Genomic DNA, 288,358 nt, shown 5'->3' with positions numbered 1-288,358 from the left:
ATACCCCCCAATTAGCATTGAAGAGTATCGATGGGAGATGGGTAAAGAGTGGGGAGCAGTGAGCGTGCCTACATTGAGCTCTAACCTTCCAGTGTATACCCATCTCATAGCAGGTGTATTTTCACAAAAATAACTTTTTTAGAAAGTAGAACCTTCTAACGATGCACTAGTACACGCTTCTACTTCTTGTGCTCTGGGTCAATGCTCGTTTCTTAGGTGGGATTTGTAAGGTGCAGCTCTGACACCAAGAAATTGCAAATGGCTTCTGTAGCAGGGCAAGGCAATTTCTGCATTCACCCCCTTAATCTGTTAGACAGTAGCTTGATCTGCTGTGCAGCCTGTCATTCTTGAAGCAAGTACCTACCAGTGCATTACAAGATACCACACAGAGATTATGCTCTTGATCTGATCTTGTTATTTTGTTGCTTCTAGGCTTGTGTCTAAATAGTATATCATGTTAATATACTCTAGACAGTTGTACTGGGACCATAACACCAGTGTTGTCCTATATTGTCCGAAGTACTATTGAACCCGGTCTACATGTTACTTTCTGTTATGGAACCTTTATAAAATGCTCATACCTGAAAGCAAAAAAACACTAGTGAGACAGAAAAAAGAATCTCCTGCAATGTAGCCACATACTTGTGTAAGAAATATTGACAAAAAAGAAAGGGTTTTAAGACCTCTTCCGAAATTTAATAAGATTAGATTTAGTCCTAAGGGTTACTCAAAGTTTGTTCCAAAGCCTGGAACCATAAACTGAAAAAGTTCTTCCACCTGCTGAATTTATTTTAAATTTTGGGTGAGTAAGAATATTCAGAACTGTTCTCAAGGTGTTTTTCAGGATGTGTAATTTATGGTAGTGATATTTTGTAAAACCAGCGTACAGTGAATTACACTAATCCAATTTTAAGCACATAATAGCACATGCAATTACAATAGGATGGTTTTGGGAAAAGAAAGACTGAATTTGCCCACATTAAGCAGATGTAGCTGGATGTAGAGTTAACAATCGGATTAATTTGAAACGAAATATCCAAAATAGGATCCAAGTAAAAGCATAAAGACTTAACCTTATTGTGTAGTTGAAGGGGACTGGGCCAAAACCGAAAAAAGGAGGGAACAAGGATAAGGACTGAGACAAGGAACGAGGGTGAACCAAGAGTAGTTGTATCTTGGTGGTATTAAGGTCAAACCAGTTGGTGCATATCAAGGATTTAGCCTGTGTCAAGATATTAGAAAGAATAGTATTATCATCAACAGCCTTGCCAGTAAGTTTAAAGAAGAGCATACTGACATGCAGATCAGCAAGGTGATCATGCAGTGGCTTGACATAGTCATTAAAATACAGGGGGCCGAGGGGGCACGGTGCCAGAGCTGCATGGATGAGCAGCTAAACCAAAGGGCTCCTGTGGTGGACCAGTGATCGGAGGTTGATCCACTGGCAGGACTGGACAAACACGGTCACAAGGGTTCGAGAGTCACAGCAAAATCTGTGTGACATATAATCTCTGTCTCTCGCTGAGATTTTTGGAGGATCTGAGGAGGCATTGCTGGCTGTGGGGTGGCTGGACCAAAATCCAATGGTGGTCGTAAGTCGAAATGATGGCCTCACCATCTGAGAACGGCACAGAGTGAGGACAGGCTGCAAAATGCTGCAGAAGCCCAGAGTCAGAGGCCTCTCCAAAAAAGCTAAAAATCACCTGGGACTCCGGCATCCGGCTGCTGCAAGGTGCAGTTGGTCCCTGCAAATCGAGGTCCATGGTGCGGATGATTCAGGATGGCCCCCTGCTTAGGTGACTGAAATGTGGGCAAAGGCAGGGAGGAAGCGGGCCGGTGGGTGGCCTTGAAGAGAGAACTTGATCCTGTGGGACGGTGGTGGCCCTTTAATCCCATTATCAGAGGGCCTGTGCTGGACTGCCAAAAGAACCCCAAAATAGATCTTGTAGGATTAGGAGCTCCAAGCTGGGCAACACATTAAGTGAAGGCGTTGCATGCCCCGGGTGACGTTGCTCCACACATGGAACGGAGGGCCCAGCCCATGGGAATTGGAAAACACCTATGCCGGATGCATAGGCTAGGAGGTTGTTCGCTGTGGATGACTGATTTGTAGTGACATGTCTGTCTCTCAATCCTGTGCAGTCTGATATATATTGGTGGTTGAGTGGAGGGGGAATACTCCCATTGGATTACACTGACCACAGGGCCTTCAACCCCCTTTATATTATCAAACGTGCACTGGGGAGACGTACACTGGACAGCCCAGTCCAAAATTGAACCCTAAACAATCGAAAATTGATTCACACATGCAGAAAACCACAACCTAAACAACAGATACAAAATGTATCTTCAAAGGTTCAGGAGATTGCTAAAGAAGGCTTGGTCCTCATAGCGATAGCAGTGCTGTGCTCTTCCCTAGAAAACATGATTGGGGTTAGAGTTGACATGAACCTACTGCAGCAAAATCTTTGGAACCTGTCTAACCGTGTCAGTACTACAGAACATTGACTAACAGAGGAAACTAAGGAGATCACCACGTTGTAGCAGCAGGTTTCCACCCTACAAACATGTGCGAAATCCTTGGAACAGAGAATGGAGGAGGCAGAAGGCAGGGCACATAGAAGCAATATTAGAATAATTGGACTCCCAGAGAATATGGAGGGCCAGGACCCTATTGATTGTATTGAGATTGAAATGAGAAGATTGCAGTCTTGTAGCAACCGTTGGCAAGTCCAAAAAAATGATTGCGGTAGCTGTGGTCTATTTGTCTGCAGAAGATATCCTAATATTGAGACTGCCCAATACTTGCAAATTTGTATTGGTGAAGGGCTGGATACCAATTTGCGCCAACAGAAGGAAATGGAACAGAATTCCCAAAATTTGGGGGGTAATTCATAGAATTTAGCGCACAAGTGGCGCACGCGGCTGGCGCACAGTGTGCACGTGCAAATGTCTGCGCCAGCCGCGTGCGCTAAAATCCATTTCCGTGCATCGCGTATTCATGGATTTTAGCCTCCCAAACCAGCCGTGGTGCAGCGACCCTGCAGCAGCGCCAGTTACGCCCCCAAGAACGCCCCTAGCGCAAGGAAAAGCCATCAAAATCCCCAATCCAGCGCAAAGGGCTGTGCTAACCCTGGACCAGTTTACAGGGCTGCCAAACAACAAACGCCAAGCGGGGAACGGGTATTACTGGGGTTCGCGTGAAGTTTCACATGCGATAGGCCCTGTGCGAGTGGGGTACGTGGATAACTGGGTTTCGCGTTAAGTCTCACACGCAATTTGAGCAGGGTACGTGTATTTTGGGGGTGCATGGGAAGTTTCACACGCGATTGGCCCTATACCAGTGGGATACGTGGATCACTGGGGTGCGTGTGAAGTCTCATACGCGATTTGAGCAGGGTACGTGTATTTCGGGGGTGCGCGGGAAGTTTCACACGCGATTGGCCCTGTGCGAGTGGGGTACGTGGATAACTGGGGTGCGCGGGAAGTCTCACACACGATTAGAGCAGGGTACGTGTATTTCGGGGGTGCGTGAGAAGTTTCACACGCGATTGGCCCTGTGCGAGTGGGGTACGTGTATTCCTGGGGTGCGTGGGAAGTTTCACATGCGATTTGAGCAGGGTATGTGTATTTCGGGGGTGCGCAGGAAGTTTCACACGCGATTGGGCCTGTGCGAGTGGGGTATGTGCATTCCTGGGGTGCGCGGGAAGTCTCACACGCGATTAGAGCAGGGTACGTGTATTTCGGGGGTGCGCGGGAAGTTTCACACGCGATTGGGCCTGTGCGAGTGGGGTACGTGTATTCCTGGGGTGCGCGGGTAGTTTCACACTCGACTTGAGCAGAGTACGTGTATTTCGGGGGTGCACGGGAAGTTACACGCGATTGGCCCTGTGCGAGTGGGGTACGTGTATTCCTGGGGTGCGCGGGAAGTCTCACACGCAATTAGAGCAGGGTACGTGTATTTCGGGGGTGCGCGGGGAGTCCTACACGTGAATTGGCACTGTGGGTCCTCCCAGGTGTTCCCTCTACACCCCCCACGGCCCCTGCAGGCAGCCCACACCACAGGGGACTACCCTGCACCCCTGGTCATGTCCCACAGGCAGCCCATCTACCATGGGCATGCCCCCCAGCCAAGCCACATGTCAGCTTGCACTACTGATCACCCACTCATGTCCCCCTGCACCTCCACCCCCCAGCAGTCAGGGGCACCTGCCAGCAGGCCCCCACTCATATCCCCCTGCACCCCCACCCCCCAGCAGTCAGGGGCACCTGCCAGCAGGCCCCACTCATGTCCCCCTGCACCCCCACCCCCCAGCAGTCAGGGGCACCTGCCAGCAGGCCCCCACTCATGTCCCTTTGCACCCCCACCCCCCAGCAGTCAGGGGCACCTGCCAGCAGGCCCCCACTCATGTCCCCCTGCACCCCCACCCCCCAGCCCCCAGCAGTCAGGGGCACATGCCAGCAGGCCCCCACTCATGTCCCACTCATGTCCCCCCCTACACGAAATAAAGATGCACAGTCATGGCCCACTTCTACACCAAAAAATACCACATCACGCCACCCCTTGAGACGCAATGATTTCCCAATCCACCCCACACTGACATACCTATCTCAAGACACAAACCAAAACTCAACTATGTACATCAACACATGTCCATCACACACATACACTGGTTGGCATTGCTTGTGTAAACCCACAATTTCACATGCATCAATTCAATGAGCAAATCCCACACATGGAACTAAAATATGAAAATGTATTATGTACATAAATAAATAAATGAAATGAAAGCATACCAAAATATCAAACATGAAAAGAAAAGCATGTGAAAAAGATGAGTGAATGAAAATGATAAGCAATGCAAAAACATTTGAAAGAAAAACAGACCAAACTCTCCCTCCACCAACGCAAATCCAAAAAAAGGTAAAAAAGATATCCATTGTTTCATGTTCATAATGATAAATAAAAATGCGAAATCAATCCATAGTCCAACTATTTACAATACATTGTCCTGAAAAAAAAAAAACATTACTCCATGTCCATAATGAAAAAAAAAATCCAAATGAATCCATGATGTAACTATATACAATCCATTGTCCAAAATAAAAATCCATTACTCCATGTGCAAAAATCCCAAAAATAAATCAATCCATTGTCCAACGATGTAAAGGGTCCAGGAGCCCAACTAAACAAATGAAACCTACCTATGAAACTACCTAAAAATATAACTATATACAAATGTGTGTGGCATTGTCCATTGACCACAAATAAAAACGAAAAGGAAACCTAACTCTAAAAACTATTTACAATGGCAGCTGGCTAGTCCGACGGCTCATTTTTGGATGTCCCGGGCCAGGCCATCATCGAACTTGTGCTCAATGTCCTTGAGGCGGTCCTCTTCCATGGCCCCGAGGGTTCGCAGGGACGACGACATGTTCTCCTCCAACTCCCTGCGAATTGCCTCGAGGCACTCGGCCCGCCTAAGGGCCCTCCGCATGGAGTTCTCCGCCCTGACCATCGTGAGCCGTGCCTCTTCTGCCCGCTGCCACTCCGCATCTATAGCATGGCCTAACCGCTGCCACACGGAAGACACTTCCAGTCCTGGGTCCTCCTGCCCTCTGGCCGATGCCTGCCCCTCCGATGACGAAGGCCCCGGGCCATCATGGCTCCCACCTTGTTGCTGCTGCTGCTGTGCCTCTGCCTGTGCCCTGGCTCTTGCTGACTGCGCATCCTCCTCCGGCTGGGGTGCAGTTGTTGATGTGGCCACCCCTGCTGGACGTCCGACTCCCAACTGTGGCAGGGATGTGTCCTCCACCAGCCTGGCCGCAGGGTCAGAGGCAGCTCCACAGGGTACCCAGGTGATACATGGGTGGGAAGATGGCATGGAGTACGACTGGCACATAGGGGGTTCAGTTGAGGAGGGGGTCGGAACAAGGTCCAGCAAACGGAGTAATCCGGCCCTGGTGAGCTGTCCCAGTAGGTCAACGCGGTCAACGAGCCATTCGAGATGATGTGCAGTCTCCTCATGAAAAGACTGCAGGTCACCTTGCATGGCCCGTTGACGCAACGCCACCCAGGACAGGCTCAACCCGGCCCCGGATAGCCACGTCCGCAGGTAGAGGAAGGCCAGTTGTTGTAAGCGGATCCCCTCCCTGAAAACGGGTCTGAACGTAGGCATCTCTGCTGGTGCGGGATGATGCAGTCACAGGATCGGGGACAGGATTACACATAGGCACCTCCTCGGTGGCCTGTGCTGCCGCCTGTCCCTGCCCCTGCACTGCACCTCTAGCACCAGTGGAATCCCCACCTCCAGACCCTGTGTCTGTCCCTTGCACGGCCTCCTCCTCCAACAAACCCCCCACCAACCTGGATGACTCCATCAGACTCTGTGGGGTCTCAGCTGCCCCTTCTGCTGCCGAGGAGTCCAACTCCGACCTCCGCCTCTTGGACCTTCCCTCGGCAGCTGCGGCCTGGGACGCGGCACCAGGCTCCTCACTCCCCGACAAGATGACAACCTGGGAGGGGAGCCGGGCCTTGCGTCTCCGGCTGGCGGGATGATCGCTTCTGCTGTGCTCCACAACACCCTCTCCACCCTCTTCTTCAGTTGACGCTGCAGACAGGGAGAAATAAAACACAGGCATCAGGGCACTGTACAATGGACTGATACACACATGACAGTTGCACATGAATGGCATTGTTTACCTGCAGACACGGCATCATACTCCACGACACACGTAATTTTAACTCACACATATGAACATTTCAAAAGCAATATTGCACCAGGCAGCACCATCCATACACATACAACAGCATGAACACCCAAAGGTGGGCCTGACATCACATGAAACACAAGGAGTGCACTAGACATGCACACACGCCACCACACGTACATGCATGTCTACATCTCCTCCAACTGTTGCAGTGATGAGATCGCCATACATGTCACATCTGCCATTCATCCTTCTACATATCAGTGTCACGTGCATCCATGTTGCATCATAGTTGCACACTTGTCAGATACACATAAATGCACATGTACACAGTGCAGATACATGCATTATGAACCACCATCCATGCCAATGTACATGCACAGAAATTCAAACATGTGTGCTCCCACACCTGCATTTGCCCAGCATACTTACCAATACATACACCATCAATGTGTCTCACAACTGAGAAGACTCACATGTGGCAGCCTCACGCCCATGTTCATATACATCCCTACATGGCCCTACATAAACACATGTGCAACCTGCACACTACTGGCACACCATGACACGCACAGCGTACTATCAACATGCATGTACACTTACCGCTCGACTCCAGACGGGTCTGCCTCTCAAGGATCTGGACGTAGAGCGCTAGGCATATGCGTTCCAGGACCCTCATTTGATGGTTCGACAGCTGGCCCCGGCGCCCCTTGGCATCCGCTGCCTTAGCGAGGCGCCGGGCCTTGTTGAGGGTCCTGGACCTAAAGTCCTCCCAGCGCTTCTTGACATGATGTAAGTCGCAGACTGCCACCCCCTCCGCGTTGATGGCAGTCACGATGTCCATCCAGATCCTGGTCTGTCCTTCATTGTCGGCGCGCAAACTTCCAAAGAGGGCATCATACTGCCCCAGGACTTGCTCCACCAGGACACCAACTTCGGTGGCAGTGAAGCTGGTGGCCCTCTGCCTCTCTGGCTGAGGGTTGCCAGTGCTGCCAGATGGTGTTGTGCTAGACATGGCAACCCCAGAGGCAGGAGTGAGTGGGCAACTGGTCCTGGGGCTGGGCTGTGGAGCGATGGAATCCCAATCGGGAGTCTTCGGTTCCAGCAGGGGTGGTCACAGAAACTACACCCCTGGCTGACGTGCAGGCAGCAAATGGCAGGGCACGTGGGCAGCAGGCAGTCAGGCAGCAGCAGATGGCAGGTGGGAGCGTGCTCGGGGTTCTGGGGGGCAGTAATTCGGCCTTCTGGGCAGGAGGGTGGTCTTCCGTGTGTTTTCGCGTGGCCAGCTTGATACGGAGTGATTTTGCACGTGAAAGAATTGCACGTCAGCGTGTAATTCGAGGAAAGGGCATTAGCGCGTAAGCGCGTCAGCATCAATGTTCCCTCTAATTTGTTTGGGCTGTGTGCGCCAAAGAATAGTTGTGTGCGGGCTGTTTTTCAGTCATGTGCGCAACTGAGTGATGCGCTGCCAGACCGGTGGTGGTCAGCAGCGACGCGGCTGCGCGGCGGCGCAGCGCCCCACCAGTGAGCAAGGCTTAGTGATCAGATTCCACAGTGTGCAAGCGAGGAATGCAAATTTGCGGCACAAAAAGCTCTACTTCAAGGGACATTTGGGTGCTCTATTCTCCTCCCAAGACTTTAGCTCATCTGAAATTGTGTCCCTTTACTTCTCTAAACATTAGCAAGATCTTTCGTTTTATGATGGGTTGGTACAAGAACAGAGGGGTTCTTGTAGTGGAACACAGATTCTGCCTCACAAATTCACTAAATGTATGGAATATAAAGAAATTCTTTCTATTGGTTTAATGAAATAAACAGTACATGAACATGATTAATGACAAAGAAGACTTAATAGAAGGGGGGGTATGAATGGACATTGGACTCTGACAGTTAAATAAAAAGCACTGAATCATGTAATCATGTAATCTCAGATGATTGTCCTGGAACTAGTTAACCCGACAGTCTCAGAGTCTTCAAATAAAAGGGTGCCTATACGACTACTAGTGCAGCATCAAAGAGGACTGTCTGCAACCAAATCAGAGGTCCAGCAAGAGGCAACACTCTAACAAGGAATGGTTTATACTATGTTTACTATTTTATTCAACATGAACAATACATATAAAGATGAAGGAACTGGGGGATCGGATTCATGGGGGACTCTGGGACCGGTAAAGTGCACTAGCAGCCAGGTAGCACATAACAAAATAAATTGTTTTACAATCAATAAAGAAAATAAATTAAACTATTATATAAATAACACAGAAAACAAATGTCATCACAGCAGGACAGAGAGCACCACCAGTTTTGCCATATATTGTAAGCTGATGACATGTTAATACAAGAAAAAATACAAATCTAAACATTTTCATTTAAATGAAGGGATATGTGAATGGCATACATACCAATTGCTGTTCGTTAAAGTTGGAACATTTCAACAGCATAAACAAGTTTCCATTGAAAGCTTCTTTCTAATATGCTTTTGTTTTTAAATGTCAAAGTTCTCTCTGGTGAGCAAAGCATCAATAAGCTCTAAAAGCCACAAAGTGAGAAGTCAGGCCAAACAAAGTGTCAGCATTGGCAATGGCATTGATGAGAAGTTGACGGTGTCTGTATCTACACTTCAGTGGTGTTACCACTCGCCAATGGCAGTGCACTGCCCGCCGTAGCAGCACTACTGAAACTTGAGTCTTTTGAGCTCCTGTCAGACTCCCCCTGATTCACATGCTTCTCTCTTCTGTCTTTGCCGCTCTTCCAGTGCTGATACACATCATCAAGATTTACTTCATTGTGTAATAGGTACACCTTTGTTCGCATGAGCATGTCAAGGTGACTTTCTTCCAGTCGATTCCTTGATTTGGTTTTAATGCTGTCCATGAGACTGAACCCTCGCTCACACTCTGCGCTTGAGGCTTGAAATGTGGCGCAGATGTCCATGAGCTGTGCCACTACATTGTACTCCATGGCATGTTGAAGTGTGAAATTCACCATGTCTTGAAAACATTTTAAAGAACCACACTTGTTCCTCTCTGCTACCACGTACTTTAAGGCATTATACTGCGTAACGATGGAATCCACCGCAAGCATGGTAGGGTCTGATTCTAAACAGTCCACCTCCTTACAATCTAAAATGTCTTTGTATTTTTCAACAAGATGCTTAACATTTTCTATTCCAAAGTCAAAGCTGCATTGTTGAGTGGCTAGTGAATCAAAATCAAAACTGGCCCAGTCCTTCAGTTAGTTTTCAGGAAACCTTTTCTCCATATGCTCACACACTAAGCCAATAAAACTCAGAATAGATAGGAACAGGACTGAAGTCCTTTTCATTGTCAGAGTATGTTGAGATCAGATCTCTAACTGTGCTGCTCCAGAACACTTCCTGACCAAGGTACTGTCCCCTGATCTGATTGATCTTGCCGCGTGCAAACTGCATGGCTTCAATTGGGGTAAGACTGCTTTTTTGGAGTAACTTGGACAAGTTCGCTAGATCGCGAAGAATATCATTTAACACTGCCAAAGAAATGTGATGAGTGGGCTCAGACAGTTTCTTGAAACAGTATTTCGCTATAGGATCATTTTCCTCCTTCATTTCCTGATCAAAGTATTTTAGCAACACCTCATAATTGCGCATTAATGCATTCACTGCAAAATGCCTTGATAACCACCTCACTTCATTGAGGGGTCGAAATGACAAAGCATCACATTCAATGACGGATGCCATTTCTTCAAATTTAGATTTTCTCAATGGAGATCTGCAAAACACAGAATAAACAGTCCTAAGCAAGGTTTCTACTTCCCTAATCATTGGCACCTTCTTCCAAGCATCCCCGATGCCCAATTCTTCACGGTGAGCTACACAGTGTTGCTCAATTAAATGTGGAACAGATTGTTTAAGCCTTGTAGCAACACCGTTGTTTTTGGCAAGCATAACGGATGCACCATCTGATGTGAACATCACCATGTTCTGCAGACTCAGACCATTGGCAGAGTAAAATTCAGTAATTGCTGAAGTGACAGCTTCTGCATTGCAAGATGTTAACTTGACAATCCCACCGAACACAGTTTTGTACATTGAATGTGGTGTTGTTGGTGCAAGAGATCTGCTTTTAAAGTAAATAACTAGCATTTTGCTGACTGAAATGTCAGTGCTTTCATCAACAATCAGAGTGTGAAATGGAGCATTGCGAACCTCTGCCAAGATTTCTGATTTTATTACGCTGCTGATGGACTCCAGGAATTCAAACGCATAATTTTTACTTCTCCAGCTATCTGGTATTTTGGTGTACTGCGCTATGTGATTGTGGATTTCTTGCACAGATAGCATGGAAGTGTTTAATTTTACAGCTAGCAAAACATTGTGCAGTAGAACTTTCACCTCTTCAGGCTTGGACCGTTGTCGCTCAACCATGGCCAATCTATTACCTCTCTCAGTTGACGTTTGTGCCAGCATACTACGCAATCCAAACCCCAGTTTCTCTGCTGAATTCTTGCGCCTGAGAGCCTGTACAGCAGAGCCATGAACTTTTCCAACTAAATGGCGTTTCATGTAGTCCAATTCCCAACCATCGGCCCATTTCTTTCCTGTAGAAAATTCTCCAGTAACTTTAGCTTCCGCACATACTATGCAAATCAGGCCCACATCAGCATTGTACTGAAAAATCTCTCCAAGTCGCACATGTACCTTATCTTGTGATTTCTGGGACTCTGTTTCGACTATTTCCTTTAACCAATCTTCTTTGAAAGCAGCGCAACATTTCTTCTTAGGTGGTGCTGGTGCAGCAGTTGCTGCAGCGCTCCCTTCCCCTTCCTTTGATGAAGAAGACTTGGATCTTCTGAAGTTGAAGAGTTTATCCATTATCTGGTTAAAAAAGAAATAGCATTTATTTGCACTGAAACAAAGTACTGTGCTTCTGCTGTCTATGTGCAAGTGGAGAACTTGTATTCATCACACCCCAGGCCAAGGGCAGATGCTTTTATGCCTGGCTATTCGCTTGCATCTTGAATTGTTTACCCACAGGCAGCCACACAAGTACAAGTAGCAAAATGCTTATCTAATATGAGCTACAGAACACTTGATGACTAAATGAGCACCTTACACCTCTCAGTTGGACTTGACTGACTGCCCATAACAACCTGGTCTAGGGAAGCACTGTGTGGACAAGGCTGGCTAGAACTGCAGTACCACTGCCTGTTGCGCTTGAAAATGTCTAATGGTCTAATGTTGGTTGTCCTCCCAGACCACCATCAGTCCACCACCACACCCATGTCAAGTGGCCAGGTTGAGATTCAGCCCTCCCCCTCCCTCACCCCCTGAAATGTTGGGTTATGGTGAGTCAGAGTCTGTTGACATTACCTTTCTGACGTACACTACAGATCCTTTGGCAGGCAGGGCACAGACGAAAAACCGTGCTCTCCGCAGCTGCACAGTTAACAAAGGCTCTGCAATTACTAATGTAAAGGGTTTCATTGTTAGCAACCCCATTCATATGCATGCGTTTTTAGGCAATTGATGGGGTTAGTGTCAGGGCAGGGACTGGGTGGGAGTGATTAGAAGGGTACTAAGGGGCAGGAGACAGCTCATTCTCACAGCACTCCTTTACTGTGTGGTTTCAGATGTGAAGGAGAGAGTTAACTGCTAGTAACATTGAAGCTGCACTAGAATAGTCTCATTATAATGTGTGAAGAAGATGGAGGACCCCACACAAATAAGTTTGCTCTGACCCCACAATCTATGAAGTTGGCACCTCTCCCACATTTAAAGGGTTAGACCTCCTCCCCCCAACATTTTGACTTAGGTACACCCATGCCTCCTTGTAGATCGCTATATGCAATGAAGAGGATATACACAATCGGATAGACACAACAAGTCATGTTGAGATAATAATCAGCAAAGTATAAAGGTGTGGGCAACCATTATTCCTCTGTATAGAAACACACAACAGTGGTTCACTAAGGGTGACGGCTGCAAAGAATCTCCTCCAATCACGCAGTAGCGATTACTTTGTCAATTTTTTTTTTTTACCAATCATCACAGGATTAAGATTTAGAGCAGTATAATCGTGTATTCCCTTCCCTATTTTGTTTCCGTGTACATTCGACCTATTACACAGTGTCTCAACATTCATGCAAACTTAAAATGTTAGGTGTAGGAAAACATATCCTTGTACAATGGAGAAGAGCGCCTCCCATGGACTATAGATCGATTTACATTTCATTAAGAAGTAGTCTACCCATTAACAGATTATGGGAGTCTATTATTGGCGGATTTTAGGGGAATGAAGGCATTATTCTTGCTCTGTTCTTAATGTCCTCTGTGATGGCCCTGTTGGGCCCAGGGACAGTCAGGGACTAATACTAACATGGCTGTGCATTGGTGTAAGTCCCATGCCTTTCCCACAACTTGACATAGACACGTTTATCTTGTTGCACCACTCGTATAATGGCATAATAGTGCAACATCCAGCCTACACCATTTTGCATGGCACTCGCCTGGCAAGGCAAGCACTAACGAAAAAGAAAAACTACCTCCATTCCTGTGTCCGAGAATCGTATCTTTCTTTTTTCAACAACATGAAAACTATCTGATGCTGAAGTGCCACTATAATGTAAACACGAATCCAGCTGTGCAGACTGGAGACTTTTCGTCCATTCCGTCCCTCTCCACCCGCTGTGTTTTATATACCAATATTAAAACTTGCCCTGAAATGGACAGGGCAAGAGGGGAACATGTGCCATATTAAAACTATGTCTACGTTTATGCGTTGAGCAATTGTTCATTCAGTCTGGGCGCTCGGGACTGGGAGTCGGACCTCGGGTATCCTGACCTGCACCCAGAGACCACGTTACTCCTATGCCCTCACCTGCACATACATGCAAGACTCGGCGCGCGCACACAATCACACCTTTCTTTGCTAGGCAAATTAGACAAATACTGCAGTGCCAAATGTAAGTACGCAGGAACATAAAATATGACATGTTCTCCAGCAGTGATCACATTGGTCAGGTCACGGTGTACAACGTTTTTTTGTGAAAGTTCACAGAGCTCGCAAGTTTTCCCTGCTGTGAAAGAGAACGCCAGCCATGCATGTTTTTACTCGCTTTGACTTCTAGTTTAAAATGGCTAAGAAAAAAAATTCAAGAATCAAAATTTCAAGAAAATACAGGACTGGATGACTCCCTGGATGACATGGAGTAAGATGCCAGCTGCCACAGTTAATATTGCTTTATGCACTATGCATTCTTTGGTGACATGCCTGCACCTTCTTTGGTGACACTCTCATGCCTTCTTTGGGGAAACTCCTGTGCCTTCTTTGGGGACACGCCTGCGCCTTCTTTGGGAAGCATGGGCCTATCTTTCTCTTAATTCTGGTGCACGTCCCTTTATGGTGCAGAGATGCTCTCGCCCCGTGTTACTTCCTTACTCTCGCAGAAAAAGGGGAAATAAGCAGCCCGTGGCCGTGGGACAGAACGGATGCGGACCGGACAGAGGGAAAGAAAGAACGGGGTCACGTCACAGTAAGTACCCGAAGGGGGAAGCGGCCTGCAGGACAGAACGGAGGCGGACCGGACAGAGGGAAAGAAAGAACAGGGTCACGTCACAGACAGTAAGTACCCAGAGGGGGAAGCGGTCTGCAGGACAGAACGGAGGCGGACAGGGGGAAAGAAAGAACGGAAGGGAAGAAGAAAAACAATATAGCGGTCCTGTGTGGGGGGGGGGTTGCTCAGTGCTCACTCACCTTTTAAAATACTTGGCACAGCACTGGCAACAGGATTTTTAATGGTGCCCGTCCCGAATGGAATGCTGCTCAACTGTCTCTGACACTGTCAGTGAGGTGGTTTCACGTGCCTTCGCGAATTCTGGAATGTTCCAGTGAGCCCGGGCAAACTCCACATCCTCAAGCTGCAAACCCCACCTCCTCCAAACATGGTGAAGCAGCCCAGCCCATGCGGGGCCCAGGCAAACTCCACCTCCCAAGCCCTGGCAAACTCCACCTCCTCCACCCAGCAGGCCCCTTCCTGAAGCCCTAGATACAAAGAAATTTGTTTTATAAAAAATTTAAAAAAAAATGTTTAATGATTTGCAGCAAAATGAGCATGTGCGCGGTAAAATATGCAATATGCGCGGCTCCCAAATCAAAGGTGCGCGGCCGCACAGGCGCGCACCTTACAGGGAACGTTGGTCAGCACACGCACGCGATTTCATTGGACCAAAGGCCCTTAGCACGTAAGTTACATTACGCGTGTGGCCGTTTCCCTCATAGCACATGATGACAGAGCACACGTGAAAAACTGCACGTTCGAGTTTCATCGCGTGTAATTGGAGGAAAGGGCCCCGTACATGCATATCTGACGTGTACGTGTGGGCCGGTTTAAAAGCTACGTGTAGGACGCCATTTCCTTGTACGTGCTTTTCGTGGAGAGCGAGTGGATGAAATCTGTACTTCTTGTCGGTTCACACGCGATTACTTCACAGCGTTTCTAGTTCATACTCCCTGTTACCTCTGACAGCTCTTTTCTGATTTTTGGTTGGGCCTGTTTCCTCAAACAGAGTTCACTTCTCCTTTTGTCCTGTCTCCTCAGACAGCGTACAATTCTTCTTTTGGCAGGGGTGTTGCCAACGCGCACACCTGCGTATTTTTCATGTTCTTTTTCCAGGCAGACGGTGAGTTCCGCACGTACTTAGCAACTGTGCTTGCCCCGTGTGTCGCGTTCCCCTTCAGAGGTCATTGTAGGCTGCGTGTATTATGCGTACGCTTATTTTTGTGTTTCTGGGTGCCACAGCGTAGTGCGGGTTCATTTATTCACGCACGTGGTCTACGAGGGGTTGCGTGCACGTTAATTTTTGATTTTGGGCTGCCTGTGCGTTGCGTGACCCGTCATCTTCCCCCAGGGGTCACAGACAGCCTTGTTAGAGCACTAGGGTATGAATTCCATCTAGTATCTTACCCCTTTGACCCCCAATTGCCCAGGACAATAGTTTACTGCAACTCCCATACGCACAACATCAGTGCCATGGTTGGGAGGCGACCAAGTGGTAAAGGAGGCAAAGGTGGCTGACCTTCAAAAGGTGGACGTGGTGGGTGTGGTAGGGGAGGTGGCCGGGATTTTCAGGGTGCCCCTATACCCCCATGTGTGGAGGAACAATCAGGGACACCCATGCCCCCCCCCCCATGGTTGAGGGAAACGTGGCTGACACCATCCCAGCTCAGCCCCTGTTGGACCAGCCCATTGTGGCACCTGACCTGGCACAGGATGACTCCCAGGCTGACGTCCAGGTCAGCAAGTCTAGGCCACGTGTGGCGGTGCAAGTTGTTGTCACCAAACCACGTGGATCTGGGGCAGCTATGTCATCTGCTGCCCCAAGTATGCAGGGTGGGAGGCTGCAGGGGCAGCTGCAGCTCCATCCGCCCCAGCTCGACTCTCCCAGTCAGGACAGTGTCAGTCCAGGTCCATCAAACTGACGTTCCCCCTGCCAACATTACCCTGCAACCAATGCCTGCATCAAGACCTATGGTCATTGTGCATTCCCACACTCCTACTACCCAGTCCAACAGTGATTCTGCCCCTACTGACCAGAGTGGCATAAGCCACTCTGGCTCCGCTCCACCTTTAAAGAAGAGGAAGAAGGGTGCTCTGGCACGACAGGCTGAGACCCTAGACACGGCTACACACTCCGGCATGTCAAGGAAGCCTTGCTTTAATGACACGGAACTTGATGCACTTATGTCCTGTGTCGGCACATAGCCACGAAATGCTGGTGACTGCAGGGTCCAAGACCACAACTGGTTAACGTGAGGCACACTGGCAGATCATCGCCGACTGCATAAGTGCCCTTGGATTTGTGAGGCGCACAGCTGATGATTGCTACAAGCGGTGGAATGACCTGAAACGCAGAGCAAAGAACAAGCTGGCCTCAAATCATGCCGCTACTCTGGTGACTGGCGGTGGGTCTCGACAAGAGGACAATGAACTCACTGAACATGAGTCTGTTGCTGGGGCCTTCGTCACAGAGGAACAGATCCAAGGTGTGGGAGAACTACCTGATTATGATGCATTGTCCGGTGAGTGCCCATGCATGTGTGTGTAATGCATGTGTATGTTGTTTGGGTGACGGGTACTGATTGAGTGCCAGGTCAGGGTGTGTGTACCTGAGTGGTATGGGTCACCGATGTGCTTCATCCAAAACATTCAGCGGCCTTGGATTTGGGTGTGACAGTATCCCTTCTGCCCACAGTAGTAATTTAGCGCAACATTACGCCAGTTGCCCTTGAAGTGGCATTTTGTAACAACATTGTTTGTATTTTTCAGTGTTCGTTCAGGCTGATTATTTCAATTCTCCCACTTTTGCTACGCATTCCTCAGCCCTATTGTCACATATGTGACATGCTTCTGTCATTGATGAACCCCACATCGGCCCACATGTTTTACCTTGTTAGATGAATGATTTGACCATTCAGGCTGATTGAGTATTGGCCTGATCACATACATTTTTGGGGCCTGTTTGAATGTGGAACATGATAGTTGTTTCCTGTCATGTTGAAATGCACAACCATTGATGTGTACATCGGCCTGCAATCACTGTATTTTTGTACACTGGATGTGTTGCAGTGTGTGGCACATGCGTATTTTGTCACACTACAGCATTTTTCATCTCATCATGTCCATCTCACATGGATGGCTGACAGTACTCATTCACTGACATATGGATGTACTTGTGGAATGTGCTATGGTACATGCCATCTGTGTGATGGCATGTGTCATGTATGTGTATTGGACATGCCACTCACAGGCCAATGTGTGATGGCAGTGCTACCCAGCATGCAGCAAATGTGTTGCTCTTCCATCTTGGTGTCATCAGTGTCTGCCTTTTGCCTCCCCTTCCAACTCAGTGACAGTGCATGCATGGGAGGTTTAAAGTCATTTGGGACATGTGTAAATCATGTACTGGTTCTGTAGCTTGTCAGGCCTATTTGTGTGCTATGGTGCTAATGTCTGTTTCCATTTTTTGTCTTTCATGTTTTTGCAGGGGATGACGCACTTGATGCTGTTGAGGTTCAGGAGATGGTGCAGACCCAGGAGGAATCTCAGGCACGACCGGGCACCAGTGGGGGACATGGTGTGGTGGTGGGTGAGAACCCAATCTTGCTGCAGACCAATCTGTCCAAGGGTGTCTCTGGGTGCACCTCCCCAGACCTCTATTCAGGTGCTGATTCGGATGATGAGACCTATGTGCCGTCGCAGGTAAGTGTTACTGGCAGGGATTCTGTTCTGTCCAATCCACCTGCACCAGGGGTAGAACCCTCTATGGGGATGTCAGTGTTGGTAAGTCAGCCTTTGGCGGTTATGGATGCAGGGTCACACTCCACAACATCTGATCCTGTTCCTGGGCCAGCAGATCAGAGGGGGAATGCAGTCCTGCAGTCTCAGGCAGTGCCGGCACAGCAAGGCGCAGATCGCCTTGCCCCAAACAGGTGTGGTGCCCGCCGACGCGGTGGCCGTACGCCCCCAGGCAATACCGTATGGGAACAATCCATGTACGGTATGGCAACCCAACAGGCAGCATCAGTTGAGATGATGGCTCAAGCAATGGAGAGGGTGGCCACTTCCATTGTCCCCCCTGAAAGGCAGATGGAGCAACTACAGCAGGCAACAGACTCCATTTGCCAATCACACAGGGAAGACATGTTGGCGTCCAACAGGGACCGACGGGCGGCAATGGAGACTCTACGCCAATCGATATCAATAGAGTCCCAGGGCCACAGGGAAGCCCTGAGGGTAGAACTCCATCACCTCAGGGAGGCTCTTGTTGACCTTGAGGCTTCCACTAACTTGAGGACAGAACAGCAGCTGGAGCGGCTCACACGTTCGCTCTCAGCTGAGATGCAGGCAACTCGGGAGGAGATCCGGGCATCACGTCAGGTGCTGCATGGGAATCTCCGCACTATAATCCTCCAGAACGAGACCTTCCACACCCGCATGCTTGCTGCCATGGAGGACCATACCAGGGCTTTGCATGGGCTGCCTACCATAGCACCACCACCTCCTGTTGCAGCAGCAGAGGGTGATGAGAGCGACGGCAGCAGTTCTCCCACATTGGCATATCCGTGCAGGCCATGAGCCCATGGAGGTGTTTTTTTTCCCCAACATCCACACAGGTGGCTGTTGGTGCGCACCCTGTCCTCGGACCTCCTTGGTGGCCTCCCCCCCAGCCCCCACATGGCCATTTTTGATTTTTTTTACAGTGTGTTTCTTTGTGTGGCTCCCGTGGGCATCCACTGTATTCCGGCTGGGCACATGCAGGCTTGTCCTGAGTTTAGGTTAGATGCTTGGGTTCATGAGACACACACCCCTCCTGCTACCCGTTTCCATGGGCTTGCAAAGGGTGTGCCCAAGTGACAGTGAATTACACAGTGACGTTGGACTCCCATAAGCTGTGTGGGCAGTCTGTAGTCAATACTGTGTATACATTCCTAGTGGATATTGTTGTTGTATTGTACACTGCATGGTGTATTGATATGTGCTTGTGCATCCATGTCTTCCTTCTAATTTGCAGGTTCATTCCTCATGTCTTCACAGGGCCGTCTACTTTGGAGATGGAGTTCATGTTGTAAGCAGTGCACTTACACATTTGCGTGGCAGCAACACTGTACAGTTGGAAGGGGTCGATGTGCTGGCATAATCAGGTTGTAAGACTACCACTACTTTAACTTAGTACTGTCATGTTTTTGCTATGTTTGAGGTTGTGTAGCTGCATTGTATTGTTGGTAAGTATTTGGTCATGTGTGTTGTTAGTTCTACATTACTGGGAGCATATTGTGTGTGGCCAATTTCCATTATAGACAATGTACTTTGTGACACTTGTGTCAGGTTTTGTGGATTGCTTTGTTTGCTCTCACATAGCATGACATGCCATGGTGTGTTGGGTGGCGGTGCTGGGGATGGGTTGGGTGACATGGCACTGTTGTCATGTTGTATTTTGCAAGGGGGTAATGAATTTAGCAGCATAGAAGTGTGTCTTTTGATGACACAGCATTGGTGGTGTTTGTGTAGGTAGGGATGCACACAATGTAACACTTCCAGGTGACCAATCTCAGGCTGATATGGTTGTGACAGTTGACTGTCCCTTATGTCATCATCATTGATTGTCAGCTGGTATGTGCCAGGGCTGTGTGCACTCCACAGGGGTGTGATTTTAGGTGAAGTAATTAGCCACCAGCTGCGTACGGGCTGCCTCACCCCGTGCCCTTTCCCCGCCCATGCGCAGCGGCCGTGCATGTGGTTGGGGATGTGGGGGCACTACCATGTCCACCGGCAGGCCCCGGCGTGTTGCAACGTTGTGCAGCACACATGCTGCCACTATGATCCTGCACACTACTGGGGGAGCGTATAACAGCTGACCACCAGAACGGTCAAGGGAGCGAAAACATGATTTGAGCACTCCGAATGTGCGCTCCACTATGCCCCGGGTTGCAATGTGGGCTGTGTTGTATCTTACCTCAGGTGGCGTGGTGGGGTTCCAAATTGGCGTCATCATGTGGGTGCTCAGAGGGTAGGCACTGTCGCCTGGGGAGGTGGTGATGGGTATCATTAGTGGGGTTGTGACATTACTCAGTATCTGACATGCATGCATGTACTGTGGCATTTATACTCACGGAGCAGCCATGTATCGCCATGCCGCCCAGCTTCTAGGTCCCGGTTTAGGGTTGACATTCTGTAAATGAAACTATCGTGGGTGGACCCTGGATAGTTGGCATATACTGAGGTGATGATTCCCTTGGTATCACATACTACCTGCACGTTGATGGAATGCCTCTGCTTGCGGTTTCTATAGATGTGCTCTGATGCCCTGGGGGGACGTAGAGCCACATGGGTGCAATCAATGGCACCTAGGACTTTGGGGAATTGCGCCACCCGTAGAAATCCTGGACGGCAGCCTGCCTTTCTGCAGGTGTTCTGGGCAGGTATATGTGCCTGCGGACTGATGGGCGTGCAGTCATGATGGCCAAGACCAGGTGTAGGCAGCGTGACCTGTGACACCCCCCCCCCCACTATAGCACTTGTTTGCTGAAATGATCCAGTGGCATGAAGTGCAGTACATTGAGGACCTTCTTCAGGGGGCTGAGTGCTTGGGAGCACAGGGTGGGTTGTTGTTCCTCCTCCTCCTCCTTCTTCCTCCTCCTTCTTCCTCCTCCTCCTCCTCCTCCTTCTTCCTTCTTCCTCCTTCTTCCTTCTTCCTTCTTCTTCCTCCTCCTCCTTCCTCCTCCTTCCTCCTCCTTCCTCCTCCTTCCTCCTTCCTCCTCCTTCCTCCTCCTTCCTCCTCCTTCCTCCTCCTCCTTCCTCCTCCTTCCTCCTCCAGACGTGTGCGCCAGCGTGCGCCACGGAGAATTTTGGCGCACATCCTGGGATTTACACACGCACGGACTTCCATGAATCGCTGTGTGCGGGTTTCGCTGCGATTTTCACACTGGTACTGCGATTCGACGCTTTCGCACACTTGCGCCAAAAATTTCAGTGCACATTAATTCTATGAATCGACCTGTCGGTTGTTACAGGTTTATTGCAAAGTGATTCAAAATTGCAGATCGTACATTTTGGATATATCCTCAACACGTGTTTCTCTGCTACATCTACAGTGGTTCATCAGGAGGATTACACAAATTGATCATTGATTTGTTAGTAAGGGGAAAAAAAAGAGAAACAAAAGGTACCAGTTTTGCCTTTTCCAAGCATTATACAACAAATAGTTGTAAAGTTGTCACTTTCTGACATTTATGTGTAGATTCTGTAACATTACTCACTGTATTGTTGTTAGTTCACGATGAGAGGTTCCACTGCTCAATTTCGTCGATACTATTTCTGGAAAGTATTTTTAATCCTTGTTAAGACCCACAAAAGTCCTAGGAATGGGCAGCCATATTTAAACTGCTCTAACCTGGTTACAATAGAAGCAATCTGAATAGAGTATTGCTTCAAGTAAAGCAGAGTCAGATTAAGGGTAGAATATGATAGGGGAAGGATGCAGAGGTAATTTTGACAGCAATATTGCTTACCTGATTTGTACGAGTCAGAAAAGCTTGGAATATGATAGTCCCAAATTGTTGCTTTCGCAGTGATTTTTGCTGCAATTCAAAATGGCCGCCCATTTAACGTGAGAGCGTGATGACATCATCACATTTGCGCATGCGATCGCGTCATCACGCACATTGGGGATGTCGGCCATCTTGCATTGGGCTGTACAAAATGAATGCTTGGATGCCGGTAATTCTTCATGAAACACAATTTTATAACAAAATGCTAATTTGTTTAGATGCCTTTAAAGGTAGAAAAATATTTAGAAGTGTTTTGAATTAAAGTGTTGCTAGTACCAAAATGTACAATTGCTCTGATCTACTTGCCACCTTTTCAGTATTCGCTCAAACAGATCTGAACTTTATAATTTATATTGGATAAGAGGACAATTTAGTATATCACTAATATAGGCTGATCGATTTATAGGGAGCCATTTATGATATTGTGCAAGATGTTTAGCTTTTACATACCCAATTGAAGAAAAAATAATGAGCAATGGTGGCAGATATGGAGTCATGTAAATTGAAGAAAAGGAAAGGGGGAAAAGAAAATTGTCAAATAAAAATGCTTGTGTACAGCATGACCTAATAGGGTCAAAGTTAATGGCTCACCTCTGAATCGCTGTTGCGGCCCGCATTGCATGTGTCCATAACATTGATCCAAAAGGCTTCTCTGACGATCAGTTCCTTGTTGCCTCCTCTTGGTGGTGCGGTTACTTTGCCAATACAAAAAAATGTAACTTGGGCACCATTGCCCTGGGTGTGTTCTGTTAGGAAATGGTAGGCCAATGGGTACTTTAAATGAGCATTTTTGATAGCTCTTAAATGTTCAAGAATCCTTATTCTGAGGGGGTGAATTGTGATTCCTATGTATAGCTTGTCGCATACACATTTGATGCCATAAACAACAAACTTAGTGTTGCAATTGATGAATTGCTTATTTTTTGGTAAGTTCCATCGGGGAACAGTATTGTTTTTTTGCTGTTTTCTGATTGAGGACAAATAGTACATTTACCACATTTGTGATTACCATGAAGATTTTGAAAATTGCATAGTTCCTGTAAGGTGGAGGACTGTTTCTTTGGAAGGAAATGGGATGGAGTGATTAAATGTTTAATGTTTTTGGCTCTGGGAAAGGTAATTGATGGTTTGTGATCGATATGTGGCCTTGGGTCAAGTTGCAAAATGGTCCAATGTTTAGTGAGCAGTTTTTTCACCATGTGTGCATTGAAGCTGTACATTGTGATAATCTTGTTTTTGTTTCTGCTCCTTCTGTGGAGTTGTTGGTCTTGATGGATAGTAATTCAGCTTGACTTCTTAGTTTGATATTTTTCAGTGCTTTTGGAGATGTTTCTTATCATAACCCCTTGTTATGAATTTTTATATACTGTTAGCTGCATGTTTCTCAAATACTGTATCATGGGTACAGTTTCTTTTGATTCGTAAGAGTTCACCATGTGGGATATTTCTGGTGATGTGACATGGATAGTTTGGTGGCATCATGAAGTATGCTGTTGCCAGCTGTTGGTTTGATATATATATATTTAAGTTGTTGTTTCCATAGGAAGAACACTTTTTGGGCGGCTTATAACTTCGCTCTCCCTGGACTGATCCTCACCAAACTTTGCAAAAAAAAAAGTATTTGGGTCGCTCTGAATATTTTTGCAAAGTTTGGTGAGGATTCGTCCAGGGGGGGCAAAGTTATAGGGGGGGTCCCAAAACTTTTTTCCCCCCATAGACTGAATGGGCAAAAAATTTTGCTCGCGTCTACAGCCCAAACCGCTGGACGGATTTTCTCCAAATTTGGACCAGGAGCAGCGGCTTGGTCCCGAAAGCGTGCTTTTGCAAATTTGGTGAAAATCCGTCCAGTAGTTTATTTTAAAATGACTAAAAAGTAGGTAAAAAAAAATTAGTGATATCTGTGTTCGGTCCGCGGACACACTTCCCTGTTCGCTCCGCGGACAGTGTCCTGATTGGCCAATCGGCTTGCGTGATGTTCGCGGACATGCAACGTGTTCGCTGATTGGACGGCGTGGAGCGTGAAGCGCGTCAGATTTTCGGCAGCGCCCACCATCTTGGATTCGCTTTGTTCAAAATTTGTATTTAGTAGAGTGTGTTGGAGTGTTTGGGGAGGGTGGGAGTGTATGAGATAGGATGAAAGTTGTGTTTTTTATGTGTTAGACGTTCTTTTTGTGTTCGATTTGTCTGCGGACATCACGGGTGTTCTGAAATGTCCTAAATAAACAAAATGGGGGTGTCCTGAGGACGCTGTCCGTATTGCTCTCTGTCAAGTTGAATATGTTCTAAGAACACTCGCGGTGTCCTGAAATGTTCGCAAATACACAAAATGGGGGTGTTCTGAAGACGTTGTCGAACACTCGCTGTGTCCTGAAATGTTCACAAATATGAATGGGGGTTGTGGCTGACAAGTTGAATGTGTTCTAAGAACACTCGCGGTGTCCTGAAATGTTCGCAAATAAACAAGATGGTGGTGTTCTGAAGACGCTTCTAAGAACACTCGCGGTGTTCGGGGAATGTTCGTAGGGGGTGTCCTGAAGACGCTGTCCGTATTGTTCTCTGTCAAGTTGAATGTGTTCTAAGAACACTTGCTGTGTCCTGAAATGTTCGCAAATAAACAAAATGGGGGTGTTCTGAAGACGTTTCTAAGAACACTCCCGGTGTCCTGGAATGTTCGTAGGGGGTGTCCTGAAGGCAGTCCGTATTGTTCGCTGGCAAGTTGAATGTGTTCTAAGAACACTCGCAGTGTCCTGAAATGTTCGCAAATAAACAAAATGGGGGTGTCCTGAGGACGGTGTCTGTATTTTTCTCTGTCAAGTTGAATGTGTTCTAAGAACTCTCGCGTTGTTCTGAAATGTACGTAGGGGGTGTCCTGGAGATGCTGTTCATATTGTTCTCTGTCAAGTTGAATGTGTTCTTAGAACACTCATGGTGTCCTGAAATGTTCGCAAATAAACGAAATGGGGGTGTTCTGAGGACACTGTCCGTATTGTTCGTTGTCAAGTTGAATGTGTTCTAAGAACACTCGCAGTGTCCTGAAATGTTCGCAAATAAACAAAATGGGGGTGTCCTGAGGACACTGTCCGTATTGTTCGTTGTCAAGTTGAAAGTGTTCTAAGAACACTCATAATGTCCGCGGACATTAAAAGTTTCCATAGACCATAGTTGAAATGTTTGACTCTATGGATGTGATATGCTGCGGTGGTTGTTGCCAGGGCATAGAGTCTTGGGTGCATGGCCATGCACCCAAGACTCTATGCCCTGGCAACAACCACCGCAGCATATCACATTCATATTTGCTTATAACTTTGGGTGAAAAACAAATGTATAAGGAACAAAGGTATTAGATACTATGGATGTGAAATGCTGCTATGGTTCTCCTTATTATTGTATACTTACTGTTTGGTCTAGTAACCGGAGTACATGTATTTCTTGTTAATTTCTGTGATAAAAGAAAATAGCATGTTAGTATTAGTATTTTGTAATGACTTATTACATTGTATAATCAATATACTTTTTTTTTTGGACCCTCATATTTAGTTTATTATAAATCAGAGTACTGTGCAATTTGCTCAGTTTCTGTATTTGTTGCTAAAATCATTGGGTCTGTGGGAGAAAAAAAAATCCATGTTGGATTAAAAAAAAACCTTTTTCTGTTATGCTACAGTTTATTTGTTTGTTTGTTTTCAGTGTTCACTTGTTGTTTCTGGCTAATGCTTTATACTTTGGCTTGTTGTATTTTTTTGGAGCAGTAACATATTATTTATTTGTTTTGATATTATAAAGTTTTGGAGCAGTTAGATACAAATTGGCGTATTCTAACTGTCTATTTTTTTGATATATTTTAGTGGTATTGATTTATCTATTTGGATATTGTTAAATTTTGGGACAGTTAGATACCAATTGGCGTATTCTAACTGTGTATTTTTTGGTCTAATTTAGTGGTATTCATTTATCTGATTAGTTGTTGTAGAATCTTTGAGCAGTTAGATAGCTTTTGGAGTATTCTAACAGTTTATATATTTTTAACACAAGTTTACTTAGGGTTGAAATACAGTTTAGTTATCAAATTTTGGTTTTAAGAACATCAAATAAGCGTTTGTAAGATTTCCTGGTAATCTCTGCTTTAGAGTAATGGTAGTATCATTACATTCAAACCATCCACATTTCTTTTTTGTATATGCAGTGTAGTGCCCTGAATTGGTTGTGGCTCCTGCGTGGTAGATTATACCTATTGTTGTAAAGGTTTTCTTACCAAGTGATATTTGACCATGTGTGAATCCAGTCAGCTTGCAGTTGTTTTTGGTACCATCTGCATTGTAACGTAGAAGCATCAGTATTATGTATTTACTATGTGTTTGTATTACTAACGTGGAGCGATTATCTGAATTGCAGGTAGAGCATAATCTACCATGGTTTGCATTTTGTACAAGTCGCTGAAATGGAATGGATTCACAATTTGGTATTGATATATATATGAAGCGTTCATTGGGGATTTCTCCTTGTGTCACATTGTTGCAGAGAGTGCATGTATGTTTCCACATGTATGAAATCTGAAAGATTTCATTTATAGGTATGTTTTTGTTTTCCAGTACTTGTAGTAAGTACATTAGAAATTCTTGTGGATCTTCCTGTGAATTTATAGTGAATTTCACCATTCCAGCACAGTAGTCCAATTGTTGTCTTATTCCATAAACACTATACGTGTTGTCAGGATTGTTTGCTGCATTTTTGTGAAGTACTAACATTTGCAAACACAATGGGTCTGTACTGTGTAAGCAAATGTTGTCAACAATTGGTGGTAATTGAAATAGAATATTCATTGCTACATTTGCGTAGCAACTTACACCAACTATATTTGAGAATTTAAATGGTCCAGGTAGTTCTGTATCTAACTGCTTTTTTTGGAGTTTGTCTTCCTTCTTTAAAGAAGTACCTGGTTTACTTTCCCTAATTGATTCTTTTTTGCTTGTGGTACTTGATGAAGTATTAGTTTCTTTTACTCTCTTTGGAGGATTTGCAGTGACATCCTGTTGCATATCTGTTTGATTTATTTTTCTTTTATAACGTTTTACTTTTTGTGGAACAGAATATGTGTTTAGGTGGGGGTGTATAGTGAGCAAAGTCTATTGTATTCTAAAATGCAAGGAATATCAGCTTTTATTTTACTTGCATCAAAGTTGATTAGAAATAGACCGTCAAGTGTACGTAAGCGTGATAGTGCTACATAGCTCATGCCTTCTTTAAAGACTGTTACCAATATCTATCATTGCTTTGTCTAGGGTAAGACCTTGTGATTTATGAATCGTGACTGCGTATGCAAGAGTTAGAGAAAATTGTTCTCTGCGTACATACATATCTTTGAAGAGAAGGAATCTAGCTGTTGAGCGTCCTATCCTTTTTACTTCTGAAAGTTTGTCAAAGAGTATATTGACAAACTGAATTTTGTTGTCGTGTGGGTATGTTTGATAGCCAACAACGGTGCCCAGTGCTCTATTAACTAGTCCTTTGTCCACGTCAAGGTTACGTTTAAGCATTACTCTGCAATTTAAGGATACTTTTAATATCTTTTCTAAGCCTGCTGTGTTTGAGATTGATTTTTCTAAACTATTTAGTCTTGTTGTGGCTTGGTCACACATGGGTAGTGTCATACCATGTACATCTAGTTTGTCTGTGGCGCTAATTTCCATGATTGGTTGCATTTCTTTACTTAGCATGATTTCATTGAATTTGAAACAGCTTGCAAGAGTTGGCATTAAGGCCATACAATTGACATTTTTGTGGGCTAATTGTTCCATAACATCTGTAGCACATGCATTAACGCCCTAAAGTGCATTAATGTGCCGGGTTTTATATATATTGGTTCTGCTTCTTTAGAAAGTATACCAACTCTGATACTTTTTAAAATGTTGGCATAAGTGAGATCTGCAGATTGCCGCATATTTTCTGTTAATTCTCTGTATTGGAAATGTTGCCAAAGGTTGACATTTTCAATGCTGCCAACAGTTTTACGGCAGAGTCTGTGTCCTAATGTTTTAAAAATAGGCTCACCTTTTACTGGTGTTAATTGAAGCAGATCTCCAAAAACAATAATGTGTTTTCCTGCAAAGAGCTCTTCATAGTCTGTTTTGAGTACTTCTTGTAATCTGAGGTGAATCAAAGCAAACATCAGGCTGGAGACCATGCTCACTTCATCTATTAGTAGCATTTTCATTTGTTTCAATACTCTGCGTAATTCCATTGCAGCTTCTGCAGAAAGTTTGTAATAGTCTAATTTGTTCTGGTGTTCTACTGGTAATACTAGTAATCCGTGTAATGTAACACCACCTATGTTGTAGGCAGCTAAACCTGTGGGGGCAGTGACAACAGCTGACAGTTTGTTGTTTGTCAATTGTTGAAGGAACTTACTAATGATTTTGATTAGGAATGTTTTGCCAGAACCAGCTTCACCACTGACGTACAGTAGTATAGGTTTATAATTATGGCAGGAACATTCTTTATTTTCATGTTTTACACCATGTGCAATTTGTTTTGTTACTTCTTGAAAAATGCTACTTTGCTCATTGTTTAGTTTTGATTGTAGTATAGTTAAGTCTTCCTTATCTTCATACTGACACATGGTGTTTTCTACTTCTATCATAGCTAATTCTGCCTCATTTATTATTAGTGGTTCTCCCAGTGGTTCTTGGCTTCCTGTTACAGAAGATTGACTACTGTCAGGAGTGTCCTTATCTAGTTGGGCTTGGAGTTCTTCTTCGTGTTGCTGTTCATTGTGCAACATTGTTTTGTACTGTGTAAAGTTTACATCAGTTATAGTGCTTTCATTTGCTTTGAAAGCATCCTCATATGAGTCATAGTTATCTAGTAATTGTTATTTTCTCCATGGTTTGAAGAGTTGTAGAAGGGACATGTAATATACTTCTTTATGTTGAGGAGTCTTTAATGACAATTTGATATGATTAATTAAATTTGGTTGAGTGAGTTTAACTAAGCTGCCTTCACAGTTTGTCACTCTATATTTACCTTTTTTTTCCTCAGGTTTCATATTATTTTTGTATGTGTAGTTTTGGGCTATGTGGTATAGACACATGTTTTCCAAAGTATTACTTCTGTTTGGGTAGTATGTGTCCAATAAATTGTTTTTTAAAATGTCTTGGCTGTTGGGATCATGTTTGGCTATTGTTTCTATATCTTCATATGATTTTAGAACTCTTTTTCTAGATTTAGCTGGACCAAGGCCCTCATTACAACCTTGGCGGAGGACCATGGTGCTATTAGCACCATGGTCCATGCCGCTAAGGTTACGATTCTGCCATGGTGGATGGCGGAATTACCGCCCCATTACAAGGTGAGTGGGGCGGTAATTCCCCATTCACCAATGGCCCCTTCCCCATTCCCATTTTTGCCCCATAGGGCATAATGGGAATGGGGAAGGCGATAATTACGGCACCGTAAATTACGGTTGCCGTAATTATCGCTAAGGTCCCTTAGCGGGTTGGTTTTTAACGCCTGCAAAAATCAGGCGTTAAAGTCACCATCCCGCTAAGGGACCTTGTAATCAGGCTGTAAGTGTTTAACGGCGCCGATGCTCTTTACAGCGCCGTTAAACACTTACCGCCTGGGTTGTAATGAGGGCCCAAGACTTAGCCATACTATATTTTCTGATTTACTATACCATGCAGTACCAGTTAAATGATCAGCTGCTTCATATGATCCACATTCTCTATGGGTGAGCATTTTTATGCCCAAGCTGTATAATTTCTGAGATACTGTTTTATCTGATGACAGGTCATTCCAGAGGTCTTGGAGCTCTGTCTTTTCTGCTTTAGTTAAGTATGCTGTGACATATCGTGCAACTGCAGTAGAATTGTCTGCAATGTACTGCACATCTATGTTTGCATTCCATAAGTGGGCAATGATTGCATTATAATCATTGATATATTTTTCTTCTTCTTTTCTTTTTATGTAATATGTATTTTTAGGTGCCTTACCTTTAACACTATGTCTAACTGAAGACATGAGGTTGTTCACTTGACCTGTATTTGTAACTGGTCTAGGGAAACCAAATCGGCATTTGGTGTAGTATTTCCCTTTGTTTTTGTATTTGCGACGACAATATTTTCCACATTTGTGTCTTTGAAATTATAAAATTTGTGCATGAAGATCACTATTTGTGGCTTCTGATGGAATTTCACAAGTGGCATATTTTTCAATAAACTGTAAAACAGTGGCATCACTGTCTTGACCAAATTTAGGAGCATCTTTAATCCACAAAAGCATGTGGATATGTGGTGCTCCTCTGGCTTGGTATTCTTTTCTCCAAAAGAAGTGTTGCACATCTCCAAGGGGAGGAACAATTTTATTACAAATAAAATGTAGCATAGCAATGAAGCGATGGTGAAAATATCTTGAAACATTAACAGGATCCAAAGAACAAAGTTCTCCAGGTGTTAGTATATCTATGTTTGTTTTGTTTTTATTTGATATGCGTAGGAAATCATGTAAATCTTCCCATGCATATTCTGCACAACTTAATGTAACAAACCAAGTGGGTGGGCCAAGGTTTCTGATCATACAACGTACATCTCCATGACGTCGAAACCAGTACTCTTTAGTACCACACATATTTGCTAATAGATTTGTAATATTTGATTGTAAAACCTGATCCTTTTGTTGCACTTTTTCTAATAATTGTGTTGCTGTCATATTTTGAAAGTGTGATCCTGATTTTAATATGTGTGCAACTCCGTAACATAAAGTTGCTAGTTCACTTTCAAAGAGTAGGTGGAATATGTATTCCACATTTTGTCTAAATCTGGGAACTTCAGAATACATCCGTAATGAGCGGTATTCTGAAGCTGATATTTGAATAGGTCTATCATCATACCTTCCTCCTTTGCCAGTAGGAAAGAGTAGAGGAAAAGCATGTGCTTCTATACTTTTTTCCCATATGCTGATTGGCGATCCTTTTGTTTGACGCATTTGGTAAGTTTCCAGTACATATTCTACGGTGTCATTACAGTGCAAAGGATGAATTGTATAAAGGTCTAAAGTATTTGATATTGTAGCAGGATCTAGTAGCTCAAATTGACCAGCTTCTTGTGTTTCTTGAATTATTTCAGTTGTATCTTTCAAGTTTTCTTCAATATTAATGTCTTTGTAATATTCATTATTCTCTATAAGATATTGGAAGGCTTGTCTAACTTTATATAAATCTACCAGCTGTTGCCATATTTATTTGTCTTTTGTAGGTACCCCATTTACTAAGATAATTAAAGATTGCTGCATTGGACGTTGCACTCCTAGAGTATGCACATTTTCTTTTAGATCTAATGGTAAATAAACTACTTTTCCACGAATGCCTTTTACCAATTCAGAGGGAGGTAAATTTTGCTGTTTTTGGTTGAAGGCGTATTATTGCTTGAAATGGGTGTACTGTTTGAATTATGATGCTCTCATATAAATTAAGTTGTTGTAGGGGTTTTGGTACTGGGTATAATTCCAAATTATTTGTGATAGCACGTGAAGGAGTTTGGTTGTTGTCAAGTTTTGTGGTGCAGTAACTACAAAGTATTAAGGACTCAGTTATTTCGTATTTGTTTTCTGCTACAAGGTAGAGAGCTAATTCAAACCATTTAGAATCTTCATTGTCTTCTATTTTGTATGATAGGTGTACAGTTTTTGTGTTACTTTTATAAAAAGTTCTACGGCAACATACACATCCATGGTTTGGTACTTCAGCTGATGTACTTTTAAATTTTAGTATTTCTTTTTTGTATGTGTTTAGCAAAAGGTTGCCATGTGTAGAATTGTTGCTTAATTGGTTTAAAGCTATTTCATTCTGTAAATGGCTTTCACTTCCAAAATATTCTTTCTGGATATAGTGAATTTCTTCAAGTAGGTCTTTTGCTGTACCATATAGAAGGATGTTATTTAACTTTGCTAGTGCTAAAGCAGGACTTTTAGCATAGTACAGTTTATAGACTAGATTTCTTATAGTTGAATGATGTGTTGATATCCTTTTGATATCATGGAAAGTGGTTTTACAAGTAGGTCCTGTAATGCAGGCCAATGAATGTCCTTGTAGTCCTGTGTACTTGCGCACTGGACAGGTATCCATATTTTGCAGTAATTTAATTTTGATTTTGTCTTTGCTTTTTACATATTTATTGAGGAATTGGCGTAAAGATTTGAAACATTGTTTGGGAATGTTACACATTGACGTGCATGGCCATTTGTACACTAGACGTTCTGATTCAGTTGAATGGAGGGGTAATTCTAAGTTTTCAGGGAATATTTTTGTAAGGAGTACCTCTTGTTCCATTATGGTATTATTCACTTTTTCATAACCTCGACCACTGCTATGTATGGCAATTGTATTTGTTTGCTTTTGTTTGTACGCTTCTTCATTACAATATGGTTCTGTGCCCGTAGTGTGATTCCATTCACCTCCGCAGATACTTAAGAAGTTCTTTCTGTTGACATTTCGCTTATTGAGAAGTCTTTTTTGTAATTTAGTTATTAGTTTTGTTAGTGGTTTCATTTTGCTTAACAGTAAAATAAATAACTTTCTTTTGAGAAGAATTGCACTGTCCATCAACGCTTCTAAGATTAATTTCCTACGATAGGTTTTAAGCATTGAACCTGATTTCTGATTTCTCTCCTGTTGTGACGGTACATTTTGGCTAAAATACTTTTCTTGGTATGCTTACTTTGCACTATATTAAAATTTGAAGAAGTAGTTTTATCTGTAGTGATAGCTGATTTTCTGTTAATTGTTTTTTGGTTTGTTTTACATTTTGATAGAGGAGGCAAAGTTTGTGTACTTGAAACGTCTTGTGTTTCACTAAATGACTGTATTAGCTGTTTCTACTTTTTTTTACAAATTCTGCTAGAGATGGATGCTTATGTTGGACACTTTTATTTTCATTTGCTCTACTTTTGCGTTGCTTTCTACGGACTTGACTTTTGGTAGGCATTCTTTAGGGTCTGTTGAAAAAAATAAAGAAGATATGGGTTGGGGTGTTCTGGAATGTATGTGTGCTGTGTGCATGAGTGTTTGAGTAAAATGATAAAGATGTATGCAATGGTGTCTGATTGTGCATTGGGAAATACAACTAGTAGGGATAGGTATTCTTGAATTTATGTGTTGCTAAACTGGGGTTCAGATGACAAAAAAAAGTAAGCTATTGGTGTGGAAAAGTACAAATAGTAAATCTAATGTATACAATTACAACAGTTGTTTGTTCTATAATATGAAAACTGTAGCGGTTCAGTTGGGTAATTTGTGTGTCCAAAAATAGGAATTTGTGGGCCATTCTGGTTGTAAATCGCTGTTTAAGACAGAGATTTTTGGGCAAAATGGTACACAATCTCTATTTTTAGGCACCGAAATAGCTTGTATTAACGTAATAGTATGTTTGATTAATAATACAAATATTATGGTGATATTCTACTTACTTTTTTTCTTAAATTAACAGGTAACTTCTTAGTTCTTCTTTGTTCTTCGAATTCGGCTGCTTCTTTTCAGGAGACTGGTCTTCACTGCAATTGTAAAAGCTTCAAATTAGTAACTTTGTTTGTATATAGCGCTGTTTTTAATTTAGATATTGATGTTTTTAATTGAAATCCTCAGTGCCTTCCTTAAAACCATTAAACTAATTTATTTACATAAGATACATTGCATCAGTTCAGTACATATGATATGTTCTTAATGAACAAATTGTATTGAATGACTAACTATAGCAAAAAAATATCTTTACTATGTCTTGTGAAATTTATAATATACCAGTGAATACCACTATTTCTGTAAGTAAGCTGTTCTAGGTAATAGCACCTCAATGTCATGTCTAAATTAAAGTAATTAAGTAAATAAATAAATAAAAACAAAAAAATATGAAATTGTATAAGTATTTTTTTAAAGATTTAAACATAGATTGTGCTTGCATGCAATTTTGTTTGAATATATGTAGTCTATATATTTCATTTAAAAAAATATTAGTTTAACATGATTTGAGTGTGTGTGTATAAAGAAAGTAAATAGTATAAAGGTTTATAAGTGATAGTTGATTTTAGGAAATTGAAAAAAATACAGTAAATTCATTTTACAGATTACACAAGCTAAAAGTCTGTTTGAAAATGTGTTCATCTACTGGTCAGAAAATATGCATACCTGAAGTTTGTGTTCATGCATATGGATATGCATGGAGCTGCAAGTAGAAATCTTGGAGACCTGTACAGTATTTCTGGTAGATGGTGCTTGCCAATGATATGACACTTGTACTCAGAGAGATTCACAGTACATTTGCAGTACTGATCTATGATGATGCAGTTAGATGTAGAGGTCTTGAATGTGATTGGTGCATGGTCATGTGATTTCTTAGCTACATCCAATGAGGGAATGGCAGAGAGTGAAGTGGAAATGGTAGAAGGGCTGTTCATGTTACGATATGTCCACGGACACAGCGGTAGTTTGCGGACATCAGGAGTTACATCCGGGGATTTTTGGGTTCAGAAGTCATGCAAATGAGAATAAGCACTGAAAGGGATTGGTCAGGAAAGTTTAGTGGGTGTGTTGTGCCAGGAGAGAGTTTCTCAGATACTCTTTTTGCTGAGAGAACAAAAGATAGCTATGGCTGTGTGTTTCAGAAAACAGATTGTTTGGATTTTGGGAGATTCGTGGATACATTGGTTGAAGGTGCATGCAGAAAGCTGTGGAGTAGCTGTAGATCTTGGATTCCCACATGTGGAAGTACACTGGCATGGAGTACGTGGAATGAAGTGGTTGGACTTGCTACATCTCTGTGCTACTTTGGAGACAGAGCAACATCCAGACATAATTGTAATTCATTGTGGAGGGAACAGTTTAGGACATGTGACTGGAATTTTTTTGCAATTTGCTATGAAAGAAGGACTTGGGAAGGTTATGGACATGTTTCCTAATTCTCAAGTGATATTTTCACGGATTGCGTAGAGACAAATGGGGCTTCGTTATTCTTCATTTGGTCCACAAATGGAAAAAGAAAGGCGCAATGTTAATAAGGCTGTTTGTGCCTTTCTAAGAGATTTTGGCATGTCCTCTTTTCACAATGAAAAACATTTTTCGCAGAGATGGAGTCCATCTTACTTATGCTGGCAATCAGATTTTTCTGAGAAATGTACAAAATGCATTGCGACCTTTTTTGGAATTACAACAACCATTTTGAAGTAGGTGTTAAGCATTTATAATTTTTAACTTACAAACACCTCCGAAAGGCTCTTTTCAGAGCAACCACTTCCTCCCAGAGAAAATTGCAATGTTTGTGATGGGGTAGCAACCCAATTTTTTAAATGTTCGCGAACTGTCCGTGGACTTCTAAAAAATACAAAGGGCCCTGCTTCATTTATTTTCACTTCTATTTTTTAACTGTGAAAGGCGGCTCTGAAAAGAGCCTTATTTTTTTTTTGATTTTTGATATTTTGTATTTTTTTTGTTTTTTTATACATGACACACTAGGAGAGGAGGGGAAAGGAAGGTAAAGGGGGGACAACAACCACAGGGATAAGAAAGGGCGAGCTGAGAGAGGAAGATGTAGAGTGGGTTTTATTTGGGTAGTGAGCAGATCTTCTCGTGCTCTGAGACGATAGTCTCAAAAGCACTACGAAGTCGCTCCCCCCTGCAAAGTACTGTGTCACAGTACATACATACAACTGTGACCCTCGAAAGGTAAGGGTCATCAGCATTCTGTATGGCCTGTGAGGCAGCTTGAGGAAGACGCTGTCCCACAGAGGTGGTCCTTGTGGTGACAGGATCAGAAACAGAGGATGAAGTAGAGGAAATCAACCTGCTACGTTCTTCGCAAGGTACAACCCTGCGAATAGCCCCAGAGTGAAATGACCTCAGGTGTCGCTTCATAGTAGTGGTCCCAAAGCTGTACTTACCGTGCTTCCCGCGACTGAGTATCATTTTGCACTCATTGCAGGTAACACGGTTTGCACGAGCCTTAGGAACATTCCCATGAATGGTAAATAACCGCCACACCCAAGACTCACGCCTAGTGCGGGTAGTAGGGTTTTCCTCTACCTCATTCTCATCATCCTCTTCTTCCTCCTCCGCATCCTCACTCCTGTTCCCCTCTTCAGGCCCTTGGGGAGGTGGTGGAGGGGTTGGGGTGGTATTGAAGCAGGTGCAGCACCAGGTGGCAGTTCAGCAGCCAGGGATGCCATCTCGATGATGGTGTAATCTGCAGGTGGCAGCAAAAATCGCTGTGTTTCAAAGAATAGCCAGAAACACAATGAGAATAAGCTCTAGGGCGTGGTCTTTTATAGGGGTGCTTGTGCACGGTCCGTGGACATGCGCGCTGTCCGCGGACAGATGGAACACAAAAATAAGTTTGAAAAGTTTCAAAAGGTATGTAGAAACTCAGGATTACTATGTGGGACTTGTGCCATGGTGAGATTTTATTGAAAAATATTATGGATTAATTGAAAATGTACTTTTAATTTGATCGGGGACCCGAACAGTGTCCGCATTCAGAACACGCGATCAGCGTGGGCGCGGTCATATGATCCGTTCGCGAACAAGTCCGCGAAGGAAGCGCATGTCCACAGGACACCAAATGCACGGAGATTGGCTAGCGCATGCGCGTTGATGTTCTACGGACACAGTTCGGGTCCTGAACTAATTAAAATTGCGTCACACGTGAAACGAACATTTCAGGACACTGCGTGTGTTCTTAGAACAGTTTAAATTTGCTAGCGAACAGTAAGGACAGATATAGTGTTCTTCAGGACATGTTCAATTTTGTTTATGTACGAACATTTCAGGACGCCAATTGTGTTCTTAGAACATTTTCAACTTGCTAGCGAACAGTACGGACAGGTATAGTGTTCTTTAAGACACCTCCATTTTCGTTTAATTACGAACAATTCAGGACACCGCGTGTGTTCTTAGAACAGTTTGAACTTGCTGCGAACACTACGGACAGATATAGTGTTCTTTAGGACACTTTAATTTTTTTTTTTTAACAACATTTCAGGACACCGCGTGTGTTCTTAGAATAGTGTCATCTTGCTAGCGAACAGTACAAACAGGTATAGTGTTCTTCAGGACACCTCCATTTTCGTTTATTTACGAACATTTCAGAACACCTGTACTGTCCGCGGACACCTACATTGTTTTAAAAAAAAAAAACGAAACTATTTACAACACAATATAAAAATTAAACTTTATTTAACATATATTAATAATTTATGACAGAGAAGGTGAGGCAGAAACAGAAACAAAAACAGGAGAATTAGGGGTTTCATCATGATTGTTATTAGGTGAAGAAGGGATGGAAGTCTCATCAAAACGTTTTGGGTTATGGAGAGGGTTTGGGGATAATTGACTGGGATATGGTGAGGAGGGACAAGTACATGTGGGGCAATGGTACGAGGTTTTTGGTTTAAAATGATCTTCCACAAAAGTTTTCAAAATATTAAGATTAGTCAACAATAAATCCATTTTTTCTTCTATACTGTGAAAAGTGTTATCCATAACAGGTTTTTCTGAAGTATTTTCTATTTTGGTATGCTCTGTACAAAAATATATATATATATGTTAAATGTATACAAAATAATAATAATTAAATGGTTTATATTATAAAGTGTTTACCATTAGTTTCACTATCTTGTGACATTTCTTCATGTGGGAAATGTTCCTCTAGCCATTCCAGAGTACTAGACATTTCTGTGAGAGAAAAAAAAAGATAATGGCCCTCATTACGACCCTGGCGGAAAGGGGAAAACGATGGCGGAAATGCAATACCGCCATCGAAAAGCGCTCGGTGCGACTATGACCCGTCACCGCAAAGTACGAAGCCATTAGCGACACCGTAGTGAACGCCAACGCTAACTGCACTAAGCACGCGCGCGCGCACCATGCCAAACCGCAAACACCACCATGGTGCAACGGTACGGCAATTCCGACCCTAGCGGACATGTACCTAACGCCATCAGGCATGGCGGAATGGACCATTCCGCCATGGCTAGAAATACGGCATCGTGAACCAACCGTAAATGGCCCACTGAGTGCCTGTACTCCACTCCCTGGCCACATTGCACAACTCCTGGCAGGCGCAATGTACTCACACCATGCAACCAGTGAAATCTACAATTCACCCATGCATGCCAACGTAGAAATGCATGCAGGTGTTCGAAGCGCCCCGTGAGTGGGCATCCATGTACGGCATTTCACCATAGCCGTACTGATGCAGCACAGGCATGTGAAGGTACAAGACATCAAAATGGAAATCAAGAACACATGACACAAAACAACAGTAGTCCCCCATCGCTTGCCACCAGCGCAAGGCAACATCCAAAACAGCATCCTGAGGGGGATTGCACCAGACCTGTACTCTTGCCAGTAAACAAACCAACCATCAGCAGAAGCATGTACCACACAAGTTGGCAGAGTGACTGAGCAGCCAGGCACATCCCAAGAGGGGCCGATGGGAGCTGCAGGGCACAGATGGCATGAATACAGAAGCTATTCCAATGGACATGACCCCAGTCCCCCTCCAACAAACGCACGCAAACACAGGCACCTGTGACCAGCCACATTCTGAACATCCCATCATACCATCAATCGACCTGGCTGACAGGCACCAGTCGGCCAAAAGCCAATCCCCCGCCCCTGAACAGCACATCATGTAAACAGTCACAATGGCAGCCCCTATCCGTGACCACACTGTGCTACGTAGGCAAAAGCGGCCAGTACTGTACCACACAACTCAACTCAGAAGGCGGAACACAATGCAGATCATCTCGCAATACATACCGCCACAAATCGAAAATCGCCACATCACCTGCAAAGAATAACGCAACACGCCAAATATCGGAATACAATTTAAATGCACATCCAAATGACAAAGGCCTCACAGCAATTTGTAAAATAACACCAAAACATCCATCATCACCGAGGGCTGCATCTGCAATAATTGACCAGCTTCCACTTGTGTGACGCCCTGTACCATCATGGCACACAGGGCCAACATCAACGTTCCAAAAGGCAACATGGAAGCGGCAAGAACCGCAGGTCCGTCCCATGAGGCAGGCACTAGTCCAGCTGAAAGGCCGAAATGTTGCACCTAGCCACCAGAACAGCGTAAGGGCATGTGGCCCATTGGCGATCGTCCCATAAGATCGTAATGCTGCTCCACTGATTCACCCGAAGCTGCAGGTGTCGAGAGTAAAAACCATCTGGAGGAGTGGCGTACAGATGGCATCTGCAATAGGGCAGGAGATACCTGTCACCAAAATGAAACACAAATTAACCGATTGCACTACATGACACATGATGCATCACTATCTTCATTCAACACACCAAATCCACACCCATATGCATGCTAGGCCACTCCAAAGGAATATACACACCCCTAAATCAGTATCGATACATAACGAAACCAATCGAGGTTAATACACCATTGGCAACGTCGGTTACTGTGCATGCGTCCGTCAAGATAGAACCCATGACATGGGATTAGTAACGTGCCTAGACACAAGTGTATGAAGGCGCGTCGAGACAGGGAGGATCCGACAAGGGCAGATAGACGTAAGTCCCACTATGGCAGCCTTGCATCACATAGCGCAGGGGAAGGGGATTGAATCAAAAAACACATGTACATGGCAGACCCTAAATGGAATCATCTGTCCATGCATCCATTCATCATTCCCTCATCCCGCAATGAAAACGCATGAACATTCACTCACATAATATGTGAAACTTCCATCGCGTCTGTGCGTAATGCAGTCTGCAAAAACCACTGTGCTCCTGGCCGGATCTGTAGTGTCGTGAAGCTAGATGGACTTGGGAACGTCCTGCCTTATCGTCCACTACGCTATTGCGCATCCCATTCAATTCATGTCATTCATTGCTTGCTCGTTATGGGCCCTGTCCCAAGGACATTCAACAATAGAACGTTACATTTCCAGGCAGACCTGTGGGCGTCTCCTCACCGCTACTTCGCAACCAAAAATCCTGGCCTTCGAATTCCTCACTTGCAACATTACGTCGAAAAGGCTTCTGTGAACGCTTGCATTCACAATTACATCAATGTAGTGCGGCTGTGTGTCATAATGCTAACTGGCTGCAATCACAAATGGGACGCCACGCCCGTCGGTGAAGTACGATACTGTGCTGCATGAGGGTCGGCCATCGATCGAGCCCTACATACCACTGACTCTTCACAGGTATGTAAGCGGCTGCAATCATAGCATGTGTAACAATGGGAGCATAGCATGAAAATCAGTCAAAGTACATCACACTGCCATCGGGATTTGATACATGATTCCAACCCCAAGATGCCATGCGGCCAAATGCAGCCTTACGTGCGGGACGTGCTCGGCCAGAAGGGATTGCATCTGCCACAGATTCATTCAATCAGCACAGGTGGAGGCCATACAGGCCGACAGCACATATATAGCAGACCCAAACCCCTCCCACAACCACTCCCACTCCAAAATGCTACCGGCAGGACTAGCGATGTTGGGCCTGGGGCACCAGATAGCACTGCAAGTGCTACAACTACAAGAAGACGACGAACAACAACAGGTACAACAACCGGGCGCACAGGGGAGACGGAGGAGAAGGAGGAGGAGGAGGGCAAGGCAGGGTCAGCAAGGCCCACAAGCACTGCCACTACCACCACGCAGGCGGCCCGCAATCCCACGCCTCCGAGCTGATCCGTTCAACCTCACTGCTGAGCAGATCCACACCCTCTACCGTTTGGACCGGGACACCATAATCGCCATTGTGGACATGACACATGCTGACCTCGTGAGCATGATAGATAGCCCAACCGCCATCCCACCCCTACTGAAGGTGGTGTCTGTACTCCACTTCCTGGCCACAGGCACCTACCAGCACACAGTGGGACAGTTGCATGGCATTTCACAGCCACTGTTCTCACGGACACTCTCCCAAGTGCACGATGCCCTCCTGAAGCACGCCGACGACCACATCACACTACCACGCACGTACCAGGAGATTACCAACGCAAAGGTGGGATTCCATGCACTTGGCGGCATCCCGGGTTGCATTGGTGCCATCGACTGCACCCATGTTGAATTGGTTGTCCCACATGCCATGGAGGTCCAGTACCGCAACCGGAAACAATTTCATTCAATCAATGTGCAAATGGTGTGTGACTCCAACAAGATCTTTACGCATTGTTGTGCCAGATTTCCAGGATCTACCCATGATTCTATGGTCCTGAGGAACACAAGAATACCACGCTACATGGAGCGACACGCAGGGCACAGATCCTGGCTACTCGGTGAGTCTCATTCCATGCATGACATCGTGGCCCATTTGATGCGTCAATGACCTTGCAGGAGGGGTGTGGGGCTACTTAGCACTATCATTCCACTGACACCCTTTATTCGTCCCATACAGGTGATGCCGGGTATCCACTGAAGAGATGGCTCCTTACACCAATCCGGAACCCACAGAACCAGCATGAGGAGGACTACAACCATGCCCACTCACGTAGCCGTGTGGTCATTGAACAGGCATTCGGCCTACTGAAGGCTCGTTTCCGCAGCCTCAGCAGGTCTGGCGGGGCACTCATGTACAGCCATGAGAGGGTTTCTAAGATGGTCATGGCATGTGTCATGCTGCACAACATGTGCATACGTAGGAATGTGCCCATGCCCCCTGACGCTGTACTGCATGCACCTGAAGATGATGATGATGAGGGTGGGGATGTGGAGGGACGCCAGGGAGTCCATGAGGCACAGGATGCACGTGCAATCCGACAGAGCATCATAGATGCATGCTTCTAGCAACCACGCATGGTGCCTATTACACGGAAAGGGGACCTGTGGCACTGTGTGTGTGTAGTACAGGCACATAGTGGACTGTACGCCTATGAAGGCCTCGTACGCAAATATCAATGTCCACACATGTCATTGGATGATAATGAAGTGCTGTATTGTTAATGTGATTTGATTCATACACCCTATGGACCCGCCACCCAGTGAAGCCCAACACACCCCCTCCACCCTACTTCCTCCCCCCCCAACACCAGTGTCCAGATATGCATGCTGCCCGTGGGTAGACGCTATTGCAAGCCCCCTCTACGGGTATCAGGGGCACCCCTGCCCGTGGAGCGCAGGTTCCTGCCAGATCTGCGTTGGGGGCTGCCCTGGACGGAACTTGCCACGGATGACGTCTCTGCCTGCTCGCGTCCATGCATGTCTCTGAGGGTTTGTGAGAGCTCCGAGAGCACACGGCGCACAGCAGCAAGTTCAGCACAAACGTCTTTGGACGTCGCATGCAGTTCCCCCCTCAGGCTCTCGGTGCTTTTCTCCATTTGTGCTCTCAGGCTCTCGGTGCTTCTCTCCATTTGTGCTCTCAGGCTCTCGGTGCTTCTCTCCATTTCTCCCCTGAGGCTCTCACTACTTTTCTCTATTTGTGCCCTGAGTGTCTCGGTGGATGTTTCCATGGCTGCCCTGGAACCCCCGCATTCATTTGCATGGTCCTTGAGTAGCGTGGACGCTTCCTGCTGTTGCTCGATCAGCAGGTCGAGGGACTGTTGCCTCTGCTGGGCCATGGACATTTGCGGTGGTGTGACAGGGGGGCTGCTCAACACATGTTGCCTTGGCACAGGACTTGTGGGGGTTGGCCAGTCGTCGTCTTCAGGGTGCCCCTGCGTGGTTTCGTCATGGTGTAGGGGATGGAACATGCAGGGGGATTGGGAAAGGTCATGGATGGTACCTACGTCGCCAGCACTGTTTTCCGTGTCGGAGCATGCTGGCATGACAGCTGTGTCACCTATGGTGCTGCTACCACCAGAGGCAGTGCCATCAGATACGTTCTTTGGGGGGACCTGTGGTGCTGGGGTTGTGGACTTGCTGGCTGCTGGGGTGCCTGTTGCAGTCCCCTCCAGTGTGCTGGCACTTGATTCCTGCTGCTGCCGTGTCTTGATCCTTGCACCTGAGGTGGAGGCTCTTGGGACGTTGGTCCTGGCCCTCTTTGCAGGCGTGCTGGTAGGGGTGTCCTGCAGCTCGTCGTTGGTATCGGACCCTGTGGTGGAGTAAAGAGGGGCGAGCGTTAGTTATGGGTCTGTCGGATTTGGAATGGCAACGTGTCAAATGCATTGGGGTGGTACATGAGGCTGATATGGGACTGGGCCTTGGAGGTGGTCTCATTTTCGTGTGGATTGAGGATGCATTCATTTGGCTGCCTGCAGTTAGGGGGTGCATGCTGCACATGTAGGGGTTGTTTATGGCATCTTGATTAATTTGTTTATTCATTCTGACTTTTAGAGGGCGCTGTCAGGGCAAAGTATGTATTGCACTATGGGGTCACATGGTACTGCACATGTTCGTGGTTTGTGGATTTCGCATTGTTTCTCTTGGCAAACCTACCTGATTCTCCGGATGTCGGCACTCCTTTCTCCATCCCTCCGACTCCCTCTATGCTCTCCATTCCTATGGTGGAGGCGCAGATCTCCTCCCAGGGGGTCAACTTGATGGGCGACTCTGATCCCCCCCCGGTAGCTGTGGCGATGTTCCTGTTCGCAGAAAGTATGCTGCGTACGCGGATCCGCAGGTCGTCCCACCGCTTGCGACATTGCTGTGGCGTGCGGGGTGTTGTCCCCACCGCACTTACGCGCTGTGCCACAAGGGCCCATATGGCCTTCTTGTTGGCAAGGGCCGTCCTGGTCATTTGACTGGAGAAGACGACGGCGCCATTTTCCTGCAGGGTCTCGGTCAGCACGGTCAGTTCCTCTCGGGAGAAGTGGACCTGCCGCTTGCGATCACACGCTTTCTTGGCTACCTTTCCCATATTTATTTTTTGAACTGGGGTTGCTAACGGGTTGGGATGTGTGTCAGGGTCGGATTTTTAATGGTTGTGTTGGGATTCGGATTTTATAGTTGTGCGGCGTGCTGTTTCCCGTTCCGGCCACATGCTTTTACTTCCGTTTCCGTATATTTACGGTGCCCGTAATTTGCGGTGCCCGCTCATTACGGTGCCCGCTCATTACGGTGACCGCTAAGATGGGTGGCGGTATTGCACCTGGTGCAGCGTACGGCGGCGGTAAGGGCCGTTTTGGGGTCATTTCCGCCATCGCAGCCTTTCGGATTCCGCCATGGCGTAATGCTCGTGCCCGATGGGTCGTAATTAGCCGCACTTTGCTCCTTCGTGCAATGGCGGAAACGCTATTTACGCTGTTGCGGTCCGGTCAGTCAATTTCCGCAAGGGTCGTAATGAGGGCCAATATATTTTTTTATCTAATACAGAAAGTTTATAAATATATGAATAAAATTAAGTACACTTACTATTTCAGGTAAGATATGTCCTATGTACTCAGTGGGTCTGCTCTTGTTCTCAGTTCTGTCGTATTTGTGAGGTAATTATGTTGGAAGCCAATGTATTTTCTTGTGGTATATTCCATTTTAGAACATAGTGCATTTAAATGAATGGTTAGTGTGTTGTATATATGGGTTACATTTCTTATGTATTAGTACATATAATGTGTTTGTGTGCTTCTTTTTGAATTTGTTAAATGTTCCTATGTTATGATATAACAATCAAACATACCCCCCCCAGAGTTTTTAGGTAGTGGTACTGTTCTTCGAACATGTCCGAAACATTAAATGAGTTTGCGGACATCAAGTTCAGTCAGTTCCATATGATATGTATATAAAGACAAAGTCATTATTGTTAAGTTGAACTACTAAAAACCTATGAAATTCAGTGAAAAAACTTTGTTAAAGGGACATTATGGTTAAGTTGCACTAATAAAAACCTATGAAATTCAATGAAAAAACTTTGTTAAAGGGACATTATTGTTAAGTTGCGCTGCTAAAAACCTATGAAATTCAGTGAAAAAACTTTGTCAAAGGGACGTTATGGTTCCAAGTAAAACCGAAAAACCCTTGAAATTCGCAAGTTATGGTAAGCTAAGCAACCATAACTCGCGCCACCACCGTGCACTGCTAAGACTAACACCCAGGACCGGGAGGATCTGGGTGCTGAGTGGATCTTATAGCCATCAGGGAGGAGAATGTCAAAGTTTCTGACAGAGCTGGCTATGAACCATGTCTCAGTAAGACCAAGGACATCAAGGTCTAGTTCTTCATGGAGGTGGCAGATGTCAGAGGAGTGTTTGACAGCAGAGCAAGAGTTGAGAGTGGCAATATGAAGAAGGGTGCCAGCCTTAAAGACCTTCCAGGGAGAGGTACAGATCTGAGGTACGCCCTGCGGAAGGAGAAAGAACCCTAGGAGGGGCGGAGGAGGAGAGTGTTAGGGAGAATTCTCTGTTTAGGCTGAATTTCCTAACCTAGTGAGTCCCCCAGCAGCTTTGCTGGATTTCGGGAGTTTGTTTTTTCCATCCTGCCAAGAGTGAGACTCTTTTCCTCCCACTCTTGGACATGAATGTGTGTAATTCCTTTGAATGTCAATGTGTTCTATGGGCTATGGGGTCTTTTACTCCATAGGGTCTCATATGTTTTTCTATGTGTGTTACACCGCACCCTACGTGCCGTAACACGGGGGCGTCCTAGCGGATCCCCCACCATAGACTCCATACCCGGGGACTGACTACTGTCTCCCCGGGCATGTAAAGTCACCATTGGCTTTACTAGACCTAAATTTACTAACAGGACTAGTACCAACCATCTTATTGTGGACGTACTAGTAGGGGTAATTCGATTACTCCTGGATCTGTTACTCGAGGGGGCACTGTCCCATCCCCCCTCGTCAAGTTTTGGCTGGTGGCAGTGGAAAGTACTTGTTATGTTCGACCTCAGACATAACCCTATGGAATTCGTCCCATTGTTGGAGATTGATACTTTTTCTCGTTAATCTCTAACGTACCACCGGCCTACTTATCTTAAATAAGTTTATCGGATGGTATTTTCTGCCAGAACTCGGTTTGTAAAATGGCGTATGTGTTCGTCTCTGTGACTCATAAACCAAAGGTCGAGCCCTTTGTTCCACTTTTGGCGGGCTCTGTACAGAGACCCTCCAAAGTGGTGCCATTCTGTCTGGGTTTCCACAGGGGTGTGGGAGGGGGTTTAGGCACCCTGGACCGAGTTGCCTTGCCAACTCCGGTCGCACTCTGGAGTGATTGGCCCAGGTGGTGAGCCTTCCCGCTCACCACTTAGCATGTGTTGATTGACAGCTAGGACCTAAGAATCCGACGAGGGTAACGCTGAGCCGACCTGCACGACGACACCTCCGGTGGAGCCCTGCGGAACCGACTCACCACTTCCCGACGACAGACGAGATCTCCCTGCCGGAGAGTCTCTTCCCCTGACTGGTGGGAACAACCAGTCCCCTTTGCTTTTTATTCGCCTCAGGACGCAGTGGTCGAATTGCCCGTGCAGAGCACCTCGGCAACCGGATAGCCACTACCCCTGAACCGCGACCAAAAGAGGGTGCCTTGTGACGGAGCACTCCGCGGCTGGTCTCTTCCCTGGTGGTGCACCAGACTTCACTTTCTTCGACGACGAGAACCTCTCTACTCTTGGCAAAGACCCGACGTGCATCCACCACCAGGAACAAGGTACCGTGTCCGCCTGGCTTCCCTTTCTATCGGTTCGAGTGAGGTGTCTTAATCCTCTCTGTTCCGTTGGGTCACCTCCAAGCTTTTCTCATTCTTTGTTCTGAACTGGTTCAATCTGGCGATAACAATTTGCTATAAAGACTTGAATGCATCTCCACTAGAGACTTTTTGGGACATCGCGCCTTGCCTCTCTCCGAGTGGGCCTGGCCTCTGAACTTTATGATCTATTGCGATTCTTGCCTTCCTGCCTTGCATTTTATCCGCGTAGGATTGAACTGTGTTGATTTCATAACCTGCCTATCTTTTTCTCTCCCATCCTAACTAATATTCGAGTGTCATCTAGGTTGAGGTATACACCTCTGTTTGAAAATAAGTGGTACCACCAGTAGAACCTAGAGTTGTCGATATTTTGCTAGGGGGAGTGATCGTTTTCTACTTCGTAGAGTAATTGTGTTTGATTTGTTTGCCGTGATTTGCCTTAGTGTTTTTCAAAGATGTTTTGCTATAAATAAATACCTTAATATCTTTACACTAAGCCTTGTTGCGTGTTTGCTTGTCTTGCTGTGAAGAATTGCCCTATTTTGTATACTCCACATACTGCTCAACTCTTCTTGAGGGAAGTCTGACTGCTCAGCCACAGCTACCAAGTGAATCTGTGTGGTACAGACTGCTACCAAGTGGGTTCACTGCCAAACACCTGTAGTCCTAAATCTTTTGCAGTGGTCCCAGAGGGAACTGCACAGGTTTCCGCCTAACAGAGAGAGAGGGCAAGGTAGCCAAGGGGGGAGAGGAGGGGATAGCAGGAGATGAGAGGAAATTGATGAGGCGAGGGAAGCGCCTATCAAAGATGAGGAGATTGGCCTGAGGGCCTTAGACCATGACAGTGCCATTTTGGTAGACATTAATGACTTTAGAGGGGTGTCGAAGGAAGCCATGAGAACATCCCAGCGAGTGCCACCATTAATGGAAGAGGAGGAGATAGGGCAGAGCACAGAAACCATATGAGGAGTCCATAGATCTGGCAAAGGAACGACAAAGAGGATGTCGGTGAGGGTCTGTCTGGCGGAAGCATTGGAGTAGGTGTCAGCGATAGGAAGACCAGGGTTAGAGGCCAAGATATCCTTTTTGAACTTCTTCCTACCAGACTTAGTGAGAAGGGAGGGATAGTCAATGGAGAAGCAGTTGGAAAAGATAGGAGAAACAGAAAGTGCCATTAGGGTGGAAGCGAGGAGAGGATGGAGATACGGGTGGGCTAAGGCAGCTAGGTGTGGGACAAAAGAGAGTGGGGTGAGGTCACTCAGCTGGCAAGTTACAGAGAAGAAACAGTATACAAGCAAAATACAGAGAATTCCGCAATGGGCAGCAAGATTTGACTTTTTAGCACAAAGCAAAAACAGCAAGATTTGACCTTTTAGCACAAAGCAAAAACAGCAAGATTTGACTTTTTAGCACAAAGCAAAACCAGCAAGATTTGGATTTGACTTTTCAATCTTGGAATCGGATGTTAGCAAAGGGTTTTAGGAAGCACTGCGCATCAGGATGACAACATGGGAGTAACAAGCAGAAAGGGAATAGTTTCTTACCTGTAACTCCATTTCTCCAGCATTGGTATCTTTCATGGATTCACATGCTTAGAATATTCCCCGTCGTCAGACTGGGACCCCTCGGTACACATATATAGCCTTTTCCTATAGGAAAACTTCCGACACTTTTGTGTCCTATCTACGTCCTTTTAGGACCCGCCTACGCATGCGTAGGCCGTCCCAGTATAAGAGGCCCGCCCCCGCGGCTCCCCTTCAGATTTCGGCCCCTCCAAAGTAGGAAGGGTTAAACTTATCAATCAAATACATTGCATTCCGGGGAGGTTGGCGGGCGCATGTGAATCCATGAAAGATACCAATGCTGGAGAAATGGAGTTACAGGTAAGAAACTATTCCCTTCTTCAGCATTGGATCTTTCATGGATTCACATGCTTAGAATAGATTGTATAGCAGTAACACTTGAGACGGAGGTGAGAATGTAATGTAATATACCCTCACCATACTACACAATGCATATGTACAGTAGGAATAAGTTAACTCATATAACCTTACCCACATAAAGTATACTGTCATCAAAAAGGTAGAAAACAGATTCTCCACAGCGTGGAGCTTACCTTACTGAAACAGATGGCGCAGGACAGCTCTTCCCATCTGCACCTCGTCCGCATGCTGCCTGGCAAGGCAGTAGTGGCGGGTAAACGTGTGGGGCACTGACCATGCCGCAGCTTGGCATATGTCCGTCAGCGGAATTCCTGCCCATAAAGCTGCTGAGGAGGACATCGATCTTGTAGAATGGGCTCTAGGATGTCCTTGCAGTGGCCTTCCGGCCTTAGAGTGACAAAATGTAATCGTCGATGAGACCCATCGAGCCAATCCCTGTTTAGAGATTGCTTTTCCTCTCGTCGACGGACCATATGCGATGAATAGTTGTCGAGTAGACCTGAGTTCCTGTGTACGATGTAGGTAAAATTTCAGAGCCCTCTTAACGTCCAGGGTATGAAGAGCTTTTTCTGCTGCCGATGATGGTGTGGCGAAGAAAGTAGGGAGAACAATGGACGAGTGTTTGTGATACACTGTCAGAACTTTTGGGACGAACGTAGGATTAGTTGCCAGGACCACTTTGTCCTTAAAGAATCTTAGGTATGGCGGGTCTACGACCAGCGCTTGCAGTTCCGAGATTCTCCTAGTTGATGTGATAGCAATCAAGAATGCCAACTTCCACAAAATGAATTTTATGTCGGAAGTGGCCATAGGCTCAAAAGGCGGTTTCATTAAGCCTGCCAACACTGTGTTGAGACTCCAAGTTGGGGGGAAACGTTTTACCGGGGGAAAAACTCAAAATAAACCCCTCATGAAGTGTTTCACAAGTCTGTCGCTAAATAGAGGAGACGACTGCCTTTTCCTCGTGAACCTGGAGATGGCCGCTAGGTGCACCTTTATCGATGTGAAGGATAATCCCCTCTCCGCCAAGAGGAGCAGGTAAGGTAGAACTTGTTCCGGCGTCACCAACAACGGTTGTAGGCCTTGTTGTCCTCTACACCATTCACAGAACCTCCGCCACTTATAGGAGTAAGATTTGTTTGTAGAAGGGGCTCGAGCCGCCTGCAGAATTTTTTGACAATCCTCTGATACGTCTAAAGCACCGAACTCCGAAAAGTCAGGAGCCAGGCTGTAAGGTTGAGACTGTCCGGGTCGTGATGCCACACCGTGCCTTTGTCCCGGGAAAGTAGGTTCAGGACTCTCGGAAACGCTATGGGATGTTCCAGCGACAGGTGAAGCAGGTCGGAGAACCACGGTTGCCTTGGCCAGTATGGTGTCACTAGAATTACCCGGCAATTGTATCTGCGTATCCACTGTATTGTCCTCCGTATGAGGGGGAACGGGGGAAAAGCATAAAGGAACATGTCCGTCCATGGGAAGGAGAATGCCTCCCCCATGGAACCCTCTTGAGGCCATCTGCTTGCGAAGTGCTCGCATTTCTTGTTGTCTTTGGTCGCGAAGGCGTCCAGAGGGGGGTGACCCCATTTCTCGAACACTTTCATCAGGTGAATTGTGTCCATTTCCCACTCGTGTATCTGGGCCATGCTTCTGCTGAGGGAGTCTGCTTGGGAGTTCCTCACTCCTGGGAGGTGGTGAGCCACGATGGAAATTTCGTGCTTTAATGCCCAATGCCATGTTTTCTGGGCTTCTATGGAAAGAGTTCTTGATCGCGTCCCTCCTTGTTTCCTCAGATAAAACATGGCCGTTGTATTGTCGGTCAGTACTCGTACTCGCGAATACTTGATGTGTGGTAGGAATGCCTTCAAGGCCCATCGTACTGCTCTGAGCTCTAACACGTTTATGTGTAGGAGTGACTCCGTTGGAGACCAGCGACCTTGCGTTTGGAGAGCACCCATGTGAGCTCCCCATCCGGTTAGGGACGCATCCGTGAATATGGTTCGCTGAAACTCCGGTTCCTGTAAGGGTACACCGTTGTTCAGATTGTGGAAACTCTGCCACCACTGAAGGGTCCGAAGCAGCTTGTCGTCGTTGATGGTTATCTTGTCTGACCACGATCCTTGAGCCTGCGTCCATCGGTCCGCGAGGAATTCCTGGACTGGGCTCATGAATAGGCGACAGTTTTCCACCAGATGGATGCAGGATGCCATGGCCCCTAGGACCGAAACGCATTTTCTCACTGAGAGCCTGGTGTTTCGCCATAGTCGGCTCGCTTGCTGATTGAGTCTTGAGGTTCTGTCGAGAGAAGGTTTCACTAGCCCTAACTGGGTCTCGAACTGTGCTCCCAGGAATACCAGCGTTCTTGATGGCCGCAGAGAGGATTTTTCGAAGTTTATGGCGAATCCCAGCTGTTGTAGAAGCTGCATGGTGGCTTGTAAACTTGTGTTGGTCGACGCTGGGGAGGATCCCCTTACCAGCCAGTCGTCGAGGTATGGGTATACATGGTGGCCTTGCTTCCTTAGCCAGGCCGCTACTGGAGCCAGGCATTTCGTGAACGTTCTGGGGGAGGTCTTGAGCCCAAAGGGAAGAACCGTGAACTGGTAGTGAGTCCGCCCTATTACAAATCTCAGGAATTTCCTGTGGTTCCGACACATTGGAATATGGAAGTACGCGTCCTGTAAATCCAGGGACGCTAGAAAATCCCCCTCTTGAACGGCGCGGATCACTTCCTGCAGAGTGAGCATCTTGAATTTTAGGCTCTTTAAAGACTTGTTGAGATCGCGTAAGTCTAAAATGGGATGCCATTTGCCGTTCGGCTTTTTTACGACGAAATATCTTGAGTAGACTCCTTGACCTCTCTGTGATGTTGGAACTAATTCTATCACGCCCTTTGCTAACATGAATGTTACCTCTTGTTGCAGTATCTTCAGATGGGAATGAGCGGTGAACGCAGGTGGAATGTGCGGAGGGCTGTGTTTGAATTGTAGAGAGTGTCCGTTTCTTATAGTGTTCAGCACCCATTGATCCGTCGTTATTCGTTCCCATTCGTCGACATATGCTGACACTCTTCCCCCCAGAACGGTGTGTTGTATGTCACTGCTGATCTTTATTCTGCTAGTCTCTCGACGACGACGGATATGATGGTCTTTTCCTGGAAGTCTGGAAGTTCCGGCGTCGGTTTGCTGTTTGGGAAGCACGTCTGTATCCCTGGGAGGGGTAAGCCGATCTGCCAAAGGATCTGTCTCCAGACGCAGAGAATCTTGAATTACCTGAAGCCCCTCTAAAGGGACGAAAAGACTTGTAGCTTCGGCCACTCTGGAGGGCACCCAATGAACGTGCCGTGTCCGAGTCCTCTTTCATTCCCTTTAGGGCTTCGTCCACCTTCTCACCGAAAAGAAGGTCTCCCTCAAAGGGCATATCTAAAACTTTGTATTTTACCTCTGGCCTGAAGTAGGTACACTTAAGCCATGACTGTCGTCGTAATACGACCCCATTATTGACTTGCTTGAAGCCTGACTCAGCGAGGTCCACCGCGATGTTTTTTGCGTGATTTGAGGCTTCCTCACCCTCTCGGACTAGTAACATCGCTGCCTTTCTATGCTCTTCCGGAAGATGATCAAGCAAGGGAGCTAGCCTGTGCCACATCTCCCTATCGTATCTGGCTACAATCGCCAGAGAGTTTGCGGCCTTTACTGTGGTTGCTCCCACGGATAGCACTTTTTTGCCAAAGGCATCCTGGCGTCTCGCTTCGTTTTCAGGCGGAGTCGTGCACTTGTGCTGGGCCTTCGCCTTCCTCGCCGCTGCCGCCGACACCACCGAGTCTGGCGTTGGTTGGGAGGATAAACACTTGGAGGTAGACTCTGGAGCCTTAAACTTTTTCTCGAGGCGTCCTTTCACTGCCGGCTCCGAAAAAGGGTGACGCATTGTCTGCAACCCCTCCTTCCACACGTGGTCTAGTATTGGTATTGAGTATTGAGAACACAGACCTCCTTCCCCATGTGGTCGAACAAAAAACAGTCCTTTTTCTGTTCTTCCTGGGACAAACCAAATTCTTTACATGCCTTCTCCATCATAGAATGGAATGACGCAATGTCGTCCGGAGGGGACGGGTGAGCTGGGCTTCTAGGGGTTTCCAACTCTACCTCTGACTCCCAGGTTGGATCCCTGGAGGGGGATGATGAGATATCCGACATGGCTCCCCTGTCAGACTCTGAATCTGGTAGCTCACCTTCCTCTTGTGCCAGTGCTGAGATTGACGTGCGTAGGTGCGTCGGTGGACGGGACGGGCCCGGCTCGTCGACGGGTGACTGTGGCAGGTTTGCCTGAGGTAGTCTGTGGTCCAACGACTGTAGCAAGGACTGAAGCGTGGACAGAATTTCCAACGACAAAACAGATTGAGGATTGAGAAGAGGGGCAGATACCGGTATACAGGATCCCCTCGTCGACGACTTGTCAGCCACTTGTAGCCCTAGGTCTGCTGGGCCAGCTATTCTCTCGTTCTCGTCCTCCGAGGACAGCAACACAGCCTGTTCTTGCAGTAAAGTATCCAGGGGGATCGGATCAAAAACTTCAGGCCTCCAGGCCTCCTGTAGAACCCCCGTCGACGAGGCCATCGTCGCTGCCGTTGTCGGTGGGACGGTGGATGCCACCTGCGTAAGTGGCAGGGTGGAGGCCGATGACTGGACCGCCGTCGACGACGGTGACTTAGCAGGTGGTTTAGGCGGTCCCGCCTTTTCCACACTTGGCCTGCTTTTACTCGACTCTCGACTCGTGGTCGATCTATGATGATCGCCCGAGGAGGATTTCCTTTCCTTTTCATGCTTTTTTGATGAAGATGATTTCTTTGACGAGGAGTCTCTAGCTGAGTGACTCCCAGATGACTCTTTTTCCGTCGGTCGAGATTTCTTCGCCGGTGGTTCCGACGAGGTAGCGCATGATGTTTTCGCCGATTGTGTGGAGCCTACCGCCGAAGGGGGGTATGCCCCCGCTCCATCATTCAGCCATGCCACCAGTCGTCGACTCCGGTCTTTGAGGGTTTTTTGAGAAAACCCTTTGCATATGTCGCAGTTATCCGCCGAATGATGAGGGTGGAGGCAATATATACAATCCATATGTCCGTCCCCCTCGTAAACTTTTTTCAAGCCGCACGTCGCGCATGGACGGAACAGCGCTTTTCCTGACATGGAGGACATTTTCTCTAACTCAAACTCCAGGAGTACAACCTTGTACAAAATAGTAAGACAACGCGAGGAGATCCCACTACTTTGGAGACGGTTGAAATCTGAAGGGGAGCCGCGGGGGCGGGCCTCTTATACTGGGACGGCCTACGGAGCATGCGTAGGCGGGTCCTAAAAGGACGTAGATAGGACACAAAAGTGTCGGAAGTTTTCCTATAGGAAAAGGCTATATATGTGTACCGAGGGGTCCCAGTCTGACGACGGGGAATATTCTAAGCATGTGAATCCATGAAAGATCCAATGCTGGAGAAGAACAGTGAGATTCAAAGGCGTTAGGAGAGAATCCATAAGGAGGGAACTAACCCATAGTTCTGGAGGAGACAAAGTCAAGGGAGTCCGGATTTCTTAGAGGAGTGAGGTGGCAGCATCATTGTGGTTAAGGTGCAGGGAGGACCTCAATTAGCATTCCGGAAGCAGGCAGGGAGCAGACAGGGGCCTTAGAAGTGGGCTTTTGCTGAGAGGGCCGGCTGAAGCCTGCCAGTCCCCGATTGGATGGGCCAAATAACAGTCAATAGTGGGAAAAAACTTGTGCTTTCAAAATAGCAAGGTAGCTCCAGGTATGAAAAAGCTCAAAAAATGGCAGCACGATGGAAATGCCAAATAAAACAGTCCTTTCCAACAATTGTATGCAAATTTCAGTGTTTTTTCTTTTTCTTCTCTTTTTTTTCCAATTCCAATTTCGAAAGTGCACCTAGCTAATGGAATGGTCAGCAGCCAGGCACAAACTCCACATGTGCAGGAGAACATCAGATGGCCAGCAGGGTGGAAACAGGAACTCACTCTCAGTGAGAAGCAGATGAAAGAAACCAGTTTCAGCCAGTGGGCCTTGCTGAGAGGGCTGGCTGAAGCCTGCCGGTCCCTGATTGGATGGAAGAAAACACTCAGGGACATATCGTGACACTATATCACGATGCGCACTCTGCGACCCCTCACATAATTTCTTTTTTGCGATCAACATCATGTGCAATGAGGAATTGTTTTTATATGCATCTACGTGCTACCTCGACCACTTAATCATGCGTATGATGTACATAGCATCATAGTCCTCAACCTACAGCAGGCCTTTGCATCATGGCTGATTCCCTGCTCCTGCAGTGCCGGTTCACCTGTCCCTCGCCTGCTTGTCTGGGATTGGTCCCTGCAGTATTCCTGTAGACCAATCAGGTGAATTGGCAGGCAAATGCCGGCCGCCTCCAATGCCCTCAATCTAAGGCCCCTGTCTGTCCACCGGTCCATTGCCTGGTCGGGTCTGGGGGGCCCTCCACTATACCCCCACATGTGCGCATGGAGGATTGGGAGACCTCCACAAATGCCAGTCACACTGAACAAATGGAGCATCTATCATTTCTCTGAAGGTCAGCTCCCTTAACTAACTTTTTCTGATCCTCTTACTTAACACATGAGACTGTCACACCTCGCACTTCCTCCCATGTGGACTCCCACCAATTCAGCTGTTCCCAGTTGCTGCTCTTGTGTTCACCTTGTCCTGCCAAATTTCGAATATGGCTGCGCCCAGCTGCTGCTTCTGTTTCACCTTGTCCTGCAAATTTCGAATTTAGTTGTACATTGTTGCTACATGTGTTTTCACCTGTCGTGCCAAAATTCAAATTTGGCTGTGCGCAGCTGCTGCTTGTGTTCACCTTGTCCTGCCACATTTTGAATCTGGCTGTGCCCAGCTTCTGCTTGTGTTTCATTGTGTCCTGCCAAATTTCGAATCTGGCTGCCCCATCTTCAGCCTCTACTGCCTGCCCAGTCTCTCCTCCTGCCCTCCCACCCTACCCCACCCTCTCTGTTAGCACTCTCCTTTTCTTCTATATTCTATTCTCCATGTATTGTCAGTGTATTGTCTCCCCCTCATCTGTTTTCAACCACCCTACACCATATTCTCCCCTCCTCTCTACTTGACCATTCCCCTATAATTTCATTCTGCTTACAACTCGAAGCACAGAATTACCCAATAGCCTACCCTTCCTATGCTCCTCCTCCCTTCACCCTATATGCAACTTAGTGTATGTAGCCTGTCTGTTCTTTCTTGCCCCCTCTCCTTTACCCCATTTGTGTAAGGCACTTTGAAAAACTAAGGACGGTGAGGCATGAAAGCGTCATCTCCACTGTTAAATGTATTAATTGCACTTATTCATGCTTTGCGCAGGCGTGTATCATTCAGAAGGAAGGGCTCTGAATGACTGTTTTTTCCCCACTGTTCCCCCCCCGTCCCCTCCTTGAGCGCTTTGAAATACTTCTCTGTGTATAGTCGCTATACAAATTAACAATAAGAGAAATATGATTGCGACCACTTAACAGAGGAGAGTCGACACCAAGACAAACAGTCATACCTGACAATTCAATACCAGTGAAAGCCACATGGCGAGCTCCTAGAAATCCTAGAGTGAACTCTTGAGCTGTTTTGCAAAGGTAGTGGGCGCCCCTCTCTCGAAAGAACAGACTTGATAACCTGTTCAGTGGTTATTAACCACTTGAGAGTTCGCAGCCACTGCTTTTACTCACTGTGCCTTTCACAGATGGGAAATATCCATTTGCATATCAGTCTTTGTCCTGCCCAGGGGCAGTCCAGCACCGAAATGCAATGGCAATTCCAACCTGAACGAGAGTACCACCAGCAACCCCATACACGTGTTTCACCCTTGTTGGGGATCATCAGTGAGGTGAGCTGACCTCATGCATCTGGAGGAGTTCATAACGGTGGTGAAGTGGCAATAACTGAGTATGTGATTGATGAAGCATGATGGGAATTGGCCTGTAGGGGATAATGTGGTTAGTAACTTCTACTATATGAACTTGATGGGTGTCCAGGAAGGAAGAGCAGCCTGTCGCTCCGATAGGACTCCCAGTTCCTGCTAATTGGTCCTCTTGCATATGGAAAATTGGTGAACTTGAGACTCGTCCCAGTCCACCCACTCCTTCCGGTAACTACAGTTCCTGTTGCCCTACTTGCTTTTGGTACGCCTACACAACACTGCAAGCTAAAGCAGGGCCACAACCACCCAATCAAAGGGCTCTACCTGTTTACTGGTTTGGCAGTGCTCTGCCAAACTCCTCTTATGGCTATGGTCATCGAGTGTTTGTTAGGTGTACAGTTTTGTTATGGTTGTATATTAAGTTACTGTCGTCATGCGCTTACTATATGTGCTGATATACAAATGATAAATGGTGGCATAGAGAGCTCGAGGATCCGATCTGCAGGTGGAGGAGCTGCAGTGGTCCCTACGGGTGGGAGCGGAATTCCTGAATCTTTCTAGGAATCTACCAATGACATTTATCCAATTTGCAACCTGGAACGTCCATGGCTTCAATAGCTTTGTGAAAATCTGCCAGGTCAAACAGTACATTGTGTAGAAAGCAACTTTCCATATTTCTGCTCCAGGAAACACACCTAGACTCTGCAAGGCAAAAGTAGTTACATTGCAGATGGGGTGGGCAGGAATTTGGATCCACATACTCCATGTACATTAGAGGGTTGCTCATATGGATATCAGGACAGGTCCCCTTCGCTGTAGAATCAATCCAGAAAGACAGGGAGGGTAGGGTGGTGATAGTGATGGGACATTTGAAATCAAGGCGATTGGGCAAGATAAATGTATATGCCTCTAATGTCAACCCGGCACCATGTATTTCACAAATATCATCTAAATATGAGTTAGGTAGGGATGCAGTATGGACAGGGGATTTTAATTGTGTCCTAGACCCTCAATTGGATCGGTTCACCCCAATGAATCACAACTTGTCTCCCGCTATGGCAGAATTACGATTGCCTAATTGATTGCCTAATCTTGCCCTGAAAGATATGGTATAGAGTGCACATTGACATCTGAGCAGATTTCTTTTATTCTGATCCACATGGTATGTATTCTCGTGTTCATTATATATTTATGGGCCGGAAGCATATACTTGGGTAGAACATTTATCGACCACTCATACCTGGTGATGGCTTTGACATTGTCCTGATCCAGATCCCCCATCCCAACATGGAAACTAGATCCGATGGAACCGACTGATGCAGCATGCATCTCCAAACTCAACAAGAGCATTGACAACTTTCCCATCATATCACAGCCCTGAATCTGAACATCCTTTGGGAAACATTTAAAATAATGAGGCGCATATGCATTTCTACCATGGTTGGAATTCGCAAAACGTTACACAATCAACACTCAATTGCAACAGTGAATAACTAATATAGAAAGCTCTCCAACTAGAAAGTACCATAGAAACAGAGCTCGGCGACCTTAGGTTGCAATGTCTTGAAATGTGGCAGAGGCTGGGGAAACATGACAGAGAGGTATACACTGAAAACCATACATTCAACATGAGCACAAACCGAGTTGCCTGAGAGGGGTATGGATCTCAGGAGAACCACTGCCTGGGGGCAATAAATGATACCATACAAAAAAGGTGGAGCAACCTAGGTGGGGTTGACTAAATGAATAATGCTAGGGAAAATGGGTAAAGAGAAGCAGTACCCACAGAATTAACCTTTTCTAAAAATAATACTTTTTAATTTGTGGAAATTCACAAAAAATATATATATTATACCATCATCATCTGACAAACTCAACATAACACACATATAATGAAACAACCTTACACATTAATACAAGGTGGCAACTGATCGCATCTATAGAATTGTTGAGTGTTGTGTGAAATCACTATTGAAGATCCTGGAATCGAATCCACAGACTGAAGATTGCAGACATGCACTCTTCCATTTACAGGAGTGCGTGGCCATGTTACATTGTTCTTCTGGTCCTCTGAGGAAGGTCCACCATCTATAGGGCACGGGACAGAAACATGGAGGGTTAGGTTAATGTGATAAGGGCATTACATTTATTAAGGTTTCATGGTTCAAGGTCATTCAGTGTGGTCATTAGGGCCTTTTAGATTTGTCAATTCTGTGTAGATGCGATCAGTTGCCACCTTTTATTAATGTGTATGGTGGTTTCATTATATGTGTGCTATGTTGAGTTTGTTATATGATGACGATGTGTATTTTATGTGAATTTCTATGAATTAAAAATTGTTTTTATAATAGGTTCATTCTGTGGGTATTGCTTCTCTTGACCTAATTTCCCTAGCATAATTCATTTAGTCAACCCCAACCAGGTTGCTCCACCTTTCATGTATGGTATATACTGAAAACCTACATAAGGCAGGTGAGAAACCCAGGGAAACTCCTATCATGTCTCCTAAAAGAGGAGAAGCCAGGGACAGTGTTTGACTTGATAGGGTTGGATCTGGGCGAGATATGCTATACACAACAGGGAATTAACGACGCCGTTCAGCAGTACTACAAGACATTATATACTCAGGAATGGGTGAATTTGGACACAGAATTTGTAGACACTCTGCAACTAATCACACTCCCCACTCTCTCAGGAACAGGCATGGACTCTGGGCAAGCCTATTAACATCCAGGAGTTACGAGAGGCGGTAACCTCCCTGCCCATGGGAAAGACCTCAGCAACTGATGGAATACCCACCAAGTTTTATAAATGCTATGGTGACCGAATACTCCAACTACTGTTGGACGTCTATCACCATGGATTTGAAAAAGGAACACTGACTTCTACAATGTGTGAAGTAGTGCCCATTTTAAAACCTGGGAAGGACCCCCATGATGGAGTTCTTACAGACTATTATCCATGATTAACACTGATACTAAGATACTAAGCACAATCACAGACAAGAGATTGAAGCAATTGTTGCCTGGCCTCATACACCCAGATCAGGCAGGTTTTATCCTTGAGAGAAACTCTTCACAGAACCTTTGCAAAATCCACCACGTCATACTGGAAACGGCAAAGTCTAGCCATACTTATGTAACTGTGTCACTTGACGCCATTAATGTCTTCAACACCATAGGCTTGGATTGGATGTTTGCCTCACTGCAACGATATGGCTTCGGGACACCCTCATAAAATGCATAAGGATACACAAACCCAATGGCTAGAATTGAAACTGGTGGGACAGTATCGGAGGCATGCGGGATCCAGCAAGCTAAGAGGGACAGGGACGCCTTCTTTCTCCCATGTTGTTCACTGTGGCAATGGAAACACTGGCCAGCTTGCTTAGGGAACAGTACAGTAATCTGGGCATATTGATTGGACGTGAGCGCCACCTTATGTCACCATACGCAGATGGTGTTATCATATGGCTTTTATTCAACAATTTAGTCATTTGCGAAAACACATTTGTACAGTAATAAAAACACCACATTAATACATAGATAAAAATCAGGGCTACAGTAATTGACAATATATCCTAATGTGCTTCATCAATTCTGTCATATTATACAGATAATTGTGAGAAACCAGAGGGTATCTCACCCACTAGTCCCCGGGGATCTCTCTCAGGTGGCCAGGGCACGGCCATCATCTGTGGATCCAGACCCTGGGGGTGGACCAGTGCAGAAGGATCACCTGGGGGAGCGGGTTTTTTGGGCATGGGGGTGAGGCAACCGATGTGCGAGACCGTGCTGCAAGTCTGCCTTTGGCCTACCCTGAGTTGTCGACCATGTATCAGTCTTTGACAAACTCCTGGGGGGTGTAGATTACTATGTCCCCCCCTGCTCTCGTATCTCAGGGCCTTTGTGCACTGTGTTACTTCTAGATTACTCCTATGGACATATTAACATAAGACAGAAAGAACACATGAATCGATTCAAACAATAGAAACACTTTTATTCATGCACAGCAAGGCATGATGCAGACAATAATATAATGCAAATCTCGAATTTACACCTTCAATACTTTTGGTGCAAATCTACCATGCAGTTCAATAACTATAAGACTTACAGGCTTCTAATGCAAGCCTGTGATTAGCTGGAGAGAGATCTCTCTCTCTCTCTCTCTCTCTCTCTCTCTCTCTCTCTCTCTCTCTCTCTCTCTCTCTCTCGTGAGAGTGTCTGCCCTAATCAATCAGTTTAGGCCATAAACCATACTTCCCATGTGCATGCTTCCCTTGGTCTCATCTCAAAAGTGTCCCATCTCTCCCCTCTCCAGCTCCCTTTTCCAAGTCTGGTCACTCAAACTGCCTCAAGCCTCTGCCAAGCTCATCAATCCCAAGCTGGTCTGCCAAGGCTGCATCAATTACACACCGAACACTTCTCGATCTCATGCCAACCAGACGTCTCTCGCATCAAACTCTCTACTTCAATTTCAGGCTTCCATTTATATTTTCAATGCTCTCTGTCAGCGTTCTATATCCGAGCCAGTGCCTAAATGTCTGTGTTGCATGTACTTTACTTTGCAATCACTCCGTGTTCTGGTCCATCACTGTGTTCTTTGTCAATGTGACATTTCGGCCTATCTATAACATGGCCTTCTGTCTGCGGTACCATCCTACCATCTATTCATATTTCTCCATTCACTATCCATGAAATCCCCTCTCTCCTCAGAGAGCAGACCATCTCTCCTCTCCATGCAAAACCACTACCTGCAAAGCTCCTCTCCCTTTACCCATGGCGCTGCCCCCACCTTTTCTCCCTCCACAAAGCACAGCCAGCCATGCTGATAAGGCCAGCATCCCTCTCCACTGGGACAAGGTTCATGTTATCTGTGCCTGCCAAGCAAATGTTTACGAATACTTGTACGCTAACTCATAACAATCTTTGCACTCCACAGCGCGCTTCTGTGCTCATCTCATTCAGAATGGTTTTATAATGCCATAGGCCTCATTCTTTCTATAGTGCTTACTCTCTCATTCACACAAACCCAAGCGCTACATAATGCAAACTCATTGCATATTCTAAGTGCACACTCAATACATAACATATCTCTACATGTGTATACAAATATACCAGGCCTCATTCTATAAGCAAATGCAAATGGCTACATATATGTGGCAGTCTAATGATGTCTGTACACACTTAGAGGGAAATCAGGTATACTGGAGGTAGTCGGGGAGCAAACCTGACATATCTTATTATCTAATGATGTCACCACTTCAATACTAATCAGAACTAAACAGGTTGCAATGATGGAATGATGTGTAATGATTCCATAACAATGAGTAATTATTCCATAATGATAACAACCCAGGCTTCTCCATTCTATCAGGTTACACAATCTCTCCTATTATCATTATATAATCATAAATAACTATTTGTCAAAAAATATGTCTCATTGTGGCATACTAAATCAGGCAAAATTGCAAAGGGAAAAAACATTCTATTTCATAATGCAAAAAACCCTTAAAAATGCAAGCATTTCACTATCAGTGGCAAGCTAAAAATTCAAATGCATAGCTGCAAATATGTCAAAATTCAGAATAGCATATTCAAGTTTCTCATAGCAAAAAGTCAAGTCAAAAGCCAAAAGTGTCTACAAGCAGATATTCAAAAACAAAAATGCAATGCATAAAATCAATACATATGTACTGTGTCAAGCACAAAATGACAATCTCACTTCCACAGGTGTTAAAGCTCATTTCAGATGTATGCATTTCCCATGTATACATAGCAGTGTATTGGTCATACAGGCCAATTCAGTTACAATCCAGTCCAAGTTATTTCCAGGTTCTCACTGCATGTCAGTCTGTGATCAAATCAGTTGTATTCCAATCAGTATTCCAAGTCAGTACAAATCCAGTCCTAATGCAAATCTCAGCCAAGGAATGTCAACAAAGCATGTCAACGAAGTGAGTGTTCACAAATGGGTCACAAATGGGTCACAACGAGCATATGAATGTATGTGTTCAGAAAAGGGTTTCAATGTTCGTCGAAAAGTTCTCCACATTAACATACGTTAGCAGCAAAGCGTTCAAGCCAGTTCCGGCTGGTCTGCTTAATAAATGGCAGCAAGCTGATGAGATTTTGCACAGAGCTCCAAAAAGGCAGGAGCAAGCATCAATTGTGTCAGTACCATATGCCCCCGCTTGTCCCCACGGGGTCGCACTGGTCCTTCACATTTCAATGGTAGCACCAGGAAAACCGCGTGTCAGAGCTTTCAATTTGATGCAGATTGATACAGCTCATACGCTCCCTTTTCCCTAGGCCTCCGTTCCCACTTCATCCATGTTGGGAACAAAGGCGAAACAAAGCACTGATGCACAATGCATTCACGTGGCACTCATTTAGTGTGTCTGCAAAACAATGCAGATGGCAACTCTCCTCTGACAATTCCATGCAATTCACATAGGCCCTCCAGATTCAAATTCTCTCCTTCCTTGCCAGGTCATGCTGTTGCCAGTTGTTGCCATGCCATGCCAGTATTCTAGTTCATGCCATGCTAGTCCCCGCTCTTCATTTGCGGGACCAGCGAACGTTGGAGGCAAGTGCAAATTTCAAAGAACCATGGGGGTCAGATCAATGCTCTCTCTCTTTCACTCAAGAGACAAAGCTTCACTGCTTTTCAAACGTAGTTAGCATCAGGAATTCAAATGCTTTCAGAGCGCGTCTTCCTGCTCATTCACATTTCTCTGTTTCTCCTCAGGCCCAAACTTGTGTCTGGTTCTGGTTCACAAGGTAAGGCATTCCAAATGGATTATCTGCTTGCTGCAGGTTACAAAACTGCTCACAAACGAATTTCTCTCTTTTGCTGAACATCTTTCACTGCTCTTTCTCTCTCTTGGCACAGAATGCTGCAAGGTGTCCGTTTCAAGTCAGTCACAATCTTCACTTTCCATGGCTTAGTTGTCATGCCAGGAATTCAGGTAGCAAGCAGGTTTTCTGGGTACCTTCTCAGAGCACAGTAATAGACAAAGACACACCCTAAGGCCTCACATCGGTTGGTCGGCATTCCCCAAAAGTGCTGCTGCAAATGTAGCAAAAGTCAGATGGTGTCACATCACAAGGGGACAAAAGCCAGTCTCTTCAGTGCTGCTTCAAAATAGCCATTCAAAGTCACATAGTTTCATCAAAGTCTGGTCAATCTGGTCTGGTCAGTCTAACATTCAGGTCATGCTGCTTTCAGTCGTCATGCTGTTGCCAATCATGGTTTGGTCAATTACTGCGATGCAATCTGGTCATCATGGCGATCTGCAAGGTGTATAACGGTCTGCAAATCTCGGTCTGGTCAGGGTGTCTCTCCAGATGTCATGTAAAGAAAACAAAAGTACAAGTATCAGTTTTTTATCAGATTATTCAGGTGTATTCAAAGCCAAAAAAACAAAACCGCATTCCTCATTGTGCACTGTTACACATAACTAGTTCTAAACTCCCCATGTCTCTCAAAAGACATCAATGCTAGTTTCTCTCGGTGTCTGCAATATCAGTTCTAGTGTATCAGTCTATCAGTGCATCTGTCTAACCATGCCTCATTCTGCATTTCTCCATCCCTGTCTTTTTCAAAACAGAACAGCCCATTTCATATATTCCAAAAATTGCACATTCAAAAATTGCACAACTGCATTCCTCTCATTCAATTGAACTCCATGTCCTGCATTGCTTTGTGTCATTTCCATGTGTTCTAGCCACACACACCCCTTTCAACATCATGTATTGACGAAGATGAATCACTTTGTGTTGATAAAACAAATCGATTTCATTCAAATAGACAGTGCCTCCCACATGTGCAATACAATTCAGATTCAAACATTCCTTATTTCCACTGCTTACTCCTGAACAGTCTGCTAATCCAGCGCAATTTTTCTGTCCAATGTCAACAATCCTTCTCTCCATGCACTCATTCAAACTCAAAAAATTCAAGGAATACTTTATCTCAGAACATCCAACTTTTAGACGATTCACTCTATTTACCTTCTCCTTTAATGCTATCCAAGTTTCAATGTCAATAGACAAAATATAATTTTCACTCGATAACGTAGGCAAAATACTGTTATCACTCCTGCCAAAAATGCCACTACAAATGCCATTTCTATTAAAATCAAAGATTTTCACCATCTTGGTCTCCTTCACAAACCTAGTTTGCAAATGCTTCACATAACTGCCTTCATGCAAAGGTGTCTCCAATGATACAGTTTCATAATGCAAATCTTCATAGGCAAACCCTCTATGCATCTGGGTCACATTATTTCTGTCATTATTCTGAGGTAACTCTTTCTCCCCACAAACAATATTAATTTCTCTAGGAACTCTGTTCCCACCCATCACTGCTGTTGACAAAGATTTCAATGGATAATTCAAAGCTGCCGGGGTATTTTCCCAGTCATCAATTATATGTCTGAGACGATATATTATTACCCGCAAGTCACTAATATATGGTGTCATTTCTGTTCTTGCTACTTCACTCTTCACTTTCAATATGATTGGTGCCGGTGATACTTCCCAGGCCTCAAGCATATTTCTAAGCCGATTTCTTATTGCTTTCAAATCACTAATAAATGAGCTCATTTTGCAGTTTTAAATATTCACCCTCGGGATTTCTCTCCTACCAAATCTCACGACACAAGTGAGTCTCAAACAAAAAAAAAGTTCCAAGACTTCTCTAAACATGTGGATACAGTCGTCGACTTGCCAAAAATGTGAATCCAAAACAAAGGTCAGATTTCCCCAAAAAGTGTCTGTTTCCCAGCCTCCCAGTCTCCACAGAGTTCCAAACAAACAAAATACCACAAGAGTATTCATAAAAAAACAGTCTCTCTCGCTCTGACAAATAAATGTACATTCATCCCCCAAAAAAAATTGGCAGTCATGAAATACTGCTCTGGATCAATTCCAAATTCTATTCCGGATTCAAAGTCAGACAATTGCGTCCCCCTTCCTACGGTGAACACAACTGTGGATGAAGCATGCTCTAATTCATAACATCCCCAAGACAGCCAAAACATAAAACATAAAATATCTATTCCCACGAACTAACAAAAAAACACAGCTGTACACAATGTTCAAACTTCTACTGTTGCAAATCGATAAGTGAATCAAAGCCAGCTGCAAAACTCTGCAGACTAAACCCTCTGTTCCATGTTATCAGTCAGCATTAGTGAAGCCCCGCGTTACAGGCGCCATTTGTGAGACTTTGCTGCAAATCTGCCTTTGGCCTACCCAAGTGGGCGACCATGTATCAATCTTCAACAAACTCCTGGGGGGTGTGGATCACTATGCCCCCCCGCTCTCGTATCTCAGGGCCTTTGTGCACTGTGTTACTTCTAGATTACTCCTAACATACTCCTATCTTACTCCTATGGACACATTAACATAAGACACGCACATTTGCACCTTCAATGCTTTTGGTGCAAATCTACCATGCAGTTCAATAACTATAAGCCTTATTGCCATTGCCATAATACGTAGATAAAAATCAGGGCTACAGTGACAATATATCCTAATGTGCTTCATCAATTCTGTCATATTATACAGAGAATTGTGAGAAACCAGAGGGTATTTCACCCACTAGTCCCATGGGATCTCTCTCAGGTGAACAGGGCATGGCCATCATCTTTGGATCCAGACCCTGGGGTGGATCAGTGCAGAAGGATCACCTGGGGTGCAGGTTTTTGGGGACTGAGGGTGATGCGGTATTCCCCCCTCTTTTGTTTATATGATCCATCCTATTTTTTAGGATCTTCTGAAGCCCCAACTCACCTCCCCCCTTTTTTTACACAACTACTGGGCCAAGGAAGAGGGCGACTGAGAGCAACCAGACTAACTTTCACATAGTATTGGAAATGTCCCGTTAATCGGGTTTGGCACTTTAAGTGCATATACTTAATACCAATCAGATCTCCTCACACAAATAAAAGGCAACACCTAACGACACACTCTGAGCAAGGTGGAACACTAGTATGAGCAGAACATCCGGGATGAAGGCACACCTACGGGTGCAGAGCAATGGGCCAAGGGACGGGAGCAGCAGGTCAAAAACCCCAGGAGTTCCCTACTGGAGGTCATTGCCTCCAACGAAAGACACGTGGAGAAGGCCAGATCCCACAAGTGAAGATTGCATTGTGTTTCAAGGATGCCAGCGACCCTCCCGGGTGAACAGTAGGGTGGGCGAAGCGAGGCCAGGCCTGTGGTACTAACCTTGACTCATAAATTGGAAATAGCAAAAAGAAGAAAGATACACACACAGCCGGTGAGTTGGAATGCGACCTGAGAGACCAGTGTGTGTTAAAGTGAATGAAGTAGCAACATTAAATCACAAGCGAAGACTGCATGCGTGTGAATGAGACGCGAAAAAAAGGTAGACCTATGAGTGAACTTTGAAACAAGGACAGCTGTGGGATCAGTATTACTAAGTAACGGAGTGGTCCAGCGAAAGGAAGTAGCCCACTCGAAAGTATGTGTGAAAGGTACATTGTTTGAAATAATAAAGAGGAAGAACAGAAAAAGTGAAGTAAGCAAGAGTAAACGTGAACTTTGAGTCAAAGTGGTCCTGCGGTGGTCTGTAAAGAAAGCAACGCACATTCAAAAGTCTTCGACGTCTGAAAGTGGTCTGAGGGAGACCCAAAGTATAATAAGCTTGGGGAAGGGAGCCCCCTTGCAAGTTTGTGTTGAACTTTGACATCAGAGGTCTGAGACCGACAGAGGGGGACCAACGTTAACTGTGTGGTGAAAGGTCTGAGCCAGGCAGAGGGGGAACTTTGTGAATGTTGTGTTGAAGTACTATTTTTGAAAGACAAGAAAAGAGACTTTGATGTGGAGGGCCAGGTGGGCCTCTATCCACGTTTTGGAACTGTTTATAGTGTTGGAAACCGAGAGAGTGTCATCCTGCCTACAGGGGCAGCCTTACTACGCAAGTTCTAACGTGGGGAGGAGAGCTGGTTCAACCACATTTATTCTTTTGAACACTGATTTTTCCTTTGCATGCATTTCTCCTCTTTTCACTTTTTGTACAAGAGATAGGGCAGGCATTACGTAGAGTAGGCCATTTTGATTTGAAGGACTCCACTAGGACTGTTTTGTTTATTGTTTGATGGTCAAGACTACTCCCATCTTAGCTATTGGCCAAAGTAGGAGTTTCTCCACTCCCAACATTTTCAATAAAGGTTTTACAAATTGTATCCATTGGGTCAGTGTCATACCTTTGATACCATGCCTCCCCTACAGAGTGAAGAGAACCCAGTCAGGTTCTGTGAACAGATAAAATAGATGAACGTTGCTTAAATTCCAATCCATCCTGATGATGCTCTTCCTATATCAATCAATGTATATATCAGCAAGGGATATTGACGAAAGATTTGGGAGCCAAGGCTTTTCTGTAACATCTTAAGCTAACAGTGTTCAATACAAAAGTAAATAAGTGCAAATCCTCAAGACATCCAAAAATAGCATTAACATGTCTATTAACAGTATCATGTGCTTAAAAAAAACAGTTCTACAATGTCTATATTATAGCGATATTCATGCCTAGGTCTTTGGTTCCAATATAAACTATTTAAAATTCTAGAATATATGTATCCAACCCTCTGTGCAACAGGTACATTCCTTAATCTACTAGCAGCCTCATGGTGTGCAAGAGCAATAAGGTGCATATTTAATTGTATAACAATAATGGTTTGATAGTCAAAACTAAAATATAATTATATTTAGTTGGATCTTGGTCCATTGATAGGAATTTAAAATTTGATTCCCAACACCTCCGGCTTTTAGTGCTTTAGCTCTTATTCGCCAAAGCCTGGTGGATATAACTTGCTACAAAGAATACTACATTTATATAATTGCAGAACCTAAACAACAAGATGGAGTCACTCATACGACTTACTCTATGTGCGTTACATATTGTCTTCAAATACTTGTTCCTGGCCACATGGTAGCCCTGGCAGAAAAACAGAAAATGAACTAAGGATTCCCTTGTTAATCCACAGACCAGACATGAATCATCTCCAGTACTATCCCAGAATCTTGTGCGATATGCCGGATTAAATTGGCGTAGACTAAATTTCATATAGAGGCATCGTGCTAATGGGGTGTTAACCAAGTCCAGATATTTTTCAAACCCAAATACCAACTTGCTGGCCAAATAAATACTCCTGAGGACAACCCACTGCATGCATTTACCCATTAAATCTCAGCAACCTCCCGTGAAATTCTCTTTGCTTTTTCCATATCGCCGTTAGTGATGCCCATGGGGTTAATCCATAGCTCTTCCGAGTTAATTTCCAACAAGTGTCTTAACATATTCAAACCGAAGCAATGATATACCTCCCACAGTGTCCAGCATGTATGTTAGTGCCTTCGGATACAAAATAAGTTCAGGGGTTATCCACAATCTACACCAATAGGCAACAGGACTAAAGATGGCATCCCTGTTGATTGGTCTAGGATCCAATTTTAAATAGACAAGGTTGCCTGGACATGCTTTTGGCAACCCAAGCAGCTGTTTAAGGAAGCATCTTTCAGCCAAACCCAATTTATGACAAGTTGAATGTCCCCAAATCTCCAACCCCATACAGGGCTGCTGATTTAGCCTGAGCACCATACATAGTGAGGGCTGGCGAAATTGCACCCCGGACATGGGCAAGGAAAAACCTCCATATTGGCCCCCCCCCCATATTTTTCCATTGTTGTGCTAGATTTAAATATCTGTGAAGTCCAATTACCTTGGACATTGAATCTAACCCCCAAGTAATCATAGCATTGCACTTGTTTGAGGGCGACTCTGTTGATATTCAATTTTACTTTTCTATGCTTCTTGAACTTTGGTCGAAAGACTAGCAATTTTGTTTTCCCTATGTTAATTTTGAAGTGGAGCTCCATGCATTTCTCAATGAAAGCTTAAAGTGTTGCAAGCCCCTTTGCGGATGTTAAGAGTACTGCGTCATCTGAAAATAAAAGTATTGGAATTGATTCTTGGCAAAGTTTCGGCTGATCCAGGCATTTCGACCCAACATGCTATATTACTTTATCAATGTATAGCACAAACTACAGGCAGTTGAGGACGCATCCCCAGCTTACAACTCTGGTCACCATGAATGGCTCTGTTAATTCTCCCCCCAAACCCCATCGCACTGAGGCTCTATTATTGGAGTACAATTGTATTATAATTTTCAGCAGATTAGCTAGTATGCCCTTTTGGCCAAAATGGACGGACCACAGCATCCCCTGTGACACACAGTCAAAAGCAGTCCTGAGATCAACAAACACAGAGAACACGTTCACATTCCTCGAATTTGGGTGAATTTTCCATATCCGAAATGAACAAGGAAGAAATGACCGAATGTTATTTGTTTGAAAATAACATTCGGTATTTCCTCCTGCAGCCATTTCATATAACCGTATCTCACCCACCTCCTTATTTACTAGTCGGTGGCACACTCCGCTGTGTGCCGGTGACTCGCTGTGTCCCTGTAACCACTGTTCCCATTCACTTCCGTGATCGAGAACTGGCGCTGCAGGGTCCTTTTCTTTTTTTTTTTTTACTTTATGCGAACAGGTGCAGGGGACAACCCCGCTACCCCTGCTGACAGAGTGAACAAGGGTGCAGGGACAACCCTGCTCCCCTTGTTCACTATAATGCCACCAAATCGGGCATTTGGATGAATTTTTCAGCCGTTTGAAATTTGTTTGGCTGAAATTCAACCAAATGTCCCATTCAGTCTTTTATATTCAGTCTTTTGGGGTCTTTCCATATTCCTCAGGACCGTGTATTTCTGCGTGCCCAGATGTAATCGGAATGCCTGGTCCATAGTGCTCGTTTTGGGCCTAAACCCTGCCTGGAGATGGTCGACCAAATCTTTGTGCACAACCCATGCCTGTAAATGCTCATGAATGATTCTGGTGAATACTTTCCCCACTCCATCCAATAGCGAAATTGGCCTAAAATTCCCAGGGTCCTCTCTCCCTCCTTTTTGTAGATAAGAATTATAGTTGGGTTTTGCCAAGAGGGGGGCACCTTGTTAAATCTTAGAATAGCATTAAACAGATACCATGGTACCGGTGCCCACACGGTTGGATCATCCTTGGCCAGATCAATGGGTATTGGATCTGACCTGGGGCTTTTCCCATCTTTGAGATCAAATGGCATGAACAACTTCCTGTAGGTCACATTGGTGTAAATCTAGACGGTTCACTCTATCCTGGCCTTGCAGGATGGTGCCCTGGATACCAGATGCAATTTCTTTCCCATAGAGATTCTGGAAATGTTTCCTACAGGTATTTTGGGTAATATTGACAGCCATTTCATTACCACTGCCGCTGCCTGCCGGTTTCTGCTGACTATCTTCCAGAAGAGACAAGGGTCCGCTACCTCCGATGCTTCCTGCAATCTACCCCATTCATACTGAACATGCTCATCTTTTTTTTAATCTTAATTAAGTTTATATAGCCTGCTCTTAGGTGCCTTAATTCAATCCTGTCAACACTCAAGCCACTCTTCAAGTATTTCAGGATGTCTAGTTTGGGGATCTTGCAGTGCTCATCAAACCAGATATTATGTTTAATGGCACTTTTACTTATGGTCTTAGAGGGTCTTGTGACAAAAGATTGTATGGTCAGAATCAGGTTGTCATATACAGAGTAGACACTATATCCCCCGGTTCCATTATTGAGAGTCGCTCTAAGTCGGGCAAGATCGACTCATAGATGGTTGGTCTCAGATGCTCCAGGTCGAGATCAGTCCATTTGATTCTTTGTTTGGATTTTCCCTGGATTTGAACAGAGTTGCTTTAATCACTTTGATGATCATTCTCATGTTTACCTAGATTAATCAATATTAAAGACAGAGCCTTATGATCACTTCCCTCTTGTTCCAGGACCTCAACATCCTTTATATGGGTCCCCATTTTCAAGGATGAAATGATGTCATTTATATGCCAGGTGCTATTGATCCCTTGATATGTGGGTTTTGCTGGTTGATCTTTTCCAAGGCGCCCATTACAGGCCCTTAGACCCATACCAAACAAAGTGGCAGCACAACCGAGGGCCTGCAGATGCACCCTGCCCAGTGTGGAGGAGTCCAATGAAAAAGAGGGGATGTCCAACACCTCATCTAGATCATCCCATACCCCCTCCAAATCAGGCAGGGACTCAACTCAAGTTTAGGGGTAGTATGGTTTGTGGACCCAAACCTCTTTGAATTACCTTCGTTTCTACAAGATTCCTTGATAATTCTATTGCATGGTTGATACACTTGTTTGAAACCAGATTGTAAACATTAAGCAAGGAAATGGATTGGGCACCCGGTGACGTGAGCACCAAGTACTGAACATCAGGGGAACTAGAATAATTGGCTAAAATATGCCAGTCAAGGGGAGTACTAATCCATATAGCCAACCCACCAAAGTGTATTCCCTTAAATCCTTTATTTGCTGGCACATGGAATACCTCATACCCCTGAAATGTAATTGATCCCATTTCCCATGTTTACTGAAAACAAACTATGCCGTGTCCGTGAATTAAGCTAAACCAATCAGTGTCTGCCAGATGTTTTCTAAGGCCTGCTATGTTCCAAAAAATTAATGTAACTTCTCTCTCCCTTGGCTATTGCTTCAATTTGGGGACAGTTTTGTCAATCTACATCCTCCAGGTTATTTCCAACCTGTCTACTGCCAGGTTTTTGCCCACCAGGTCCCCTTCCTACCGGTCTAGTTCACCAGGGTGTGTGATTGGCATTTTGGATGTCCATGGTCTTCCCATTAACAGTTGGCTTAATTGTAATTCTTGACCCCAGGGTGCTGGGGGTATGCCCAGAGTTCTAGGGACAATAAACCTTCCATCAACCAATCATTTTTTTAAGTATACCAAAATCTCATCCTCACTCTGATCAGGCATGATTTGTCTAACACATCTTAGTATGTCACTTCTAATAGCCATGCACCGTCTTGCATGTCAAAAATAGTGTATGCATTTGTTGGTCCTGTGTTTCGTAGGACCTGTTTGTGAGCTTCCCTACATTAAACAATGTGACATATGGATCAATCGGCCATACCCTCAGGGGAAGGGGGTCTTTTAAATGTTTACTGTGATTCCTATGGGAATCTCTCATCAACCCTCCCATCCTCCTGTTTCCCAAAGGGGTTGTATTGGGGCGACTGATCCACGACGGCCTAGGTTTATATATATTCTGATTGTGCATCTGCGCGTCTCCAGCAGGTATACAAAAGGGAATTTTCTGAACTCTGATACCCATGGTCCAAACAATTGGGTACACGCATATTTCCAATCAGGGAGTAGGGAAAGCCTCTCGGCTCTCTTGTGTGTCTCATGTCCGCCTGATTCAGCACATCACCCCCTCCATTGGTCTGTGAATGGAAAGATGGCCTGCCAACAGATAGACCGGCTTTAGCAGGAGCATCCTTGGATATTATTCCAGTCATTGGTTAGTGATGATCCCATCACCTATATGTCTACAGGTATCCATGCTTAGTGGGGGCCTTGACAACCTTTCCTTAATACATGCCAAATCATTAGCAAAGAGATGGAATGGTTCCTTGATTGTTTTTTCAAGAGACCCACACATCATTTTTAACAATTGTAATTCACGTGCTAATTCTGGTGTGTAATCACCTATTTTAAACTGAGGGGTGCTAATGTACAATGGCACAGGAAATCTCTGTAAACTGAAGATTCAAGATGCACCCCTTTTGAATATACTAAGCCTTCTCACACAGCTTGCAGCAAGAGGGAATTCTAGAGATTCTAGAAGGAACATATGACCTAGTGACTGTTGAAAACAGACATCTAAATGTTCAAATTTAAAGGGCAGACATTTTTCTGTTAGCTACCTGAATATACATATATAGGCCAGGGCAGGCAGGCAGACAAACACAGACACACACACGGTGAGCAGTGTCACCAGGTCCGCATGAGTGGCAACGAAGAAGGGAGGGTTGGGGACAGAAACAGCCACATCCAAGGAAAAAGGAGGCAGCTGTCCTAAGCTCTAGGGCAAGAGTAACTAATGCCTGTGAACGCTCAGAGGAAGCCATTGGTTTTTTTTACAGTGTTTTTCTTTCCAACGCGAGTGCTATGGGTTTTTCGCTGTTGATGACGAACCACTGTGTAGAATAGCAGAGAAGGGATTTACTAGCATTTAAAGTAACTTTACTTGCTTCATTATTTAAATACTTCTTCACTTCACTTCCTTTCCATGCTCCACTCTGCAAAAGCTGATACTCTCGATGTTCTTGCCTCCCTTTTAAGGATCCGCTTGAAGCCCAAAGCCAAGTGCAACTCCTGGTACGAATCAGACCATGTCACCCTCAAACGCAAGTGCAAAGTGGCTCAGAGGAAATGGCATGCTTCTGGTACATCTTGTGATAAACTAGCCTGCTAAAAAGGTACTTTACTAATTTAACAAATGTCTAAAATAAGGCGTACCATTTCTTTTGCAGCAATTGTTTTTGTGTTGTCTAGCACTCTAAGTGCCCAGCTGCTTCCTAAAAGTTTTCCCCTAAAAGGGCATCTCAACTCCTTTTGAGTTTAGGTTTCTCTGACAACCCGGGTTGTTTTGAGTTGGGCTATGGGAACCCAGCAACAGAAAAAAATGTTTTTAAAACTAACCTGTTAGCTGGGGATATTTTGATATATATACATTTTCATTGATAAGTTTTGCTTGCCATTTGGTGTTTTTTTAACACCACCAACCGCGTTCAACCTTCCACCGCTCTGGCGACTAGCGGAGCGAGGCTCTTGACACTATCACAGAGAGTGCAACTTTAAGCTACACCGAAGAACAGATTTTAGAAATAACTCGTGGCCCCTCTTTTTTTGACCAATCAGGTCAAGACACAAGTAGCGGTCAGACCAATACAGTCGAGGAAATACTGAAACTTAGAAAGTATTCCGCATGGTACTTCATGGTATTTTCTCCATGAATATTTGAGAGCCAGTATCATACCAGCAGGACTTATTGTAAGAAATGAACCGGTTCTCTTTCTTACAGACAAAGAATACACCACAAACTTCAGCTATATAGCTACTAAATGCAGCAGAGACCTTATGGTTCTCACTATCTCCACAGCCCAAAGAATCAATTCAGAAATTCAAAAAAACATTAGACAGCGAGGAAACAAAATTTGAAACAAGCACAGTGATTGCAAATGCAGAGGAACAACTACGAGAAGTAGAGAAACAGTTTGAAAGCTTTAAAACCACTACTTTAACTAGAAAGACCAACAAGTTACAGAAAGAGATTAAAGAATTTAAAACGGAATTAGTGTACCCCTACACCACGGATGATTACATAAATTCCCTTAACAAACCAGGCACACAATCCAACCAGAGAAGGGGAGGCAGAAAAAAGTGGGTATCATTTTCAGGCTCAAGTAGCAGTTCATCAGGTGGAAGCTCAGGATATAACTATCAACCTAGCGTGTTCAACCAATTTGGACCACCTTTAACATCCCCAACCTTTCCCACTTTTTTAGGCAGAGGTGGGCAAGGAGGTGGTTGGGGGCCACTTCCATGGTAGATACGACCGTATGGCAACCTGCGACGACCAGGCCGCCAACGCCGATAGTCTCAGAAGTAACCTCTGATGAACATCTTCCTATTTTTAACCTTGCCAATATCGATTTAACACAAGCTCAAATTTCAGTATTAAGCAAAGGTTTGACATATGTACCCACTACAGGCACAGACTGGTACAAAACAGAAATGGAAATAAGACTTTTTTTTTTTACGCACAGTAAGATTAGATTACAAACTTTTTTCCAAGAGAGAAACACTAGAACAGGAATTACACACAGGTTTACATCCGAAATCCACCTTTTGTCCCACAGAGAATAAAATATCAAGTGATTTAATAACATTTGAGAAGTGTATACATAAACATTACAAAAAATTAACAAACAAAAAAATACAAATCAGACATAACTGTACAAAAATGGAGAGGGAGGCACTTACCCAACTACTCACCAATAATGAGATTGTTATAAAGCCTGCAGACAAAGGTGGGGGCATTGTTATTATGTCAACTGAACAGTACAAGACTATGGTTATGACCCTGCTAAGTGACGGAGACAGCTACAGGCCTCTGCGGAAAGATCTGACTCGATTTTTCTGACAACATCTGAAGGGCGTACCCCAAGTCTATATGCCTTACCTAAAGTGCATAAAGATGCGATTAACCCACCGGACCGTCCGATTGCATCAGAGTGTGGGTCCATTTTGGAACCTCTGTGTAAATTCATTGATGAATTTCTCAAACCAATGATTGGTAATACAGATTCCTATCTTCGGGACACCACCCACACGATACAGACCTTTGAGAATCTGCAATACAATCCTGACACCCAAATTTTAGTCACAATGGACATTAAAGCACTATATACGTGTATTCCACAACACGCTGCACTTGACTGCATCTATGACTTTCTAATTGAGACTAATTATCAATCACGAGTCCCACCAGCGTTCATTATTGAACTTATGACCGTGGTGCTGTGCAAAAACTTCATCTTTGACAACCAATTTTACTTTCAAACTAAGGGCACCGCCATGGGTGCGACATTTGCTCCAAGCATGGCTATTTTATATATGGCAGCCTTTGAGAAGAAACATATCAAATGAAAGAAACCCATGGCAAAAACACATCAAATGGTGGCGTCGTTTCATCGACAACATCATTTTTATATGGGAAGGAAACACGACAGAACTTGAAAATGTCTTCACATGGCTAAATAATCAGGACCCTGATATACAATTTACCATGGAACACAAAAGGCAGCTATACATTTCCTAGACTTAAAAATCAGTCACCGAGAGGGCAAACTTATATGTAACCTATATAGAAAACCAACAGATCGCAACACACTGCTACATTTTACAAGCGATCATCCACAACATTTTTAGGAAAATCTGCCATATGCACAATTCTTGCGTCTTTGAAGAAATTGCACACAATTGGAAGATTTTTACAACAATGCGGCAGATCTGGGTGAAAGACAAATGCAGAGGCTATCCTAAAAAAACGTGTATCCACATCCAAGAAGCGGGCATGGTTTACGTGCCGAGAATCAATTTTGACACCACAAGAGAGCCAGCAAGATGAGAAAGACACCAGACTAACGTGTGTACTCACGCATGGCCCCCAAACATACAATATTAAGAACATCACCCGCAAATATTGGCCTCTGGCGACTCAGTCTCCCAGAGGAAAATGAACCACGTTTCACATTTAAAAGATCACGCAACATCCGAGAGTATTTGGTCCATTCCAATTTCACTAAAAAAAACATCGGCACGGGGAGGACCATGGAACCTATGACCACTTGTGGGGCACCACCCACGTGGCTCATGTGTAGCTTGTAAATATACGAAAAAAATGCTGAGCTTTACTTTTGGCAACAAAAACTGGAGTTTTCGACATTTTAGCAATTGCAAATCTGCGCAAGTAGTATACTGTATCGAGTGCCCTTGTGGCTTACGATATGTCGGACAGACCATGCGCAGTGTCAACATCTGCATTTCAGAGCACCGATCAAGAATCAGGTGCAAGAGTGAAACCTCACCCTTGGTCCAACACTACCCGAGCATGAAACACACGCCTGATGAACTGCTACGGTGGGTCCTTGAGAAATTACCAACAGGCTCAGGAACACAACGACGCCTTCTGGGATTTAAAAGCCGCTGGATCCAAAGGTTAGATAGCTGGAACAATGGTCTTAATGAACAGTTTGTACTACCTTAGACACCACACCATTTCATCCCAGACCCCACCCGGGTATACCTTCTTCCACCTAATAGACTGTTGCCCTATCACAAATGTGCCGCCACCCAAGGTTTTTGGCAACAGCCTGGCGAACACCATGTCGATAGAGAGACAACAGTGCCTTCGACTCACACTATCACTGGACCCCACCAGGAGATCTATGTGCATTCAGTGCACATATCGTTAAGTGGAACAAAGAGGTATAAGGGACCCTAAATGGACCCACTCATTCAATTCTTCTGATGATCACCTCAGATAGCAGGGTTCGCACACACACATCTTTCTCCGCCCTCTTTTCAACATTAGCAGGCACCATATTTCATTTGCTTCGAGGCTGCCTCTACAGCCATGGGGCAGGGAGAGAGCTCTCCTTTACTAATGCCTATATTAGGCGTTAATTTACCATATGTGCCATATCGCATTACAAGCATGGGTACTTCCTTATTCCATTTCATGGTCTAACAACCAGCCTGCAGGAGCTCTCACTGCGTCTGTTTAGAGCTCTTTGCTTTGCACGTATCCATTTTTGTGCGAAGAAGGACCGTGACACGTACCTTCTCGCACACCCCCACTGGCGGACTTATCAGCTTCCTGTTTGGGCCGCCGCCTTCCTTCTCCTTCACCTCGTCGGGTGCCCGTAACTTCCGGGTCACGTGGCTCTGATAAGTACAGCTTTATTGCCTAGCGACCAGCTTGCAGAGCTGGGCTTCACTGACAATGCCGTCTACACCACGGCGAGGACATGACAGCGTTTTCCGTGCGCATGAACACCAGAGGAGACAGCCCGCTGAGGGGGCATGCAGTTGCAGCCTCAGGTAAGCGTTTCACTTTTCGTTCACATCTACCTGCAGTCCTTGCCCACTCATGGCCATACGCCATATATTGTTTTATACAAAACAGTCTCATATTATGTCCTCCCATTACTCAACTGACCTAGATTTTTCTTACTGAACAAACACCAACCAGCAGCTACGCGCACTGTTTTCGCGCTTGGACACCACCACATATAGGACTTTCTCAAGATTAGGAGGCTCCTGGTAGGTGTATTTTACATTACCTACCTCCCCTAGCATGGTGAATCCCTTATTTTGGGTTTTCTCACAATTATTAGCAACCGTGGTATTACCATTGTACTTCGCTCCACGACAAATAAGGGAGTCTTGCAATCAACACTCTTGTTTACCCCAATACAGGAACAAGAAAATAATTTGATACAGAATTCCTACACAAGCACCCAAAGCACCCTGGAGCGTCAGGCACACCAGGGGACCCAGCCATCCTTCCGCTAGATCGTCGGAACTACAGGGGTCAGCACGCAGGTCCAGTCTCACATTCTCCGAGACTGCCCCAAACCCCTCTAGGTGAGAAGAGATTTACACCCTTTTCTTTTCCCCCCCGAGTGGGGGCCCCAGCACTTCTGCGCTGCATGCAAAACTTACCTATTCAAAATCCTCCAGCGGGCTTGTTTTACTAGGTCACTCCAAGCTTGCCACTTGCCACCCAGCCTTCATCCCCTTTTTTGGAACTTTTAATTTACTTATGCCCCTTTTTTGTCCTTTTTCTAATAGGGTACTATGAATTCGCCCTGATGAAGGTGGCAGTTGAAGACCACCGAAACGCGAAGAATACAAAGGGGAATCTGCTTCTAGATTTTGGACAGATGAAACATTTTCCCTCCTTTGGGAATTTACAGATGGTCTGGAAGCAAATCGTCTCTGGTTTTCTTGTGATTGGATTCCCCGAATACGCGTTGGCAGACCCAATTTGGGGGGGGGGTTTCTCATGGAATCCATAGAGTGAATTATTTAAGCTCATGGACTCCAGCATATGAGTATAACATAACAAACCAATACAGTAGTAAGAACCATAGAACAGATTGGTTTGATCAACCATTTACAAACTTGGATTCAGCACTGTACTTGTGAAAATCAGACTAACCTTGAATTTAAAATACAGGGTAAATGTGCATACACACTGGATTGGAAGTATACACAAATAAGCTTCTGGTGTAATAGTTCAATACCCAGAATTGCCATTGTGAATAGTTTTTTGTTAATTTTCATTTTTCATTTAGCTTTTGTTGGGAGAAAATTTAGCTTAGATTTCATTTTGAAACCAAGCACTCATCTTCTATCTTTACTCTCTGACTTCACTACATTCAGAGATGTTGGTTTATTTATATTTCTTTATTTATTTTCTTCCCTCCAGCACTTGGGTTCTGTTCACTGGCATCTCGACTCTTTCCATTTCCTTTCCTACTTCACTATCTTTAAACAGGATTGATACACATTTTTTTATTACCATTTCTTCCTTTGTACTTACATTTTGTGTTTAATATATCAAAACTCTTGTTTATATACATTTCTTTTTTATGTAACTTGAAATGTGTAAGTATTACATTAACAATTATCTATTTAAAACATTATGACTTGTGTCGCATTTATTTACATAAATCATGCATGAATATGATGGAGTTCAGGGCAAGATTTGGCACATTCGCCCCAGCCAAAAAGGTACTTTACTAATTTGACAAATGTCTAAGGTAAAGAGTACCATTTCTTTTGCAGCAATTGTTTTTGTGTTGTCATAAACTGGCCTGCCGCCTGCTCCAAAGGCAATACCGGCTCTCTGTCCGCACCAAGAAGTGAGCTCACATCCAAGCCCGTGTCTCTGCAGCATCTAACAACTTGGCTGAACTCTAAGATCTGCAAGGAACTGGCCAATCCTGCTGCAGTCTCTACCTATCCTGTCCCTTCCCATGCTCTCTGCACGGCTCTGGCTTATCATTTCATCTCTAAAACTCAGGACATCCTTTCCTCGCTCTCTTCCTCTCCCCCTCCTCCCTCTACTCCCAGCCCTTCCTCTGGCCCTTCTTCGGCCACATCTCCTCCCTCCTTCTCTGCCTTTTCCCTCTTCTCCCCAGACAAGGTTTCTAGACAAGTCTGATCTATGAAAGTCTCATCAAAACAGGTTCATCCCTGTTCCTGCAAAACCATCAAAAAACACATTGACTCCCCAGCTCCTGCTTTGCCCGACTTCTGCAACCACTCCTTCACCACTGGAGTCTTCCTAACCCCCCTGAAGCACTCCCTTGTGCACCCTCTTCTTAAGAAACCCTCTGCCGATCCGTCCTACCTGGCTAACTATCGCCCGATCTCCATCACCCCTTTCCTGGGCAAACTCCTGAAAAGCTGGCCATCTCCCAGCTTAATCTTCACACTGAATCTGTTGGTTGTCTTTATCACCATCAGTCTGGCTTCAGAGCTACCAGAAGCATGGAAAATGCTCTCCGGAACATCCGTGAAGACTTGTTCTCCAACATTGATTACAACACCCCCCTGTGTCCTCATCTTACTTGATCTCTTCTGCATTTGACACAGCCAACCATGCCATCCTGCTCAACTGTCTCCATGATAACTTGGGTATCGCCGTTCAGGCCCTGGTGTGGCTGACTTCTTTCCTCTCTGATCGACCCTCCCAGGTCCAACTTGGGTCCTTCCTCTCCTCCATCTGTGGTGTTCCCCAGGGCTCAAACCTCACTCCCTGGCTGTTCAACCAATACCTGGAGCTTCTTGCCCACCGCATTGCCACTCTCTGCCCCAACTTTCAGTGCTATGCGGTCGACACTCGGCTACCTTCAGCCACCTTCTCTCATCTCTGATTGTGTCTGCTACCCAGGAGTGGTGTGCCACCAATGATGTCTGCCTTAATGCCAGTAAGACTGAGATTCTCATCGGCACACCCGCTCCCTCCTTTCCCGTCAGTCTCTGGCCAGCCTCTCTTCGCCCTCTTCCTGCTCCCACCTGCAAGGCTAAAAACCTCAGGGTCATCTTCGACTCCACACTCTCCTTCTCTCCTCACATCTCGGATGTATCTAAGAAGTCACTACCAGCTGCACCACCTCAGAGGTATTCTTTCTTTCCTCTCCTTCCCCCAGAAGCTCACTGTCTCCAGAGCTCTGGTTCCATCTAGGCTGGAGTATTGCAACAGCCTCTTTCTTAATCTGCCTGCTTCTACTCTCTGCCCTCTGCAACTCATCCAGAACAGGACTGCGAGACTTGTCCTTGGCCTCAAGCCCAGGGATCGTATCTCTCCAGGACTGAAATCTCTGCACTGGTTCCCAGTGGCTGCGATGATTAAGTTCAAAACCATCTGCATTGTCCACAAGGTGTTCTGGAGCCTTGGGCCCAAATACCTTCAACTCTCTTCCTAAATATCTTCCTTCTCGACCTCTTCGCTCCTCTGCCTCCAACTCCCTCAGGGTCAGTCGCTTCTCCAAGCATCGAGTTGGTTGTAGATCTCTTTCCTCGGCTGGGGCCTCCCCCTGGCCTCCCCCTGGCCTCCCCCTGGAACAGTCTCCCAGAAGCACCTTTTTTCTGCTTTCTCTCATCCTCTCCCCTGCTGAATTCCTGGCTGAAACTGACACTGTACTGGCTACCTGGCCACCCTCTGATCTCGGGCCCAGGTCCCCTGCCCCTCCAGTTGCACACCTGCTCTGCCTCCCTGGCAACCCCCGCGTGTGGGGATTGTTTTCTTTATCCCTGCAGTCCCCTACCAGCACTTGACACCCAATGTCTGCACTTACCCCTGCACTTGCCACCAGCTGGTCGCAATTTTACTTATTGTTTTTATGAATTCTATTTATCCCATGTACTGCACTCTCCCCACCACCTTTTCCCCGCACTTTTCCCCTTCCCCCTCCGCGAGCTGAATGACACCTGGCCTAGTAGGATCATTAGCTTCCCTCTGTTCCCCCTCCCTTGCTGCTTTGCAACTTGAAACACTTGTGTATTCACCACATTATATCCTATTTGAACTGATCAGATTGGTGGGATGAACAAGTTACTTACCCCTGGTAACGTTCTTTCGACTGGATGTTCCTCCCACACATTCCTCCCCTTTAGATATCTTCCCTTCTAGCATGAGCTGCATTGGAAATGTATTTTCGGCAGAGGGCGCTGTGCATCGTTGTGGTCAAATCGATGTCCCTCGAGGGCCTCCATCTCGAGGTTGACGTCATTGACGGTATAAATAACACGCACTGCACCAGTTATTAATTTCAGTTTTTTGCTTTCAACCGACAGGATAACTGGCATTAGCATAACCAAGACATTATTAGACGTAGAAGAAACAAGTTGTTATGCACAGAAATTCTACTGCAGGGTATGAAGGGAGGGGCGATGAGGAATTTGTGGGAGGAACTTGTTCTTCAAATTGATTGTTTCCTCCCATGTATTTCTCATCTTTAGATAGACTCCCAAAGCAGTATGAGATTAGGAGGAGGGAGTAAGAATTTTCGAAAAGGAGTAATAATTCTCAAATGTTGTCATGAATGGAATGTAGAACCACCTTTCCAAATCCCACCTCCTGGCCTGAAGCAGTCTCTAGGCAATAGTGCTTTGTGAAGGTATGGATAGAAAACCTGGCGGCTGCCACACATGTCATTAATTGGCACCCCTCTCTAAAGCAGATGACGTGGCCATGCCCCTTGTGGAGTGAGCTTGCAGACCTTCTTGGGCATCCTTTCCTGCAAGTCTAACATTCGGTGATACAGAGAATTATCCATATGGATAAAGTTTTTTGGTAACTGCCAGACCCAACTTATGTCTGGTGTAACCCACAAAAAGTTGATCATCCTGTCCCAATTTAGCAAGATGTGATATGTAAAAGCTCAGCACTCTTTTAGAGTCTAGTCTGTAGTCTTTCTTCCTCCTTTCTGGGGTGTGGAGGAGGCAAGGATCTTGACAAAACAATTTTCTTTGAGCCATGAAAGTCAGAAACTACTTTAAGAAAAGTGGGTTTAACTCTCAAGACAACTTTGTTCTTATACAAAGTTGTAAATGGTGGCTTACATGATAAAGCTTGTAATTTGCTCACCCTGCTGGTGGATGTTAAAGTGATTAATAAGATTGTCTTCAATGTCAAAAGCCTCCATGTGCAGGAGTGAAAAGGCTCAAAATGAGCACCCAAGGAATTTCAGTACTAGATTTAAATCCCAAACTGGGACTAGAAATGCGACTGGAGGGAACACATTTGTGAGTCCCTTTAGAAATTAAATAACTAGCAGCATTTTCAAGTATGAGGCTTCTTCAGATGTGCGCTCAAAAATTTAAAGTGCCGCCAAGTACCCCTTGATGGTTCCAATCTGGAGCCCCAAATAAGCTAGATAATAGGAAAGACAAAACCAATGGTGTGTCGCGCTAAAAGGATCCACATTCTTATCTCTGCACCAGCTGCAGAACTTGTTCCAATGGCGGCAATACAGAGATTTCCAGCTGGCCTTTGGGCCGATAGCAAAATCTCCATTAAATCTTCAGAGAGGTCCCAATCCTTATACCTCAACCGCTCAGAAATCATGCGTGAAGGTTGAGTGTCTGGACCACTGGATGAGAACCCGACTCTTCTCGTGAGAAAAGGTCCTCTCTTTGTAGAAGAAACATTGGAGGGCAGATGGTCATGTCCAGAAGGTCGGGGTACCGAGCAATTAGGAAAATGGATTTCCCAAACTTTCTCAACCTCCTGATCACTTGGTAAATGATGTTAATGTCAAAGGACATTTATACCGCACACTATCACCACCGGAGTGGTCTCCTGGCGCTCTGTCGGCTCTGAAAGAGGAAGGGGAAGGGTGGTTAGTGGGGAGTAGCTGGAAAAGTGCATGAGAGCAATGATGTGCTGTTGGCGGTCTCAGCCCGGTAGGTCCGTTGGCTGGGCCTGGGGTGTTTTGCGGCCGGTAGTCATCGTGTACTGTTGTGCGGGTCTATGTGTTTTTGTTTTGTTGTTGCAATGTAGTGACGTTTTAGCGGTTTGTTGTGCTGTAGGTTTGTGGTTGCGTTTGGCTTGGAGTTTGAGAGGTGTATGCAGACGGGGAAATTGTTAGTTGGCCTCTTTATCCTGAATTGAGGTGCTGGGCTTCTGTAATTTCCCCAGGTGGGGTTCGGGAGCACCCTTGCGCCCCATCTAGATCTTGGTCCGACCGGCCTTCAGGGTCACTTCACATCTGGCCCCCTCCTCCCCGGTCTTCCATTCACACTAATATGGTTAGTGCACCTGCCCATGTCCACACCTCATATTGTGGTGGTTGCTAATATCACGATAATTCCACTATACTATGGTGCCCAATGGTAATTTTACAGATGAGTGCAGTTGTTGGGTGGGGGAGTTTATTCCGTCTCAGTCCGGGTGTCGCCCGTGTTCGCATCTAACCGGCATCCTTCGTCCAGGTGCCGTGGGGCTTCGTCGCATAGGGAGATGTCCACCGTCTGTACTGGGGGTTGGGCGAGTCCAGTTCCTTCATCCCTTTTTCTTTCCGATTTGGTTTTGATCGGGACTGGAGCGACATCAGGGAAATGATGGGTACTGGAGGAAACGCGTATCGAAGAGGAACTCCCAGTCCACTATGAATGCGTCCCCTAGAGCTCCTCTTGGAGGGGCGGGGGAATTCCCTGGAGCAGAACAGCTCACACTGCTAGTAGACACTGGTTGTGAACAGATCTACTTTAGGGGTTCTCCAAAGGGTGAAGATCTCTTGAAGGACTTCCTGAGCTAGTTACCAATCATGGTGGACTGTGCTCTGCCTGCTCAGAGAGTCCACCGTCTCCTCTCTGACTAGGTGAACTGCTGATAGAGCTATTCCTTCTTGAATTGCCCAGAACCAGAGCTGTATTGCCACTCTGCACAGTGGAAGTGACCCTACAGCCCCTCTTTCGTTGAGGTAGTACACATGCCCACAGTGTTATCCGTCATCATCAGGACATTCATTTCCCCATAAAGAGGGCAGAAAGGCTCTCAGCACTAGTCCGAAGGCCCTCAGCTTCAAATGTTTGAAGTGTAGTTTGAACTCAGATGGAGACCAATGACCGCTGACAATTGGATCGTTGGCGTGGGCTCCCCACCCCATGAGTGAGGCATCCGTAAGGCCATGGTTCCCCCTTTAGAATGTTGTCCTCGCAGACCCACCACAGGAGATCCTGTTCGGAACCTGAAGCAAATCTGACATCTTGCCCAAGAACTGAGACCACTGGGTTCTGAGGGCCCATTGGAGGGATCTCATTCTCAGGTGAGCCTCTGGCACCAAGAAAATACAGGAGGCGGAGCAAGCTCAAAAAGTCAAAGGCCGGAAGACGCTGGGCAGTTTGGAATTTGGTGACCATCTGCAGAATGTGTTGAGGCCTCAGCTCGGGTGGCAAGGTTTTTCCAGAGGATGCATCCAGGACCGCTCCGATGAACTCGCGCCTTTGAGATGGTATCATGTGGGACTTCTTAAAACTGAGGGAGAAGCCTAGCATGGGAAGAGTGGCAGGTGAAACAGATTTTCCAGGGCCTGATCGGAACGACGAGACCTGATCAGCCAATCGTCCATGTAGGGATAGACATGATCACCCCCCCCCTCACGAGACTCGGTGACACCACCATCAACTTAGTGAAAGCCCTTGGGGCGGAGATCAGCCCGAATGGCAGAACCGAAACGGATCATGAGAACCGCCAACGGCGAACCTCAGGTACTCTGTGCTTGTGATGGATAGGCATATGAAGGTACACATCCTGAAGGTCCAATGAAACCATCCAGTCCTAACGTTGGAGGGCCTGAAGGATCAGAGAAAGGTTAATCATTTTGAACCTGTCCTTCCTAAGGAACCTTTTCAAATATCGCAAGTCCAAAATGGGTCTCAATCCTCTGTCCTTCTTGGGAAACAAAAATTGAGTGGAGTACCACCTTTTGTTCCTCTCTTTCACAGCCACTAGTTCTGTAGCACCTTTCTCTAGCAGACTCAACATTTCCTGCAAAAGGAATGGATCTGGAATTTTGAAAGAGTGACTCTCCGGTGGATGATCCAGAGGCCTTCTTAAAAAGGGGAGGCAGCAACCCTGGGCTACTGTTTCCAACACCCAAGCATCTGAAGTCATGCCTCGCCCTTCTTGCACATGTTAAGTGAGTCTGCCTCCCACTTGGGTCTTGTGGATTAAGGCCTTGGAGGTTTTGAGGTGACTGAAGCAGTGGCTTAGGGTAAAGAAGCCATTGCTTGGATGGGCTTGGCAGCTCTTCCTAGTCCACCACGAGGCTACTTTCTTTGACCTCTGCCCGGCCATCCTCTTGCTCTTCACAATGAGGAGTAGTAACGAAAGAACCTACCCCTCCAAGTTGCTGCACTGTATTTGAAGATTGTGGCTGTCTAATGGCAGCGCCAATTGATTTGGTTGCCGCTTTTGAGGTCTGCAGCTTCTCTGGGCTCTCGTCATCCTTGCGGCCATATAACAGAGTACCGTCAAAGGGCATGTTGAGAAATCTAGATTACACGTTCGGTGCAAAGCCAGACTTCCTCAACCACGCAAATCTGCGTATGACAGCGCTCACCACAATGGCTCTGCTAACGCTGCCGACAGAGTCCAACCCTGACAGGAGAGTGTCAGACATTGCTTCCTTCTATCTCTCACAATGTTCAGAAAGCCTTCTCTCTCCTCTTCTTCCGGAATGAGTTCAGCCGCCATAGAAATACACCTTGTGGGATTGTAGGAAAACTTAGCAAGTGCACAAGTGGCACTGACCGACTTCAAAGCCATGCTCTGGGATGAAAATACCTTTTTTGCCATTGCGTCGAAACGCTTGTCGTCCCTATGCAGTGAAATTGTGGGATATGCAGTCGTGTTTTGAGGTTGAAGTTGCAGCTTGGGCCACCAAGCTTTCCAGTGTCGGTGTCTGAACAGGTACGTGGGGTCTCTAGATTTTTGACAGCCAGGCTTGTCTCTGGTGCCTCCCAATTAGCCTTCACACTCTTCGGAAGGGCTATATGGAATGGTAACAGGGTCCTTTGGAAAGCTCTTATCCAAGATGTCCATAATATCATCTTGCTCAAAGGGGGAGGGGCTATCCCAAGAATTCAGCCACTTTAGACATTAGCTGTCTGTAGGAAGCATCAGCATGTTCTTCTGGATCAGGCTTCCCAAATTCCAATTCTAGCTTAGTGTCAAGGCCACTTGCTGTTTGCAGGTTGTCATAAAGGTCCCTCATTCTAGAAACCTCTGATATGATGGCCTCAGGGATATTAGGAGTGCCATATTCAAGCCCAAAGGGTGGAGTGTCCTGATCAGGTGGATCATGTTCTTTGAAAATCGAAGATAGGGACTTAAAAAAAAAATCCTTTTTAGGAAGTGGCTTAAAAGTCTTTTCAATTTCCTTAGATGGCATTGAGGGCTTCAACGCTATCCTTGTCGATGGAGGTCTCAAAGGACTTGACCCATGACTCAAAGGAGTCCTCGACAGAAAAGGACTGTCGACGCGAGGCCGCAAAGGTTCTCAAGGGGTTGGAGGATTGTCTCCCGGGCTTAAGGGTGCATGGGTTTTTGCCTTGGACTTTCCCTTGTAGGCATTAGAAGGTGCGACAGGTACATGGCTCTTTGCTTTTCCCTTGGGGGGACTGGACCGACCTCGAAGATTTTTTTAACATCTTCTCCCTAAAAAAAAACTCCCATTCGGCTGGAGTCACCGACTTACTCAGGCAGGCTACTTTGCTTCAGGCAAGAAGTCCAAAGAGTAGGAAGGAGATCTATGGAATCTTTTCTTCCTTTTTTATCCAAAGATGAGGAGTGGTGACAACCACTTTGTGACCAAGAGCTTTTATTCCTCAGTGGAGAATCACCTCTCGACTCATCCGAAGAAAGCCTTTTTGACAGAGTTGTGGACGGGGATTTCAAAGGGGGCCTTGCAGCCACGAGTATCCCCTTGCTTTTCTTCAACGCTTTACCTGTCATGGACTGGCATAATACACTGTCTGCCATTCTGTGGTAGACGCTGAGACACCACAAACATGTGGGCGGTTATCGACATCTTGGCACTGCAGTCTATACACTTCTTGAACGCGGTCTTCGGGGTTGAAGAAGCAGATGAAGAGGCCATTCTCGAAGTTATGTCACAGTTTCATGAGAAACCAAAAAGGTGCTGTATCTGAAGCGTAAGATATCATGGAAAAACAAAACTGAATAACGGGTGGCGTGTAAACGATGTATATGATGTAAAAAAAACTGGAGACAGATGGCCCTCGAGGGACATCGAGTCGACCATGATGACGCAAAGCACTCTGCAGAAAAAAATATTCCAAAGCAGCAGACGCTGGAAGGGAAGATTTCTAAAGATGAGGAATATGTGGGAGGACACAATCCATTCGAACTTATGGCTGTATTTGCTTTCATATATTCGCTTGCCTAATGAACATACCAGTTTTTAGGAAATGAGATTATATTCAACTGCATTAAAAATACACCTCATTGTCCTTGTAGTTTATGCACGGAGTCAGAGTTGTCATCACTAAGTGGGTTACAAACCTTTATTCCCTCACTATGTGTTTAAGCATCCTGGGAGCACTGTAAACTAACCCAGACATGCATAGTGCTAGCATGGGGGGTTAGTGTGTTTTAGACATGAATGACATAACCAGAAGCTATCCATCACAACCTTTATAAGGTGGATGGAGGACTTCTGATTGCGCCTAACCCACAACCAATCAAGACAGTTGTACTCTTACGTAGATTAAAATGTGCATGCATAGATTCACTGAAAGTTGCACACATGTGGACTGAAACCTGTACACATGTTCATTGAAAGCTGCATGCACATATTCAGAGAACTCGGATTACTTTGCTGATTTACAATAATGCACAGCTAATGCCAACTACCATGTTTAACAAGGGCCTTATTGCCACTGCAGTGTGAGCACTATGTTCTAATGTGCATGTCCTAACTCAGATGGCTTTGTCGACTGATGGAGATGCTCGCTTTAGAAGCATGTTTTGGAGAGAAGGGTGGCGTTGCGTCTCGAGTCTCGATTGTCCTTGGATTGTTGTTTTGTCCTGCATTTGCTGGTTTTGCTGGCTGCCATTAAAGTTGTTCACCAGTCCACTGGATGAGCCCGTGGTTATTTTTCCACAACCAGATTGTTGCCTTAGATGTCAGATTCCTGCTGCCGAACTCAAGGGTTCCCAGACAAATCCCAGTGATCCCTGTAGGCAGGGGAGTTGCTAGGTCTGGAAAAGACCCGGGGCTCAGCTGATGTTGGAACTGTTGGGACTGGGGGCTAGCTAGTCTTTTGGCTGTAGCTCCTGAGATTCTATCCGGGGCTACAACCAAAAGATCAGGGGCTGTAGCCCCCTTAGCCCCCCCCCCTAGCAACGCCCCTGCCTGTAGGCCCACATAATATGAGTCAGTGGGGAAGGCAGACACTCGCGTTCAGGCATTCTAGGTAGTAGACAGAGCAGACGCGGAAGACGAGCTGACTGAAAGTTGTGGGTTTGTGAGCGCAGTTAATTGCATTGCTATCCGTCAGGTTGTATGTACTATCATCTGAAACAGGTCGGGGTAACTGTCCCTCTGGTTAAGGGAATCTGGAATTTCTCTGGGTGTCTTAGTACATAGGAGGGAAGGTACCCTGCCTATGAACAAGTTCAATATGATCATAGTTAAAGTTAAAAGCGGTTGGCCACTTCAGCTACAAATTGTGAAAGCAGCGTGCCCGCGCTCCGTACCCTACTGATTTAAGTTGAGATGAGGGCCTCTGCATCGGTCAAAGAAGAGTAGTATAGATCAGGAGCTGGAATTAATGTGTTTTGTAATAGTGTGAAAGAAAATATTTTGAATGAGAGCCCAGTACTTGTCCGGTCTAGCCGTTTCATCGATACTTGAAACCCTGTATGTGCAACTCAGCTGCAACCCTGACTTGTTGTTCACACTCTCCTCTAATAGGAAAGGGTCATAATCAGAGATAAACCCTAACACTGTCATAACAGGGGATTATAGGCTGTGAATCAGCAGCCATTGGAATTTGAGCAACACCAGCAGGTGTCACTTACATTTCTTTAACAGGGGGTTGGGAGGGCAGAGATCCGAGGCCTCCGAGTACACATTACAGGGCGGTCACCTATGAGCCAAACCAGCCCTTCTTGCCACACGGCACTATAGTGCCCTGCTGTAGACCGAGTTAAGTACAGACCTGGTGCTGTAATAAGACATCCCTTGTATCACCCCATGTGAGAATGGTTCAGGTCAGAAGGTCAGGCTGACTTTATGTTTACATACTATTTGCTGAAAGCCTGTACATTTTTGAATAAATGGCACGATTATACATAGGAGTCACCTAAGCACTTTCCACAGGACAGAACATTTGACTTAGACAAAAAAAAACAAACCTGCACAAGGCATTAGAGAAGAAAGGTGCATGAATACACCAACAGCAATGGGATAGTAGCGAGACTGGTACACTGAAGCCTCCAAAGACAGTCCGAATCAAAGACCTGAGCACTGAAAGATACTCAAGAGATGCTTTAGGAGCAAGTTTAAACACTAAAGACAGTACACCAACCTACAGGTCCCACCAATAAAATCAGGTACAACCGACTATATCCCATCATCCAAGTGGTGCTCCCACCGAGAGAATGCCCCGAGGACATTCTGGACTTTTGCAATCCAGCCATAATAAACCCTGTACCATGTTCTTGGTGTGTGTGTGTGTCACGGCAAGTCTGGATTTCACTCAATCACTGTCCGTCCTATCACCAGTCCAGCCTGCTAAATCCTATGACTGGCCGGCACTCAGCTGTACTGCGAGCACAGATCTCCAATGAGTCACCATCCACCACCAACTCCTAGACCTTTGAATGGTTCCTGTGTTCCCCTGCAACTACCAGCACCAGTGCATTCCCACTCGGGCAACTCCCTGGAAAAGGAGATACCTTGGTCACAGTACATGCACCATGGAGTGCCATGTCCTGTTAAATATTGTTCAGAAATTCCTAAGATACGAGAAGACCCCTTCAAGTTCCAAGAGGAACTACAGTCATCATAGACAGCAACTTGTTTAGATCTGCACATGTGGGACGGTAGCAGAGAGCAGCTCTTGCTACTGATACCTTTACTCTGCTAAATGTGCGCTCCAACTGGCCCGTCAAAGAACCCCCTACTGGCGGCTAAAGGCATTCACTGATATAGTAAAATATATTCTTGAAATTTGTCCCGGGAAGACAGATTGGTCTAAAATCAGCACTTGTTAACAGGCGAAGAGTGAAAATCCTGCAGAATTTGACCGCCTAAAACAATGCTTTGAACAATATTCTGGAATCATTGACGCAGCAGTCGTAGTTCCCCAGGAGGCGGTGGCACAATTTGTTATGAAGTTACAGCCAAATGTATTGGAAGGTATAATACCAGCCCTAATAGGCAGGGAGGGAAGTAAATGGACTGGTTTTGTTAGCTGTACAGCATTTTCATGAGACTATTGAAAGGGAAAAAAGGAAAATACAGAAGCCAAGCCTATGGCATTACAGCTACAGCAAATACAACCTTCCTAGGGACAGGGAGGGTTCCGCTCTATGCCCGGGGGACGGAGAAGGGCGTGAGGTGCTCCTCAGCCACACGAATAAGGCAAGGGTAATGAGAGGTAATACACCAATGCTTACAGTGACCAGGGGATTTATTGTAAAGAGTTTGGGCGCTGGAAAGCTGAATGTCTCAATCAGCCTAAGTATGACAGTCAAGGTGGTCAGGCACCTGCGCTGATCGGGTTGGCTGTGACCCGCCTCCATCGCCATCACCACACAATGTTTGTTAGGATTGCCAAGGGGTTCTGGAACTTGTTGCACCACTCATACCGCTTAAACCTGCTGCTCCCTATGTTGATTGTACTATTGCTTGACACAGGTAGTATAGCTCAGTGGCAACGCGTTCGTCTTGGAAGCAAGATGACTGAGCAACACAGATTTCAATCCCGGGTCCATGCTTAGACACCTCTTCAATATTGATGTGTTATAAATAACAAATTATAAAAGGTATCATGTTTGGTGGACACTGGAGCATCACGCTCAGCACTAGAGGCTTCCAAATTTCTGTATGTTGTTCACTCTGATTAAATTGTCAATGCTGTTGGGATTGGAGGTACAGTGATACCTCATCCACTTATGGTCACATTGGGTCCTATTTCAGAAAACAATGCTTTCCTGTTGAGTCCCTGTTCCCCTGTTAATTTATTTGGGTTGGACAAGTTATATAAGCAGAGTTCCTCCATTTACTGTTCCCCTGACAGCATAATCCTGAACATTCCTGTCTAAAGAGAACACAAGGTTTTGGCTGTGCTACAGGAGCTTCTCCATTCAAACCCTGGTGACCAGTGGTTCCTTGCCGTAATAGGAAGTGAACCAGTCAGGATCACCCTGAACCCAGACAAACATCTGCCCTGTGTGACTCAGTATCGCATATCTACACAGGCAGAAGAGGTTATCTACCCTGTAAGAGTCCCTGCTTGAACTGGGCATTGTACCAATGCAAAGACCCTGTAACGCCACAATTTTGCCAGCAAAGAAGCCAGGTAAAGAGGTTTACCATTTTATACAGGGCTGGAGGGCAGTTAACGCTGGTGTCCTGCCATCTGTTCCTGTGGTCCCCAATCCAGCCACCATTCTATCTACTATCCCAGCGTCAGCCACCTACTTTACTGTTGTAGATTTATGCTCTTCTTTTGTTCTCTAGCCTGATCCACCTTTTCATTTACCTATAAATATGTGCAGTACATGTTCACATGTCTTCCTATGGGGTAAGTAGAGAGCCCCACTTAGTTTTCCCAGATCCTGAAGTATCTTGACTAGTATTCTCAGGAGGGTCTATGCTGGTGCAGTATGTAGACAATCTGCTCCTAGCCTCCCCCTCAGAAACCTGTGATCAGGACATCTGTTGACCGGTCTTGCTGAAAAGGGCCACAATCTAAAGCCAAGCTACAGCTTTGCCTACCCCATGTGCAATATCTGGTTCATGTGATTTTAGCTGGGGAAAGACACCCATGCCAGAATCGCATTGTAGCGATATAGAAAGTTCCCAACCCCCAGGCCAGAAAGGGTACCTTAGGCTGGTCAGTTACTGCAGATAGTGGGTACCAGGGTATGTCACCATAGTTAAGCCCCTTCTGACCCTCATGCAGGATTCGACCCCAGAACCCCTGCCATGGTCCTAGGACACTAAAAATGCATTTGTCATCATAAAGCAAGCGCTCACAATAACTCCAGCTTTGGGTCTGCCTGATTATGATAAGCCATTTGTGTTGTATTGTGATTGTTAGAATGGATTTCTATACTCTGCCCTGTTGGGCAGAGGTTTAGGAGGCCACCCTTGTTAGATGGACAGGGGAACACTTCTGGGAAGATAGCCAGATAGATTAATGGTAGCTTGTAGAGCAGTCAAGGCTAAATATCAGGAGGAGTGAGGGTGATCAGGTATATCAACAAAGAGCACACTAAGTAAAACGCTAATAATTCCAATTAGACAGAAATATACAAAAAATATACTGTTATAGGTTGAATAACAACACACAGATCATGAAATGCAATAGTAATACCACAAAAGCAACACTATGTAATATATACAGTCACTGGAGTCAGTGGGAGAAAGTTAATGACTCCACCAATACCTGCAAAGGAAAAGGGTGAATAACTATAGTAGCACCTAAAGTTAGGATTGTCATTTTCTGAAAATGGTTGAAGTCCAGTCTCAAGATGAATGGAGCCTTGTGCTCAATGTTCAATGCATGCCTAAAAGCGTGCAGTAAGTTCATAAAGTACTTCTTAGAGGGCAGTAAGAAGTTAGGGGAAGAATTTTGAAATGGTGAAACAGATTCCAAAAGTGTGGTGAGGATCTGCTACGGTGAACAAAGCTGTTCCTAACTTTCAGGGGGCTTTAGTGAGCAAATACTACCCAAGCCAAAGTAAGGCCAAAATTAACCTTCTATGCGTATAAACAATTGGATGAACGGGCCAGCAGTAAGTTATTTCACTACTCACCACCCTTAGTTCAGTATTGGTCCAGACTTGGCAGGTCTACAGGTGGTCGTCACAGGTACTATTTCCCATCCTCGGTTCGGTTTCCAGGTGCACAGGCACTGTGAGTGCGAACACAGGTCCGTTATGGAAGAGGCGCTGTTACTCTTTATTTGCCTTCAGTGACCGCCACTGTCGCACAGTGACAGAGGGCAGCCCAACTCTTGCGGTATGACGCAGCTTCCTATCTTGCAGCCCAAAGGTGGTGTGATGACAAAATTCGTCAGAAGGGTGTTTTGTTGGGATTTCCCCAAAGTCGTGGGTCGAAGGGTGGTACTACTGCACGGCAACTAAGGATTCAGCTTGACAGCCCACTGGATGGCCCAGGACACTTCTGAATAGGCTTACTTGCAGGTTTACCAGGAGATGTCGAGAATTATGGGTCCCACCACTCCAAGGGTTCAAAGCACCTTTTCAGGTCCACTGGTGTTATGCGCAAAACAGGGCTCTACAGCGGGATTCGGGTGCCAGCCCTCTTCAGTGAGTTTCAGTATCATCCTTTGTTCTGCTTGGCTCGTCAGGATGCTTGGTTTCTTTGTCAGATCCATTTGAATCTGTTGCTGATCTACTGGAATGGATGCAGGACCCCTCTTATCCACAGTCAGGCGAGTGCTCGCACCCAGCCCACCAAGATCTGCTCCATCCATGCACACCAGCAGTGGTCCAATCAAGGACCACTGGGGTTCTCATGCACACCTGACACCCTGGCAGCTGCAGTGTAGTTCGGGACCAGACAGTCCCAGCGCACTTCCTGGGTACCCACACACATTTCCAAGGGTTTTCATAGCAAAGTTTAAATTCAGTCGGCCGAGGCATGGGCAGTCTGTGCCGTCGCCCTAGGCCCCGCAGCTACCTGCTGCTGTGAAAATAAGAAGTCATTAGAGCTGGGCTATTTCCAGTCACAGGCCTTTTATTTGTGCATGTTTTAATGAGACTGTGCGGTCAGCTCCCAACCCCCTGTGACGCTCTTCTAGACACAAATACCTCTCTAGCAGCCCATCAGGCCCGTGGGGCAACAGTTAGGTTCTTAAATCGACCATTACTTTCAACAAAGAACATAAGCCCTTTGTTTTGGACAAGGGGTTGAAAAGGGGATTTTATTCAGAAAGCACACGCAGAAAAAAATTGTTGCTGCCCAAATCCGTCGTCTTTGTAGACTATTAAAATATGTTGACAAAAAAAAAGTTGGGCAGCATCTCAGTAGTCTTCATATGTCTGCATTTTTTGGGCGAGAATGTCACATTTCATTCGCTTCTTAAGCATGCTTTTGTCAAACAATGCAAAAGGTTTCCATTTCACATCTTTAATTATGATAAAGTATTGAAAGACAGCATACAAGAAATGTTTTTTAATTTTGTGAATTGCATTCTGGTATTTGTAGTCTTCAAGATGCGGTGAAAATGTTTTGGTTGAACATATTTCTATAAGGATGCCTATTGTGGTAAAGGTGCAAATTCAGCAATGCCAAGGTGGGCTCACCTATCAATTATGCAACTGATGGAGGGGCACACACAGTGAGGAAAGGGATGGGGCCCTCCTGGAGGTGATGACCGTGACCGATGCACTGTGCCAACTTATGCACAGACAGAAGTCAGTGGGGAAGAATGGGTTTGGGGGTACTGAGTGGGGCATGGGGCAGAGGGGGATGTGAGGGATAGGGATATGGTCTAGGAGTAGTGGGTACAAAAAAGGTAGTGTAGCACAATGTGAATCATAACAGCCATTTTAGAGTATAGGATGCAGGTAAGTAAAACGTATGCCTTTTCGCAGCCACATGCCTCGTGTCTTGGGCAAACGTACATTTCTGGAGCACTCAGCTACAGCAGTGTGCTGGAGAAATGGTGCAAGTTGGCAGTTCCTAGGAGAACTTAGCCACACGGGAATGTGAAGAATAGATACTTTTAAGGCCAGCGAGTCAGGCACCTGGATTCTTGCTGGGAAGTGTAGGGAATTAGGCTGATAAAATTACAACCACAGTGGGGTATGCGGTTTCAAAATCGCCCTTGGCATTTTGTCATGGGAGGAGGGCTGTGGGGCGAGGGAATAAGCGATGGGGAACCAATAACCAGGAGAGGTTTTGCTGACCCTAGGTTGCAAAACTGTTCCTTGCAGATGTCTGTGGGGCACCTCATTGGTCAAATGCTGTGTGAATGTCTCCTTTGCCAAGCTCAGGGAGTTGTGTGTTCGATGGGGGCTGACCATTGGCAGATGACTAAAGTTCCAGTGGTCAGTACATGCATGTAATGCTTTGAAACATAATTGTGGGGCTGTGTGGGAAGGTTTGTGATGTCACGATGGATGGTGTTGGACAATGGGGGCCAGGATGGCATGAACCAATTACAATCATTCAATGTTTGACAAATGTGAATATGCAAATTAGGTTGTTTGTGTATAACAATGTAGCACGCTGTGGGTGGCGTCGGCAGCTCACTTCACTCGGTTCAGTTCCACAGGGCTGTTTAAACTGTGCTTTCCCAACTGCATCCAAGGCCTAAATAAGTTGCATTACTTCCCGCTTGGTTTACGCTCCTTTTTGAATTACTTTGGTGTTAGTCGTTACTTGCCTTGATGACCACCAATGCATTCTATTGCTGGAGTACTTTAATTATGTGTACTTTTCAAGTTCAATTTATAAAACAGTATTGTTGAAAGCCAAGCGTCGTGGTGAGGAGGGAGAAGGATCAGAGGGCAAATTTGTTGTGATGTACCAGTTCCATGGAGATCTGAAGAGAGTTCGCTGGACTGAAGATGTTCTACCAGGCTCTGTATTGATTTTCAGGGTACAAGTTGAAATTACATGTGGGTTGACCACACCCACCTTTTTCTTAGAGCCGACTTCTTCTCCCTCGAGTGTTTGAAGCCAGCATGCAAAAAAGCTTGTTTGCCCAAGTTTCCACCCACCAGGATTTGTACCCACAAAACCACATAAAAGTGTCTTCAAAGCATGCATCTTGTATTGGTATTTTGCTTTCCATAGATCATCTCCATATAGATGTTTGGGTTAAAAGGTGCACACCTTTTTTTACTCTGTCAGTAGGGTGCTAGGATAGTCTCATCTAGCTTTTTTCAGAGTATTATTGATTCATTTTGTAAAAGACCATGCTCGTTTCTATTTTCAATTTTCTTCCATTAGGAAAGACTAGTTGAATTAATGTTGCGTATTTCACTTTAGACTGCCTGCAGTGCCTTACATGTGCATATGTTAATGATGTTAATTATCACCCCAACAGTACGTTAGGGACTTGAGCCCTATGGATGACATTTGAAGACTTGAGGAATTGCTTAATCTGCCTGCCTCAGTGCCTTTCTGGTAAATAGGCTTTGTTACAATTGCATCATCCTGCAACAAAAGCAAGTTGCCCTGTCTGGTCCAGGGCACATCCCTGCCCTTACATCCTTGGAACGTGCAGTCTCATTTGTTATGTTTGGATTACTTACCGGTGATCTTCATTACCGTCCTGCTCTTCCTCGTCACAGTACTTTTGAGGTAACCATCTCTACAATTGATTCAGCTCACTCAGTCGGCTACTCCAAATAATCCTCACTCCTGATATTGCTACAACCATAATATTAACAGTTGACTAATTTTATGACCATTTTCTGTGATGCAAATAAAGGAGCCCCATACATCTTTTGCCACTCAGGGAACCGCAATCCCAGGGCTGGCCCCGTTTAAACTGGTACAAAGTTGGGTTCAAGCTGCTCATGGACCCAGCCACCACCCCATTATTTCAAGTATACTTCCTCCTACCAAACTCACCCCTCTATTGCATCAACTGATGCATTTGCACCCTAACCTACTAGATTGCACCTCCATTCTAGCTCCCACCACTCCTCGGTCTACTGTGATCTTTCCTGTCTGCTATAGGGATTAGTCATACCACTCTTGAAGAAATACAAGATACTGTAGTCCCCCAAAAATCTTCAGAATCTTCTGCCCCAAACTCAAACCCTCAAGATATTTAACCACCTCGAGATAAAGATGAAACGCGTCACAATCTGGTGTTGGCCAAGTCATTCATGGCACCATTACTAGAGTTCATAGACGGCGTAATGTCTCCATCACACCAACTGCTCCATCATCTCCTGATCTCTACCACTCCTGGTCATGGCCCTTCACCTCCTCAGCCTTTGCCTCCTTACCATTATAGCTAATCACAGATCTGCTCATGCCTCAACCTCGCAAAGCACATTGATGCAACTATGGGGACATGCAAACAGCACTTCATCTCAGTGGTTTTGGTCAGCCAAAATAGCAGCATCCGCTCTGGCGCTCAGCAGGCTGCAGGCCTCCAGCAGTTGTCTATTAACAAAACTCAAACTTTGCCACTTCACAGCCTACCCGACCCCCCCCTCCCGCTCCCAACTCACCTATTGCCACCATGCTGGTGGCTCCCACTACCAAAACCACCATCTACTACTAGTCTTCCATTGACTCACTCCCACTACTTGCAGATTTCCTCTCCCTCCACACTTAAACCCTCTGCTTCACACCCTCTGCTACTGTCCCTTCTCCAGTGGCAGGTTCACCCCAGGGTCACTGTCACTGGAGACTTAATGGCCCAAAAACGAATTATGGAACTAGCAACTTGTGGAGAAACCACCATGGCTTTAGGGAGGGTGGGTTACAGGGAGTGGTTACTAGTGCCAACCGACTCCTGTGGAGGGCAGGTGCTGCTATGGCCTTGTAAATTATAGTATTGCAATGCCAAAACCAAAATGAAATGCCACGGGGCAGTTGCCACCAGAAAACCATGTTCCACATAAGCGTGCACCTCCACACACAGGCCGACATCTAGCTCGCAACTGGCAGACTACTAGGGGGTAAAAGTTAATTCAATCTAGTCATAACTTGGATTTGTCAATTCAGTGTCTTGCAAATTGCAGATATGGTGTTTCAAAACTACAAGCGGACTGCAGTTTCATTCTGGCTTTGATGCACTCAGTTAATGGGTTAAACAAAATAAATAAACTCCACGAAGAAGCGACTCAGAGGGAGAGCTAGTGGTTGGAATTACAAAGGTAGCGTACAAGTAATTCCTTTGAAAAAACTCGAATGGGGTGGGGATGGTCCTCGATACCAGTTGAAAGTGATGTTTGGCAGATGAACAGCAGGTGAAGGAACACAATTGCAATCTCCTGCGGTACCTAGAAAGGGACCACCATTATGAATGAGGGCACTTCGATGATTGACCATGACAGATTCAAAAGGCAAGTCATCTTTATTTTGTCAACACAGATTTAGGCAAACATTTGAATTGGCTTTTCACCACCAACACTTACTTTCATTCTCAGCTTCTGAAAGAAAAGAAAAAAAAAAGCCAAAGTAACCCGTTATATAAACATGGCAGCCTTTTACGTACTTTCCAGTGTGGCGCACACAAAATTACATCTTGCCTCACATATCATTAGTGTCTTTGATTTGTAATCAAGTACAATAGATTCGCTCCTTGTACACATGGACCATTGCATGCTCCTTTACGATAACCCAAAAGGGGTGCACATGGTCGCATTAGGTCTCAGATGGTAGTGCTTGTACATGCATCTCATGGTCGTGACACTCGGACTAGACGTTTGCCACATCATAGACCACCATGGAATGAAGAGTAACAGAATTCCAAAGCAAAGCTTACAAAAACACTGCTTCCAAAACAGTATATATCCAAATATGACAAGCCTTCTAGGACATCTGCAGGAGAAGAGACAAATAAGAGTGAGAAGGTGATATACATTTGGACAGTGCCCCATCCTAAAACATGTAACCCCAATAGATAGAAGCACCAAGCCCGACAACTCAAATAAAATGTATTTTTTTTTCACCCTGGAGATGTGGTTGTGTGCCGAGTGGTTACTTTGTTTCTAGTCTAGCATGCAACCACACCAAACATGTGACCTTTATTCCCAATCAAGGAAATTAACAAGGGGGGTCCTGGGAGTCCCTCTGCCAGACATTAGTCCTGGTTACGAGAGACTTCCCCAGAGTCTTTAGCTCACTATCTTTCACAGAGAAGAAATTTACCAAACATATCAGTCTTTGTCCTGCCCTGGGGCAGTCCAGCACCGAAATGGTAGGCAATTCTCCTCTGAACAAGAGTACCAACAGAAACCCCAGACACGTGTTTCGGTCTGGTTGGACCTCATCAGTAGGGTGGATCTGTGCCTCTCTAAGAATAGTGAGCAAGGGGTCCACGTCTGGATTCCCCTAGTAACTTAGGGTGAGACCCAAAATTACTTAAATATGCAAATTAACAAGGGGGTTCTGGAAGTCCCTCTGCCAGACATTAGTCCTGGTTACGAGAGACTTACCCAGTCTCACCCTAAGTTACTAGGGGAATCAGACGTGGACCCCTTGCGCACTATTCTTAGAGAGGCACAGCTCCTCCCTACTGATGAGGTCCAACCAGACCATGTTTGGGATATTTCTTCTCTGTGAAAGATAGTGAGCTAAAGACTCTTGGTAAGTCTCTCGTAACCAGGACTTATGTCTGGCAGAGAGACTCCCAGGACCCCCCCTTGTCAATTCTCAATCAAGGAGCCAAAATCAAAGACCGGATTCCCTTAATGTGTGTCCCCAAGAACTCATTGAACGGGACCTGCATTTCTTAAACATGCGCACAGGTACCCATGAGATGGAAGTGTCAGCCACAAGTGCATTAAGCCACTCTTTGTAGTTACCAGAGTTAAGGTAGTGAGCAAAATTGACACATTAACTCAGCAATACTTTCTCACACTGAAAGCCATAGACAAGATTTTCAGGTGGCAATCGTCACCAGGTAAAGCATGACCGTTATGGACCTGCAATATGGCACGCAACTTCCGACCTTAACCCAATTGGCCAATCATATCGGATGGCAAGCAGAGTAGCAACATGCCGCAGCATGTAAAGTCTAGGCAGACACCCGACAGTGTGGCAGGAAGGGTGATGCATGCCACACCACCTCTGATGGTGGACAAATGGGCTGAAGCTTTTGAAAAGCCAGACTAGTGGTCCCGGGAGGATAACTAAGTGGCAACGTGCTCACCTTGGAAGCAAGACGACACGAAGCAACACAAGTTCGATGCCCGGGTCCGCACTTAGAAACCTCTGGGTATTTAAGAGCGTTAGAAAAATATAACTAAGACAACAAGAAAAAAAAAAGAAAACAATTTCTGTAGCAGCGCCTCGATGCCCCTGGGCTGTGTGAGCACTTTAAAAATGCAAATAAATAAGACTGGATTTTCGTGGGGTACAAGTTTGGTCACTAGAGATCCAATGAAAATCGTATTCTCTAGCTAAGACAGTAGAACTTTGAATGGAGTGCTCATTTCTATTGGACTATACATTGCATGTGTAGACTGCCACTCCCTACTACCCAGTCTATGGCAGACAGATAACTGGCCAACAGAGGCCAGACACCAACATTAGGTACCCGGAGATTCCGGAATGCGGGCAGCAGAGGCAGCAGCTTAAACCAGCAGCTCCTGGCCCTCTCCTTTATATGGATTATTGAAGATATGAACTCCAAAAAGAAAATTGAAATAGCTGACAACCCTATCCCGAAGAAAACCAAATCAGCTGCAGACATGGCAGAAATCCCTAGTCCACAGGATATTTACTCTCTACTGATGAAAGTGGCACAAGACTTGGGTAAGGTTGCTCAGGATGTGACTGATGTTAAAGCATCAATGGAGGATTTGTCTATGAAGGTGGCCCAGGTGGACAGCCGTGTCTCAGTTTTGGAAAGCAGCAGTGCCTCTATGTCATCGGAGATTTCGGGAAGCTTCAGAGCCTATAAGAACTTGAAAGATGACTTCTATAAAGGGAGAGCTAAGACATTGGAACTGGATTTGAGGATTAGGTGCAGGAACATAAGGATCATTGGACTGGAGGAAGAAGAAAATGAGGACTTGGCCTTAAAAGTGCAGGAGGTTTTGAAGAGTTCAATCAAATATGGACAGATAACACTTATGGACATTGATAATGCATTTAGGATTGGCAAGAAAATGGGCCTTCAGGGTAAAGCCAGGCAAGTCCTAGTTTCCTTCGTGTGCACCAGGATCAAGGAAGAAGTTTTGAAAGTAGCAAGACAGCTTGAAAATATTTACTATAAGAAAAAGCGGATTTTTATTTACCCAGACTACCCAAAGGAGGTTGTGGAGATTAGAAAATCCTTTAAAGAGCCCAAGGACCTGGCAAGGTCTTTGGGGGTGAAAGCCTTTCTCAACAGGGCTAACTGGCTAACTTTGGTGTTTCCAGAGGGGGAGAAAATCACTAGAGATCCTAACGAGGCTCTTAAATGGTTAAAGGCTCGGGAGACTGGATTGATGGAAAATTAATTTTTACAGATGTTTTTTTTTTTTACCAAATGTAGGTGTGTTGGTTTGAACGAAATAATTTATATCATTTCAATTTTTACTTTTGGCATTGAAAAACATTGAGAAGAAATGGCGTCGGTTCAATAATTCAGTTAAACGTTTTTTTTTTTTTTTCGATTGATGCATCCCTTGCCGCTCTCAACGTTCTTACCGTCATGTTCAGGCCAGGTTGTGATGTCCGGAAGGGGTTAGAAGAAAGGACCATGCATTGCCGGCTCGGTCATGTGCTCCAGTCAGCTGACCGGTGGCAGGATCATTGGGGAGTGGAGTTGGTCACGTATCATCGATACGGAGCTGGGAGTTGCACTCGGTTACGGCAGGTGAGAGGGTGCCCCGATCTCTGCTCTGTCCCTATTAAGTGCTCGCAACATGTGTAGCTGGCGGGTTGCTTTATCCCCGGCTTCCGTGGGGATCGCTTTCAAACTGCTCCTCCTCCGCAGTTTCATACTTGCTGGCGCCGTCTTCGCATCGCAACTACCCGATGTAAGAGAGGAGGATTGTTAAACACCAGTGGGACGCCCAATGAACTAATCAACTGGCGGCGGGAGACTGCGGGGCTAGTCCCTTTGATCCCGTACGCTTCTATTCGTAAGATACTGCCTGTTTACACTGGGGACATTAAAAGTAATTGCTTTAAAGGAGCATCAGAGTGCCTCATATAACGTTCTGAAGGGGAGCCAGCAGTTGTTTAACTGCCTCTGAGGAACGCTCATATTCCTGAGCACAGCTGATGAACTGGAGTGCCCCCCTTTTTAACAGTAACATTTCTGCATACATGACACGGGATAGCTTTAGTGGTTGTTCACTGCCTGGCTTTCTTTTGTAGTGCCGGGCAGAGTGTGCTGGTGGATGTCAGCCTATCATTTCTTTGCAGGTATTACATGTGTTGTGGTTCAGTCCTCTCCCAAAGGTCAAATATATATGCGCACAGTATGCTTGGAGAACTGAACTTCCCTCATGTTTTGGCAGGATTAAAATGTGCAGTGTTTCATGAGATGATTTTACACTGCTGAGATCTGCAGCTTTCTTCCTTCCTGTTAGTTCACTAACGCATAATTGGGTTGTGAGATGACATATATGTACTCGATATGTTTAAAGACTCATTATTTGCCACTAACCAATAGACGGTTTTACATGTTATAATCACGAAATACTACAGCTGGTACGTGGAAGAAAAAAGGATTATACAATGGTTTTTCAATTCAATGTAACAGTGTGATCCTGCTTCAAGGGTTCACCTTTCTATAGTGTTTTACAGTTGGATTTGATATGCTGTTTTCGGGAATGGCAAGTTATATACAGGCTGGATGCTTGTGCAGGTGGGGTTGTGTGCATTTTGATATCTCTGCAGGATCTCGACATATGGGGTTTGCACGTGTGGAGTGGCGGAGTGGGCGGTGTTGGGCGTCTTGACAGTACTACGAAGGGCTCAGGGACTGCCCTATTAGGGTGTGATGTTATTGGGGACATTGCATTTTCTCCTGGGCAGCGTCCTTGACTCTACTTCCTCCCTAGATGGTCCTCTGTGCTTTACGGGGGGACAGCTTGTCATGGCCTTCACAGAACAAATGGCGGGAGATGCGAGGTTTAGTGGTGCCGGTGGGGGGCTGCTGGGGGGGATGCTATTATGGAATGGGGTGGCTTAATGGGAGTTCAAGTTATTTGGAGAGGTGTCCAGGATGTTGGACTACTTGGTATGTGTATAGGAGTTTTTTCTGGTTTGCTGTTCTTGGTGTTTTGCATCTGTTTTTGGGGGGTTGGGTTGGGGTTCAGGGTCAATATCATAAATCAGGATCTGTTGTCAAGATTGGATAGTGTGGGGGTGGATTTTCTGGTCTGGAGGATGGGGGATCAATTAAGAGTTATTTCATGGAATGTGAACGGACTGAATAATGTGCAGAAGAGACGGAAAGTGATGTCCTATTTGAATGATATGAATGGGGACATTTATTTACTTCAGGAGACTCACCTTCTTAAGGAAGATTTGGATGGTTTGAGGAAGGGCTGGGTAGGGAGAGTATACGGTTCTTCTTTTGATTCAAGGTCCAGGGGTGTGGTGATTTTAATAAGGAAAAATGCCCCGATTAAGGTACTAAGAGTAATAGGTGACAAGGGTGGTAGGATGATTGCCATTCTGACGAACATTCAGGGCAAGGTGGTTTCATTCTGCAACATTTATGCGCCAACCGTGGATGATGGTTCTTTCTTCAGGGAGGTTGCACAAACAGTTCAGGATCTAGGGACTAGTAACGTAATCCTGGGCGGGGATTTCAATACGGTTGTTGACAATACCTTGGACAGGAGCAATAACAGATTCTGCAGGAGAACTGATGTACAAACTAAGGCACTATTGGATTTAATGGTGGAGCATGATCTGAAGGACAGCTGGAGGATGAACAATCCGTTGGTAAGGGAATACAGTTTCTACTCAGGAGCGCATGCGACTTATTCAAGGATTGACATGGTTTTGATGTCAGGAGGTATGCTACAGAGTTATAAGTCGAGTAGTATTGGTAATATTGTGTTGACGGATCACGCACATGTGGTTCTTGATTTGAGATGGGATTTTTCAATGGACAGACAATTTACGTGGAGACTGAATCCTATGTTGTTGGATAATGCTGATGAGATGGACAAACTTTCAACAGAAATAGATTATTTTGTGGAGGAAAATTGCAATGGTGAGGTGGAGCTGGGCACAGTTTGGGAGGCCTTCAAATGCACTGTACGGGGTATGTTTATTAATTTGGCGAGAGGCTTGAAAAAGAAATGGGACAATTCGCAGATGGAATTAGAGAATAAAATAAATGATTTATCACGGAAATTGATGGTGGATCCTTCACAGTTGTTTATACTTCCGGAGTTGAATCGTTTGAAAAGGGAATTGACTGTGTTGATTTCTGATAGAGTAGAGAAAAGGTATTTTCAACAAAAGTGCACTTATTTTGAACGGGGGGAGAGGTGTGATCGTTGGCTAGCTTACAGAATGAGGTTGAGAGAGTCGGAGCGCTCAATCACATCGATTACGGACTCTGGTGGAATGACTACTTTTGATCCGTTGAGAATAAATGAGGTGTTCATGAAGTTTTATGAGAATTTGTATAGAAATAAGACATACACTGATGCAACCAATGTAGATTTTTTGGGGGCAATACCAGTCCCAGAAATTTCTGTAGAGGAGTCAACTTTGTTGGAAGAACCGGTAACTGTGGATGAGGTCAGGAATGCAATTTCTAAGTTAAATGTAGGCAGGTCTCCGGGCCCTGATGGACTGCCGGTGGAGTTTTATAGATGGTTGCCTAATTCTGCATTGGAACTGTTAAAGGATATGTATGTGACTTCTAAGGCTCGGGGACTGCTTCCAGATACGACTAGACATGCAACGATTTCGGTATTTCTAAAGAAGGGCAAAGACGAAACTTTGGCGTCCAGTTACAGACCTATAAGTTTAATTAATGTGGACAACAAAATCCTAGCCAAGGTTCTGGCATTAAGGCTGGAAAATCTTCTACCGAAATTGATAGATCAGAATCAGTCGGGTTTTATTAAGGGTAGGACGACGTCCAGCAATATGAGGACTTTACTGTGTACCATCGCTAGAGCGTCAGAACTTTCAGAAGACTCGGCGGTTCTCTCATTGGATGCCGAAAAAGCATTCGATAGGGTCAATTGGCAATTTATGTTTAGTGTTCTGGAAAAAATGGGTTTTGGTCATCATTTTTGTTCTTGGGTCAGACTATTATATACCAAGCCCACGGCGGATGTCAAAACTAATGGTTGGAGGTCCCAATTTTTTGATTTGGAACGTGGAACGAGACAAGGATGTCCGTTGTCTCCTCTTTTGTTTGTACTCAGTGTTGAACCTTTGGCCATTAAGCTGAGGACGGAGGAGGGCCTGCAGGGTATTGATGGTGGGGGGTTGAAACAAAAAGCTTGGCTATATGCTGATGACTTGCTATTGGTCCTTAGGAATCTTGCTGAATCATTGCCTGTGCTTATGGATATTCTGGGGGTCTTTCATCGGTGCTCTGGGTACAAGATTAATTGGGCGAAATCGGAAGTTCTACCCCTTGTCCCACTATGTGACAAACAGTTGGTTACTGGGTTGGGCTTCAAGTGGTGTGCTGAGAGGTTAATGTACCTGGGTGTTTGGATTTTGCCAACAATTGCAGATTTTGTGAGAGTGAATATGAATGTGGTCTGTGCTGCTTTCAAATCAGATCTAGATAGATGGTCCTTGCTTCATCTTTCCCTTTGGGGGAAGGTGAATGCTTTAAAGATGGTGTCAACTCCCAGAGTGAACTATGTTTTAAGTATGGTTCCATTGGAAATTGAGAAAAGGTATTGGCGGGAACTGGATAGACTTATGCAGGGTTTCTTGTGGGATCATAAACCTCCGCGCCTGAGGATAAGTAAACTACAATTGCCCTTGTCGAAAGGCGGGCTAGGGGTGCCGGACTTCAGGGCATATCATCTGGCCTTCATGGCCCGTACCTTATTTGCATGTATTAAATCGGATGGTACGGATTGGTTTGGTGCGGAATCTAGCCAGGTGAGTCCGTTGTCACCCCGGGCTTTATTAACGAGTCAGCCATGCAGACGGAGGTTGGAGAATCCGTTGACTAAGAGTCTACGGACTTCGTGGTTGACTTTGAATGAGTGTTTGGGTTTCGATGCATTGAGAGACCCGAATGCTTCACTTTGGCTGAATCCAAGTGTTACATATGAAGGGAAAGTTATATTCTGGCATGAATGGTTCCTTGCTGGGGTTCAGTGGATTGGGGACCTTTTTAATGGTATGACATGGATGACTGCCAGAGAAGTCAAGTTGAAGTTTGATATCCCTACCTTTTGTATGGCGGACTATCGGAAGATCCGGAGAGCAGTAGGAGATGTAGATATGGAGAAAGGAGTCAATTTGGATTTGCTTGGTTGGATACCTGGGGTGAGTGGTTGTGGCTTGGTCAGCTATGTGTATAAACAAATTATGTCCAACTACAAGATAAATGATGCTGTGAGACAAGATTGGAACCAAAGGATTGGTGAGGACATTGCGGAAGAGCATTGGTCTCGAATCTGTGAGAATGTGAAACTGTGTTCTTTGAGTCTGGTTGAAAGATCGCGGCAGATTAAGATTCTACATAGAACTTATTGGACACCAGAGCGTTTGATGGAAAGAGGAATGAGTGATAACTCTGATTGTTGGGCGTGTGTTCAGGAGAGGGGCACCTTTGAACATATGTTGTGGGAATGTCCAAGAGTGAGGGGTATGTGGTTCGAATTTGATCAGATTTGTGAGAGAGTTCTCGAAGAGAGAATCCACTTAGATTTTAAGACCATTGTGCTGGGCAGCACTGATGTGCTGGAAGATTTGAGCACCTCCCAGAGAAAGTGGATCTTTCGGGGAGCAATGGTGGGAAAGAAATTGATATTGAGAAACTGGAAAACATCTACTCCTGTTACAATTGAAATGTGGATTGCAGAGATGCATATTTTGGCTGATATCGAAAGAGTGCTATACCTGAGGGAGAAAAAGAGTGCATTGTTCAATAAGATATGGAATAAATTTCTCTTATTGTATTAGGCCTGATTTTAGATCTGATTTGACTCTGGGGGGTTTGTATATAGTGGAATATGTAGATTAGTGAATGTAGGTTTTTGTTGTAATCATCTAATATGTTTTTGTTCATCTTATTGTAATTTTGAAAATTAAAATAAAAATTTCAAAAAAAAAAAAAAAAACAACATTAGGTACCCGCTCATGCTGAAGCCAGTGATATTTTGGACAAAGGTTGGGGCACCGTTCATATGGTTGAGGGCATTCTTCATGCAAACAATGGGATTCTCAACAGATTAGGCCATGAGCGGGTTAACCACAGGCTATAGAAATTAGATCCATTTACTCGTGAAGGACTACAATCATTAACACCCAATACATTTGCAATGGTTTGCTCCCCCAGCGGGAACGCTCAATGAACCGGTTTCTAGAAACCACAGAAAAACTTGCAGTAGGGTACAGACTAAATAAATTGAATTATCCTGTGCCGTTACTGGACCTATCCATGAGGCTATTGTATACAAAATGCATCTTACCCATTCCCACACTCAAATTCAGAGTAACTGTCACTGAGTGCACCAATGCACTGATATTTACATTATGCAAACTATAGGTAGGACTAAGGGGAATGAAGAATGACTTGCAGTCTAATAAAAGCCAAAGAAGCACCTGCTGTGGAAATTGTGGGGACACGTTTTCTAGGAATTTAATATTGTAGGGCGCATTCAGTGAACGCAAAGAGTGGCTTTACACAAAGCAGAATCACTAAGCAGGTTTCTAAATAAGAAACCATGGGGTATATGACCAAGGATGTGGGGCCCTGGGTACAGATGTATATATGGTTTGCTTAGGCCACACTCCTAGCAAGATGAAATCACACAAAGTGTGCTTCACTGGTAGGCATTTCACCATTAACGAAGAGTGGTGCACTCAGTGGTCGGTATTGAAAAGTGGCTGTTGCACTGTGGGTAATTTACCATGAGATCTTATTTTATTTGAGTTCTTAGAACGTGCTTCACGGTCACGGGCCTCCGGGCGCACATGCAGTACAAGAACAGGACAAACCACAAAGTTAAAATGAACAAAAGTACTGCCAGGAAAGCAGGCATCAGTGAAGCCATGAGGCACTGTCGTCAAAGGCCACTGGGTGGGCTAGGAAGACCATCGTGAGAATATGCATCATTTGCCTGAACCCACTCCTGCAAATAGATTGCCCCAAGAAGGGGGTCAGAAGTCACCATCTTAGCCAAGGCTCTTACCGCCATAGGTCCGACGTCAGCTGTGTTGCAGCAAAGGTAGAATCAGACGCAGTCTATACATTTTTTCCCCCATTAAGGAAAGAATATTCATGAACGAGAACCGCTGTAGCATAGTTTAACGTGTGCGTTTATGCTCTCAACCCACGACTGGCTTTACTGATGCAGGCATAATACTAATACTAAAGTCCCAAGTGCTGGCATTCCCCAGTAGGCTTATATTGCCATCAAAGCGTAAATCAGCCCTGGCACTCATTACAGAGCCTGCAAATGACCACCACACGCCTGAAAGGACCACTTTATCTAAAAGGTGCATATTGAAGCAGGAACGTCATTTTGGAGGGGCAGGGGGTAGGACTGAGAGGGGGTGGGGGGGAGTCCTACTAGACGTCTCCCTTACCACTGAAAATAAGTGTTAGAACCTTTTTTTTTAAAACAATTGAAGCCTCTGGACTGTGGCCAGTGCCATGTGGCACTTTGGTTATGGAGTGGCTGGATTTATTGTTCAGGCCTCTTAAAAAAATAAAAAAGTGGGTTCCACAAGTGTAACACTTTGAGCAGTGACCCTAAATAAAGAATAGGAATAACAAATAATGTGTCTTTCTGGAATTTTATACAATTTCTAGACATTAATTTCAGGCACAATTCAGGGGGCGAGTCACTGATTTAGTCTGTTCTTACACATCCAATTCACAATACAGACAATAACTCCCAAAAATCATTTAGAGTAGAATAAGCATTCTTTTTGGACTATGTATTTTGCTTTCGGCAAGTTGCAGTTCATAGCATTTTTTCTGCCATTGTCTGTTAGGATCACCACAAGACATGCCATATCGGTGTCCTCGGTTAACTTGGCAAAATGCTTGCGTACAGTGTACAAATGTTTGACCATAGCATAAACTGGCCCTTGATTTCATTGTGCCACAATGAATGCTTTGTTGTAATGTGCATCTTTCCTAACCCCTTGGCATGCAGTTCAGGATGTTTGTTTGCATGTATGAAGTAACGAGTGCCCAGAGTACTAGATGCCGTGCGAGTGCACTACTCGATACAGTTATAAACCCTCCCGAAAGGTATGTATTTTGCCAACCTCTGAAGTCTGAAAAGTAGATCCACGCAGGCTGGACATGCGGTCAACTTTGCACCAGACCTGCAGATGAACTGGCCTGCTGTTAAATCTGTTACCAGTTGAATATTATACACTACAGAAATGTGCTCTCGAACTTTGAGAACAGACATGCAATTGCTCATTTTACTCTAGCTGGTAAGATAGCTCAGTGGGTTGAGCGCTCTCTGATGCAATGTGTGTGATCTGCGAGTTGTACGCTCGAATCCCGGCAAGGCCAACGCAGCCTTTCATCCTTCTGAGGTTGATAAATGAGTACCAACACAGGTTGGGTATATTGTATGTTTATTTGTTCTATATAATGCGCTATATAACATTTGGCCATGGACGTCTGCTTGCATTCACAGTAAGGGAATAGTTTCTTACCTGTAACTCCATTTCTCCAGCATTGGTATCTTTCATGGATTCACATGCTTAGAATATTCCCCGTCGTCAGACTGGGACCCCTCGGTACACATATATAGCCTTTTCCAATAGGAAAACTTCCGACACTTTTGTGTCCTATCTACGTCCTTTTAGGACCCGCCTACGAATGCTCCGTAGGCCGTCCCCGTATAAGAGGCCCGCCCCCGCGGCTCCCCTTCAGATTTCGGCCCCTCCAAAGTAGGAAGGGTTAAACTTATCAATCAAATACATTACATTCCGGGGAGGTTGGCGGGCGCATGTGAATCCATGAAAGATACCAATGCTGGAGAAATGGAGTTACAGGTAAGAAACTATTCCCTTCTCCAGCATTGGATCTTTCATGGATTCACATGCTTAGAATAGATTGTATAGCAGTAACACTTGAGATGGCGGTGAGAATGTAATGTAATATACCCTCAACATACTACACAATGCATATGTACAGTAGGAATAAGTTACCTCATATAACCTTACCCACATAAAATAAACTGTCATTAAAAAGGTAGACAACACATTCTCCACAGCGTGGAGCTTACCTTACTGAAACAGATGGCGCAGGACAGCTCTTCCCATCTGCACCTCGTCCGCATGCTGCCTGGCAAGGCAGTAGTGGCGGGTAAACGTGTGGGGCACTGACCATGCCGCAGCTTGGCATATGTCCGTTAACGGAATTCCTGCCCATAAAGCTGTTGAGGAGGACATCGATCTTGTAGAATGGGCTATAGGATGTCCTTGCAGTGGCCTTCCAGCCTTAGAGTGACAAAACGCAATCGTCGATGAGACCCATCAAGCCAATCCTTGTTTAGAGATTGCTTTTCCTCTCGTCGACGGACCATATGCGACGAACAGTTGTCTAGTAGACCTGAATTCCTGTGTACAATGTAGGTAAAATTTCAGAGCCCTCTTAACGTCCAGGGTATGAAGAGCTTTTTCTGCTGCCGATGATGGTGTGGCGAAGAAAGTAGGGAGAACAATGGACAAGTGTTTGTGATACACTGTCGGAACTTTTGGGACGAACATAGGATTAGTTGCCAGGACTACTTTGTCCTTAAAGAATCTTAGGTATGGCGGGTCTACGACCAGCGCTTGCAGTTCCGAGATTCTTCTAGCTGATGTGATAGCAATCAAGAATGCCAACTTCCACGAAATGAATTTTATGTCGGACGTGGCCATAGGCTCAAAAGGCGGTTTCATTAAGCCTGCCAACACTGTGTTGAGACTCCAAGTCGGGGGGAAACGTTTTTCCGGGGGGAAACGTTTTTCCGGGGGAAAAGCTCGAAATAAACCCCTCATGAAGTGTTTTACAAGTCTGTCGCTAAATAGAGGAGACGACTGCCTTTTCCTTGTGAACCTCGAGATGGCCGCCAGGTGCACCTTTATCGATGTGAAGGATAATCCCCTCTCCGCCAAGAGGAGCAGGTAAGGTAGAACTTGTTCCGGCGTCACTGACAACGGTTGTAGGGCCTGTTGTCCCCTACACCATTCACAGAACCTCCGCCACTTATAGGAGTAGGATTTGTTTGTAGAAGGGGCTCTAGCCGCCTGCAGAACTTTTTGACAATCCTCCGAAACGTCTAAAGCACCGAACTCCGAAAAGTCAGGAGTCAGGCTGTAAGGTTGAGACTGTCCGGGTTGTGATGCCACACCATGCCTTTGTCCCGGGATAGTAGGTTCGGGACTTTCGGAAACCCTATGGGATGTTCCAGCGACAGGTGAAGCAGGTCGGAGAACCACGGTTGCCTTGGCCAGTATGGTGTCACTAGAATTACCCGGCAATTGTATCTGCGTATGCACTGTATTGTCCTCTGTATGAGGGGGAACGGGGGAAAAGCATAGAGAAACATGTCCGTCCATGGGAAGGAGAATGCCTCCCCCCTAGAGCCCTCTTGAGGCCATCTGCTTGCGAATTGCTCGCATTTCTTGTTGTCTTTGGTCGCGAAGGCGTCCAGAGGGGGGTGACCCCATTTCTCGAACACTTTCATCAGGTGAATTGTGTCCATTTCCCACTCGTGTATCTGGGCCATGCTTCTGCTGAGGGAGTCTGCTTGGGAGTTCCTCACTCCTGGAAGGTGATGAGCCACGATGGAAATTTCGTGCTTTAATGCCCAATGCCATGTTTTCTGGGCTTCTATGGAAAGAGTTCTTGATCGCGTCCCTCCTTGTTTCCTCAGATAAAACATGGCCGTTGTATTGTCGGTCAGTATTCGTACTCGCGAGCCCTTGATGTGTGGTAGGAATGCCTTCAAGGCCCATCGTACTGCTCTGAGCTCTAACACGTTTATGTGTAGGAGTGACTCCGTTGGAGACCAGCGACCTTGCGTTTGGAGAGCACCCATGTGAGCTCCCCATCCGGTTAGGGACCCATCCGTGACTATGGTTCGCTGAAACTCCGGCTCCTGTAGGGGTACGCCGTTGTTCAGATTGTGGAAACTCTGCCACCACTGAAGGGTCCGAAGCAGCTTGTCGTCGTCGATGGTTATCTTGTCTGACCACGATCCTTGAGCCTGCGTCCATCGGTCCGCGGGGAATTCCTGGACTGGCCTCATGAATAGGCGACAGTTTTCCACCAGATGGATGCAGGATGCCATGGCCCCTAGGACCGAAACGTATTTTCTCACTGAGATCTTGGTGTTTCGCCGTAGTCGGCATGCTTGTTGATTGAGTCTTGAGGTTCTGTCGAGAGAAGGTTTCACTAGCCCTAACTGGGTCTCGAACTGTGCCCCCAGGAATACCAGCGATCTCGATGGCTGCAGAGAGGATTTTTCGAAGTTTATGGCGAATCCCAGCTGTTGTAGAAGCTGCATGGTGGCTTGTAAACTTGTGTTGGTCGACGCTGGGGAGGATCCCCTTACCAGCCAGTCGTCGAGGTATGGGTATACATGGTGGCCTTGCTTCCTTAGCCAGGCCGCTACTGGAGCCAGGCATTTCGTGAACGTTCTGGGGGAGGTCTTGAGCCCAAAAGGAAGAACCGTGAATTGGTAGTGAGTCCGCCCTATTACAAATCTTAGGAATTTCCTGTGTTTCCGACACATTGGAATATGGAAATACGCGTCCTGTAGATCCAGGGACGCTAGAAAATCCCCCTCTTGAACAGCGCGGATCACTTCCTGCAGAGTGAGCATCTTGAATTTTAGGCTCTTTAAAGACTTGTTGAGATCGCGTAAGTCTAAAATGGGACGCCATTTGCCGTTCGGCTTTTTTACGACGAAATATCTTGAGTAGACTCTTTGACCTCTCTGTGATGTTGGAACTAATTCTATCACGCCCTTTGCTAACATGAGTGTTACCTCTTGTTGCAGTATCTTCAGATGGGAAAGAGCGGTGAACGCAGGTGGAATTTGCGGAGGGCTGTGTTTGAATTGTAGAGAGTGTCCATTTCTTATAGTATCCAGCACCCATTGATCCGTCGTTATTCGCTGACACTCTTCCCCCCAGAACGGTGTGTTGTATGTCACTGCTGATCTTTATTTTGCTTGTCTCTCGACGACAACGGATATGATGTTCTTTTCCTGGACGTCTGGAAGTTACGGCGTCGGTTTGCCGTTTGGGAAGCACGTCTGTATCCCTGGGAGGGGTAAGCCGATCTGCCAAAGGATCGGTCTCCAGACGCAGAGAATCTGGAATTACCTGAAGCCCCTCTTAAGGGACGAAAAGACTTGTAGCTTCGGCCACTCTGGAGGGCACCCAATGAACGTGCCGTGTCCGAGTCCTCTTTCATTCCCTTTAGGGCTTCGTCCACCTTCTCACCGAAAAGAAGGTCTCCCTCAAAGGGCAGATCTAAAACTTTGTATTGTACCTCTGGCCTGAAGTAGGTACACTTAAGCCATGACTGTCGTCGTAATACGACCCCATTATTGACTTGCTTGAAGCCTGACTCAGCGAGGTCCACCGCAATGTTTATTGCGTGATTTGAGGCTTCCTCACCCTCTCGGACAAGTAACATCGCTGCCTTCCTATGCTCTTCTGGAAGATGATCAAGCAACGGAGCTAGCCTGTACCACATCTCCCTGTCGTATCTGGCTACAATCGCCAGAGAGTTTGCGGCCTTTACTGTGGTTGCTCCCACGGATAGCACTTTTTTGCCAAAGGCATCCTGGCGTCTCGCTTTGTTGTCAGGCGGAGTCGTGCACTTGTGCTGGGCCTTCGCCTTCCTCGCCGCTGCCGCTGACACCACCGAGTCTGGCGTTGGTTGGGAGGATAAACACTTGGGGGTAGACTCTGGAGCCTTACACTTTTTCTCGAGGCGTCCTTTTACTGCCGGCTCTGAAAAAGGGTGACGCATTGTCTGCAACCCCTCCTTCCACATGTGGTCTAGTATAGGTATTGAGAACACAGACCTTCTTCTCTTACCCATGTGGTCGAACAAAAAACAGTCCTTTTTCTGTTCTTCCTGGGACAAACCAAATTCTTTGCACGCCTTCTCCATCATAGAATGGAATGATGCAATGTCGTCCGGAGGGGACGGGTGAGCTGGGCTTCTAGGGGTTTCCAACTCCACCTCCGACTCCCAGGTTGGATCCCTGGAGGGGGAAGATGAGATATCCGACATGGCTCCCCTGTCAGACTCAGAATCTGGCAGCTCCCCTTCCTCTTGTGCCAGTGCTGAGATTGGCGTGCGTAGGTGCGTCGGTGGACGGGACGGGCCCGGCTCGTCGACGGGTGACTGTGGCAGGTTTGCCTGAGGTAGTCTCTGGTCCAACGACTGTAGCAAGGACTGAAGCGTGGACAGAATTTCCAACGACAAAACAGATTGAGGATTGAGAAGAGGGGCAGATATCGGTATACCGGATCCCCTCGTCGACGACTTGTCAGCTACTCGTAGCCCTAGGTCTGCTGGGCCAGCTATTCTCTCGTTCTCATCCTCCGAGGACAGCGACACAGCCTGTTCTTGCAGTAAAGTATCCGGGGGGATCGGATCAAAAACTTCAGGCCTCCAGGCCTCCTGTAGAACCCCCGTCGACGAGGCCATCGTCGCCGCCGTTGTCGGTGGACGCCACCTGCGTTAGTGGCAGGGTGGAGGCCGATGACTGGACCGCCGTCGACGACGGTGACTTAGCAGGTGGTTTAGGCGGTCCCGCCTTTTCCACACTTGGCCTGCTTTTACTCGACTCTCGACTCGTGGTCGATCTATGATGATCGCCCGAGGAGGATTTCGTTTCCTTTTCATGCTTTTTCGATGAAGATGATTTCTTTGACGAGGAGTCTCTAGCCGAGTGACTCCCAGATGACTCTTTTTCCGTCGGTCGAGATTTCTTCGCCGGTGGTTCCGACGAGGTAGCGCGGCGTGATGTTTTCGCCGATTGTGTGGAGCCTACCTCCGAAGGGGGGTATGCCCCCGCTCCATCATTCAGCCATGCCACCAGCCGTCGACTCCGGTCTTTGAGGGTTTTTTGAGAAAACCCTTTGCATATGTCGCAGTTATCAGCCGAATGATGAGGGTGGAGGCAATATATACAATCCATATGTCCGTCCCCCTCGTAAACTTTTTTCAAGCCGCACGTCGCGCATGGACGGAACAGCGCTTTTCCTGACATGGAGGACATTTTTCTAACTCCAACTTCAGGTATACAACCTTGTACAAGATAGTAGGACAACGCAAGGAGATCCCACTACTTTGGAGACGGTTGAAATCTGAAGGGGAGCCGCGGGGGCGGGCCTCTTATACTGGGATGGCCTACGGAGCATGAGGCGGGTCCTAAAAGGACGTAGATAGGACACAAAAGTGTCGGAAGTTTTCCTATAGGAAAAGGCTATATATGTGTACCGAGGGGTCCCAGTCTGACGACGGGGAATATTCTAAGCATGTGAATCCATGAAAGATTCAATGCTGGAGAATTAGTAATATGGACCTATACATCCCGATTTTAATGATACATATGGTGATCCAATCTTTTATGAAAAGTAAATCACATTACAGTGATATCATAACCATATTTTTTCGTAGTGTAGTTAGGGACGTGATGCCACTTTGTTTTGTCTAGGGGTGAAAGGCCGTATCCATCGCTTCCTGTGACTTCGGGATGGGTTGAAATGACAACTTCCTGTGATGTCAGATGTCAAGGGCCGTGTGATGTCACTGACACTACCCTTAGCATTTTGGTGAAATTACGTCCCTGTACTGAATTGAATAATACTACACAACCCAGCTCAGTAAAGATTAAAGCTTTTACACTATTCCAGGCAACATTTTAGGAGTAAAAATAATGAGGAGCCCAATAGGGGTGTTTCGCACGGCTGCTCCTAGGCAGATGGTAAAGCTTAGTGTTCCTCACTCCTACCCAGCAAACTCCATAGCCACAGACGGGTCACCCCACTAAAAGCAAGGAGCTCAGCAGTCAGATCCATAGAGTTTGTTCATCAATAGAATCAGGTTCGGGATAGACTCATCATAGGCCTCCTTGCGCAAGTATTGGGAATTCAATTAAAAAGAGTAAATCAATTAACTTAACAGCTTGTACCTGGTGTGGGTTGCAGTCGCAGACTGTACCGATGCAGGCTCACTGTACAAAAAAAAGGTATATATTAAAACAAGCTTTGGCTCAGAAGGCAAGCAGTTATGTCCAGCATGTCTCAATCAACTAGACTTTTTTCATATACAAACAATGTAGGTAATATCAGCATTATTGACAAGGCTACTAAAGGCGAGTTCCAATAACGCCAATTCCATAGCTGCAAAGAAGGGGCACGATTATTTGCTACTAGTATTGGATCAGTGTCTCCATGGGCATCATTGAGTCCGAAATAAAGGGATACATCTATTTTAGCCTTTATAACATTCAGGCACCAGTGCGAAATGGCATTCTACAAAGTGCATGACCAAGGTTCAAACATGAAGGCGGATCTGCATAGTCAGGAGTGCATAGTCTGGCAGCGCCACTCCAAAAGGTGCAGGGGCTACTGCATGTACACGATACAGAATTAAAGTAGGTTCCAAGTCTTGCAAAGTCACGACTCATGGTACGGGCTACAGATGTGAAAACAGGTTCAAAAATGTAAATAAGCGCACAATGCTGTAGGTGAAATGAGGTGGGCAACTTGACGACACAAAGCTGTCCACCCTATTTGAGCTACAGACAGTTAATGCATACAGCCAAAGGCTGTACACGGAATCTGATGGGTTACCTGTGATTCAAGGGAATGTGAGTATATATAGTGGGGAGTCAGTGGAGTTTTAGCAGGCATACATAAAAACGGGAACGTGTTATGAGCCGGAAGTGCTTCAGCCAAGTAGTATAGTAACCAATCGTTAAGATAATGTTTACCCTACTTGCTACCCACAGCAGAAGTGTTCACATACCCAGGCTGGTGGCATGGTTTGAAGTTGAGGGCGAGCTACTTCGCTCCTGCTGCTAGTATAGTAGACCGTGGTTAGCTTGAAAACAGGAGCTACCTCGGGCCAAACATGTAAATGTGACATTAACTGTGTATTTGAGAATGTTAAGAAATAGAGAACATCTAATACAGATGTAAAAACAATGGTCCATCCAAAATGGGCAATTAAAGGAGCTTTTCTGGTAGCTCCTGGCCCCCCTGCTCATCAGTTTTGAAACCTGTGGGACCATTGGCAAACCTAGGTGTCGAGGCCAATACATTGGTTTGTGCAGTAAATGCCTCTAAATTACAAAAAGCGGTTGTAATATGACAAGCATCAGCTATGCCATGTGGCACTGTCTTCAGCGCCCCTTTAGGGAGCTAGGAAGACCATCGTGAGAACAGAAATCAATCTGGGGAGAGGGTCAGGGAGTCATGGGTGCGATAGTGGGCTCGAATAAAAAATGTTTCAAAAAAGGAAGATCACAAGGCCCAGGAGGTGTAACGCTCACCTGGTATCCACAGGGACGTCACTCAGCCTGTTCTGACCTCTTACGACCTCAAACCCTAACCTGGAGGATATTCGACTGGAGACGGCCTGAAACACAGGATTGGTAGAGTTTAACTCCCTATTGTCTCTGTGTGCTTGAACCCCTTCTTCCCCGGGGTCCAACCCTTCCCTTTGATCCACCTTGTTTTCTTGGATAGTGTGCTCTCCATCCTGCTTTCAGCGCAGGGTCGTGTTGATTGATGCAGGCTCGTTGCTGCCTAGTTACTTCACTGGCAAGAGTCCGACAGGTAAGTATAATGAGTCTTTTGAACAGTTCTCCAACTTCGTTCCTTTCCTTCCTTAGATGATGGCCGGCGTGCGTGCTGCTGAGATGAGTAGCGCTGAAGGTGAGTGAGAAAGCAATGCGCAATGCACCCCTTTTGTATTTCCATTGAACGGAGTTTTTTCTGTGTCTTTTAGGTGCCGCAATGTTTTCAGCATGGATGCCGGTTATGAAGAACAAATGCAGTGGGTAAGCGCGGTATGTGGCGCCTCTAGATGTTTCCACGCTAACCTGGAGTGTCTTTTCCCTCTTGCAGATGGATGAGAAGTTCCGGAGACAGAGTTCCCCCAGAGCGGCTGGGATTCAGGTAAGCGTTTGAAGCTCGTACAGTCTTTAAAAATAAGCGAAGATTTGCAGAATGCTTACTGATGCCTTTTTTCTGTTCTTTTCCCTTTTCCTTAGGAAGTGGCGTGCCGGGATGGGAATGACACCGCCGAAGATGCTCGCAGAACAAAAGGAGCGATGAATGATGGGCAGAAACGCCGCAAGGTAAGGCTGTTCCTAACGGTGTTCTTGCAGGAGCTGAGCGCAGAAGAAAGATGCAGGCCTACTGGAGACCGATCCGAACACGGTGAGTGTCGCGCTGCAGGTGTAGAAAACGCAAAGCATGTTTCTCAGCCTGGGTGTGGCTTAAATAGTCTCTGGGTATCCCAGGTGTCTCTGGGCTCAATCACACCCAAAAGACTAGACCGCAAATGCAGTTCTGGGAACCGAAATATGTGGGGCATCCATCTTGTCCCCATCAATGCACTACAAGTCCAATCCCCAATGTTAGCCTATGGGAGTGAGTGAGTCTGGTGCCACAAGTGCCAAGTCTGACTCCAAGTGGGTCTTTGGAGGGATGAAAGGCCCTTGAGGGCCATGTAGGTGCTCGTGGCCTGGCTCCAGCCTGACATCTTGGAGGCCTGGGGACATGAGCGGCAGGAATCATGACGGGAGGGTCTAGAATGGCCTGCACTCACTTGCTATGCTTGTAAAAAAAAAAAAGGTAGTTTTGTCCCAGAATTGCCAGGAGGGCTGAGGAAGGATCGGTGCATGCTGCACCAGCCTAACCTTTCTGTAGACTCATGAAGAGGTTGTCGTTTGTCTACTCCTGCATGGTTTAAATGCATTACATACGAGTGAACAGACTGCACATCAGGGTAGGAAATACGTTCTCTGAATGGGGAATACATGTTCAGACTTCTGACAGACTTCTCAGGAGTGAGAAGCCTGCACATATCGGTGGTAGCAGTTGCAAGACTGGCTAGAGTGCTTCTGCTGCACTAAGTGGTCTTCTGGACAACGTATGTCAGACATTGGTGTGGACTGGAAATGCGTAAGCGATGTGGTTTCCCAGAACCTGTGTTACAGCAGGAATGTGTGCAACAGGCCTACTCCTTGCTTAGTCACACTGAATATTCATTAATGGGGATGATTATAACCTTAAAATGGCATGGCTGTCTCAGCAGTGACTACCTTGAAAACGTACTCTGGGAGGCTATACTGGCAGAGGCAGTTTTTGGTGCATGGGTTTGCAGAGGAATATGGGGGGGGAGAACACTACTTTGAAGGCAGCAGAGTGGGTGCATCACTGGATACCAAAGGAAGGTTCTTACAGCCCATAACTAGCTCCCCCACTGCCCTTCCCATGTAACTCCTGGGTCACCAAATAGAATACTAAGTGGAACACCACCACACTGGTACACACTAATAGAGTGATCTGTTCCCAGACGGACTCGGAACTATAACAGAAAATCCCACAATCTACAAAATGCAGACTGTGAATTCGGAACAGGGAAACTAAAGTGCAATGCTTGGGGATTGCTTTAACTGTACATATGACCTGGTGTACCGTGCCATGTCCAGTGATGTTGGTGACATCACTTGCACTTTGTACACCTCAGTAACGCTTACCTCTGGTGCCCTGCAGGAGGGCCTTGTCCGATCTGTAATGCAGAGTAGCCCCCTTACTGGTGACCTTGGCCTGGACATTTATCCCAGTCACACCACCTCCCCACCCCCCACCGGCCGACTGGGGATTGACCTCTAAGGGACCATGAGGTTGGGAGAGGCATGGGTGATTTTGGGGATGTAGTGTTCTGGGGTATTAGATGAAGATGGAAATGAACACAGGGTAAGTTTACTGGATATTAACAGGATCACCCCCCCTTCGCTGCTCTCCCCAGGACGTGGCTGACTGGAGCTTGTGGGTGCAGCTCACCTTATTTGTAGCGATGATGGTTCCAGGCGTCTGGGGCGATCGATCTGCAGTTACTTCACTGAAGACGTGTGGTCAGACAACTCCAGCGCACAGGATACAGTGGCGAACAGGTAAGTCCATTTCTAACACGATGAACCGGAACAGGAATTCGTTTTCCATGATTGTTGGCTTCCCTTTAACTGACTTTTGTGCCAACCAGGAGCAGAGGAGCTAACGGAGGAGCTGAAGTGGAGTCAGAGAAGGAGAACTCGTTTCAAGGTACAGGTGAGTTCGAGGAGGCGGGTAGGGCGAGGGTATGAGCAGGATGCAGAGTCTCACCCAGTTGCTTGCTTTTCCAGGTTCTCAGACACTGCAGGCGAGGCAGGCTTCGAAGGCAAGAGAAAGAACCAAAAGTCCAAAGTAGAGATGCGACGAACCAAAAGTCCACAGATGAATTGCTGTAACCGGGATGCTGAAGGCTCTGGAAAAGCACTGATGACCAGAACGGCAACCGAAGGGATATTGAAGGATGCTTCAGGCCAAAACAGTAAGTGTTGAGATGCAGTAGGATGTGGACAACAGGAGCGGTAAGAGGAACACTACTCTTGCTAGGAGCAGACAAAACGCCAAGCACAGGGTGCGGTCTAGGGCTCGGTTTTATAGCCCTGAGCCACACCCTGTCAGGGCTAGATGCGCAAGGGCATTTGTTTCTCGCACGTGCTAGGCGTTTCTTTGCTTGTACCGGGATCGCACATGCTCAAAGCTCTGTGGATCCTCTGTGGTAGGCCCTTCCTTACAGTCTGCAGTGGTGTTGCGCCCCCCGCCCTACATGCTCACGCCAGCCATCCATCATATCTGGCCACTGTCTCCCTACCTTATCAGAAGAGGGGTCTCCCCTCCTTCCTGACCTGCCACCCCCGGGCCTGCAATGGGATAGTGAAAGCACTCCCCTCCAAGAACCCACCCCACGCCCACAAGGAGAGCCCTTCCCAGTCCCGGTTTGTGGGGATGGTTATGGTGGAATAGAGCAAGCAACCGAGGGGCATGAATGTTTTCCACCAGTTCCCATGTTCTATCCGGAGGACTGTACCCTTTCCTATCTACCAGATAATATAAACGCTGCCTACTGATTTTAGAGTCAAGAATTTCTTTTACCTCATACTCTTCCCTCTTTTAGACCTCTATTGGAGGAGGATTACTTAAGGAATTCCGTATCCCGGGTAAACTGGTTTGAACACGGATACATGAAAAACTGGATTTTTAGAGTTGGTGAGCGATCAAGTTTTAGTGCCACGGGGTTAATACTGGTGAGCACAGAGTAGGGGCTGATATATTTAGGGTGGAACCGTGTAAAGCCAAACCTTGTCACCAACTGGATACTTGGGGGCTTCTATCAGTGAAGAACGTTTGAGTGTTCTTAGTTTCTTGAAGCGTTTCATGGGCCTTTTGTAATGGTTCCTTAATATTGGTATGCAGTGATGTGACTGCAGGCATTTCCAGTTTTGTGGGTGGATCGAAAGCAGTGGTTTTTGGGTTTCATCCATAGAGAAGTAGAAAGGTGAGAATCCAGAAGCGCTATGGATGCTATTGTAAGCATATTGTGCTACCCAGAGTAGGACGAGCAAACTGTCTTCGGCCTGGGGAAACATACATTGCAGGTACTGGCTCCAGTGTCTGGTTAGTTCTCTGTCCGTTTGCGGGTGGTGACTAGTAGACAGCCGGACGTCAATTTGGGCCTTGTTGCAGCAGTGCCTCCAGAACTTGGATATAAATTAGCTTCCTCTATCGGAGAAGACCAATTACAAACCGTTTAGCCGCACAATGTTCAAGAAAAGGTGTGCAATGCTCCCTGCGTTTGGTAGCCGTCTTAGAGCAATGAAGTGTGCCATCTTCGTTAGCATATCCACCACCATAATGGTGTTGCATCCATTGCATGGGGGAAATTCTGTAATAAAGTCCAGGGAAATAGTATGCCATGGGACAGGTGGTATCAGTAAAGGGTGGAGTAATCCAGAGGGTCTAGTCTTGGGCGTGTTACTACGAGCGCAGACATCGCAGGTCTTGATATATTGAGTTATGTCCTTTTGCCAGGTGGGCCACCAATAGTGCTGTCAGATCTTTCCTAGGGTTTTGGTAATTCCAGGGTGAGCTGCGAGCAATATGTCGTCAAAAGTTGCGTAATATTTCAGTTCGCATTTGGGGTTCTGGAACAGTCATCGCGGTTAGAATGGAAGTCCATTTTCGATGGAACATTGCGGATCTTGAGTCTCCTGTTCTTGCCATTGTTCTGTGGTTTTGGCTTGCAGGATGTCATGATGGAGTTGATCTAGAGGTGCGCTTATCAGCCCCAGTAGCTTGCTTCATGGGATGATGGACACCGGTTCAGGGACTGCGTAGGCATCTCTCCCTTTGAGGCTCCATCCTATGCGTGACAAGGCACCGGCTTTTCCATTCTTGACTCCAGGGCGAAACGTAATAACAAAGTGATATTCGGAGAAGAACTGATCCCATCAGAGTTGGCGGGGTGACTGCATCCACGGTTTCTAAATACGGCAGGTTGCGATGATCAGTATAGCCCATGATAGTATTCTGTGCGCCTAGCAGGGGGTGACGCCATTCCTTATACGCTGCTTTGATGGCCAGGAACTCCTTGTCAGTTAGAGTAATTCATTTCCGCAGGTGAAAACATTTGACCAAAATGCCACAGGATGTAGATGAGTGGTTATTGGATCTCTCTGGGACAGCACCGCCCCCATCGAGACACTGGAGGCATCCGTATCCACCACAAAAGGCAGTTCAGGATTCGGGTGCTTTAAGATGGGGCTGTGGTGAACTGTGTCTTGAGTTGTCTAAAGGCTCTTTCAGCTTCAGGTGACCATTTGAAGAGTTTGCACTTTCGCAGTAGTGAGGTGAGCCATGTCTGAGAACCCAGGTATAAATCGTTGGTAGAAATTTGCAAACACTAGGAAACTCTGCACTGTCTTAATTGAAGTGGGCGTGGGCCCGTTTAGAATCACCTCCACCTTCCCATTATCCATCTGGATACCACGAGGGGTTAATATAAAGCCGAATAGAAACTCCACTGTTGTGACGTGGAAAAAACTTCTCTAATTTCACATACAAATGGTGCTGGCGAAGTTTTTTCAGGACTGCTGTCACGTGTTGTACATGTTCCTCTTCAGTTGCGGTCTCAGGAGGATAGCTCAGCGGCAATGTGCCCATCTTGGAAGCAAGACAACACGGAACAACACAGGTTCGATCCCCAGGTCAGCGCTTAGAAACCTCTAGGTATTAAGCACGTTATAAATAACCTATCATATCAATAAGACCATGGCACAAAGGTCCAGTAGTTCTCATAGCACATCTGTCATGAACTGGAAGGCTGCGGGGCATTGCACAAGCCGAAGGGCATTACCGGGTATTCGAACAACCCACATTTCGTACGGAAGGTCATTTTCCATTCATCCCCCTCTTTTAGGCGGACTAAGTGGTATGCCCCTGGTAAGTCTAATTTGGTGTATATTTTTGAGTCTTTAACCTGATCCAATAGTTTTGGCATCAGGGACATGGGGTATCTGTTAATCACTGTAATCTTGTTGAGCCCTCTGTAGTCAATACACGTCTGGAGGTCACCTTCTTCGGTATGAAAAACAGCACCGAGGATGCAGGGGACTCGGATGGCCTGATGAACCCATTATCAAGGCAGGTGCGGTTTTTCTTTTTCGGTGAGCGCATAGATAAAGCTGCATGGGGGCTGTGTACCAGGTATCCGGTCAATCTGGCAATCGTATGGCCTGTGTGGCGGAAGGGTATCGGCGGATTCTTTTCAGAATCCATCTTCAAATTCTTGGTATCTGGGGGTAGCTGCCACGACGTGCTAGGTGACGCTGCCCCCAATTTAAGAGCTCTATGGACTGGAGGCAGGTACGGATAACATGTGTACAAGCATTCTGACGTTAAGACCATGGTATGGGCCTTCCAATTAATGACACGATTATGACATTTTAACCAGGGCATGCCAAGTATAAGCTGGAATTGCAAAGCAGTGATTAGATCGAAAGTCATACTCTGTGGCAGTCTTTACACAGCATCCCCACATCTTCGGCGCACAATGATATGCGTCCAGATATCAGCGGCGAGCCATCCACCGAAACAATGTCTCTTCTTCCTCTAGGTTGCACCTGTAAGCCAATTCTACAAGCAACGCCCATATCAATATAATTGCTGATGGCTCCACAATCAATGTACGCTTTCAGTGCATGCATTCGGTGAGGTTGTCCTGGGTTTGATCAGAAGGAACAAGTTACTTACCTGTAACTGTTGTTCTCCAGCATGGGTCTGGCATGGATTCACATGCTCATGAATATTCCCCGTCGTCAGGCTGGGAATCCTCGGTAAAGAAAAAACCAGTATCAGTTTCGTTTCTGATCTGTCTTTCGTAGTAATAACCAATCACTGGTCTCTGCGTCATACTGACCACAGCCAATGACTGCCCTCTACCTAAGCACCGCCTCTGGCAGCCATCTTCAGATTTGGAAGCACGTGAAGTGGCAGTATGACCAAGTGAAGAGCCGCAGAGGGGTAGGCGGGAGGGTTCGCATGTGAATCCATGCCAGACCCATGCTGGAGAACAACAGTTACAGGTAAGTAACTTGTTCCTTCTCCAGCATGGGGTCTGGCATGGATTCACATGCTCATGAATAAAGAATACATAGCAGTACACACATGCACAACCACGGGAGGTGGCAAAGGCTCAACATTAAGCATCACATCAACTCAACATTAAGCATCTTACCTCCTCACCAGGCTCACCTCAGGCGAACAGGTTGCGCAGCACTGCTTGGCCGACCCTGGACTCCTCCCTGGAATCCCGGTCGACGCAGTAGAATTTCGTGAAGGTGTGCGTCGACCTCCACGTAGCAGCCCTGCATATGTCCAGCAGGGGCACACCAGATAGGAACGCCGTGGTAGCTGCGATCGCTCTGGTGGAATGGGCTCTCGGACGGCCAGGCAGCGGTCGGTTTGCCAACCGGTGACAGTACATGATACAGCCGGAGAGCCATCTGGAGATGGAAGCCTTCGAGAGAGCCTTCCCCTGATTGACAGGTCCAAAGTTCACAAAGAGTTGTGACGTCTTCCGAAAACCTTTCGTGCGGTCCACGTAGAACTTCAGCGCTCTAGCTACATCCAGCGAGTGCAAAGTCCTCTCAGCCGGCGACGAAGGCGACGGGAAGAACACAGGTAACACCAAGGGTTCGTTGAGATGAAAGTCCGACGGTACCTTGGGCATGAAGGAGGGGTGCGTCCTGAGCACTACCCTCGTGTCGTGGAAAGTCAAGTACGGGGCCTTGCAGGAAAGGGCCTGGATCTCTCCCACTCGTCGTGCGGAGGTGATGGCCACGAGAAAAGCTGTTTTCCACGATAGAAACTTCAACGGGGCCGAGTGCAGAGGCTCGAACGGAGGTCCCATGAGTTTGGTCAGCACCACGTTGAGCTCCCACGCCGGGGCCGGAGCCTTCACCGGCGGGAACGATCTGAACAGTCCCTTCATGAACTCTTTCACCAGACGATGAGACCACAAGGACGTCCGGCCCGTGGTTCTGGTGTATCGGGAGATCGCAGCAAGATGAATCTTGATGGACGCGTGTGCCAGACCAGCTTTGGCCAGCGTCAGCAGGTACGGCAGCACTTGGGGAGCCGTAATCCGTAGAGGGTTAACCTTCTGTGCGTGGCACCAGACAGAGAACCTCTTCCATTTGTGTCCGTAGCATTTAAGAGTCGAGGACGCCCTGGCCTTTGCAAGAACCTCTCTGCAATCGGCCGGTATGTCGTATCCTCCAAACTCTAGCGCTGCAGGAGCCAGGCCTGCAAGTTCAGCGACTTCGGGTCGTGGTGGAGGATGGCGCCTCCTTCCCTGGAGAGTAGATCCGCGTCCGCCGGCAGCTTGATTGGCGGGGACGCCGACAAGTCCAGAAGGTCCGGGAACCATATCTGCCTCGGCCACGCAGGTGCGACGAGGATCATCCTGCACCGTGACCTCTTGAGCTGGTTGACGAGCCGGATTAGCAGAGGCAAGGGAGGGAACGCGTAGAGGAACAGGCCCTCCCAGGGGAACGAGAAAGCATCGCCCATGCTCCTCGTCTGGGGAAACCTGCTGGCGAACCTCCGGCACTTGGTGTTCGTCGCCGTCGCGAACAGGTCGATCTGGGGTGTGCCCCACCGTCGGAAGAGGCGATCCACCAGATCCTGCCGTAGTTCCCACTCGTGGCACGAGCGCAGCTCCCTGCTGAGTGAGTCGGCGATGGTGTTTTTTATCCCTGCCAGATGAAACGGCACCAGAAGAATCCCTTGGGCGACGGCCCAATGCCACAGGTCCTGCGCCTCCTTGGACAGCGCTGGGGACCTGGTTCCGCCCTGTTTCCTGATGTAAAACATGGTGGTGGTGTTGTCGGTGAAGATCCTCACCACCTTGCCCTTGAGGGACGGAAGGAAGGACCTGAGGGCCCAAAACACTGCACGGAGCTCCAGGACGTTGATATGCAGGGACTTCTCCGTCGGGAGCCAGAGTCCCCTTGCGTGCAGATTTTCGGTGTGCGCTCCCCACCCTTCTAGGGAGGCATCCGTGGTCACAGTCACCTGGTGGGCTGGGGTCTGGAAGTCCATGCCCGCCGTCAGATGCGCGCGGGTGCCCCACCACCGTATCGCTCGTCGGAAACTCTCGTCGAGCTTGATCCTTTCCTCGAAGCTGCCCGTCGTCTGGATCCAGCGCGCATCCAGGAACTCTTGCAACGGGCGCATCCGGAGCCTGCACATGGGAATGAGGTAGATGCAGGAAGACATCATCCCGAGGAGGGACTTGATGGACCTCACCTTGGCCGCGTCGGCCACCAACATCCGTTGCACCTTGCCCAAGATGGTCCTGGTCCTCTCCTCCGACGGGGAGGCCAGAAGGGACACTGTGTCGAGCCTCGCTCCCAGAAACAGTGCGACTTGCGCGGGCACCAGGTGGGATTTGGCGTAGTTCACGGAGAATCCCAGGTCCGTGAGGAGTTGGACGGTCCTTGCCGTGTGGACCACGGCGAGCTCCCTCGTCTTGGCGCGGATGAGCCAGTCGTCCAGGTAGGGGTAGACGTGAATCCCCTCGCGGCGCAGCTGCGCCGCCACCGGTGCGAGGCACTTGGTGAAAACCCTGGGTGCCGACCGCAGTCCGAAGGGAAGGGCTTTGAACTGGTAATGACGCCCTTGGACCACGAATCTGAGGAATTTTCGGTGCCCCTTTAGGATGGGAATGTGGAAGTAGGCATCCTCCAAATCCAACGACGATAGGAAGTCTCCTTCCTCCAGCTGACCCAGGACGTGCTGGAGGGTGACCATCTGGAACTTCTGCGCCTTGATGAACTTGTTCAGGCGTCGCAGGTCCAGGATGGGGCGCCATCCTCCCGTCTTCTTCTTCACGAGGAAGTAACGCGAGTAGACTCCGGAGCCCCGAAGCCTCTTTGGGACGAGTTCGATGGCGCCCTTTCTGAGCATCGCCTTTACCTCCAGGAGAAGTTGAGGGACGTGAAGTTCTTTCCTGGCCACGGGGGGGACGCGCGGGCACCTTCTTTGAAACTCGAGCGCGTGGCCCCGGGCCAGGGCGTCCAGCACCCAACGGTCGGTGGAGATGGACTCCCACACGCTGACGAAGCCCGCCAGCCGGCCTCCCACCGGGGTGCTTCGGTGGGGGCCCGACCCCACGGCCGGTTCAATCCTGCTTGGACGCGGCCTTGCCGCCTTGGCCTCCTTGGCGACGACGGCGGGGGCCGCCAGACTTGCCTCGTCCTCTGTAGGCCTCTTGCGACGACGAGCGGGCCGCTTGACGGTAGGAAGCGAAACCGCCGCCGGAACCTTTGGAGGCGCCCTTGCCTCCGCCGCTCCGAAAGGGCGTCCGCCGTTGCTGCAGCACTCCAAGGGCCCGGGCCGTCTCAGTATCCGCCTTGATGGCCTGAAGGGAATCGTCCACTGTCTTCCCAAACAGGTTGTTCCCGTCGAAGGGCATGTCCAGGACCCTGTTCTGGACGTCCTGCCGAAAGTCCGTAGCCTTGAGCCATCCGCGACGTCGAAGGCAAACGCCGTTGCCCATCTGGCGGAACCCAGTGTCGGCGATGTCCGTCGCCACGGTGATGGCGTGGTCCGAGGCCACCTCACCTTCCTGCAGGATCTCAAGGGCCTCCGCCCTCTTGTCGTCCGGCAGAAAATCCAGCAGGGGAGCTATCTTGTACCAGAGTTCCCTGTCGTAGCGGGCCACGATAGCCAAGGCGTTGGCCGCTTTAATCGTCGTCGCCGCCGACGAGATGACTCTGCGTCCCATGGCATCCAATTTCTTTCCCTCGCCGTCCGGCGGGGAAGTCGACGTGGAGGCCGCACCCCCCCCCGCTTTCTTCCTGGCTGCCGCGGAGACGACGGAGTCCGGGGTAGGCTGCGCCCGGAGGCATAGGGGGGCCGAGTCCGGGACCCGGTACTTTTTCTCGTACCGGTCTCTTTTCGCTGGCGTCGTGGAAGGGTTCTTGAGGAGGGAAAGGCCCTCATCCCAAATGTCGTCCAACAGAGGCACTGCGAGGACCGTCTTCCTCTTGGTCTCGCGCCGTTGGTAAAGGAAGCCTTCCTTTTTCTTCTCCTCAGGGCAGAGTTGGAAAAGCTCGGATGCCCTGGCGATCATTGAGTGGAACGATCCAATCTCGTCGGGCGGAGAAGCCCTGGGGGGAGGCGACGACGGAAAATCCTCGTCGTATGCCTCGTCGTCCGTACCCGTCGCTGCCGTGTCAGTCCCCGTATCATCCCCTCGGGTGGACGGGGAGGAGGGCTGGACGGGGCGCGACGGTTGAAAAGGAGGCGGTGGATGGATCCTTCTTTTCTTGGTAGGGGGAACACCAGAAGGTCCCGGTTCTGGATCCCCCGACGGGAGAGGTTCCTCCGTCGGTAACGGTAGTCTCGTCCTTATCTCGGAGCATAAGGACTGTATAGCCAACAAAATGGCCGCTGAGTTGTCTTGCGGCGCTGGCAGAGGGGAATCCGACGGGCGAGCAGGGGCCCCGTCGGTATCCTCGACGATGTCGTCGTCGTCACCTGCGTCGGGGCCCATTCCGACGGGCTGGTCTTGTTCCACGCCTAGGCCGTGGCTTAAGACCTCGATCAGTTCCTCTTCTGAGGTTGAGGCCGAATCTACGACGACGCCCTGCCCCCCCTTCTTCCCCACGGAGGGTTTCACGGGGGTCCTATCGATGGGCACGAAAGAAGACTCCCTCCGGGGAGGCAGGGAGATTCTGGGCCCCGAGGCCGCCACCACTGGTGCAGCCTCCACAGGCTGGGCCAGGGCCGCCGCGACCGTTTCGATAGAGGGCTTGGTCGAATGGATCAAGGCCTTCACCACCTTAGGTGCGCTCACCGCCTTATCCTTGAGGGAGGGGGCACTGCCACGCTCCTCCTCTGCCTTAGAGCTCGACCGGGGTCTCTCCAGGAGCTTCGCCGGGTGCTCGGCCTTCCTCTTACCCGACCCAGAGCGTTGGCTCGTGGTTGATGGTGCCGGGGAGGGTGCGCCCTGCCTGGCGCCCGTAGAGCCCGACCGTTCGGCGCTCCCGGTGCCAGCGGACTCGCGGTGCTTGGCCTTATGTTGGGCCCCCGTCGCCGGGGCGCCCTCAAAGGTCTTAGAAGACCGCTCAGATTTCTTCTTCTTCTCGCCAGACGGGCTCTTACCCTCCAGCCAGCTGGCGAGACGTTGATGGCGGTCCTTCATGGTCCGTTCCGACATGTTGCCGCAAAACGCACAGTCCTTCTCCACGTGCGTCTTGTCCCCATGAAGGCAGTAAAGGCAGAAAGAGTGTTCGTCCTCCTTGAAGACGTTCTGCAGCTGGCATCCAGGGCAGGCCCTGAACAGCTTTCCGGGCGTCGAGCTTCCCTTCTCCTGGGCCATCTCCGAGACCGGGCCTGAGAAGCTTCTGGAGTCCTCCGAAGTGTAGCTCGACGAAATCTTCACCCTTGAGGGGCACAGATGAATCCGACACGGGTCCCCGTTGATCGGATGTAGGATCGGTGGAGCTTGAGGCTCTTTTGACCGAAAATCGAAGTTTTTTGTGAAAAAGCGCGAAAAAATAGCACTAACGCTCGAGAGCAATAGCACGAGGATCCCAACACATGAACGTGCGGTAAAAATCTGAAGATGGCTGCCAGAGGCGGTGCTTAGGTAGAGGGCAGTCATTGGCTGTGGTCAGTATGACGCAGAGACCAGTGATTGGTTATTACTACGAAAGACAGATCAGAAACGAAACTGATACTGGTTTTTTCTTTACCGAGGATTCCCAGCCTGACGACGGGGAATATTCATGAGCATGTGAATCCATGCCAGACCCCATGCTGGAGAATGACTGGTACAGTAAGGTGAGAGACCGTAGTTGGATTAACCTCTCGACAAGCTGATCCCTACCTCTTGTCAAGTCCAGCAGTTTTCCGATGGCTGTAAAGAATTCTCGGCATCGGTCGCTGCCTCCCCAGTGACTCACAGCACGTTTCTTCGGTTTACTAGTGCAGTCTTTCAAGAAGTGGCCCGCCTTGCCACAATACAAGCACAAGGAACAAGTTACTTACCTGTAACTGTTGTTCTCCAGCATGGGTCTGGCATGGATTCACATGCTCATGAATATTCCCCGTCGTCAGGCTGGGAATCCTCGGTAAAGAAAAAACCAGTATCAGTTTCGTTTCTGATCTGTCTTTCGTAGTAATAACCAATCACTGGTCTCTGCGTCATACTGACCACAGCCAATGACTGCCCTCTACCTAAGCACCGCCTCTGGCAGCCATCTTCAGATTTGGAAGCACGTGAAGTGGCAGTATGACCAAGTGAAGAGCCGCAGAGGGGTAGGCGGGAGGGTTCGCATGTGAATCCATGCCAGACCCATGCTGGAGAACAACAGTTACAGGTAAGTAACTTGTTCCTTCTCCAGCATGGGGTCTGGCATGGATTCACATGCTCATGAATAAAGAATACATAGCAGTACACACATGCACAACCACGGGAGGTGGCAAAGGCTCAACATTAAGCATCACATCAACTCAACATTAAGCATCTTACCTCCTCACCAGGCTCACCTCAGGCGAACAGGTTGCGCAGCACTGCTTGGCCGACCCTGGACTCCTCCCTGGAATCCCGGTCGACGCAGTAGAATTTCGTGAAGGTGTGCGTCGACCTCCACGTAGCAGCCCTGCATATGTCCAGCAGGGGCACACCAGATAGGAACGCCGTGGTAGCTGCGATCGCTCTGGTGGAATGGGCTCTCGGACGGCCAGGCAGCGGTCGGTTTGCCAACCGGTGACAGTACATGATACAGCCGGAGAGCCATCTGGAGATGGAAGCCTTCGAGAGAGCCTTCCCCTGATTGACAGGTCCAAAGTTCACAAAGAGTTGTGACGTCTTCCGAAAACCTTTCGTGCGGTCCACGTAGAACTTCAGCGCTCTAGCTACATCCAGCGAGTGCAAAGTCCTCTCAGCCGGCGACGAAGGCGACGGGAAGAACACAGGTAACACCAAGGGTTCGTTGAGATGAAAGTCCGACGGTACCTTGGGCATGAAGGAGGGGTGCGTCCTGAGCACTACCCTCGTGTCGTGGAAAGTCAAGTACGGGGCCTTGCAGGAAAGGGCCTGGATCTCTCCCACTCGTCGTGCGGAGGTGATGGCCACGAGAAAAGCTGTTTTCCACGATAGAAACTTCAACGGGGCCGAGTGCAGAGGCTCGAACGGAGGTCCCATGAGTTTGGTCAGCACCACGTTGAGCTCCCACGCCGGGGCCGGAGCCTTCACCGGCGGGAACGATCTGAACAGTCCCTTCATGAACTCTTTCACCAGACGATGAGACCACAAGGACGTCCGGCCCGTGGTTCTGGTGTATCGGGAGATCGCAGCAAGATGAATCTTGATGGACGCGTGTGCCAGACCAGCTTTGGCCAGCGTCAGCAGGTACGGCAGCACTTGGGGAGCCGTAATCCGTAGAGGGTTAACCTTCTGTGCGTGGCACCAGACAGAGAACCTCTTCCATTTGTGTCCGTAGCATTTAAGAGTCGAGGACGCCCTGGCCTTTGCAAGAACCTCTCTGCAATCGGCCGGTATGTCGTATCCTCCAAACTCTAGCGCTGCAGGAGCCAGGCCTGCAAGTTCAGCGACTTCGGGTCGTGGTGGAGGATGGCGCCTCCTTCCCTGGAGAGTAGATCCGCGTCCGCCGGCAGCTTGATTGGCGGGGACGCCGACAAGTCCAGAAGGTCCGGGAACCATATCTGCCTCGGCCACGCAGGTGCGACGAGGATCATCCTGCACCGTGACCTCTTGAGCTGGTTGACGAGCCGGATTAGCAGAGGCAAGGGAGGGAACGCGTAGAGGAACAGGCCCTCCCAGGGGAACGAGAAAGCATCGCCCATGCTCCTCGTCTGGGGAAACCTGCTGGCGAACCTCCGGCACTTGGTGTTCGTCGCCGTCGCGAACAGGTCGATCTGGGGTGTGCCCCACCGTCGGAAGAGGCGATCCACCAGATCCTGCCGTAGTTCCCACTCGTGGCACGAGCGCAGCTCCCTGCTGAGTGAGTCGGCGATGGTGTTTTTTATCCCTGCCAGATGAAACGGCACCAGAAGAATCCCTTGGGCGACGGCCCAATGCCACAGGTCCTGCGCCTCCTTGGACAGCGCTGGGGACCTGGTTCCGCCCTGTTTCCTGATGTAAAACATGGTGGTGGTGTTGTCGGTGAAGATCCTCACCACCTTGCCCTTGAGGGACGGAAGGAAGGACCTGAGGGCCCAAAACACTGCACGGAGCTCCAGGACGTTGATATGCAGGGACTTCTCCGTCGGGAGCCAGAGTCCCCTTGCGTGCAGATTTTCGGTGTGCGCTCCCCACCCTTCTAGGGAGGCATCCGTGGTCACAGTCACCTGGTGGGCTGGGGTCTGGAAGTCCATGCCCGCCGTCAGATGCGCGCGGGTGCCCCACCACCGTATCGCTCGTCGGAAACTCTCGTCGAGCTTGATCCTTTCCTCGAAGCTGCCCGTCGTCTGGATCCAGCGCGCATCCAGGAACTCTTGCAACGGGCGCATCCGGAGCCTGCACATGGGAATGAGGTAGATGCAGGAAGACATCATCCCGAGGAGGGACTTGATGGACCTCACCTTGGCCGCGTCGGCCACCAACATCCGTTGCACCTTGCCCAAGATGGTCCTGGTCCTCTCCTCCGACGGGGAGGCCAGAAGGGACACTGTGTCGAGCCTCGCTCCCAGAAACAGTGCGACTTGCGCGGGCACCAGGTGGGATTTGGCGTAGTTCACGGAGAATCCCAGGTCCGTGAGGAGTTGGACGGTCCTTGCCGTGTGGACCACGGCGAGCTCCCTCGTCTTGGCGCGGATGAGCCAGTCGTCCAGGTAGGGGTAGACGTGAATCCCCTCGCGGCGCAGCTGCGCCGCCACCGGTGCGAGGCACTTGGTGAAAACCCTGGGTGCCGACCGCAGTCCGAAGGGAAGGGCTTTGAACTGGTAATGACGCCCTTGGACCACGAATCTGAGGAATTTTCGGTGCCCCTTTAGGATGGGAATGTGGAAGTAGGCATCCTCCAAATCCAACGACGATAGGAAGTCTCCTTCCTCCAGCTGACCCAGGACGTGCTGGAGGGTGACCATCCGGAACTTCTGCGCCTTGATGAACTTGTTCAGGCGTCGCAGGTCCAGGATGGGGCGCCATCCTCCCGTCTTCTTCTTCACGAGGAAGTAACGCGAGTAGACTCCGGAGCCCCGAAGCCTCTTTGGGACGAGTTCGATGGCGCCCTTTCTGAGCATCGCCTTTACCTCCAGGAGAAGTTGAGGGACGTGAAGTTCTTTCCTGGCCACGGGGGGGACGCGCGGGCACCTTCTTTGAAACTCGAGCGCGTGGCCCCGGGCCAGGGCGTCCAGCACCCAACGGTCGGTGGAGATGGACTCCCACACGCTGACGAAGCCCGCCAGCCGGCCTCCCACCGGGGTGCTTCGGTGGGGGCCCGACCCCACGGCCGGTTCAATCCTGCTTGGACGCGGCCTTGCCGCCTTGGCCTCCTTGGCGACGACGGCGGGGGCCGCCAGACTTGCCTCGTCCTCTGTAGGCCTCTTGCGACGACGAGCGGGCCGCTTGACGGTAGGAAGCGAAACCGCCGCCGGAACCTTTGGAGGCGCCCTTGCCTCCGCCGCTCCGAAAGGGCGTCCGCCGTTGCTGCAGCACTCCAAGGGCCCGGGCCGTCTCAGTATCCGCCTTGATGGCCTGAAGGGAATCGTCCACTGTCTTCCCAAACAGGTTGTTCCCGTCGAAGGGCATGTCCAGGACCCTGTTCTGGACGTCCTGCCGAAAGTCCGTAGCCTTGAGCCATCCGCGACGTCGAAGGCAAACGCCGTTGCCCATCTGGCGGAACCCAGTGTCGGCGATGTCCGTCGCCACGGTGATGGCGTGGTCCGAGGCCACCTCACCTTCCTGCAGGATCTCAAGGGCCTCCGCCCTCTTGTCGTCCGGCAGAAAATCCAGCAGGGGAGCTATCTTGTACCAGAGTTCCCTGTCGTAGCGGGCCACGATAGCCAAGGCGTTGGCCGCTTTAATCGTCGTCGCCGCCGACGAGATGACTCTGCGTCCCATGGCATCCAATTTCTTTCCCTCGCCGTCCGGCGGGGAAGTCGACGTGGAGGCCGCACCCCCCCCCGCTTTCTTCCTGGCTGCCGCGGAGACGACGGAGTCCGGGGTAGGCTGCGCCCGGAGGCATAGGGGGGCCGAGTCCGGGACCCGGTACTTTTTCTCGTACCGGTCTCTTTTCGCTGGCGTCGTGGAAGGGTTCTTGAGGAGGGAAAGGCCCTCATCCCAAATGTCGTCCAACAGAGGCACTGCGAGGACCGTCTTCCTCTTGGTCTCGCGCCGTTGGTAAAGGAAGCCTTCCTTTTTCTTCTCCTCAGGGCAGAGTTGGAAAAGCTCGGATGCCCTGGCGATCATTGAGTGGAACGATCCAATCTCGTCGGGCGGAGAAGCCCTGGGGGGAGGCGACGACGGAAAATCCTCGTCGTATGCCTCGTCGTCCGTACCCGTCGCTGCCGTGTCAGTCCCCGTATCATCCCCTCGGGTGGACGGGGAGGAGGGCTGGACGGGGCGCGACGGTTGAAAAGGAGGCGGTGGATGGATCCTTCTTTTCTTGGTAGGGGGAACACCAGAAGGTCCCGGTTCTGGATCCCCCGACGGGAGAGGTTCCTCCGTCGGTAACGGTAGTCTCGTCCTTATCTCGGAGCATAAGGACTGTATAGCCAACAAAATGGCCGCTGAGTTGTCTTGCGGCGCTGGCAGAGGGGAATCCGACGGGCGAGCAGGGGCCCCGTCGGTATCCTCGACGATGTCGTCGTCGTCACCTGCGTCGGGGCCCATTCCGACGGGCTGGTCTTGTTCCACGCCTAGGCCGTGGCTTAAGACCTCGATCAGTTCCTCTTCTGAGGTTGAGGCCGAATCTACGACGACGCCCTGCCCCCCCTTCTTCCCCACGGAGGGTTTCACGGGGGTCCTATCGATGGGCACGAAAGAAGACTCCCTCCGGGGAGGCAGGGAGATTCTGGGCCCCGAGGCCGCCACCACTGGTGCAGCCTCCACAGGCTGGGCCAGGGCCGCCGCGACCGTTTCGATAGAGGGCTTGGTCGAATGGATCAAGGCCTTCACCACCTTAGGTGCGCTCACCGCCTTATCCTTGAGGGAGGGGGCACTGCCACGCTCCTCCTCTGCCTTAGAGCTCGACCGGGGTCTCTCCAGGAGCTTCGCCGGGTGCTCGGCCTTCCTCTTACCCGACCCAGAGCGTTGGCTCGTGGTTGATGGTGCCGGGGAGGGTGCGCCCTGCCTGGCGCCCGTAGAGCCCGACCGTTCGGCGCTCCCGGTGCCAGCGGACTCGCGGTGCTTGGCCTTATGTTGGGCCCCCGTCGCCGGGGCGCCCTCAAAGGTCTTAGAAGACCGCTCAGATTTCTTCTTCTTCTCGCCAGACGGGCTCTTACCCTCCAGCCAGCTGGCGAGACGTTGATGGCGGTCCTTCATGGTCCGTTCCGACATGTTGCCGCAAAACGCACAGTCCTTCTCCACGTGCGTCTTGTCCCCATGAAGGCAGTAAAGGCAGAAAGAGTGTTCGTCCTCCTTGAAGACGTTCTGCAGCTGGCATCCAGGGCAGGCCCTGAACAGCTTTCCGGGCGTCGAGCTTCCCTTCTCCTGGGCCATCTCCGAGACCGGGCCTGAGAAGCTTCTGGAGTCCTCCGAAGTGTAGCTCGACGAAATCTTCACCCTTGAGGGGCACAGATGAATCCGACACGGGTCCCCGTTGATCGGATGTAGGATCGGTGGAGCTTGAGGCTCTTTTGACCGAAAATCGAAGTTTTTTGTGAAAAAGCGCGAAAAAATAGCACTAACGCTCGAGAGCAATAGCACGAGGATCCCAACACATGAACGTGCGGTAAAAATCTGAAGATGGCTGCCAGAGGCGGTGCTTAGGTAGAGGGCAGTCATTGGCTGTGGTCAGTATGACGCAGAGACCAGTGATTGGTTATTACTACGAAAGACAGATCAGAAACGAAACTGATACTGGTTTTTTCTTTACCGAGGATTCCCAGCCTGACGACGGGGAATATTCATGAGCATGTGAATCCATGCCAGACCCCATGCTGGAGAACTATCGTTTCCGACGTCCTCTTTCCTCCTTTGAGGGGTCCTCGTGCACTACCCAACTGCATGGGCTCAGACATTCTCCAACGGGCGCTCTTTACTTCACGAGGGCGCACATAAACTGGCCGAGGCTCCACCTTGGTTCGGTCTGCCTTTCGTGCTTGCAGGCGGTGATTCAACTGGATCACTAAATCGATGTAGTCTTGTGCAGCGCTCAGGTGGGTTGTCCACCTGCACCAAGACATCTTTCAGTTATCCTCCGAGGCCACAGAACCGGGTGGTCCTTTTTTCCTCTGGCCAATTTGTTCGGCCACGAGTCGATTAAAGGCTGTGACATTCCCCAACAGGTCTTGTGAACCCTGCCGTAGAGCCAGTAGTTCGCCATCCAAAGCCGCCCCATGACTCTTACGAGCAAACAGTTTGTCCAGTTCTTGCTAGAAGGCGCCAAAATTATACAGGATTGGATCATCTCTATTCACTAAGGGCACCAACCAATTGGCCGCATGACCCCCCCAAATAGGACAAAATAAAGTTCACCTTGGTCTGGTCTAATGGGAAGGCCCCGGGTTGGCACAAGAATTGTAGCCTACACAGATTCATAAACCATTGCGTACCGCTGGGGGTCTCCTAGGAATTGCTCTGGCGGGGCCAAAGGAACTGAATGGTGTGGTAACTTGATATGGGGCACCATCTCTGCACCAGTCAGTGGGACCTGGGAGAGGAAGCTGGTCAGCTGGAGAGACTAACAACCGCTTAGCCAAGTCTTCTGTTTTCTCCCGATTAAATACCACCTCTTTTAACCGCGTTTGTCTCAGTGCGGGCTGCGCGCCCCTCAGCCCACAATTCTCCCAAAAGGGTGGACAACTGATCCACCCCAGGATCCATGCTACTCGGGCAGGGCTTATGAGGTGGGCTTAGCGTTGTCACGCTTACCTCTGGTGCCCTGCAGGAGTGCCTGGTCCAGTCTGCAATGCAGAGTAGCCCCCTTGCTGGTGACCTTCACCCGTACGTTTATCCCAGCCACACCTTCCCCCCCACCAGCCGACTGGGGATTAACCTCCAAGGGACCGTGAGGTTGGGAGGGGCCTGAGTGATTTCAGGGCTCCGCGTTGGGGTATTAGATGAACCTGGAGATGAACACAGGGTAAGTCTACTGGATATTCTGGATATTAGCGGGATCTCCCCTCTTTGCTCCTCTCCCCCAGGACGTTTTGGGCTCACCTTATTTGTAGAGATGATGTTAATGTTAAAGGACATTTTTACCACACACTATCACCACCAGAGTGGTCCCCTGGTGGCTCTGAAAAAGGGAGGGCGAGTTAGTGGGATAAAGCATGAAAAGTGCAAGTGAGCAGCGATGTGCTGTTGGCGGCCTCAGCCCAGTGGGTCTGTTGGCTGGGCCTGGGGTGCTTGCAGCTGGTAGTCGTGTACTGTTGTGGAAATCTTTTTATTTGTGTGTTTGTTGTTTCAGTGTAGTGGAGTTTGTGCGGTTTGTTGTGCTGTAGGTTTGTGGTTGTGTTTGGTTTGAGAGGTGTGTGCAGAGGGGAAATTGTTAGTGGAATTGGTTCGTTGGCATTTCTATTCTGAGTTGAGGCGCTGGGCTTGTGTAGTCTCCTGTTGCGCCACAGATCTGATCTGGGCCCATCTTGCATTCAATGTCCCTTTCAGATCTGTCCCCCACCTCAACCAGCCTCCCTCGCAACACCACCGGTCCTCCCTTCCTACTCCTGTGGCCAGAGCATCTGCCAATGTCCACCACTTAGCTAGTGTGGTGATTGTCAGTATCTTGACAATTCAATTGACACTTGGTACCTGGCGGCAACTAGGGGGCGGGGGTGAGGTTGGTGGTGGGATTGTCTGGGGTAGTTGAGTCCGTCTCCATGGGTGTCACCTGTGTTTCAGTCTATCTGGTGTCATCCGTCCCGGTACTGTGGGAGCTTCCCTGTCGGTTCTGGGACTGTCAGTGTCTTTTCGGTTTTATTCATCCTTTTTCTCCATTTCGGTTTTTCAGTTTGACTCTGTGGTCTTGAAGAGCCAGGTTTTTAGTAATTTTCTGAATTTGTGGTGATCTTCCATGTTTCTTAACTCTTTTGGGATGTTGTTCCAGGTTTTTGCGGCCAAGTGGTAGAAGGAGGTGCCTCCAAGTTTTTTCTTAAGGTATGGTTTTAGTTCCAGGTGGATTTCGTTGCTGGATCGGAGGGTCCTCTTTGGTTTGTAGATTATTTTCTTTTGAAGGAATTCTGCTTCATGTCCTCCAATTGCCCTGTGCGTTATGCACATGGTTTTGAAGGTGATGCGATGTTTTGCTGGGAGCCAGTGTAGTGTTCATAGGGCAGGAGTGATGTAGTCTCTTCTGGATAATTTGAGTAGTCGGGCTGCCGCATTTTGGATTCGTTGTAGTTTCTTCAGGATGTATCCTGGTATTCCGAGGTAGAGGCTGTTTGCATAATCCATTCTTGACATGAGGGGAGGGCGACGATAATGAGTCTTTTGTGCGTGAAGGAGAAGAAAGGTAGGATTCTTCTTGCTGTGTGGACGAGGAAGAAACATTTCTTCACTGTTGCATTTATTTGTGGTTTTAAGGTTAGGGTGTTGTCCATCAGAACTCCCAGATTCTTTACTACCTTAGATGGTGTAGGTGCGGTTCCCATTTCCGTTGGCCATGGGATGGCGTTTTCGTTCCCTTGGTCTTTGGATTTGATCATGATTTCGGTCTTTCCTGGGTTGATTTTCAGGTTGTTGGCATTCATCCAGTTGAAGACTTCTTTCAGACAGTCGATTAGAGTTGAATGATCTGCTTCGTTGTCTTTGATTTTGTAGATGATTTGAGTATCATCGGCGTAGTTGTAGCAGGTAATGTATTTTTTGAAGATTCTGATGACTGGAGTCTGGTATATGTTGAAATATAGTGGTGATAGTGAGTATCCTTGTGGTACTCCACAGTCATTAAATCGGAGTGGATTTGAAGGGTTTAATCCATACGGTTTCTGTTCTGTCTGCTAGGAATGATTTAGTCCAGAGTAATGCTGTCTCTGCTGCTGTGTCTGTTATGCCTATGTCTTCTAGACTTTTGGTCAGGGTGTCATGGCCAACCGTGTCAAAGGCTGCGGAGGGGTCCAGAAGAATAAGGGCTGAGGTTGTGTTTGCATCTGCGTTAGTTTTGAGGTCATGCCAGACGGAAAGTAGTGCTGTTTCCGTTCCTCTTGCTGGTCTGAAACCGACTTGAGCTTGGTCTAGCAGGTGGTGTTTTTCTATGTGATCTTGGGTAAGTTTATATACGTAGGTTTTCAGGAGTTTTGCCGGGTAGGGAATGTTTGAGATTGGCCGGTAGTTGAGGTCTTCTACATCGCCACTTGTGTTTTTTAGAAGTGGCTTGATATAGGCTGATTTGAAGGTCCTCAGCACAGTCCCTGTTGCTAGTGATAGATTTAGAAGGTCTCTGTAGTATTCCGCTGGGGTTCTTTGTGCGAGGATTGATTTGTAGATATCCGGGGGGGGGGGGACAGGGATCCATGGATGACCCAGCTTTCTTGCTGCGTTTTACCAGCAATGCGAATGCCTCTACCGATATTTCAGGAACGTTTTTGAGCTTGTGCTGTGGTTCTGCGTTAGGTTCATTTGGTTGTATGTTGCGGTTGGTTGGTCTCTTTGGTATGGTTTGTCGGATGTCATTGATTTTTTTCTCAAAATGGTCTGCCAGGTCGTTGCAAAGTTTCTCTGAGGGGGTTGGGGTGTTATCGCAGCCTGGTGGGTTTCTCATCTCTTTAACGATGTTAAACATTTCTTTGTGTTGGTGGCATTGGTGATTCTGCCATCATAATGCCTTCTTTGCCTTTTGAATTTCCTTCTTGTATGCACAGATTTGTTTTTGGAACAGTGTTTTTTATCTGGGTTGTATTCTTTCCTCCATTCCAGTTCCATCTTTTTGTTTTCCTTTTTCATGGTGTTTAATAGTGGTGTGAACCATTTTGCCATTGCTCTTTTTTTGATGGGGTGAATGGTTTCTCTGGGGCGATCTTATTTATTGTGTCTGCAATCCATTTGTGTAGTAGTTCCGCTTTCCCGTCTAGGTCAGCTAGCTCTAGTTCTGTAGTTGAGGGTTTGGTTAAATTCCAGTTGTTCCAATAGGTTGTTTTCTTTGACGTGTTTCCAGTTTTTTTGGTGGTGGTTGCGAGTTTAGGAGGTTGGAAGGGTACTTAGGTTGGCATGGTGATCATGAATGGGATGATGAGGTGGTCGCTCCATGGTATTTGAGGTGCTGTGGTGATGAGTTTTTCATTTCAAAAATTGCATTGAGGGTGTCCTGCCGAGTGTGTTGCCCCTTTTACTAGTCGTAGTTTTGCTGTGGTGAGTTGTTCAGTGAGTGAGTTATGGGAGTTGGCATGACCGTCTTCAAACCAGATGTTGAAGACCCCAGGATGATTAGGTGTTTGTGGTTGATGGCTAAGTTGGTGATGGCTTCTATGAAGTTGTCGAAGATTGCATCATGTGTCGGTGGTCTGTACACCAAGATGAATGTGATGTTGGTTTTTGGACTCATTACCATGGTTTCGCAGTTGAGGATGTTGAGTGGTTCGTCGGTTTTTAGCTTCAGGTGTTTTGAATGTTATTGCGAGGCCTCCTTTTTTTGTTTTTCCTGTTTATTTGAAGGCATTTGAAGTCTGTGGCAGGCAGCTTTTCTAGTGTGATTTTGTAGTTATCGTCCAGCCATGTTTCTGTGATGAACAGGATGTCAATGCCGTTGTCATCGAGTAGGTCGAAGATCTGTTGAGTGTTTGGACATGGATCTTGCGTTTATTAGATTGCAGTGGAGTTTGGTTTAGACTTTCTTGCTGAGTTAGTCTTCTGATCGGTGTTGAGGTTTCCTTCCTGGTCGATCACTTGTTGGACTGTGGGTTTCGGGGTGCCAGCGTCTTCAAAGAGTTCCTCAAGGTGCTGTCTTGGGTTTGTTTTATCGGGCTCATCTTTCCGAGAGTTGTGTGTGTCGATTTGACGTTCCTCTTGCTTTGGTGATGTAGGGTGTTATCGCATTGGTCGTGTGTTTGTTGTTTTATTTGTTCATCCTTCTACGTGCTTGTGTTAGGTTATTTGGTGTTGCTGCTTCTAGCGTTGGGTTGGTTTGCTGTGGTGACCAGTTGTTTGCAGTAGAGGGACTTTTCTCAGTGTTGGTTCGATTTTTGTTCCGGTCTGTGGGGGTGCGTTCTGTATTTGTCTCTTTGTTGCTGTTCTGGAGTGTTTGTTCTTCTCTTGTTCTTTCCTTTGGAATGGGTCATTTGTGCTGCATTATAAGATTGATAGTAGTTTAGTCTGTTTGGTGATGTCCAGCTGGTTCTGTTTTGGTCAGGTTGTCTTGTGGTGTAGTAGTTGGTCTGGAGGGCTGTCTGCCACTGGTTTGTGCTCTGTCTGTAGGTGGTATTCCGGCTGATGTTGCCGACTCGTTCAGTCTCTGTCTTGAGAGGGCTTAGGGGAGGAGGATAGGGATATATATTGGGTGTTATTGGGGGCTCTCTTTACATCAGTTTCCCTGGACGCGATTCACTGCAGTGAGCTAGCTATCTGGGTGCAAGTAGTATAGTAGGAGAGAGGCCTATCAATGCAATCTAAATATACAGTGCAGTTGGAGATAGGACGAGCAGGCCAGAATAGTCTGATATTAAATAGTCCGATATAAAACAACGGTTGAGTTTTGACTCATTTGGGGAAAGAGGGCGAGAGATGCAGTGGGGAGTAGTCTCCTTGCTTAATATGGGTTTATTCAGTGGCTCCGGTTCAAGTGTAGAGTGGTTGCTCTACTCCTAGGCCAGGGCGATGGTTGACGGCTGGCCACTGCAGACACCTGCTGATGCTTCTTGGAGCCGCCTCTGTTGGAGACGCCCTTGTCCTTGGGGTCCTTAGCCAAAGGGGCTGCTGGGTAGAGGGCTGCCCAGGGAGGTTCAGTTAAGAACAGTGTGATTGTGGAATCAAAAAATACAATATTAAGGCTTTTACACCAGGCAAAGAGAAATACACCAACACTGGCTTGTAAAGATTCCCAGAATCTTCATTGCAACACTGAACAGTTTACAAAACAAAGTACACAAATAGCTATCTGGCCGTCAGTACTTCACAGAGACCACCAGCAGGTTCAATGTGAGCAGTGAACAGGAATTGCTAGCTGGACATCAGCTTATTTATACAGTTTCTTCGAAACGATGTCCAGCCTCTTACGAGTTAATTGTGTACTGGGCTAGGGTTCGCGCCAGGTTCATTCGTAATTTACATATCTCGTGCATGTGGTTTACATTTACTAACAAGTACTATTATTCTCTGGATGTGACTTTACAAATTTGCTTCAATGCAGGTCAAATAAATGTTTTGCATATCATGTTTAAATAGCATTATTGTTCTTGTATACTTGTAGGTTAACATCGCCGATTCAAGTAATCCCCTGATCCCTAGGTCAAGAAAGGACAAGGTCTACATGACCCTAACATATAGCCTGCAGGCAGGTTGGACATTAACTCGCCTACAGAGGTTGAAGAGGTTAAAGTGAAAACAAGAGGACACAGGTCAGCCATTTTAGGCCACAGGGTGACTTTGCACGATAAACCAAAATGGTGGTCTAACCTAAAATGGAGACTTGATTAACTTAAGGTCACGACCTTGCAATACGGATTTCCTCGCAAAGCGACTGGGCATAGGCCAACATGTACAATGAAGACGAAATAATATTATATCCGTTTCGACAAACCCTCCTTTTGGCCTATGCCAAGCACTAAACTACCTTCGATCACTTTACGACTAACTCCACATTTCAACGTCTATACACCCCGAATCATTAACAGACATATCTATTGCCATTAGATCAGACACTAGAGTTTCTTTCAACACATACTCCTTGGAAACCTTATCTGGGGCGTATATTTTATGTCCTAATAAACATGGTGCTTGCGCGCAACAACCCCCTAATACCGAACATATACCAGGGAGACACTGTATACAACAACAAAGGAACAGTAAACTACCCAAGATAATCAGCAGGGCCGAAAGCAACTTCCATCCCCACGACCGTAGGAGATCCCAAAACCATGCACTAAGTTCCCAGTTTCCCTCAGGACCATGCACTTCCGAACGAACATCATGTAGATTTTGGATTGCCCTAAAGATTGTTGGAGAGGAGGTCTGGTACGTAAACGCAGCAAGCAGACCCCACTAATTTACATACTCCTCCACGCTCAGCCAAAATGACATCTAATGCCATCCGGTTCTGAAGAGCTACTAATCTTATCGCTTTCTGTTCTAACGTCATATTATAGAGTATGTCAGTGGTCCGGTTGATGGTTCTCTCCAGTACTCAGTACAAAAAAATGGCACAAAGGATTTCATTATGTCCCCTAGAGTTTGTGCTGGAGTATCCCCCTTCACATCTTGTCGTGGACGAGTCTGCGAGATTTCTGCAGTACTGGCAATAAATACCCCAGGTAATAGAATCCCTAAATAGCAAGTTCCTCACCAATCCCTAGGCAACCATGGAAATGCCACATTACCGCAAACGAAATAGACCGGTTCACCTACATACAGAGGTCTGTTCTCACTAGTCAAATTCGCAACATTGGCGCAACTTCTAAAAATCACCCATTGACCGTGTTCCATTCCTCTGTATTCAGAAGGAAACTGAATCTGGGCTATGGTTAACAGAATAAAATGGAGGCGTGGTATCCTTATTGCCTATAGGAGCCATTTTGAAAGAGATCAAAGACTGAAAGGGACGAGTCAATCTATCAGAGGGCCTAACAGAGGCAACGTTTGGCTTACTCCTATTTGCAAAAAGCGAGCATCCCAGGGGCATCAAAACACATTTTTCAAAACTATTCAAATTTGTACCATCAAAGTTCCCTGAGATGCTTCCATTCCAACGGCCAAAGAATAGTGCTCTAAGAGAAGCATAACAAGCAGTTGTCAAAGGTAAAGGAAGAATGTACGGTAAATGCAAGCAGATCCAGCAGTTGGTCTTATTGAAAATTGCATGAGTGGCATTCATTATTAACAAAGAACAAGTTACTTTCTCACCTGGTAACGTTTTTTCGATGGGATGGTCCGACGACGTATTCCATATATATGACATGTAATCACCACAGCTGTGCTGCTTCGGAAACTTTTCGGCGTCCGCGTCCTGCGTCGATGCGTCGTCGTCGAGGACCTCGTCCGACGTCATCCGATGTGATAAGTAGGACGCACGACGCATGTAGCCTCAGTTGTAGTTTTTTCCCCCAGAACGTGTGACATTAGTCAACCTGCAGTCAGACACAAAGCCTTGCGGAACCTAAGCTGCAATCGCAAAAGAAATTCTGCAGCGGGGAAGGCAGGGAGGGAGCAATATGGAATACGTCGTCGGACCATCCCATCGAAAGAACGTTATCAGGTAAGAAAGTAACTTGTTCTTCGAGGGGATTGGGTCCTCCGACGTATTCCATATCTATGACAGACTCCCAAAGCAGTATCAGAGCAAGGAGGAGGGAAAGAATTTAGAATCAAAATTTAGAATTGCCACTCAAATAGAGCAAAGGACTGCCTTGCCAAAGGCCAGATCCTGTCCTCGGATGGAATCGAGGGAATAGTGACGTACAAATGTATGTACTGAAGCCCAGGTGGCTGCATCACAGATTTTGCGAATAGGAACACCCCTCTGCAGGGCAGTAGATGCAGCCATGCCCCTGGTAGAATGGGCCCGCAAGCCAGCCGGTGGGTCCTTATTCGCCAAGCGGTAACACTCCGAGATGGCCAAAATAATCCAGCGAGACAAAGTCTGTTTCGCCACAGCTTGCCCCAAACGCTTTCCAGCGTAACCAATAAAGAGTTGATCGTCCACTCTGACCCGGGACATGCGTGAAACAAAAGCTTAAAGCTCTCCTAGGATCAAGCCTATGGAGCCTCTCCTCTTCCTTACCAGGATGTGGAGGAGGATAGAATGCCGGAAGAACAACCTTCTGGGCCAAATGAAATTCCGTCACTACCTTCGGAAGAAAAGGACGAACTCTAAGGACAACCCTGTCCTTGTGAAATACAGTGAAGGGTGGCTTAACTGAAAGTGCCTGTAACTCACTCTGCGAGCGGAAGTAACCGCAACTAAAAACACAGTTTTCAGAGTTAACAGCCTGAAAGGGCAAGAATGTAAAGGCTCAAACGGAGCACCCATAAGAAACTTAAGAACAAGGTTTAAATCCCAACCGGGCACCAGGAAAGGTGACGGAGGGAACACATTAGTGAGCCCTTTCAGAAACTGAAATTAAAGGGATTTTAAAGTAAGAACACTCTTCAGACGAGCGCTTAAAGATGGACAGCGCCGCCAGGTAACCTTTAATGGTACCCACTTGAAAGCCCCTGTGGGCCAAAGAAAGTAAAAAGGACAGAACCATGGGGGATGTCACATGCAAAAGGATCCACATTCTGAACTCTGCACCAGTCGCAGAACTTACGCCAACAGCAACAGTACAGAGACTTTGTTGCTGGCCTTCGGGCCGAAAGCAACACCTCCATCACGTCTTCAGGAGGTCCCAATCCTTATACCTCATCCTTTCAGAAGCCAAGCGTGAAGGTTGAGGGATCTAACCTCTGGCTGGAGAACCTGACCCCCCTCCCGTGAGAGCAGATCGTCTCGGTAGGGAAGACGATGTGGAGGGCAGATGGATAAGTCGAGAAGGTCCGGGTACCACGTCCTCCGAGCCCACGCCGGAGCAATGAGGATCATCCGGGAACCGAACTCCCGTAACCTCCGCAGCACTTGCGGGATGATGGGGACTGGAGGAAACGCGTACAGCAGCGGGAATGACCACTCCACCACGAACGCGTCTCCTAAGGCTCCTTTTGGAGGAAATTCCTGCGAGCAAAACCTTTCGCACTTCCGGTTGACACTGGAGGCAAAGAGATCCACTTGAGGGGTCCCCCAAAGGGCGAAGATCTCCAGGAGAATCTCCTGAGCCAACTCCCACTCGTGAGAGATCGTGCTCTGCCTGCTCAGAGCGTCCGCCGTCACGTTTTCGTCTCCGGCCAGATGAACTGCCGAGATCGAAACTTCCTGCTGGATGGCCCAGAACTCGAGCTGCATCGCCTCCCTGCACAGAGGAAGTGACCCTGTCCCCCCCCCCCTTTTTGTTGAGGTAGTGCATGGCCACTACGTTGTCCGTCAGGATCAGGACACTCTTTCCTCGCACAGTCGGCAGAAAAGCCTTCAGGGCTAGCCCGACGGACCTCAGCTCCAACAGATTGATATGGAGTCTGGACTCCGACGGAGACCAACGACCACTGACTGTCAGCCCGTTGGCATGAGCTCCCCATCCCGTGAGGGATGCATCCGTCACGATCGTCACCTCCAGCCAGGGAAGCCAAAATGGAGCCCCCTTCATCAAGTTGCCTTCGACGGCCCACCACAGAAGGTCCCGGGCGACCGAGGGCGGCACCTGAACCGGGTCCGACATCCTGCCGGAGGACTGCGACCATTGCATCTTGAGTGCCCACTGCAAAGATCTCATCCGCAGGCGAGCATCTGGCACCAGAAGAATGCAGGATGCCATGAGGCCGAGCAACCTCAAGAACTCGAACGCTGGGAGCGTCTGGGCATGCTGAAACTTGTGCACCATCTGCTGAATGTGAAGAGCCCTCACCTGGGGAGGAAAACACTGCCCCAGGGAAGTGTTGAGCACTGCTCCGATGTACTGGAGCCGCTGTGTTGGCGTCAAATGGGACTTCTTTAAATTGACGGAGAAGCCCAGCCTGTGAAGGGAGTGGCAGGTGACGGACAGATGATCCAGGACCTGCTCGGGAGAGCTCCCCCTTATCAACCAATCGTCCAGGTAGGGGTAGACGTGAATCCCCCTTGCCGGAGATGCGCTGCCACCACCACCATGAGCTTGGTGAAAACCCTCGGGCGGAGGTCAATCTGAACGGCAGGACCCGAAACTGAAAGTGCGAGTCGCCAACCGCGAACCTCGGGTACTTCTTGTGCTTGGGGTGGATCGGCACATGGAAGTAAGCATCCTTGAGGTCGAGAGACACCAACCAGTCCTGAAGCTGAAGGGCCTGGAGGACTTGAGAGAGTAACCATCTTGAACTTGTCCTTCCTTAGGAGTTTGTTCAAACCGCGCAAGTCCATGATGGGTCTCAATCCCCCGTCTTTCTTTGAAATCAAAAAATAAGGGGAATACCATCCTGTGTTCCTCTCCGCTACAGGCACCAGTTCTATGGCGCCTTTCTCTAGCAGGGCTTGAATTTCCTGCGCAAGGAGCGGATCCGGACTCTGCAAAGAGAGGTTCCCGGTGGATTGTCGCGAGGCCTGTGCCGAAAGGGAAGACAGTAGCCGTGGGTTATGATCTCCAGAACCCACACATCTGAAGTAATGGCACGCCACTCTACAAGATGCTGCGCCAGCCTTCCCCCCCAACCGGCGAACCATGGGGCATGGCCTCATGACTGAGTGGTAGCGGCTGCAGCATTACCTGAGGGCAAAGAGGCAACTGCCCGAGCAGCCTTGGCACCACGGGTACCCTGTCGTCCACCTCTGGTACCCCTGCGTTGGCCTCTTTGACTGCCAGCTCCTCTCGCTTTACTGAAGGACAAGTAATAGCGAAAGGAACCACCCCTCCATTGCTGTCCCCTAAAACGAAAAGGCGGAGGTTGGCGAACTGCAGCGCCTAACGACTTTGCTGCAGCTTTTGAGGTCTGCAACCTCTCAAGGCTCTCGTCAGCCTTTCCTGCCAAAAAGGTGTTCACCATCAAAGGGCATGTTGAGGAGCCGGGACTGCACATCAGGAGCAAACCCCAACTTCTGCAACCACGCAAACCTGCGTATCACGGTGCTCGCCGCCATGGACCTGCTGACGCATTCAGCCAAGTCCAAACCCGACTGAACGGACTCACATGGCATCCTTACCATCCTGAACCATAGCAAGGAAACCATCCCCTTTCGTCCCCTTCGGGAATATGTTCAGCCGCTAACGCAACACAGTTCCACAGAGTGTGTGTGAAACGAGACAAGGCACAAATGGAGTTGGCCGCCTGAAGCGCCATACCACCAGAAGAAAACACTTTCTTCGCCCAGCCATCAAAACGTTTGTCCTCCCTATCAGGAGGGATGGTAGGGTACGACGCCTGCTTTGCCGGGGCCGTGGCCGCCTGCACCACCAAACTCTCCGGAGTGGGGTGCCTGGTCAAGTAGCAGGGGTCGCTACTGGCTGGACGGTATTTTCGCGACACGGACCTGCCCATCGCCGGGAGACTCTCCGGAGCAGTCCAAGCCGCCGCAACCCTTCTCTGTAAAGCCATATGGAACGGCAGTACCGGGTCAGTTGGGGGACCAACATCAAGGATGTCCGTGAGATCATCCTGCACAAACTCCCCTGGGGGAGCAGACCATCCCAAGTACTCAGAAACCCTAGCCATAAGGCGTCGGAACGAGGAATCGGCATGAGAGCCAGGCTCAGGCCTACAAAACTCCACCTCTGGAGAGGTGTCCAGTCCACTGGCATCATGCAGTGACTGCCTCAAATCGTCAAACTGACTATGGCCCGAGACAATTTCATCTGGAACCTGACTAGGAACCAGGCCATCAGAATCCTCATCCGCCTCCGAAATATACTCCAGGTGGCGAAAAGAAGGCACCCGAGAGTGCTTGCTCTTAACCAAAGCCTTCCTAATGGGTTCCCCGTGCCACGGGGTACCTCCGACACGAAAGGCGTCGAGGGTGTCGAGTGAATCGGCGTCGACGTCAGATGCAGTGCCGCCAGCATCGACACAGTCCTCGAAGCCGGAGCTCCGAGCGTGTCCTTCGACGACTTGAGCGTCGACGGCTTCGATGACTTCCTCGGAGCCGGAGACTCGAGAAAGTCTGTCGACGCCTCAGACGTCGATGTCTTCCTAGAAGACATCACAGGTGCACACGGTCTCGAACGCGTCGAGGACCGGGACCTGGAACGGGTACGTCGAGAACGAGTCCCCTTGTCCGAACGGGACCTCTCCCGTGACTCGTGCCGACCACTCTTGCGAGCGGTGTCTCTCGACCTCTCACGACCGACCCCACTCGGGGGCGCGGATGGCTTAGTACCCTGCGACTCGAGAATCGCCAGCATTTTCTTCCCGAAGGAAGCCCATTCCTCCGGCGTCGCACGGCTGGTGGGGTAAGTGATGTGCCGGGCAGAGTCCTCCGAAGAGGACCTGGAAGACGACCGGTGTCTGCGCTTCCGAGAATGCCTCGAAGAGGCTGAGGAGTGGCGAGACCGACTCCTAGGAGACCCACGAGACTTCTGACGATAACGCGGAGAGTCTCCTCTCGAATCATCCGTCGAAAGCCCCGCAGACTTCGATTTCTGGGGCTTGGACACCCGACCTACCGACAACTTCTTCTTACGTTCACGTAAGGCTTTGGACGTGAGCGACTGGCTGTCGATACAGTCATCCGTGTCGTGGGCCTCCCCGAGGCACCAGAGGCAGGCGTCGTGCGAGTCCATCACCGACATCTTGGACCCGCACTCCCCGCACTTCTTGAAGCCCGGACGCGGGGTCGAAGACGAAGTAGAAGACATCTTCACACGAAGGATTTTCACAAAAATGAACAGATTCGAAGAACCGAGAAGAACAGAACTCCAAAGAGTCGAGGCGTTAACCGAGATTCACAAAGCAACACGTTCGCGGAAAAAAACGGAACTGAGACTACGGGCGTCGTGCGTCCTACTTATCACATCGGATGACGTCGGAGGAGGTCCTCGACGACGGCGCATCGACGACGCAGACGCCGAAAAAAGTTTCTGAAGCAGCACAGCTGTGGTGATTACATGTCATAGATATGGAATACGTCGGAGGACCGAATGCCCTCGAAACAGTATTATTCTGATAGTTCCGTCTATGCCATGAATCTCTAAGCGACAAGGTATGCAATTGCACGGAAGGAGTGGGTATAACAGATACATTTTCAACAGGTAAAAAGTCCTCTAGCGGATATGCTTCCTCCAGGTACCACAACCTAAAACCAGTAGTTATTAAAAACCCAGTTATTACAAAAAGGCAACAATACGTTTTCAGGGGCCCCTTAGACGTTTCCTTATTGTCTCTGCTAGTCACATATTTATCTAAAAGTTTGGTACAAGCAGGTGCAGGCATCGTAGTCTTCAATCGAAAAACACCAATTGTTCGTTTGCTGGCGACTCCAGTCGCGCGTCTTCTTAATGTCTTTCCCACAACCCTTAGCCAACAGAATCCTTTCGTATAGTCGGGCCAAAAGGCAAGCCCTCAAATGATTTCTCCAATCGCACAGTCAAACCGTGCCGTACGTCTATCTTCTGGGACGTAAATTATATTTCACATTTTCCGGTGCTGAATGATCAGAAAGCAATGTGTCGTCACTTCCCACTGGAGGTGGCGAGTGAACGGAAATGGGATCAGAAAATGGATGATCCGGAAGTACCACTGTTGGAGAGTGCGGAGACACGATGGCCGTTTTGTCTGGCTTTACGAATTCTGGAACGGTCTCCGATACTCTCTCGGTTGTTGCTGTTTCAGGCGCATTGGAAAGGGATTCTGTGTCTTCTGTATCGTATGGCATGGGCTGCGGGATCTGTTTGGTGTGCGTTGCATTCATTCAATTCTTCCGCCCCGCTAACCGCAGTCTGGGTGACTAGCAAGACCTGGTAGGGTCCCCTCCACCGAGGTGCAAGTCAAGATGACCTTTCGAAAACTTTAATGAGGATCCAGTCTCCTTGTCGTAGACTGTGACCGGGACCCTTGTATCGTACAGGTAATGCCTCTCGCACCTGGTGATAAATTGAAAATAGATTTTTAGTCAACGGGTTACAGTAGTCTGAAAGAAGCACATTCTCTACATCCCCGCAATGAGCGACTCTAGCAGGCCTCCCCATCACCACCTCAAAGGGAGAGAGCCCAGTCATCTTCGTTTGAGGGGTTGTTCTCATCGACAGCAACACAATCGGTAAGGCATCCGGCCATTTTAAATTGGTGCCAGCACACGTTTTAGCGAGCTTGTTCTTTACAATGCTGTTATGTCTTTCCACTAATCCGGCACTTTGGGCATGTCTGGCCGAATGCAACCGTTTATCAATCTGCAATCCTTCACATATTTGTAGGATTACAGCAGCGATAAAGTGTGGCCCATTATCCGACCAGATGACTCTCGGCAGCCCGAACCTAGGAAAGAACTCTTTAACAGAGTCTTTGCCGTGGTTATGGCCGTTGCATCTCTAACAGGGAAGGCCTCAACCCACTTGCTAAATGCACAAATGACGACCAACACGTATTTAAGATTATTGCAACGTTCCATCTCAATAAAATCAAAGTGGATGACCTCAAACGGAACAGAAGGTGGAACGAAACTTCCTCTAGGAGTCGAGGTACCTTTCCCTACATTGTGCTGCAAGCAGACCATGCACCCTTGGACAAAGCGCTCCGCAATTTTGAAAATGTTCTCATTGGCCCATACACTAACATTTTAGTCAATTTACGCGCACAGACATGGGTCGGACCATGAGCCATAATGACCATCATTGTAATATAGGCATCAGGGAGTACCCATTTTCCTTCAACATTGTCCACCCATCACCATCCAATCTCCCTGCACCCTCGACCCATTTCTTGGTCTCCTCTACAGTAGCATCTTCTTGAATGTCTTTTACAGAATCAATACTTTCACCAAAAGTGCAAACATTTACAGTTTCCCTTACGGCATACATTTCTGAACTAAAATCAGTGGCAGTTTGTTTAGCTATCTGATCAGCGAAAGCATTCCCTTTTCCTATATCATCTGTAACCTTCTGATGTGCTGTACATTTTACAATGGCTAACTGAACAGGGAGTGCGAGTGCTGAAAGTAATCGCACTATTAAAGTGCCGTGCTGTATTTTTGTGCTATGTGAGGTCAAGAAGGGAATAGTTTCTTACCTGTAACTCCATTTCTCCAGCATTGGTATCTTTCATGGATTCACATGCTTAGAATATTCCCCGTCGTCAGACTGGGACCCCTCGGTACACATATATAGCCTTTTCCAATAGGAAAACTTCCGACACTTTTGTGTCCTATCTACGTTCTTTTAGGACCCGCCTACGCATGCTCCGTAGGCCGTCCCCGTATAAGAGGTCCGCCCCCGCGGTTCCCCTTCAGATTTCGGCCCCTCCAAAGTAGGAAGGGTTAAATTTATCAATGAAATACATTACATTCTGGGGAGGTTGGCGGGCGCATGTGAAGCCATGAAAGATACCAATGCTGGAGAAATGGAGTTACAGGTAAGAAACTATTCTTCTCCAGCATTGGATCTTTCATGGATTCACATGCTTAGAATAGATTGTATAGCAGTAACACTTGAGACGGCGGTGAGAATGTAATGTAATATACCCTCAACATACTACACAATGCATATGTACAGTAGGAATAAGTTACCTCATATAACCTTACCCACATAAAATAAACTGTCATTAAAAAGGTAGACAACAGATTCTCCACAGCGTGGAGCTTACCTTACTGAAACAGATGGCACAGGACAGCTCTTCCCATCTGCACCTCGTCCGCATGCTGCCTGGCAAGGTAGTAGTGGCGGGTAAACGTGTGGGGCACTGACCATGCCACAGCTTGGCATATGTCCGTCAACGGAATTCCTGCCCATAAAGCTGTTGAGGAGGACATCGATCTTGTAGAATGGGCTCTAGGATGTCCTTGCAGTGGCCTTCCGGCCTTAGAGTGACAAAATGCAATCGTCGATCAGACCCATCGAGCCAATCCTTGTTTAGAGATTGCTTTTCCTCTCGTCGACGGACCATATGCAACGAACAGTTGTCTAGTAGACCTGAATTTCTGTGTACGATATAGGTAAAATTTCAGAGTCCTGGGTATGAAGAGCTTTTTCTGCTGCCGATGATGGTGTGGCAAAGAAAGTAGGGAGAACAATGGACGAGTGTTTGTGATACACTGTCGGAACGAACATAGGATTAGTTGCCAGGACTACTTTGTCCTTAAAGAATCTTAGGTATCTTAGGTAGGGCGGGTCTTCGACCAGCGCTTGCAGTTCCGAGATTCTTCTAGCTGATGCGATAGCAATCAAGAATGCCAACTTCCACGAAATGAATTTTATGTCGGACGTGGCCATAGGCTCAAAAGGCGGTTTCATTAAGCCTGCCAACACTGTGTTGAGACTCCAAGTCGGGGGGAAACGTTTTTCCGGGGGAAAAGCTCGAAATAAACCCCTCATGAAGTGTTTTACAAGTCTGTCGCTAAATAGAGGAGACGACTGCCTTTTCCTTGTGAACCTCGAGATGGCCGCCAGGTGCACCTTTATCGATGTGAAGGATAATCCCCTCTCCGCCAAGGAGCAGGTAAGGTCGAACTTGTTCCGGCGTCACCGACAACGGTAGTAGGCCCTGTTGTCCCCTACACCATTCACAGAACCTCCGCCACTTATAGGAGTAGGATTTGTTTGTAGAAGGGGCTCTAGCCACCTGCAGAATTTTTTGGCAATCCTCCGAAACATCTAAAAGTCAGGAGCCAGGCTGTAAGGTTGAGACTGTCCGGGTCGTGATGCCACACCGTGCCTTTGTCCCGGGATAGTAGGTTCAGGACTTTCGGAAACCCTATGGGATGTTCCAGCGACAGGTGAAGCAGGTCGGAGAACCACGGTTGCCTTGGCCAGTATGGTGTCACTAGAATTACCCGGCAATTGTATCTGCGTATCTACTGTATTGTCCTCCGTATGAGGGGGGGGGAACGGGGGAAAAGCATAGAGGAACATGTCCGTCCATGGGAAGGAGAATGCCTCCCCTCCTGGAGCCCTCTTGAGGCCATCTGCTTGTGAATTGCTCGCATTTCTTGTTGTCTTTGGTCGCGAAGGCGTCCAGAGGGGGATGACCCCATTTCTCGAACACTTTCATCAGGTGAACTGTGTCCATTTCCCAATCGTGTATCTGGGCCATGCTTCTGCTGAGGGAGTCTGCTTGGGAGTTCCTCACTCCTGGAAGGTGATGAGCCACGATGGAAATTTCGTGCTTTAATGCCCAATGCCATGTTTTCTGGGCTTCTATGGAAAGAGTTCTTGATCGCGTCCCTCCTTGTTTCCTCAGATAAAACATGGCCGTTGTATTGTCGGTCAGTATTCGTACTCACGAGCCCTTGATGTGTGGTAGGAATGCCATCAAGGCCCATCATACTGCTCTGAGCTCTAACACGTTTATGTGTAGGAGTGACTCCGTTGGAGACCAGCGACCTTGCGTTTGGAGAGCACCCATGTGAGCTCCCCATCCGGTTAGGGACGCATCCGTGACTATGGTTCGCTGAAATACCGGCTCCTGTAGGGGTACGCCGTTGTTCAGATTGTGGAAACTCTGCCACCACTGAAGGGTCCGAAGCAGCTTGTCGTCGTCGATGGTTATCTTGTCTGACCACGATCCTTGAGCCTGCGTCAATCGGTCCGCGAGGAATTCCTGGACTGGCCTCATGAATAGGCGACAGTTTTCCACCAGATGGATGCAGGATGCCATGGCCCCTAGGACCGAAACGTATTTTCTCACTGAGATCTTGGTGTTTCGCCATTGTCGGCATGCTTGTTGATTGAGTCTTGAGGTTCTGTCGAGAGAAGGTTTCACTAGCCCTAACTGGGTCTCGAACTGTGCCCCCAGGAATACCAGCAATCTCGATGGCTGCAGAGAGGATTTTTCGAAGTTTATGGCGAATCCCAGCTGTTGTAGAAGCTGCATGGTGGCTTGTAAACTTGTGTTGGTCGACGCTGGGGAGGATCCCCTTACCAGCCAGTCGTCGGGGTATGGGTATACATGGTGGCCTTGCTTCCTTAGCCAGGCCGCTACTGGAGCCAGGCATTTCGTGAACGTTCTGGGGGAGGTCTTGAGCCCAAAAGGAAGAACCGTGAATTGGTAGTGAGTCTGCCCTATTACAAATCTTAGGAATTTCCTGTGTTTCCGACACACTGGAATATGGAAATACGCGTCCTGTAAATCCAGGGACGCTAGAAAATCCCCCTCTTGAACAGCGCGGATCACTTCCTGCAGAGTGAGCATCTTGAATTTTAGGCTCTTTAAAGACCTGTTGAGATCGCGTAAGTCTAAAATGGGACGCCATTTGCCATTCGGCTTTTTTACGACGAAATATCTTGAGTAGACTCCTTGACCTCTCTGTGATGTTGGAACTAATTCTATCACGCCCTTTGCTAACATGAGTGTTACCTCTTGTTGCAGTATCTTCAGATGGGAATGAGCGGTGAACGCAGGTGGAATTTGCGGAGGGCTGTGTTTGAATTGTAGAGTGTCCATTTCTTATAGTATCCAGCACCCATTGATCCGTCGTTATTCGTTCCCATTCGTCGGCATATGCTGAAACTCTTCTCCCCAGAACGGTGTGTTGTATGTCACTGCTGATCTTTATTTTGCTCGTCTTTCGACGACGGATATGATGGTCTTTTCCTGGAGGTCTGGAAGTTCCGGCGACGGTTTGCCGTTTGGGAGGCACGTCTGTATCCCTGAGAAGGGTAAGCTGATCTGCCAAAGGATCTGTCTCCAGATGCAGAGAATCTTGAATTACCTGAAGCCCCTCTAAAGGGACGAAAAGACTTGTAGTTTCTGCCACTCTGGAGGGCACCCAATGAACATGCCGTGTCCGAGTCCTCTTTCATTCCCTTTAGGGCTTCGTCCACCTTCTCACCGAAAAGAAGGTCTCCCTCAAAGGGCATATCTAAAACTTTGTATTGTACTTCTGGCCTGAAGTAGGTACACTTAAGCCATGATTGTCGATGTAATACGACCCCATTATTGACTTGCTTGAAGCCTGACTCGGCGAGGTCCACCGCGATGTTTATTGCGTGATTTGAGGCTTCCTCACCTTCTCGGACGAGTAACATCGCTGCCTTCCTATGCTCTTCCGGAAGATGATCAAGCAACGGAGCTAGCCTGTGCCACATCTGCCTATCGTATCTGGCAACAATTGCCAGAGAGTTTGCGGCCTTTACTGTGGTCGCTCCCACGGATAGCACTTTTTTGCCAAAGGCATCTTGGCGTCTCGCTTTGTTCTCAGGAGTCGTCGTGCACTTGTGCTGGGCCTTCGCCTTCCTCGCCGCTGCCGCCGACACCACCGAGTCTGGCGTTGGTTGGGAGGATAAACACTTGGGGGTAGACTCTGGAGCCTTAAACTTTTTTTCAGGCGTCCTTTCACTGCCGGCTCTGAAAACGGGCGACGCATTGTCTGCAACCCCTCCTTCCATACATGGTCTAGTATTGGTATCGAGAACACAGACCTCCTTCTCTTACCCATGTGGTCGAACAAAAAACAGTCCTTTTTCGGTTCTTCCTGGGACAAACCAAATTCTTTACATGCCTTCTCCATCATAGAATGGAATGACGCAATGTCGTCCGGAGGGGACGGGTGAGCTGGGCTTCTAGGGGTTTCCAACTCCACCTCTGACTCCCAGGTTGGATCCCTGGAGGAGGATGACGAGATATCCGACATGGCTCCCCTGTCAGACTCCGAATCTGGCAGCTCACCTTCCTCTTGTGCCAGTGCTGAGATTGGCGTGCGTAGGTGCGTCGGTTGACAGGACGGGCCCGGCTCGTCGACGGGTGACTGTGGCAGGTTTGCCTGAGGTAGTCTCTGGTCCAACGACTAACAACGACTGAAGCGTGGACAGAATTTCCAACGACAAAACAGATTGAGGATTGAGAAGAGGGGCAGATACCGGTATATCGGATCCCCTCGTCGACGACTTGTCAGCCACTTGTAGCCCTAGGTCTGCTGGGCCAACTATTCTCTCATTCTCGTCCTCCGAGAACAGCAACACAGCCTGTTCTTGTAGTAAAGTATCCGGGGGGGGTCGGATCAAAAACTTCAGGCCTCCAGGCCTCCTGTAGAACCCCGTCGACGAGGTCATCGGTGGGACGGTGGATGCCACCTGCGTAAGTGGCAGGGTGGAGGCCGATGACTGGGCCGCCGTCGACGACGGTGACTTAGTAGGTGGCTTTGGCGGTCCCGCCTTTTCCACACTTGGCTTGCTTTTACTCGACTCGTGGTCGATCTATGATGATCGCCCGAGGAGGATTTCCTTTCCTTTTCATGCTTTTTTGATGAAGATGATTTCTTTGACGAGGAGTCTCTACCTGAGTGACTCCCAGACGACTCTTTTTCCGTCGGTCGAGATTTCTTCGCCGGTGGTTCCGATGAGGTAGCGCGGCGTGATGTTTTCGCCAATTGTGTGGATCCTACCTCCGAAGGGGGGTATGCCCCCTCATTCAGCCATGCCACCAGTCGTCGACTGCGGTCTTTGAGGGTTTTTTGAGAAAACCCTTTGCATATGTCGCAGTTATCCGCCGAATAATGAGGGTGGAGGCAATATATACAATCCATATGTCTGTCCCCCTCGTAAACTTTTTTCAAGCCGCACGTCGCGCATGAGCAGAACAGCGCTTTTCCTGACACGGAGGACATTCTCTGTACTCAAATTCCAGTAATGCAATCTTGTACAAAATAGTAAGAGACGGTTGAAATCTGAAGGGGAACCGCGGGGGCGGGCCTCTTATTCGGGGACAGCCTACGGAGCATGCGTAGGCGGGTCCCAAAAGGACGTAGATAGGACACAAAAGTGTCGGAAGTTTTCCTATTGGAAAAGGCTATATATGTGTACCGAGGGGTCCCAGTCTGACGACGGGGAATATTCTAAGCATGTGAATCCATGAAAGATCCAATGCTGGAGAAACCTCGTTCTTTCCAGAGTCTACCGAAGTTGTGAATCACCCCAAAGGCATACTGGCTGTCGGTATATATATTTACTGTAAACCCTTCAGAAAGTTCACAAGCTCGAGTTAATGCTATAATTTCTGCAGCCTGTGTGGAATTATGCATGATTCTTTTGGTTTCCACAATCGTGCTCAAGGTAGTGACGGCATAAGCAGACGTGGATGTACCATTCAAATGTTTGAAACAAGAGCCATCGCAAAATAGCTCTCCTTGTGGGCTATTCAAAGGCGTATCATTCAAATCGATTCTACCTTTAGTCTCTTGTTCTGTGGTGTAAAGGCAATCGTGTGATGTTTCGTCACCATCAACAGTATCTTGCGGGACAGGTAAAAGTTCAGCCGGATTTAATAGACACCACCTCTGAATTTGAATGTGGGGAGCAAACAAGATCAATTCGTATCTTGTCAATCGTGCGGAAGTAAGGTGTTGCGTTTGAGTTCTATTTAATAGAACATCTACAGAGTGAGGTACCATTAGGGTTAACACATGACCCAGGACCATTCCTTCGCTCTGTTTAACAGACGCAGCAGTGACAGCTCTCAAACATCTCGGCAAAGTGCATGCAACAGGATCAAGGACGGATTAGAAATAGCCGCACGGCCTATTCTTCCCTCCGTGTTCCTGCGTTAACACAGCCAAAGCACATCCACCACGTTCATGCACATACAACACAAAGGCCTTTTCATAATTTGGAGTTCCTGAAACCGGTGCCGAACACAACGCCGTTTTGAGTAAATCAAATGCTGTCTGGTGTTCCAAAGTCCATGGCAATGGCAAAGAAATGCCCTTCTTTGTCAAAGCCAGCATTGGTTTAATCGTCAACGAAAAATTAGGGATCCAAAATCTACAGTAAGAAGCCATATCTATCAGGGCTCCAACTTCCTTCTGCGTATTTGGGACAGACCTGCCAGAAATAGTTTTTATTCGTTCAGGTGTCAACCTTCTTCCCTCCTTTGACAGGAGATAGCCTAAATAGGCAACCTCCTGGCAACAATATTGGAATTTTTTGAGTGAAGCTTTATGACCATGTTTTGCTAGATGACAAAGCAACAACATGGTGCCTTCTTTACAAGCACCTTCAGAATCAGCAGCCAAGAGGAGATCTACATACTGTAGTAACGTGCAAGTAGTAGGCAACTCGAGAGTATCGAGTTGCTCTTTCAATGCTCTGCTATAAATACTTGGACTCCCAGTGTACCCTTGTGGTGCACAAGTGAATGTGAACGAGCGTCCGCCTAGAGTAAACGCGAACAAATACCTACTATCCTTGTGTATAGGAATACTGAAAAATGCATTTTTCAGGTCCACAACGCTAAAGTGCGTGGCAGAAGCCGGAATCATAGTTAGTATCGTTGTTACATCAGGTACAATGGTAAACTGAGGAGCCACAATTTTGTTAATAGCACGCAAATCAATTATAAACCGAAAAGGAATCGCATTATCACCTTTTTTGTACACCGGCAAAATCGGGCTGTTACACAAACTACCTGTAATTTCCTTAATTACTCCACGATGTACAAAATCAGAAACTATACATTTCAAAGCCTGTTCACCTTCAACTGAAATCTTATATTGTGGAATGTGAGGCAGTTTTACTCCAGGTTTCAGAATAATTTTAACAGGTTCAATTTGAAGACTACCCACATCATTATCAATTGCCCATAAGCATTCGGGAATGTTACTGAATTCTGGCGGTGAAGGTCGAGTCAAAAACGGAGAGGCGAAATAGTTAACCGAACTCCGTCCGAGGAGCAATGTATTACTGCATTCAATTCCTTCAACAAATTTAACCCCAGCAAATTCTCTCCATCGTTCGTAGTAAGTAGAAAGGGACACTGCTCCGTGAAGGGACCCACTGTTACCAGTACCGGCAAAGAGACTGGACAAACTACAGGTGTGCCTGAAAACCCTACGGAAACATTGGATTGCCCTGACAGGGGAATGTTTGGAACCCGTGAATGGTCAATGGAACACTTTTGTGCTCCTGTATCTACTAAAACTAGATGCTTCCTATTTCCCACCACCATCTCAACGTAGGGACCTTTCTGATGAACGGGAATAGGCGTTGGTTCCAAATCCTGCTTCGGGCAATCCTAACGAAACAGAATGTCATCAAAAGGAAGTTCCTCAGAGGTATGCAGCAGAAGGATGATCAAAAATGTTTCTATTATCCACACTGGATACTTGTTTATCCTGTGAAAAAGGTTGCTGTGATTCTGGCGTAAACTGACCTCTACCGGGGCCCCCTACACCTTGGCGACCTCTGGATCGTCTACCCATGTTCCCAAATGACCTTTGCTGCAAGGTCAGACATTGTGCGCGCCAATGACCTTCCTGTCGACAATAGGCACACTGGTTAATGGTTACCGGAGCCAGGGGCATACTTCCCTGTGGAACGTATTGACCTCTAAATTGTGTACTACCCCCTCTAGGGCTATTAACAATCTGTTGTAATAGTACTTTTGTTTTCAGGTCACCCTTTCTTTTTTCAAGTTTTTCCTTCTCATTATTCACACGATTTTCATAGTACTGAGCCATGTGCAGTACTTCCGATTGAGACTTCACCTGCCAAGCGCTTTCGGACGACATAATCTGCAACTGGATGTCAGGCAGCAATCCACGTACAAATTTGTCGACAAACAGCCTTCTCCCTGACTCTGTGCCTAAGTCTTGTCCACTGAAATCTGAAAACACGTGTTCGAACCGATTAAAGAACTCGTTAGCACCTTCACACTTTCCTTGGACACAGGCCGTAAGCTTGTCCCAAATGATATGGTTTTTAATTTTACAATAATCCTATCAGGCAAAGTTAATATCACTTGACGCGGTCTCTCGCCAGCTGGTCTTTCTCTGTCGAGCCTAACAATGTTATCCCATGTATCTCCTAACCCAGCTACATCATCTACAGTCCTAATCCGTTTCCACAAATCAACTAGCAGGAGTACGGGAAATAATAAATGAATATCACTTAAGGTGAATACCGATGATTGTAAGACAGACTATTTCTTTATAGAACCACGTCGGATTCTTTCTTATATCAGTAATAGATTGCTTTATGGTGTTCACTTCCTGTCTCGAGAACGGGACATGAACAAACTGCGATGCATAATGTGCAGGAATGTCCACAGCGACTATACCTCGTGCAGCATCGGCTGCAATCTCAACCTTTGGGACAAATGTCGGAGGGATCTCTCTCATAGGCAACTGAGAAGTAGGTAGCTACGAACGCTTACTAAGCAACAGAGCAAAATCAAGCGCTAAGGCAGTCGAAGAGGTATCAATTGAAAAAGGCTCTCTTATAAACACCCAACAATTCTGCGGGACAACAAATCTTTCTTTTTACACACTCATCCTGCAGGTATTCTACCATAACCTGTATCACTTTCTTTTGCATTTATAACGTATACTGACTATACGTGTCATATACTTCGGCTGGAGTTCGACAAAATCCATCTGATCGCATCCTTTGTACAAATTTGCGCTTCTTCACCTATCAATTCACGGTGAGGAGAAAACCGTTTCTGTAAGAATATAGCACCTAAACTATCACCATCTGCTTCTTCATTCTGTAAATCTTCAACTCCTTCCTATACACAAAAATCCTCTTGACATGCTCATACTTTCTCCGCAGTATCTCTAGACAACGCTAAGGTGTTCAAATCCCGTAAACCTTGTGGGAGATCTACATTGTTTAATCTATTCCACATTATGCTCAAATGAAATCCTAGTCCTTCAATAAAAACATTTTTCTCAGGGATACTTTAGATTTTCGAGTGTGGAAAAAACATCAGCTTGTTCACCCCTCTCCATACAATGTTTAGCCCAAGGAATCAATTCATTATTTTTATCTGGGGACACAGTAATACGAGTCACACCCCTTGATCCGGTTCCCTGGTCTACTACAAGCGATGGGGAATCACTTGGAAGAGGGAGAGTAGGCACATTCTGAATATCAATAAGTGGAGGCAAGGGAGCAGGCAAAGGAGCGACGGCTGGAGGAACAACAGGAAGGACCGGGGGAACTATAGTAGGAGGAATAGCGACAGGAGTGGGCAAAGCACCAGCAGGAGGAGGAACGTACGGGGTGGCGCAGAGGCATCAGGCCTTCGTTCATGCAAAAGTTTGTTAATCAATTGATCGGACGTATGAAAATCTTTAAAAGGGTACATTTTCTGAATGCCTAATTGAAACGCTCTGTCCATGTTCCTAACTGATTCCAATTGTTTATTTTGATCATATAACAGTGCCTTTTTTCGGCATTCGTCATATGTCGACGCATATGTTTCTCTCTACTCTTTTGTTTCTGCAAAGCTTCTGTTTTCCAACTGTGCAATGCGTCAAACGCTGCAGGTCTAGCCTGTTTCTATATCAGTTTCGACAGGATCAACCAATCATGCTGCTGGTGCGGGTTGGGAGGCAGGAGGGTGGAGCAAGGAAATGGATGCAGGGAAGGGGCTGTGGGGCAGGGAAGGAGAACGCGGGGCTACAGGCACAAATGGAGGCTGGCCTAGGCTGGGGGTTAGGGTGGAGTTCACTCACCTGCTCCGCAGCTGTGGATGCCAAGCGATGATGGTCCAGGCATCTGGGGCGTACTGATCTCCAGTTACTTTACCGAAGACACATGGTCAGACAACTGCAGCGCACAGGATATGGTGGCGAACAGGTACGTTCCCTTTGTAGCACGATGAACCGGAACAGGAGTTTGTTTTCCACGATTGTTGGCTTGCCTTTAACTGTCTTTTGTCCCAACCAGGAGCAGAGCAGCCAACGGAGGCGCCGAAGTGGTGAGCCAGAGAAGGAGAACTCGTTTCAAGGCACAGGTGAGTTCTTGAGGAGGCGGGTAGGAGCAGGATGCAGTCTCACCCAGTTGCTTGCTTTTCCAGGTTATCTGACACTGCGGACGAGGCAGGCTTCCAAGGCGAGATGAAGAACCAAAAGTCCAAAGCAGAGATGCGATGAAGAAACAAGTCCACAGATTAATTTCTGTAACCGGGATGCGGACGGCTACGGAAGAGCACCGAAGACCAGAACGGCAACCGAAGGGATACTGAAGGATGCAGCAGGCCAAAACGGTAAGCGTAGCAATGCAGAAGAATCCTGGCAACAGGAGCGGTAAGAGGAACACTACTCTTGCTAGGAGCAGACGAAACGTTAAGCACAGGGTGCAGCCTGGGGCACAGTTTTATAGCCCTGAGCCACACCGTCAGGGCTAGATGCGCAAGGGTGTTGGTTTCTCGCACGTGCTAGGTGTTTCTTTGCACGTGCCAGGCTCACACATGCTCAAAGCTCCTTGGCTCGTGCCAGGTGTTGCCTCTGTGGTAGGCCCTTCCTTATAGGCAGCAGCGGTGTCGCGCTCCCCCACATGCTCACGCCAGCCATCATTCCTGCCCGCCGTCTCCCTACCTCATTAGAAGAGGGGCCTCTCCTCCCGACCTGCCACCCCCGGGGCCCGCAATGGGATTGTGACAGTAACCTTATTGTGCATTGGAAACAGCAAATACAAAATGTTAATAATGAAAAACTCTACCCCATTCAGAGAATAGAAAGGCATGAAAGGAGAGCCTGATATGGTGATCCCAACCCGTACTGATAGGGAACCAGGAGTGAATACTTGAACAGCAAACAATGAAATATATTTCTGAAATTGCCCTCAGGTGGCAATTGCTGCCACAAACAAAAATATGATAATAGTACTGGTGTTTCTCAGATACATCTTTGAGGCTTGAAGCTGAACAAGTAATCCACACAGGCCTCACAAAAGGTAAAATGAGGATTAGGGAATAGTTTCTTACCTGTAACTCCATTTCTCCAGCATTGGTATCTTTCATGGATTCACATGCTTAGAATATTCCCCGTCGTCAGGCTGGGACCCCTCGGTACACATATATAGCCTTTTCCAATAGGAAAACTTCCGACACTTTTGTGTCCTATCTACGTCCTTTTAGGACCCGCCTACGCATGCTCCGTAGGCCGTCCCCGTATAAGAGGCCCGCCCCCGCGGTTCCCCTTCAGATTTCGGCCCCTCCAAAGTAGGAAGGGTTAAATTTATCAAATACATTACATTCCGGGGAGGTTGGCGGGCGCATGTGAATCCATGAAAGATACCAATGCTGGAGAAATGGAGTTACAGGTAAGAAACTATTCCCTTCTCCAGCATTGGATCTTTCATGGATTCACATGCTTAGAATAGATTGTATAGCAGTAACACTTGAGACGGCGGTGAGAATGTAATGTAATATACCCTCAACATACTACACAATGCATATGTACAGTAGGAATAAGTTACCTCATATAACCTTACCCACATAAAATAAACTGTCATTAAAAAGGTAGACAACAGATTCTCCACAGCGTGGAGCCTACCTTACTGAAACAGATGGCGCAGGACAGCTCTTCCCATCTGCACCTCGTCCGCATGCTGCCTGGCAAGGCAGTAGTGGTGGGTAAACGTGTGGGGCACTGACCATGCCGCAGCTTGGCATATGTCTGTCAACAGAATTCCTGCCCATAAAGCTGTTGAGGAGGACATCGATCTTGTAGAATGGGCTCTAGGATGTCCTTGCAGTGGCCTTCCGGCCTTAGAGTGACAAAACGCAATCGTCGATGAGACCCATCGAGCCAATCCTTGTTTAGAGATTGCCTTTCCTCTCGTCGACGGACCATATGCGACGAACAGTTGTCTAGAAGACCTGAATTCCTGTGTACGATGTAGGTAAAAGTTCAGAGCCCTCTTAACGTCCAGGGTATGAAGAGCTTTTTCTGCTGCCGATGATGGTGTGGCAAGAAAGTATGGAGAACAATGGACGAGTGTTTGTGATACACTGTCGGAACTTTTGGGACGAACATAGGATTAGTTGCCAGGACTACTTTGTCCTTAAAGAGTCTTAGGTATGGCGGGTCTACGACCAGCGCTTGCAGTTCCGAGATTCTTCTAGCTGATGTGATAGCAATCAAGAATGCCAACTTCCACGAAATGAATTTTATGTCGGACGTGGCCATAGGCTCAAAAGGCGGTTTCATTAAGCCTGCCAACACTGTGTTGCGACTCCAAGTCGGGGGGAAACGTTTTTTTCAGGGGAAAAGCTCGAAATAAACCCCTCATGAAGTGTTTTACAAGTCTGTCGCTAAATAGAGGAGACGACTGCCTTTTCCTTGTGAACCTCGAGATGGCCGCCAGGTGCACCTTTATCGATGTGAAGGATAATCCCCTCTCCGCCAAGAGGAGCAGGTAAGGTAGAACTTGTTCCGGCGTCACTGACAACGGTTGTAGGCCCTGTTGTCCCCTACACCATTCACAGAACCTCCGTCACTTATAGGAGTAGGATTTGTTTGTAGAAGGGGCTCTAGCCGCCTGCAGAATCTTTTGACAATCCTCCGTAACGTCTAAAGCACCGAACTCCGAAAAGTCAGGAGCCAGGCTGTAAGGTTGAGACTGTCCGGGTCGTGATGCCACACCGTGCCTTTGTCCCGGGATAGTAGGTTCGGGACTTTCAGAAACCCTATGGGATGTTCCAGCGACAGGTGAAGCAGGTCGGAGAACCACGGTTGCCTTGCCAGTATGGTGTCACTAGAATTACCCGGCAATTGTATCTGCGTATCCACTGTATTGTCCTCCGTATGAGGGGGAACGGGGGAAAAGCATAGAGGAACATGTCCGTCCATGGGAAGGAGAATGCCTCCACCCTGGAGCCCTCTTGAGGCCATCTGCTTGCGAATTGTTTGCATTTCTTGTTGTCTTTGGTCGCGAAGGCGTCCAGAGGGGGGGGTGACCCCATTTCTCGAACACTTTCATCAGGTGAACTGTGTCCATTTCCCACTCGTGTATCTGGGCCATGCTTCTGCTGAGGGAGTCTGCTTGGGAGTTCCTCACTCCTGGAAGGTGATGAGCCACGATGGAAATTTCGTGCTTTAATGGCCAATGCCATGTTTTCTGGGCTTTTATGGAAAGAGTTCTTGATCGCGTCCCTCCTTGTTTCCTCAGATAAAACATGGCCGTTGTATTGTCGGTCAGTATTCGTACTCGCGAGCCCTTGATGTGTGGTAGGAATGCCTTCAAGGCCCATCGTACTGCTCTGAGCTCTAACACGTTTATGTGTAGGAGTGACTCCGTTGGAGACCAGCCACCTTGCGTTTGGAGAGCACCCATGTGAGCTCCCCATCCGGTTAGGGACGCATCCGTGACTATGGTTCGCTGAAACTCCGGCTCCTGTAGGGGTACGCCGTTGTTAAGATTGTGGAAACTCTGCCACCACTGAAGGGTCCGAAGCAGCTTGTCGTCGTCTATGGTTATCTTGTCTGACCACGATCCTTGAGCCTGCGTCCATCGGTCCGCGAGGAATTCCTGGACTGGCCTCATGAATAGGCGACAGTTTTCCACCAGATGGATGCAGGATGCCATGGCCCCTAAAACCGAAACATATTTTCTCACTGAGATCTTGGTGTTTCGCCGTAGTCGGCATGCTTGTTGATTGAGTCTTGAGGTTCTGTCGAGAGAAGGTTTCACTAGCCCTAACTGGGTCTCGAACTGTGCCCCCAGGAATACCAGCGATCTCGATGGCTGCAGAGAGGATTTTTCGAAGTTTATGGCGAATCCCAGCTGTTGTAGAAGCTGCATGGTGGCTTGTAAACTTGTGTTGGTCGACGCTGGGGAGGATCCCCTTACCAGCCAGTCGTCGAGGTATGGGTATACATGGTGGCCTTGCTTCCTTAGCCAGGCCGCTACTGGAGCCAGACATTTCGTGAACGTTCTGGGGGAGGTCTTGAGCCCAAAAGGAAGAACCGTGAATTGGTAGCGAGTCCGCCCTATTACAAATCTTAGGAATTTCCTGTGTTTCCGACACATTGGAATATGGAAATACGTGTACTGTAAATCCAGGGACGCTAGAAAATCCCCCTCTTGAACGGCGCGGATCACTTCCTGCAGAGTGAGCATCTTGAATTTTAGGCTCTTTAAAGACCTGTTGAGATCGCGTAAGTCTAAAATGGGACGCCATTTGTCGTTCGGCTTTTTTACGACGAAATATCTTTAGTAGACTCCTTGACCTCTGTGATGTTGGAACTAATTCTATCACGCCCTTTGCTAACATGAGTGTTACCTCTTGTTGCAGTATCTTCCGATGGGAATGAGCGGTGAACGCAGGTGGAATTTGCGGAGGGCTGTGTTTGAATTGTAGAGAGTGTCCGTTTCTTATAGTATCCAGCACCCATTGATCCGTCGTTATTTGTTCCCATTCGTCGACATATGCTGAAACTCTTCCCCCCCCAGAACGGTGTGTTGTATGTCACTGCTGATCTTTATTTTGCTTATTTCTCGACGACGGATATGATGGTCTTTTCCTGGAAGTCTGGAAGTTCCGGCGACGGTTTGCCGTTTGGGAGGCACGTCTGTATCCCTGGGAGGGGTAAGCTGATCTGCCAAAGGATCTGTCTCCAGATGCAGAGAATCTTGAATTACCTGAAGCCCCTCTAAAGGGACGAAAAGACTTGTAGTTTCTGCCACTCTGGAGGGCACCCAATGAACGTGCCGTGTCCGAGTCCTCTTTCATTCCCTTTAGGGCTTCGTCCGCCTTCTCACCGAAAAGAAGGTCTCCCTCAAAGGGCATATCTAAAACTTTGTATTGTACTTCTGGCCTGAAGTAGGTACACTTAAGCCATGACTGTCGACGTAATACGACCCCATAATTGACTTGCTTGAAGCCTGACTCAGCGAGGTCCACTGCGATGTTTATTGCGTGATTTGAGGCCTCACCTTCTCGGACGAGTAACATTGCTGCCTTCCTATGCTCTTCCGGAAGATGATCAAGCAACGGAGCTAGCCTGTGCCACATCTCCCTAGCGTATCTGGCAACAATTGCCAGAGAGTTTGCAGCCTTTACTTTGGTCGCTCCCACGGATAGCACTTTTTTGCCAAAGGCATCCTGGCATCTCGCTTCGTTCTCAGGAGTCGTCGTGCACTTGTGCTGGGCCTTCGCCTTCCTCGCCGCCGACACCACCGAGTCTGGCGTTGGTTGGGAGGATAAACACTTGGGGGTAGACTCTGGAGCCTTAAACTTTTTTTTCCAGGCGTCCTTTCACTGCCAGCTCTGAAAACGGGTGACGCATTGTCTGCAACCCCTCCTTCCATACATGGTCTAGTATTGGTATCGAGAACACAGACCTCCTTCTCTTACCCATGTGGTCGAACAAAAAACAGTCCTTTTTCTGTTCTTCCTGGGACAAACCAAATTCTTTACATGCCTTCTCCATTATAGAAGGGAATGACGCAATGTCGTCCGGAGGGGACGGGTGAGCTCGGCTTCTAGGGGTTTCCAACTCCACCTCTGACTCCCAGGTTGGATCCCTGGAGGGGGATGACGAGATATCCGACATGGCTCCCCTGTCAGACTCCAAATCTGGCAGCTCACCTTCCTCTTGTGCCAGTGCTGAGATTGGCGTGCGTAGGTGCGTCAGTGGACGGGACGGGCCCGGCTCGTCGACGGGTGACTGTGGCAGGTTTGCCTGAGGTAGTCTCTGGTCCAACGACTAACAACGACTGAAGCGTGGACAGAATTTCCAACGACAAAACAGATTGAGGATTGAGAAGAGGGGCAGATACCGGTATAACGGATCCCCCTCGTCGACGACTTGTCAGCCACTCGTAGCCCTAGGTCTGCTGGGCCAGCTATTCTCTCATTCTCGTCCTCCGAGGACAGCAACACAGCCTGTTCTTGTAGTAAAGTATCCAGGGGGGTCAGATCAAAAACTTCAGGCTTCCTGTAGAACCCCCGTCGACGAGGTCATCGTCGTCGGTGGGACAGTGGATGCCACCTGCATAAGTGGCAGGGTGGAGGCCGATGACTGGGCCGCCGTTGACGACGGTGACTTAGCAGGTGGTTTTGGCGGTCCCGCCTTTTCCACACTTGGCTTGCTTTTACTCAACTCTCGACTCGTGGTCGATCTATGATGATCGCCCGAGGAGGATTTCCTTTCCATGCTTTTTTGATGAAGATGATTTCTTTGACGAGGCGTCTCTAGTTGGGTGACTTCCAGACGACTCTTTTTCCGTCGGTCGAGATTTCTTCGCCGGTGGTTCCGACGAGGTAGCGCGGTGTGATGTTTTCGCCGATTGTGTGGATCCTACCTCAGAAGGGGGGTATGCCCCCTCATTCAGCCATGCCACCAGTCGTCGACTGCGGTCTTTGAGGGTTTTTTGAGAAAACCCTTTGCATATGTCACAGTTATCCGCCGAATGATGAGGGTGGAGGCAATATATACAATCCATATGTCTGTCCCCCTCGTAAACTTTTTTCATGCCGCACGTCGCGCATGGGCGGAACAGCGCTTTTCCTGACACGGAGGACATTCTCTGTACTCAAATTCCAGTAATGCAACCTTGTACAAAATAGTAAGACAACGCGAGGAGATCCCACTACTTTGGAGACGGTTGAAATCTGAAGGGGAACCGCGGGGGCTGGCCTCTTATACGGGGACGGCCTATGGAGCATGCGTAGGCGGGTCCTAAAAGGACGTAGATAGGACACAAAAGTGTCGGAAGTTTTCCTATTGGAAAAGGCTATGTGTACCGAGGGGTCCCAGTCTGACGACGGGGAATATTCTAAGCATGTGAATCCATGAAAGATCCAATGCTGGAGAAATTCTGGAATTGAAATCCAGGTTGTGCAGGTTACCCTGCAGTAGGCGCATTAACATACAAATCTATCCAACTAATACAAGATCAGGCAGGGTGATGCAGTCCACTGTTTTATGCACGAGTGCGGTCAATACTTACATGCTTGGCAGGCAACCACGTATGCATACTGCATGGCACAGGATCCTAACCTCTGAAACCTGCAGTCAATTTAAACTATAGTCTCTCCCTCTTTCCAATGCAAAAAATGCAAACTCCAACTCAAATTCAGAAACGTCCACTTTTACAAATAAGTGTTTTTCTCTGAAGTGCCAATTACATGCATTATCAATCCCAGGAGTAAGAAAGGCTTGTGTTAGATTCCAAACAGCAAACCATGGCACAGATCTCTGCAGCAGGCGCCTAGGCCATCAGATCACTCATACTGCCCTCACCTACTGCCTCCCTGGCAAGATGGTTGGAATCACCTGGGAGTTTGCTAGTATTTGAAGTTTTTCAGAATCATCCTAAACTAGATATGGAACAGCCGTGATGCGAGAACCTTTTATATGTGCACACCCCTCCCCGTCTCAGCTTAAATAGATTTTTGGAACCTACTTCACCCTTCACAGCATTAAACTTCAATACGTTATTGAACTTTAAATAATGTCACTTTACAGAGAAGGCACTTTGTATTTAAATACAGTAATATTTTACCTCAACCCACTCGCACAAAGTTCTCATGTAGAAAGTGAACGTTGTACCTCTCGTCGTCGACTGCTGCTGGATTCCTGAGTCAGTACACTCACCTCTTGCTCCTCGCTCTCCTGATTAGGCCACTGTACCATCCTGTGCTACTTGTCTTCCAGGGTCAGTGCTATTGGCGTGAGAGGGACTCTAGTCACGCAGCTCTGGCAACACAACAGCCCGAAGTGCAGTGAGCACTTGGCTTCAGTTGCTCCACTGCTAAACCTTGCAGCCTTCACAAATACTAGGGCAGTGACCTGTTCTTACCAATAATGCTGGGACAGGGCAAAACATTTACTGTAAAAACGTTTCCTGTAAACATTCTGGCATTCCTGGTCAAGTGCAATACAAATTGCACGCAACACTACCCATAAGGGTTTTACAAGGCCTGCTAATGACATTTAAATGTTCAAAAATGTTCAAACTTACAGGGCAGTCATTTTTCTGTTAGCTACATGAATATGTATAAGCCAGGGCAGACACTAGGTCAGCAGCTCCACCACGCCAGTTGTACTGGGAGGCGGACCAGGACAGTTGCCCCATCTGGTTACTCTCAGTATATATCGGGTAGGCCAGTGGGGGTATGTACCTCCTGGTTCATGAGGATGGGTCATTTGACCAATTCTGCAGGGTGTTGGCAGCAACATTAAAGAAAGTAGGATGTCATGGGGAAGGGTGGTATTCACATGGGTTCAAAAAAGGGCCAGCAACAGCATTACAGGCGGGTATGCCAGGGTCAGCCGCTCATAAGATAGGTAGATTCAAGTCAGATCATTATAAGTTGCATATCCGGTCGAGAGGGCAGGACACCAGGGTGCCGCCAGGATGTGAGGGAGCAAGGAAGAAGGCTGGGGGGAAGAGGAGGGTGGGTCAGATGGCAGGGGTGTGCTTTACAACATGGTTCCAGCAGGTCTTACTCTGGGTCATTGGCCATTCTTTCATCACCCAGGCAGAAAAGATGCCCGAGCAGGGCCTAGGCGAGGGGCGCACTTAGGATTTCAGGACACAGCTTGTCTGGCTAGGCGGGGGCACCCAGGATGCTCATAATGACCATGCTGAGTTGGGAAGGGATCGGTTACTTAAGGAGATGCAGGAGGGCATTAGAATTTTAGGGCAGATGCTTCCTCAAACAGAACTAGCATGGTCAGAAATGTGTGGCAGGGAGCTGGGTCCAAAGCAGCCATGGAATAGTCTAGGAAACGGGTCAATACAAATATGGAATGATTTATGAAGCACTTTCTTTTGCCAGGCACCCAATAAACCCAGTGGACTTTCCTAAAGATGGAGTTCATCCATCAGGTGCCAGTATGGATACCTTCAACTTAGTGCTGTGGGGAGTGCTGTCAAAGGCAAGGTAGGATGTACATAGTTTGTGATGTTATGCTTGTGGGGCGTTGTGGGGGCCACCCCCAAAGCATGGCAGAGTCACAGGGATGGTCCTAGAGAAGGTGGCAGCACGCTGTTCCCACAAGCTATAACCACTAGCTGCATCAGCCAGGATGGGGCAGACAGGCACTGTTAGGAAAGATTTTGTAATTGTAGGTAATTTTCCTTCCATGTGGCAACCCCTAAACTTTTTGCTGTTTTTCACCTTGTTCTCGACTTTGCCAGAGAAGTGCAGCCTTCTGCCGCACTCCTCTGGGCTTTCGCTCCTTTCTTACGGGGAAACTGACATGCCCTTAAGACAGTCAGTACCGGGAAACGCTGTTTTCCGTAGTTTCTTTTATCATGTTGCGGCTTTCGTGCAACATGACACAAGAGGGCACTGTAAGCTAACTTACTGCTCTCTTGGGTCTCTAGCCTTCTACAGGCCCTAGATACTCGTTTAGGATTGTAACTGATCGGTGCAAGTGATTCACGGACGGGAATGGTGGCAGCGATCGTTTGTGTTTTGAGCTCCTTTTGGCGTTTTAAGCACGTTTCACCCAAAATGGTGGCCTGGCTCCCAAAATGGCCAGACCATGAGGCTCCTTTGTCCTGTCCGCTGACCGTCTTGCTCCCTTCACCTTCCCCAGGTCGAGCCGACCCAGGGCCTTCCTTATTTGGGTATGTACTTTCCCGCGAAACACGGATGCTTTCGCGGGCTTCTACATGCCTGGTGTGTGCCTCCGGGATGTGGGCTGGGATGTCTGGTCCCAATACACATCCTGGGTGCCAGAGAGTCTAGGGTGGTGTGAATGCCTGGGACCACCGTGGTCCGTGATAGGTCCACGTATGGTTTGAGTGTTGATGAGCAGATCTCCCATTGGGTCCCCTCCGTTTTGGCGCGAAGGGAACCGTGGATAAGAGGGGGCTGGAAACACCACTACCATGTCGATCTCCTGAGTTCTCACGAACGAAGGAATACAGGAGCCAAGTATCCTGCAACCAAGAGGCTGAACCGAGGAATCGCTGGTGACCCGCTGAAGGACTGCTCCTCTGCACTGCTGTCGCCTTGTGAAACCCTTTTCACCTTTGATCGAACCAGAAGGCCTGTACTGGTACTTCGACCCTTGGAATAGCGGGGACAGCTATTCTCGGCATCTTCACCATCTCCTGCTAGTAAGCCTTCGGAAGCGTCTCTGGGCCATCCAGCAGACTGACCAGCCTACACAGGAGTCTTGCTCTGTAACCGCCGCCAGGTTGTGTAGTATTTCGAGTCCTTGTCACTCTCACACGATTCGTACACTTGGCGTTCCCAGGTCTGAAGTGAGTAGTGTACATTTGGCTCAGATACACACGGCCGCTCCGTTGCCCTGCTGTGGTAACAAACTGTGTGGGTTCCTTCGTTTGGGACGTCTTTTACTCAACTCTGCTGCTGCAGACTCAACACGACGACGAGACGTCCCCTGCTCTTCTGAACCTGCCAGCGACTGAAACTGACACGGAGAAGCCTGGGTCTGCTTGCATTGGGGACCGGTGAGTAGCGTAGCTAGGAACTGGTCGCTCTCCTGCAGGAGCCCATAGCTTTTCCCCACTGTGTCAAAACAGCACGCCTTTCCGTACTCACGCTCTGCTTCTGCCCACAGTGGAGGCTGCGCTTGAGTCACAGAACTCGGTTCCTCTTCATTTGTGCACTAAACTGAACTGCCTGATTTCCCTCGAAGAGACTCCCCTTTTGCCCGTTGGCACCAGCGTGTGCAGGTACTTTTGAGCACAAGGCTCCACTCTTCGAAGGGCTCAGACTTCCTTTTAGTTAGGTGCCTCTGAAGGCGGACTGGGTCTAAGCATTATTTCGCACTGCCCGTTTTCCTTCCCTTTTAGGTGGACTACACATTTTGTGCATCTAACGCTCAAGACTTGTTTGTATCTGTATATATATTGTATTGGTATGTGTTGGTTTACTAGAGTTGTATTGCGATTTCTCGCTACGGTCATTGTTTTAAAGGCCTTGGAATAAATGTGTATATATTTTTAATATAACACCTGTTTGGAGTAGTAAGTGTCCTTGCTTTTTGTGCTCATTGCGGGCTTTCAATCATCCTCACCCCTCTTGAGACCTAGTCTTGATCGCCGCGATCACTACCCTGATTGGTCTGGCTTGTCCAGAGGTTACCCTGTTCCAAGTAATTAGGTTGGCTTTCTGAACTTCTGCGCCGCCAGGACAGAGTTCAGAAATCCATCTTAACAGGCACCGATACCACTAGGGACGGTTGGGACTCAACTGATGCAGTGGCCTTGTTTGCTCCATTGACTAGTGACTTAACTGGCAGTTGGATACCAGGGTGGGCCGTTCCAGCAAGAGCGGAAATGGAAGCGAGAAGACCTCCCTGGTATGGAATTGGACTATGTACAGGAATGGCAGAGCCACCCGGGAAAGGCTATTTTGGGCCAGCCATACTTATGGCCTGTGCAGGGCTGGGACTGCCCAATAGGACTAAGAAAGCGACCGTATGTTTTTGTAATAAACAGTAATGTTTCTTCCAAAATTCAGAAAGGTCCATCTCATCCCATTATGTCTGGACAATGTTATGTTACATGATCGATTATTGGGTAGAGGGTCATAGTAGGGGTTAGCCCCGCTATATATTGTGGGTAGTGCAATAGGGGCTATAGGCTGTAAATCAGCAGTCAGGTGAATTGGTGTTAGCTATGAGCAAAACCAGTCCTGCAAGTCACAGGACACTAGTAGTGTCCTGGTGCAGACATTGAAGTGCAGACATTGAAGTACACCATGAGTCACAGCACTTTCCATAGGAAGGCACACCAGACTGACAAAATAAACCTGCACATGGCATTAGAGAAGAAAGGTGCATGAATACACCCAACAGCAATGAATGAGCAAAAACTCACAACCTACTGGTCCCAGCCCATGAGAATCAAGTACAACCGACTATGGTGCCATCCCCAAAGGATTCGGCACTTTCACAATACAGCCAAACACTGCACTAGGTTGAGCGTGGAGTCCTGGGATCCACAGCTAATCCGGATTCCACCCAACCACTGTCCCATCACCAGTCTACCCAGCTAAGTCCCATGAGTGGCATGCAAGCACAGATCTTCAATCCAAGTCAATATCCACCAGCAGCTCCTGTACCGGTGAAGGGTTCTGGTGCTCCACTGCAACTACTAGCACCAGTGCCTTCCCACTCCGACAACTCCCTGGGAGCACCTTGGTCACAGTACATGCACCATGGAGTGCCAAGGCCCTTTAAATACGGTTTAGAGATTCTTGAAAATACAAGACCGTTCCAAGGACTACATTTCATTATAGACTACCACTCCACACGTGCATATCTCAACCAGTTAGCGACGGCAGCTCTTGCTGCAGATACCTTAAATCTGCTAAAAGTGCACTCCAACCGGCCCACCAGAGAACCCCTTAGTGGCTGGCTAAAGGCATACAGAGACTGAAAATCCAGCAGAATATCTCGAGCAACTAAAACAAAGCTTTGAACAATATTCTGGAATAATTGATGCAGCTGGTGTAGCTTCTCAAGCAGTGGGGGCAGCCAAGCTTACTGGATGGTATTAAATCAGCCCTAATAGGCAATGAGGGGGAAATGTGTTACTGGAAGGAACAGCACCTTCAGCAACCATTACACTGGTTGAAGTATGACACAGCCTACTATGTAGTGGCCCAAAGAATGCAACATTCAGAAGGGTGCTTTGTGGAACCAACTGGGATTCCCTGGTAAAAACGCAAAAAACAAAAGGATTTAGCGCGACAGCGCACTTGAGGTACCAGCCTTCTTTAGTGCATCTCAGTATCGTCCTTTTTTCATCTTTTCAAGGTTTGAATGTTGCTGGTGTGCGGAATGGATGCAGGATTATCAGGAGTGCTTGCACCCAGCCCACCAATGGCAAGATAGGCTCCATGCATACCAGCAGTGTGCCAATAAGGGACTAGTGGGGTTCACATGCTCGTGCACACAACACCTGTATAGTGGATTGGGACCAGAAAGTCCAAGCCCGCAACCTGGGTAACCACACAAGTGACCCCAGCAAACCACAAAAGCAGTTTTTGAAGGAAACTACATGCCCAAATATTCCAGCCCAGGAAGGCCAAGGGACAAAATGACCAAAGGAACAGACAAGAGCTTGTGGCACGGCCACTCTAGACACTGGCCAGAGTCATGAGCCAAATACAGTAGGACTCGGTAATAGGTCAAGAAAAAGCAGTCATCACTTTCCAACATTGTACAACCACCAAAAATTACTTGGAGGGTGTCTAGTGGAATAAAACAGTGACACTGTTGCATGGTACTGTACAGTACATGCACAATGATAAAGCAGCAAGGTCAAATGACTTTCTCAGTAGCCATCTAGAAGGACGTGACAAGTTGCTCAGTTAACAATGTGCTAAAGCCCAGTGGAGTGCAGCTGAAGGCTGTGCTTCACGTCAGCATACAGAAACAAACTGACCATGGTGGAAAAGTTGCTTCTGGAGAAATCCGGGATTCACACATGGTGTTAGCACCGCTGCATGGTAATGAGCATTGGTCTGTGTCATACCAGTGTAGCCCTAGACCCATTAGTGGCAGGATACCCAGCTTGCCTGTGAGCGGTTAATGCTGACACTCTTGACTCATGGTACTAGAGCACCCTTTCTGTGCCCCACTATGGATTGGTCCTGCTGCTTCAGAAAAGCAGCAACGTGTCTTATTCCCACTTCACCCATGAGAAACTGCTTAAATCTGCCGTGAATGTTACTTTGAACTGCTGTCCTGCCTCGAGGCAAATCAAAAAGGGAGAAAACCGGATTGGAGGCACGGCAAGAACAGAAGCGAGTAGGGAGGGTGGGGGTGAGACCGCAATATTGAAGTAGACAATACATTCAAAACCATAAGACCATAATGTTGCATGGAAGCCTATGGGTATGCTCCATGAGGTTGTCAGGGTGGGACCTATGCTAGCTCACCTCTTCACAATTAGAATTACCTGGGAGAACGGCAACAGATCAGCCTAAACATTGCCAAATTCGAATGAGGGCAGTCTTCGGTACACATTCCAATCGTCCCTAAAACATACATATTGTTCAGATTATTGAAAAATATGGCCTATTCACTCCAATGGTTCAGTTCATCTGAAATCACAGGCCGGGTTAAGAGGTAGGCAAGGACCAGTGGTCTCTAGTGATGGAGGCCAAAGATGGCTGTGTCACACCCGATACCCGACTTTCCCTTTACTTGGCAAGCCACTCCAATAACAGGGTGAAGTGAGGGGAACCTTCCACCCAATTATGATCTGAGGGACGACGACAATAAAAGTTTGAAGACCACCGGAAGCCTTTCAGGGTCGCCAAATTAATCCCAGCAGCCAATTTGACTAAAGGCAAGCCTACATGAGGAGTTATGTACAGGGCAAAGGGTTCCCATAACAATGTTTAAGCTGCTACACGGTTGATTGAGTTGCTTGTTAACCCAACCCACTTCAAACTCACTCCTTCTCTGCATCAACTGATGCATTTTGCACCCCCAACCTAACAGGTTGCACCACCATTCCAGCCATCACTACCCCTCAGTGTGTACTGGGATCTTTCATATCCTTTAAAGGGATTATCCATACCACCCTTGAAAACATAAATGCATACCACAACAATCTTCAGAATGCTTATGCCCCACCCCCCCAAGGTAAAGATTAGATCACAACCCACCTCTATGGTGGGGCAAATCACGCATGGCACCACCCTGTTCTGGTGGAGCTCCAGACAGCTCCATCAAACTACTGGAACTGGCTTGGCCTTTCACTCGGCCTCCCTACCACCAGAGATGTGCCCATGCCTCCTAAAGCACAGTGCAAGCTACTGAACAGCCCCAAGTTGTAACGTCAAATGACCCCCCCTCACCCCCAATTGCCTTTTCTACTGATCATTCCATCACCCACGGCTTGCATCTATAGGGCCAATCAAAAATCTCAGCAATATCGGCCCTGACCTCGCCCCCCCCACCCACTTACTACCACCATACTAGTAATTCCAACTAGCAAAACAATAGTCAAAAATTCGAGTCTTCCATTGACTCACTTGCTTCACGACCTCTGGTCCTTCCATCACAATAAAATCAATTGGCACAAGACCAGGCAAAAGTCATCTACGAGCCCCCTCCCTCAAAGGCAATACCAATATGCAAGCCACCCCAAGCAGCTCTACTGATTTTCAGCTGTGTAAAAGTGACCCCTTAAAGCAGGATTGTCCAACTCCAGGCCTCGGAGGCCAGAATCTTGGTGTTCAAGATAGCCTTCAATATTCATGAGAACAGATACATTTAGAATCATTGTATGCAAATATGAACAAGGTGCACTGTTCCAGCCCTCGAGTTGTACAATACAGATGTAAATCATGTATTTATTACATTTATGTAGCACACAAACAGCCCAATGGCATTGAGGCACTGCTACTTGCAAAAGCTTAGTTACAGAAGTGGTAGCAGTTGTAGGACGCATTTACAGATCAGTACATAAATACATTAGTACAGCTTTATGCAATGGGTCGGGGGTTAGTATTCATAGTTGATAGATGGGACATTAGGTAAAGAGAATAGTTTCATAGCTTTACGGAAGGAGATGAGGGAGGCCTCACCTCGGAGCGTGGGAGGTAGGGTATTCTGTAGCGCCCCACTGATTAATAGAGGACAGTCATCCCTGATTTTGGAAGCCGCCTTCACCAAGGAATCCAAAACCCATACATTACATAAGCCATATTTGTGGGAGCCAGGCACATGCTAGAAGCCTGCACATTTATTAAACAGCTTAACTCAGACTGAGGACAAGAAACGTAAGTGGCTCTACTTGTGCAGAAACAAGCATGGCTTTATAGGATGGGGAGAATGGGTTACTAGTACCAAGGGCAGGTGCTGCTATGCCTTGTAAAATGCCAAAACCAGAATGAAATGCCACTGAGCAGTTGCCACCCGAAAACCATGCTCCACATGTACAGCCCGCCATCTAGTTCTCAACTCGCAAGAGTTCGTTGTTAAATCCATTGAATGACGAGTCTTGAAAGTTGCATGTATGGCGTCAAAACTATGCCTGTGACAAAGTGCCGCTGTTGCCAATGGGGTAAACAAAATTCGGTCAACCCCACCAAGGAGCAATTCTGAGGGGAGAGCTAGTTACGGGAATTCTAGCGTCGGGACAGCATCAGCTCTGTAGGGATCCAGCCCTTATACTTGGCTAAGAGCAGAATTGTTTAATGGTTTTATAGCACCTATGCACAATTATAGATCTTATTTTGAATAAACCAGTTTATAGTAAGAACCACAAGGAAGATTAGCTTGTTGAATTCGAATAGATGACTGCCCTGAAAACGACAAATGTCAAACACGTGTCGGCTGACATTTTACATGAATAAAGATATTGGTGAAATATCTCACTTCTATTTGCATATGGGCCTTGAAATTTTTTGTGTTGCTTCAGAACATTCGGCCATGAGCGTGACACGCCTGTTGCATTCGAACATCTGTTCGGTATTGTTACACTGACAGGAATTTACTCTCAGGGGTAAGGGATTAAAAAGGGGCAGGGATGGGCACAAGTACATGGAGAGATTAAGTTGGCAAGGGAACCGCAAATTTAAAAAAATCTATTTACTGAAGCAATTCCTGCTGGTAAAATAGGCTAAAAAAGACTCCCCGGCACAACCAAAAATGCAGTCTCGGATACCAGTTTAAAGTGGCAGATGAGCAACAGGTGAAGCACCAATTTCAATTGTGGTAACTAAGGTACCACCATTATGAATGAGGGCACTTACAACGATGGACCATGACAGAATCAAAAGTAATCTGTATTTTGCCAACGCAGATTTAAGCAAACATTTGAATTGGCTTCTTATCACTGGAGAACTTCACGCTCCGCTTCTGAAAGGAAAAACAAAAACGTGTCAAAGCAATGCGTTACATAACCACAACCTTTTTACGTACTTCCCAGTGCAGCACAAAATAATTACATCTTGCATAGCAATAGTGTCTGACTTGTAAGCAGACAGCAGCTATCACATGCTCCTTTCCTATAAAGCCAAACGGTGTTCACATGGTCGTATTGGGTCTCAGATGGTAGTGCATGTACATGTATCTCACGGTCGTGAGACTCGAACTAGACGTTTGCCACATCATAGACCACCATGGAATGAAGAGTAACAGAATTCCAAAGCAAAGCTTACCAAAATATTGCCTCCAAAACAGTATATATCCAAATATGACAGCCTTCTAGGACATCTGCAGGAGAAGAGAAAAATAAAAGTGAGACGGTAATATACATTTGGACAGTGTCCCATCCTAAAACATGTACACCCAATAGATAGGACCAAGCCCGACAATTCAATTAAATGTAGTTTCTTGCACCCTGGAGATGTGGTTGTGTGCTGGGAGTATGAGTGTTACTTCGGACATGCAGTTTCTAGTCTAGCGTGCTACCACACCAAACATTTGGCCTGGATTCTCAATCAAGGCACCCAAAACAAATGACCCGGATTTCCCTTAATGTTTATCCCCAGATTCCTGGATTATCCCCAACTAATTTAACAGAACCTGCATTTCTTTAACATGTGCACAGGTACCCATGACATTGTCATTCACAAGTGCACCAAGCCTCTTTCGAGTTACCTGAGCTCTAAGGTAGCTAGCAAAATGGTCACAACTAATGGATACTTTCCAACATTGCAAGCCAGTCAGGATTATGTGGCAATCACCAGGTAACGCATAACCATCCGACAAGCAACTTCCCACCTTAACCAAATTGGGCAATCATGGGAGGGTGAGCAGAGCTGAATTGGAGCATGGCCAGTCTAGGACATCGACACTCAAGGTGGCAGGGGAATTATTTGGTGGTGCATGCCACGCCACCTCAGATGTACAAATAGACTGCAGCTTCTGAAAAGCCAGACTAGTGATACTTGGAAATTTAACCATGTGCAGACTATTTTCTTGGGGTACATGGGTGGTCATTAGAGATCCAAGGAAAATGGTATTCGCTAGCTAAGACAGTACAACGTTGAATTGAGTGCTAATTTGTATTGGATCCTCCATTACTTTCCTAGAGTGCCACACGATTTATTGCAGACAAATAACTGGCCAACATAGGGCCAGACACCAACATTCAGTACATCACATCCTAAAGTCAACGATCTTGTGGACAAAAGTTAAGTAGGCCGTCATCAGGTTAACCCCACAATAGAGGCTACATCCATTTACTTGTCAACTACTACAACCATCAACATACAATACATTAAAAGTTGCTCCCCAGCAGGAACGCTCAATGAAACCCCGTTTCTAGAAGCCACAAACTTGCAGCAGGTGCAGTTTAAAAAGTGAAATATGTGCAGTTACTAGACCCATCCATGTGGCTATTTTATACAAAATGCATCTTACTGGTTGCAACATTCAAATTCAGGGTAACTCACTGAAACAGGTCTATAGGCACGTTATAAATGCCATCAATTCGTTGATATTTACATTATGCAACAACTGTAAGGGGAATAAAGAAGCCTTGCAGTCTAACAAAATCCAAAGCACTGCTGGGCAAGTTGTGGGGACAAGTTTACTAGGAATGCAATTTTGTGGGGCGCAGTGAATGCAAAGAGGGGCTTTACAGAAAGACTCACTATGCATAGGTTTCTAAATATGAAACCGTGGGGTCTACGGCCAAGGATTTGGGGCATTGGACACAAATGCACACATGGTTTACCCGGGCCACACTCCTAGCAAGATCGACCCATGCAAAAGTTAATGTTCTTCCCCAGTGCTTCATCTAAAGCATTCCACCGATAACTAAAAGTGGTGCACTCGGTGGTCAGTATTAAAAAGTGGCTGCTGGAGATCTTCGTTTAGCTGAGGCAGGCATGAGTGAAGCCATGAGGCACTGTCCTAAAAGGCCACTGGGTGGGCTAGGAAGACCATCGTGAGAATATGCATCATTTGCCTGAACCCAACTTCTGCAAATAGATTGCCCCCAAAGTCTAAGTCACCATTTTAGCCAAGAATCTTACCTCCTTAGGTGCCAACGTCAGCAGTGTTGCAGCAAAGGTAGAATCCGGTGCAGCTACAGGTTTACCCTTAAGGAAAGAGCAATTAATTACAATGAGAACAACTGCAGCACAGTACAGTGCGTTAAGCCTGCATTAGTAAAACCAGTCGTGGGTTATTGAGAGCATAAAAGTCCTGAGTGCTGGCATTCCCCAGTACACTTCTATTGCCATCAAAGCATAATCAGCTCTGGCATTACAGGAGTGTGCTATGGACTAACATGTCTGAAAGGACCACTTTACCTACATGTACATCAAATAAAACTACAGTAACCCGCTGAAGCTTTTACACTATTCCAGACAACATTTAAGGAGTAAAATGAAGAGCCATATTGGGGTGTAAACTAGCCCAGGATGTTATATGGCCGCTCCTAAACCGGTGATAAAGCTCAAGTGTTCCTCACTCCTAGGCTACATCTACCTATTATATTGCGAAACCTACTGTATTGTGAAATCGAGGCCTCTCCCACTATACAGGAGGTAAACATAGGCCTCCCACTATACAGGACTGAAGGCCTCTCCCACCATACAGGCCTCAAATTCTAGGTGTTCCCCCGTGTATCCAAATTGATTTTGTGAAACCTCGGTTTCTCAAAACTAGGCGCATCTGCATATCTGCCATTATTTAGCAAATTTACTGTAAAACCTCGGCCTATATTAGATTGTGAAACCTAGGCCATATCTGCCTATTATATTGTGAAACCTACTATTGAGAAACCTAGACCTCTCCCCCAGTATACAGGATTCTCAATTCTAGGTGTTTTCCCTGTATCCAAATTTTGTTTTGTGAAAGCTAAGGTACAGGGATCTCAAATATAGGTGTATCCCCATATCTGCTCATCATATTGTGAAACCTACCTTACTGTGAGAGGCCCCTCCTACTATACAGTTCTATGAAACCTCGACCTCATATAGCGAGGCCCTGACCCACTATACAGCACTGCAAAGCCGAACATCGAAGCCTTAAACTGGACACATGCCACACATCCATGCACCGTAGAATGCAGCTATGGCTACACTCATCCGATCTAGCAGCACAGTCCAGACTGAAACAGCCAGCCACCCAAGCCCTAACACGTTGAAAATGCACACATCCACATGTCAAACTTTAGAAACTCCGGCACTATGGGCAGTCCAAGCACAAAGCGCATTGAGGCCATACAAATGGGGAAGAGCGCTATATAAATAACCAAACACTCGTACACAGCAAACTCCATAGCCACATACGGGTCACCCCACTAAAAGCAAGGAGCTCAGCAGTCAGAGCCATAGAGTTTGTTCATCAATAGAATCAGGTTCGGGATAGACTCATCATAGGCCTCCTTGCGCAAGTATTGGGAAATCAATTAATCAGCTTGTACCTGGTGTGGATTGCAGTCGCAGACTGTACCGATGCAGGCTCACTGTACAATAAAATAAAGTGTATATATTAAAACAAGCTTTGGCTCAGAAGGCAAGCAGTTATTTTCAGCATGTCTTAGTCATCTAGACTTGTTTCATATACAAACAAACAATGTAGGTAATATCATTGACAAGGCTACTGAACGCTAGTTCCAATAACGCCAATGCCATACCTGTAAACAAGGGGCACGATTGTCATTTGCTCCTAGCATTGGATCAGTGTCTCCATGGGCATCATTGAGTCTGAAATAAAAGGGATACATTCAGGCACCAGTGCGAAATGGCATTCTACAAAGTGCATGACCAAGGTTAAAACATGAAGTTGGATCTTGGAGAGCATAGTCTGGCAGCGCCACTCCAAAAGGTGCAGGGGCTACTGCATGTACACACGATACAGAATTAAAGTAGGCTCCAAGTCTTGCAAAGTCACGACTCATGGTACGGGCTACAGATGTGAACGCAGGTTCAAAAATGTAAATACCCGCACAATGCTGTAGATCAAATGAGGTGGGCAACTTGAGGGCACAAAGCAGTCCACCGGATTTGAGCTACAGACAGTTAATGCATACAGCCAAAGGCTGTACACGGAATCTGATGGGTTACGTGTGATTTAGGGGAATGTGAGCAGATATAGTGGGGAGTCAGTGGAGTTTTAGCAGGCATACATAAAAAGGGGAAACGATTTATAAGCCAAGTAGTATGGTAACCAATCGTTAAGGTAATGTTTACCCTACTTGCTACCCACATCAGAAGTGTTCAAACCCTGCCACGGCCTGGGTATGTGAAGTGGGGGGTGGAGGGGGGAGCTACTCAGCTCCTGCTGCTAGTATAGTAGACCCTGGTTAGCTTGAAAACAGGAGCTACCTCGGGCCAAACAAATTGTGATATTAACTGTATTTGAGAATGATAAGAAATAGAGAACATCTAATACAGATTAGAACACAATGGTCCATACAAAATGGACAATTGAAGGAGCTTTTCAGGTAGCTCCTGCCCCCCCCCTCCCTCCATCCCTCCCTCCTCAGTAGCCCCTGCTAATCAAACAGGAATTTCGAAACATGTGTGGGGCCTATTCCATCATCCTCCAACACCCAGCCCCCGCACCCCATTCCAAGCCATGACGAGGCCAATACATTTGCTTTGTGCAGTAAATGCCTCCAAGTTACAAAAAGCGGCGGTGGTAACATGACCAGCATCAGCTATGCCATGTGGCACTGTCGTCAGGGCCCCTTTAGGGGGCTAGGAAGACCATCGTGAGAATAGAATAAACATCATTTGCTTGGCCACTACAGCAACAAGTGGTTACAAAAAAGGCCCGGATGGCTCCCGTGCGGTGTTGACATATCAGATGAAACGTACCTTTAATCTACCCCCATGATATTCCAACGCACTCGTTTTGGTCCAGAAAACACCGCTCACGTCTGGAGTTTCTTTGGATGAAAACGAAGGGTACAATTAAAACGAGAACAAAATCTCTGCTGCTCACATGCAGTTATAAAAAAATGTTTACAAACCAGGCCCACAACGTTTGCTCCTTCACCACGTGGGCCAAGTAGTTAATGTCATTTGAAATGCGCCGCATGCAAAGCCACGAAGAGCAAATCACTTCCTTAACATTAATGCAGTCGTACCCTAATACAAATGAGATACCCATTACAGTCCCTCAGTCTCTGCATGTCAAGTCAGAGGGGCACTTTCATCAACATGGCAATGTTTAGAGCCCAGTGCTGACATCACGGGGACCGATTACAGTTACACCCACCCTCAAAAGTAAAGGTTCAAAAACTCACTTGGGCAAAGGCACGCTGTAGTATTCGTGAACGGCAACGCCTCCGCACCTCGAGAGGAAAAAATACATTGGGTTTAATGTAGTAAACAAGGTATCTTCGCAAATATCACCACGTTAAAACCCAAAACTTATCCCACCTCAAGGGAGTAGCCATCATCAACTATAAATGGCGAAAACACAACAGCCAGAGCGAAAAAATGAACATTATGTCCCTCAGTCTCCGCGTGTCAAATCACAGAGGCACTTTTATCTGCATGGAATTGAAAGAGCCCAGTGCTGACATTAATAGATAATACGAGACACGGCAACACCTTAACTTACATCTCTTGTAAAAACTTTTCGCAGCACTCAAATCTGCGCAAGCGTGTTCGAGAGTCAGACTAAGGAAATTGTCCTACCCAATACCAAACAACGAATCGACTGACGAATGTGGGTAGGGTTGTTTAAAAAAAAAAATAGGCTTGACGGGTTCAACATTTGGACGATTAGGCAGCTAAACCCCCTCCATCCCACTTTAAAACTGGGATACAACTGAGAATAAGAGCAAAAAAAAAGTCAGCCTCAATTCGTACCCATGCAGACGTTTTAGATAACAAACAGCGCAAGTATGAGGACGTTACCGATGGTTGGGCACTAAAGACAATGGACTGGGCAACCGAGGGGTCCCAGTCTGACGACGGGGAATATTCTAAGCATGTGAATCCATGAAAGATCCAATGCTGGAGAATGGACTGGGCATACGAGATTAATTGTCCCGCCATCCTCGTTTCCAATCGGATTAGAAACAGATACCCAAAAAAAAAAAAATCACGATTTCAAAAATATATAAATGTTAAAAGGTATTTGTACCGCGCACCGTCAACACGGAGTTGGTCCCCAGGCGCTCTGGCGGATATGCAAAAGAGAAGATGGGATGTGTTAGTAGGTGAGGCAGGAGTAGGATAGTGAGAGGAGTGGTGTTCTGTTGGAAGCTTCAACTCGGTATACACCGGGTGCTGAGCTTCGGTGCGAGTATTGGATCGATGTCAGTCCTCGTGTGCGGTTGGTGTTGCTTATGTGTTGGTGCAGTGTTGTGAAGTGCGTGCGGGTTGTTGTGCGAGAGATGGTTGTGTGAGGTTTTGAGTGAGATACATCTGGAGAAATGCTGAGTTTGTTAGTCGGTTGTATGAAGGTTAACAAAAGTTCAGAAATCTGTCCGTGTGGCGCACTCGCCAATCCTCCCAATTTCATCGGGTGGGCAGAAGGCCTACGCCTGGCATGGTTTTGGTTTGTGTGGGGCGCTCCCTATGCTGTTCTAACGCGCTTTGTGAGTGTTATGATTGCTCCTCGCCGTTCTATTCTAGCCAGCTCTGTAGGTGTTAAATGCCGATGGATTGATTAATGTGGGTTGGGTGTCCATTATCCTCCTTGGGTGCTGGGCTGGTGTGGTGGACTCCTCTCAAACTTTCTATCCAAATGAGTCTGCCGGTTTGGATATGGTATGTCCGGGGGGAGTGGGCGAGTCATTTTACGAGAAGTTTTAGGCTAACACCACAAGCAGTTGCTTAAAATGTCCAACCTATTTTCACAAAAACGCGCATTACAATCCTGGATCATAATTGTTATACTCTACTCGGGTGTGGCACACTCACCCATTACAACAAAGTGGGAACCACGTGCACAAGCCATTGCCGCAAGACCACCTCCTGCCACGCGCACAAACCAACCAGAAAGAATGAGAATTGCCTCGTCGAGTGCTTTATAGTACCACCGATTATTAACATGGAAAACAGATTCACTGTCTAGCAATCGGGTAGTCCCGCCCACAAAACCGTCACCACCCGACACTGACGACCATATGAACGTTGTTGGACATCTGTTTCTCACACAATCAGTGCCTACCGAAACATTCGAAAAAAATGTACTGTTGATATCTTATGACGGCTGGCGAGTCAGCATTTACACTATTATTTAGAAGAGGGGCCTCCCCTCCTCCTGACCTGCCACCCCCGGGCCCGCAATGGGATCATGATAGCACTCCCCTCCAAGGAGAGCCCTTACTGGTCCTGGTTTGTGGGGATGGTTATGGTGGAATAGAGCAGGCAACCGAGGGGCATGAATGTTTTCCACAGGTTCCCATGTTCCATCCTGAGAAAAGTACCCTTTCCAATCTACCAGATAATATAAACGCTGCCTACTGATTTTAGAGTCAAGAAATTTTTTACACTTCACTCGTTTTTTCCCCCCATTTGGACCTCTATTGGAGGAGAATCACTTAAAGAATTCCATGTCCCGGGGTATACTGGTTTGAGCAAGGATACATGAAACAGCACATTTTTTAGAGTTGGTGGGAGATCAAGTTTTAGTGCACAGGGTTAATAATGGCGAGCACAGAGTAGGGGCCGATATATATTTAGGGTGGAACCTTTTTGGGCCTTTTAGTCGAATATACATGGTGGCAAGCCATACCTCGTCGCCAACTTGATACTTGGGGGCTTCCTTTTTTTTTAATCAGCGAAGAACTTTTGAGTGTTCTTAGTTTCTTGAAGCGTTTCGCAGGCCTTTTGTAATGTTTCCTTAATATTGGTATGCAATGACGTGACTGCGGGCATTTCCAGTTCGGTGGGTGGATCGAAAGCAGTGGTTTTTGGGTTTCGTCCGTAGAGGAAGTAGAAAGATGAGAATCCAGTGGCGCTATGGATGCTATTATTGTAAGCGTATTCTGCCACCCAGGGAAGGTCGACCCAACCGTCTTCGGCCTGGGGAAACGCATCACAAGTACTGCTCCAGAGTCTGGTTAGTTCTGTCCGTCCGTTTGTGGGTGGTGACTAGTAGACGCCGGACATCAATTTGGGTCTTGTTGAAGCAGTGCCTCCAGAACTTGGATATAAATTGACTTCCTCCATCGGAGATGACTGATGGAAAACCATGGATCCGCACAATGTTGTTCAAGAAAATGTGCGCAAGGCTCCCTGTGTTTAATAGCCCTCTTAGAGCAATGAAGTGTGCCATCTTCATTAGCAGATCCACCACCACCATAATGGTGGTGTATCCATTACATGGGGGAAATTCTGTAATAAAGTCCAGGGAAATAGTATGCCACGGGACAGCTGGTATCGGTAAAGGGTAGAGTAATCCAGAGGGTCTAATCTTGGGCGTCTTACTACGAGCACAGACATCGCAGGTTTTGATATATTGAGTTAGGTCCTTTTGCCAGGTGGCCAACCAATAGTGCCATCAGATCTTTCCAAGGGTTTTGGTAATTCCAGGGTGACCCGCGAGCAATGTGTCGTGAAAGTTGCGTAATATTTTATTTTGCATTTGGGGTTCTGGAACAGAGTTGTCCCAGGTAGAACGGAAGTTCATTTTTAAAGAACGTTGCAGATCTTGAGTCACCCATTCTTGCCACTGTTCCGGGGTTAGGGCTTGCTGGATGTCATGATGGAGTTGATCTAGCGATGGGCTTATCAGCCCCAGTAGCTTGCTTCCTGGGATGATGGACACCGGTTCGGGGACTGCGGAGGCATCTCTCCCTTCGAGACTCCATCCTATGCGTAACAAGGCGTCGGCTTTTCCATTCTTGACTCCAGGGTGAAACGTAAAGACAGTCCTATTCGGAGAAGAACCGAGCCCATAAGAGTTGGGGTGACTGCGTGCGCGGATTGTAAATATGCAGGTTTCGATGATCAGTATAGGCCATGATAATATGCAGTGCGCCTAGCAGGTGGTGACATCATGCTTTAAACGCTGCTTTTATGGCCAGGAGCTCCTTCTCGGTTATAGAGTAATTCATTTCGGCAGGTGAAAACTTTGACCAAAATGCCACAGGATGTAGATGAGTGATTATTGGATCTCTGGGACAGCAGCACCCCCACCGCAACACTGGAGGTGTCTATCCACCACGAAAGGCAGTTCAGGAATTGGGTGCTCCAATATGGGGGGTGTGGTGAACTGTTTTGAGGCTCCTTCAGCTTCAGGTGACAATTTGAAGAGTTTGCGCTTTTGCAGTAGTGAGGTGATGGGGTGAGCCATGTCCGAGAACCCAGGTATAAATCGTCGGTACAAATTTGCAAACCATAGGAAACTCTGCACTGTCTTAATTGGCGTGGGCCAGTTTAGAATTGCCTCCACCTTCCCATTATCCATCTGGATACCACAAGGGGTTCATATAAAGCCAAGAAACCACTGTTGTGACGTGGAAAACACTTCTCTAATTTCACATACAAATTGTGCTGGCAAAGTTTTTTCAGGACTGCCCTCACATGTTGTACATTTTGTTCTTTAGTTGCAGAACAGAACAGTATATTGTCAATATAGACCATGGCGCAAACGTCCAGTAGTTCTCGTAGTACATCTGTCATGAAGAACTGGAAGGCCGGCGGGGCGCTGCACAGGCTGAAGGGCATTACCGTGTATTCGAACAACCCATATTTCATACAGAAGGCCGTTTTCCATTCGTCCCCCCTTTTATGTGGACTACGTGGTATGCCCCTCGCAAGTCTAATTTGGTGTATATTTTTGCATCTTTAACCTGAACCAATAGCGTGGGAATCAGGGGCAGGGGCATCTGTTCTTCTCCGTAATCGTGAGCCCTCTAGTCAATAGACGTCCGGAGGTCCCCTTCTTCAGAATGGGAAACAGCGCAGAGGATGCAGGGTACTTGGATGGCCGGATGAACCCATTAGCGAGGCACTGATCTAGATATTCCTGCAGGTGCATACTTTCTTTTTCGGTGAGCGCATAGATAAGGCTGCATGGGGGCTGTGTACCAGGTATAAGGTCAATCTGGAAAACGTATGGCCTGTGTGGTGGAAGGGTATCGGCGGATTCTTTTTGGAAAACTTCTTATTGTTGGTATCTGGATGTACATGCCCTGACGTGCTAGGTGACGCCGTCGCCCCCAACTTAAGCGCTCTATGGACTGGAGGTAGGTACGGATAACATGTGTGCAAGCATTCTGACGGGAAGACCACAGCATGGGCCTTCCAATTAATGACCGGGTTATGAAGTTGTAACCAGGGCATGCCAAGCATAAGCTGGAATTGCGGAGCAGTGATTAGATCGAAAGTCACTCTCTCGGTGGCCGTCTTTACACAGCATCTCCACATCTTTGGTTCACAAGGATACAGGTCCCAATACCAGCGGCAAGCCATCCACCGAAACAATATTGTGTTACGCTCAACTTGTCTCTGCGGGATCGTTGGGGCATGGTTGCAGCCCTCCCAGGGGTGAGGTTTGTCCCAGGGATGCGCTCACCTTCTGCACCGGTGGCTGTGGTAGATGGGAAGATGCTTCTTAGGGCCACGCACCTGTGTAAATACAAAGGGCGTGTAGTGATGCTAGCCAGTGACTTTGCGCCCTTCCCAGGTGAGTGACTCCCTGTAGGTGCACTTGTCCCAGAAGACTCACTTTGTTAATGTCTGTGGACACTCAGTCCTGCTACTTCTGGCAGGGGAGCTTAATTGCCAAGGACCGAGTTCCTTCACTGGTCCTATGCGGGTGGTAGACCAGTGCAGCTGCAACTAACCCACTTCTTCTGGCAAATTGTGTTCTTGTCTGTCCTCCTTTGCGTTTTCAGCCTTCTCTGGTTTGTTTTTCCGTATCGTTCATCTCCCATTACTGTTTTTGTTTGTTCCTCGGTATGTTCACTCCGTGTGTTATGGTCCACTCCTTCTCAAATCTTGTTCTTTTGCTCTTTCCCCGTGTAGGTGATTGAAGCAAGGCCCTGGAGCTGCTGAGCGCGACTGGAGCAGTGAGGAACTGGATCTGCAGTTAACAGGTACGCTGTACTGTAGAACTTGCGCGCGTGCTTATGAATGGGGTGCTGCTTTTCAGATGGTGAGATTCTAACCTGGTCTTTTGCAGTGATAGAGTTTGTGGAACAAGATTGCCGTGGAGAGATGCCAGAGCGAGGATAGTAGGATTCCAGGATGAGTAGTCTGTCTCTTCTGCAGGTTCGTGCGTCGGTAAGTGCAAAGTTGCTTTTAGGTGCAAAATAACGCAAAGCACTGGCTTGGAGGATGAAGCTGTTTATATAGCTGGGCTCTGCTGGCCACGCCCATTAGCCTGGCCTGCCTCCAACATTCAGCCACACCCAGTAGTTGGCACGTGAAGAGGCCTGGAATAAAAGCAGCCCAAATGGAATAAATGCAGCCCAATGTTAATTCTTTACATGAGCCTGGTGCCAGGACAGAGTCCAGCCGGGCCCTCTGTGTCCCCCGAGGGGACATAAATGGGTAATTCTTTGGCATTGTCCCATGGCACCCATGACCTGGGTGTTTCTGCATGTGTTCCTGGGTGTGTGATCGTGACATGCCTATAGGTTTCACTTGAAAGCCAATTCTACGAGCCACTCCCATATCAATATAATTGCTGATGGCTCCACAATCAATGTACGCTTCCAGCACATGCATTCGGTGAAGTTGTCCTGGTTTGATCAGGATGACTGGTACAATAAGGTGTGAGACCGTAGTTGGATTAACTTAACAAGCCGACCCCCTACTCTTGTCGAATCCAGCAGTTTTCCGATGGCTGTACAGAATTCTCAATATCGGTCACTGCCTTCCCAGTGACTCCCACAGCCTGTTTCTGCAGTTTACTAGTACAGTCTTTCAAGAGGTGGCCCGCCTTGCCACACTACAAGCAGAACTGTTGTTGGCAACGTCTCTTTCCTCCTTTGAGAGGTGGTCCTCGCACACTACCCAACTGCATGGGCTCTGGCACGTTCTCCAAGGGGTGCCCTTGTACTTCATGAGGGCGCACAAACTGACCGAGTGTCCGCCTTGGTTCGGTCTGCCTTTCGCTCTTGCAGACAGTGATTCAACTGGATCACTAAATCGATGTAGCCTGTGCAGCGCTCAGGTGGGTTGGCCACCTGCGCCAGGACATCTTTTAGTTCTCCCGAGTCCATGGTAGAACAGGGTGGTCCTTTTTTCTCTGGCCAATTCATTTCGGCCACGAGTCGATTAAAGGCCGTGACACAGCCCAACAGGTCTTGTGACCCCTTTCCAACAGTTTGTCCAGTACTTGCTGCAAGGAGCCAAAATGATGCAGGATGGGGGTCTCTATTCACTAAGGGCACCAACCAATTGGCCGCATGACACCCAAATAGGACAAAATAAAGGCCACCTTGGTTTGGTCTGAGGGGAAGGCCCCTGGTCTGCACAAAATGTAGCCTACACTGATTCATAAACATTGCATACCACTGGTGGTCTCCTAAGAATCGCTCTGGCGGGGACAAAGTAATTGCATGTGGTGTGGTAACTTGGATATGGGGCACCCTCTTTGCACCCCTGTCAGTGGCACCTGGGAGAGGAACCCGGCCAGTTTGAGAGACCAACAACTGCTTAGCCTTATCTTCCATTTTCTCCCGATTAACTACCACCTCTTAATTGCATTTGTCAGAGCGGGCTGCGAGCACCTCTGACTGCAATTCCCCAAAAGGGTGGACAGCTGATCCACCCCAGAATCCATGCTACTCAGGCAGGGCTTATGACGTGGGCTTGACGTTTTGTCACGCTTAGCTCTGGTGCCCTGCAGGAGTGCCTGGTCCGGTCTGTAATGCAGAGTAGCCACCTTACTGGTGACCTTCGCCCGGACGTTTATCCCAGCCACACCTTCCCCCACCAGCCGACTGGGTATTAACCTCCAAGGGACAGTGAGGCTGTGAGGGACCTGGGTGATTGAGGCTTTGGCGTTCTGGGGGTATTAGATGAACCTGGAGATGAACACAGGGTAAGTCTACTGGATATTAGCGGGATCTCCCCCCTTGGCTTCTCTCCCCAGGACGTGGCGCAGCTCACCTTATTTGTAGCGATGATGGTTCCAGGCGTCTGGGGCGTAGCAAGCTCCATTACTTCAAAGATGCGTGGTCAGACAACTGGAGAAAGAACTAGGCACAGGTGAGTTCGAGGAGGCAGGTAGGGCGAGGGTACGAGCAGGATGCAGTCTCACCCAGTTGCTTGCTTTTCCAGGTCCTCGGACACTGCAGGTGTGGCAGGCTTCGAAGGCGAGATTAAGAACCAGAAGTCCAAAGCAGAGATGCAACGAAGAACCACAAGTCCACAGATGAATTGCTGTAACCGGGATGCTGAAAGCTGCGGAAGAGCGCCAAAGACCAGAAAGGCAACAGAAGGGATACTGAAGGATGCTGCAGGCCAAAACAGTAAGTGTAGAAATGCAGAAGGACACTGACAACAGGAGCGGTAAGCGAAACACTACTCTTGCTAGGAGCAGACGAAACGCTAAGCACAGGGTGCGGTTTTATAGCCCTGAGCCACACCCTGACAGGGCTAGATGCGCAAGGGTGTTTGTTTCTTGCACATGCCAGGATCACATGCTCACTTGGCTTGTGCCGAGCGATGCCTCCGCTTTGGTAGGCCCTTCCTTACAGGCTGCAGCAGTGTCGCCCCCCCACCCCACACGCTTGCGCCAGCCATCATACCTGTCCACCGTCTCACTAACTTATTAGAAGAGGGGCCTCCATTCCTCCTGACCGGCCACCCCCAGGCCCACAAAGGGATCGTGACAGTAATCTTGGGCATTGGAAACACAGCCAATACAAATAATGAGACACTCAATATGACCCTATTCAGAGAATAGAAAGACATGAAAGGAGAGCCTAACATGGTGATCCCAATCCGCACAAATAGGGAACCAGGAGTGACTGCTTGAACAGCAAACAATGAAATATATTTCAGAAATTGCCCTCCGGTGGCAATTGCCGCTGTTAGGAAAGATTTCGTAATTGTAAGTAATTTTCCTTCCATGTGGCAACCCCTAAACTTTTTGCTGTTGTTTTTCACCTTGTTCTTGACTTTGCCAGAGAAGTGCAGCCTTCTGCCGCCCTCCTCTGGGCTTTCGCTCTTTTCTTACGGGGAAACTGACATGCCCTTAAGACAGTCAGTACCGGGGAACGCTGTTTCCCGTAGTTTCTTCTATCATGTTGCAGCTTTAGTGCAACATGACACAAGAGGGCACTGTAAGCTAAGTTACAGCTCTCTTGGGTCTCTAGCCTTCTACAGGCCCTAGATACTCTTTTAGGATGGTATTTGATTGGTGCAAGTCATTCAGGGACTCGAATGGTGGCAGCGATCGTTTTGTTTATTTTGAGCTCCTTTTGGCGTTCTGAGCACGTTTTTCGCACTGAACCCAAAATGATGGCCTGGCTCCCAAAAGGGCCAGACCACGAGGCTCCTTTGTCTTGTCCACTGACAGTCTTGCTCCCTTCACCTTCCCCAGGTCGAGCGACCCGGGGCCTTCCTTATTTGGGCATGTACTTTCCCGCAAAACGTGGTTGCTTTCGCGGGCTTCTACATGTCGTTTGTGTGCCTCCAGGGTGTGGGCTGGGATGTCTGGTCCCAATACACATCCTGGGTGCCAGAGAGTCTAGGGTGGTGTGAATGCCTGGGACCACCGTGGTCCGTGATTGGTCCACGTATGGTATGTGTGTTGATGTGCGGATCTCCCATTGGCTCCCCTCCGTTTTGGCGCGAAGGGAACCGTGGATAAGAGGGAGCTGGAAACACCACTACCATGTCGATCTCCTGAGTTCTAACGAACGAAGGAATACAGGAGCCAAGTATCCTGCAACCAAGAGGCTGGACCGAGGAATCGCTGGTGACCCGCTGAAGGAATCCTCCTTTGCACTGCTGTCGTCCTGTGAAACCCTTTCCTCCTTGGATCGAACCAGAAGGCCTGTACTGGTGCTTCGACCTTTGGAATAGCAGGAACAGCTATTCCCGGCGACTTCATCAACTCCTGCCAAGTAAGCCTTCGGAAGTGTCTCTGGGCCATCCAGTTGACTGACCAGCTTACAAGGGAGTCCTGCTCTGTAACCGCCGCCAGGTTGTGTTGTATTTCGAGTCCTTGTCACTCTCCCACGCTTCGTACGCTTGGCGTCTCCAGGTCTGAAGGGAGGAGTGTACATTTGGCTTGAATACACACGGCCGCTCCGTTGTCCTGCTGCGGCAACAAACTGTGCTGGTTTCGTCGATTGGGACGTCTTTTTGCTCTACACGACTACGAGGCGTTCCCTGCTCTTCTGAACCTGCCAGCTGCTGAAACTAACGTGGAGAAGCCTGGGTCTGCTTGCTTCGGGGACCGGTGAGTAGGAACAAGTTACTTACCTGTAACTGTTGTTCTCCAGCATGGGTCTGGCATGGATTCACATGCTCATGAATATTCCCCGTCGTCAGGCTGGGAATCCTCTGTAAAGAAAAAACCAGTATCAGTTTCGTTTCTGATCTGTCTTTCGTAGTAATAACCAATCACTGGTCTCTGCGTCATACTGACCACAGCCAATGACTGCCCTCTACCTAAGCCCCGCCTCTGGCAGCCATCTTCAGATTTGGAAGCACGTGAAGTGGCAGTATGACCAAGTGAAGAGCCGCAGAGGGGTAGGCGGGAGGGTTCGCATGTGAATCCATGCCAGACGCATGCTGGAGAACAACAGTTACAGGTAAGTAACTTGTTCCTTCTCCAGCATGGGGTCTGGCATGGATTCACATGCTCATGAATAAAGAATACATAGCAGTACACACATGCACAACCACGGGAGGTGGCAAAGGCTCAACATTAAGCATCACATCAACTCAACATCAAGCATCTTACCTCCTCACCAGGCTCACCTCAGGCGAACAGGTTGCGCAGCACTGCTTGGCTGACCCTGGACTCCTCCCTGGAATCCCGGTCGACGCAGTAGAATTTCGTGAAGGTGTGCGTCGACCTCCACGTAGCAGCCCTGCATATGTCCAGCAGGGGCACACCAGATAGGAACGCAGTGGTAGCTGCGATCGCTCTGGTGGAATGGGCTCTCGGACGGCCAGGCAGCGGTCGGTTTGCCAACCGGTGACAGCACATGATACAGCCGGAGAGCCATCTGGAGATGGAAGCCTTCGAGAGAGCCTTCCCCTGATTGACAGGTCCAAAGTTCACAAAGAGTTGTGACGTCTTCCGAAAACCCTTCGTGCGGTCCACGTAGAACTTCAGCGCTCTAGCTACATCCAGCGAGTGCAAAGTCCTCTCAGCCGGCGACGAAGGCGACGGGAAGAACACAGGTAACACCAAGGGTTCGTTGAGATGGAAGTCCGACGGTACCTTGGGCATGAAGGAGGGGTGCGTCCTGAGCACCACCCTCGTGTCGTGGAAAGTCAAGTACGGGGCCTTGCAGGAAAGGGCCTGGATCTCTCCCACTCGTCGTGCGGAGGTGATGGCCACAAGAAAAGCTGTTTTCCACGATAGAAACTTCAACGGGGCCGAGTGCAGAGGCTCGAACGGAGGTCCCATGAGCTTGGTCAGCACCACGTTGAGCTCCCACGCCGGGGCCGGAGCCTTCACCGGCGGGAACGATCTGAACAGTCCCTTCATGAACTCTTTCACCAGACGATGAGACCACAAGGACGTCCGCCCCGTGGTTCTGGTGTATCGGGAGATCGCAGCAAGATGAATCTTGATGGACGCGTGTGCCAGACCAGCTTTGGCCAGCGTCAGCAGGTACGGCAGTACTTGGGGGGCCGTAATCCGTAGAGGGTTAATCTTCTGTGCGTGGCACCAGACAGAGAACCTCTTCCATTTGTGTCCGTAGCATTTAAGAGTCGAGGACGCCCTGGCCTTTGCAAGAACCTCTCTGCAATCGGCCGGTATGTCGTATCCTCCAAACTCTAGCGCTGCAGGAGCCAGGCCTGCAAGTTCAGCGACTTCGGGTCGTGGTGGAGGATGGCGCCTCCTTCCCTGGAGAGTAGATCCGCGTCCGCCGGCAGCTTGATCGGCGGGGACGCTGACAAGTCCAGAAGGTCCGGGAACCATATCTGCCTCGGCCACGCAGGTGCGACGAGGATCATCCTGCACCGTGACCTCTTGAGCTGGTTGACGAGCCGGATTAGCAGAGGCAAGGGAGGGAACGCGTAGAGGAACAGGCCCTCCCAGGGGAACGAGAAAGCATCGCCCATGCTCCTCGTCTGGGGAAACCTGCTGGCGAACCTCCGGCACTTGGTGTTCGTCGCCGTCGCGAACAGGTCGATCTGGGGTGTGCCCCACCGTCGGAAGAGGCGATCCACCAGATCCTGCCGTAGTTCCCACTCGTGGCACGAGCGCAGCTCCCTGCTGAGTGAGTCGGCGATGGTGTTTTTTATCCCTGCCAGATGAAACGGCACCAGAAAAATCCCTTGGGCAACGGCCCAATGCCACAGGTCCTGCGCCTCCTTGGACAGCGCTGGGGACCTGGTTCCGCCCCGTTTCCTGATGTAAAACATGGTGGTGGTGTTGTCGGTGAAGATCCTCACCACCTTGCCCTTGAGGGACGGAAGGAAGGACCTGAGGGCCCAAAACACTGCACGGAGCTCCAGGACGTTGATATGCAGGGACTTCTCCGTCGGGAGCCAGAGTCCCCTTGCGTGCAGATTTTCGGTGTGCGCTCCCCACCCTTCCAGGGAGGCATCCGTGGTCACGGTCTCCTGGTGGGCTGGGGTCTGGAAGTCCATGCCCGCCGTCAAATGCGCGCGGGTGCCCCACCACCGTATCGCTCGTCGGAAACTCTCGTCGAGCTTGATCCTTTCCTCGAAGCTGCCCGTCGTCTGGATCCAGCGCGCATCCAGGAATTCTTGCAACGGGCGCATCCGGAGCCTGCACATGGGAATGAGGTAGATGCAGGAAGACATCATCCCGAGGAGGGACTTGATGGACCTCACTTTGGCCGCGTCGGCCACCAACATCCGTTGCACCTTGCCCAAGATGGTCCTGGTCCTCTCCTCCGACGGGGAGGCCAGAAGGGACACTGTGTCGAGCCTGGCTCCCAGAAACAGTGCGACTTGCGCGGGCACCAGGTGGGATTTGGCGTAGTTCACGGAGAATCCCAGGTCCGTGAGGAGTTGGACGGTCCTTGCCGTGTGGACCACGGCGAGCTCCCTCGTCTTGGCGCGGATGAGCCAGTCGTCCAGGTAGGGGTAGACGTGAATCCCCTCGCGGCGCAGCTGCGCCGCCACCGGTGCGAGGCACTTGGTGAATACCCTGGGTGCCGACCGTAGTCCGAAGGGAAGGGCTTTGAACTGGTAATGACGCCCTTGGACCACGAATCTGAGGAATTTGCGGTGCCCCTTTAGGATGGGAATGTGGAAGTAGGCATCCTCCAAATCCAACGACGATAGGAAGTCTCCTTCCTCCAGCTGACCCAGGACGTGCTGGAGGGTGACCATCCGGAACTTCTGCGCCTTGATGAACTTGTTCAGACGTCGCAGGTCCAGGATGGGGCGCCATCCTCCCGTCTTCTTCTTCACGAGGAAGTATCTCGAGTAGACTCCGGAGCCCCGAAGCCTCTTTGGGACGAGTTCGATGGCGCCCTTTCTGAGCATCGCCTTTACCTCCAGGAGAAGTTGAGGGACGTGTAAGTTCTTTCCTGGCCACGGGGGGGACGCGCGGGCACCTTCTTTGAAACTCGAGCGCGTGGCCCCGGGCCAGGGCGTCCAGCACCCAACGGTCGGTGGAGATGGACTCCCACACGCTGACGAAGCCCGCCAGCCGGCCTCCCACCGGGGTGCTTCGGTGGGGGCCCGACCCCACGGCCGGTTCAATCCTGCTTGGGCGTGGCCTTGCCGCCTTGGCGACGACGGCGGGGTCCGCTAGACTTGCCTCGTCCTCTGTAGGCCTCTTGCGACGACGAGCGGGCCGCTTGACGGTAGGAAACGAAACCGCCGCCGGAACCTTTGGAGGCGCCCTTGCCTCCGCCGCTCCGAAAGGGCGTCCGTCGTTGCAGGACTCCAAGGGCCCGGGCCGTCTCAGTATCCGCCTTGATGGCCTGAAGGGAATCGTCCACTGTCTTCCCAAACAGGTTGTTCCCGTCGAAGGGCATGTCCAGGACTCTGGTCTGGACGTCCTGCCGGAAATCCGTAGCTTTGAGCCATCCACGACGTCGAAGGCAAACGCCGTTGCCCAGCTGGCGGAACCCGGTGTCGGCGATGTCCGTCGCCACGGTGATGGCGTGGTCCGAGGCCACCTCACCTTCCTGCAGGATCTCAAGGGCCTCCGCCCTCTTGTCGTCCGGCAGAAAATCCAGCAGGGGAGCTATCTTGTACCAGAGCTCCCTGTCATAGCGGGCCACGATAGCCAAGGCGTTGGCCGCTTTAATCGTCGTCGCTGCCGACGAGATGACTCTACGTCCCATAGCATCCAATTTCTTTCCCTCGCCGTCCGGCGGGGAAGTCGATGTGGAGGCCGCACCCCCCCCCGCTTTCTTCCTGGCTGCCGCGGAGACGACGGAGTCCGGGGTAGGCTGCGCCCGGAGGCACAGGGGGGCCGTGTCCGGGACCCGGTACTTTTTCTCGTACCGGTCTCTTCTAGCTGGCGTCGTGGAAGGGTTCTTGAGGAGGGAAAGGCCCTCATCCCAAATGTCCTCCAACAGAGGCACTGAGAGGACCGTCTTCCTCTTGGCCTCGCGCCGCTGATAAAGGAAGCCTTCCTTTTTCTTCTCCTCAGGGCAGAGTTGGAAAAGCTCGGAAGCCCTGGAGATCATGGAGTGGAAAGATCCGATCTCGTCGGGCGGAGAAGCCCTGGTGGGAGGCGACGACGGAAAATCCTCGTCGTATGCCTCGTCGTCCGCACCCGTCGCTGCCGTGTCAGTCCCCGTATCATCCCCTCAGGTGGACGGGGAGGAGGGCTGGAAGGAGCGCGACGGTTGAAAAGGAGGTGGTGGATGGATCCTTCTTTTCTTGGTAGGGGGAACACCAGAAGGTCCCGGTTCTGGATCCCCCGACGGGAGAGGTTCCTCCGTCGGTAACGTTAGCCTCGTCCTTATCTCGGAGCATAAGGACTGTATGGCCAACAAAATGGCCGCCGAATTGTCTTGCGGCGCTGGCAGAGGGGAATCCGACGGGCGAGCAGGGGCCCCGTCGGTATCCTCGACGATGTCGTCGTCGTCACCTGCGTCGGGGTCCATTCCGACGGGCTGGCCTTCTTCCACGCCTAGGCCGTGGCTTAAGACCTCGATCAGCTCCTCTTCTGAGGTTGAGGCCGAATCTCCGACGACGCCCTGCCCCCCCCTTCTTCCCCACGGAGGGTTTCACGGGGGTCCTATCGATGGGCACAAAGGAAGACTCCCTCCGAGGAGGCAGGGAGATTCTGGGCCCTGAGGTCGCCACCACTGGTGCAGCCACCACAGGCTGAGCCAGGGCCGCCGCGACCGTTTCGATAGAGGGCTTGGTCGGATGGATCAAGGCCTTCACCACCTTAGGTGCGCTCACCGCCTTATCCTTGAGGGAGGGGGCACTGCCACGCTCCTCCTCTGCCTTAGAGCTCGACCGGGGCCTCTCCAGGAGCTTCGCCGGGTGCTCGGCCTTCCTCTTACCCGACCCAGAGCGTTGGCTCGTGGTTGATGGTGCCGGGGAGGGTGCGCCCTGCCTGGCGCCCGTAGAGCCCGAACGTTCGGCGCTCCCGGTGCCAGCGGACTCGCGGTGCTTGGCCTTATGTTGGGCCCCCGTCGCCGGGGCGCCCTCAAAGGTCTTAGAAGACCGCTCGGATTTCTTCTTCTTCTCGCCAGACGGGCTCTTACCCTCCAGCCAGTTGGCGAGACGTTGATGGCGGTCCTTCATGGTCCGTTCCGACATGTTGCCGCAAAACGCACAGTCCTTCTCCACGTGCGTCTTGTCCTCATGAAGGCAGTAAAGGCAGAAAGAGTGTTCGTCCTCCTTGAAGACGTTCTGCAGCTGGCATCCAGGGCAGACCCTGAACAGCTTTCCGGGCGTCGAGCTTCCCTTCTCCTGGGCCATCTCCGAGACCGGGCCTGAGAAGCTTCTGGATTCCTCCGAAGTGTAGCTCGACGAAATCTTCACCCTTGAGGGGCACAGATGAATCCGACATGGGTCCCCGTTGATCGGATGTAGGATCGGTGGAGCTTGAGGCTCTTTGACCGAAAGAATCGAAGTTTTTTGTGAAAAAAGCGCGAAAAATAGCACTAACGCTCGAGAGCAATAGCACGAGGATCCCAACACATGAACGTGCGGTAAAAATCTGAAGATGGCTGCCAGAGGCGGGGCTTAGGTAGAGGGCAGTCATTGGCTGTGGTCAGTATGACGCAGAGACCAGTGATTGGTTATTACTACGAAAGACAGATCAGAAACGAAACTGATACTGGTTTTTTCTTTACCGAGGATTCCCAGCCTGACGACGGGGAATATTCATGAGCATGTGAATCCATGCCAGACCCCATGCTGGAGAAGTTTAGCTAGGATCTGGTCGCCCTCCTGCAGTATCCCATTGCTTTTCCCTGCTGTGTAAAAACAGCACCCTTTTGGCCGTACTCGCGCTCTGCTTCTGCCCGCTGTGGAGGCTGCGCTTGAGTTGCGGAACCTGTTCTCCTTCTGCTGTGCACTAACCCGAACTGCCTGACTTCCTCCGAAGAGCTTCCCCTTTTGCCCGTTGGCACCGGCGTGGCAGGTACTTTGAGCACAAGGCTCCACTCTTCGCAGGGCTCGGACTTCCATCTAGTTAGGTGCCTCTGAAGGCGAACTGAGTCTAAAGCGTTATCGCACTGCCTGTTTTCCTTTCCTTTCAGGTGGACTACATATTTCGTGCTTTAAACGCTTGCGACTGTGTATTTGTATATATATTGTGTTGATATGGTATGTGTTGGTTTAATATTGCGATATTGCGATTTTCTCGCTACGGTCATTGTTTTAAAGGCCTTAAAATAAATGTGTATCTATTTTTGATATAACAACTGTTTGGAGTAGTTTGTAAGCGCTCTTGCTTTGTGTGCTCATTGCGGGCTTTCAGTCACCCTCACCCCTCTTGAGACCTAGTCTTGACCGCCGCGATCGCTACCTTGATTGGTCTGGCTTGTCCAGAGGTTACCCTGTTCCAAGTAATTAGGTTGGCCTTCTGAACTTCTGCGCCACCAGGACAGAGTTCAGAAATCCGTCTTAACAAATTGGTGGCAGCGGTGGGATACGACTGAAGGTATCCAGTGTTGCGTTTGAACTAAGGCATTTCAGGTTATTCCAACCAGTACACGTAGTGAATTGTTGTAGTATAACTTTAAAAAGGCCATAGTCCTATCAAACAGTATGGAAACAAATACCTTGTTAACTTTAAATGCTTCCAAGTCAGAAACATTGAAGAAGATGTGTGCGGAGAGAGGTGTTTCCTCTCAAGGCACTAAATTGGAAATGATCCAAAGAATCGTGGCGTGGCAAGAAGCGCAGCTTGACGCTATTACTTCTGAGGACAGTGCAAAAGGTGGTGGGGCTGCTCTCACTGGTAGAACCGACGGTTCTGCCGCTGCACTGATCCATCGCGACCACGAGGACAGGGAGGACGAGCTGTCTAATGTTTCCTCTGCCAGTGTTGATGGGGAGGCTATGCTTGAATTCAAGAAGCAAGAGCTGCGGTTTAGGCAGCAGGAGCTTGAATTCAGCATAGCCAAACTAAAAATCGAACAGGCAGAAAAACAGAAAGACAGGGATCACCAGTTGGAACTGGCCAAGCTTCAGGTTGCAAATGGGTCCATGGGTCCTGGACATGGGTCTGGGGCTTCCTCTCATCCACGGTTTCCGAAAGATCTGCTCAGTGTGTATGAAGAAAGGAATGACATTATGGACTGGCTGAATGCGTTTGAGTATGCATGCGAAGTTCAAGAAGTTGACAATGCTGATAAGATTGCGTGGTTGCTCAGTAGACTGCCCCATTCTGGCTGTAGTGCCATTATGGAAATGTCGAAGGCTGAGCGAGCTGATTTCGCAATGTTAAAGCAAACTCTCATTTTAAAGTTTGGGAAGACTCCGGCCCAATATTTAAAGCGTTTGAGAGTATAAGAAAAAGGAAGGTGGTACTTGGGTATCTTATGTCGCTGAATCTTTGAAAAACTTAACTGGCTGGGTTGAAGGTTATAAGGTTTCTACCTTCGAAGGCATGATAAATCTTGTCATGCTGGAACATATTTTTGCTTCTTCTTCCCCGGAGCTTAAGCAGCATTTGGCCGATTCGAAGGAGATAGATCCTAAGAAGCTGGCCATTGCAGCAGACTTATGGGTGTCACATCGAGTGTCCCATAAGGACAAAACTCATCCTGGTAAGCAGGAGGAAGGGAAAAAGTCCAAAGATATGGAGGGTGGGGAATCTGCTAAATCTTCTTCCCATAAGGGCCACAAAAAGAAAAACAAGGGTAAGACACAAGAGGACTCACAGGGTAGTGGAGGTCAGCCTCCGAAACAGAACTCTGGTTACAATAAGCCTCCCTACATAAACAGACCCACTGGGGCTTGTTTTTCTTGTGGAGCAACTGACCATGTGAAGGGGGATCCCCGGTGTAAGGTTAGACCTTTGGGGGTCCACTCCGCTAATCTGGCCTTCTCCTCCTACGAGGAAGAAGAGATTACAGGAGCATCCTTCTCAGACTCATTTCCCAGCGGAATAGAGGCTGAGGTAGTTTTAGTGTCCCTGGGTTCCTGGGAGCCTAAAGTCGCAGAGGCTTATGCTAGGATTCCGGATAATACCAAGCACTACTTTAAAGACAGTGTGCTGATCAATGGAGTGGATACTCCAGCTCTTAGGGATAGTGGGTGCAGTCGCACTGTAGTGGATTCTACCTTGGTAGACTCAGAGGAAGTTGCCAGAGCTACTCTGATGCCCACTAAGTTGGCTGACGGCCCCCTCCGTATGTTTCCTGTGATCCCTGTAAATCTTACTTTAAATGGTACAGCAGTCAGGATTCCAGTGAGCATTCAGAGAAACGTCCCGGGAAAGGTCTTGTTAGGTAATGATCTCAGAGCTTTAGGGCTCATAGGAGACACTGCCGAAAGACCCTACACACAGTCTCAAGCACGAGCAGCATTGGCCAAGTCCAATACGCCGCCCCAGCCGAATGGGAAACCCAAGGCGAAAGGAGTCTACAAGTCAAAACGAGGGAAAGAGAATATTCCCCCGAGCTCGCCTACCACTGCGGTGGAGGAAGTTGGTCAATCGCCCAGACCTGACGAGGAGGTGGCGATGCCTGAAGTATTCGACCCCAACGATCATCCTGAACTAAAAGACTTGTTAGTTGAAGGAGGTCCTGATAGGGACGAATTCAGTAAAGGCCAACGTGAGTGCCCATCTCTGGAAGGCCTAAGGAGACAGGCCTGCTCCCAGCTTGAGGGTGAACCTCCTGGGATGCATAGGATTTACCAGGAAGGTGGACTCCTGTATAGTGAGCCCACAGAGTCTACAGAAGGAGACCATAGGAGGTTGGTGGTTCCCCTTGCTGTTAGGCCCTTCCTCCTGCAGTTGGCGCATGAAGTTCCCCTTGCTGGTCACCTCGGTATGAGGAAGACCAAGCAAAGGTTATCCATGCATTTTTACTGGCCCAAGATGGGGGAGCAAGTAGAAAGTCACTGCAGGAGTTGTGCCGCCTGCCAGTTGTCTGGTAAGGTCGACGCGACAATCCAAGCTCCGTTGGTACCGCTCCCAGTTGTGGGGGTACCATTTGAAAGGGTAGGGATCGACATGGTTGGTCCCCTTGACCCGCAAACATCCTCAGGCAATAGGTTTATCCTGGTGCTGGTCGACCATGCAACCCGGTATCCTGAGGCCGTCCCATTTACAACTGTAACTGCCAAGCCAGTTGCAGAAGCTTTACTCGGCATATTTACTAGGGTTGGCTTCCCTAAAGAAGTTGTGTCGGATCATGGCAGCAACTTTATGTCGAAGTATAGGCAGGCTATGTGGAAAGAATGTGGGGTCACCTACAGGTTCTCTTCTGCATGCCACCCCCAGACCAATGGTCTGGGGGGGCGTTTTAACAGGACGTTAAAGAGCATGATTGGGGCTCTGGAGGAGCCTCAGAAGAAAATGGGATCTTCTTGTTTCATGCTTACTGTTTGCCTACCGAGAGGTACCACAGGAGGGTGTTGGCTTCAGCCCCTTCGAACTTCTGTTCGGTCATCCCGTACGGGGACCCTTAGCCATCGTCAAAGAGGGATGGGAGATGCCCACTACCCCTGTTACTACCAATGTAGTTGATTATGTGCTAGGGCTCAGAAAACGGATGGCACTTCTGATGGGCTTGGCTAGTGATAAATTGAAGGCAGGGCAAGCGCTGGTGAAACATTGGTACGACCAGAAAGCTTCCCTCATCAACTTTACACTTGGTCAGCAAGTCCTGATCATGAATCTCATAAGGCTTCGAGCTTTACAGGACAAATGGTCAGGCCCTTACCCAGTGGTGGAGCCCCTGGGTGAGGTTAACTATTCAGTGGACCTTGGAAGGCCTGGACAGGCTCCAAAAGTGTTTCACGTGAATAGGCTGAAGGCTTTCGTCCCGAGCGGCGAAATCGCAGCACTGCTATTGGCTTCAGACGTTGAGGAATAGGAGTCTGAACCTCTCCCCGACCTGTTCAAAAGCAGTCCTTCAGAAAGCTCTTTTGAGGGTGTCCGAGTGGCCCCTCACCAAAATGGACAAGGCTCAGTGGTTTACCTTGGACATGAAGTAGGTGGAGGGAGGATACAGCCTCTACCCAGTAAAGTACAAACAGTAGAAGACTGGCCTACCCCTACTACGCAAACCCAAGTGAGAGCCTTCTTAGGACTCACGGGGTATTACCGCAATTTTGTGGCAGACTATGGCACCATAGCTGCTCCTCTGACTGCCCTCACAACTCCGAAGAAACCCAAGAAGGTAACTTGGACCGACGAGTGAGAGAAGGCCTTCAATGGCTTAAAAGACTCCTTCTCCTTATGCCAGGCCCCTGTCCTTAGGGCCCCTGATTATCAAAGACCTTTTATCGTGCAGACGGATGCCTCTGACACTGGGATAGGAGCTGTACTATCACAAGTAGATGAGAAGGGTAAGGAACACCCTATCGGTTTTATTAGTCGCCAGCTTAAGGACAGAGAGCTCAGATGGTCCACGGTAGAGAAAGAATGTTTCTCTGTTGTGTGGGCCCTAAGGAAGCTGAGGCCCTACCTCTATGGGACCCACTTCACTGTGCAAACTGACCATAAGCCGTTAAAGTGGCTAATGAACATGAAGGGGGAGAATCCAAAGTTGCTTAGGTGGTCCATAAGTCTACAAGGCTTCTTCGACTTCACTATTGAGCATAGGCCAGGTGTCCAACATAGCAATGCTGATGGGTTGTCCAGAATGTTTAACCGACCTGAACAAGAGACTCATCCAGGGGTGGATTAGTTCCCCCTGTCCATAGTCTGGGAGGGGCGAGTGTTAGGAAAGATTTCGTAATTGTAAGTAATTTTCCTTCCATGTGGCAACCCCTAAACTTTTTGCTGTTTTTCACCTTGTTCTTGACTTTGCCAGAGAAGTGCAGCCTTCTGCCGCACTCCTCTGGGCTTTCGCTCCTTTCTTACGGGGAAACTGACATGCCCTTAAGACAGTCAGTACCGGGGAATGCTGTTTCCCGTAGTTTCTTTTATCGTGTTGCGGCTTTAGTGCAACATGACACAAGAGGGCACTGTAAGCTAAGTTACAGCTCTCTTGGGTCTCTAGCCTTCTACGGGCCCTAGATACTCTTTTAGGATGGTATTTGATCGGTGCAAGTCATTCAGGGACTGGAATGGTGGCAGCGATCGTTTTGTTTATTTTGAGCTCCTTTTGGCGTTCTGAGCACGTTTTTCGCACTGAACCCAAAATGGTGGCCTGGCTCCCAAAATGGCCAGACCACGAGGCTCCTTTGTCCTGTCCACTGACCGTCTTGCTCCCTTCACCTTCCCCAGGTCGGCGACCCGGGGCCTTCCTTATTTGGGCATGTACTTTCCCGCGAAACCTGGTTGCTTTCGCGGGCTTCTACATGTCGTTTGTGTGCCTCCAGGGTGTGGGCTGGGATGTCTGGTCCCAATACACATCCTGAGTGCCAGAGAGTCTAGGGTGGTGTGAATGCCTGGGACGACCGTGGTCCGTGATTGGTCCACGTATGGTGTGTGTGTTGATGAGCGGATCTCCCATTGGCTCCCCTCCGTTTTGGCGCGAAGGGAACCGTGGATAAGAGGGGGCTGAAAACACCACTACCAGGTCGATCTCCTGAGTTCTCACGAACGAAGGAATACAGGAGCCAAGTATCCTGCAACCAAGAGGCTGGACCGAGGAATCGCTGGTGACCCGCTGAAGGAATCCTCCTTTGCACTGCTGTCGTCCTGTGAAACCCTTTCCTCCTTTGATCGAACCAGAAGGCCTGTACTGGTGCTTCGACCTTTGGAATAGCAGGAACAGCTATTCCTGGCGACTTCATCATCTCCTGCCAAGTAAGCCTTCGGAAGTGTCTCTGGGCCATCCAGTTGACTGACCAGCTTACAAGGGAGTCCTGCTCTGTAACCGCCGCCAGGTTGTGTTGTATTTCGAGTCCTGGTCACTCTCCCACGCTTCGTACACTTGGCGTTCCCAAGTCTGAAGGGAGGAGTGTACATTTGGCTCGAATACACACGGCCGCTCCGTTGTCCTGCTGCGGCAACAAACTGTGCTGGTTTCGTCGATTGGGACGTCTTTTTGCTCTACACGACTACGAGGCGTTCCCTGCTCTTCTGAACCTGCCAGCTGCTGAAACTAACGTGGAGAAGCCTGGGTCTGCTTGCTTCGGGGACCGGTGAGTAGTTTAGCTAGGATCTGGTCGCCCTCCTGCAGTATCCCATTGCTTTTCCCTGCTGTGTAAAAACAGCACCCTTTTGGCCGTACTCGCGCTCTGCTTCTGCCCGCTGTGGAGGCTGCGCTTGAGTTGCGGAACCTGTTCTTCTGCTGTGCACTAACCCGAACTGCCTGACTTCTTCCGAAGAGCTTCCCCTTTTGCCCGTTGGCACCGGCGTGGCAGGTACTTTGAGCACAAGGCTCCACTCTTCGCAGGGTTCGGACTTCCATCTAGTTAGGTGCCTCTGAAGGCGAACTGAGTCTAAAGCGTTATCGCACTGCCTGTTTTCCTTTCCTTTCAGGTGGACTACATATTTCGTGCTTTAAACGCTTGCGACTGTGTATTTGTATATATATTGTGTTGATATGGTATGTGTTGGTTTAATATTGTGATATTGTGATTTTCTCGCTACGGTCATTGTTTTAAAGGCCTTAAAATAAATGTGTATCTATTTTTGATATAACAACTGTTTGGAGTAGTTTGCAAGCGCTCTTGCTTTGTGTGCTCATTGCGGGCTTTCAGTCGGTTGCCAGTCAATTCGTCGAAAAAAATTGGTCGACCAGACAAATGGTCGAATCAAATTGGTCGAAAACCATTTCGTCTAAATTTTTTTTTTTCTATTTTAACCCTTTTTTTTTTTTTTGGGGGGTCCCCCCCCAACCCCCTTTTTTTCTCTAAAAACCCCTTTTTTAACTAAACGAAAACCCAAAAAATAAATATATAAATAAAAAAAAATTTGACGAAATGATTTTCGACCAAATTGCGTCGACCAAATTGCAGTCGACCAGTTTTTTTCCGACGAGTTGACTGGACACCCCTTCAGTCACCCTCACCCCTCTTGAGACCTAGTCTTGACCGCCGCGATCGCTACCTTGATTGGTCTGGCTTGTCCAGAGGTTACCCTGTTCCAAGTAATTAGGTTGGCCTTCTGAACTTCTGCGCCACCAGGACAGAGTTCAGAAATCCGTCTTAACAATGAAGGGGTGGCTGGGGAGAGCAAGAGCCACAGCCCAGGAGCAGCTGTTAGGAGTAACTGAAGCCTCCGAGCAGTCAGAGGAAGCCATTAGTGGAGTTTTCCTTTCCAATGTGGGTGCAGTGGGTCCTTCCTTCGCTGTATAAACACCAAGCATGTAGCAAACATTCCTGGTCCCACTGCTTAATTGCTCAAAATGTTTTTCGCTTACATGTTTTTTACTGATAAGATGTTACATTTGCTTTCATATTCACTTGCCTAATGAACTAATGTTATTATATTAAGTGCAATAAAAATATACCTGTAGTTTATGCACAGAGTCGGTTGCCATCTCCAAGTGGGTTACGAACCTTTATCCGACTGCGTATCATGCTGGAAGCACTGTAAACAAACAGGCATGCATAGAGCTAGCACATGTGTTTTATAGATATGAAGGACTGGGGACCAGAAGCTATACATCAAAACCGTGTACGAAAGTTGAGGAATTCTGATCGCGCTTAAATCACAGGCATGACGGTGTCATACGTAGATTGAAAGTTGTACACATGTTCATTGAAGCTGCATGTACATATCTAAGAATCTCTTCACCACATTTAATGTAGAGAAACTATTCCGAAGATAAAATGGTGGGTGTCATGGGTGACAATGACGATTGAGGTTTTGAAACAGAACTGCAGTCTCATGTTGAAATAACACTGAAGTAGAAGGTGTTGGCCAGTGTAGGGGGAAACTGGGTTATGGAAACGCTTCACGGTTACTTGGCTGCCTTATAATGGACAGCTAATGCAAACAGACATGTTTAACAAGCACCTTATTGCAAGTGCAGTGTGAGCCCTACGTTCGAATGCACATGTCCTAACTCAGAAGGCTTGGTTGCCCTACATAGATGCTCGCTTGCACAGGTGTTGCCCTTTAGAAGCATGTTTTAGAGTGGCACTTAACTAGGCAAGGCGGCTTTAGCAGTCATAAGCAGACTTGCATGCCCAGAAGGGAATAGTTTACCTGTAACTCCATTTCTCCAGCATTGGTATCTTTCATGGATTCACATGCTTAGAATATTCCCCGTCGTCAGACTGGGACCCCTCGGTACACATATATAGCCTTTTCCAATAGGAAAACTTCCGACACTTGTGTCCTATCTACGTCCTTTCAGGACCCGCCTACGCATGCTCCGTAGGCCGTCCCCGTATAAGAGGCCCGCCCCCGCGGTTCCCCTTCAGATTTCAGCCCCTCCAAAGTAGGAAGGGTTAAATTTATCAAATACATTACATTCCGGGGAGGTTGGCGGGCGCATGTGAATCCATGAAAGATACCAATGCCGGAGAAATTGAGTTACAGGTAAGAAACTATTCCCTTCTCCAGCATTGGATCTTTCATGGATTCACATGCTTAGAATAGATTGTATAGCAGTAACACTTGAGACGGCGGTGAGAATGTAATGTAATATACCCTCAACATACTACACAATGCATATGTACAGTAGGAATAAGTTACCTCTATATAACCTTACCCATATAAAATAAACTGTCATTAAAAAGGTAGACAACCCATTCTCCACAGCTTGGAGCTTACCTTACTGAAACAGATGGCCAGGACAGCTCTTCCCATCTGCACCTCGTCCGCATGCTGCCTGACAAGGCAGTAGTGGCGGGTAAACGTGTGGGGCACTGACCATGCCGCAGCTTGGTCAACGGAATTCCTGCCCATAAAGCTGTTGAGGAGGACATCGATCTTGTAGAATGGGCTCTAGGATGTCCTTGCAGTGGCCTTGCAGCCTTGGAGTGACAAAACGCAATCGTCGATGAGACCCATCGAGCCAATCCTTGTTTAGAGATTGCTTTTCCTCTCGTCGACGGACCATATGCGAACAGTTGTCTAGTAGACCTGAATTCCTGTGTACGATGTAGGTAAAATTTCAGAGCCCTCTTAACGTCCAGGGTATGAAGAGCTTTTTCTGCTGCCGATGATTGTGTGGCAAGAAAGTAGGGAGAACAATGGACAAGTGTTTGTGATACACTGTCGGAACTTTTGGGACGAACATAGGATTAGTTGCCAGGACTACTTTGTCCTTAAAGAATCTTAGGTATGGCGGGTCTACGACCAGCGCTTGCAGTTCCGAGATTCTTCTAGCTGATGTGATAGCAATCAAGAATGCCAACTTCCACGAAATGAATTTTATGTCGGACGTGGCCATAGGCTCAAAAGGCGGTTTCATTAAGCCTGCCAAACACTGCGTTGAGACTCCAAGTCGGGGGGAAACGTTTTTCCGGGGGAAAAGCTCGAAATAAACCCCTCATGAAGTGTTTTACAAGTCTGTCGCTAAATAGAGGAGACGACTGCATTTTCCTTGTGAACCTCGAGATGGCCGCCAGGTGCACCTTTATCGATGTGAAGGATAATCCCCTCTCCGCCAAGAGGAGCAGGTAAGGTAGAACATGTTCCGGCGTCACCGACAACGGTTGTAGGCCCTGTTGTCCCCTACACCATTCACAGAACCTCCGCCACTTATAGGAGTAGGATTTGTTTGTAGAAGGGGCTCTAGCCGCCTGCAGAATTTTTTGACAATCCTCCGAAACGTCTAAAGCACCGAACTCCGAAAAGTCAGGAGCCAGGCTGTAAGGTTGAGACTGTCCGGGTCGTGATGCCACACCGTGCCTTTGTCCCGGGATAGTAGGTTCAGGACTTTCGGAAACCCTATGGGATGTTCCAGCGACAGGTGAAGCAGGTCTGAACCACGGTTGCCTTGGCCAGTATGGTGTCACTAGAATTACCCGGCAATTGTATCTGCGTATCCACTGTATTGTCCTCCGTATGAGGGGGAACGGGGGAAAAGCATAGAGGAACATGTCCGTCCATGGGAAGGAGAATGCCTCCCCCCTGGAGCCCTCTTGAGGCCATCTGCTTGCGAATTGCTCACATTTCTTGTTGTCTTTGGTCGCGAAGGCGTCCAGAGGGGGGTGACCCCATTTCTCGAACACTTTCATCAGGTGAACTGTGTCCATTTCCCACTCGTGTATCTGGGCCATGCTTCTGCTGAGGGAGTCTGCTTGGGAGTTCCTCACTCCTGGAAGGTGATGAGCCACGATGGAAATTTTGTGCTTTAATGCCCAATGCCATGTTTTCTGGGCTTCTATGGAAAGAGTTCTTGATCGCGTCCCTCCTTGTTTCCTCAGATAAAACATGGCCGTTGTATTGTCGGTCAGTATTCGTACTCACGAGCCCTTGATGTGTGGTAGGAATGCCTTCAAGGCCCATCGTACTGCTCTGAGCTCTAACACGTTTATGTGTAGGAGTGACTCCGTTGGAGACCAGCGACCTTGCGTTTGGAGAGCACCCATGTGAGCTCCCCATCCGGTTAGGGACGCATCCGTGACTATGGTTTGCTGAAACTCCGGCTCCTGTAGGGGTACGCCGTTGTTCAGATTGTGGAAACTCTGCCACCACTGAAGGGTCCGAAGCAGCTTGTCGTCGATGGTTATCTTGTCTGACCACGATCCTTGAGCCTGCGTCCATCGGTCCGCAAGGAATTCCTGGACTGGCCTCATGAATAGGCAACAGTTTTCCACCAGATGGATGCAGGATGCCATGGCCCCTAGGACCGAAACGTATTTTCTCACTGAGATCTTGGTGTTTCGCCGTAGTCGGCATGCTTGTTGATTGAGTCTTGAGGTTCTGTCGAGAGAAGGTTTCACTAGCCCTAACTGGGTCTCGAACTGTGCCCCCAGGAATACCAGCGATCTCGATGGCTGCAGAGAGGATTTTTCGAAGTTTATGGCGAATCCCAGCTGTTGTAGAAGCTGCATGGTGGCTTGTAAACTTGTGTTGGTCGACGCTGGGGAGTATCCCCTTACCAGCCAGTCGTCGAGGTATGGGTATACATGGTGGCCTTGCTTCCTTAGCCAGGCCGCTACTGGAGCCAGGCATTTCGTGAACGTTCTGGGGGAGGTCTTGAGCCCAAAAGGAAGAACCGTGAATTGGTAGCGAGTCCGCCCTATTACAAATCTTAGGAATTTCCTGTGTTTCCGACACATTGGAATATGGAAATAGGCGTCCTGTAAATCCAGGGACGCTAGACAATCCCCCTCTTGAACGGCGCGGATCACTTCCTGCAGAGTGAGCATCTTGAATTTTAGGCTCTTTAAAGACCTGTTGAGACGCACAAGTCTAAAATGGGACGCCATTTGCCGTTCGGCTTTTTTACGACGAAATATCTTGAGTAGACTCCTTGACCTCTCTGATGTTGGAACTAATTCTATCACGCCCTTTGCTAACATTAGTGTTACCTCTTGTTGCAGTATCTTCAGATGGGAATTGAGCTGTGAACGCAGGTGGAATTTGCAGAGGGCTGTGTTTGAATTGTAGAGAGTGTCAGTTTCTTATAGTATCCAGCACCCATTGATCCGTCGTTATTCGTTCCCATTCGTCGACATATGCTGAAACTCTTCCCCCCAGAACGGTGTGTCGTATGTCACTGCTGATCTTTATTTTGCTTGTCTCTCGACGAGGGATATGATGGTCTTTTCCTGGAAGTCTGGAAGTTCTGGCGACGGTTTGCCGTTTGGGAGGCACGTCTGTATCCCTGGGAGGGGTAAGCTGATCTGCCAAAGGATCTGTCTCCAGATGCAGAGAATCTTAAATTACCTGAAGCCCCTCTAAAGGGACGAAAAGACTTGTAGTTTCTGCCACTCTGGAGGGCACCCAATGAACGTGCCGTGTCCGAGTCCTTTCATTCCCTTTAGGGCTTCGTCCACCTTCTCACCGAAAAGAAGGTCTCCCTCAAAGGGCATATCTAAAACTTTGTATTGTACTTCTGGCCTGAAGTAGGTACACTTAAGCCATGATTGTCGACGTAATACGACCCCATTATTGACTTGCTTGAAGCCTGACTCAGCGAGGTCCACCGCGATGTTTATTGCGTGATTTGAGGCTTCCTCACCTTCTCGGACGAGTAACATCGCTGCCTTCCTATGCTCTTCCGGAAGATGATCAAGCAACGGAGCTAGCCTGTGCCACATCTCCCTATCGTATCTGGCAACAATTGCAAGAGAGTTTGCGGCCTTTACTGTGGTCGCTCCCACGGATAGCACTTTTTTGCCAAAGGCATCTTGGCGTCTCGCTTCGTTCTCAGGAGGAGTCGTGCACTTGTGCTGGGCCTTCGCCTTCCTCGCCGCTGCCACCGACACCACCGAGCCTGGCGTTGGTTGGGAGGATAAACACTTGGGGGTAGACTCTGGAGCCTTAAACTTTTTTTTTCCAGGCGTCCTTTCACTGCCGGCTCTGAAAACGGGTGACGCATTGTCTGCAACCCCTCCTTCCATACATGGTCTAGTATTGGTATCGAGAACAGACCTTCTCTTACCCATGTGGTCGAACAAAAAAACAGTCCTTTTTCTGTTCTTCCTGAGACAAACCGAATTCTTTGCATGCCTTCTCCATCATAGAATGGAATGACGCAATGTCGTCCGGAGGAGACGGGTGAGCTGGGCTTCTAGGGGTTTCCAACGCCACCTCTGACTCCCAGGTTGGATCCCTGGAGGGGGATGACGAGATATCCGACATGGCTCCCGTCAGACTCCAAATCTGGCAGCTCACCTTCCTCTTGTGCCAGTGCTGAGATTGGCATGCGTAGGTGCGTCGGTTGACGAGACAGGCCCGGCTCGTCGACGGGTGACTGTGGCAGGTTTGCCTGAGGTAGCCTCTGGTCCAACGACTGAAGCGTGGACAGAATTTCCAACGACAAAACAGATTGATTATTGAGAAGATGGCAGATACCGGTATAACGGATCCCCTCGTCGACGACTTGTCAGCCACTCATAGCCCTAGGTCTGCTGGGCCAGCTATTCTCTCATTCTCGTCCTCAGAGGACAGCAACACATCCTGTTCTTGTAGTAAAGTATCCGGGGGGTCAGATCAAAAACTTCAGGCCTCCAGGCCTCCTGTAGAACCCCCGTCGACGAGGTCATAGTCGATGTCGGTGGGACGGTGATGCCACCTGCGTAAGTGGCAGGGTGGAGGCCGATGACTGGGCCGCCGGTGACTTAGCAGGTGGTTTTGGCGGTCCCGCCTTTTCCACACTTGGCTTGCTTTTACTCGACTCGTGGTCGATCTATGATGATCGCCCGAGGAGGATTTCCTTTCCTTTTCATGCTTTTTTGATGAAGATGATTTCTTTGACGAGGAGTCTCTAGTTGAGTGACTTCCAGACGACTCTTTTTCCGTCGGTCGAGATTTCTTCGCCGGTGGTTCCGACGAGGTAGCGCGGCGTGATGTTTTCGCCGATTGTGTGGATCCTACCTCCAAAAGAGGGGTATGCCCCCTCATTCAGCCATGCCACCAGTCGTCGACTGCGGTCTTTGAGGGTTTTTTGAGAAACCCTTAGCATATGTCGCAGTTATCCGCCGAATGATGAGGGTGGAGGCAATATATACAATCCATATGTCCGTCCCCCTCGTAAACTTTTTTCAAGCCGCACGTCGCGCATGGGCGGAACAGCACTTTTCCTGACACAGAGGACATTCTCTGTACTCAAATTCCAGTAATGCAACCTTGTACAAAATAGTAAGACAATGCGAGGAGATCCCACTACTTTGGAGACGGTTGAAATCTGCAGGGGAACCGCGGGGGCGGGCCCCTATACAGGGACGGCCTACGGAGCATGCGTAGGCAGGTCCTAAAAGGACATAGATAGGACACAAAAGTGTCAGAAGTTTTCCTATTGGAAAAGGCTATATGTGTACCGAGGGGTCCCAGTCTGACGACGGGGAATATTCTAAGCATGTGAATCCATGAAAGATCCAATGCTGGAGAACTGTGTGAACTTTAGCTTGCACAGCACAAATGTATCACCGTTTGCCTCCTGCCCAGATGATGCTTTGCTGAGCGTGAGCAGCCCATGCCCAATAGGCTGAGCCAGTGTTCTTTAACCTGTAACATTGTTGCTTAACGACACCAAGCCATGTCCGAGACCTCCCTCTCCATTGAAATGCATGTGTGGTCACCGAAAACCCAACGTATACAGAAGGGTTGCTGCATTAGGTTTGTCAATGGATTGTTTTGTCCTGGGTTTGCTGACTGCTATTTAAGTTGTTCCCCAGTCCACTGAAGAGTCTGGTTATTTTTCCACAACAAGAGCCTGGGACAGACTCAGTACCCTGCAGCCAAACCCAAGGGACACCAGCCACGAGGCCCAGCAATCCAAGAGTGAAGTCGATTTAGTCAGTGAGGAAGACCAACAGTCAAAACCAGGGATTCAGGAGAGCAGACAGAAGAGGAGCAGACAAAAAATGGTTGGTGAGCAGTTTGGCATTGCCATCAAAGGGAATCTGGAATATTTCTGGCTTTCCTAGGACAGAGCCGGAGGTAGTACCTTTCCTATAGGATCATAGTTGAAAGCAGTTGGCTGCCACGGCTAAAAAGGTGAAAATAGCACTTCCACACACCCTACTTTAGTTTTTTTTATAACTAGTCTACTGTCCCCAAGTTCAGTTTGAAAGCATAGATCCGGGAATCAAGCGTCTGTTGCTCTGCATAATCTTGCTTCCAAGACCAGCATGTTGCCCCTGTGCTATCCTCCGTTTACATTTAAGTTGAACTGAGGACTGCTGTGTTAGAGTAGTACAGATCAGGAGCTGAAATCAATGTGTCCTGTATGAGCATTGTGCCCATCTAGCTGTTTCCACGGTACTTTCCTTGCATGTGCATTTGCCACCCCGATTTGTATTCACTCTCCTCTAACCCAGTATGGGCGCTCTAGCAGGCACAAAGAGGGCCCTAGAGGGACAGCTGGCAACCCACTCCCTGGACACCCCTCTCCAAGGGGCGGAAGTGCATGCCCCCTATGGTTGGGCCGGAAACTGCCTGGGGAGGCGCTTAAATAGCCTGGGCTGATTGGGACAGCTCTCTTCCAACCCAGGCATCAGAAGGAGACATCGAAGCAGGAGCAGTGGAAGTGCCCAGGCAGTTTCCCAGGTCGCGCTAGATAGCAGTCGAGCAAATAAGGTATGCGTTGGGAGTGGAGGGACATGCACCCTGCCTTGACCAGGCTGTTTTTGAGGCCTACAGCATATCCTCCACGAGGCGTGATTTTGGAACGGGCTGTGGCTGCGAGAATAACCTTGTGGCCGCAGAGGCTAGGGTTGCATGCTCCTCCCTCCCCCCCCCCCCCCTTCGGTTTTCTTTCTTTGCTCTAGCATGGGGTAAACTTATTGTCTGAACCTATGGTCCCTGTGCTGCTTATCCCGCTTGCTGTGTCAAATGCCAAAGCGATCTCGGTGCTATCGTAGTATACACCCTTATGTTTTTCAGCAGTATATTCTCATTATCAGAAAGGCCTCCGATTTGTGCTAGGCTCAAGGGGGACAGAAGGCACGCAGGATGTGCAGCCTCACAGGGCAGCATCCGGGAGCGCGTTTGAGAAAGTGGCAGGTGAAAGGGGCGAGTGCTCCTGCAACAGGGGGGGTGGGGGGTGCATGTGGCACACTATTCTGTTCTACGACGGGAAGAGGGGCGGCTCAGGCATCATTTGACATTTACAGCAGTGGTTTCGGGCCACAAATGGATTTTTGTGACTGCTTGGTAGGGGGAGGGGACTTTTGTTGTAAAATTGGCCATAATACCTCAATTGCTCTTTAGTGTGGCGTCACAGGTTCCCAGCTCACATCACCAGGAGCAAAGAGGACACATTAGCGGTAAGGGTGCAACCAGTGATTGGCCAAGCAGGGTGCATTTGCAGCATGTAAAAGAGTTGGGGGTGAAGGAGACTGGGTGGGGGCTGAATTTTAGTGACTGGGCAAAGGTGCGTGGAGGGCGCCATGGGTATGGTTTATGTGCAAGGACATTATACACAGGTGAAGTGCCTCAAAGTGCTTCAGAGTTAAGAGTGAAACAGAACTTGGTTATATGACATTTCATTTATTACATTAACCAGCCAGGGGTTGCCAAGCTTGCTCGACCGACAGCAGTGAGGGCACCTCAGAAAGCCAGTTGTCACTCAGGCAGTCCATGAGCCAGTCAGGGGAACTCAAGAAAAAGGAGGGCGCCAAGGAAAACAAATGGGGAGGTGGTCACAGTTGAAGTAAACACGTCTGATGTCACTGTGCCTTTGTCGCCTATAGGGCAGGTTTTGCAGGTGGTCAGTGGGGCATCCCATATAAGGGGGCGCATGAAGTACCTGTGGTAGCACATAATTCAGTGCAAGGGTGCTTGCCTGGGGCAGTCAGTGCACCAGGCCAATTAGGGCAAGAGGTTGAGGCACACAACCAGAGCAAGGAATGGGCAAAAAGAAAGGGTTATGACCGAAGCCAGGGGGGGGGGTCAGCAAGGGCTGCAGGACACATGCAAGGCAGCCAAGGGAACAACCAGTGGTGCTGGCTGCTTCTGCAGGGACACAAGGAGGCGGGTAGTGCAGGAGTTCCACCTCTAGTGCCTAGTCTTTCTGGGCCAGCAGTGGGCATGCCAGTAGGGCCCCCACCGGCAGCATTGGGGTGAAGAGCCACTTTGAAGACCTTCCCGATTAACAGTGGGGCGGTAGTTCTGTCATGTACACCCCTAGACAGGTGAAGGAGCGTATTTGGTCTAGGGATTGATTTGTTTTCAGTGCTGTCACTAGAGATGGAGGGACCTAGAATAAACGAGAGCTAAGAAGACTATTGAAAACTTGACAAAGGCCTTTTCCTTGTTAGCGGCAGTAACTATGGAAAGGTTTCCCAAGCAAGGGCCGTGCTTTGGAAATACAGGGACACAATAGTAGAGGAGCACAAGTGCTACGGGGCAACAGGTTGGAATATGACCGGGATATGCAGGGGACCCCACTAAGGGCTTCTCAGTGAGGGCTGCAATGAAAGTTTGCGGAAACTGGAAGGGCACAAGGATGGCTGTAAGCAGATGGTGCTGAAGAGGCTTCTGGGTGCTAAGAGGGGGATTTACGCCAATGGGTTTGAGGTCAGGCTCTTCAGGGCCACATTTGCAGTGGCATTTTTTGGGGCACTTCAGGTAAGCGGGCTGGTCCCTACTGGGAAAAGCAAGTCTGGAAGGGCAGTGGGGATGTCACATTTACAAACAGGGGTGTCAGTATAAGGGTGAGAAAGTCAAAGACACATCAAGTGGGGGAAAGGTGGCTATGTGATGTTATGCAGGGAGGCGGATGATCAGTTGCCCCATCTGGTGACTCAGTATATATCGGGTAGGCCAGCGGGGATAGGTACCTCCTGGTTCACGAGGATGGGTCCCTTTGACCAATTCCACAGGGTGTTGGCAGCAACATTAAAGAAAGTAGGGATGTCATGGGAAAAGGTGGTCTTCACACGGGTTCAGAAAAGGGCCAGCAACAGCATTACAGGCGGGTATGCCAGGGTCAGCCACTCAGATGGGTAGATGAAGTCGGATAGTTATAAATTGTATATCCCGTCAAGAGGGCAGGACACCAGTGTGCCGCCAGGGATGCGAGGAGCAAGGAAGAAGGCTGGGGACGAGTCAAATGGAATGGGCGTGCTTTACAACATGGTATTTGTTTCTGTTCCAGCGGGTCGCACAGTCTGGGTCATTGGCCATTCTTTCACCACCCGGGCAGAAAAGATAACCTGAGCAGGGCCTAGGCAAGGGGCCCACTTAGGATTTCAGGACACCGAGCTTGTCTGGCTAGTCACACCGTGCATGCGATGGCACGCTTTGCTCCCCATGGTGCGCTAAACTGGCCAGGGTGGGGGTACCCAGGCTGCTCATAATGAGCATGCTTATTTGGGAAGGGATTGGTTACTTAAGGAGATGCAGGATGGCATCAGAATTTTAGGGCAGATGCTTCCTGAGAGAAATAGCATGGTCAGAAATGCTCCAGAGGAGTGAGCAGGGAGCTGGGTCTAACAGACATGGAAAAGTCTAGGAAAAGGGTCCATACAAATATGAAATGAATTATAAAGCAGGAAGGGCTGGCTTTTGCCAGGCACCTGATTGTGCAGACCTGGTGGGCTTTGCTAAAGATGGGGTTCATCCATCAGATGCCAGTATGGATACCTTCAACTTCGTGCTGTGGGGAGTGCTGTCAAAGGCAAGATGTACATAGTTTGTGATGGTATGAGAAATGTAACCAATGCTTGTGGGTCACAGGGGCCAGCCCCAAAGCATGGCAGTGTTACAGGGACAGTCCTAGAAAAGGAGCACACTGCAATCTTTCCACGAGCTAAAACCACTGGCTACATCCGCCAAGATGGGGCACACTGGCACTGATAATAGGGACGGTTGGGACTCAACTGATGCAGTGGCCTTGTTTGCTCCATTGACTAGTGACTTAACTGGCAGTTGGATACCAGGGTGGGCTGTTCTCCCAAGAGCAGAAATGGAAGTGAGAAGGGCTCACCGGTTTGGAATCGGACTGTACAGGATTGGCAGAGCCATGCGGGAAAGGCTATTTTGGGCCAGCCATACTTCTGGCCTGAGCAGGGCTGGGACTGCCCAATAGGACTAAGAAAGTGATCATATGTTTTTCTAATACAATGTAATGTTTCTTCCAAAATTCAGAAAGGTTCATCTCATTCCATTATGTGTGGGCAATGTATATGGTACACAATAGATTATTGGTAGGGGGACATAGTAGGGGTTAGCCCCGCTATGTATTGTGGGTAGTGTAATAGGGGATATAGGCTGTGAATCAGCAGTCAGGTGAATTAACACCTGTGACTGTACTGAGGAGCAGAGATGGTGTTAATCAGCTATGAGCCAAACCAGCCCTGCAAGACACAGGACAATAGTAGTGCCCTGTGCAGACAGAGTGAAGTGCAGACCTGGTTATGTAGTAACCCATACCTTGTTAGAACAGTCCAGCTCACTTTAGGTTAACATACAACTCATACAAAGCCTGCATGTTTATGGATGAATGGCACCATTCTACAAATGAGTCACCTAAGCACTTTCCATAGGAAGTTACATCAGACTGACAAAATAAACCTGCACATGGCATTAAAGTGCATGAATACACCAAAAAGCAATGGGATAGCCATCTAGACTGGTACACGGAAGCTACCAAAAGACAGTACAAATCCAAGAACCCTGAAAGATACCCAAGAGAAGCATCATGAGCAAAAACTCAACCTACTGGTCCCAGACCATGAGAATTCAGTACAACCAACTATGGTGCCATCCCCAAAGGACATTCTGCACTCTTAAAATACAGCCAAACAGCACTACATTAAGCGTGGAGTGCTGGGATCCACAGCTAATCCAGATTCCACCCAACCACTGCCCCATCACCAGTCCACCCAGCTAAATCACATGAGTGGCCTGCACTCACCTGCACAGATCTTCAATCCATATCCACCAGCTACTCCTGCACTGGTGAAGGGTTCTGGTGCTCCCCTGCAACTACCAGCACCTTCCCACTCAGCCAACTCCATGGAAACACCTTGGTCACAGTACATGCACCATGGAGTGCCAAGGCTTGTTAAATATGTTTCCGAAATGCAAGACCCCAAGTTCCAAGGACTACATGTCATAAGACTACCACCCCACATGTGCATCTCTCAACCAGTTGGCGACAGCAGCTCTTGCTGCAGATACCTTCACTCTGCTAAAAGTGCACTCCAACCGGCCCACCAAAGAACCCCCTACTGGCTGGCTAAAGGCATAGAGACTGAAAATCCAGCAGAATATCTTGAGCACCTAAGAACAAAGCTTTGAACAATATTCTGGAATCATTGATGCAGCTGGTGTAGCTCCTCAGGCAGTGGTGGCAGCCAAACTTATGGGATGGTATAAAATCAGCCCCAATAGGCAATGAGGGGAACTTAGCTGCACAACTTTTGCATGGGGATTCAAATGCAAAGAGCAAAATACAGAAACCAAGCCTATGGCATTAGAGATACAGCAACTTTCCTGGTACTTAGGGCCAGGAATCAGGTTATTCTGAAGGGGCGAAACCGATTCCAAAAGGGAGGCGAGCTCTGCTATGGTGAACAAAGCTCTTCCTGACTTTAATACTACCCAAGCCAAAGGAAAGCCAAAATGAACCTATGCGTAAGCTTTGGTCCAGATGCAATCAGAGGCATGATTTTTCTGTCGGTTTCCAGTGCACAGTGCAACCATTACACTGGTTGAAGTAGGACAGCCTACTATCTAGTGGGCCAAAGATAAAGGACGTCAAAATTCAGAAGGGTGCTTTGTTGGACCAACTGGAATTCCTTATCAAAATAAAGTTTTAGCTTGACGGCGCACTAGATGGCCCGGCAACATGCTTAGTTGCATGGTTACCAGGATGTCGGATGTTATTGGTTCAAGCAGCGTCACGACTTTGGCGCTCATGCGCAAGCAAAGCTGGGCTCAACTGCGACAGTAGGATTCAGGTACCAGCCCTCTTCAATGCGTTCTCAGTATTGTCCTTTTTTCGTCTTTTCGGGGTTCGAATCTGTTGCTGGAATGGATGCAGGACCAATTTTAATCAGGAGTGCTTGCACCCAGCCCCCCAATGGCAAGATATGCTCCCATGCATACCAGCAGTGTTCCCATTAGGGTCCAGTGGGGTTCACATGCTCTTGTGCACAAAACACACCTGTATAGTGGATTGGGACCAGAAAGTCACTTCGTGGCTAACCACACAAGTGACCTCAGCAACGTACAAAAGAAGCTTTTACAGGAAACTGCATGCCCAAAAGGAAATTCCAGCCCAGGAAGGACAAGGTACAAAATGGCCAAAGCAACAGAAAAGAGCTTGTGGCACACTCTAGACACTGGTCACAGCTATGAGCCACATACAGTAGAGCTTGGTAATAAGCAGTCAGCATTTTCCAAGACACTTTGTACAATTAAAAATTACTTCGGGGGTGTCTAGGGGAATGAAACCGCGATGCTGTTGCAGGTTACTGAATAGTACGCACAATGGTAAGACAGCAAGGTCAAATGACTAAGAAATAACGTTTCTCAGTAGACATCTAGAAGGACGTGACAAGTTGGTCCGTTAACAATGTGCTAAAGCCCAGTGGGGTGCAGCTGAAGGCTGTGCTTGGGTAAAAAGTGAAGATACAGACAAAATTGCTTCTGGAGAAATCCGGGATTCACACATGGAGCTTTAGCACCGCTGCATGGTAATGAGCATTGGTCTGTGTCATACCAGTGTAGCCCTAGACCCATTAGTGGCAGGACACCCAAAGCTTGCCTGTGAGCCGTTAATTCTGATGGTAAAGATTACCCTTTCTGTGGACCACTATCCATTGGACCTGCTGCTGAAGAAAAAGACGCATAGTCTCTGCCGTGAATGTTACTTTGAACTGCTGTTCTGTCTCGCGGTAAAACAAAAAAGAGAGAAAACCGGAACAGAACGGGGTGGGGAATAAAGTGAAGAATGCAATACATTCAACACCATCAAGACAATATAATGTTGCATGGAACCCTATGCGTATGGTGTAGGAGGTCAGGGTGGGACCATGCTAGCTCCCTTCTTCACAATTAGAATGACCTGGGGCAGGGGTCTGCAACCTGTGGCTCTCCAGATGTTCCGGACTACAACTCCCATGATCTCCTGACATTGACTATGCTGTACAGGCCGGATGGGAATGGTAGTCCAAACATCTGGGAGCCAAAGGTTGCAGACCCCTGCCTGGGAGAACGGCAACAGATAAGCCTAAACCACCTTTGAAGACATAAATGCATAGCCACAAATATCTTCAGAATGCTCATGCCCCACCCCTCAAGGTAACTACCTCGAGATAAGATCACAACCCACCTCAATCTGGTGTTGGGCAAATCACGCATGGCACCACCCTACCAAGTCACACCCAACAGCTCCATCAAACTCCTAAACTGGCCTTTCACTCAGCCTTTGCGCCCCCCCCCCCCCACCATCCCAGATGTGCTCATGCCTCCTAAAGCGCAGTGCAAGCTACTGAACTTGATGGCCAAGCTATACTTCAGCAAGGCAGAAGTAACGTCCAATGACGACCCCCGCCACCACCCAATTGCCTTTTCTACTGATAATCTATCCCCCACGGCTTAGCTATAGGGCAATTCAAAAATCTCAGCAATATCGGCACTGACCCTCGCGCCCCCACCTATTACCACCATACTAGTAATTCCCCACTAGCAAAACAATCGTCAAAAAGTCTAGTGATTCACTTGCAGATACCCCTCCATCTAACCTACTTCACCCCCTCTGGTCCTCCACCACAATAAAATCAATTGGCACAAGACCAGGCAAGTCAGTACAGGTGCATCTAACGAATGATCCATTGTTTTTAATAGCAAGAGGACAGTAGTCATCCCTGGTTTTGGAAGCTGCCTTCACCCAAGGAATCCAAAACCCATACAATATTTAAAAAAGCCGTATTTGTGGGAGCAAGACATGCTAGAAGCCTGCACTTAAACGGGTTAACTCGGACAAGAAACTTAAGTAGTTAGATAAGGTTGCATTAAATGAAACAAATTGTGCAGAAACCAGCATGGCTTTATAGGATGGGGAGAATGGATTACTAGTACCAAGGGCTGGTGCTGCTAAGCCTTGTAAAATGCCAAAACCAGAATGAAATGCCATGGAGCAGTTGCCACCCGAAAACCATGTTCTGCATGTACAGCCCGCCATCTAGTTCGTAACCCGCAAAAGTTCATTGTTAAATCCATTGAATGGCAAGTCATGAAAATTGCATCCATGGCGTTTCAAAACTAAACTGGCTGCAGTTTCATTATGCCCGTGACAAAGTGCCACTGTTGTCAATAGGGTAAACAAAATTCGATCAACCCCACCAAGGAGCAATTCTGAGGCGAGAGCTAGTTACAGGAATACTAGCATCGGGACAGCATCAGCTCTGTAGGGATCCAGCCCTTACACTTGGCTAAGACCAACTGGTTCAATGGCTTTACAGCACCTAATCTGACAACGCTATATATATATGAGAAAGAAGGCAAACACTGCATGGTCCTCTTAGGAAGCTGCACTCCCATCACCAACGAAATCCAAAAAATATCCTGCAGCAATAGCTTGTCCAAAGATCCAACCCAGGGAAGGCCAACAGTGAAGGACTGCACTGCCAGTTTCAATTCAAATTTTAATTCAATAAATTTTACAATAAAAACGTCTTCCCAGTAGCAGGGAGGCTAGCTAACGCGTTTCGCCACACATATATATATATATACACACACACACACCTTATTTTGTATAAACCAGTTTAACACGTGTCGGCTGACATCTTACATGAATAGGATATTGGGGAAATGTCACATTTGCACATGGACCCTGAATTTGAGTTGCTTTATAAGATGGGCGTGACGCGCCTGTTGCATTCGAAATCAAACATCTGTTCGGTATTTTGTTACACTGACAGGGATTTATTTAAAAAACCTCAGGGGTAAGGGATTAAATAGTGAGGGTAGGCACAAGTACATGGAGAGATGGGAACCCCAATTTTCGAAGTAATTCCTGCCGGTAAAATAGGCTAAAAAGTACTCCCAGCACAACCAAAAAATGCAGTCGCGGATACCAGTTCAAAGTGGCAGATAAGTACCCAAGGTACCACCATTATGAATGAGGGCACTTACAACGATGGACCATGACAGAATCAAAAGTAATCTTTATTTTGCCAACGCAGATTTAAGCAAACATTTGAATTGGCTTCTTATCACTGGAGAACTTCACGCTCCGCTTCTGAAAGGAAAAAAAAACTTGGTCAAAGCAATCCGTTACATAACCACAGCCTTTTTACGTACTTCCCAGTGTAGCACAAAATGACATCTTGCCTAGCAATAGTGATAACTTGTAAGCAGACAGCAGCCATCACATGCTCTTACGATAAGCCAAAAGGTGTTCACATGGTCCTATTAGGTCTCAGATGGTAGTGCATGTACATGCATCTCATGGTCGCGAGACTCGAACTAGACGTTTTTCCACATCATAGACCACCATGGAATGAAGAGAACAGAATTCCAAAGCAAAGCTTACCAAAATATTGGCGCCAAAGCATTACATAACCAAACAGCCTTCTAGGACATCTGCAGAAGAGAAAAATAAAAGATGGTAAAACATTTGGAGAGTGTCCCATCCTAAAACATGTACACCCAAGACAACTCGTGTAGTTTCTTGCACCCTGGAGATGTGTGCGCTGGGAGTATGAGTTACTTGGACATGCACTTTCTAATCTAGCGTGCTACCACACCAAACACATGGCCTTGATTCTCAATTAAGGAGCCCAAATGAACCGGATTTCCCTTAATGTTTATCCCCAGAGTCCCTGATTATACCCAACTAATTTAACAGGACCTGCATCTCTTTAACATGCGCACAGGTACCCCATGACATTTAAGTCAGTCACAAGTGCACCAAACCTCCGCGTTACCAGAGCGTTATGGTAGCTAGCAAAATGGACATGGTAGCAAAATTCCAAGCCAGTCAGGATTAGGTGGCATTTGTCACCAGGTAAAGCATAACCATCGACTTGAGGCAACTTCCCACCTTAGCCCAATTGGTCAACCATAGGAGGGTGATCAGAGCTGAAACTTATTGCAGCATGGCCAGTCTAGGACACCGACACCCAAGGTGGCAGGGGAATTATTTGGTGGTGCATGCCACGCCACCTCAGATGGACAATTAGGCTGCAGCTTCTGAAAAGCCAGACTAGTGATACTTTAAAACTAAACAAATAACCTTGCAACAGGGTGCAAAATGCATCTACTGGTTGCAACATTCAAAATCAGGGTAACTCACTGAAACAGGTCTGTAGGCACGTTATAAATGCCATCAATGAGTCGATATTTACATTATGCAACACAATTGTAAGGGAATAAAGAAGACTTGCAGTCTTCCAAAGCACTGCTGGGGAAATTGTGCAGACAAGTTTTCTAGGAGTGCAATACTATAGGGCGCATTCAGTAAATGCAGAGGGGCTTTACACAAGTAGAATCACTATGCAGGTTTCTAAATATGAAACCGTGGGGTGTAGGACCAAGGATTTGGGGCATTGGATACAAATGTACATATGGTTAGCCCTGGCAACTCCTAGCAAGATCGACCCACAAAAATTAGTGTTCTTCCCAGTGCTTCGCATTCCACCAATAACTAAAAATGGTGCACTCAGTGGTCAGTATTAAAAAGTGGCTGTTTGAGAACCTAGTTCAGCTGAGGCAGGCATCAGTGAAGCCATGAGGCACTGTCGTCAAAGGCCACTGGGTGGACTAGGAAGACCATCGTGAGAAGATGCATCATTTGCCTGAACCAAACTCATGCAAATAGATTGCCCCCAAAGTCTAAGCCACCATCTTAGCCAAGCATCTTACCTCCATAGGTGCCAACGTCAGCAGTGTTGCAGCAAAGGTAGAATCCGGCGCAGCTACGTGTTTACCCTTAAGGAAAGAGCAATTGAGAATTACAATGAGAACGGCTGCAGCACAGTACAGCTCGTGCGTTTAAGCCTGCATTAGTAAAACCAGTCGTGGGTTATTGAGAGCATAAAAGTCCTGAGTGCTGGCATTCCCCAGTACACTTCTATTGCCATCAAAGCATAATCAGCTCTGGCATTACAGGAGTGTGCTATGGACTAACAGGTCTGAAAGGTGCATGTACAAAATAAAACCACACAGCTGAAGCTTTTACAGTAATCGACATTTTAGGAGTAAAATGAATGAGGAGCCATATTGTGGCGTTAACTAGCCCAGGAGGTTACATGGCTGCTCATAGGCCGGTGATAAAGCTTAGTGTTCCTCACTCTCAGGCCATAGCTACCCATTCTATTGTGAATTTGCATTGCGAAGTTTACTGTATTGTGAAACACAGGCCTCTCCCACAATACAGGACTCAAATTCGTTTTTCCATCTAGGTCTCTCCTACTACAGGAGTTTCAAAACTAGGTGTATCCTCCCCATTATCTGCCATGGTTTGGAAAATGTACTGCGAAACCAAGGCCTCTCCCACTACACAGGACTGAAACCTAGCCCTATATTGTACTGAGAAACCTAGACCTCTGCCCCATTATACAGGACTCAGTTAGGTGTTTTCCCCTATACCCAAATTTGTTTGTGAAAGACACGCCTCCTACTGTACAGGGTCCTCAAATATATCCCCATATCTTATATTGTGAAACCTACTGTACTGTGAAAGGCCCCTAAACCAAGGCCTCCATCATATAGCGAGGTCCTCGCCCACCATACATCACTGAAGATGAACATCGAAGCCTTACACTGGACACATGACGCACACAACGTAGAATGCAGCTATGGCTATGCTCATCCGGTCTAGCAGCACAGTCCACACTTAAAAGACCCAGCCACCCAAGCCGTAAACCGTCAAAAAAGCACACAATCTAAAACTTTTAGAACTCCAGCACATTACATTGACTACGGTCACCGAGGGCAGTCCAAGCACGGTGAGGCCATACGAATGGGGAGAGCGCTATATAAAGCAAATACAATACTCCTACCCAGCAAACTCCATAGCCACATACGGGTCACCCCACTAAAAGCAAGGAGCTCAGTCAGATCCATAGAGTTTGTTCATCAATAGAAATCAGGTTCGGGATAGACTCATCATAGGCCTCCTTGCGCAAGTATTGGGAATTCAATTAAAAAGAGTAAATCAATTAATCAGCTTGTACCTGGTGTGGATTGCAGTCGCAGACTGTACCGATGCAGGCTCACTGTACAATAAAATAAAGTGTATATATTAAAACAAGCTTTGGCTCAGAAGGCAATCAGTTCTATTCAGCATGTCTCAGTCATCTAGAGGTTTTTCATATACAATCAAACAATGTAGGTAATATCAGCATCATCGACAAGGCTATTAAAGGCGAGTTCCATTAACGCCAATGCCATACCTGCAAAGAAGGGGCACGATTGTCATTTGCTCCTAGCATTGGATCCTGTCTCCATGGGTATCTGAGTCTGAAATAAAGGGATACATCTATTTTAACGTTTATAGCAGCGCACCAAACATTCAGGCACCAGTGCGAAATGGCACCAACAAGGTGCATGACCGTGCATAAGGTTACAACATGAAGTTGGATCTTGGAGAGCATAGTCTGGCAGCGCCACTCCACAAGGTGCAGGGGCTACTGCATGTACACGATACAGAATTAAAGTAGGTTGCAAGTCCTGCAAAGTCACGCTTCATGGTACGGGCTACAGATATGGGAAAAGACACATTGCTGTAGGTCAAATGAGGTAGGCAACTTACAGTATAAAGCGGTCCACCCGATTTGAGCTACAGACAGTACATAGACCAATGCTGTACATGGAATCTATATGTTACGTGCGATTTAAAGGAATGGGAGCATATATAGCTGCGAGTCAGTGGAGTTTATGGCAGGAATATAAAAAGGGGAACGTTTTATGAGCCGGAAGTGCGGCAGGCACGAAGTATGGTAACCAATCGTTAAGGTAGCGTTTACCCTACTTTGTTAACCACAGCATAAATGTTCACATACCCAGGCCGTGGCAGGGTTTGAAGTTGGGGGTGGGCCTACTCAGCTGCTGCTACCCTAGTAAACCCTGGTTAGCTTGAAACCAGGAGCTACCTCGGGTCAAACATGTAAATGTGACATTAACTGTATTTGAGATTGAAAGAGGATGTAAACACAATGGTCCATACAAAAATAGACAAACATCAATTTCGAAACCTGTGTGGGACCTATTCAATCATCCTCCAACACCTAACCCCACCCCATTCTCGTCGCATTACAAGCCATTGACATACCTAGGCGTCGAGGCCACTAAATTTGGTTTGTGCAGTAAATGCCTCTAAATTACAAAAAGCGGTGGTAATGACCAGCATCAGCTATGCCATGTGGCACTGTCGTCAGGGCCCCTTGAGGGGGCTAGGAAGACCATCGTGAGAATAAACATCATTTGCTTGGCCACTACAGCAACAAGTAGTTACAAAAAAAGTTTGGATGGCTCCCGAGTACGGTGTTGGCATATCAGATGAAACGTACCTTCAATCTACCCCCATGAGATTCCAACGCACTCGTTTCGGTCCAGAAAACACAGCTCATATTTCGAGTATCCTTGGATGAAAACGAAGGCTACAATTAAAAACGAGAACAAAAACTCTGCTCACTGGCATACAAACTGCTTCATGCGTTATATAAAAAAAATATTTTACAAGCCAGGCCATATCGTTTGCTCAGTCTCAACGGTTGGCAAATAGTGAATGTAATTTGAAATGCGCCGCATGCTAAGTTACGAGGCGCCAATCACTTCCTTAACATGAATGCAACCGTATCCCAATACAAATGAGATACCCATTACAGTCCCTCAGTCTCTGCATGTCAAGTCAGAGGGGCACTTTCATCAACATGGGAATGTTTAGAGCCCAGTGCTGACATCACGGGGACCGATTACAGTTACACCCAACCCTCAAATGTAAAGTTTAAAAAACTCACTTGGGCAAAGGCACGCTGTAGTATTCGTGAACGGCAACGCCTCCGCACCTAGAGAGGAAAAAATACCTTGTTTACTACATTAAACCCAATGTATCTTCGCAAATACCACCACGTTTAAACCCAAAACTTATCCCACCTCAAGGGCGTAGCCATCATCAACTATAAATGGCGAAAACAGCCAGAGCGAAAAAATGAACATTATGTCCCTCAGTCTCCGCGTGTCAAATCACAGAGAGGCACTTTTATCTGCATGTTATTTTAAGAGCCCAGTGCTGACATCATGGGGACAAATCTAAGAGGCGCTTTTATCTAACATGGCATTTTGAGATCCCAGAGCTAACATCGATCTCCTAAAAACTTTTCGCAGCACTCAAATATGCGCAAGCGTGTTGGAGTCGGACTCAGGAAGCTGTCCCACCCAATACCAACCAACTAATCGACTGAAGAATGTGGGTAGGGTAGTTTCACATATTAGACCCCCTCCGCCCAGCTTTAAAACTGGAACACAATTGAGAATAAGCGAAAAAAAAAAAACATTCAGCCTCAATTCGTACCCATGCAGGCGTTTTAGATATCAAACAGTGCAAGGATGAGGACGTTACCGATGATTGGGCACTAAACAATGGACTGGGCACACGAGATTAATTGTCCCGCCATCCTCGTTTCAAATCGGATTAGAAAGATATCCCCTCCCAAAAAAACAATAAAGCACGATTTTTATATAAACCAGAGGTTTTAGGCTACCACCACAAGCAGTTTAAAAGGTCAACTGATTTTCACAAAAACGCGCATTACAAACCCGGATCATAATTGCTATACTCTACTCGGGCACACTCACCCATCACAACAAAGTGGGAACCACGTGCACAAGCCATTGCCGCAAAACCACCTCCAGCCACGCGCACAAACCAGCCAGAAAGAATGAGATTTGCCTCGTCGAGTGCTTTATAGTACCACCGACTGAACATGGAAAACAGATTCACTGCCTAGCAATCGGGTAGTCCCGCCCACAAAACCGTCACACCACCCGACACCGTGGCGACCATATGAACATTGTGGGACATCTGTTTCACACTATCACTGCCTACCGAAACGTTCGAAAAAAAAGTACCGTTGATATCTTGGCCAGTAAGCATTTACGCTATTTAGAAGAGGGGCCTCCCCTCCTCCTGACCTGCCACCCCTGGGCCCGCAATGGGATCGTGATAGCACTCCCCGGTCCTGGTTTGTGGCGATGGTGGAATAGAGCAAGCAACCGAGGGGCATTAATGTGTTCCACAGTTTCCCCATGTTCTATCCTGAAAAACGTACACTTTCAAATCTACCAGATAATATAAACGCTGCCTACTGATTTTAGAGTCATGAATTTTTTTACCTCACTCTTCCCCCCCCCCCCCCCGCCCTCCCTCCCTCCCGCTTTTGGACCTCTATTGGAGGATCACTTAAGGCATTCCGTGTCCGGGGTATACTGGTTTGATCAGGGATACATGAAACAGCGAATTTTTAGTTGGTGGGGATTCAAGTTTTAGTGCCACAGGGTTAATAATGGCGAGCACAGAGTAGGGGCAGATTAGGGTGGAGCCTTTTTGGGCCTTTTAGTCGAATATACTTGATGGGAAGCCAAACCTTGTCGCCAACTCGATACTTTGGGGGGGGCTTCCTTTTTTTTCTAAATCAGCAAAGAACTTGAGTGTTCTTAATTTCTTGAAGCGTTTCACGGGCCTTTTGTAATGTTTCCTTGATATTGGTATGCAATGACGTGACTGCAGGCATTTCCAGTTCAGTGGGCGGATCGAAAGTGGTGGTTTTTGGGTTTCGTCCGTAGAGGAAGTAGAAATATGAGAATCCAGTGGCACTATGGATGCCATTGTAAGCATATTCTGCCACCCAGAGAAGGTCGACCCAACCGTCTTCGGCCTGGGGAAACATACATTGCAAGTACTGCTCCAGAGTCTTGTTAGTTCTCAGTCTGTCCGTTTGTGGGTGGTGACTAGTAGACAGACGGACATCAATTTGGGTCTTGTTGCAGCAGTGCCTCCAGAATTAGGATATAAACTGGCTTCCTCTATCAGCGACGACTGATGGAAAAGCGTGGATACGCATAATGTTGTTCAAGTGTGTAAGGCTCCCTGCGTTTAATAGCCCTCTTAGAGCAATGAAGTGTGCCATCTTCGTTAGCAGATCCACCACCATAATGGTGTGGTATCCATTACATGGGGGAAATTCTGTATTAAAGTCCAGGGAAATAGTATGCAACGGGACAAGTGGTATCGGAAAAGGGTATAGTAATCCAGAGGGTCTAGTCTGGGGCGTCTTACTACGAGCAGACATCACAGGTCTTGATATTTAGGAATTTTTGCCTGGTGGGCCACCAATTGGGCTGTCGGATCTTTCCTAGGGTTTTGGTAATTCCAGTGTGACACGAGCAATGTGTCGTGAAAATTGCGTAATATTTCATTTTGCATTTGAGGTTCTGAAACAGTTGTTCCTGGTAGAACGGAAGTCCATTTTCAAAGAACGTTGCCGATCTCGTCACCCCTTCTTGCCATTGTTCCGGGTTTAGGGCTTGCTGGATGTCATGATGGAGTTGATCTAGAGGTGGGCTCATCAGCCTCAGTAGCTTGCTTCCTGGGATGATGGACACCGGTTCGGGGACTGTGTAGGCATCTCTCCCTTCGAGACTCCATCCTATGCGCAACAAGGCGTCGGCTTTTCCATTCTTGACTCCAGGGTGAAAACGTAATGACAGTCATTCAGAGAAGAACTGAGCCCATCAGAGTTGGGGGTGACTGTGCATGTGCGGATCGTAAATAATGCAGGTTTCGATGATTGGTATAGACCATGATACTATGCAGTGCGCCATTCTTAAATGCTGCTTTTATGACCAGGAGCTCCTTGTCGGATATTGAGTAATTCATTTCCGCAAGTGAAAACTTTGACCAAAATGCCGCAGGATGTAGATGAGTGGTTATTGTGGGACAGCAGTGCCCCCACCGCAACACTGGAGGAGTCCGTATCCACCACAAAAGGCAGTTCAGGATTTGGGTGCTCCAATATGGGGGCTGTGGAACTGTTTTGAGTGGTCTAAAGGCTCCTTCAGCTTCAGGTGACCATTTGAACAGTTTGCGCTTTCGCAGTAGTGAGGTGATGGGGTGAGCTATGTCCGAGAACCCAGGTATAGTCGGTAGAAGTGTGCAAACCATAGAAAACTCTGCACCGTCTTAAATTGGCGTGGGCCAGTTTAGAATCACCTCCACCTTCCCATTATCCATCTGGATACCACACGGGGTTAATATAAAGCCGAGAAACTCCACTGTTGTGACGTGGAAAACACCACTAATTTTGCATACAAATGGTGCTGGCAAAGTTTACAGGACTGCCGTCACATGTTGTACGTGTTCCTCTTCAGTTGCAGAACAGAGGAGTATTCTGTCAATATAGACCATGCCGCAAACGTCCAGTAGTTCTCGTAGCACATTTGTCATGAAGAACTGGAAGGCAAGCGGGGTGTTGCACAGGCCAAAGGGCATTACCGTGTATTGCAACAACCCATATTTCATACAGAAAGCAGTTTTCCATTCATCCCCTTTTATGCGGACTACGTGGTATGCCCCTCAAATCTAATTTGGTGTATATGTTTGCATCCGGGGCAGGGGGCATCTGTTCTCCGTAATCTTGAGCCCTCTAGTCAATACACGTCCAGAGGTCCCTTCCTTCTTTCAGAATGAAGAACACAGGATGCAGGGTACTTGGATGGCCGGATGAACCCAGTAGCAAGGTATTGATTTTGATATTCCTGCAGGTGCCGATTTTCTTTTTCGGTGAGCGCATAGATAAGGCTGCATGGGGGCTGTGTACCAGGTAGAAGGTCAATCTGACAAAAGTATGGCCTGTGCAGCAGAAGGGTATCGGCAGATTCTTTTCAGAAAAACATTCAAATTGTTGGTATCTTGGGGTAGCTGCCCTGACGTGCTAGTTGACACCATCGCCCCCAACTTAAGCGCTCTATGGACTGGAGGCAGGTATGGATAACATGTATGCAAGCATTCTGACAGGAAGACCACAGCACGGGCCTTCCAATTAATGACCGGGTTATGAAGTTTTAACCAGGGCATGCTAAGCATAAGCTGGAAATCCAGAGCAGTGATTAGATCGAAAGTCACTCTTGGTGGCCGTCTTTACACAGCATCCCCACATCTTTGGTTTACAAGGATACAGGTCCCGATATCAGCGGCGAGCCATACACCGAAACCATGTTGCGTTACGCTCACCTTGTCTCTGCAGGGGTGTTGGGGCATGGTTGCAGCCCTCCCAGGGATGAGGTTTGTCCCAGGGCTGCAGTCACCTTCTACACCAGGGGCGTGACTCCCTGTAGGTGCACTTGTCCCAGAAGGTTCACCTTGTTAATGTCTGGGCACTCAGTCCTACTTCTGGCAGGGGCGCTTAATTGCCAAGGACAGAGTTCCTTCACTGGTCCTATGCGGGCGGTAGACCAGGACAGGTGCAACTAACCCACTTCTGCTAAGTTGTGTTCTTGTTTTCAGCCTTCTCTGGTTTGTTTTTTTTTCTGTATCGTTCATCTCCCATTAGTTAGTTTTCATTTGTTCCTCTGTATGTTCGCTCCGTGTTTTATTGTCTGCTCCTTCTCAAATCAAGTTCTTTTGCTCTTTCCCCATGTAGGTCACTGAAGCAAGGCCCTGGAGTTGCTGAGGGCAACTGCTGTGACCAGAGCAGTGAGGAACTGGATCTGCAGGTAACAGGTATGCTGTACTGTAGAGCTGCACGTGCTTATGAATGGGGCATGGCTTTTCAGATTGTGAGATTCTAACCTTGTCTTTTGCAGTGATCAAGTTTGTGGAAGAAGTTTGCCGCGGAGAGATGCCAGAGCAGGGAATAGTAGGATTCCAGGGTGAGTAGGGAGAGTCTCTTATGCAGGTTCGTGCGTCGGTAAGCACCACGTTGCTTTTTAAGTGCAAGATCCCCTACTCTTGTCGAATCCAGCAGCTTTCCGATGGCTATACAGAATTCTCAGCATCGGTCACTGCCCTCCCAGTGACTCCCACAGCCTGTTTCTTCGGTTTACTAGTACAGTCTCAAGAAGTGGCCCGCCTTGCCACAATACAAGCACAACTGTCGCTGCCGACGTCTTTCCTCCTTTGAAAGGGGGTCCTCGCACACTACCCAACTGCATGGGCTCTGGGAGGTTCTCCAAGGGGCGCCCCTGTACTTCATGAGGGCGCACAAACTGGCCGAGACTCAGCCTTGGTTCCGCCTGCCTTTCGCTCTTGCAGGCAGTGATTCAACTGGATCACTAAATCAATGTAGCCTGTGCAGCGCTCAGGTGGGTTAACCACCTGCCCCAGGATGGCTTAGTTCTCCTGAGGCCACGCTAGAGCAGGGTGGCCCTTTTTTCCTCTGGCCAATTTGTTTCGGCCACGAGTCGATTAAAGGCCATGACATAAACCAACAGGTCTTGTGACCCCTGCCGTAGAGCCAGTAGTTCGCCATCCAAAGCCGCACCATGATTCTTACGAACAAACAGTATGTCCAGTTCTTGCTGGAAGGCGCCAAAAAAGAACTGGTGCAGTAATTTAGATATGGGGCACCCTCTTCCCACCCCTGTCAGTGGGACCCAGAAGAGGAACCTGGCCAGTTTGAGAGACTAACAACCACTCAGCCAAGTCTGTTTTCTCCTGATTAACTACCACCGTTTAATTGCATTTGTCTCAGAGCCGGCTGCATGCACCTCTGCCCACAATTCCCCAAAAGGGTGGACAGCTGATCCACCCCAGGATGCATGTGGCACACTATTCTGTTCTACAACAGGAAGAGGGGCAGCTCGGGTATCATCCAACATTTACAGCAGTGGTTTCGGGCCACAAATGGATTTGTGACTGCTTGGTAGGGGGAGGGGACTTTTGTTGTAAAATTGGCCATAATACCTCAATTGCTCTTTAGTGTGGTGTCACAGGTTTCCAGCTCACATCACCAGGAGCAAAGAGGACAACACATTAGCAATTAGGGTGCAACCAGTGGTTGGCCAAGCAGGGTGTATTTGCAGCATGTAAAAGAGTTGGGGTGAAGGAGACTGAGTTAACAGGTGGGGGCTGAATTTTCGTGACTGGGCAAAGGTGCGTGGAGGGCGCCATGGGTATGGTTTATGTGTAAGGACATTATACACAGGTGAAGTGCCTCAAAGCGCTTCAGAGGTAAGAGGGAAACAGAACTTGGTTATAAGACTTATTTTACATTATCCAGCCAGGGGTTGCCAAACTTGCTCAACAGCAGTGAGGGAACCTCTGATAGCCAGTTGTCACTCAGGCTGTCCATGAGCCAGTCAGGGGAACTCAAGAAAAAGGAGGGCGCCAAGGAAAACAAATGGGGAGGTGGTCACAGTTGAAGTAAACACGTCTGATGTCACTGTGCCTTTGTCGCCTATAGGGCAGGTTTTGCAGGTGGTCAGTGGGGCATCCCATATAAGGGGCGCATGAAGTACCTGTGGTAGCACATAATTCAGCGCAAGGGTGCTTGCCTGGGGCAGTCAGGGCACCAGGCCAATTAGGGCAAGAGGTTGAGGCACACAACCAGAGCAAGGAATGGGCAAAAAGAAAGGGTTATGACCGAAGCCAGGGGGGGGGGGTCAGCAAGGGCTGCAGGACACATGCAAGGGGGCCAAGGGAACTGGGAACAACCAGTGGTGCTGGCTGCTTTTGCAGAGACACAAGGAGGCGGGCAGTGCTGGAGTTCCACCTCAAGTGCCTCGTCTTTCTGGGCCAGCAGTGGACATGCCAGTAGGGCCCCCACCGGCATCATTGGGGTGAAGAGCCACTACTGCCCCACTGTTATTCGGGTAGGTCTTCAGTCATGTACACCCCTAGAGAGGTGAAGGAGCGTATTTGGGCTAGGGATTGATTTGTTTTCAATACTGTCAATAGACATGGGACCTGAAGTAACTAAGGAGAAGAAAGAAGAGCTAAGAAGACTATTGAACTGGACAAGGTATTTTCCTTGTTAGCGGCAGTAACTATGGAAAGGTTCCCCAAAAAAGGGCCGTGCTTTGGAAATACAGGGACAATAGTAGAATAGCACAAGCGCTACAGGGCACCAGGTTGGATTAGGACTTGGATATGCAGGGGACCCCACTAGGGGCTGCAATGAAAGGAAACTGGAAAGGCACAAGGATGGCTGTAAGCCGACGGTGCTGAAGAGGCCACTGGGTGCCAAGAGGGTGATTTGCGCCAATGGGTTTGAGGTCAGGCTCTTCAGGGCCACAATTGCAGTGGTATTTTTGGGGCACTTCAGGTAAGTGGGCTGGTCCCTACTGGGAAAGGCGAGCGTGGAAGGGCAGTGGGTATGTCACATTTACACACAGGGGTGTCAGTATAAGAGTGAGAAAGTCAAAGAGATCAAGTGGGAAAGGTGGCTATGTGATGTTACAGATCAGACAGCTTCCCCATCTGGTTACTCAGTAGATATTGGGTAGGCCAGCAGGGGTAGGTACCTCCTGGTTCACGAGGATAGGTCCCTTTGACCAATTCCACAGGGTGTTGGCAGCAACATTGAAGAAAGTAGGATGTCATGGGAAAGGATAGTCTTCACATGGGTTCAGAAAATGGCCAGCAACAAAAGCATTACAGGCAGGTATGCCAGGGTCAGCCACTCAGAAGATGGTTATGAAGTCAGATCGTTATAAGTTGTATATCCCCATTGAGAGGGCATGTGAGGAGCAAGGAAGGCTGGGACGTGGGCGTCGGGTGAAATGGAATGGGCGTGCTTTACAATAGGGTATTTGTTTCCGTTCCAGCGGGTCGGACAGTCTGGGTCATTGGCCATTCTTTCACCACCTGGGCAGAAAGATAACCCGAGCAGGGCCTAGGCGAGGGGCCCACAGACACCGAGCTCGTCTGACTAGTCACAACATGCAGGCGATGGCATGCTTTTCTCCCCATGGTGTGCTTATTTGGGAAGGGATCAGTTACTTAAGGAGATGCAGGATGGCATTAGAATTTTAGGGCAGATGCTTCGAGAAAGAAAAAGCATGGTCAGAAATGCTCCAAAGGAGTGTGTGGCAGGGAGCTGGGTCCAACAGACATGGAAAAAGTCTAGGAAACGGGTCAATACAAATATGAAATGAATTATGAAGCAGGAAGGGCTGGCTTTTGCCAGGCACCCGATTGTGCAGACCTGGTGGACTTTGCTAAAGATAGGGTTCATCCCGTCAGATGCCAGTATGGATACCTTCAACTTAGTGCTGTCAAAGGCAAGATGTACATAGTTTGTGATGGTATGAGAAATGTAACTAATGCTTGCGGGTCACAGGGGCCAGCCCCAAAGCATGGTAGAGTTACAAGGATGCTCCTAGAAAAGGAGCACACTGCAGTCTTTTCACGAGCTAAAACCATTGGCTACATCCGCCAAGATGGGGCATACTGGCACTGATAATAGGGACGGTTGGGACTCAACTGATGCAGTGGCCTTGTTTGCTCCATTGACTAGTGACTTAACTGGCAGTTGGATACCAGGGTGGGCTGTTCTCCCAAGAGCAGAAATGGAAGTGAGAAGGTCTCACCGGTTTGGAATTGGACTATGTGCAGGATTGGCAGAGCCACACGGGAAAGGCTATTTTGGCCCAGCCATACTTCAGGCCTGAGCAGGGCGGGGACTGCCCAATATGACGAAAGAGACCATATGTTTTTCTAATAAAATGTAATTTCTTCCAAAATTCATAAAGGTCCATCTCATTCCATTGTGTGGACAATGTATGGTACACGATATATTATTGGGTAGGGGACATAGCAGGGCCCTGCTATGTATTGTGGGTAGGGTAATAGGGATATATAGGCTGTGAATAAGCAGTCAGGTGAACACCTGTGACTGTACTGGAGGAGCAGAGATGGTGTTAGTCAGCTATGAGCCAAACCAGCCCTGCAAGACACAGGACACTAGTAGTGCCCTGAGCAGACAGAGTGAAGTGCAGACCTGGTTCTGTAGTAACCCATAACTTGTTAGAATGGTCCAGCTCACTTTAGGTTAACATACAACTCATACAAAGGCTGCATGTTTCTGGATGAATGGCACCATTATACTAAGGAGTCGCCTAAACACTTTCCATAGGAAGGCACATCAGACTGACAAACTAAACCTGCACATGGCATTAAAGTGCATGGGATAGCCATCTGGACAGGTACACGGAAGCTACCAAAACAGTGCACATCTAAAGCAGAGCCCTGAAAGATACCCAAGAGAAGCATCATGAGCAAAAACTCAACCTATTGGTCCCAGCCCATGAGAATTCAGTACAACCGACATAGTGCCAACATTCTGCACTTTCACAATACAGCCAATCAGCACTACGTTAAGCGTGGAGTGCTGGGATCCACAGCTAATCTGGATTCCACCCAACCACTGTCCCATCACCCGTCCACCCAGCTAAGTCACATGAGTGGCATGCACTCACCTGCACAGATCTTCCATGTCAATATCCACCAGCTACTCCTGCACTGGTGAAGGGTTCTGGTGCTCCCCTGCAACTACCAGCACCTTCCCACTCAGCAAACTCCCCGGAAACACCTTGGTCACAGTACATGCACCATGGAGTGCCAAGGCTTGTTAAATATGTTTCCGAAATGCAAGACCCCAAGTTCCAAGGACTACATGTCATAAGACTACCACCCCACATGTGCATCTCTCAACCAGTTGGCGACAGCAGCTCTTGCTGCAGATACCTTCACTCTGCTAAAAGTGCACTCCAACCGGCCCACCAAAGAACCCCCTACTGGCTGGCTAAAGGCATAGAGACTGAAAATCCAGCAGAATATCTTGAGCACCCAAGAACAAAGCTTTGAACAATATTCTGGAATCATTGATGCAGCTGGTGTAGCTCCTCAGGCAGTGGTGGCAGCCAAACTTATGGGATGGTATAAAATCAGCCCCAATAGGCAATGAGGGGAACTTAGCTGCACAACTTTTGCATGGGGATTCAAATGCAAAGAGCAAAATACAGAAACCAAGCCTATGGCATTAGAGATACAGCAACTTTCCTGGTACTTAGGGCCAGGAATCAGGTTAATTCTGAAGGGGCGAAACCGATTCCAAAAGGGAGGCGAGATCTGCTATGGTGAACAAAGCTGTTCCCGACTTACTACCCAAGCCAAAGGAAAGCCAAAATGAACCTATGCGTAAGCTTTGGTCCAGATGCAATCAGAGGCATGATTTTCTGTCGGTTTCCAGTGCACAGTGCAACCATTACACTGGTTGAAGTATGACAGCCTACTATCTAGTGGGCCAAAGATAAAGGACGTCAAAATTCACAAGGGTGCTTTGTTGGACCAACTGGGATTCCTTATCAAAATGCAAAAACGTTTTAGCTTGAAGGCGCACTGGATGGCCCAGCAACATGCTTAGTTGCATGGTTACCAGGATGTCGGATGTTATTGGTTCAAGCAGCGTCACGTCTTTGGCGCTCATGCGCAAGCAAAGCTGGGCTCAACTGCGACAGTAGGATTCAGGTACCAGCCCTCTTCAGTGCGTTCTCAGTATCGTCCTTTTTTCGTCTTTTCGGGGTTCGAATCTGTTGCTGGAATGGATGCAGGACCAATTTTTATCAGGAGTGCTTGCACCCAGCCCCCCAATGGCAAGATATGCTCCCATGCATACCAGCAGTGTTCCCATTAGGGTCCAGTGGGGTTCACATGCTCTTGTGCACAAAACACACCTGTATAGTGGATTGGGACCAGAAAGTCACTTCGTGGCTAACCACACAAGTGACCTCAGCAACCTACAAAAGCTTTTACAGGAAACTGCATGGCCAAAAGGAAATTCCAGCCCAGGAATGACAAGGGACAAAATGGCCAAAGCAACAGACAAGAGCTTGTGGCACACTCTAGACACTGGTCACAGCCATGAGCCACATATAGTAGGGCTTGGTAATAAGCAGTCAGCATTTTCCAAGACACATTGTACAATTAAAAATTACTTCGGGGGTGTCTAGGGGAATGAAACAGCGATGCTGTTGCAGGTTACCGAATAGTACGCACAATGGTAAGACAGCAAGGTCAAATGACTAAGAAATAACGTTTCTCAGTAGACATCTAGAAGGACGTGACAAGTTGGTCCGTTAACAATGCGCTAAAGCCCAGTGGAGTGCAGCTGAAGGCTGTGCTTGGGTAAAAAGTGAAGATAGACAAAATTGCTTCTGGAGAAATCCGGGATTCACACATGGAGCGTTAGCACCGCTGCATGGTAATGAGCATTGGTCTGTGTCATACCAGTGTAGCCCTAGACCCATTAGTGGCAGGACACCCAAAGCTTGCCTGTGAGCCGTTAATGCTGATGGTAAAGACTACCCTTTCTGTGGACCACTATCCATTGGACCTGCTGCTGAAGAAAAAGACGCATAGTCTGCCGTGAATGTTACTATGAACTGCTGTCCTGTCTCGCGGTGAAACAAAAAAGGGAGAAAACCGGAACAGAACGGGGTGGGGAATAAAGTGATGAATGCAATACATTCAACACCATCAAGACAATATAATGTTGCATGGAACCCTATGCGTATGGTGTAGGAGGTCAGGGTGGGACCATGCTAGCTCCCTTCTTCACAATTAGAATGACCTGGGGCAGGGGTCTGCAACCTATGGCTCTCCAGATGTTCCGGACTACAACTCCCATGATCTCCTGACATTGACTATGCTGTACAGGCCGGATGGGAATGGTAGTCCAAACACATCTGGGAGCCAAAGGTTGCAGACCCCTGCCTGGGAGAACGGCAACAGATAAGCCTAAACCACCTTTGAAGACATAAATGCATAGCCACAAATATCTTCAGAATGCTCATGCCCCACCCCTCAAGGTAACTACCTCGAGATAAGATCACAACCCACCTCAATCTGGTGTTGGGCAAATCACGCATGGCACCACCCTACCAAGTCACACCCAACAGCTCCATCAAACTCCTAAACTGGCCTTTCACTCAGCCTTTGCGCCCCCCCCCCCCCCACCATCCCAGATGTGCTCATGCCTCCTAAAGCGCAGTGCAAGCTACTGAACTTGATGGCCAAGCTATACTTCAGCAAGGCAGAAGTAACGTCCAATGACGACCCCCGCCACCACCCATTTGCCTTTTCTACTGATAATCTATCCCCCACGGCTTAGCTATAGGGCAATTAAAAAATCTCAGCAATATCGGCACTGACCCTCGCGCCCCCACCTATTACCACCATACTAGTAATTCCCCACTAGCAAAACAATCGTCAAAAAGTCTAGTGATTCACTTGCAGATACCCCTCCATCTAACCTACTTCACCCCCTCTGGTCCTCCACCACAATAAAATCAATTGGCACAAGACCAGGCAAGTCAGTACAGGTGCATCTAGGGGCCGCCTCCCACAAAGGCAACTATACCAATACGTAAGCCACCCCAAGCAGCTCCACCGATTCCAGCTTTGTGAAAAGTGCCCCCTTAAGGAAGATTGTCCCACTCCGGGCCGCGAAGGCCAGAATTTTGGTGTTCAAGATAACCTTCAATATTCATGAGAACAGATACATTTAGAATCATTCACTGTATGCAAATACGAAACGCAAGGCGAACTGGTTCCAGCCCTCGAGTTTGTACAAGCCAGATATAAATCATGTATGTATTCTATAGTGCCCAACGAATGATCCATTGTTTTTAATAGCAAGAGGACAGTAGTCATCCCTGGTTTTGGAAGCTGCCTTCATCCAAGGAATCCAAAACCCATACAATATATAAAAAAGCCATATTTGTGGGAGCAAGACATGCTAGAAGCCTACACTTAAACGGGTTAACTCAGACTGACAAACATAAGTGGTTAGATAAGGTTGCATTAAATTAAACAAATTGTGCAGAAACCAGCATGGCTTTATAGGATGGGGAGAATGGATTACTAGTAGCAAGGGCTGGTGCTGCTATGCCTTGTAAAATGACAAAACCAGAATGAAATGCCACTGAGCAGTTGCCACCCGAAAACCATGTTCCGCATGTACAGCCCGCCATCTAGTTCGTAACCCGCAAAAGTTCATTGTTAAATCCATTGAATGGCAAGTCTTGAAAATTGCATCCATGGCGTTTCAAAACTAAACTTGTCAATAGGGTAACCAAAATTCGGTCAACCCCACCAAGGAGCAATTCTGAGGCGAGAGCTAGTTACAGGAATACTAGCATCGGGACAGCATCAGCTCTGTAGGGATCCAGCCCTTACACTTGGCTAAGGCCAACTGGTTCAATGGCTTTACAGCACCTAATCTGACAACGCTATATATATATGAGAAAGAAGGCAGCAAACACTGCATGGTCCTCTTAGGAAGCTGCACTCCCATCACCAACGAAATCCCAAAAATATCCTGCAGCAATAGCTTGTCCAAAGATCCAACCCAGGGAAGGCCAACAGCGAAGGACTGCACTGCCATCAATTCAAATTTTAATTCAATAAATTTTACAATAAAAACGTCTTCCCAGTAGCAGGGAGGCTAGCTAACGCGTTTCGCCATATATATATATATATATATATATATATATATATATATCACACACACCTTATTTTGTATAAACCAGTTTAACACGTGTCGGCTGACATCTTACATGAATAGGATATTGGGGAAATGTCACATTTGCACATGGACCCTGAATTTGAGTTGCTTTATAAGATGGGCGTGACGTGCCTGTTGCATTCGAAATCAAACATCTGTTCGGTATTTTGTTACACTGACAGGGATTTATTTAAAAAACCTCAGGGGTAAGGGATTAAATAGTGAGGGTAGGCACAAGTACATGGAGAGATGGGAACCCCAATTTTCGAAGTAATTCCTGCCGGTAAAATAGGCTAAAAAGTACTCCCAGCACAACCAAAAAATGCAGTCGCGGATACCAGTTCAAAGTGGCAGATAGTACCCAAGGTACCACCATTATGAATGCGGGCACTTACAACGATGGACCATGACAGAATCAAAAGTAATCTTTATTTTGCCAACGCAGATTTAAGCAAACATTTGAATTGGCTTCTTATCACTGGAGAATTTTCACGCTCTGCTTCTGAAAGGAAAAAAAACTTGGTCAAAGCAATCCGTTACATAACCACAGCCTTTTTACGTACTTCCCAGTGTAGCACAAAATGACATCTTGCCTAGCAATAGTGATAACTTGTAAGCAGACAGCAGCCATCACATGCTCTTACGATAAGCCAAAAGGTGTTCACATGGTCCTATTAGGTCTCAGATGGTAGTGCATGTACATGTATCTCATGGTCGCGAGACTCGAACTAGACGTTTTTCCACATCATAGACCACCATGGAATGAAGAGAACAGAATTCCAAAGCAAAGCTTACCAAAATATTGGCGCCAAAGCATTACATAACCAAACAGCCTTCTAGGACATCTGCAGAAGAGAAAAATAAAAGATGGTAAAACATTTGGAGAGTGTCCCATCCTAAAACATGTACACCCAAGACAACTCGTGTAGTTTCTTGCACCCTGGAGATGTGTGCGCTGGGAGTATGAGTTACTTGGACATGCACTTTCTAATCTAGCGTGCTACCACACCAAACACATGGCCTTGATTCTCAATTAAGGAGCCCAAATGAACCGGATTTCCCTTAATGTTTATCCCCAGAGTCCCTGATTATACCCAACTAATTTAACAGGACCTGCATCTCTAACATGCGCACAGGTACCCCATGACATTTAAGTCAGTCACAAGTGCACCAAACCTCCGCGTTACCAGAGCGTTATGGTAGCTAGCAAAATGGACATGGTAGCAAAATTCCAAGCCAGTCAGGATTAGGTGGCATTTGTCACCAGGTAAAGCATAACCATCGACTTGAGGCAACTTCCCACCTTAGCCCAATTGGTCAACCATAGGAGGGTGATCAGAGCTGGAACTTATTGCAGCATGGCCAGTCTAGGACACCGACACTCAAGGTGGCAGGGGAATTATTTGGTGGTGCATGCCACGCCACCTCAGATGGTCAATTAGGCTGCAACTTCTGAAAAGCCAGACTAGTGATACTTTAAAACTAAACAAATAACCTTGCAACAGGGTGCAAAATGCATCTACTGGTTGCAACATTCAAAATCAGGGTAACTCACTGAAACAGGTCTGTAGGCACGTTATAAATGCCACCAATGAGTCGATATTTACATTATGCAACACAATTGTAAGGGAATAAAGAAGACTTGCAGTCTTCCAAAGCACTGCTGGGGAAATTGTGCAGACAAGTTTTCTAGGTGTGCAATACTATAGGGCGCATTCAGTAAATGCAGAGGGGCTTTACACAAGTAGAATCACTATGCAGGTTTCTAAATATGAAACCGTGGGGTGTAGGACCAAGGATTTGGGGCATTGGATACAAATGTACATATGGTTAGCCCTGGCAACTCCTAGCAAGATCGACCCACAAAAATTAATGTTCTTCCCAGTGCTTCGCATTCCACCAATAACTAAAAATGGTGCACTCAGTGGTCAGTATTAAAAAGTGGTTGTTTGAGAACCTAGTTCAGCTGAGGCAGGCATCAGTGAAGCCATGAGGCACTGTCGTCAAAGGCCACTGGGTGGACTAGGAAGACCATCGTGAGAAGATGCATCATTTGCCTGAACCGAACCCATGCAAATAGATTGCCCCCAAAGTCTAAGCCACCATCTTAGCCAAGCATCTTACCTCCATAGGTGCCAACGTCAGCAGTGTTGCAGCAAAGGTAGAATCCGGTGCAGCTACATGTTTACCCTTAAGGAAAGAGCAATTGAGAATTACAATGAGAACGGCTGCAGCACAGTACAACTCGTGCGTTTAAGCCTGCATGAGTAAAACCAGTCGTGGGTTATTGAGAGCATAAAAGTCCTGAGGCCTCTCCCACTACACAGGACTGAAGTCTATCCCTATATTGTATTGAGAAACCTAGACCTCTCCCCCATTATACAGGGCTCACTTAGGTGTTTTCCCCTATACCCAAATTTGTTTGTGAAAGCCACACCTCCTACTGTACAGGGTCCTCAAATATATCCCCATATCTTATATTGTGAATCCTACTGTACTGTGAAAGGCCCCTAAACCAAGGCCTCCATCATATAGCAAGGTCCTCGCCCACCATACATCACTGAAGATGATCGAAGCCTTACACTGGACACATGACGCACACACCTTAGAATGCAGCTATGGCTATGCTCATCCGGTCTAGCAGCACAGTCCACACTTAAAAAGACCCAGCCACCCAAGCCGTAAACCGTCGAAAAAGCACACAATCACAATCTAAAACTTTTAGAACTCCAGCACATTACATTGACTACGGTCACCGAGGGCAGTCCAAGCACGGTGAGGCCATACGAATGGGGAGAATACAATACTCCTACCCAGCAAACTCCATAGCCACATACGGGTCACCCCACTAAAAGCAAGGAGCTCAGCAGTCAGATCCATAGAGTTTGTTCATCAATAGAAATCAGGTTCGGGATAGACTCATCATAGGCCACCTTGCGCAAGTATTGGGAATTCAATTAAAACGAGTAAATCAATTAATCAGCTTGTACCTGGTGTGGATTGCAGTCGCAGACTGTACCGATGCAGGCTCACTGTACAATAAAATAAAGTATATATTAAAACAAGCTTTGGCTCAGAAGGCAATCAGTTCTATTCAGCATGTCAGTCATCTAGACGTGTTTCATATGGGAATAGTTTACCTGTAACTCCATTTCTCCAGCATTGGTATCTTTCATGGATTCACATGCTTAGAATATTCCCCGTCGTCAGGCTGGGAATCCCTGGTATATTATATAGACCCTTTCCCGTAGGAAAACTTTTTCGACGCTTATGCGTCCTATCCACCTCGTTTTGTATCATGCGTGCCCGTACCGTCAGGACGTCATGATATAAATACAGGCCCCGCCCCCGCGCTCCCTCAGATTTCGGCCCCCAAAGTAGTGGGGGAACCGGTTTGCATGTTCAGGGGGGCAGGTGGGCGCATGTGAATCCATGAAAGATACCAATGCTGAAGAAATGGAGTTACAGGTAAGAAACTATTCCCTTCTCCAGCATTGGACCTTTCATGGATTCACATGCTTAGAATAGATTACATAGCAGTACCACCCCCAAAGAGGAGGCGTGCATGCAAACCCATATACTTTCTTCGCAAAGCCCGTTCCCTATGATCATGTATACATTAGAAATTGTTAACATAGGAAAACGAACCACATACAGTCATAAATTCCACAGGATGCAACCCCTCAGCCGGGGCTTACCTTATTGGAATAGGTGTCGGAGCACCGCCTGTCCCATCCGGGTATCTTCGGCATGTTGCTGCGACAGGCAGTAATGGCGGGTAAAGGTGTGTGTAGCCGCCCAGGTAGCCGCCATGCAGATGTCCCCCAGAGGGACTCCGGCCCACAGTGCCGTCGACGATGCCGCTGCTCTAGTTGAATGAGCTCTTGGCCGTCGTAGAAGAGGCTTCCCTGGAATGGCAGTACGAAATGGTAGATGACACCCATCTTGCCAGGCCTTGCTTTGAAATGGCTTTTCCTCTAGCACCCAAACCATAGGCCACGAACAGCTGTCTCGTTTCTCTGAACGGTTGCGTACGATGAAGATAAAACCTGAGAGCCCTTTTTACATCCAATGTGTGTAACATGCGCTCCGCTCCCGAGCATGGCTCCGGAAAAAACGTAGGCAACACAATAGAGGAGTGTTTATGGAACACCGAAGGAGCTTTTGGTATGAACTGTGGGTTAGTGGCTAGGACTACCTTGTTCTTGAAAAATCGTAAGTATGGTGGGTCTACCATCAGAGCCTGAACTTCTGAAATACGTCGGGCTGAAGTGATGGCCACCAGGAAGGCCAATTTCCATGACAAAAACTTTAGAGACGATGATGACATTGGTTCAAAAGGAGGCTTCATAAGAGAAGTTAAGACCAGATTGAGGCTCCACTCCGGCGGAAATTTCGTCTCTGGAGGGAAACTCCGAAAGAGGCCTTTAAGGAAGTGCTTAATCAGGCGGTCGCTGAACAATGGTGCCGAATGCCGTTGACGAGTAAACCTGGAAATGGCTGCCAGATGTACTTTTATTGACGATACCGACAGGCCCTTTTGAGCTAAGAACAGCAAGTATGGAAGGAGCTGTTCCGGCTTAATCGATTGCGGGGCCAAACCTGGTTGATCCTCGCACCATTGACAGAAACTTTTCCATTTGTACGCGTATGAGGCGTTTGTGGAAGGTGCTCTTGCCGCTTGCAGGATACGCCGACAGTCCTCCGGAATCGTTAGCCGACCAAATTCGGCGAAGTCAGGAGCCAGGCCGTCAACTTGAGGCTGTCCGGGTCGTGATGCCAAACGACACCCTCTTGTCGAGACAGAAGGTCGGGGGTCTTCTGGAATCTCATTGGTTCCGCCACCGCTAAGTGTAGCAGGTCTGAAAACCACGCCTGTCTGGCCCAGTACGGGGCCACCAGAATTACCCGACATGGGTACCTGAGGATCCATTGCAACGTCCTCCGGACAAGGGGAAATGGAGGGAATGCGTACAGGAATTTGTTCGTCCATGGGAAGGAGAACGCATCCCCCAGTGAGCCCTGCTGAGGCCATCTGCTTGCGTACTGATGGCATTTCCTGTTCTTCGTCGCAAACAAGTCTACGGAAGGATGTCCCCATTTCTTGAATACTTGTTGGTCGTTCAGCACCCATTCGTGAACTTGGTTCATTTCTCTGCTGAGGGCATCGGCTTCCACATTTCTCACGCCTGGCAGGTGGAACGCTAAGATTTGCATGTTGTGTTGCAGGGCCCAATGCCAGATTTTCTGTGCCTCCGTCGATAGGGACCTGGAACGTGTCCCTCCTTGTTTTCTCAAGTAGAACACCACTGAGTCCCTCAGTTGAGGAAGAAAAGATTTTAGAGCCCATCGCACTGCTCTCAGTTCTAGCAGGTTGATATGCAGGGAGGACTCCTGCAACGACCACTGGCCTTGTACCTGTAACGTATCCAGATGAGCTCCCCATCCGCTCAGCGATGCATCCGTCACCACCGTCTTTTGGAACTCTGGTTCCAGTAGAGGCATTCCTTTCGTTAGATGAGTAGACACTCTCCACCAGCAGAGTGCTTGAACTAGTTGTTCGTCGACGACCAGTCTGTCGGACCAGCGACCTCGGCTCTGCGCCCAACGGTCCGCTAGAAATTCCTGGCAAGGCCTCATAAACAGACGGCAGTTGTTTATCAACGGAATGCAGGACGACATGGTCCCTAGCATGGACATGTACTTGCGCACTGAAACCTTGGTACCGCCTCTCCATTCCGACGCCTTGCTTTGAAGTTTCTGAATTCTTTCGCTGGATGGTCTCACCAGGCTTGTGTGTGTATGAAACTCCGCTCCTAGAAAGACCAAGGTCCTCGAAGGCTCTACGGAGGACTTGTTGAAGTTTATTGCGAAGCCCAGTTCCTGTAAGAGGGACATTGTGGCCCTTAGACTGTCTCGTGTTTGTTCCCTGGACGAACCTCTGACCAGCCAGTCTAGATATGGATAGACATGGTGATCATCCTTCCTTAAATGGGCCGCTATAGGGGCCAAGCACTTGGTGAACGTCCTGGGGGAGGACTTTAGCCCAAACGGGAGGACCTTGAACTGAAAATGCTTTCTCCCGACGACGAACCTTAAATATCTCCTGTGTCGTGGGCGTATTGGGATGTGAAAATAAGCGTCTTGAAGGTCTAGTGACGATAGATAATCCATGGGTTGCACCGACCTGATAACCTCTTGGAGCTTTAGCATTTTGAATTTTAGGCTCTTTAGCCATTTGTTGAGTACCCTCAGGTCGAGAATGGGCCTCCATTTGCCGTTTGGCTTCTTGACAACGAAGAACCGGGAATAAACTCCTTGTCCTTCCTGTGCCACAGGAACTTTCTCTACCGCCCCTTTTCGCAATATAAGCGCCGCCTCTTGTCGTAGGATTCGGAGGTGGGGCTGTGTCGAGAATACAGGCGGAAGACGCGGAGGCTTGTCTTTGAATTGTAGCGCATGACCCATGCGAATCGTGTCTAGAACCCATCGATCTGTGGTGATGCATTTCCATCGGTCGAAGTGATGAGACTCGTCCCCCCAGGACGTTCCGAAGGCCGTCATTGGTTGCTGGTTTGCTTGTTCTTCGTCGACGACGGACCCGAGCCTCGCCGCCTGGAGGCTTGATAGTCCCTGCTTCTACGTGCCGACTGGGACGCTCGTCTGAACCCTTGTGAAGAGTACGAGGGCCTGTTAAATCCACGGTCCCTCGAGGCTCCAAAGCGGGAGTTTCCAGAAGCACCCCTAAAGGGGCGAAAAGAGCGAAAGTTTCTACCCGTTTGAAGGGCGCCGAGGGACCTAGCAGTATCCGTGTCTTCTTTCATCCCCTTCAACGCTTCATCAACTTTTTCGCCAAACAGGTGTTCCCCTTCACATGGCATGTCAAGGACTTTGTACTGGACTTCAGAACGGAAAGTAGTACATTTGAGCCACGCTTGTCGACGAAGCACTACTCCATGGTTGATTTGTTTGAAGCCAGACTCTGCTAGGTCAACTGCGATATTAATTGCGTGGTTCGAGGCCTCTTCGCCATCACGCACCAGTAACATAGCTGCTTTCCGGTGTTCGTCTGGCAGGTGTTCTAGGATAGGGGCTAGTTTGTGCCACATTTCTCTATCATATCGTGACACGATCGCTAAGGAATTGGCTGCTCTTACTGTCGTCGCTCCGACCGAGAGTACCTTTTTTCCAAAGGCGTCCTGCCTCCTAGCTTCGCTTTCCGGTGGCGTTGAACATTTTTGCTGTACCCTGGCCTTCCTAGCCGCTGCTGCCGACACCACCGAGTCAGACAGAGACTGATGTTAGACATTTTGGAGTGGACTCCGGAGCTTTAAACTTTTTCTCAATCCGTCCCTTTATAGCTGGCTCCGAGAACAGATGGCGCATCGTCTTGAGACCTTCTTGCCACACGTGGTCCAGAATTGGGATGGCAAATACCGATTTTCTCCTTTGACCCATATGGTCAAAAAGGAAACAGTCTTTCTTCTGCTCCTCAGGAATCAAGCCGAACTCGGAACAAGCTTTTCCCATCATTGCATGGAAGGCTCCCACATCATCCGGGGGAGATGGCCGTGTCTGGCTCCTCGTAGACTCTACCTCTACATCCGAACTCCATGTTGGGTCCCTCGACGGTGACAGGGAGATGTCTGACCCTGAGTCACCCAGTATAGAGTCGGACTCCGACAACTCACCCTCCTCCTGAGCTCGAGGACGATCTTTTACCGCCTGGGGAGCCGATGGGTGTTTAGTCGTTGAGCGAGCCGTACAAGTTTGCTCGTCGACAGAAGGTACAGAAAAAAGTGACAATGACGTCCCAGGTTGAGGGATCTGCGTATCCAGCCGCTGCAGGAGCTTCTGAAGAGTATTAAGCACATCCAGAGACAAAACCGTCTGGGGGGGGGGGGGGTCAGTAACGTGGATGATATAGGTACCATACCCCCACTCGCACTCGTCGCCGACGTGGAAGGCCGTAAGCCTAAATCCGATGGCTGCATAACCGTGTCACCCTCTCCTTCCGCCGAGCAGGCCGTGTCTGGCTGCAGTAAGACTTCAGGGGGGATCGGGTCATAGACCTCTGGCAGCCAAGCCATAGACTGAGTCTCCGTCGACGAAGGAATCCCAACCGCTGCTGCCTGAACGGTAATAGGCATCGTCAATGACACCGAGGTCGACGAGCAAGTCGTCGTCGAGCCCTTAGACTTCGTCGCCGATTTCGATGCCGACTTCCCGGCTGAAGCATCTCGACTCATGGAAGACCTGGGACGGTCCCCTGAGGAGGATTTTGACAGCGCTTGCCTCTCCGTCTTAGATGATGAGGAGGAGGAGGGCTTTTTATGTGATGAGGAAGATCCAGCATGCTTCCCCTTATGCTTGTCCTCAGTGCGGATTTCCACTGGCCGTACCTTTTTCGATGGAGGTTCCGACTTGCTCCTGGAGGCCGTGGAGCCAACTTCCGAAGCCGGGTAGGCACCCGATCCGTCATTAAGCCAGTCGACCAGCCTTCTTTTACGGTCCTTAAGGGTTTTTCGGGAGAAACCCTGGCATATCTCACATGTATCCGCCGTGTGGTGCGGGTGGAGACAGTAGATACAGTCCATGTGGCCATCTCCTTCATAAACTTTTTTGAGGCCACATGTTGCACAAGGGCGAAATAACGCTTTTCCAGACATAATTCTCCAGAATTTGAACGTCGCCGAAGCGAAACAGAAAAAACAACCTAGTTTCCACTAGTAGTAATCACGAGGATCCCACTACTTTGAAAGAAGGTTGAAATCTGAGGGAGCGCGCCTGTATTTATATCATGACGTCCTGACGGTACGGGCACGCATGATACAAAACGAGGTGGATAGGACGCATAAGCGTCGAAAAAGTTTTCCTACGGGAAAGGGTCTATATAATATACCGGGGATTCCCAGCCTGACGACGGGGAATATTCTAAGCATGTGAATCCATGAAAGATCCAATGCTGGAGAAACAATCAAACAATGTAGGTAATATCAGCGTCATTGACAAGGCTATTAAAGGCTAGTTCCATTAACGCCAATGCCATACCTGCAAAGAAGGGGCACGATTGTCATTTTCTCCTAGCATTGGATCAGTGTCTCCATGGGTATCTGAGTCTGAAATAAAGGGATACATCTATTTTAACGTTTATAGCAGCGCACCAAACATTCAGGCACCAGTGTGAAATGGCACCTACAAGGTGAATGACTGCATAAGGTTACAACATGAAGTTGGATCTTGGAGAGCATAGTCTGGCAGCGCCACTCCACAAGGTGCAGGGGCTACTGCATGTACACGATACAGAATTATAGTAGGTTCCAAGTCCTGCAAAGTCACGCTTCATGGTACGGGCTACAGATGTGAAAAGACACATTGCTGTAGGTCAAATGAGGTGGGCAACTTGACAGCACAAAGCGGTCCACCCGATTTGAGCTACAGACAGTACATACAGACCAATGCTGTACATGGAATCTATATGTTACGTGCGATTTAAAGGAATGTGAGCATATATAGCTGCGAGTCAGTGGAGTTTATGGCAGGAATATAAAAAGGGGAACGTTTTATGAGCCGGAAGTGCGGCAGCCACGAAGTATGGTAACCAATCGTTAAGGTAGCGTTTACCCTACTTTGTTAACCACAGCATAAATGTTCACATACACAGGCCGTGGCAGGGTTTGAAGTTGGGGGTGGGGAGGCTACTCAGCTGCTGCTACCCTAGTAAACCCTGGTTAGCTTGAAACCAGGAGCTACCTCGGGTCAAACATGTAAATGTGACATTAACTGTATTTGAGATTGAAAGGGGATGTAAACACAATGGTCCATACAAAAATCAATTTCGAAACCTGTGTGGGACCTATTCAATCATCCTCCAACACCTACCCCCACCCCATTCTCATCGCATTACAAGCCATTGACATACCTAGGTGTCGAGGCCACTAAATCTGGTTTGTGTAGTAAATCCCTCTAAATTACAAAAAACGGTGGTAATGACCAGCATCAGCTATGCCATGTGGCACTGTCGTCAGGGCCCCTTGAGGGGGCTAGGAAGACCATCGTGAGAATAAACATCATGTGCTTGGCCACTACAGCAACAAGTAGTTACAAAAAAAGTTTGGATGGCTCCCGAGTACGGTGTTGGCATATCAGATGAAACGTACCTTCAATCTACCCCCATGAGATTCCAACGCACTCGTTTCGGTCCAGAAAACACGGCTCATATTTCGAGTATCCTTGGATGAAAACGAAGGCTACAATTAAAAACGAGAACAAAAACTCTGCTCACTGGCATACAAACCGCTTCATGCGTTATATAAAAAAAATATTTTACAAGCCAGGCCATATCGTTTGCTCAGTCTCAACGGTTGGCAAATAGTGAATGTAATTTGAAATGCGCCGCATGTAAAGTTACGAGGCGCCAATCACTTCCTTTACATGAGCAACCGTATCCCAATACAAACGAGATACCCAATGCAGTCCCTCAGTCTCTGCATGTCAAGTCAGAGGGGCACTTTCATCAACATGGGAATGTTTAGAGCCCAGTGCTGACATCACGGGGACCGATTACAGTTACACCCAACCCTCAAAAGTAAAGTTTAAAAAACTCACTTGGGCAAAGGCACGTTGTAGTATTCGTGAACGGCAACGCCTCCGCACCTAGAGAGGAAAAATACATTGGGTTTAATGTAGTAAACAAGGTATCTTCGCAAATACCACCACGTTAAAACCCAAAACTTATCCCACCTCAAGGGCGTAGCCATCATCAACTATAAATGGCGAAAACAGCCAGAGCGAATGTCCCTCAGTCTCCGCGTGTCAAATCACAGAGAGGCACCTTTATCTGCATGTTATTTTAAGAGCCCAGTGCTGACATCATGGGGACAAATCTAAGAGGCGCTTTTATCTAACATGGCATTTTGAGATCCCAGAGCTAACATCGATCTCGTAAAAACTTTTCGCAGCACTCAAATATGCGCAAGCGTGTTGGAGTCGGACTCAGGAAGCTGTCCCACTCAATACCAACCAACGAATCGACTGAAGAATGTGGGTAGGGAAGTTTCACATATTAGACCCCCTCCGCCCAGCTTTAAAACTGGAACACAATTGAGAATAAGCGAAAAAAAAAAACATTCAGCCTCAATTCGTACCCATGCAGGCGTTTTAGATAAACAGTGCAAGGATGAGGACGTTACCGATGATTGGGCACTAAACAATGGACTGGGCACACGAGATTAATTGTCCCGCCATCCTCGTTTCAAATCGGATTAGAAACAGATATCCCCTCCCAAAAAAATAATAAAGCACGATTTTTACATAAACCAGAGGTTTTAGGCTACCACCACAAGCAGTTTAAAAGGTCAACTGATTTTCACAAAAACGCGCATTACAAACCCGGATCATAATTGCTATACTCTACTCGGGCACACTCACCCATCACAACAAAGTGGGAACCACGTGCACAAGCCATTGCCGCAAAACCACCTCCTGCCACGCGCACAAACCAGCCAGAAAGAATGAGATTTGCCTCGTCGAGTGCTTTATAGTACCACCGACTGAACATGGAAAACAGATTCACTGCCTAGCAATCGGGTAGTCCCGCCCACAAAACCGTCACACCACCCGACACCGTGGCGACCATATGAACATTGTGGGACATCTGTTTCTCACACAATCAGTGCTTACCGAAACGTTCGAAAAAAATGTACTGTTGATATCTTGGCCAGTCAGCATTTACGCTATTTAGAAGAGGGGCCTCCCCTCCTCCTGACCTGCCACCCTGGGCCCGCAATGGGATCGTGATAGCACTCCCCGGTCCTGGTTTGTGGCGATGGTTATGGTGGAATAGAGCAAGCAACCGAGGGGCATTAATGTGTTCCACAGTTTCCCCATGTTCTATCCTGAAAAACGTACACTTTCAAATCTACCAGATAATATAAACGCTGCCTACTGATTTTAGAGTCATGAATTTTTTACCTCATTTCCCCCCCCACCCCCCCCCGCCTCCGGACCTCTATTGGAGGATCACTTAAGGCATTCCGTGTCCGGGGTATACTGGTTTGAGCAGGGATACATGAAACAGCGAATTTTTAGAGTTGGTGGGGATTCAAGTTTTAGTGCCACAGGGTTAATAATGGCGAGCACAGAGTAGGGGCAGATTAGGGTGGAGCCTTTTTGGGCCTTTTAGTCGAATATACTTGGTGGGAAGCCAAACCTTGTCGCCAACTCGATACTGGGGGGGTGGGAGGGGGGGCTTCCTTTTTTTCTTTTTAAATCAGCAAAGAACTTGAGTGTTCTTAATTTCTTGAAGCGTTTCACGGGCCTTTTGTAATGTTTCCTTGATATTGGTATGCAATGACGTGACTGCGGGCATTTCCAGTTCAGTGGGCGGATCGAAAGTGGTGGTTTTTGGGTTTCGTCCGTAGAGGAAGTAGAAGTATGAGAATCCAGTGGCACTATGGATGCCATTGTAAGCATATTCTGCCACCCAGAGAAGGTCGACCCAACCGGCCTGGGGAAACATACATTGCAAGTACTGCTCCAGAGTCTGGTTAGTTCTCAGTCTGTCCGTTTGTGGGTGGTGACTAGTAGACAGACGGACATCAATTTGGGTCTTGTTGCAGCAGTGCTTCCAGAATTAGTATATAAACTGGCTTCCTCTATCAGCGACGACTGATGGAAAAGCGTGGATACGCACAATGTTGTTCAAGTGTGTATGGCTCCCTGCGTTTAATAGCCCTCTTAGAGCAATGAAGTGTGCCATCTTCGTTAGCAGATCCACCACTATAATGGTGTGGTATCCATTAGATGGGGGAAATTCTGTATTAAAGTCCAGGGACATAGTATGCCACAGGACAGGTGGTATCGGAAAAGGGTAGAGTAATCCAGAGGGTCTAGTCTTGGGCGTCTTACTACGAGCAGACATCACAAGTCTTTATATATTGGAATTTTTGCCAGGTGGGCCACCAATAGGGCTGTCGGATCTTTCCTAGGGTTTTGGTAATTCCAGTGTGACACGAGCAATGTGTCGTGAAAATTGCGTAATATTTCATTTTGCATTTGGGGTTCTGAAACAGTTGTTCCTGGTAGAACGGAAGTCCATTTTCAAAGAACGTTGCGGATCTTGTCACCCCTTCTTGCCATTGTTCCGGGGTTAGGGCTTGCTGGATGTCATGATGGAGTTGATCTAGAGGTGGGCTCATCAGCCTCAGTAGCTTGCTTCCTGGGATGATGGACACCGGTCCGGGGACTGTGTAGGCATCTCTCCCTTCGAGACTCCATCCTATGCGCAACAAGGCGTCGGCTTTTCTATTCTTGACTCCAGGGTGAAAACGTAATGACAGTCATTCAGAGAAGAACTGAGCCCATCAAAGTTGGGGGTGACTGTGCATGTGCAGATCGTAAATAATGCAGGTTTCGATGATTGGTATAGACCATGATACTATGCAGTGCGCCATTCCTTAAATGCTGCTTTTATGACCAGGAGCTCCTTGTCGGATATTGAGTAATTCATTTCCGCAAGTGAAAACTTTGACCAAAATGCCGCAAGATGTAGATGAGTGGTTATTGTGGGACAGCAGTGCCCCCACCGCAACACTGGAGGAGTCCGTATCCACCACAAAAGGCAGTTCAGGATTTGGGTGCTCCAATATGGGGGCTGTGGAACTGTTTTGAGTGGTCTAAAGGCTCCTTCAGCTTCAGGTGACCATTTGAACAGTTTGCGCTTTCGCAGTAGTGGGGTGAGCTATGCCCGAGAACCTAGGTATAGTCGGTAGAAATGTGCAAACCATAGAAAACTCTGCACAGTCTTAAATTGGCGTGGGCCAGTTTAGAATCACCCCACCTTCCCATTATCCATCTGGATACCACAAGGGGTTAATATAAAGCCGAGAAACTCCACTGTTGTGACGTGGAAAACACCACTAATTTTGCATACAAATGGTGCTGGCAAAGTTTACAGGACTGCCGTCACATGTTGTACGTGTTCCTCTTCAGTTGCAGAACAGAGGAGTATTCTGTCAATATAGACCATGCCGCAAACGTCCAGTAGTTCTCGTAGTACATTTGTCATGAAGAACTGGAAGGCCAGCGGGGTGTTGCACAGGCCGAAGGGCATTACCATGTATTGCAACAACCCATATTTCATACAGAAAGCAGTTTTCCATTCATCCCCTTTTATGCGGAATACGTGGTATGCCCCTCAAATCTAATTTGGTGTATATTTTTGCATCAGGGGCAGGGGGCATCTGTTCTCCGTTATCTTGAGCCCTCTAGTCAATACACGTCCAGAGGTCCCCTTCCTTCTATCAGAATGAAAAACACAGGATGCAAGGTACTTGGATGGCCGGATGAACCCAGTACCAAGGTATTGATGTTGATATTCCTGCAGGTGCCGATTTTCTTTTTCGGTGAGCGCATAGATAAGGCTGCATGGGGGCTGTTACCAGGTATAAGGTCAATCTGGCAAAAGTATGGCCTGTGCGGCAGAAGGGTATCGGCAGATTCTTTTCGGAAAAACATTCAAATTGTTGGTATCTTGGGGGTAGCTGCCCTGACGTGCTAGTTGACACCATCGCCCCCAACTTAAGCGCTCTATGGACTAGAGGCAGGTATGGATAACATGTATGCAAGCATTCTGACAGTAAGACCACAGCACGGGCCTTCCAATTAATGACCGGGTTATGAAGTTTTAACCAGGGAATGCTAAGCATAAGCTGGAAATCCAGAGCAGTGATTAGATCCAAAGTCACTCTTGGTGGCCGCCTTTACACAGCATCTCCACATCTTTGGTTTACAAGGATACAGGTCCCGATATCAGCGGCGAGCCATACACCGAAACCATGTTGCGTTACGCTCACCTTGTCTCTGCAGGGGTGTTGGGGCATGGTTGCAGCCCTCCCAGGGATGAGTTTTGTCCCAGGGCTGCAGTCACCTTCTACACCAGGGGAGTGACTCCCTGTAGGTGCACTTGTCCCAGAAACTTCACCTTGTTAATGTCTGGGCACTCAGTCCTACTTCTGGCAGGGGCGCTTAATTGCCAAGGACAGAGTTCCTTCACTGGTCCTATGCAGGCGGTAGACCAGGACAGCTGCAACTAACCCACTTCTGCTAAGTTGTGTTCTTGTTTTCAGCCTTCTCTGGTTTGTTTTTCTGTATCGTTCATCTCCCATTAGTTAGTTTTCATTTGTTCCTCTGTATGCTCGCTCCGTGTTTTATTGTCCGCTCCTTCACAAATCAAGTTCTTTTGCTCTTTCCCCATGTAGGTCACTGAAGCAAGGCCCTGGAGTTTCTGAGGGCGACTGCTGTGACCAGAGCAGTGAGGAACTGGATCTGCAGGTAACAGGTATGCTGTACTGTAGAGCTGCGCGTGCTTATGAATGGGGCATGGCTTTTCAGATTGTGAGATTCTAACCTTGTCTTTTGCAGTGATCAAGTTTGTGGAAGAAGTTTGCTGCGGAGAGATGCCAGAGCAGGGAATAGTAGGATTCCAGGGAGAGTGTCTCTTATGCAGGTTCGTGCGTCGGTAAGCACCACGTTGCTTTTTAAGTGCAAGATCCCCTACTCTTGTCGAATCCAGCAGCTTTCCGATGGCTATACAGAATTCTCAGCATCAGTCACTGCCCTCCCAGTGACTCCCACAGCCTGTTTCTTCGGTTTACTAGTAGTCTCAAGAAGTGGCCCGCCTTGCCACAATACAAGCACAACTGTCGCTGCTGACGTCTTTCCTCCTTTGAAAGGGGGTCCTCGCACACTACCCAACTGCATGGGCTCTGGGAGGTTCTCCAAGGGGCACCCCCGTACTTCATGAGGGCGCACAAACTGGCCGAGACTCAGCCTTGGTTCCGCCTGCCTTTCGCTCTTGCAGGCGGTGATTCAACTGGATCACTAAATCAATGTAGCCTGTGCAGCGCTCAGGTGGGTTAACCACCTGCCCCAGGATGGCTTAGTTCTCCTGAGGCCACGCTAGAGCAGGGTGGCCCTTTTTTCCTCTGGCCAATTTGTCGGCCACGAGTCGATTAAAGGCCATGACATAAACCAACAGGTCTTGTGACCCCTGCCGTAGAGCCAGTAGCTCGCCATCCAAAGCCACACCATGATTCTTACGAACAAACAGTATGTCCAGTTCTTGCTGGAAGGCGCCAAAAAAGAACTGCGGTGCAGTAACTTGGATATGGGGCACCCTCTTCCCACCCCTGTCAGTGGGACCCGGAAGAGGAACCTGGCCAGTTTGAGAGACTAACAACCACTCAGCCAAGTCGGTTTTCTCCTGATGAACTACCACCTTTTAATTGCATTTGTCTCAGAGCCGGCTGCATGCACCTCTGCCCACAATTCCCCAAAAGGGTGGACAGCTGATCCACCCCAGGATGCATGTGGCACACTATTCTGTTCTACAACAGGAAGAGGGACAGCTCGGGCATCATCCAACATTTACAGCAGTGGTTTCGGGCCACCAATGGATTTGTGACTGCTTGGTAGGGGGAGGGGACTTGTTGTAAAATTGGCCAGAATACCTCAATTGCCCTTTAGTGTGGTGTCACAGGTTTCCAGCTCACATCACCAGGAGCAAAGAGGACAACACATTAGCAATTAGGGTGCAACCAGTGGTTGGCCAAGCAGGGTGTATTTGCTGCATGTAAAAGAGTTGGGGGTGAAGGAGACTGAGTTAACAGGTGGGGGCTGAATTTTAGTGACTGGGCAAAGGTGCGTGGAGGGCGCCATGGGTATGGTTTATGTGTAAGGACATTATACACAGGTGAAGTGCCTCAAAGCGCTTCAGAGGTAAGAGGGGAAACAGAACTTGGTTATAAGACTTTTCATATTTTACATTATCCAGCCAGGGGTTGCCAAACTTGCTCAACAGCAGTGAGGGAACCTCAGATAGCCAGTTGTCACTCAGGCCGTCCATGAGCCAGTCAGGGAAACTCAATAAAAGGAGGGCGCCAAGGAAAACAAGTGGTGAGGTGGTCACAGTTGAAGTACACATGCCTGATGTCACTGTGCCTTTGTCACCTATAGGGCAGGTTTTGCAGGTGGTCACTGGGGCATCCCATATAAGGGGCGCATGAAGTACCTGTGGTAGCACAAAATGCAGCGCAAGGGTGCTTGCCTGGGGCAGTCAGGGCACCAGGCCAATTGAGGTTGAGGCACACAACTAGAGCAAGGAATGGGCAAAAACAAAGGGTTATGACCGAAGCCAGGGGGGTCAGCAAGGGCTGCAGGACACATGCAAGGGGGCCAAGGGAACTGGGAACAACCAGTGGTGCTGGCTGCTTTTGCAGGGACACAAGGAGGCGGGCAGTGCGGGAGTTCCACCTCAAGTGCCTCGACTTTCTGGGCCAGCAGTGGACATGCCAGTTGGGCCACCACCGGCATCGTTGGGGTGAAGAGCCACTAGTAACTACTGCCCCACTGTTATTCGGGTAGGTCTTCAGTCATGTACACCCCTAGACAGGTGAAGGAGCGTATTTGGGCTAGGGATTGATTTGTTTTCAATACTGTCACTAGACATGGGACCTGAAGTAACTAAGGAGAAGAAAGAAGAGCTAAGAAGACTATTGAAAACTGGACAAAGGTATTTTCCTTGTTAGCGGCAATAACTATGGAAAGGTTCCCCAAAAAAGGGCCGTGCTTTGGAAATACAAGGACAATAGTAGAATAGCACAAGCGCTACAGGGCACCAGGTTGGATTATGACTGGGATATGCAGGGGACCCCACTAGGGGCTGCAATGAAAGGAAACTGGAAAGGCACAAGGATGGCTGTAAGCCGACGGTGCTGAAGAGACAACTGGGTACCAAGAGGGTGATTTGCGCCAATGGGTTTGTGGTCAGGCTCTTCAGGGCCACAATTGCAATGGTATTTTTGGGGCACTTCAGGTAAGTGGGCTGGTCCCTACTGGGAAAGGCGAGCGTGGAAGGGCAGTGGGGATGTCACATTTACAGACAGGGGTGTCAGTATAAGAGTGAGAAAGTCAGAGATCAAGTGGGAAAGGTGGCTATGTGATGTTACAGATCAGACAGCTGCCCCATCTGGTTACTCAGATATTTGGTAGGCACCTCCTGGTTCACGAGGATAGGTCCCTTTGACCAATTCCACAGGGTGTTGGCAGCAACATTGAAGAAAGTAGGATGTCATGGGAAAGGATAGTCTTCACATGGGTTCAGAAAATGGCCAGCAACAAAAGCATTACAGGCAGGTATGCCAGGGTCAGCCACTCAGAAGATGGTTATGAAGTCAGATCGTTATAAGTTGTATATCCCCATTGAGAGGGCATGTGAGGAGCAAGGAAGGCTGGGACGTGGGCGTCGGGTGAAATGGAATGGGTGTGCTTTACAATAGGGTATTTGTTTCCGTTCCAGCGGGTCGGACAGTCTGGGTCATTGGCCATTCTTTCACCACCTGGGCAGAAAGATAACCCGAGCAGGGCCTAGGCGAGGGGCCCACAGACACTAAGCTCGTCTGACTAGTCACAACATGCAGGCGTGGCATGCTTTTCTCCCCATGGTGTGCTTATTTGGGAAGGGATCAGTTACTTAAGGAGATGCAGGATGGCATTAGAATTTTAGGGCAGATGCTTCGAGAAAGAAAAAGCATGGTCAGAAATGCTCCAAAGGAGTGTGTGGCAGGGAGCTGGGTCCAACAGACATGGAAAAAGTCTAGGAAACGGGTCAATACAAATATGAAATGAATTATGAAGCAGGAAGGGCTGGCTTTTGCCAGGCACCCGATTGTGCAGACCTGGTGGACTTTGCTAAAGATAGGGTTCATCCCGTCAGATGCCAGTATGGATACCTTCAACTTAGTGCTGTCAAAGGCAAGATGTACATAGTTTGTGATGGTATGAGAAATGTAACCAATGCTTGCGGGTCACAGGGGCCAGCCCCAAAACATGGTAAAGTTACAAGGATGCTCCTAGAAAAGGAGCACACTGCAGTCTTTTCACGAGCTAAAACCATTGGCTACATCCGCCAAGATGGGGCATACTGGCACTGATAATAGGGACGGTTGGGACTCAACTGATGCAGTGGCCTTGTTTGCTCCATTGACTAGTGACTTAACTGGCAGGGTGGGCTGTTCTCCCAAGAGCAGAAATGGAAGTGAGAAGGTCTCACCGGTTTGGAATTGGACTATGTGCAGGATTGGCAGAGCCACACGGGAAAGGCTATTTTGGCCCAGCCATACTTCAGGCCTGAGCAGGGCGGGGACTGCCCAATATGACGAAAGAGACCATATGTTTTTCTAATAAAATGTAATATTTCTTCCAAAATTCATAAAGGTCCATCTCATTCCATTGTGTGGACAATGTATGGTACACGATATATTATTGGGTAGGGGGACATAGCAGGGCCCTGCTATGTATTGTGGGTAGTGTAATAGGGGATATATAGGCTGTGAATGAGCAGTCAGGTGAACACCTGTGACTGTACTGGAGGAGCAGAGATGGTGTTAGTCAGCTATGAGCCAAACCAGCCCTGCAAGACACAGGACACTAGTAGTGCGCCCTGTGCAGACAGAGTGAAGTGCAGACCTGGTTCTGTAGTAACCCATAACTTGTTAGAATGGTCCAGCTCACTTTAGGTTAACATACAACTCATACAAAGGCTGCATGTTTCTGGATGAATGGCACCATTATACAAAGGAGTCACCTAAACACTTTCCATAGGAAGGCACATCAGACTGACAAACTAAACCTGCACATGGCATTAAAGTGCATGGGATAGCCATCTAGACAGGTACACGGAAGCTACCAAAACAGTACAAATCTAAAGCAGAGCCCTGAAAGATACCTTAGAGAAGCATCATGAGCAAAAACTCAACCTGTTGGTCCCAGCCCATGAGAATTCAGTACAACCGACATAGTGCCAACATTCTGCACTTTCACAATACAGCCAATCAGCACTACGTTAAGCGTGGAGTGCTGGGATCCACAGCTAATCTGGATTCCACCCAACCACTGTCCCATCACCCGTCCACCCAGCTAAGTCACCCAGCTAAGTCACATGAGTGGCCTGCACTCACCAGCTACTCCTGCACTGGTGAAGGGTTTGGTGCCCCTACAACTACCAGCACCTTCCCACTCAGCCAACTCCATGGAAACACCTTGGTCACAGTACATGCACCATGGAGTGCCAAGGCTTGTTAAATAGGTTTCTGAAATGCAAGACCCCAAGTTCCAAGGACTACATGTCATAAGACTACCGCCCCACATGTGCATCAACCAGCTCTTGCTGCATACCTTCACTCTGCTAAAAGTGCACTCCAACCGGCCCACCAAAGAACCCCCTACTGGCTGGCTAAAGGCATAGAGACTGAAAATCCAGCAGAATGTCTTGAGCACCTAAGAACAAAGCTTTGAACAATATTCTGGAATCATTGATGCAGCTGGTGTAGCTCCTCAGGCAGTGGTGGCAGCCAAACTTATGAGATGGTATAAAATCAGTCCCAATAGGCAATGAGGGGAACTTAGCTGCACAACTTTTGCATGGGGATTCAAATGCAAAGAGCAAAATACAGAAACCAAGCCTATGGCATTAGAGATACAGCAACTTTCCTGGTACTTAGGGCCAGGAATCAGGTTAATTCTGAAGGGGCGAAACCGATTCCAAAAGGGAGGCGAGATCTGCTATGGTGAACAAAGCTGTTCCCGACTTACTACCCAAGCCAAAGGAAAGCCAAAATGAACCTATGCGTAAGCTTTGGTCCAGATGCAATCAGATGCATGATTTTCTGTCGGTTTCCAGTGCACAGTGCAACCATTACACTGGTTGAAGTATGACAGCCTACTATCTAGTGGGCCAAAGATAAAGGACGTCAAAATTCACAAGGGTGCTTTGTTGGACCAACTGGGATTCCTTATCAAAATAAAGTTTTAGCTTGACGGCGCACTAGATGGCCCGGCAACATGCTTAGTTGCATGGTTACCAGGATGTCGGATGTTATTGGTTCAAGCAGCGTCACGTCTTTGGCGCTCATGCGCAAGCAAAGCTGGGCTCAACTGCGACAGTAGGATTCAGGTACCAGGCCTCTTCAGTGCGTTCTCAGTATCGTCCTTTTTTCGTCTTTTCGGGGTTCGAATCTGTTGCTGGAGTGGATGCAGGACCAATTTTTATCAGGAGTGCCTGCACCCAGCCCACCAATGGCAAGATATGCTCCCATGCATACCAGCAGTGTTCCCATTAGGGTCCAGTGGGGTTCACATGCTCTTGTGCACAAAACATATAGTGGATGGGACCAGAAAGTCAGTCACTTCGTGGCTAACCACACAAGTGACCTCAGCAACCTACAAAAGAAGCTTTTACAGGAAACTGCATGCCCAAAAGGAAATTTCAGCCCGGGAAGGACAAAGTACAAAATGGCCAAAGCAACAGACAAGAGCTTGTGGCACACTCTAGACACTGGTCAGCCATGAGCCACATACAGTAGGGCTTGGTAATAAGCAGTCAGCATTTTCCAAGACACATTGTACAAGTAAAAATTACTTCGGGGTGTCTAGGGGAATGAAACAGATGCTGTTGCAGGTTACTGAATAGTACGCACAATGGTAAGACAGCAAGGTCAAATGACTAAGAAATAACGTTTCTCAGTAGACATCTAGAAGGACGTGACAAGTTGGTCCGTTAACAATGCGCTAAAGCCCAGTGGAGTGCAGCTGAAGGCTGTGCTTGGGGTAAAAAGTGAAGATACAGACAAAATTGCTTCTGGAGAAATCCGGGACTCACATGGAGCGTTAGCACCGCTGCATGGTAATGAGCATTGGTCTGTGTCATACCAGTGTAGCCCTAGACCCATTAGTGGCAGGACACCCAAAGCTTGCCTGTGAGCCGTTAATGCTGATGGTAAAGACTACCCTTTCTGTGGACCACTATCCATTGGACCTGCTGCTGAAGAAAAAGACGCATAGTCTGCCGTGAATGTTACTATGAACTGCTGTCCTGTCTCGTGGTGAAACAAAAAAGGGAGAAAACCGGAATAGAACGGGGTGGGGCATTTTCTACTGATAAACTATCACCCACGGCTTATCTATAGGGCAATTCAAAAATCTCAGCAATATCGGCACTGACCCTCGCCCCCCCACCTACTACCACCATACTAGTAATTCCCACTAGCAAAACAATCGTCAAAAAGTCTAGTGATTCACTTGCAGATACCCCTCCATCTAACCTACTTCACCCCCTCTGGTCCTCCACCACAATAAAATCAATTGGTACAAGACCAGGCAAGTCAGTACAGGTGCATCTAGGGGCCGCCTCCCACAAAGGCAACTATACCAATACGTAAGCCACCCCAAGCAGCTCCACCGATTTCCAGCTTTGTGAAAAGTCCCCCCTTAAGGAGGATTGTCCCACTCCGGGCCTCGAAGGCCAGAATCTTTGTGTTCAAGATAACCTTCAATATTCATGAGAACAGATACATTTAGAATCATTCACTGTATGTAAATATGAACCGCAAGGCGAACTGGTTCCAGCCCTCGAGTTTGTCCAAGCCAGATATAAATCATGTATGTATTCTATAGTGCCCAACGAATGATCCATTGTTTTTAATAGCAAGAGGACAGTAGTCATCCCTGGTTTTGGAAGCTGCCTTCATCCAAGGAATCCAAAACCCATACAATATTTAAAAAAGCCATATTTGTGTGGGAGCAAGACATGCTAGAAGCCTGCACTTAAACGGGTTAACTCAGTCTGACAAACATAAGTGGTTAGATAAGGTTGCATTAAATTAAACAAATTGTGCAGAAACCAACATGGCTTTATAGGATGGGGAGAATGGATTACTAGTACCATGGGCTGGTGCTGCTATGCTTTGTAAAATGACAAAACCAGAATGAAATGCCACTGGGCAGTTGCCACCCGAAAACCATGTTCCGCATGTACAGCCCGCCATCTAGTTCGTAACCCGCAAAAGTTCATTGTTAAAGTCTTGAAAATTGCATCCATGGCGTTACAAAACTAAACTGGCTGCAGTTTCATTATGCCTGTGACAAAGTGCCAATAGGGTAAACAAAATTCGGTCAACCCCACCAAGGAGCAATTCTGAGGCGAGAGCTAGTTACAGGAATACTAGCATCGGGACAGCATCAGCTCTGTAGGGATCCAACCCTTACACTTGGCTAAGACCAACTGGTTCAATTGCTTTACAGCACCTAATCTGACAACGCTATATATATGAGAAAGAAGGCAAACACTGCATGGTCCCATCCCCAACGAAATCCCAAAAATATCCTGCAGCAATAGCTTGCCCAAAGATCCAACCCAGGGAAGGCCAACAGCGAAGGACTGCACTGCCAGTTTCAATTCAAATTTTACAATAAAAACGTCTTCCCAGTAGCAGGGAGGCTAGCTAATGCGTTTCGCCACACACCTATATATCTTATTTTGTATAAACCAGTTTAACACGTGTCGGCTGACATCTTACATGAAGATATTGGGGAAATGTCACATTTGCACATGGACCCTGAATTTGAGTTGCTTTATAAGATGGGCGTTTCGCGCCTGTTGCATTCGAAATCAAACATCTGTTAGGTATTTTGTTACACTGACAGGGATTTATTTAAAAAACCTCAGGGGTAAGGGATTAAATAGTGAGGGTAGGCACAAGTACATGGAGAGATGGGAACCCCAATTTTCGAAGTAATTCCTGCCGGTAAAACAGGCTAAAAAGTACTCCCAGCACAACCAAAAAATGCAGTCGCGGATACCAGTTCAAAGTGGCAGATAGTACCCAAGGTACCACCATTATGAATGAGGTCACTTACAACGATGGACCATGCCAGAATCAAAAGTAATCTTTATTTTGCCAACGCAGATTTAAGCAAACATTTGAATTGGCTTCTTATCACTGGAGAATTTTCACGCTCTGCTTCTGAAAGGAAAAAAAAACTTGGTCAAAGCAATCCGTTACATAACCACAGCCTTTTTACGTACTTCCCAGTGTAGCACAAAATGACATCTTGCCTAGCAATAATGATAACTTGTAAGCAGACAGCAGCCATCACATGCTCTTACGATAAGCCAAAAGGTGCTCACATGGTCGTATTAGGTCTCAGATGGTAGTGCATGTACATGTATCTCATGGTCGCGAGACTCGAACTAGACGTTTTTCCACATCATAGACCACCATGGAATGAAGAGAACAGAATTCCAAAGCAAAGCTTACCAAAATATTGCCGCCAAAGCATTATATAACCAAAGAGCCTTCTAGGACATCTGCAGGAGAAGAGAAAAATAAAAGATGGTAAAACATTTGGAGAGCGTCCCATCCTAAAACATGTACACCCAAGACAACTCGTGTAGTTACTTGCACCCTGGAGATGTGCGCGCTGGGAGTACGAGTTAATTTGGACATACAGTTTATAATCTAGCGTGCTACCACACCAAACACATGGCCTTGATTCTCAATTAAGGAGCCCAAATGAACCGGATTTCCCGTAATGTTTATCCCCAGAGTGCCTGATTATACCCAACTAATTTAACAGGACCTGCATCTCTTTAACATGCGCACAGGTACCCATGACATTTAAGTCAGTCACAAGTGCACCAAACCTCCGAGTTACCAGAGCGTTATGGTAGCTAGCAAAATGGACATGGTAGCAAAATTCCAAGCCAGTCAGGATTAGGTGGCATTTGTCACCAGGTAAATCATAACCATCGACTTGAGGCAACTTCCCACCTTAACCCAATTGGTCAACCATAGGAGGGTGATCAGAGCTGAAACTTATTGCAGCATGGCCAGTCTAGGACACCGACACTCAAGGTGGCAGGGGAATTATTTGGTGGTGCATGCCACGCCACCTCAGATGGACAATTAGGCTGCAGCTTCTGAAAAGCCAGACTAGTGATACTTTAAAACTAAACAAATAACCTTGCAACAGGGTGCAAAATGCATCTACTGGTTGCAACATTCAAAATCAGGGTAACTCACTGAAACAGGTCTGGCACGTTATAAATGCCACCAATGAGTCGATATTTACATTATGCAACACAATTGTAAGGGAATAAAGACGACTTGCAGTCTTCCAAAGCACTGCTGGGGAAATTGTGCAGACAAGTTTTCTAGGAGTGCAATACTATAGGGCGCAGTCAATGCAGAGGGGCTTTACACAAGTAGAATCACTATGCAGGTTTCTAAATATGAAACCGTGGGGTGTAGGACCAAGGATTTGGGGCATTGGATACAAATGTACATATGGTTAGCCCTGGCAACTCCTAGCAAGATCGACCCACAAAAATTAGTGTTCTTCCCAGTGCTTCGCATTCCACCAATAACTAAAAATGGTGCACTCAGTGGTCAGTATTAAAAAGTGGCTGTTTGAGAACCTAGTTCAGCTGAGGCAGGCATCAGTGAAGCCATGAGGCACTGTCGTCAAAGGCCACTGGGTGGACTAGGAAGACCATCGTGAGAAGATGCATCATTTGCCTGAACCGAACCCATGCAAATAGATTGCCCCCAAAGTCTAAGCCACCATCTTAGCCAAGCATCTTACCTCCATAGGTGCCAACGTCAGCAGTGTTGCAGCAAAGGTAGAATCAGCTACATGTTTACCCTTAAGGAAAGAGCAATTGAGAATTACAATGAGAACGGCTGCAGCACAGTACAGCTCGTGCAGCCTACATTAGTAAAACCAGTCGTGGGTTATTGAGAGCATAAAAGTCCCGAGTGCTGGCATTCCCCAGTACACTTCTATTGCCATCAAAGCATAATCAGTTCTGGCATTACAGGAGTGTGCTATGGACTAACACATGGCTGAAAGGTGCATGTACAAAATAAAACCACACAGCTGAAGCTTTTACAGTAATCGACATTTTAGGAGTAAAATGAATGAGGAGCCATATTGTGGCGTTAACTAGCCCAGGAGGTTACATGGCTGCTCATAGGCCTGTGATAAAGCTTAGTGTTCCTCACTCTTAGGCCATAGCTACCCATTCTATTGTGAATATGCATTGCGAAGTTTACTGTATTGTGAAACACAGGCCTCTCCCACAATACAGGACTCATATTCGTTTCTCCATCTAGGTCTCGCCTACTACAGGAGTTTCAAAACTAGGTGTATCCTCCCCATTATCTGCCATGGTTTGGAAAATGTACTGCGAAACCAAGGCCTCTCCCACTACACAGGACTGAAACCTAGCCCTATATTGTATTGAGAAACCTAGGCCTCTCCCCCATTATACAGGACTCAGTTAGGTGTTTTCCCCTATACCCAAATTTGTGAAAGCCACGCCTCCTACTGTACAGGGTCCTCAAATATATCCCCATATCTTATATTGTGAATCCTACTGTACTGTGAAAGGTCCCTAAACCAAGGCCTCCATCATATAGCGAGGTCCTCGCCCACCATACATCACTGAAGATGAACATCGAAGCCTTACACTGGACACATGACGCACACACCGTAGAATGCAGCTATGGCTATGCTCATCCGGTCTAGCAGCACAGTCCACACTTAAAAGACCCAGCCACCCAAGCCGTAAACCGTCGAAAAAGCACACAATCTAAAACTTTTAGAACTCCAGCACATTACATTGACTACGGTCACCGAGGGCAGTCCAAGCAGGGTGAGGCCATACGAATGGGGAGAGCGCTATATAAACCAAATACAATACTGCTACCCAGCAAACTCCATAGCCACATACGGGTCACCCCACTAAAAGCAAGGAGCTCAGCAGTCAGATCCATAGAGTTTGTTCATCAATAGAAATCAGGTTCGGGATAGACTCATCATAGGCCTCCTTGCGCAAGTATTGGGAAGTCAATTAAAAACAAGTCAATTAAAAACGAGTAAATAAATTAATCAGCTTGTACCTGGTGTGGATTGCAGTCGCAGACTGTACCGATGCAGGCTCACTGTACAATAAAATAAAGTATATATTAAAACAAGCTTTGGCCCAGAAGGTAATCAGTTGTATTCAGCATGTCTCAGTCATCTAGACGTGTTTCATATACAATCAAACAATGTAGGTAATATCAGCATCATCGACAAGGCTATTAAAGGCGAGTTCCAATAACGCCAATGCCATACCTGCAAAGAAGGGGCACGATTGTCATTTGCTCCTAGCATTGGATCAGTGTCTCCATGGGTATCTGAGTCTGAAATAAAGGGATACATCTATTTTAACGTTTATAGCAGCGCACCAAACATTCAGGCACCAGTGCGAAATGACACCAGCAAGGTGCATGACCGTGCATAAGGTTACAACATGAAGTTGGATCTTGGAGAGCATAGTCTGGCAGCGCCACTCCACAAGGTGCAGGGGCTACTGCATGTACACGATACAGAATTAAAGTAGGTTCTAAGTCCTGCAAAGTCACGCTTCATGGTACGGGCTACAGATATGTGAAAAGACACATTGCTGTAGGTCAAATGAGGTGGGCAACTTTGACAGCACAAAGCGGTCCACCCGATTTGAGCTACAGACAGTACATAGACCAATGCTGTACATGGAATCTATGTTACGTGCGATTTAAAGGAATGTGAGCATATACAGCTGCGAGTCAGTGGAGTTTATGGCAGGAATATAAAAAGGGGAACGTTTTATGAGCCGGAAGTGCGGCAGCCACGAAGTATGGTAACCAATCGTTAAGGTAGCGTTTACCCTACTTTTTTAACCACAGCATAAATGTTCACATACCCAGGCCGTGGCAGGGTTTGAAGTTGGGGGGGCTACTCAGCTGCTGCTATCCTAGTAAACCCTGGTTAGCTTGAAACCAGGAGCTACCTCGGGTCAAACATGTAAATGTGACATTAACTGTATTTAATATTGAAAGAGGATGTAAACACAATGGTCCATACAAAAATAGACAAACATCAATTTCGAAACCTTTGTGGACCTATTCAATCATCCTCCAACACCTAACCCCACCCCATTCTCGTCGCATTACAAGCCATTGACATACCTAGGTGTCGAGGCCACTAAATTTGGTTTGTGCAGTAAATGCCTCTAAATTACAAAAAGCGGTGGTAATGACCAGCATCAGCTATGCCATGTGGCACTGTCGTCAGGGCCCCTTGAAGGGGCTAGGAAGACCATCGTGAGAATAAACATCATTTGCTTGGCCACTACAGCAACAAGTAGTTACAAAAAAAGTTTGGATGGCTCCCGAGTACGGTGTTGGCATATCCGATGAAACGTACCTTCAATCTACCCCCATGAGATTCCAACGCACTCGTTTCGGTCCAGAAAACACGGCTCATATTTCGAGTATCCTTGGATGAAAACGAAGACTACAATTAAAAACGAGAACAAAAGCTCTGCTCACTGGCATACAAACTGCTTCATGCGTTATATAAAAAACATTTTTTACAAGCCAGGCCATTTCGTTTGCTCAGTCTCAACGGTTGGCAAATAATGAATGTAATTTGAAATGCGCCGCATGCAAAGTTACGAGGCGCTAATCACTTCCTTAACATTAATGCAACCGTATCCCAATACAAATGAGATACCCATTACAGTCCCTCAGTCTCTGCATGTCAAGTCAGAGGGGCACTTTCATCAACATGGGAATGTTTAGAGCCCAGTGCTGACATCACGGGGACCGATTACAGTTACACCCAACCCTCAAAAGTAAAGTTTAAAAAACTCACTTGGGCAAAGGCACGCTGTAGTATTCGTGAACGGCAACGCCTCCGCACCTAGAGAGGAAAAAATACATTGGGTTTAAACAAGGTATCTTCGCAAATACCACCACGTTAAAACCCAAAACGTATCCCACCTCAAGGGCGTAGCCATCATCAACTACAAATGGCGAAAACACAACAGCCAGAGCGAAAAAATGAACATTCTGTCCCTCAGTCTCCGCGTGTCAAATCACAGAGAGGCACTTTTATCTGCATGTTATTTTAAGAGCCCAGTGCTGACATCATGAGGACAAATCTAAGAGGCGCTTTTATCTACATGGCATTTTGAGATCCCAGAGCTAACATCGATCTCGTAAAAAAACTTTTCGCAGCACTAAAATATGCGCAAGCGTGTTGGAGTCGGACTCAGGAAGCTGTCCCACCCAATACCAACCAACGAATCGACTGAAGAATGTGGGTAGGGAAGTTTCACATATTAGACCCCCTCCACCCAGCTTTAAAACTGGAACACAATTGAGAATAAGCGAGAAAAAAAAACATTCAGCCTCAATTCGTACCCATGCAGGCGTTTTAGATATCAAACAGTGCAAGTATGAGGACGTTACCGATGATTGGGCACTAAACAATGGACTGGGCACACGAGATTAATTGTCCCGCCATCCTCGTTTCAAATCGGAAAAAAAAAAAATCACGCTTTAAAAAATATAAAAGAGTTAGGATAATACAACAATCAGTTGCTTAAAATGTCAACTGGTTTTCATAAAAACGGGCATTACAAACGCGGATCATAATTGCTATACTCTACTCCGGTGTGGCACACTCACCCATTAGAACAGAGTGGGAACCACGTGCACAAGCCATTGCCGCAAGACCACCTCCAGCCACGCGCACAGACCAGCCAGAAAGAATGAGAATTGCCTCGGGAAGTGCTTTATAGTACCACCGACTATGAACATGGAAAACAGATTCACTCCCTAGCAATCGGGTAGTCCCGCCCACAAAACCGTCACACCACCCGACACCGTGGCGATCATATGAACATTGTTGGACATCTGTTTCTCACACTATCAGTGCCTACCGAAACGTTCGAAAAAAAATGTACTGTTGTTGATATCTTATGACGGTTGGCGAGTCAGCATTTACGCTATTATTTAAAAACGACAATAAAAACATGTTTATTGTCGGTTCTAAGAAACCTTTGCATTTTGCCTAAGAGTTCAAACCTAGTTAGTTCACAGATCTTACATTCCGGCAGATCGCTTCTATGCATAACGCATGTGAATGACCCATTCAGAAATGGCCGCTTGCCTTTCGGAGGGGCGTCAGATCCACATCCGCCTGCTTTAGTTCGTTCTACATCCCAGAGTTTTAAAAATAACTAGACGGCCAACATTCTATAGTTGATACAGCACAAAGTCAGGGACCCAAGGACGCCATACTAGTGAAATATAAACTGTCCAATCGCCAGCATTTCCTTTGGTCAGCCCGAAGAAAATTGGCAGAATTGTGGCTTTACCTTTACTGATTTTACTTACTGGACAAATAATACCCAAATATAAAAAAGAGTCCTACTGTGTTTTTGACGGAGTTATGTTTTACACTTTTAAAGTAGATAGTTAAATAATGAAATAAAATATGTCCGAGAAAATTCCAACATACCAATTTCCACTACTCTATCATCAAGAAACCACATGCTCATACAGTTCAATGGGATCATAGGCCAGAATAACCTTTGCCCCTTCCCAAAAATGTACTAATTCTATGTCAAGACCATGAGGCTTGGATTATGCTCAACTCTACTCTTTACTTCTGGAGCAGTCCATATAAAAACATCACAACCATAGTGACAAACAATAAAAAGAACTACAATTCCCTCGAACATTACGTGTTTTTGTAGTTTATTGTTAATTGGTTCTTGCTTTCATGTGGCTTCCTGCATCCATCACAGTCCGGTTAATCCAATATAACTTCCCTTGACGTCATTCCTTCTTCCTCTTTCTTTGCTACTCGAGCAGCAGATAAGGGAAACTTTTATTTTTCTTTTATCAGACAGTGTAATGATATTACTGGTTACAGTGTGTGTATGAATGTAATGCAGCAGGCGAAGGCACGCAGCGTGGCGAAGCTTTTCTGCATAGCAACAATGATAGAATGTGACGGCTGAGAGGGCCCCAGCGTTCGGCTAATGTGGCGACAGGAGGCAGTAGCTTCACGGAAGTCGCACTAAGGCGCGACAGGTCTCTGAGGGGTTCCGGTGCTGCTTCATACTTCCGTGAAGAGCCGCCATTGCAGTAGGGGCACAATCAGATTCCTTGTCCGGAGGTATACAAATTTTAATAAAGACTGAGGAGCGAAAGATTACAGCAGTGCCTTCTACTGGTCAATAGGCGTACCGCACCCAAACAAGATCGCTGATAACATTTCAACGGGCGCAGACCCAGGATGCAACAATACGGTCACAGTCCCAAGGAAAACTGCACGCAACTCCAGGGGGTCATTGTTGCCTATGGATAAAGGCCTAATGAAGGATGCACACACGGAGGGATCAGAGGAACGTCTTTATTCCTTTTTCACAACGTAGTAACTGCCGCGCCTGGCGCGCATTCCCCAGAACCCCTTTCTCCATTCCTCCCTCATCAGACTCCGCCTCCCCAACGGAGGGGGCCGAGAGTCTTAACCCCTTAACCACCGGGTAACACTACCCCCGAACAATATGTCCAAACATCAACTTAACACTCTTCAACAAGTCTCATCGGTTTCCTGATGATTCGTCGTGGCCTCTCACCTTGAGCAACGGGCTCTGAAACATCTTGAGTTTCCACTCTCTGACTCGTCCCTCCAGGATCTCCCTCCGGAGGGGTCCACAGGTCGTCCCGCTGCATCCGTGGTTCTGGGGAAACAGACCTCTGTGGTATTTCTGTGCCTTCTCTCTTAACATAATGTCTGAATTGTTGACAGTTCCTGGTGACAGCTCTGTTCTGATCTTCAGCTGTCACCATCGTGCCTTTCACTGCGATTACCCTCATGGGACTTGGGGCAAACCGCGGATCTGTCTTCCTGGTTGTTGGCTGTTGGACTAGGACTTCATCTCCTATGTGGAATTCTTGTGTCACCGCTCCTCGCCGCGCATCAGTACTGCGCCTCGCGTTCTCTTTTGCCTCAGCATCCCTTTGGAGCAGGTCCCTGTCAACCGGCTCTGCACTCGACGGGTTCCGCGGAATGCGGGTCCGCACCTCGTAGCGGAACATGAGCTCGGCAGGTGTCTTGTTTGTAGCCTCATGGGGAGTGTTCCTGTAGTCTCTTAAGAGGCGACATAATGCCTGAGGTTTGTTGACTGCTTCAAGCCGGGCTCTCTGTATTGTCTTCTTAATCGACGCCATGAAGCGCTCGGCCATTCCGTTCGCTTGTGGGTGGCGAGGAGTTATCTTCATGTGTCTGAAACCAAGGTGCTCCGCCAGTGTTCCAAACTGGTGCCCACAGAACGGTGGTCCATTATCAGACTTGACACATTTGGGGATCCCCCACTCTCTAAATACTTCCTCTATCGCCGCTGCTACCTGGGGAAACGCTGTGGTGGTAACTACTTTGACTATAGGAAATCTCGAATGTTCATCTATAAAGAGTAGGAGGTAATCACCTGCTTCTGTGGGCCCATAGAAATCCATGGCTATTCGTTCCCAGGGGTGGTCAGGTATCTGAGTGTGTTGTAGTGGGGGGCGGACGTTCGGCAGGGGCTGTACACTGACAGGCATGGCAGTTCCTTACCCACTCATCGACGGCGGCATCCAGGAAGGGGAACCACACATGGCACCTCAGCTGCTTCTTCGTATTTTCAGCCCCTCTGTGGCCTTCATGTGCGGTGCTGACCACCTCGCTTCTAAGCGTGGCGGGAATGACAATCCTGCACCCCCTTAGTAGAATGTTGTTGTCTTTCACGGCAAGTTCACTCTGCACCCTAGCTAGCCACTCGATCTCCTGTTTGTTCACTCCTGGATGGGCTAACATTGCTCTGTGATGATCCTTCCATTTGCTGGTCGTAGTTAGGCTGATAGCCAGGGCTGTCGTTGGGTCGGCGGCAGACGCGGCAACGACCCTTTCAAGGGATAACGCTGGTGGCAATGAGTGGGATGCCACATATTGTACATAGGCAACATCGCCCTTCCGGGTGAGCAGGGCTCCAACAGGGTGGGATTGAGGTCGCCTCCAGGGCGGTGTACAATGTCATAGTCGTATTCTTGGAGGCAGATGCCCCACCGTTCGATCCTCGGTGGCATCTTGGTATGCGGGTTGCCAAATAGGGATAGAAGTGCCTGGTGATCGGTGATCAGAGTGAACCTCTTCCGATGATAAAGTTGTGAAAATGTTCACACGCCCAGACCGCTGCCAAGCTCTCCTTCTCGGCTTGGGGATAGGCTAGCTCTGGCGTTGACAGCGCCCTGCTTGCATAGGCGACCACATGTCTGGGGTTGATGTCCGCGCCACTGGTTTGTGCCAAGATGGCTCCGAGGCCGACCGGGCTGGCATCCACCACCACCTCAGTGTGCCACGATGGGTTGAAGTATGCGAGGCGGTGGGCTTCCGTGAGGGCCTGCTTGATGTTGGTGAAGGCTTGTTGACATGCCGGGGTCCAATCGAAGGAGGACTCCTTCTGCAGCAACTTTCTCAAAGGGTCTGTAAGGGAGGCGTAGTGGGGTATGTACCTCGCACAGTAACCCGCCATGGCGAGAAAAGAGCGGACGTCCGCGACCTGTAGGGGGTCGCTGAGGTTGGTAATCGTGTCGACCTTGTCAGGATCAGGCATCATGCCTTCCCTGGAGAAGATATGTCCGAAAAATTTGAGCTTCGTTTTACTGAAACAGAATTTGGTGATATTGAGTGTGAGACCTGCCTTTTGAAGGGCTTCACAGGTGTCGTGCAGTGCTGTGTCGTGGGCCTCCTTGGATGATCCAAAAACGAGTATATCATCGCTATAATTCAGAGCTCCCTATATAGGTCTGATTATTTGACGTATCGCTTCCTGGAAGATCTCTGCGGCGGATGAAATTCTGAAGTTTAGTCTCCGGTATCTGAAGAGTCCATCGTGCGTTGCAAACGTCGTGATGGCTCTGGAGTCGGGATGGAGCTCCAGCTGATGGTAGCCTTGGATCAGGTCTAGCTTGGAGAACATCTGGGCGCGGTTCAACTGCACAATCATGTCCTCAATACATGGTCCCAGGTGTCTCTCCCGTTGTATCGCTGTGTTGGCCACCCTCATGTCCACACACAGCCGAATCTTTCCCCCTTCTTTGGGTACCACCACGAGGGGGGAAACCCATGGAGTCGGCCCCGTCGCCGGTTCTATGATGCCATCGGAGAGCAGTTGTTGAAGCGCCTCTGATACTGCCTCCTGAAGGTGGAACCCGACTCTTCTGGGGTGTTGTGGCACTGGTCGCACCTGAGGGTCGATGTGCAGTTTGATGGGGGGGCCGTTGAGTTTCCCTAATCCCGTGCACAGCTGGGGGAATCTTCTCGCGATGTCGTCCTGTGAGACGAGAGTCTGAGGCTGGTGGAATGCTATTGTCCCTGTGGTGTTCCTCGGGTCCAGGTTGTTCGAGGTTGCGGTGATCGTGTCACCAGCGTTCACGTGAATCTCAATCAATCCCAGGCGCGATGCCGTGTGGTAGCTGAGCAGACTTCTGCTCCTGGCGAGCGACCGGATGACGTGAATGGTTGTGTTCACTTGCCGCCCCTTTAGGAGGAAGCATTGAGCAAACTGTCCCACTGTCTGTAACGGGGTGGCAGCACCCCATTGAAAGATTCTCGAGCGGGGTGGGTCAAGCGGCGGCGGGTGTGGTATCCTGTCATAGTCCTGCTCACCCATAATGTTCACAGTAGCGCCTGAGTCGATCATGAACTGAAATTGGCAATTCCCCATTTTGATCGGGATTTTTGGGGCCTCCCTGGCTTCTTTGTTGTCAAGAATGAGGTTGACGAACTCGTCCTGGTCATATTGATCATACGGTGCATAGTAGTCCGTCGCCTGATCATCCTGGTAAAGTGTCTCAGGCCTGTAGTCCGTTGGAGGGTTATCATATTCGTCGGTGAAATACCTGGTCTGTTCTGCCTGGTCGTACTGTGGTATATATCCTGATGATTGGTATTCATCGATTGCCCTGACGTAGTGCCTCTGCCCCTGACCTTGTTGGTAAAGTCTTGGTTGATTGTACTGCTGAGGCGGTGGCCGGAAAGGCATCCTGGCGGCCGCTTGGGGTCGCATCAGGGGAAATGGTACGCCCTCTCTGCAAACGGAGATAAAGTGTCCCTCTCTCCCACAATTTGTGCATCGTTGGGATAGGGCCGGGCATGACCCCGAGTGGGGGAACGACATGCCGCAGCGGTAGCACTGTCTTTGTTGGCGTGGGGCGGGAGTCGCTGGTGCTCTGTACGGCTGTGGTCCCCTGTTGCCTTGGCGAGACGGTTGTGTGGCAGCTATGAGTTCACTTGTGTCTTGTTTGGGGTTGCCGGAGTGTCCCATGGATGAGGCTTGCGCATCCACCCTCTCAGGAATACGAGCAAGTTCACTCACTTCGGGGATGGTGAGTGGCTTTTTTAATAGCTGCTTCTTGAGTGCGGGGGAGAGGCAACCCTCGATCACCCTCAGTCTTATGGCTTCCTCTACCGAGAACGCTTCAAACTGGCAGTTTGCTCCTTTCACCCTTAGACGCGTTATGAACTCGTCAACAGTCTCCTGTGGCAATTGGGTGCATTGGTTGAATAAATATCTTTCGTAGTCACAATTGACCTTGATGATTAGCAGTTTGTCTAAGGCAGCAATCAGGTTGGGGAAGGTGTTTTGGTCAACTGCCGGGATCGTTTTCACTACAGTCTTTATTCCCCCCCTACGAGGTTAAGGAAGATGTCTCTTATGTTGGGGGAGTCACCGTCACCGGATCCCCTCACGAAGTGATGAAAATCATCCATCCAGTCGGTCCACCTGGGGCCTTTGGTGGCTTGGGGCGTCATGGTCAATGGCGGGGGCAACCGTAACTGTATTGACTTTGTCGCCCTCGGCAGTTGAGGAGATCCCGGGTTGGAACCAGGGTTGGATCGCGGGTTGCTCATGGTGCCTGAAGGGTGGGGGTCTGCGGGTGCGTAGCCAGCAAGTGGGGCGAGAGCGCTGGGCCTCAAACGTATCCACGTGCACCCACACGCTCACCTGGGTGTCCGATGGCAGGGGTGAAATTGTAGGGCCTCTTCTCCAGTGAGGTGGCTTCCGTGGCGAAGGCCTGTGGTCGAGGAGGGAGGGCGTGGGCGGGATCGCCGGCACGCGTGTCTTCACTGGAGCCCTGCAGCTTTATGGGGCCTGCTGCACCCTCCCCGCGTTGTCGTCGCAGCAGATTAGCGTCAGCCGGGGCAGGAGCAGGCGTGCCTGTGCGGGGTGAGGAGGAGGAGGCTCAGCGGGTCAGCGACCGCCTGAGCGAATCCGGCGGATTGCCGTGTTATGCGCTGGAGGAGGAGGAGTAGGAGGAGGAGGCTTGCTGTGTCTCCCACAGCACGAGCGTGGATGTGGCAGATTGCCACTGGAGGAGGACTCCGGTGTGCGGGAGAAATCCTCGTCGCCAAGTGTTGCCTATGGATATAGGCCTAATGAAGGACGCACACACGGAGGGATCAGAGGAACGTCTTTATTCCTTTTTCACAACGTAGTAACTGCCACGCCTGGCGCGCATTCCCCAGAACCCCTTTCTCCATTCCTCCCTCATCAGACACTGCCTCCCCAACGGAGGGGCCGAGAGTCTTAACCCCTTAACCACCGGGTAACAGTCATAAGCCCAGAAGCCAGTTCGTGTCATACGGGCGCAGTCCCAAGCAAAACTGTGGTAATACACCCAAAGACCTGCCTAGCGGTGAAATAAAGCATTGTAAACCGGGGCTGCCCAAGTGAACTGCTATGTACTGCATCCTTGAATCTATAGAGCAAGAATCACCATGAACAGGAGAGAGATCTCCAGTGAGGACTCAGACGTGCCACACACTAGTGGTAGTAGAAGGAGTCAAGCGGTTCAAAGGGCACTGAGTGCCGGCATGGGCCCATTTAACAAAGGCATGGGCATTATGGATGAACTTTTAGCTTTCTTTCAGGGCATGGAGGAGTTGAGAAGCAGGGAGGCGCATAGAGAGAAGGGGGAAAGAAAGAAAACCTGCAGGGCACACAACGCCCATAACCCCGGGTACGCCACATAAGAAACACAGTGGCAAGAGAAGGGCGAGGTCATGGGGCAAGTACGGACATGAAAGCTCAGACTAATCTGCAGATGAGAGCTGGCAGAACAATGATGAAACATCTGAGATAAGCTCTCGCGAGTCAGACGCCTCATCGTCCAGCAGTGCCAGAAAGCACAGGATTAAGAGAAAGAGACCAGCAGGCGACAAGGAACAGGGGGAAAAGTTTGAACCAGATCTTGAATACACCCCAGGTCCTCGGAGTGGGAGCCACCAAGTAAGATTACGGCTTACCTGATGAAGAGACTGAGGGCCCCCCTCAACAAAGAGGCCAGAAATAAAATCAGAGCAGAGTGCCCCAGACCCATGGTGCCAGATGGGGTAGCAGATACCCAGAAATAGATGAACCTATGCTCACCTTCGTGGGGAGGTATGGCAAGTTAAGAGGGGCACAGAGAGATCATGGAGACCGTGCCAGGACAAGCTCTTGGACGTGGTGGGGCCAATAACAAAAATATGACAACTCGCAGAATAGGCCAAGCAGAAGAAGGAAACACTTGTAATGAATCAGGGATAATTCCGTCCTGTTTGTCCCCCCTGTCCATCTCATTATTATCTCGCAAAAATAACCGTATCCCATTTATTATATCAACTTGTTATATCAATTTTAATGGTTTAATGTTACACATAAGTAATAAAAATGCTAATACCGTATGTTTATATTACTTGTAAACGAACATGCCTAATAAAAATTATTGAACAAAAACAAAGAACAAATACACCATGTCTTCTGCTGATGTGGTGCTGCATTTGATGGCTTCAAATGCATGGTGACAAACGGGTGTCCATACAAAGCCAACCTTTTCCTTCATATGTGCCCTCTGCAGCACGCTAACCGTTGCAAAGCCCTGCAGGTGTTGGGTGCAGTAGCTTGCAAGTCCCAGGAAATAACAGATGTCAGACACAGTGTGTGGGCACAACACCTCATTTAAGCTTGCTACCTTCTCTGGGTCTGGTCTTATTCCCTGCTCCGAGAATATGTGCCCGAAGAACTTCAGTGTCTTCTTCGCATAATCATATTATTTTTATTGAGTGTGAGATATGCTGCTTCCAGCACCAAGCATAACTTGTGCAGGGTGGCATTGTAGCAGTCTGGAGACCGAAGCACAAGAAATATAAAGATATCATTGCTGTAATTTATACAGTCAGGGATGTGCCTAATGATCTTGTGCATTTGTTCTTGAAAGGTCTCTGCTGCTGACGATACCCTGAAACTGAGTCTCTGTATTAGTATGGACCCAGATGCATGAAAAAAAGCTCCCAGCTCCTGCTGATGGTATCCTTTGGTCAAGTCCGATTTGGAGAATGTTGTGGCGCCATTTAGAAGATGAATCACATCCGTGATTCTGGGGGGATTGATGCAACTCTGTCTGGATGGCTTAATTGGGCACCTCATGTCCACGCACAGGCACATTGACTTTGCCGTATCCTTCTTGGGCACCGGGACTATTGTAGACACCCAAGGCGTTGGCCCTGTGGCTGGCTCAATGATGTCCTGTTCCAGCAATGTATCCAACTCTGCCTCCACCTGCTGCAGTATGTTGATTGGTATGCCTCGGTAGCGCTGGGCTACAGGCTTCACAGTTTTGTCGAAACCCATGCACAGACACTCCACTGCAGGCAGCGACCCTGGACCATACCCAGCATGGACAAGTGGACAGATGTCATGGCAGGGATGACCCTTGAAGGATTCTTCAGAGTTTTGGATGTTTTGCAGCTTCGGGTGTCAAGCACCACTATGCCAGTGTACCCCATCTTCCGGGGATACTCAGCAACCTTGCTTCCAGCGGTCACGAGCACTCGAACAGACCCTGGGTGACACAGATTAACTTTGTGGCTTCAAGAGTTTCAGGCCCTCCTCTTCTAGACCCACAAAGATCCCTTCTCCTGACGGAAGGCACACAGGACTGGCTTCCAGGACACTTTGTGTGAAGAGCAGCAGTTGCAGGGTGTTCCCTCATAGCTCGGGAAGAGGTCACCTATCCAGGTTCTCTCTGGTCCAGTCCTTAGTCAGCACAGCAGATTTTGGATTCGGTGAAGCGATGCAGTCGCAGACTTCTTTCTCCAACTGGACTCTGGGATGCAAGCTTAAGAAGACTTCAGCTTCAGGTTTCTTGTAACAGCTTCTGACAAGGAGGTGAGCGTGAGGCCCCCTGTCATACTAAACCCTCTCCATTCATTCAGGTTGAGCCAGTCTTAGCCGACCAATCACACACAAGTACATTTATGCAGGCAGAACCCAATCAGGCTCAAGGGCATTCAGGCTATTCACCAGAAACCAGACACCCACAACATAGAATGTGGATTAGGGTCTTGCTACTCCCCAGCCTTTCAGTGCACCACACTGCATTCATTCCAGTTTCGGTCAGTGTTGGGTCAGGCATTGGGTCACACAATCAAGACCAGACACTCACAACATATAATGCATATTGACTACTCAATCCATTCAGGTAGGCCCCACCCCAAGGGTGTACCCACAACAAGCAGCCCCTGGGAAGGCTCCAGCCAGTCTGGCAGGAGGCAGCCCCAGAGCCATATATTGTCCTTGCACCCAACAACCAAATCCAGGAAAGGGAACAGAGCCAGGACTTCTCAGGACTTTGAGAAACAAGGGGTAAGGCAAAGGGAACCAAGAGGCCACCAGTGGCCATCTTACCTTTGTGTAGGAATCCACGGCAGAGGCTGGGTATCCCAAAAATTGAGTTTCAGCATGCAGCTGCCACCAGCCCATACCCTGCTCTGTGGGCAACATACATGTGCCCAAAACCACAAACTAGAGGTACCAGGTTGCCCTAAGGGTATCCCATGGTTACTGTTCACCAAGAACAAAATGAAGAACTGCACTGCCAGCGGTCCAAACTAGACTCCTTTGCAGAGAATAAGCAGCACGCACAGAATAAGGGGGTATACGACAAGGAGGCCCTGTCCCCCCAATGCATTTACAGCATCACATCCACCACATTGTATTTTCTCCCCACAGTGCTTCTTAGGTTGGGGGGTTGTTTTCATATTTGTAACTTGCTAGTGGTGTGTTCCACCACATTGCATTTTCTTCCCACAATGCCTCCTCGGTTGGGTTTGCATTTTTCCATCTCATTAGTGTTGTGCTCCACCCCATTTCATTTTCTTCCTACAGTGCTCCCTGGGTTGGGTTTGCATTTTTCAGTCTCGCTAGTGTTGTGCTCCACCTCATTGCATTTTCTTACTCCTCTAGTAAGTCTGGTCAATGTCTTTAGTTTGCCACACTTGCATTCTGCCCGACTTAAGGTTCCAAACTGATATTGTGGCTATATAGTGTGAGACAGGCATGGTATCAAGAGAGACACAGACTCAAAATTAACAGTTTGAAAACCTTTATCATCAAACATTGTGGGCAGGGACGTCATTTCACCAAAATGCCAGGGGTAACGGAAGTGACATCACATGGCCCTTGACCCCCTGATGACATCACAGGAAGTGATGTAATTTGACCCCACCCCGAAGTGATATCGTGGGAAGCGATGGAACACGACTTTTCACCCATTGACAAAACAGGAAGTGGCATCACATAGCATTGTACAATACGAAAAACATGGTTATGATTTCACTATAATGTGATGTACATTTCATACAAGAATGGATCGCCATATGTATCCTTAAGATCAGTGTGTATAGGCCCATATTACCAAATTACTGTGAATGCAAGCAGACATCCATGACCAAATGGTAATGATGTGTTATTATATAGCATTTACGCTTAAGCTTAATCAGGCTTAAGCGCTTTATATAGAAAAAATATACACCCAATATCACCCAACCTGTGTTGGTACTCATTTATCGACCTCAGAAGGATGAAAGGTTGAGTTGAGGCATTTAAGAACAGACTAAATCAGTGACTCACCCCCTGAAGTGTGCCTGAAATAAACCTTTAATGAGTCTAGCAATTATTGCATAGAATTCCAGAACTACACATTATTTGGTATTCCTATTCTTTCCTATTTAGGGTTAGTGCTGAATGTGTTAGACTTGTGGCACTCCTGTTCTTATTTTTCTTCTTTTTTTAAGGGGCCTGAACAAGAAAGCCAGCCACTGCGGAAGTAAAGAGCCACATGGTGGAGACTGCTTTACAAAAAAGAAATGACCACGGAGGCCGCAAGGGAGACCACAGAGGAAGCAGTTTGCGACCTCTGGTGACCCCTAAATGATGTCCCTGATTGTGGGTTGGTGTAATGCCTATCTGGCCCTAACTATATGGAGGCTATTCCCTCAACTGATGTTTCTAAGGGCTGTTGATGTCCGTAAATCCAAAACCAAAGTTCATCTGTGTCCAAACCTATGCTTGCCCTCACTCCTAAAGCAAATGTGATAGGGGATCTTCTTAAAGGAAAAATGATGATTCAAAAGAAAATGGAAATCACAGATGGTTTCAAATAGTCTTACCAATAGGTGTAATTCTACCAGCTCAACTCATTGTGGCACTACCCTGGGTTGGAACCCTCATTTGATATGGCACTCCAAAAGAGATGGGAACCCGTAAAGGAGATGAGACTGGGCGATCTATACCCTGGGGGAAAGTTTGCCACGCTGCAATTGGTACAGGAAAAACTGGGAACCGGCCTTACCATTACTCTGCAATATTATCGACTTAAAGCAGCATGTAAGAAAATGTGGCCCACATTCCCAGATGCCCCAGAAACTCATCAATTTATCGCCGCCACCATGACTCCAGGCGGGTTTACGGGTTCTATTTCCAGCCTCTATAAGACAGCGCAGACACATTCCCCTTCCAAAAACTGTATGAAACAAAAATGGGAGCGGGATTTGGGTATCATGATAGATGAGGCTAAATGGTCTAAATACTGTCAGCACACTAAATCCATATCGATTAATGCCAACTTTCGATTGATACAATTCAAAATCCTAAATTACCTGCATATTACACCACATAAAGCTTCCAAATTTAACCCAGATCAACAGTCCACATGTCCTAAGTGTAGCTCTAATCTAGCAAATTCTATTCACATGTACTGGAGTTGCCCCCGATCCGGGCATTCTGGGAGGAAGTTGATGAAATGGTTAGCGATATTGTTGGGCTGTCGATTCCGGCAACTCCACAAAAGTACTTATTGGGAGATATTGGCAAGACATCTGTCAGGATCCGTCGCCTTGTAGCTATTGCAAGTGAGGTTGTCGTAAATCTCCCCCCGTCTCACCTGTGATCGGGATCTCCCTTGTTCGGCCGCAGGACTCTTCCTGTGGATGGTTCGGGTCTTGAATAGGCTCGTCCGAGCCTCGTCAGGTTGCAGGACGCGTTCAGAGTTTCGGGAAGTTCGTGGTTCCAGGGTATCCAGGATTAGCGCTGGGAAATCCAGGAACAGGATAAAAGGCAAGGAAGGAAGTAAGAGGAACCAATGTAGAGAGTAAGCACACGTCGGGTCACTACCGAAGATAGCGTTGAGATGCGCGGACCCGCAGGGGCGTGACCAATTTATAGTACGTGCCACGACGTGAAAGCTAGTGCGTAGCACGGAGATTGGTACGGCCATGTTGGGAGGAACAAGGAGTACAAGCCCTTTGTGACAATGACCATGAGGTCCAGAAGGGGCAATTTCGCCGGGTCATGACAGCATGCCCCCTCCGAAGACTGGTTCCTCCAGGCTTGCCTGGGTGAATAAGATGGAATCTTCTGAGCAAACGAGGGGTCTTTAAATTAGAAACTGGTTCCCATGTTCTCTCGCTAGGGGGGTAGCCTTTCCACTCAACCAGATATTGTAGTCGACCCCTCCTATACCTGGAATCACATATCCTGGACACCTCATATTCCAATTGGTCGTCCACAACAACAGGTGTGGGTTTGAAGGGTTTTCGAGTAGAACTAACGTAGGGTTTCAACAGGGAAGTATGGAAGACTGGATGTATCTTCTTCCAGGAATCCGGGAGCTTAAGTCGGAAGGAGACAGGATTGATGATCTCCTTTATAGAAAATGGACCATAATAGCGAGGAGCTAATTTGTTTGGTCGTAGATGTCGAGGTAACATTTTCAAGGCTAACCAGACTTGATCGCCAACTGAATAGGAAGGTGATGGTCTTCTCTTAGAGTCTGCATATCTTTTGGTTTGAGTCTGGGCCTGTTCTAACTGATCCTTTGCCTCTCTTTGTAAGTCGATCAGCGTCTGAGTCCAAGAGTCAAGGGTAGGTACCTGAGTAGATTCTGGAAGAACTGATGGTAAAACAGACGGGTGATAACCTTGACTGCAATAGAAAGGGCTGATCTTGAGAGCTGAATGATCTGAGTTATTGTAGGAGAATTCGGCTAAAGGTATAAGGAGAGACCAATCGTCTTGAACCTTGGTGGCAAAACAACGAAGATATTGTTCCAGGGTTTGATTTACTTGTTCTGTTGCCCCATTGGTTTGTGGATGATAGCCTGAAGAAAGGGCACGTTGGATTCCTAGAACACGACAGAGATGTTTCCAGAATTGTGAAATATACTGAGGTCCCCGATCCGAAATAATCTTGGAAGGAAGGCCATGAAGACGAAAAATATGTTCCAGGAAAATTCCAGCAAGTTCTGAGGAAGATGGTAGTTTATACAATGGTGTAAAATGAGCTGGGATGAGTGAACAAGTCAATGGTTACCATGATGGTTGTATATCCTCGGGAAGGTGGTAATTCAACAATGAAGTCAGTGGCAATAACTTCCCAGGGTCTGGTTGGCAACGTAGGTTGTAGAAGCAGACCCGCCGGCCTCTGATT

The 288,358-nt window shown here is 47.9% G+C and overlaps 1 long non-coding RNA gene, 28 other non-coding genes and 1 pseudogene across 33 annotated transcripts; all 30 read right to left on the bottom strand.

Annotated features, from left to right (window-relative positions):
* Positions 1-99,411: 99,411 nt before the first annotated feature.
* LOC138565386 (small nucleolar RNA Z195/SNORD33/SNORD32 family) lies at positions 99,412-99,491 on the bottom strand. The gene has a single exon (XR_011301272.1). It is a non-coding gene; the product is annotated as a small nucleolar RNA Z195/SNORD33/SNORD32 family (small nucleolar RNA).
* A 79-nt stretch (positions 99,492-99,570) lies between these two features.
* LOC138526320 (uncharacterized) lies at positions 99,571-274,323 on the bottom strand. 5 transcript variants are annotated; one of them, XR_011283558.1, is made up of 22 exons: positions 274,185-274,323; positions 273,367-273,414; positions 272,917-272,988; positions 271,804-271,871; positions 271,587-271,628; positions 270,268-270,327; positions 268,941-268,990; positions 268,540-268,646; positions 255,394-255,441; positions 254,946-255,017; positions 253,837-253,904; positions 247,776-247,817; positions 246,910-246,975; positions 245,581-245,630; positions 245,181-245,287; positions 231,241-231,288; positions 230,791-230,862; positions 229,675-229,741; positions 229,456-229,497; positions 183,133-183,198; positions 181,309-181,363; positions 180,992-181,006 (listed from the first exon to the last, which is right to left on the bottom strand). It is a non-coding gene; the product is annotated as an uncharacterized lncRNA (long non-coding RNA). The 5 variants fall into 5 exon arrangements; XR_011283557.1 differs by lacking the exons at positions 180,992-181,006; positions 181,309-181,363; positions 183,133-183,198 and adding exons at positions 226,419-226,517; positions 226,812-226,861; positions 228,143-228,208 and having other exon boundaries at positions 254,946-255,035; XR_011283555.1 differs by lacking the exons at positions 180,992-181,006; positions 181,309-181,363; positions 183,133-183,198 and adding exons at positions 226,419-226,517; positions 226,812-226,861; positions 228,143-228,208 and having other exon boundaries at positions 230,791-230,880.
* On the bottom strand, positions 108,910-108,998 carry LOC138565401 (small nucleolar RNA SNORD35). The gene has a single exon (XR_011301285.1). It is a non-coding gene; the product is annotated as a small nucleolar RNA SNORD35 (small nucleolar RNA).
* Positions 116,923-116,992, bottom strand: LOC138565424 (small nucleolar RNA SNORD50). The gene has a single exon (XR_011301304.1). It is a non-coding gene; the product is annotated as a small nucleolar RNA SNORD50 (small nucleolar RNA).
* On the bottom strand, positions 118,237-118,323 carry LOC138565406 (small nucleolar RNA SNORD35). The gene has a single exon (XR_011301289.1). It is a non-coding gene; the product is annotated as a small nucleolar RNA SNORD35 (small nucleolar RNA).
* On the bottom strand, positions 181,189-181,268 carry LOC138565385 (small nucleolar RNA Z195/SNORD33/SNORD32 family). Its single transcript, XR_011301271.1, has one exon. It is a non-coding gene; the product is annotated as a small nucleolar RNA Z195/SNORD33/SNORD32 family (small nucleolar RNA).
* LOC138565408 (small nucleolar RNA SNORD35) lies at positions 182,978-183,066 on the bottom strand. The gene has a single exon (XR_011301291.1). It is a non-coding gene; the product is annotated as a small nucleolar RNA SNORD35 (small nucleolar RNA).
* On the bottom strand, positions 184,419-184,488 carry LOC138565425 (small nucleolar RNA SNORD50). The gene has a single exon (XR_011301305.1). It is a non-coding gene; the product is annotated as a small nucleolar RNA SNORD50 (small nucleolar RNA).
* Positions 185,756-185,849, bottom strand: LOC138565400 (small nucleolar RNA SNORD35; annotated as a pseudogene).
* Positions 186,226-186,314, bottom strand: LOC138565477 (small nucleolar RNA SNORD88). The gene has a single exon (XR_011301342.1). It is a non-coding gene; the product is annotated as a small nucleolar RNA SNORD88 (small nucleolar RNA).
* Positions 226,692-226,772, bottom strand: LOC138565384 (small nucleolar RNA Z195/SNORD33/SNORD32 family). Its single transcript, XR_011301270.1, has one exon. It is a non-coding gene; the product is annotated as a small nucleolar RNA Z195/SNORD33/SNORD32 family (small nucleolar RNA).
* LOC138565404 (small nucleolar RNA SNORD35) lies at positions 227,988-228,076 on the bottom strand. The gene has a single exon (XR_011301288.1). It is a non-coding gene; the product is annotated as a small nucleolar RNA SNORD35 (small nucleolar RNA).
* LOC138565426 (small nucleolar RNA SNORD50) lies at positions 229,329-229,396 on the bottom strand. The gene has a single exon (XR_011301306.1). It is a non-coding gene; the product is annotated as a small nucleolar RNA SNORD50 (small nucleolar RNA).
* Positions 229,565-229,637, bottom strand: LOC138565387 (small nucleolar RNA SNORD34). Its single transcript, XR_011301273.1, has one exon. It is a non-coding gene; the product is annotated as a small nucleolar RNA SNORD34 (small nucleolar RNA).
* LOC138565396 (small nucleolar RNA SNORD35) lies at positions 230,621-230,709 on the bottom strand. Its single transcript, XR_011301282.1, has one exon. It is a non-coding gene; the product is annotated as a small nucleolar RNA SNORD35 (small nucleolar RNA).
* Positions 231,106-231,194, bottom strand: LOC138565476 (small nucleolar RNA SNORD88). Its single transcript, XR_011301341.1, has one exon. It is a non-coding gene; the product is annotated as a small nucleolar RNA SNORD88 (small nucleolar RNA).
* LOC138565479 (small nucleolar RNA SNORD88) lies at positions 231,441-231,530 on the bottom strand. The gene has a single exon (XR_011301344.1). It is a non-coding gene; the product is annotated as a small nucleolar RNA SNORD88 (small nucleolar RNA).
* LOC138565382 (small nucleolar RNA Z195/SNORD33/SNORD32 family) lies at positions 245,461-245,541 on the bottom strand. Its single transcript, XR_011301269.1, has one exon. It is a non-coding gene; the product is annotated as a small nucleolar RNA Z195/SNORD33/SNORD32 family (small nucleolar RNA).
* LOC138565403 (small nucleolar RNA SNORD35) lies at positions 246,755-246,843 on the bottom strand. The gene has a single exon (XR_011301287.1). It is a non-coding gene; the product is annotated as a small nucleolar RNA SNORD35 (small nucleolar RNA).
* LOC138565423 (small nucleolar RNA SNORD50) lies at positions 247,646-247,716 on the bottom strand. The gene has a single exon (XR_011301303.1). It is a non-coding gene; the product is annotated as a small nucleolar RNA SNORD50 (small nucleolar RNA).
* On the bottom strand, positions 254,776-254,864 carry LOC138565397 (small nucleolar RNA SNORD35). The gene has a single exon (XR_011301283.1). It is a non-coding gene; the product is annotated as a small nucleolar RNA SNORD35 (small nucleolar RNA).
* Positions 255,259-255,347, bottom strand: LOC138565475 (small nucleolar RNA SNORD88). The gene has a single exon (XR_011301340.1). It is a non-coding gene; the product is annotated as a small nucleolar RNA SNORD88 (small nucleolar RNA).
* On the bottom strand, positions 255,580-255,669 carry LOC138565478 (small nucleolar RNA SNORD88). The gene has a single exon (XR_011301343.1). It is a non-coding gene; the product is annotated as a small nucleolar RNA SNORD88 (small nucleolar RNA).
* Positions 268,821-268,901, bottom strand: LOC138565381 (small nucleolar RNA Z195/SNORD33/SNORD32 family). The gene has a single exon (XR_011301268.1). It is a non-coding gene; the product is annotated as a small nucleolar RNA Z195/SNORD33/SNORD32 family (small nucleolar RNA).
* On the bottom strand, positions 270,113-270,201 carry LOC138565402 (small nucleolar RNA SNORD35). The gene has a single exon (XR_011301286.1). It is a non-coding gene; the product is annotated as a small nucleolar RNA SNORD35 (small nucleolar RNA).
* On the bottom strand, positions 271,441-271,511 carry LOC138565422 (small nucleolar RNA SNORD50). Its single transcript, XR_011301302.1, has one exon. It is a non-coding gene; the product is annotated as a small nucleolar RNA SNORD50 (small nucleolar RNA).
* On the bottom strand, positions 271,694-271,766 carry LOC138565388 (small nucleolar RNA SNORD34). The gene has a single exon (XR_011301274.1). It is a non-coding gene; the product is annotated as a small nucleolar RNA SNORD34 (small nucleolar RNA).
* On the bottom strand, positions 272,747-272,835 carry LOC138565398 (small nucleolar RNA SNORD35). Its single transcript, XR_011301284.1, has one exon. It is a non-coding gene; the product is annotated as a small nucleolar RNA SNORD35 (small nucleolar RNA).
* On the bottom strand, positions 273,232-273,320 carry LOC138565474 (small nucleolar RNA SNORD88). Its single transcript, XR_011301339.1, has one exon. It is a non-coding gene; the product is annotated as a small nucleolar RNA SNORD88 (small nucleolar RNA).
* Positions 273,564-273,653, bottom strand: LOC138565480 (small nucleolar RNA SNORD88). The gene has a single exon (XR_011301345.1). It is a non-coding gene; the product is annotated as a small nucleolar RNA SNORD88 (small nucleolar RNA).
* Positions 274,324-288,358: the final 14,035 nt, after the last annotated feature.

This window comes from Ambystoma mexicanum, chromosome 1q (assembly GCF_040938575.1).
Source record: "Ambystoma mexicanum isolate Mex_15411 chromosome 1q, UKY_AmexF1_1, whole genome shotgun sequence".
Taxonomy (NCBI): domain Eukaryota; kingdom Metazoa; phylum Chordata; class Amphibia; order Caudata; family Ambystomatidae; genus Ambystoma; species Ambystoma mexicanum.
Note: the sequence above shows the minus strand (reverse complement) of the source record. Positions and strands in the feature narration are given on the sequence as shown.